The sequence below is a fragment of the Carcharodon carcharias genome, chromosome 30, assembly GCF_017639515.1.
Source record: "Carcharodon carcharias isolate sCarCar2 chromosome 30, sCarCar2.pri, whole genome shotgun sequence".
NCBI lineage: Eukaryota > Metazoa > Chordata > Chondrichthyes > Lamniformes > Lamnidae > Carcharodon > Carcharodon carcharias.
In genome coordinates, this window is record NC_054496.1 from 18,768,260 (window position 1) to 19,015,011 (window position 246,752).

General features: G+C 44.2%; 3 protein-coding genes and 1 long non-coding RNA gene across 5 annotated transcripts; 3 read left to right on the forward strand and 1 right to left on the reverse strand.

Moving 5' to 3' along the window:
* Nucleotides 1-22,244: 22,244 nt before the first annotated feature.
* Nucleotides 22,245-29,351, forward strand: LOC121271384 (regulator of G-protein signaling 4-like). Of its 2 annotated transcripts, none has more exons than XM_041177359.1 (5): nt 22,245-22,504; nt 23,442-23,531; nt 25,539-25,600; nt 26,688-26,854; nt 28,184-29,351. In XM_041177359.1, the coding sequence occupies exons 1-5, from the start codon at nt 22,461-22,463 to the stop codon at nt 28,349-28,351; spliced, it is 531 nt and encodes a 176-aa protein (XP_041033293.1). In that variant the 5' UTR covers nt 22,245-22,460; the 3' UTR covers nt 28,352-29,351. The 2 variants fall into 2 exon arrangements, with proteins under 2 accessions (XP_041033293.1, XP_041033292.1); XM_041177358.1 differs by having other exon boundaries at nt 22,247-22,504; nt 25,536-25,600.
* Nucleotides 29,352-34,713: 5,362 nt separating this feature from the next.
* Nucleotides 34,714-43,414, forward strand: LOC121271172. Its single transcript, XR_005941689.1, has 2 exons — nt 34,714-35,412; nt 41,169-43,414. It is a non-coding gene; the product is annotated as an uncharacterized LOC121271172 (long non-coding RNA).
* Nucleotides 43,415-64,395: 20,981 nt separating this feature from the next.
* On the forward strand, nt 64,396-212,770 carry si:ch211-194b1.1. The gene is made up of 19 exons (XM_041176986.1): nt 64,396-64,530; nt 65,626-65,701; nt 69,201-69,342; nt 73,024-73,148; nt 81,679-82,948; nt 99,672-99,762; nt 102,788-106,503; nt 106,783-107,142; nt 144,898-145,110; nt 148,487-149,005; nt 156,044-156,478; nt 158,527-159,075; nt 167,142-167,696; nt 170,258-170,746; nt 179,859-179,915; nt 200,840-201,013; nt 202,277-202,481; nt 203,957-204,131; nt 204,621-212,770. Exons 5-18 carry the CDS (start codon nt 81,754-81,756, stop codon nt 204,099-204,101), a joined length of 8,703 nt encoding a protein of 2,900 aa, XP_041032920.1. The 5' UTR covers nt 64,396-64,530; nt 65,626-65,701; nt 69,201-69,342; nt 73,024-73,148; nt 81,679-81,753; the 3' UTR covers nt 204,102-204,131; nt 204,621-212,770.
* A 944-nt stretch (nt 212,771-213,714) lies between these two features.
* Nucleotides 213,715-241,009, reverse strand: LOC121271211 (A-kinase anchor protein 8-like). Its single transcript, XM_041177003.1, has 13 exons — nt 240,881-241,009; nt 236,497-236,544; nt 231,911-232,115; nt 229,069-229,549; nt 224,343-224,454; nt 223,250-223,284; nt 221,188-221,230; nt 219,685-219,751; nt 219,444-219,585; nt 219,132-219,237; nt 217,340-217,470; nt 215,728-215,823; nt 213,715-215,213 (listed from the first exon to the last, which is right to left on the reverse strand). The coding sequence occupies exons 1-13, from the start codon at nt 240,897-240,899 to the stop codon at nt 214,806-214,808; spliced, it is 1,893 nt and encodes a 630-aa protein (XP_041032937.1). The 5' UTR covers nt 240,900-241,009; the 3' UTR covers nt 213,715-214,805.
* Between the last annotated feature and the right edge of the window lie 5,743 nt (nt 241,010-246,752).

Here is a 246,752-nt window from a genome sequence, read left to right on the forward strand (position 1 = left end):
GATCAGAGAGCAAACACCATGCTCCTGCAATGTCCCACCTACACCACATCACAGATGAGACAGCAAACACCATGCTCCGCAAGTGTCCCAACTACACCACCTCAAAGATAAGACAGCAAACGCCTTGGTCCTGCAATGTCCCACCTACACCACATCACAGATCAGAGAGCAAACACCATGCTCCTGCAATGTCCCACCTACACCACATCACAGATCAGACAGCAAACACCATGCTCCTGCAATGTCCCACCTACACCACATCACAGATCAGACAGTAAACACCATGATCCTGCAATATCCCAACTACACCACCTCACAGATCAGAGAGCAAACACCAGGCTCCTGCAATGTCCCACCTACACCACCTCACGGATCAGAGAGCAAACACCAGGCTCCTGCAATGTCACACCTACACCACCTCACAGATCAGACAGTAAACACCGTGCTCCTGCAATATCCCACCTAGACCACCTCACAGTTCAGAGAACAAACATCAGGCTCCTGCAATGTCCCATCTACGCCACCTCACAGATCAGACAGGGAATGCCATGCTCCTGCAATGTCCCACCTACACCGCCTTACAGATCAGAGAGCAAACACCATGCTCCTGCAATGTCCCACCTACACCACATCACAGATGAGACAGCAAACACCATGCTCCGCAAGTGTCCCAACTACACCACCTCAAAGATCAGACAGCAAACGCTTTGGTCCTGCAATGTCCCACATACACCACATCACAGATCAGAGAGCAAACACCATGCTCCTGCAATGTCCCACTTACACCACATCACAGATCAGAGAGCAAACACCATGCTCCTGCAATGTCCCACCTACACCACCTCACAGATCAGAGAGCAAACACCATGCTCCTGCAATGCCCCACCTACACCACATCACAGATCAGCGAGCAAACACCATGCTCCTGCAATGTCCCACCTACACCACCTCACAGATCAGACAGCAAAAGCCATGGTCCTGCAATGTCCCACCTACAACACCTCACAGATCAGAGAACAAACACCAGGCTCCTGCAATGTCACACCTACACCACCTCACAGATCAGACAGTAAACACCGTGCTCCTGCAATATCCAACCTACAACACCTCACAGATCAGAGAACAAACACCATGCTCCTGCAATGTCCCACCTACACCAACTCACAGATCAGAGAACAAACATCAGGCTCCTGCAATGTCCCATCTACGCTACCTCACAGATCAGACAGGGAATACCATGCTCCTGCAATGTCCCACCTACACCGCCTTACAGATCAGAGAGCAAACACCATGCTCCTGCAATGTCCCACCTACACCACATCACAGATGAGACAGCAAACACCATGCTCCGCAAGTGTCCCAACTACACCACCTCAAAGATCAGACAGCAAACGCCTTGGTCCTGCAATGTCCCACCTACACCACATCACAGATCAGAGAGCAAACACCATGCTCCTGCAATGTCCCACCTACACCACATCACAGATCAGACAGCAAACACCATGCTCCTGCAATGTCCCTCCTACACCACATCACAGATCAGACAGTAAACACCATGATCCTGCAATATCCCAACTACACCACCTCACAGATCAGACAGCAAACATCAGGCTCCTGCAATGTCCCACCTACACCAACTCACGGATCAGACGGTAAACACCAAGCTCCTGCAATATCCCACTTACAGCACCTCACAGTTCAGAGAACAAACACCAGGCTCCTGCAAAGTCCCATCTACGCCAAATCACAGATCAGACAGGGAATGCCATGGTCCTGCAATGACCCGCCTACAACACATCACAGATCAGAGAGCAAACACCGTGCTCCTGCAATGACCCACCTAGACCACCTCACAGATCAGACAGCAAACACCAGGCTCCTGCAATGTCCCACCTACACCAGCTCACAGATCAGACAGCAAACACCAGGCTCCTGCAATGTCCCACCTACACCACCTCACAGATCAGAGAGCAAACACCATGCTCCTGCAATGTCCCACGTACACCTCCTCACAGATCAGAGAGCAAACATCAGGCTCCTGCAATGTCCCACCTACACCACCACACAGATCAGAGAGCAAACACCAGGCTCCTGCAATGTCCCACCTACACCACCACACAGATCAGACAGCAAACACCAGGCATCTGCAATGTCCCACCTACAACACCTCCCAGATCAGAAAGCAAACACCATGCTCCTGCAATGTCCCACGTACACCTCCTCACAGATCAGAGAGCAAACATCAGGCTCCTGCAAAATCCCACCTACATCACCTCACAGATCAGACAGCAAACACCAGGCTCCTGCAATGTCCCACCTACACCACATCACAGATCAGACGGCAAACGCCATGGTCCTGCAATGTCCCACATACACCACCTCACAGATCAGACAGCAAACGCCATGGTCCTGCAATGTCCCATCTACACCACCTCACAGATCAGAGAACAAACACCAGGCTCCTGCAAAGTCCCATCTACGCCACTTCACAGAGCAGACAGGGAACGCCATGCTCCTGCAATGTCCCACCTACACCGCCTTACAGATCAGAGAGCAAACACCAGGCTCCTGCAATGACCCACCTAGACCACCTCAGAGATCAGAGAGCAAACACCAGGCTCCTGCAATGTCCCAACTACAACGCCTCACAGATCAGAGAGCAAACACCATGATCCTGCAATGTCCCAACTACACCACCTCGCAGATCAGAGAGTAAGCACCAGGCTCCTGCAATGTCCCACCTACAACACCTCATAGATCAGAGAGCAAACACCATGCTCCTGCAATGTCCCACCTACACCACCTCACAGAACAGACAACAAACACCATGCTCCTGCAATGTCCCACCTACACCAACTCACAGATCAGAGAACAAACATCAGGCTCCTGCAATGTCCCATCTACGCCACCTCACAGATCAGACAGGGAATGCCATGCTCCTGCAATGTCCCACCTACACCGCCTTACAGATCAGAGAGCAAACACCATGCTCCTGCAATGTCCCACCTACACCACATCACAGATGAGACAGCAAACACCATGCTCCGCAAGTGTCCCAACTACACCACCTCAAAGATCAGACAGCAAACGCTTTGGTCCTGCAATGTCCCACATACACCACCTCACAGATCAGAGAGCAAACACCATGCTCCTGCAATGTCCCACTTACACCACATCACAGATCAGACAGCAAACACCATGCTCCTGCAATGTCCCACCTACACCACATCACAGATCAGACAGTAAACACCATGCTCCTGCAATATCCCAACTACACCACCTCACAGATCAGAGAACAAACACCAGGCTCCTGCAATGTCGCAGTTACATCACCTCACAGGTCAGAGAGCAAACACCAGGCTCCTGCAACGTCTCACCTACACCACCACACAGATCAGAGAGCAAACACCATGCTCCTGCATTGCCCCACCTACACCACATCACAGACCAGAGAGCAAACACCAGGCTCCTGCAATGTCCCATCTACACCACATCACAGATCAGAGAGCAAACACCATGCTCCTGCAATGTCCCACCTACACCACCTCACAGAACAGACAACAAACACCATGCTCCTGCAATGTCCCACCTACACCAACTCACAGATCAGAGAACAAACATCAGGCTCCTGCAATGTCCCATCTACGCCACCTCACAGATCAGACAGGGAATGCCATGCTCCTGCAATGTCCCACCTACACCGCCTTACAGATCAGAGAGCAAACACCATGCTCCTGCAATGTCACACTTACACCACATCACAGATCAGAGAACAAACACCATGCTCCTGCAATGTCCCACCTACACCACCTCACAGATCAGAGAGCAAACACCAGGCTCCTGCAATGTCCCACCTACACCACATCACAGATGAGACAGCAAACACCATGCTCCGCAAGTGTCCCAACTACACCACCTCAAAGATCAGACAGCAAACGCTTTGGTCCTGCAATGTCCCACATACACCACCTCACAGATCAGAGAGCAAACACCATGCTCCTGCAATGTCCCACTTACACCACATCACAGATCAGAGAGCAAACACCATGCTCCTGCAATGTCCCACCTACACCACCTCACAGATCAGAGAGCAAACACCATGCTCCTGCAATGCCCCACCTACACCACCTCACAGATCAGACAGCAAACACCAGGTTCCTGCAATGTCCCACCTACACCACATCACAGATCAGAGAGCAAACACCATGCTCCTGCAATGTCCCACCTACACCACCTCACAGATCAGAGAGCAAACACCAGGCTCCTGCAATGTCCCACCTACACCACATCACAGATGAGACAGCAAACACCATGCTCCGCAAGTGTCCCAACTACACCACCTCAAAGATCAGACAGCAAACGCTTTGGTCCTGCAATGTCCCACATACACCACCTCACAGATCAGAGAGCAAACACCATGCTCCTGCAATGTCCCACTTACACCACATCACAGATCACAGAGCAAACACCATGCTCCTGCAATGTCCCACCTACACCACCTCACAGATCAGAGAGCAAACACCATGCTCCTGCAATGCCCCACCTACACCACCTCACAGATCAGACAGCAAACACCAGGTTCCTGCAATGTCCCACCTACACCACATCACAGATCAGAGAGCAAACACCATGCTCCTGCAATGTCCCACCTACACCACATCACAGATCAGACAGCAAACACCATGCTACTGCAATGACCCACCTACACCACCTCACAGATCAGACAGCAAAAGCCATGGTCCTGCAATGTCCCACCTACAACACCTCACAGATCAGAGAACAAACACCAGGCTCCTGCAATGTCACACCTACACCACCTCACAGATCAGACAGTAAACACCGTGCTCCTGCAATATCCCACCTACAACACCTCACAGATCAGAGAACAAACACCATGCTCCTGCAATGTCCCACCTACACCAACTCACAGATCAGAGAAAAAACATCAGGCTCCTGCAATGTCCCATCTACGCTACCTCACAGATCAGACAGGGAATGCCATGCTCCTGCAATGTCCCACCTACACCGCCTTACAGATCAGAGAGCAAAAACCATGCTCCTGCAATGTCCCACCTACACCACATCACAGATGAGACAGCAAACACCATGCTCCGCAAGTGTCCCAACTACACCACCTCAAAGATCAGACAGCAAAAGCCTTGGTCCCGCAATGTCCCACCTACACCACATCACAGATCAGAGAGCAAACACCATGCTCCTGCAATGTCCCACCTACACCACATCACAGATCAGACAGCAAACACCATGCTACTGCAATGACCCACCTACACCACCTCACAGATCAGACAGCAAAAGCCATGGTCCTGCAATGTCCCACCTACAACACCTCACAGATCAGAGAACAAACACCAGGCTCCTGCAATGTCACACCTACACCACCTCACAGATCAGAGAGTAAACACCGTGCTCCTGCAATATCCCACCTACAACACCTCACAGATCAGAGAACAAACACCATGCTCCTGCAATGTCCCACCTACACCACATCACAGATCAGACAGCAAACACCATGCTCCTGCAATGTCCCACCTACACCACATCACAGATCAGACAGTAAACACCATGATCCTGCAATATCCCAACTACACCACCTCACAGATCAGAGAGCAAACACCAGGCTCCTGCAATGTCCCACCTACACCACCTCACGGATCAGACAGTAAACACCAAGCTCCTGCAATATCCCACTTACACCACCTCACAGTTCAGAGAACAAACACCAGGCTCCTGCAAAGTCCCATCTACGCCACCTCACAGATCAGACAGGGAATGCCATGGTCCTGCAATGACCCGCCTACAAAACATCACAGATCAGAGAGCAAACACCATGCTCCTGCAATGACCCACCTAGACCACCTCACAGATCAGACAGCAAACACCAGGCTCCTGCAATGTCCCACCTACACCAGCTCACAGATCAGACAGCAAACACCAGGCTCCTGCAATGTCCCACCTACACCACCTCACAGATCAGAGAGCAAACACCATGCTCCTGCAATGTCCCACGTACACCTCCTCACAGATCAGAGAGCAAACATCAGGCTCCTGCAATGTCCCACCTACACCACCACACAGATCAGACAGCAAACACCAGGCTCCTGCAATGTCCCACCTACACCACCACACAGATCAGACAGCAAACACCAGGCATCTGCAATGTCCCACCTACAACACCTCCCAGATCAGAAAGCAAACACCATGCTCCTGCAATGTCCCACGTACACCTCCTCACAGATCAGAGAGCAAACATCAGGCTCCTGCAATGTCCCACCTACATCACCTCACAGATCAGACAGCAAACACCAGGCTCCTGCAATGTCCCACCTACACCACATCACAGATCAGACGGCAAACGCCATGGTCCTGCAATGTCCCACATACACCACCTCACAGATCAGACAGCAAACGCCATGGTCCTGCAATGTCCCATCTACACCACCTCACAGATCAGAGAACAAACACCAGGCTCCTGCAAAGTCCCATCTACGCCACTTCACAGAGCAGACAGGGAATGCCATGCTCCTGCAATGTCCCACCTACACCGCTTTACAGATCAGAGAGCAAACACCGTGATCCTGTAATGACCCACCTAGACCACCACACAGATCAGAGAGCAAACACCAGGCTCCTGCAATGTCCCACCTACACCAACTCACAGATCAGAGAGCAAAAACCAAAATTCTGCAATGTCCCAACAACACCACCTCAGAGATCAGAGAGACAACACCATTCTATTGCAATGTCCCACCTACACCACCTCACAGATCAGACAGCAGACACCTTTCTCCTGCAATGTCCCACCTCCACCACCTCACAGATCAGAGAGCAAACACCAGGCTCAAGCAATGTCCCACCTACACCACCTCACAGATCAGAGAGCAAACACCATGCCCCTGCAATGTCCCACCTACGCCACCTCACAGATCAGAGATCAACACCAGGTCCTACAATATCCCAGCTATATCACCTCACAGGTCAGAGAGCAAACACCAGGTTCCCGCAATGTCCCACCTACACCAATCACAGATCAGAGAACAAACACCAGGCTCCTGCAAAGTCCCACCTACACCACCTCACAGATCAAACAGCAAACGCCATGATCCTGCAATGTCCCACCTACACCACCTCACAGATCAGAGAACAAACACCAGGCTCCTGCAATGTCCCACCTATACCACCTCACAGATCAGAGAGCAAACACCATGCTCCTGCAATGTCCCACCTACACCACATCACAGATCAGAGAACAAACACCAGGCTCCTGCAATATCCCAACTACACCACCTCACAGATCAGACAGCAAACACCATGCTCCTGCAATATCCCACCTACACGACCTCACAGATCAGAGAACAAACACCAGGCTCCTGCAATGTCCCACCTACGCCACCTCACAGATCAGACAGGGAACGCCATGGCCCTGCAATGTCCCACCTACACCGCCTTACAGATCAGAGAGCAAACACCAGGCTCCTGCAATGACCCACCTACACCACCTCACAGATCAGAGAGCAAACACCAGGCTCCTGCAATGTCCCACCTACAACGCCTCACAGATCAGAGAGCAAACACCATGATCCTGCAATGTCCCAACTACACCACCTCGCAGATCAGAGAGTAAGCACCAGGCTCCTGCAATGTCCCACCTACAACACCTCACAGATCAGAAAACAAACACCAGGCTCCTGCAATGTCACACCTACACCACCTCACAGATCAGAGAACAAACACCATGCTCCTGCAATGTCCCACCTACACCACATCACAGATGAGACAGCAAACACCATGCTCCGCAAGTGTCCCAACTACACCACCTCAAAGATCAGACAGCAAACGCTTTGGTCCTGCAATGTCCCACATACACCACCTCACAGATAAGAGAGCAAACACCATGCTCCTGCAATGTCCCACTTACACCACATCACAAATCAGAGAGCAAACACCATGCTCCTGCAATGTCCCACTTACACCACATCACAGATCAGAGAGCAAACACCATGCTCCTGCAATGTCCCACCTACACCACCTCACAGATCAGCGAGCAAACACCATGCTCCTGCAATGTCCCACCTACACCACCTCACAGATCAGACAGCAAACACCAGGTTCCTGCAATGTCCTACCTACACCACCTCACAGATCAGAGAGCAAACACCATGCTCCTGCAATGTCCCACCTACAACACCTCACAGATCAGAGAACAAACACCAGGCTCCTGCAATGTCACACCTACACCACCTCACAGATCAGACAGTAAACACCGTGCTCCTGCAATATCCCACCTACAACACCTCACAGATCAGAGAACAAACTCCATGCTCCTGCAATGTCCCACCTACACCAACTCACAGATCAGAGAACAAACATCAGGCTCCTGCAATGTCCCATCTACGCTACCTCACAGATCAGACAGGGAATGCCATGCTCCTGCAATGTCCCACCTACACCGCCTTACAGATCAGAGAGCAAACACCATGCTCCTGCAATGTCCCACCTACACCACATCACAGATGAGACAGCAAACACCATGCTCCGCAAGTGTCCCAACTACACCACCTCAAACATCAGACAGCAAACGCCTTGGTCCTGCAATGTCCCACCTACACCACATCACAGATCAGAGAGCAAACACCATGCTCCTGCAATGTCCCACCTACACCACATCACAGATCAGACAGCAAACACCATGCTCCTGCAATGTCCCACCTACACCACATCACAGATCAGACAGTAAACACCATGATCCTGCAATATCCCAACTACACCACCTCACAGATCAGAGAGCAAACACCAGGCTCCTGCAATGTCCCACCTACACCACCTCACGGATCAGACGGTAAACACCAAGCTCCTGCAATATCCCACTTACACCACCTCACAGTTCAGAGAACAAACACCAGGCTCCTGCAAAGTCCCATCTACGCCACCTCACAGATCAGACAGGGAATGCCATGGTCCTGCAATGACCCGCCTACAACACATCACAGATCAGAGAGCAAACACCGTGCTCCTGCAATGACCCACCTAGACCACCTCACAGATCAGACAGCAAACACCAGGCTCCTGCAATGTCCCACCTACACCAGCTCACAGATCAGACAGCAAACACCAGGCTCCTGCAATGTCCCACCTACACCACCTCACAGATCAGAGAGCAAACACCATGCTCCTGCAATGTCCCACGTACACCTCCTCACAGATCAGAGAGCAAACATCAGGCTCCTGCAATGTCCCACCTACAACACCACACAGATCAGAGAGCAAACACCAGGCTCCTGCAATGTCCCACCTACACCACCACACAGATCAGACAGCAAACACCAGGCATCTGCAATGTCCCACCTACAACACCTCCCAGATCAGACGGCAAACGCCATGGTCCTGCAATGTCTCACCTACACCAGCTCACAGATCAGACAGCAAACACCAGGCTCCTGCAATGTCCCACCTACACCACATCACAGATCAGAGAGCAAACACCATGCTCCTGCAATGTCCAACGTACACCTCCTCACAGATCAGAGAGCAAACATCAGGCTCCTGCAATGTCCCACCTACACCACCACACAGATCAGAGAGCAAACACCAGGCTCCTGCAATGTCCCACCTACACCACCACACAGATCAGACAGCAAACACCAGGCATCTGCAATGTCCCACCTACAACACATCCCAGATCAGAAAGCAAACGCCATGGTCCTGCAATGTCTCACCTACACCAGCTCACAGATCAGACAGCAAACACCAGGCTCCTGCAATGTCCCACCTACACCACCTCACAGATCAGAGAGCAAACACCATGCTCCTGCAATGTCCCACGTACACCTCCTCACAGATCAGAGAGCAAACATCAGGCTCCTGCAATGTCCCACCTACACCACCACACAGATCAGACAGCAAACACCAGGCTCCTGCAATGTCCCACCTACACCACCACACAGATCAGACAGCAAACACCAGGCATCTGCAATGTCCCACCTACAGCACCTCCCAGATCAGAAAGCAAACACCATGCTCCTGCAATGTCCCACGTACACCTCCTCACAGATCAGAGAGCAAACATCAGGCTCCTGCAATGTCCCACCTACATCACCTCACAGATCAGACAGCAAACACCAGGCTCCTGCAATGTCCCACCTACACCACATCACAGATCAGACGGCAAACGCCATGGTCCTGCACTGTCCCACATACACCACCTCACAGATCAGACAGCAAACGCCATGGTCCTGCAATGTCCCATCTACACCACCTCACAGATCAGAGAACAAACACCAGGCTCCTGCAAAGTCCCATCTACGCCACTTCACAGAGCAGACAGGGAACTCCATGCTCCTGCAATGTCCCACCTACACCGCTTTACAGATCAGAGAGCAAACACCGTGATCCTGTAATGACCCACCTAGACCACCACACAGATCAGAGAGCAAACACCAGGCTCCTGCAATGTCCCACCTACACCAACTCACAGATCAGAGAGCAAAAACCAAAATTCTGCAATGTCCCAACAACACCACCTCAGAGATCAGAGAGACAACACCATTCTATTGCAATGTCCCACCTACACCACCTCACAGATCAGACAGCAGACACCTTTCTCCTGCAATGTCCCACCTCCACCACCTCACAGATCAGAGAGCAAACACCAGGCTCAAGCAATGTCCCACCTACACCACCTCACAGATCAGAGAGCAAACACCATGCCCCTGCAATGTCCCACCTACGCCACCTCACAGATCAGAGTTCAACACCACGTCCTACAATATCCCAGCTATATCACCTCACAGGTCAGAGAGCAAACACCAGGTTCCTGCAATGTCCCACCTACACCAATCACAGATCAGAGAACAAACACCAGGCTCCTGCAAAGTCCCACCTACACCACCTCACAGATCAGACAGCAAACGCCATGATCCTGCAATGTCCCACCTACACCACCTCACAGATCAGAGAACAAACACCAGGCTCCTGCAATGTCCCACCTATACCACCTCACAGATCAGAGAGCAAACACCATGCTCCTGCAATGTCCCACCTACACCACATCACAGATCAGAGAACAAACACCAGGCTCCTGCAATATCCCAACTACACCACCTCACAGATCAGACAGCAAACACCATGCTCCTGCAATATCCCACCTACACGACCTCACAGATCAGAGAACAAACACCAGGCTCCTGCAATGACCCACCTACACCACCTCACAGATCAGAGAGCAAACACCAGGCTCCTGCAATGTCCCACCTACAACGCCTCACAGATCAGAGAGCAAACACCATGATCCTGCAATGTCCCAACTACACCACCTCGCAGATCAGAGAGTAAGCACCAGGCTCCTGCAATGTCCCACCTACAACACCTCATAGATCAGAGAGCAAACACCATGCTCCTGCAATGTCCCACCTACACCACCTCACAGAACAGACAACAAACACCATGCTCCTGCAATGTCCCACCTACACCAACTCACAGATCAGAGAACAAACATCAGGCTCCTGCAATGTCCCATCTACGCCACCTCACAGATCAGACAGGGAATGCCATGCTCCTGCAATGTCCCACCTACAACGTCTTACAGATCAGAGAGCAAACACCAGGCTCCTGCAATGTCCCACCTACACCACATCACAGATGAGACAGCAAACACCATGCTCCGCAAGTGTCCCAACTACACCACCTCAAAGATCAGACAGCAAACGCTTTGGTCCTGCAATGTCCCACATACACCACCTCACAGATCAGAGAGCAAACACCATGCTCCTGCAATGTCCCACTTACACCACATCACAGATCAGACAGCAAACACCATGCTCCTGCAATGTCCCACCTACACCACATCACAGATCAGAAAGTAAACACCATGCTCCTGCAATATCCCAACTACACCACCTCACAGATCAGAGAACAAACACCAGGCTCCTGCAATGTCCCAGTTACATCACCTCACAGGTCAGAGAGCAAACACCAGGCTCCTGCAACGTCTCACCTACACCACCACACAGATCAGAGAGCAAACACCATGCTCCTGCATTGCCCCACCTACACCACATCACAGATCAGAGAGCAAACACCAGGCTCCTGCAATGTCCCATCTACACCACATCACAGATCAGAGAGCAAACACCATGCTCCTGCAATGTCCCACCTACACCACCTCACAGAACAGACAACAAACACCATGCTCCTGCAATGTCCCACCTACACCAACTCACAGATCAGAGAACAAACATCAGGCTCCTGCAATGTCCCATCTACGCCACCTCACAGATCAGACAGGGAATGCCATGCTCCTGCAATGTCCCACCTACACCGCCTTACAGATCAGAGAGCAAACACCATGCTCCTGCAATGTCCCACCTACACCACATCACAGATGAGACAGCAAACACCATGCTCCGCAAGTGTCCCAACTACACCACCTCAAAGATCAGACAGCAAACGCTTTGGTCCTGCAATGTCCCACATACACCACCTCACAGATCAGAGAGCAAACACCAGGCTCCTGCAATGTCCCACCTACACCACCACACAGATCAGACAGCAAACACCAGGCATCTGCAATGTCCCACCTACAACACCTCCCAGATCAGAAAGCAAACACCATGCTCCTGCAATGTCCCACGTACACCTCCTCACAGATCAGAGAGCAAACATCAGGCTCCTGCAATGTCCCACCTACATCACCTCACAGATCAGACAGCAAACACCAGGCTCCTGCAATGTCCCACCTACACCACATCACAGATCAGACGGCAAACGCCATGGTCCTGCAATGTCCCACATACACCACCTCACAGATCAGACAGCAAACGCCATGGTCCTGCAATGTCCCATCTACACCACCTCACAGATCAGAGAACAAACACCAGGCTCCTGCAAAGTCCCATCTACGCCACTTCACAGAGCAGACAGGGAACGCCATGCTCCTGCAATGTCCCACCTACACCGCTTTACAGATCAGAGAGCAAACACCGTGATCCTGTAATGACCCACCTAGACCACCACACAGATCAGAGAGCAAACACCATGCTCTTGCAATATCCCAACTACACCACCTCACAGATCAGAGAGCAAACACCAGGCTCCTGCAATGTCCCACCTACACCAACTCACAGATCAGAGAGCAAAAACCAAAATTCTGCAATGTCCCAACAACACCACCTCAGAGATCAGAGAGACAACACCATTCTCCTGCAATGTCACACCTACACCACCTCACAGATCAGACAGCAGACACCTTTCTCCTGCAATGTCCCACCTCCACCACCTCACAGATCAGAGAGCAAACACCAGGCTCAAGCAATGTCCCACCTACACCACCTCACAGATCAGAGATAAACACCAGGTCCTACAATATCCCAGCTATATCACCTCACAGGTCAGAGAGCAAACACCAGGTTCCTGCAATGTCCCACCTACACCAATCACAGATCAGAGAACAAACACCAGGCTCCTGCAAAGTCCCACCTACACCACCTCACAGATCAGACAGCAAACACCATGCTCCTGCAATATCCCACCTACACGACCTCACAGATCAGAGAACAAACACCAGGCTCCTGCAATGTCCCACCTACGCCACCTCACAGATCAGACAGGGAACGCCATGCCCCTGCAATGTCCCACCTACACCGCCATCACAGATCAGAGAACAAACACCAGGCTCCTGCAATGTCCCACCTACGCCACCTCACAGATCAGACAGGGAACGCCATGCCCCTGCAATGTCCCACCTACACCGCCTTACAGATCAGAGAGCAAACACCAGGCTCCTGCAATGACCCACCTACACCACCTCATAGATCAGAGAGCAAACACCAGGCTCCTGCAATGTCCCACCTACAACGCCTCACAGATCAGAGAGCAAACACCATGATCCTGCAATGTCCCAACTACACCACCTCGCAGATCAGAGAGTAAGCACCAGGCTCCTGCAATGTCCCACCTATAACACCTCACAGATCAGAGAACAAACATCAGGCTCCTGCAATGTCACACCTACACCACCTCACAGATCAGACAGTAAACACCGTGCTCCTGCAATATCCCACCTAGACCACCTCACAGATCAGAGAACAAACACCATGCTCCTGCAATGTCCCACCTACACCACATCACAGATGAGACAGCAAACACCATGCTCCGCAAGTGTCCCAACTACACCACCTCAAAGATCAGACAGCAAACGCCTTGGTCCTGCAATGTCCCACCTACACCACATCACAGATCAGACAGCAAACACCATGCTCCTGCAATGTCCCACCTACACCACCTCACAGATCAGAGAACAAACACCAGGCTCCTGCAATGTCCCACCTATACCACCTCACAGATCAGACAGGGAATGCCATGGTCCTGCAATGTCCCACCTACACCGCCTTACAGATCAGAGAGCAAACACCATGATCCTGCAATGTCCCACCTACACCACCTCACAGATCAGAGAACAAACACCAGGCTCCTGCAATGTCCCACTATACCACCTCACAGATCAGAGAGCAAACACCATGCTCCAGCAATGTCCCACCTACACCACATCACAGATCAGAGAACAAACACCAGGCTCCTGCAATATCCCAACCAAACCACCTCACAGATCAGACAGCAAACACCATGCTCCTGCAATATCCCACCTACGCCACCTCACAGATCAGACAGGGACGCCATGCTCCTGCAATGTCCCACCTACACCGCCTTACAGATCAGAGAGCAAACACCAGGCTCCTGCAATGACCCACCTAGACCACCTCACAGATCAGAGAGCAAACACCAGGCTCCTGCAATGTCCCACATGCACCAACACACAGATCAGAGGGCACTCACCATGCTCCTGCAATGTCCCACCTACACCACCTCACAGATCAGAGACCAAACACCATGCTCCTGCAATTCTCCTCCTACACCACCTCACATTATAGAGAGCAAACACCAGGCTCCTGCAATGTCCCACCTACACCACCTCACAGATCAGACAGCAAACACCATGATCCTGCAATGTCCCACTTACACCACCTCACAGATCAGAGAACAAACACCAGGCACCTGCAATGTCCCACCTATACCACCTCACAGATCAGGGAGCAAACACCAGGCTCCTGCAATGTCACACCTGCACCACATCACAGATCAGACAGTAAACACCATGCTCCTACAATATCCCACCTATACCACCTCACAGATCAGAGAGCAAACACCAGGCTCCTGCAATGTCCCACCTACACCACCTCACAGATCAGACAGTAAACACCTGGCACCTGCCATGTCCCACCTACACTACCTCACAGATCAGAGAGCAAACACCAGTCTCCTGCAATGACCCACCTACACCACCTCACAGATCAGAGACCAAACACCATGCTCCTGCAATGTCCCACCTACACCACCTCACAGATCAGAGAGCAAACACCATGCCCCTGCAATGTCCCACCTACACCACCTCACGGATCAGACACCAAACACCAGGCTCCTGCAATGTCCCATCTACACCATGTCACAGATCAGACACCAAACACCATGCTCCTGCAATGTCCCACCTACTCCACCTCACAGATCAGAGAGCAAACACCAGGCTCCTGCAATGTCCCACCTACTCCACCTCACAGATCAGAGTGCAAACACCATGCTCCTGCAATTCCTGCCATCACCACCAGGGAGTTTATAGGAACCAGTGTGGTTCTACTTTAAAATGGCTGGATAGAAACCCTTTTATACAGACCACCCTCCACATCTGAAGTAGCGATATACACAGGCGTCGCAGGGGATCTGTCTCTCTCGTGGGCTCTCTGTCTCTGCATCAACTCCTTCGGTCATTTTAAACACCTTAGTTAGATCACCTTTTAATTTCCTATGGGAAAAAGGCAGGACAGTGGAGTTGAGGATTATCGGATCAGCCATGAACTTGTTGAGTGGCAGAGCAGATTTGATGGGCCAAATGGTCTATTTCTGCCCCACTTCTTATAGTCTTATTGTCTTACACTACACACAAGAGAAGGAGCGCAACTTTGTGACATCAATCATTATATTTCTACATTTCATAGAATTGAAACCTCAGAAAACAGACCATTCAGCCGAACTGGTCCATGTTGGTGTTTATGCTTCACACAAGCCACCTCCCACCTCTCTTCATCTAACCTCATCAAGTTATCTATCTATCCCCTTCTCTCTCAACTATTTAACCAGCTTCCCCTTAAAAGCATCTATAAAATACTATTCTCCTCACTACTCCCTGAGTTTTACCTTTTCCCCACTCTCTGGGTACAGAAGTTGCTCCTGAATTCCCTATTAGATTTATTAGGAACTTATATTTATGACCCTTGTTTTAGTCTTGCCCGCATTGGAAACATCTTCTCCATGTCTACTCAATCAAACGCCTTCGTAATTTTAAAAAACACTTGTGGATCATCCCCTAGGGTTGCCAAATGTGATTAAATGTATTCCTGGAGGTTTTATCACATGTCCTGTCCCCACGGTCCAGCCATTAATCGGCCAAACACATCCATCCTTGTGACGCACTGCCCTCCTGCACCATTTGGAAAGCACAAAGACTCATTATCCAGCTGGATGATACTTGACTATCAGCCAAACAGCCATTTTTTTCTCCATTTTCTATATTTTTATACCTGGCAAAGGGAAATGTTCAAAGAAAATGTACAAAAAGAAAACAATTTTGTTTTTAATGCCCCGGTGATTTTTCTCCAGCTGTGGGGAGATTGATCTTCAATTCCTGGGTGCTCCAGGCCAATCCTGGAGGGTTGGCAACCCTTGTCACCCTCCAGCTGTCTCTACTCCAGTGAAAACAATCCCAGCCTGCTCAGTCTTTCAACCCGGCTGGTCTAATAACACAGAGATCGCGAGTTTGAACCCAAATGAATGTAAGAGATTGTGGGGGGGATAGTAGAATATAAGGCCAGTCGAGCCTACTCGACCATTCAATACAATCATGGCTGATCTTCTGCCTCAACTCCATTATAACTCCCACTCCCCGTATCCCTTGATTCTCTGAGAGACCAAAATTCCGTCCATCTCAACCTTTATTATTTTCGGCAATGGAGCATCTATTGGGGTAGAGAATTCCAACCCTTTGGGTGAAGAAATTCCTCCTCATCTCAGTCCTAAATGATCGGCCCCTTAACCTGAGACTGTTCCACCTCCCCCCACCAACCCCCCCCCCCCACCCAATCCTAGAGTCCGCAGCCAGGGGAAACAATCACCCAGGGTCTCCCCTGTCAAGCTCCTTCAGAATCTTGAATGGTTCAATGAGGTCGTTCTAAAGATCCCAATATGACAGTCTGGAAATTGGAAATCAGTTTTGAAAATCTGGCATTAAACAAGCTTCTATGGGAAAAAGTGACCACAAAGCTGTCGGATTGCTATAAAAACTTCCCAGCTTCCTTCACGGCAGGGAAACTCTGAGCCGAATGGACAATAAATGTCACTTTAACCGGCATCGTAAGGAAGAATTAAAAACAAAACGGGCCATTAAACAGCAGGAAGTAAAGTTGAGAGCAATACGTGCAGGATTCTACGATTCAGCCCTGGGCACCGAGAGTATAGGTACAATGTGTTCTTTGTTAATGAGGGAGTGAGTGCCATTGACACTCAGTCCCACTCACCTTCACACAGTAAGCAATCTTCCAGCCTTCTGATCAAAACTTCAAGCGGCCTTCCAAATCTTGCTCCTGCTGCCCAGGCAGTAACTGGTCTGATGAGCCGAAGGTGGAGGGGGAATTATTTGCCACAGGCAGGGCAGGAAAGACCCATGTCCATCTCTGTGAGCTTACCTCAACCTGAGTGATCGGACAGGGTGCTGCAATTTACATCGGCACATTCAGTTTGGCAAAAAGGCAAATTCCCATCCTATGCCGGATGTAAGGCAGAGAAACAGGCCATTCGGCCCAACCAGTCCATGCTGGTGTTCATGCTCCCCTTGAGCCTTCTCCCATCTTTTCTCATCTCTATTCCCTTCTCCCTCGTATTTGTCAGCTTCCCCTTAAATCTATCAATAACACGGTTGACTCTTTGATGCCCTCTGAACAAGGGCTGTTAGGGGCAGGCAATAAATGCTGGCCTAGCCAACGACACCCATATCCCATGAACAAATGAAAATAAATTCACTTCAACTGCTCCCTGTGAAAGCGAATTCCACATTCTCAGCATTCTCTGGGTGTAGAAGCTTCTTCATATTGCATTTCTTTGCGACTACCGCATGTCAATGGCCTCTAATTAGGCTCTTTCCCACAAGAGGAAAGATTCTGCATCCACTGGATCAAAAACTTTCAGGTCACCCTTCAGCCTTCTTTTCTCAAGAGGGAAGAGACCCTGCCTGTCAGTACTTTCCAGACAATACTCCTGGTGTTGTACTTGAAAATCTTCTCTGCACCCTCTCCAGTGCCTCTATATCCTTCCGGTAATACGGCAGCCAGAACTGCGTGCAGCACTCTAAATGTGGTCTAGCCAAGGTACAATAACGATTTAGCATAACTTCCCAGCTGTCATATCCCTCTAAAAATAAAACCCTAGCGCTCGCTTTGCTTCTTTATAACCTAACCTGTGGCACAACTTTGAGTGATTGATGCATTTGTACTCCGAAATGCTTTTGTTCCTCTACCCCGTCTAGACTTACAACTTCCAAGTTTTTTCTTATTTATTCTTTCATGGGATGTGTGCGTCGCTGGCGAGGCCAGCATTTGTTTCCCATTCCTAACTGCTCTCGAATTGCGAGGCTCGCTGGGCCATTTCAGAGGGCAATTAAGAGTCAACCACATTGCTGTGGGTCTGGAGTCACATGTAGGCCCAGACCAGGTAAGGACGGCAGATTTTCTCGATGACCTTGGCGGGCGTCCTCTGGCCAGTGGAGCCTGTGCTGGCCCCTCCTGGGAGAGAGCGGCCAGTGCCACGGCTGACTTCTCCCCAGTCAACGCAACCTCATCAGATGCGACAATCACTGGTGGAGGGGCGGAGGAGCTGCTGCCGTCATCCAGAGTGCCCTGAGAGGAGACTGCAGAGATGACAAGCAGCTCATGCGTCAACGTGAGACCGCTCTGGACCTCCCTGTTCACTATTGATGGATGGGCACGTAGCTGGGATACTGGGTGCCTCATCCATCTCCCACACTGGTACTGACCACCTGAGGCCATTGCCTGTGTGACGGCTCACAGGTCCAAGCGCAACCCCAGGAACCCCTGATTCTGTTCTTGGAGCTGCCTCTCCATGTGAGTCACCACTCTCTCAATGGAGGAGGCAGTGCGCTCGGCCTTGAGGGTCAACACAGTGCTCACACTTCACGTGGACTCCTCAGTGGAAATCATGGCACGCATACCCTCATGGATCTCCACCAGATCCTCCCACACGTCCAGCATCTGCCACCTAATGAACGACTCCAGAGGCTTATCACCTGCCTTTGACTGAACATCATCCTCTGACAGATGGCACCCTGGGCACACTCTGCCTCTGCCTGCTTCTCAAGTGAGTGTGAAGTGCCCTCACCAATGTGCACTGAGATACTAACTGCCGATCTAATAAGACCATAAGACCATAAGATATAGGAGCAGAAATTAGGCCATTCGGCCCATCGAGTCTGCTCCGCCATTCAATCATGGCTGATAAGTTTCTCAACCTCATTCTCCTGCCTTCTCCCCATAGCCTTTGATCCCCTTACCAATCAAGAACCTATCTATCTTGGTCTTAAATACACTCAGTGACCTGGCCTCCACAGCCTTCTGTGGCAATGGATTCCATAGATTCACCACTCTCTGGCTAAAGAAGTTTCTCCTCATCTCTGTTCTAAAAGGTCTTCCCTTTACTCTGAGGCTGTGCCCTCAGGTCCTAGTCTCTCCTACTAATGGAAACATCTTCCCCACGTCCACTCTATCCAGGCCTTTCAGTATTCTGTAAGTTTCAATCAGATCCCCCCTCATCCTTCTAAACTCCATCAAGTATAGACCCAGAGTCCTCAAACATTCCTCATATGTTAAGCCTTTCATTCCTGGGATCGTTCTTGTGAACGTCCTTTGAACCATTCCAGGCCCAGAACATCCTTCCTGAGATAATGCCCACCGAAGCACTGATATCTGCGCTAATGCCTGGTTCAGAGAGTGGGTGTGACGCAGGTGCAAATGAAGCCTGGTGGTCCTCCGGCGTCAGGGGTGGCTCTTTGGAGTCCACAGAGCGAACGCCCGCTGGTGAATCTGAGGGAGAACAAGAACATATCATTAGTTAAATTCATCACACTGTCACTGTGCATGCCAGGCACCCTGGTGAGACAATGGAGATCTGCACCATGGTGCCATCGTCTTTCAATGATCAATGGGGACTCCAGGTTTGAGGCTCCCATCAATGGTGCACAAGAATGGTTGCACAATCCGAAAGTCTCACCTCTGTGCACTGCGCTCTTACCTTCATCTGGCACCCCCGCCTCTCCATACCTGGTTACACGTGGAGCCTGCTGGCTCTCCAGCTCCAGGGCATCTTGCTCGAACCTGCTGAGCAACAGGAGGTTGGGCTGCCCTCCACCTGTATGTGCCCTCTCTACTTGGTTATGGCTTGCCTTCTCCTGAAAGAACAGAGAAGCATTGATTAGTCCACTCTCTACCTGAAGTGCCATTGCAGTCTGGCCAACCCCAGCTGAGGAACACCTTGCAGGGCACATTCAAGTCGTGGCCCTCAAGCCGCAAGGCACTCAGTCCAAGCTGCCAGGGCTCACCCCCTTGGCCAGCTCCAGTGTCACTGACAGTTGGCACCCAGACTCCAGCACCCCTGAGATCCACAAGGCAACAGACCACACCTTAACACTTCTGCACACTGACCCAAGCCAACATGGTACTTACTCTTCTTGAGCGCAGCAGATCATTGAACCCTTCCAGCACTACCCCCATGTGCGCCGCACCACATTACGGCTGCTCACCAATGCTGCAACCTCTTCCCATGCCCTTTTTGTGAGGTGCAGTGGCCTCCTCCTCCCATTTCTGGGAACAAGGGTGTCCCTCCTGGCAGCCACCTCTCCAGGAGGGCAGCGAGGCACTCGTCGGAAAAGCAGGGGAGCCGAGTTGCCCACCCGCCTGCCATGTTCAGCTGTACTGGACTCCATTACTTTGGTTTGGGAACGCAGAGGACAGGTCCTTCCATAGCAGCCTTCCAGGGGCTGCCTGGGCCATTTTTAAACAGACCTCCAGGTCGCCATTAGACCTTCCTAACCAGTGCGGAGCTGCATTCACGCAAGGCAGGCCTTAATTGGCTCACAAGCGTGAAATTGCAGTGGGGGGGGGGGGGGCAATCGCTGGCAGGGGACTATGACCCAGCCCCTCACAGGCCCGCCCATCATACCCACCCAATGACCTCAAAATCCTGACCTAGCTTTCAATTCCAGACTTTATTCATTGAATTGAAATTCCACTAGACACCATGGTGGGATGTGAACCCATGTCCCCAGACCGTTAGCCTGGGCCTTTGGATTACTAGCCCAGTGACATTACCGATATGCCACATGCTCCCCTTGATGTGATTATGCAAACTCATTATCCTTCGGCTCTATTAATCGTGCAACCCAACACCAGGCAAACATCCCACCATTCCTTTCGGGATCTTGCTTTGTGCACATGGGATGCCAGTTTTCTCCATCCTAGGACTCTGACTACACTTTAAAAGCACTGAAATGCCATTTGAGCCATCCTGAGATGTGAAAGGTAGTATCACAATGCTGAGAAATGTTTGAGGCAAATAGCATAGACACATTTTACAAGAATTTAGGTAAGTACGTGAGAGAGAAAGGAAGAGAAGGTTATGCTGGTAGGGTGAGATTAAGTAAATAGAGGGTGCTGGGTGGGGGGAAGGGGGTGGGTGTTGCTGCTGGGGACCTCATGTGTTTCAGACACTCCAGCATGGACCAGTTGAGCCCAATGGCCTGTCTCCATACTGTCAACTCCATGTAATTCATCGCGGTCAATCCAAGCTGTTTTTGATGCTATTCGGAGTGTTCCTGAGGCTGAGATGTGGCAGCATGTTAATCAAGTTCCAGCTCCCATTCCAGCTCGGAGATCATTCCAGCTTTGAGTGGGGCTGAAACAGTTAAATGTGCTTCAGGCACAGAGCCCATTTGTGGCTGTAAATAATTAGTAACGTTCAGGCAAAAACCAGAACAGGGAAGTGACGCCACAAAGTGCGCATGAGATTGGAATTGACTGAAAGGCAACGTAGATCCCAGGCAGAGCCCTGAGAATGTCAAGAACTGAGCAAGCTGCAATATCTGGGAGCTGCTGATTGGACTGTGCTAGCTCAGTCCCCCCACGACTTTAAGGACGTTTATTTAAACTGTGCAGGAAGTTGCTGAGAGGAGAATAAGAGGGGGCCAGCCAAAGGGAGAGGAATTGAGAGGGAGCAGCAGCAACAAGAACAAGAACCTAAAGCAAGGCTTTGGGATTTGATCGAGTAACAGATTGGAGATGTGCAAAGGGCTTGCTACACTGCCAGCCTCATGTTTGGAAAGGTATCTTTTCACTTCTGCACCATAATCCAGTGCCTCTATACCCTTTCTGTAATATTGAGCCTGAACCATGCGCAGTTGACTGTTCTTGAAAAATGTCAGCTTGTCTCAGTAGCAGAGTTGCATGTTACCATGGGTCCTTGTTTAGTGTTAATGGGCTCACTGGTTGTACCCTGCGGCCAGAACAGGTGAAAAGTGGGCATGATGACAAGATAGGCTGAATGGTCTCTTTTTGTTGTGTAAATGTTTCTACAGAGATGCCAGATAAATACTTATTGTTAGTATTTGAACGTTGCTGGAACGAGAGGCACGTTGCTGAAGCTTTTCATCTTGCACTCATCAGGACAAATGCAAGAATGCCAAATTTCAAAACAACCACAACAATTTATACTAGAGGAGAAAAAGGGTGCTGTTTGGTTTGCAGGCCAACCCTAAATGGCCGAGGTATTGCCATGGAGAAAGCAACGCGGAACTATACACTCCTCAGGCTCCTGGGTAATTCAAAAACAGTACAAGGTTTGAACTACCCCATTGGAGTATAAATTGTTGTGATTGTTTGAAATTTGGTACTCTTGTGTTTGTCCTGATGAGTGCAAGATGAAAAGTCTTGACAACATGTCTTTATTTTCAGCAAGATTCAAGTTCTGTACTACCAAGCGACTCGTTCTAAGTACTTAAAATATTTATTATAAACTCTTATTTTCCAATCTTTTACCCTCCTCCTTCCAATACCACCGCTCCTCACCCAATACCACCCTGGCTGAGATCAGTTAGTCAGCCCTAAAACTAGCTTGAGCCAGGATTGATCTTAGTGCCTTCCTAAGTAAAATGTCTTCTGTGATTGTAATGGTAAAATGAGATCTCCATGATGTGTAGATGGGACAAGGGGAGCTGAACTGGCCGCTGGCTTAGACTAACATTCATCCTTTTAATTTTCCAGAGCAAAAGAGGTTGGCACTCGACTGAGTATCCTGCTGCTGAAATCAGAGTCCAGTGTATCCAGGAGCGAGAGGAAAACCAGGATCCCAGGGTAAGTCCAGTAATGGGAGGGCGCCAAGTGGGAATGTGTGACTAGAACACGGTGTGAATAACATGCGAGGTGGAGTGTAGCTGGAGTCACGATGTATAGTCAGTTTACTAAGTCTCCTCATAAACCCCAACAGGCCCTAATTCACTGAGGCAACAGCAATTTATCCAATTCCCAGTCAACTTCAACCATGCCCCTTCATTAATCACACCCCAAACTGTGGTCACACCCCCAAATTACTAACCATACCTGCAAATAACTAGTCACACCCTCAAATAATGATTTACACCCTCAACTAACCAGTCACACCCTCAAATAATGAGTCACACCCTCAAATAACTAGTCACACCCTCAAATAATAATTCACACCCTCAAATAACTAGTCACACCCTCGAATAATGAGTCACAACCTCAAATAATGAGTCACACCCTCGAATAACTAGACGCATCCCCAAATAACAAGTCACACCCTCAAATAACAAGTCACACCTTCAAATAACTAGTCACACCCTCAAATAACTAGTCACATCCCCAAATAACTAGTCACACCCCGGAATAACTAGTCACACCATCAAATAATGAGTCACATCCTCAAATAACTAACCGCATCCTCAAATAACTAGTCACACCCTCGAATAACTAGTCACATCCCCAAATAACTAGTCACACCCCGGAATAACTAGTCACACCATCAAATAATGAGTCACATCCTCAAATAACTAACCGCATCCTCAAATAACTAGTCACACCCTCGAATAACTAGACGCATCCCCAAATAACTAGTCACATCCCAAATAACAAGTCACACCTTCAAATAACTAGTCACACCCTCAAATAACAAGTCACACCCTCAAATAACAAGTCACACCTTCAAGTAACTAGTCACACCCCCAAATAACTAGTCACACCCCCAAATAACTAGTCACATCCCCAAATAACTAGTCACACCCTCAAATAACTAGTCACACCCCCAAATAACAAGTCACACCCCCAAATAACTAGTCACATCCCCAAATAACTAGTCACACCCCCAAATAACTAGTCACATCCCCAAATAACTAGTCACACCCTCAAATAACTAGTCACACCTTCAAATAACTAGTCACATCCCCAAATAACTAGTCACACCCCCAAATAACTAGTCACATCCCCAAATAACTAGTCACACCCTCAAATAACTAGTCACACCTTCAAATAACTAGTCACATCCCCAAATAACTAGTCACACCCTCAAATAACTAGTCACATCCCCAAATAACTAGTCACACCCTCAAATAACTAGTCACACCTTCAAATAACTAGTCACATCCCCAAATAACTAGTCACACCCTCAAATAACTAGTCACACCTTCAAATAACTAGTCACATCCCCAAATAACTAGTCACACCCTCAAATAACTAGTCACACCCTCGAATAACTAGTCACACCCTCAAATAACTAGTCACATCCCCAAATAACTAGTCACACCCTCGAATAACTAGTCACACCATCAAATAACTAGTCACACCCCCAAATAACTAGTCACATCCCCAAATAACTAGTCACATCCCCAAATAACAAGTCACACCTTCAAATAACTAGTCACACCCCCAAATAACTAGTCACATCCCCAAATAACTAGTCACATCCCCAAATAACTAGCCACACCCTCAATTAACAAGTCACACACTCTATAACTAGCCGCATCCTAAAATAACTAGCCACATCCCCAAATAATTGTAGCCACACCTTCCAACCAACTGTAACCACACCCCTAAGCATTTTTACCACACACCCAAACATCAGTAAACACTCTTAAATATCTATAACCACACCCCCAATGCAACAGATAACCCCACCCTCTAAAATGTATAGCATCTATCAGCTTTTTGCCACCTGTTTGTTTGCCTCGGTGTCCATTATTGTCCGAATCTGCCTCTGTGTAGGTCTCGTCAACATTAGAGGCGCGAGATTGTTGTTTCGATCGTCGATAATTTGGATAAAACAATCCCGTTTGATTTTTGCAGTAGAAGCCACGCAGACGAAGCTCCTAAATGGGGAGGATCGCTGGACACCCTGCTGGAACACAAACGTAAGTGTGAAAGGAAGAAAGGTTTGTTTTTGTACAGCGGCTGGTAACATCTCTGAGAAACATCCTGCCACACGGTGAACTGCACTGCAGGGCGGGCACAAGCAGCCATTCCACGCACAGCGGGATCCAAAAAATGGTAGTGAGATGAATAACCAGTCAGTCCACCTTTTGGTAGCATTGGTTAAGGGTTTGTCATTGGGGATCCTTAACACCCCCAAGCATAATATTTTCACAACCAGTAAACAACAGTGTTCAAATACATTTATATTGAAACACAATTTTTAAGGGCCCTATGATATTTCTGTTGGGCTGATATCAACAGTGTCCTGAAGATTAATCTTTTAAATACATGCAAATTCCTGAAGCATTGTTGAGCTATAATGGGAGATTGTAGAGGGACCAAAAAATTAAATGCACAGACAGTGTGTGCAGTGACTAGGGTTGTATAGGTTGCAATGAGGGACTGTATGTGCAAGTACAGTGGTAGCATTGCAGCTCTGGCATGTGCTCTGTGATTTTTTTTTATTTGTTCATGGGATGTGGGTGTCACTGGCTGGGCCAGCAATTTATTGCCCTTGAGAACTGAGAGACTTGCTAGGCCATTTCAGAGTCAACCACATTGCTGTGAATCTGAAGTCACATGTAGGCCAGACCAGGTAAGGACAGCAGATTTCCTTCCCTAAAGGGGATTAGTGAACCAGATGAGTTTTTGTGACAATTGACATGGTCATCATTAAACTTTTAATTCCAGATTTTTTAATTGGATTCAAATTTTACTAGCTACTGTGGTGGGATTTGAACCCAGGCCCCCAGGGTCTCTGGCATACTGATCCACTGATAATACCACGATACCACCACCTCCCCAATAGTCACGAGACTGGGAACGGAAGAGTCATTCACATTGGCGCAAAGGCCAAATCTCTCTGAAGAAGAGCCATATGGGCGCGAAACATTAACTCAGTTTCTCTCACCACAGGCGCTGCCAGACCTGCTGCTCTTTCCCAGCACTTTCTGTTTTTATTTCAGATTTCCAGCATCTGCAGTATTTTGTTTTTAGCTCTGACCAGTTCTCTCTGTCTGCTTCCAGGCGGTGTGGCTGCGTTCCGCTCCTTCCTCCGCTCCGAGTTCAGCGAGGAGAACATCGACTTCTGGCTAGCCTGTGAGGAATACAAGAACACAAAGACCAGCTCCAAGCTCACACTCAAGGCCCAGAAGATTTACGATGAGTTCGTCAGGGTCCAGGCCCCAAAAGAGGTAGGTTTTCCCCTCTCAATACCGTGTATTCTCCAGGCTTCAGTTTTTTTTTTGTTGCTCTGCCATTGGCTGAAAGTGAGTCGGGGGTCAAGGGGGATGGGCTGGGGGGAGGTCTGGAGGGTTGAGGTGTATTGGAATTAGTGAGAAGCTGAGGGAGAGTCAGGTGGTGACTGAGGGTTCAGAGGGGGCTGAAAGGTGGGGGTGGGGTCAGGGGAGAATGGGAGGGCGGGAAGATCTGTACCTCACTGGGGTGGGGGGAGTCTCATCCTCACGTTGAAATCCTTCAATGGCTTTTCCGTTCCCGATGTCTGTTCCTGCACTGTTGGGAATGCCATTTTTCGGATGGAACGTTACGCTGAGGCTTGTCTCAGGGTAGACAAGAACAGGGGAGTTCTCCTTTGTGTCCTGGCCAATACTTACCCCTTAGCCAACACTGTTGAAACAGCTTATCTGGTCATTTATCCACCATATTTGTGGGAGCTTGCTGTGTGCAAATTTCCCACATTACAACAGCAAGTACCGTTAGTTATATTAATTATACTGTTAGGGTTGAATTTTGGTTTTGGGGATGGGAGACAGGAACTGGAACAGTTTCCGAGTCCTGAACACACCTCTGAGGGGAAACAGTCATTTGTGGAGATTTTGACTGGGTTGTCCCCTTAATTGACATGGAGACAGGTTCCCTCTCCAATTAAAGGATGACTCAAATATGGAGGGCCAATCAGAGACCTGCCAGCTTGACAGGAGCAGTAAAGGGGAAGTAACTGAGAGGGTTTCAACAAGAAAATGCCCTCTCAGCCACTTGTTAAAAAAATTGAATAAAAAGTGCAGTAAGCAGCCAGGTCACCACGATTCGGGGAGGAGGGGGTGAGCCCATTATAGGGCGGCCTTTGCCTGCAACCCTACCCAGGGAAGCAGGGAGGGCCTCTGGGCCTACCTGCAGGGCTGGTGCCCCTGACCTGCCTCTAGTTGTCTGCCTCTAAGCAGTTGCACTGCAACCCGTCGCATAAAGAAACCGGAAACCAGCTGGAAAATGCCTACCTTCACAAGGCTCTTCATGAGCCTAACTCCCTGCCTCCCTGTGGGCAGGCAGCCTTCCCAGACCCTGAACCCGCTCTGGCCAAAATGGCCACTGACCGGAGCAGGGTTGCGGAACAGGCCAGCGTCGTAATTTCTGGGCCCCATCCACCTCCGTTCCCAACTCAGTGGGGCCTGCGAGTTCTGGCCACAGGCCCTGAAAAACATGGAGTCGACTGCCTCCATGGGAGGGCCGTGAAGGGAGGAGCTGGTGAGCAGAACACTGATTGTCTCCTTGTTGGCTCTTTTCAGGTGAATCTCGACTCGCACAGCAGAGAGAGTGTCCACACGAACATGACCAACCCGAGCCTCTCCTGCTTCGACCCGGCCCAGAAGAGGATCTATGGCATCATGGAGAAAGACTCCTTCCCTCGTTTCCTGAAATCTCAGTTCTATCTCGGCTTGTTCAAGCAGGCTTAGAGGGAGAAAGATGTATGCCTGAGAAAGGAAGAGGAATCACAGAGAGGTCTGGAGACTGTTGCTTAGTAAATCATCAAGCCAACCTCTGGATACCTGGGTCCGGAACTTTTATTCCTCAGGCTTTTGCCTTCAGCTGGTTAACTGACTGAGAAAGCCATCTTGGTCAAACTCATTTTTATCGAATTTTAGTGAGCAGTGAAGATTCCAGCTGTGATAATGAGACATGTCCTGCAGATATAGTCCAGCAACAGTCACAGCCTTCAGGGTAGATAGGGTAATAATCTGGTGACAGTGTGGGGGGATAATAGCTATCAAACACCCATGGGCCTTGGGTGGGGAACCTCTTATATTTGCTGCCCTCCAGCCTGTTCCTTGGGCTGGAGACATGTTTCTCTAAACAACGTAAAGGTCAGACCCATGGCAGAGGTACTTCCATTGTCAAGACTCACAGGAGGAGGAGTTGGCCATTCAGCTCCTCAAGGTTGTTTCATAGTCAACATTGAGAGGTTAAATCAATCCTTCCCAAATTTTACTCTGGTGTGACCACATTTTAATGCTTATGCCTTCATGTTAAGGTGTGGGCTGTTCCCTTGTGGACCTCAGGGATGCTAGAGTCTGGGTGCCAACTGTCAGTGACACTGGAGCAGGCCAAGGGGGTGAGCCCTGGCAGCTTGGACTGAGTGCCTTGCAGCTCGAGGGCCACGACTTGGATGTGCCCTGCAAGGTGTTCTCCAGAGTGAAAATTGAGATCGGGCTGGGTGGAGGGAGAATCAGAGAGCTCTTGAGAGCTGTTGATTGTGGGGAGGTTAGCTGTTGAGCGGGGTGAGGGCAGAGAGTAAGTTGTTGAGCGGGGAGTGGGTTAAAACTGCTGGGTTTACCCTGAAAAAAGCAAAGTCCCACCTTTTTACAGGCAGTGATTGTGCAATCAGGCCTCAGAGAACAGGCGATTAACAAATCCCACCAACACAAAAATAAACAAACATTTAAAATCTCAGTCCAACTCCACAGCTGCCATTGTTGGCTCAGAGCATGCGACCTCAAACTCTTATCCCGTGACCCCACCAGGGGTTGTGGCCCACAGTTTGGGGACCCCTGGATTCGTCTTCTCAATCTAAAGGCGCCAATCAGGTCATTGTCTCTCTTTCTCTCTCTCTCTTTCTCTCTCGACCTCAATTTTTGTTCAGCCCTTATAACAATATGTGATATTGGGACTACAGTCCCACTATTTTAAATGTAACATAGACAATGTAATCTTCTGTTAAAGCATCAAAGTGCATCCTGTTAGCTTCCCCCATCATTCTATCCATTAGGTTGTGTTTAAAGTGTCAGTTTTGGCTCAGTAATAGGTTACGATCTCAATTCCCTCTCCAGAATCTTAAGCATATGACCTGGGTTGACAGTCTAGTGCAGTGCTAAGGTGGTCGGGGTGGAGGTGGTTGTGGCACTGTTGGAGGTGCCATCTTTCAGGTGAGATGTTAAACCCTCTTGGTTGTATGTAAAAGATCTGCAAGCACTATTTTGAAGAGCAGGGAAGTTCTCCCTGGAGTCCTGGGTCAACATTTATCCCTCAACCAAAATCACAAAAACTGACTCTGCTGTTTGTGGGAGCTTGCTGTGCGCAGATTGACTGCTCTCACTTCCTACATTAACAATGACTACAGTTCAAAAGCTGTGAAGGGCTTAGTGGCATCCTAAGAATGTGAATGGTTCTCTATCAATGCAGCTTCCTTTCATGTCTCTTCCTTCAGGTGCCATGCCCTAAGAAGGTTCAACCATGGACATTCATTGAATTGGTCCACAATTACACTTAGCAAAGTACTGCAGCGGTTTGCCCTTGGCTTCTGCAGGCTCTGGCTGACTAGGACGCTCTCACTGCCTGCCATCAGGCATATTGGAAGATATATAAGCTGATAGTCAGCTAGCTTGGCCACATTATGAACACACCTTCCATGGCCATCAAACAGGACTTGAACCTCAAGTATCTGGCACAGAGACGAGGATGCTACCACTGTGTCACCTGTCTTGTCTGTGCATCTGAATTGCTGCAAAGGAGTTATCTGTAAAGGTATTGGTGACTCACTAATACCTTATTACTTTTAAATTGCTGCTCAGAATCAGTCTGAGAACAGATACTTGTGTAGAAGTTTTCTGTAATTCTCTTTGCCACTGGTCTTGGGTTTTTTTTTAATTGTTTCATGAGAAGATGTGGGGGTCACTGGCAAGCCCAGCATTGGTTGCCCATCCCCACTTGCCCTTGAGCTGAGCCATTCAGAGGGCAGTTAAGAATCCAGTCCATAGTCACATGTAGGCCAGTCCAGGTAAGGATGGCAGAGTCCCTTCCTCAAACAGTAATGAGGGGAGATGGTGATGCAGTGGTAACATTACTGGCCTAGAAATCCAGAGGCCCTGGTTAATGCTATGGGGAATAGGGGTTCAAATCCCACTGTGAAGTTATCATTGATTGTTATAAAAACCCATTTTGTTCACTAATGCCCTTTAGGGAAGGAAATCTGCCGTCCTTACCTGGTCTGGGCCTACATGTGACTCCAGGCCCACAGCAATGTGGTTGACTCTTAACTGCCCTCTGAAATGGCCCAGCAAGGCTACTCAGCTCAAGGGCAATTAAGGATAGGCAACGAATGCTGGACTTGCCATATCCCATGTAAGAATATTAAAAATGTGACTAAATAATATACTATTTTTGTGATGTTGAATGACGGCGAGGGATAATTCCCCTCCACTTCTTCAAAATAGTGCCATGGGATCTTTTACACGCACCTGAGCAGGCAGAATGTCCCATCGGAAAAACGGCATCTCTGACAGTGTAGCGCTCCCTCAGTCCTGCACTGAAGTGTCAGCCTTGACTTTTATTCTCAAGCCATCATGTGAGACTTGAACTGAGAGTCTTGTAATTCAGAGGCAAGAGTGCGACCAACTGAGCCACTGCTATCATTGTGTGAGCTACTCTGAAAAATCCTTGACGTCACAATTGCATCTCGCCAGCACCTTATAATGAATGGCCAGTGATAAGATGTGGGCGAGGTTCCCTATTCACGAGCAGGCAGCTGGTTCTATTTTAACCTGCCTTCGGTGTGGGGAAACATCAGGAATATCTGATCTTTGTTAGAGGATATGCCCTCTCACTGCCAACCAGTCAACCAGACATCTGTCAGCTCCTTAAATCAAATCACTTCCATCTTGTATAAGAAATCGCACATTGCATTAATATATTAAAGATTAAAATGTATTTTTCTGTATTTCCTGTGCGGCTTAGAGAGGTGGTTGGTGATGATTAAAGGTGCACTTTTAAGTTTTAATATTTGAAAGATGTTGGCCCACATTGGGGGACACTCTACCCCCACCCTACCCTGTTCCTCACCTGTGAGTGGCAGTGCCCATCCTGCCAGGAATTCTGATCTGATTCCCACCCAACACTCAGGCATTAGCTCTGTTCCTGTGCCCCACTGTACTGGCTGATTGATGCATGGGTGCATCAGGATAAGTAGCTAACCAGCAACGCTAGTGAGTCTTTAGCAGTACTGCAGCTTTTTATGCTTTAAGTTCCAATTCAGCCTTACAAAGTTATGATCAGCAATATAAACTAGCCCACAGTTAATGGGTTGGTGGGAAATTTTTTTGCCTACTATTTAAAAGAGCTATTGACCAGGTTTTGTTCTGACTTATTCCTGGAGATTTGATCATATGTTATATGGGCACAAGACATTTACGCATTGCTTGTAAGGGTTACTGCATTTATTTTAAATTAGCATCTCTTACCAGCCCCCGAATAAAATATTTGACTTTCTCTTTGATAATGAGGTGATCAACGTAATTTGCAAATCAATTAACGATTCATGGATAGGTAATTTTCAAATGAAACCTACCCCTGTGATGTATCAAAGAAAGGAAGACTTGCATTTATATAGCACTTTTCACAACCGCTGCACAACTTTACAGCCCATCACTTTTCAAAGTGTAGTCACTGTTGTAATGTGAGAAATGTAGCAGCCAACTTGCACACAACCAGATCTCACAAACACCAATAATGACCAGATAATCTGTTTTTATGATGTTGGGCAAGGGAGGCATCAACATTGGCCAGGACACCAGGGAGTACCCCCGCCCCCCCTGCTCTTCTTTGAAACAGTGCCCTGGGATCTTTTATATTCCACGTGAGACAGCAGACAAGGCCTCAGTTTAATGTCTCATCTGAAAGGCTGCACCTCCAAGATTGCAGCACTCCTGCACTGTGGCGTGTCAGCCTTTAAGTACAGGTTCTGGAGTTGGACACGTGCCCAGAACCTTGTGGCTCAGATGTGGATGTGTTATCCACGGAACCACAGCTGATGCACGACAGCATCTTTCAGATGTTATCTGCCCACCCAGGCAGACGTATAAGATCCCACGGTCACTAATTCGAAGGGGAGCAGGGGAGTTCTTCCTGGTGTCCTAGCCAACAATTTCCCCATAACCAACAAGTCATATGGGCCTCACTGTTGTTTCCGAGATTGTGCTGTGTTAAAATATCCCTTTTGTGTTACTGTGCAAGAGTATTCCATTGTCTGTGTAGCAATTTGAGAACGCGCGGTGATGTGAAGGGTTCTACCTAACAGCAAGTTCATCCCATGTTTCCCCAGTTGGAACAAGCGTAGTCAATTTCTTTCACAGAATTCAGGAGAATGGCTTGGATAAGTTACGTCCTTCTCCCACCATGTCCATTTCCACTGGGAAAGACCAGCAGTACGTTTATAAAACCACAATTGGGTCCTACAGCCAGTGACAAAGACAAAAATATCTGGTAAAACTCAACAGGCCTGACAGCATCTGCGGAGAGGAACACAGTTAACGTTCTGAATCCGTATGACTCTTCATCAGAACTAAGGAAGAATAGAAAAGAGGTGAAATATAAGCTGGTTTAAGGTGGGGGGGGATAGGTAGAGCTGGATAGAGGGCCAGTGATAGGTGGAGATAGCCAAAAGATGTCATAGACAAAAGGACAAAGAGGTGCTGAAGGTGGTGATATTATCTGAGGAATGTGCTAATTAAGGGTAGAAAGCAGGACAAGCAAGGTACAGATAGCCCTAGTGCGGGTGGGGTGGGGGGAAGGGATCGAAATAGGCTAAAAGGTAGAGATAAAACAATGGATGGAAATACATTTATAAATAATGGAAATAGGTGGGAAAAGAAAAATCTATAGAAATTATTGGAAAAAAGGGGGATCGGAAAGGGGGTGGGGATGGAGGAGAGAGTTCATGATCTAAAATTGTTGAACTCAATATTCAGTCCGGAAGGCTGTAAAGTGCCTAGTCGGAAGATGAGGTGCTGTTCCTCCAGTTTGCGTTGAGCTTCACTGGAACATTGCAGCAGGCCAAGGATGGACATGTGGGCATGAGAGCAGGGTGGAGTGTTGAAATGGCAAGCTACAGGGAGGTTTTGGGACATGCTTGCAGACAGACCGAAGGTGTTCTGCAAAGCGGTCACCCAGTCTGCGTTTGGTCTCTCCAATGTAGAGGAAACCACATTAGGAGCAGCGAATGCAGTAGACTAAATTGAGGGAAGTGCAAGTGAAATGCTGCTTCACTTGAAAGGAGAGTTTGGGCCCTTGGACGGTGAGGAGGGGGGAAGTAAAAGGGCAGGTGTTGCACCTTCTGTGGTTGCATGGGAAGGTGCCGTGGGAGGGGGTAGACATGTAGGGGGTGATGAAGGAGTAGACCAAGGTGTCCCAGAGGTTCATGCTCTCATCTGGACCTGAAAAAATTTATTAATTTTGCTTCCAATTTCCACCACTCCATCATTTTCACATGGTTCATCTCTGACACTTCCCTTCCCTTCCTTGACCTCTCTGTCTCAATTTCTAGTGATAGACTGTCCACCAATATTCATTACAAGCCTACCAACTCCCACTAGCTACTTCGACTACAGCTCCTCACACCCCGCTTCCTGTAAGGAATCCATCCCATTCTCTCAGTTCCTTCGCCTCCGTTGCATCTGTTCTGATGATGCCACTTTCAAAAACAGTTCCTCTGACATGTCTTCCTTCTTCCTTAACCGAGGTTTTCCACCCACGGTAATTGACAGGGCCCTCAACCGTGTCCGGCCCATCTCCCGCGCATCCGCCCTCACGCCTTCTCCTCCATCCCAGAAACATGATAGGGTCCCCCTTGTCCTCACTTATCACCCCACCAGCCTCCGCATTCAAATGATCATCCTCCGCCATTTCCGCCAACTCCAGCATGATGCCATCACCAAACACATCTTCCCTTCACCCCACCTGACGGCATTCTGCAGGGATCGTTCCCTCCGGGACACCCTGATCCATTTGTCCATCACCCCTTTCAGTCTGTCTGCAAGCATGACCCAAACCTCCCTGTCGCTTGCCATTTCAACACCCCACCCTGCTCTCATGCCCACATGTCCGTCCTTGGCCTACTGCAATGTTCTGTGGTGGCCTAAAGACAACTATCGGGGGAGCCCACCAGTATTGAAAGGGTTAATGGAGCAATTGAATTAAATGCTTGAGCCTAAGAGAAAAACACTGCAACCTTGAAGAACAATAGCACCTTGTCTGACCACGATAGTAGAACGGGCTTTGAGACATTCCATGTGTCTCTCTCTTGGGCCAAATGTAATCAAAGCTGTGATAGTCAAATTATAAACAACTGCACCTGTGGTGTAGGAATGGAAATTCACTGGAACATGGATTGGTCAGTAAACTTATGCAAATAAATGGATTGAGATGTACAAAATTTACTGATTGGTTGTAAAATGCTTTTAAGCAAGTCTCTGTGTATTCTGCTTTGAGATGGTACAATAGCTCTCGCTGTATTGTTCTCCCTTGTGCACAAGTAATAAACGACGAAATGATGCCTCGGTGTGATTAATCTCCGACGGTTTCTGGAGGTTCCACGGAGATGACTAACCCCTGGGGTTGAGTCACGGAGCAGCAGCGTTAGGAACTCACGGTTCAGGGACTCCTCAGTCCACGGCAGCCCCACTTGGGCTTCTGGAGTTCGTTGACCTGCGATCTGCCTTCGCCTGCCTCATTGTGGCTGACTCTCAGGGTAAGTCATCTGTTTAAATATTTGGGAGATTAATTTGGCTAGTAATATGATGTAAGTAGTAGTAGTATTCCCAGGGGTTCGAGTTCCCTGGAGGAGAAAAGTAAGTAATTTTTGTGGGGTTTTTTTAGTGTGTGTGTATTAATAAGTAAAAAAAAAGGGAAATATGACATCAAAGAAACCCCAAGTTCCCCCTTTGAAGGGAACCCCAAATGCATACAGGTATGTCCATTATGGGTCTGAAATTGTCCAACATGTTTCTGATTGGGTAAAATGGACCCAAGGTAAGGGGGAGAGTTTCCTGCCAGACGGAACTTTTAATCGGAATAGGATTGAGCGCTTGTCATTGGTATTAAAGGAAACAGAGAAGTCAGATAAGAAGAATTTGGGTTGGCCTGTGTACCTCCAGTGGAAGGATGAAACGCAGAAACGGGCTGATGAGTGGAGGAATGTGAGAAAAAGCGCAAGCAAATTAATTATAAAGAAAAATCCAGGATCCTGGTCGCGCAGTGAACTGCGCAGCCCCTAGCAGCCCTGCCATCCGATGATGAGCACAGTGAAGAGGACTGGCCTGTCTACCAGTCACCTCCTCCTTATCATAATCCTGAGCAGCTTCCACTCCCAGCGGCTGCTGCTCCACCGCCACACCCCCACCCGCCCCCCCTGTAGACGCACCAGAACCTGATAGTACCATCAGTGTACGAACCCGATCCCGCTCCCAACGGAGACGGAATTCAGACCCTTCACCCTCCGGTGCCACGATACAAATGCCAATGAGAGCATTACCTAATGCCGCGGGAGGTCAAATGCAAGTTTATCATCCATGGACACCCTCCGAGTTACGAGCAATTGCTGAATCCACCCCAGACCCTAGAGAGGGGGGTTGAGAAGTTTGTACAGAAACTTGAGATTCGCTGTAAATGTCATAACCCTACTTGTGATGATATGGATATGGTTCTTGATACTTTTTTGGGTACTCAGCGCTGGCGACCAATTCGGGACACTTGTGAGTGGCCACTGCCTGGCCATGATCCAATTACTGCAGATCAGGAGACACAACTTCGGCAGCGCATTTGTACAGCCGTGTGAAAGGCTTTTCCTGATGTAATTGATTGGCGTAAAATCCATAATACAGTGCAAAAACCCGATGAGGATGTTTGTGGTTATGTCGAACGATTCCGCAATGTGTTTTTAAAATGTGCTGGTGTTAATCCTCAGGATTCTATTCCGGCTCTTGTACAGGGATTGCAGCCTGACCTTAAGAAAGCCTTCTCCCTTACTTAGGTTGGGTGGGAAGGTATGGACAATCTTCAAGAAATTATTGGTTCCCTCCAGCATTGCGAGCGCCAATTGAACCGATGCCAGAAACCCCCTTAGAAAGGCATAATGGCGCCGGTGGCAACGCCTCCACCTGCACCTCCGCTTGCAGTTACCTGCTTTGGCCCCTGAGTTTTACATTGGCCCTCAATTGGCTTCTCAGCTGTCTAACTTTTATCTCTACCCGTCCCAACCTGCCATGTGGCCTCAAAACATGTGGCGACACGTTGCCCGGGGGAATCGTAGGTGCGGCAGGCGGAGAGGTCGCTGGGCAGGACCAAGGGTGGGGGGGTGGTGGTGAGGGGCCGCTTAAATTGTTATAATTGTGGTGAGGGGGTGGGGGGGGGGGGTGGAATTGGGCGTGTATTTGCCCTCAGCCGCCAGCTGCTTCGGAGCAAGCTGTGCTTCAGCGGCTATTAGCTCCCAGCCCACACGCGAATCCTTTCTCTGCCCCCCAATCAGATCCCTATCTTTTTTCAGATGAAGTTTCATAGTTTGCCTTTGTGAGATTTGAACTCTTGATAGTTTTGCCATTGTGAGATTTGAACTCCAATCAGATCCCTATCCCGCCCTTCAATCAAATACTCCTCAGACGAGCACCTACTCAGTAGCCAATCCGTTTGGGGGGTATGACGCGATAGGGTCGCCACCACGCCCTTTCACCTCTCATTACCATTGAGGAACCCACCGTCCCTTTGCCTGTTAATGGCCATCTTTTGCATTTCCTGATCAATACTGGGGCGACTTATACAACCCTTTCCCCCTGTCGAAGTTCCTGATGTCGTTCCCTCGAGGGATTGCATTTCCATTGCCGGAGTTTCGGGACAGCCGCTTTCACTGCCAATTTCTGAAGAAGTGCCCTTTGACCTGAACGGGCAGAAAGGGTCCCATCGATTTCTCTTCGGAGCTGACGTTCCGGTTAATCTTTCGGGTCGTGACCTCCTCTGCAAACTTGGATGTACTTTGATCTGTTCTTATAATTCTATTGCTCTTCAAGTTCCCAAATCCACTTATTCCACAGTCATTGGCCTTCTACAGGAAGATGTTTCTCGTCATTCTCATGTTTGGTGGTGGAATTTTGGACATTGTGATTCATCTGGTAAATTTAGCACTTTGTTGCTCCGATTCCTTACTGACCTCCATGTTTCCACTGTAATGGCTGTCCACCCACCCCTGCAGCACTGGGTTTCAGGATCTTCACTGTACAGCTTACTACTCTGCCTGCTCGGATCACCAGTTTGCTCGTGAGGTAACAGGCCATCTGGGTGAGTGTTATGTTCTCTCTATATCCTCTCTTTGCGTTGGACCTGAAGGCGTTGCGGCTTCTGTATCCCTTCCTCCAGCTGCCCAACCATTATTTCAACTCAGGGAGAGTTGCGCCTCATGTCACCCTTTGTGTTTCCATTGGGTATCAGGCCAGGGATCTTGGTCCTATGGTGTACCGCCTTCAGTGCACAGATCCCCAGTCATCTGTGCCATTGATGGATGGTTGCCTGAATATCTGTGATTAGGCCATTCAATTTGTTCTTTCCATGCCCCTTGAATACCCTTCCTATTTTCAGCACCGCGCTTTAGACAGTGTGACCACTCATTTCCCGAGGGACCTGCTGACTATCCCCAATACTTTATGGGCTGAGGGTCCTAATGATGTTGGTCGGGTGTTGTCAGCAGAGCCTTTTCGGGTGCGTTTGGATCCCTCTAAGCTTCTCCCTCTGAAAGCTCAATACCCCCTTAACCCTGAGGCAATGGAAGGCATAAAACCCATCCTTCAAGACCTTCTAAGCTCCGGCGTCATTGTTCCTACTGTTAGCCCCTGTAACACTCCTATAATCCCTGTACGGAAGCCAGGCAAGAATACCTGGCGTTTTATCCAGGACTTGCGGGCAGTCAACGCCTGTGTAATTCCGGCCTATCCAGTAGTAGCCAACCCGGTTACCATACTCACTTGTGTTCCCCCTAACTCTACTTATTATACAGTTGTTGACCTCTGTGGAGACTTTTTCTCCATAATTATACACCCCGACTCTCAATTCCTTTTTGCCTTCACTTCGTATGGTGCTCAGTATACATGGACTGGTTACCCCAGGGGTATACCGAAAGTCCGACTATTTTCTCCTGCGCCCTCGAGGCAGACATTGCCGATGTCTCCTTTCCAGGAAATTCAACCCTCCTTCAGTACGTCGACGACTTGCTTCTCTGCTCTTTGTCCGGGCAGACTTGTCTCGACAACTCCTTCATCCTCCTGAAAGCCTTAGGCCTCTTGTGAAAAGTTACAATTTTGCCGATCCCATGTTGAGTATTTGGGTCATGTTCTTGATGGCCCTGCTCGACTCCTGTCTAGGCGCCATGTTGAGAATCTCCCCTCCCCTTCCCTGTGCTAAAAAGGACCTCATTCATTTTCTTGGCATGACGGGGTATTGTGGATCACTAATTACGTGGAACTCATTAGGCCTTTGCAGGATCTCGCCCTCCCTTCGGTGCCTGAGGACCTCGCTTGGGAGTTGGACTCCCAAGCCGCTTTCGCAGCCCTCGAGACAGCCCTTATTTCTGCTCCTGTCTTGGGCCTTCCAGATTATACTAAACCTTTTCGCCTCCATGTTCATAAGGGTTGCGGTTTTTCACAGGGAGTGCTTACTCAGTCCCACGGGGATGCCCAGCGGCCGGTTGCTTATTACAGTACTCGCTTAGATCCTGTTGCGCGTGGTTATCCCTCCTGTATCCAATCCGTTGCAGCAGCCTACCTCACTGTTGTTGCTGCCCAGTCCCTCACCCTCGGATACCCTATTGTTTTGCATGTCCCCCATGCAGTTGCGGCCCTCCTTAATCATTCGGCCACCCAACACCTCACCACCGCCCACGTCACCCGGTATGAAACGGCCCTTTTAGGGGATCCCTCATTAGCTATTGTCCGATGCACCACCGTCAATCCTGCTACCCTGTTACCCACGGAGAAAGACAACGAGCCTCATGATTGTGTCACCATTCTTCAGCACTCCACTCAACCTCGCCCAGATCTGCAGGATCATCCTTTGTTAAACTCCAACCTCGTTCTTTTTGTTGACGGTTCCTCTACTCGATCACCAAACAGCAATTTACTTACCGGCTATGCTATTTGTGATTCCTATTCTGTTATTGAAGCAGCGCGTCTACTATCCTGCTCTGCCCAGGCTGCCGAACTATTCGCCCTTATACGAGCTTGTATATATGCAGCCAAGCAATCGGCTAATATCTATACCAACTCTCGATATGCCTTCGGTGTGACACATGATTTTGGACAGCTTTGGAAACTCCGGGGTTTCCTCACGTCAGAGGGAACCCCCATCCACCATGGGCAGCTCATCGTTAACCTGTTAACGGCTATCCAGCTCCCCTCCTCCCTTGCTGTTATTAAGTGCTCTGCCCATACACAGGGCAATGACTTTGTCTCTCACGGTAATGATAGGGCTGACCGTGCCACCCATGCGGCTGCAGCCGGTCTCGCTGGGTCTGTGGTTCCCCTTTGTTATCAGGTTGCAACCCCTTCTCCTGTAGCTAGTCTAACTGATCTTGTTCACTTGCAGTCACAGGCATCTACCCCTGAATGGGACAGTTGGATTCAAGTATCGTACACACAACACTCCGATGGTCTTTGGATTTCTTCTGATGGCCGTGCTGTTGCCCCTGCTTCACTCCTGCCCTGAATTGCCCGCATGTTACATTCATTTTCCCATGCGGGCAAAGGGGGGATGAACAGAATGGCACAGCAGATGTGGTTAGTGCCTGGGTTTGTCGCCACGGCAGCAAAAATAGCTTCACAATGTCTGTTTTGTCAACGACATAACCCAGGCAAGACGCCCACAGTGACTGCTGGTACGGGACCCCAGCCATGGGGCCCGTTTGTACACCTACAATTGGACTTTATACAAATGCCTAAATGTACGGGATATAATTATGTTTTAGTTATCGTATGTTTGTTCTCACGATGGGTGGAAGTGTATCCCACCCGATGGAATGATGCTGTTATTGGTGTAAAATTGCTGTTACATGAATACATACCCAGGTTTGGGATACCAGTGATTTTATCGAGTGATAATGGACCTCATTTTATCGCTAAAGTGATGAAGGAACTGTTGAACACTTTACAATGCAACCATCACCTTTCCTGCCCAGTCTACTGGGTCGGTGGAAAGACAAAATGGTATTCTGAAAAACATACTAGCTAAATTATGTGAAGAAACTGGTTTGAAATGGCCTGAAGCTCTACCCTGGCACTCATGATTATGCGCTCTCACCCTAACCGTACCACCTCCCTCTCTCCTTATGAAGTTGTAATGGGACGACCTATGCGCCTCCCAGTGGCCCCACCTTTGTCTGCGAGGGAAATGGACATCCACGCTATGGATGAGGGAATAATTACCTACTGTAGAGCGCTTACTAATTCTCTTAAAATTTTGCATACATAGGTAGTAGAAGCTCAGAAAAAACCCACCATTGAAGACTGCCATCGATACCAGCCCGGGGACCTAGTCCTGGTAAAGACATTCAGGAGAAAGAACTGTTTGGAACCTCGAAGGGAGGGGCCTTTCCAAGTCCTGCTCACCACCCATACGGCCGTGAAGGTTGAAGGATGACCCTTGTGGATCCACGTATCGCACGTCAAGCAGACGCTGACCTCGGACAGAAGTGCTTGTGCAGGAACTTTAACTGAACCATCAGAATGCTGACTCTGATTTGGATCCTGCCCTGCGTGGTCCTTGCAGGGGCATGGTCTACTAATTCTGCAGTTCAACGCATGCAGGTCGTAGCCTTGCAAACTAATCAGACTGATTGTTGGATTTGTACTCATTTTCCTGTTGACCCCTCCTCTGCAGAGATGCATTTTCTGGCTCTCCCTGTGGGTGCAGCATGGCCCCGAGGCAATACAGGGGCCCTCATCCATCGGGCACCCATTTGGAGGCAGGAACCTACTTTTGTGGTTGTCAAGGGAAAGGCCTGGCTATGTGTCAGAAGAAATAATACCAGGGGTAGTGTTCGGGTGGGCGAGCTGAAACAGGATACCTGTGCCTACCTTGCTGATTGTAACTATCAGGAGACTCGATTCCGATTCTACAACCATGCGGGTCCTATGACTACCTTTTGGGAATGTAAGGCTAATGAGGTGAAGTGTCTTTCGCAGGTCCCAAAATCTGAAGATATACTCTCATATTTTAATAGGAATAGGTGTGATTGCCAACGGTAATACCATCTCACCCTAAACAATTCCACCTCCCACTTGGACCTCTGATGGCAACTATACTGAAGAGTCCAAGTCTTGCAATTACAAAAGTCAGTCCGGATGCCCCGACTTGTTGGCTCTGAGGGTGTAATGATTCAGTCGGACCTGCCGTGTTCGTTGGTATGCCCAGGCAAAAACTCTTGTCGTAGAGAGGTGGCTTAACTTTTGTCAAAATTCTCTTGGTATCCTACTCTTGTCCGCAATGGTTCATTTTGGTTCTGCGGGAACAGGGCATACAAAACCCTCCCTGTCGATTGGGCAGGCACCTGCACCATTGGTTATATTGTCCCTGAGACCTTTGGGGTCAAGAACCTCTCCATAACCATCTAGAGCCTGTGAAGCATCATAAACGATCAACCTGGAACCCACTTGTAACCCGCAACACCGGATTCCACCAATTTGTGAGGGCCTTTATCCCAGGTCTAGGGGTCTCAGAGCTGGAAAAGGCCATTATCGATATTTCCGCCACCTTGGAACTTATTGAGATTAAGACCATTGACGCCATCCAGAATTTGCAGTTAGAAACCAAGTCCCTTTTCAAGGTTGTCCTCCAGAACCGTATGGCCCTAGGTTTCCTATTAGCAGCGCAGGGGGGAGTCTGTACAGCTACTAATGAGACATGTTGTTTTTACATTAACAAGGACCAGAGGATTGAGACTGATGTGCATTTCATTCAGGACCAAGTGTGCCTCCTCCATGCAGTTGCCCAGGAGGAACCCATTGACTGGTGGGGGTGGCTCCCTAATATCGGGGGATGGTTTGGAGGCCCTTTTAAAATCATGCTCAAATGCCTTGTTTTGCTTTGCTTATTGTTTTGTATGTTATTATTCAGCTTATCCTCTGTTGCATCCGCTCTATCTGCCGACTGCAGAACTTCCAGAGCCCTAGTGATAAGCAAGTTGTCTATTCTCTCCCCATCCTCCGGAATCAGGATTCCATTGAGGAAGAGGCTCGGAGATTAGGTTATATCGAACTTGGCTAAGAGTGGAGGATTGTCCTTTCAGGACAAAGGGGGGAGTGTGGTGGCCTAAAGACAACTATAGAGAGAGCCCACACGGTGTTGAAAGAGTTAATGGAGCAATTGAATTGAAAAACACTGCAACCTTGAAGAACAATAGCATCTTCTCTGACCACGATAGCAGGACGGGCTTTGAGACATTCCATGTGTCTCTTTCTTGGGCCGAATGTAATCAAAGCTGTGATAGTCAAATTATAAACAACTGCACCTGTGGTGTAGGAATGGAAATTCACTGGAACATGGATTGGTCAGTAAACTTATGCAAATAAATGGATTGAGATGTACAAAATTTACTGATTGGTTGTAAAATGCTTTTAAGCAAGTCTCTGTGTATTCTGCTTTGAGACGGGACAGTAACTCTCACTGTATTGTTCTCCCTTGTGCACAAGTAATAAATGGGATTTCTACAATGAAAAGATGCCTCGGTGTGATTAATCTCCAACAGTTCCAGTGAAGCTCAACATGTCTGCCAATGATTATAATATTCATTGTCTGTACTGATACACCTTGTGATTCATGTGGTAAAAGTTGAACCTGATTTTATTTTGTGATGGTGATTTTGAAATGGTTTGAAATGTTGCTGAAGATTTATGAGTAAAGTATATTTTTGCAAAAAAAAAACTTTACAGCCTTCCGGACTGAATATTGAGTTCAACGATTTTAGATCATGAACTCTCTTCTCCATCCCCACCCCTCTCTGATCCCCCTTTTTTCCAATAATTTATTTGGATTTTCTTTTCCCACCTATTTCCATTATTTTTAAATGTATTTCCATCCATTGTTTTATCTCTACCTTTTAGCCTATTTCGATCCCTTCCCCCCACCCCATCCCCACTAGGGCTATCTGTACCTTGCTTGTCCTGCTTTCTACCCTTAATTAGCACATCCCTTAGATAATATCACCACCTTCAACACCTCTTTGTCCTTTTGCCTATGACATATTTTGGTTATCTCCACCTATCACTGGCCCTCTATCCAGCTCTACCTATCCCACCCGCCCCGACCCCCCACTTAAACCAGCTTATATTTCACCTCTTTTCTATTTTTCCTTAGTTCTGATGAAGAGTCATAAGGACTCGAAACGTTAACTGTGTTCCTCTCCGCAGATGCTGTCAGACCTATTGAGTTTTTCCAGGTATTTTTGTTTTTGTTTTGGATTTCCAGCATCCGCAATTTTTTGCTTTTATCCTACATCTAGTGATAGGAGTACGGTTTTTCAGTTACAAAGCATTAACAGCACAGAAACAAGCCATTCGACCCAACTGATCTATGCCGATGTTTATGTTCCACATGAGCCTCCTCCCACCCACCTTAATCTCATTCTATCAGCATATCCTTTTATTCCTTGTTTCCTCATGAACCTATCTAGCTTCCCCTTGAATACATCCACGCTATTCACCTCAACCACTCCATCGAGCAGCAAGCTCCACATTCCAACCACTCTCTGGGTAGAGTTTTCTCCTGAACTCCTTATTGGATTTATTTGGGACTATCTTGAATTTATAGCTTCTCATGTTGGCCTACCCCAGAAGTGGAGGCGAGAGTTGGATTCTGAAGAAGGAGGGTGAGAGCAGGATAACAGATTTTGAAATGCTGGTACAGGGTGCTGAGAGACAGCTGAATGGACAGAAAGACCAATGAGTGGGTTGGATCAAGGGGACGAGTACAGGAAAATCACAGAATTGATACGGTGCAGAAGGAGGCCATTCAGCCCATTGTGTCTGTACCGGCTCTCTGAATGGGCAATTCCCTTATTGCCATTCTGGTGCCTACTCCCCGTAACCCTGCACATTCAGATTAATAGTCTAATTCCCTTTGAATGCTTCAGTTGAACCTGCCTCCACCATACTCTCAGGCAATGCATTCCAAGACCTTTACCGCCCGCTGCGTGAAAGAGACTTTTCCCCATATCACTTTTGCTTCTTTTACCAATGACTTTAAAGATGTGTGCTCTCGTTCTCGACCTTTTCACGACAGGGGACGGTTTCTCGTTGCTAAGTACAGTTGGAGAGAGAAAGATCGCCAAGTACAGGCATTGGAATTGAAGAACCAACAGCCTTATCCTGGCAACAAATGAAGGAGAAATTGAGGGTAAAAACTGATGAGGTAAAAGAAAAACCCGATGGGTGGAAAACATATTCGTGTTGAGGGAGACGGTTGCTTAGTGATAATGTCATTGACCTTATAATACAGAAACTCAGGCTAATGTTCTGGGGACATGGGTTCAAATCCCACCACAGCATCAAACCCCCCATCAACCTTCCTTCCTGAAAGATGTTGCCCCATGTCGGGGGACACTCTTCCCCCAACCTGCCCTGTTCCTCATGTGGGAGTAGCAGTGCCCATTCCAATTCCAATCCAGCATCCAGGCACATCCCTTTAATTTAAATTCCAGTAATAAAATCTGTAGCTGAAGCTAGTCTCAGTAATGGTGACCATGAAACTATAATCGCTGGTTCACCAAGTAAGGAAATCTGCTGCCTTCACCCGGTCTGGCCTACATGTGACTCCAGACCCACAGCAATGCGGTTGATTCTTGGTTGCCCTCTGGAATGGCCTAGAAAGCCACAAGTTCAAGGGCAATCAGGGATGGGCAACAAATACTGGCCTTGCCAGCAACAAATAAAAACAAACATTGAAATGTGGACTGAGAGAGGATTGAAGAAAACCAAAGAACCAAAACAATGCAACAGCCCCACTAAGACTATGGCAACAATGAATGAATTAACAAGTGGAAACATTTTCTCTATATCTGCCCTATCAAACCTCCTCACATTTTTAGAGACCTCTATCAGGTTACCCCTTGGCCTTCTCTTTTCTAGAAAAAAGAGCCCCGACCTATTTGGTCTTTCCTGATAGTTCAAGATGTGTTTGGTGGTGGCATCATGCTAGAGTTGGCAGAAATGGCGGAGGATGATACTTTGAACGCAGAGGCTGGTGGGGTGAAAAGTGAGGACAAGGGGGCCCCTATCATGGTTCTGGGTGGGAGGGGAAGGTGTTGGGGCAGAGGCATGGGAGATAGGACAGACACAGCTGAGGGCCTGTCAACCACAGTGGAGGGGAAACCTTGATTAGGGACAAAGGAAGACATGCCAAAAGGACCGTTTTGGAATGTGGCATCATCGGAGGCGAAGGAACTGAGAGAATGGGATGGAGTCCTTACAGGAAGCGGGATGTGAGGAGCTGTAGTCGATGTAGCTGTGGGAGTCAGTGGGCTTGTAATGAATATTGGTGGACAGTCTGTTGAGACAGAGAGGGCAAGGAAGGGAAGGGAAGTGTCGGAGATGGGCCATGTGAAAATGATGGAGGCGTGGAAATTGGAAGCAAAATTGATAAATTTTTCCAGGTCCAGACGAGAGCATGAAGCAGCACCGAAACAGTCATCGATGTACCGAGAAAAGAGTTGTGGGAGGGGTCCGGAGTAGGACTGGAACAAGGAATGTTCCACATACCATGTAAAGAGACAGGCATAACTGGGGCTCATGCGGGTACCCATAACCACAAGGAGATATTAGGTCAGGTGACCAAAGGCTTGGTCAAAGAGATAGATTTTACGGAGCCCCTGAAGGGAGGAAAGAAAGAGAGGCGGAGAGATTTCCAGGGGTGGGAGGTGGGAGGGTGTGGGGGGGGTGGGGGGGGGTTGAATTCCAGAGCTTGGTGCCCAGGCAGCTGAAGGCACGGCCTCCAGTACTGGAGAAGTTAAAATTGGGGATGCTGAAGAGGCCAGGGTTAGAGTAGCACAGGTGTCTCAGAGGGTTGGTAAGGCTGGAGGATAACTCAGAGATAGGAAAAGATGAGGCCAGGGAGAAACTTACAGTAAAGTGCCAGAGGTTACAGATCCAGCATTGGCGGTGGCAACAGCTTGAGGTTGTGGCACCTATGAAAGCACGTTGCAATCATTAGATTGATCACAGTTTATAAAATGGCTAGTGTGGCAGCATAACCAAAACGCTGACTACGCAAAGAAGGGGTCGCACAAAATGCTATTCTGAGTTTCAGCAAAATGAACACTTTTTAGTTAGATGTTCCTTGACTGAAACAGAATCTGGCAACAAATATTTTGGCTAATGTGTGGCTCAGCTATTGATCTGTATGGTCACTGAGTGATGGGGAACAGCAAGGTGCCGGATTGAATCCCTGGTCTGTGATGAATTAGTTAATTGTACCGACATAGTGTGAGCATTTCTAGATGTTCCCTTACTTCAGTAAGTGGCGATGGTTCAGGTTTGAGTGTGTAATTTAGAGATGTTCCCATAACAGTACCTCACTGTATCAAAAGTTTGAGAGGAACAGGTCCCACCAGGAGAACTGCATGTGTTTTCTGCATGTGTGACTGGTGTGCCTGTTGATACACTAGCCATGGTGTCTGTACACCATCTAGTGTATGCATGTGTGTGTGCATTTTTGCATGTGTGTGTGTGTGTGTGTGTTGTAGTATAAGAACATAAGGAGAGGAGTAGGAGTAAGCCAAACATCCCCTCGAGTCTGCCCCATCGTTGTTGAACTTATATATTAACTCCAATTCCATGTCCTATTCCCACATGTCTATGTTTTTGTGTGCATGTTTGTCTGGTAACAAACACACAAACCATGGAGACACATCTTGTCAGTGACTTTGCAGTCCTCAGTCTGAGAAGGAATTGTTACCCTGCTTTAGACTAGACAGAAAAGAGGGATTGTTTATTTCCTGGCCCTTTGGGGGGAGGGTCAAGACACTGATGTAAAATGATTGGCAAAAGAACCAGAGGCGACATGAGGCAAAGCTTTTTCAAGCAGCGGGTGATCAGGATCTGGAACGCGCCTGCCAGAAAGTGTGATGGAGGCAAATTCAATTGTGACTTTCAAAAGGGGATTGGATAATTATCTGAAGAGAAAGGATTTGAAGGGTTACATGGGAAAGACGCGGGAGCAGGACCAGCTGAATTGCATTCACAGAGAGTTGGCATGGATCCGACTTGTCAAATAGCCTCCTCTATGCTGTACCTATTTGATGATTCCATGATGTGCCCCTTTCCGATCGGCAGACGGTTAAGAGACATTCCATGCCTGAACTGCTCGGATCTCAGTGCTGGCACTGTGTATATGGACAGGAATTGACACAGTTATGAAGGCCTTCACAGTTGGTTGATATTCCCTTTTCTAGGCTGTCCCATGAAGTACTAGCAGCCCACCTGGAAATGTGGAGGTAATTTTACATCTGCTTTCCACCCCACCTCGTCTACAGAAAGTCAAATTGTTTTCTAAAGTCGGGGTGGGGGGGGGTTGGTTTCAATAAAAATTTAGCCCCCCTTGTACCTCAGGACTACCCAAAAGTCAGCACTTTCAGAAGAAGGGAAGGAGAAAATTAAAAAACACACAAATAAAAAAGTGAAATCTCAAACTGTTTTTGCAAAACTTTTGATTTTTACAGTCAAAATTCAGCTGCTGTTTAAACATGGTTTGAAATCTTATAACTGTGACTGGAAACAGTTGCAGTACTGTTATATGCTTGCAGGTGGCGCAACTGAGCTCATTGGGGTGTTCCATCAGTATTGAGCTTCCTGAGCATCTGGTTCCACATCTGGCACTGGGATTCTTGCAGATTCCCACAACTATTTTGATCGCGTTTTATCCCACTCTTTCTTTAAACAAAGGCTTCATCCTTTTCTCTTAGCCTCCATAGGTCAGCTGGTAGCCCATTCGGCCCCTGAGGCAGAAGGTTGTGGGTTCTAGTCCCACTCCAGAATCTTGAGCACAAAAAAAATCAAGGCCGCCACTGCAGTGCAGCGCTGAGGGAGTGCTGCACAGTTGGAGGAGCAGCCGCTCGAATGAGACATTAAACCAAATCCGCACTTGCCTTCTCAAGATTCCATGGCGCTACTTCAAAGAATGGCAGAGGAATTCTCTAAGTCTCCTGATTTCCTGATGCTGTTTGTGGGAGCTTGCTGTGCAGAACTCGGTTGCCGTGTTTGCTACATTATAACAGTGACAACACATCAAAAGTACCTCATTGGCTGCATAGTGTTTTGGGACATTCTGAGGTCAGTGCTATAGAAATCCAGGTCTTTATTTTTTGCATTAGTCACAATATGTTGAGAGAAATGGGAGCATAATGGTAATGTTTCTGGACTAATAATCTAGCACGTGGAATAATGCTCTGGGGACATGAATTCAACCTTGGCAGTGGGGGGGAATTTAAATTCAAATAATGAATAAATCTGGAATCAAGCGCAGGTCTCATTAATAATGATCACAAAACTACTGGATTCTTGTGAAACCCCATCATGTTCATTAATGCAAGGGAGGGAAACCTGCCATCCTTACCTGGTCTGGCCTACATGTGACTCCAGGCCCACAGCAATGTGATCTTAGCTGCCCTCTGAAACAGCAGAATATCAAACCCTACAAGGGGAGAAAACACTATGGGTATACCTGGATTGAAATGGTTCGAGAAGGCTGCTCACCACCACCTTCTCAAAGGCAATGAGAGTTGGCCAATAAATGCTGGCCTTGCCAGTGGCACTCACCTCCCAAGAATTAATTTTAAAAAGCCATTCACTGTATGTGAAAAGACCTGAGAGATGCCGTGTAGAGTTTTTAAAAATTTGGTCTTTCATGGGATGTGGGCAATGTCAGCATTTGTTGCCCATCCCTAATTGCCCTTGAACTGATTGGCCTGCTGGGCCATTTAAGCGTCAGCCACATCGCTGTGGGTCTGGAGTCATATGTAGGCCCAGACTGGGTAAGGACGGCAAATTTCCTTCCCTAAAGGACGTTTGTGAACCAGATGGGGTTTTATTTAAATGATAATTGATGACAGTTACATTGCTGAGACCAGCTTTAAACTCCAGATTTTATTAATTAAATTTAAATTCCATGCACCAGCTGCCATGGTGGGATTTGAACCCATGTCCCCAGGGCATTAGCCTGGGCCACTGGGTCACTAGGCCAGTGATATCACCACTAATAACTCTTGGTAACTTCTGTTTTTTTGATGACTTTGAAGATTTCTGTACCAGAGCTTCTGAAACCTGCTTTGCTTCTCTCCTGCCAAATTTTTCTTTTAATTGTGGTGAAACAGACTTTTCACTGTGGTCGCTCCATTCCCCATGACTCCATTCTAATGCTTTTCTACATCTTCGCACATCAACAAGCTCCCTCTGATCCTCACTTTCCATTCCTGGGATTTGGCAAAGCCGCTCCCATTATTTGTTTCGCCTTCAACATGGCCCCATCCTCCATTCATGCCTCTCCTTCCCTTCTCTTGTCTCCATGACACCCTCGCTCACCCTCCATCATCTCCTCGGACTCGGGGCAGTTTCACCACTCACTTGAAGCCAATGCCGCCATTCAAACGAATTCTCACATTGGCATCGCAGGACTGGAAGGGAGGAAGGGCAGGGAACCGATTTGGGTGTGAAGAGTGAAGGCACAGGTGAAGAGGTAATCTCAGTCAGGACAACATTTGGGATGCTCCCTGGAGACTGGAGGAATGTTGAGAGTGAGTGGGAGGGAGTTGGTCCGTTGGAATCGATGTTGGTATCAGAATGCTTCTTCAGGCAGAAAAAAAGAGAAAGGTTTGCATTTATATAATGCCTTTCATGACCACCAGGCATCGCAAAGTCCTTTACAGCCAATGACATACTTTCGAAGCGTAGTCACTTTTATAATCTAGGGAACGCAGGAGTGATCCCTAATTGCCTTTGAGCTGAGTGGCTACGAGGCAATTGTATGGGGCAGCTTAGAGTCTTTTACTGCCACCCAAAAGGGCAGAGGGGATCTCAATTTAACATCTCATCTGAAAAACGGCACCTCTGACAATGCAGCACTCCCCCCGGCACCGCACTGGGGTGACAGCCTTGATTTTTGTGCTCAAGTCCTGGAGTAGAGATTGAACCGGGAGTCAAATATGCTAATAGAATTCAAGAAAACTCAGATGTCTGTCTGTGTGGACTTTGCACGTTCTCCCCGTGCCTGCGTGGGGGTTTCCTTCCCACCGTCCAAAGACGTGCTGGTTAGGTAGATTGGCAGCGGTAAATTGTCCCTCAGCATGTGTGTGCCTGTGTGAGTATGAGCCGTGTGATGGATGGCATCCTATCCTTGGTGCACCCTGCCTCGCGCCCATTGCCCACCAGGATAGGCTCCGACTCCCCGGCGAACCTGAATTGGATGAAGCGATTCTGGAAAAGTGAGTGAGTGAGTTAACCTTCCTTTAATTACCTGTATTTCTTATAATTTCTAGGAACAATGGTTAGATTTGTATCAAGCTCCGCTTGTCCTCTTTATCTTACGTGATCAACGCCATCAGAAACAAAGAAACTCGATCTCATTTTAAATTTAACATCGCTGGGTCAGAATGCCAAAATTCCTACCACGGGAGCACCTTCGAACACAAAGAATTCATCCGTTCAAGAAGGAGACAACCACCTCTTCCTCAGGGTAAACAGGGATGGGCAAAAAGTGCAGCATTTGCAGCAATGCCCATATCGCATTGGAAATAAAAGCCAGTCTAGTGTTTGTATAATAATATTGCAATAATATATGATAATAATATATAAGATATGACGGGGGAGATGGTGTCGTGGATATAATGTCACTGAACTAGTATTCCAGAGTCCCAGACTGATGCTTTGTTGACACAGGTTCAAATCCCACCACAGCAGCTGGTGGAATTTAAATTCAATTAACAAAAATCTTGAATATAAAACTCATCTCAGTAATTGTGGTCACATTGACTGTCGTAAAAACCCATCTGGTTCACTCATGTCCCTTAGGGAAGGAAATCTGCCGTCCTTACCTGGTCTGGCCTACATGTGACTCCAGACCGACAGAAATATGGTTGACTCTTAGCTGCCCTCTGCAATGGCCTAGCAAGCCACTCAGTTCAAGGGCAATTAGGGATGGGCAACAAATGCTGGCCTTGGCAGTGACGCCCACATCCCACGAAAGAATTAATTTTTTTTAAATGACTAATATGTCCATGTCACTTGAGGCTAAATGAGAGGAGCAGTTCTCTTTTTAAATGTTTGAGTGTTTAAGACTATTGCCTCACAAGATTTGGGATGAGGCAGATTTTAAAAAAAGCTTATGTTCTGCTAATAATATGCACCTTGATTTTGCCCTTACCCAATTCCTCTACACACACACACACGCACTTATGCACGCATGCACACACTCACAAGTTACAGGAGAAGGTGTTGAGTATCTACAATGGAGACCATGGACTAACTTCCCATTTGCTGCCAATGTATGGAATTCCAATGGATCAACTCTTTCCCATTCACTCCCAGTATACAGAATTCCAATGAATGAATTCCTTCCCATTCACCTTCAGCACAAAATTCCAATGGACAAATCCCTTTCCTATTCATTCCGATACTAAAGGGTTCAATGGACCAAAACCCTTCCCAATCAGCCTCATTATCTATGATTCCTAATCTTAGTATAATAGTGCTGAGCATATTAGGTGCAGTCACTCCATGTTAAATTTGATCCCAAATAACCCGCATATTTGAGAAAGCTAATCCTATTTTGTTCTAAATATATTTCTGTCTTGATTGCTGTGAAAAATGAATCAATGTGATAAACAGATGGGTTGATATATCAGTGGGACCAGGGTGTCATTTATATGCAGGTACAGCAAGCAATTCAGAAAGCAAATGGTATGTTAGTCTTTATTACAATGGGATTGGTGTACAAGGGTGGAGAAGTCTTACTGCAATTATATGGAGCCTTGCTTGGAGCACAACTAGAGTCCAGAAACACAACAGGACCTGCCATATAAATACCATGGCTACAAAAGCATGTTGGAGGCTGGGAATTCTGTGGAGAGTAATTCACCTCTTTACTCCCCAAAGCCTGTCCACCACCTACAAGACACAAGTCAGGAGTGTGATGGAATACTCTCCACTTGTGTGTGTGAGTGCAGCTCCAACAAACACTCCAGAAGCTCAACACCATCCAGCCTTCTTGATTGGCACCCCATCCACCACCAAAAACACTCACTCACTCCAGCACCGACGCACAGTGTGTACTATCTACAAGGCACACTGCAGCAACTCACCAAGGCTTCTTTGACAGCACCTTCCAAACCTGCAACCGCTGCCAACTGGAAGGACAAGGGCAGTAGATGCATGGGATCCACCACCTTCAATTTCCCCTCCAAACCACACACAATCCTGACGTGGAAATATATCGCCATTCCTTCAATGACTCTGGGTCAAAATCCTGGAACTCCCTTCCTAACAGCACTGTGATGCTCCTAGAGCGGTTCAAGAAGGCATCTCACCAGCACCTTCTCAAGGGCAACTAGGAATGGGCAATAAATGCTGGCCTAGCCAGCGATGCCGGAATCCAATGATGAATAATGTTTTAAAAATGTACAGTGTACATTTGTATAGGAAAAGATATATTTGCATTGGAGAACTTTCAATAAAGGTTCACTAGGCTGATGCCTTGGTTGAGGGGATAGCCCTACGAGGAGAGATTGAGTGGTGATGGTGGTGCATTATAGATCACTCAGGTAGTCGGAGTTGCTGTGGCAACATGCACTTTTAACGTCTGCAGATATGAATAGTGATGGTAGGGGCACCAACATTCTTTCCATCACATGGCTGACCAGGAATCTCTCCCACTCTTACCTGCAGCCATTGGAGCGTGTTGGAAGGGTTTGCAGGTTGGATACTTCACCTGTTTGGCCGCATTATGAACGCACCTTCCTTGGCCATCAAGTCCTGAGGTGGGACTAAAACCCGGAGCTTCTGGCTCAGAGGCAGGGACGCTACCCACTGCACCACAAGAGCTTAGAGATTGAGTAGACCAGGCTGTTAGTCTTAGAATTTAGAAGAATGAGGGGTGGTCTCATTGAAACATATAAAATTCTTAAGAGGCTCGATAGGGTAGATGCTGAGAGGATGTTTCCTCTGGCTGCAAAGTCTAGACCCAGCGGACACAGTCTCAGAATAAGGGGGTGGCTATTTTGAACTTAGATGAGGAAAATTTCTTCGCTCAAACGGTTATGAATCTTTGGAATTCTCTACCCGAGAGGGCTGTGGATGTTCAGTCGTTAAGTATTTTTAAGACAGAGACCAAAAGACTTTTAGATACTAAGGGAATTAAGGATTGAGGAATAATGTGGGACAAACGAACTAGGAGCAGGAGTAGACCACTCAGCTCTTCAAGCCTGCTCCGTCATTCAATAAAATCATGGCTGATCTGATTGTAGCCTCCCGCCTACCCCGATAACCTTTCACTCCCTTGTTAATCAAGAATCTATCTAGCTTTGCCTTAAAAATATTCTGCTTCCACTGCCTTTTGAGGAAGAGAGTTCCAAAGACTCATGACCCTCTGAGAGAAAGATTTCTCCTCATCTCTGTTGTAAATGAGCGACCCCTTATTTTTAAACTGTGACTCCTAGTTCTCGATTCTCCCACAACAGGAAACATCTTCTCCACATCCACCCTGTCAATTCCCCTCAGGATCTTAAAGGTTTCAATCAAGTCACCTCTTACTCTTCAAAACAGCAGTGGATACAAGCCTAACCTGTCCAACCTTTCCTCATAAGACAACCTGCCCATTCCTGGAATTAGTCTAGTAAACCTTCCCTGAACTGTTTCTAACACATTTACATCTTTCCTTAAACAAGGAGACCAATCTGTACACCTTGAAATGTTCTACATTAAAGGAACTATATAAATGCAAGTTGTTTCTGTTGTCTTAACCGCTATGCCTCTGAGCTGTGTTACTGCAGAACGGTGCCAATGAAGGTCAGGTGTCTCCAAGACGGTGCTGGATGAGGCAGAAATTGAAGACAGAGTCAGCAATGGGTCATTAACATGTCAGCTCAGAGTAGTAGTGCTGGACGGTCCTGAGGTTAAATTGCAGAGATGGAGAGGGCATGAGATGGGATCCCCATGGGAGGATTGCTTGATGACCAACATTGGCTCAATTTTTAAATTCTCATCCTCATGTTCTAATTTCTCTTTGTTCATAACGCCTCCCCCTCCCTCAAACCGCTTCCAGCCAGACAGCCGCCTTCCAACTTTGTGTTCTTCCAACTCTTGCCCACTCCCTATTTCCTTCACTGACCATTGACATCCTTGCATTCTGTTGGGAGAGTGTTGGTTACAGATCGGTATGTCTTAAAGAAGTCTCTGTAGTCTTCTGCAGGTTAAGTGTAAGTCTTTCTTAACTAGTAGAACACTGTTTACATCTAGAACCATAGAAAAGTTACAGCACAGAAGGAGGCCATTTGGCCCATCTTGTCCATGCCAGCCCGAGGACACCCAAATGCCCTTTCTAATCCCACCTTCTTGCACCCAGCCCATAGCCCTGCAGCTTACAGCACTTAAGGTGCAGATACAGGCACATTTTAAAAGAGTTTAGAGTTTCTGCCTCTACCACCAAAACTTGGGCTGCAAATTCCAGACACCCACTACCTTCTGTGTAAAAAAGTCCTTCCTCATGTCCCCCCTACACTTTCTGCCAATTATCTTGAATCTATGACGCCTGGTTCTAGAATTCTCCACCAAGAGAAACAATTTTATCCTGTCCACTCTATCTATTCCCCTCATAATTTTTAACACGTCAATCAAGCCACTTCTGAGCTTTCTTTGTTCTAAGGAAAATAACCCCAACCTATCCAATCTCTCCTCGTAGCTACACTTTTCTAACCCTGGCAACATTCTTATAAACCTCCTCTGCACTCTCCCCAGAAATATTACATCCTTCCTGTAATGTGGTGACCAGAACTGCACACAAAACTCCAGTTGTGGCCTCACCAGAGTTTTATACAATTCCAACATTATATCCTTACTTTTATATTCTATACCTCTGCCAGTGAAGGAGAGCATTCCATATGCATTCTTTACAACCTTGTCTACTTGAACTGCTGCCTTCAGGGACCTGTATACTTGTACGCCAAGATCTCTCATTTCATCTACCCCTCTTAGTATATTCCCATTTATTGTGTAATCCCTGTAACTGTTTGACCTCCCTAAATGTATGACCACACATTTCTCTATGTAAAAATCCATCTGCCACTTTACTGCCCACTCCACCAACCCATCTATATCATTTCGGAGATTATGGCTATACTCTACACTATCCACTACTCGGCCAATCTTTGTGTCATCTGCAAATTTCCCAATCATGCCCCCTACGTTCATGTCCAAATCGTTAATATATAACACAAACAGCAAGGGGCCCAACACTGAGCCCTGTGTGCAATTTGAGAGGAAAAAGCTGGAATCAGATGTAACGGTATTACAGTTGAATAAAGGCAACTACAGAGGTATGAGGGAGGAGCTGGCCAGAATTAACTGGGAGATGAGCCTAACAGGAAAGACAGTGGAACAGCAATGGCAGGAGTTTCTGGGAGTAATTTGGGAGACACAGCAAAAATTCATCCCTAGGAAGAAGAAGCATACTAAAGGGAGGACGAGGCAACCATGGCTGACAAGGGAAATCAGGGACAGCATATAAGCTAAAGAGAAAGCATACAATGCAGCAAAGAGCAGTGGGAAACCAGGGGATTGGGAAGCCTACAAAGACCAACAGAGGACAACTAAAAAAGAAATAAAGAGGGAGAAGATTAAATATGAGGGTAAACTAGCCAGTAATATAAAAGAAGATTGCAAGAGTTTTTTTAGATATATAAAGGGTAAGAGAGAGGCAAAAGTGGACATTGGGCCACTGGAAAATGACGCTGGAGAATTGGTATAAGAAATGGCGGAGGAACTGAATAGGTACTTTGCGTCAGTCTTCATGGTGAAAGACACAAGTAACATCCCCAAAGTTCAAGAGAGTCGGGGGGCAGAGGTGAGTATGGTGGCCATTTACAAGGAGAAGGTGCTAGGAAAACTGAAAGGTCTGAAGGTGGATAAATCACCTGGACCAGATGGATTACAACCCAGTGTTCTGAAGGAGATAGGTGAAGAGATAGTGGAGGCTTTAGTGGTGATCTTTCAGGAATCACTGGAGTTAGGGAAGGTCTCAGAGGACTGGAAAATCGCTAATGTAACCCCCCTATTTAAGAAGGGAGTGAGGCAAAAGACGGGAAATTACAGGCCGATTAGCCTGACCTCGGTCGTTGGTAAGATTTTAGAGTCCATTATTAAGGATGAAATTTCAGAATACTTGGAAGTGCATGGTAAAATTGGGCAAAGTCAGCATGGTTTCATCAAGGGGAAGTCATGCCTGACAAATCTGTTAGAATTCTTTGAGGAGGTAACGAGCAGGTTAGACAAAGGAGAGCCAATGGATGTTATCTACTTGGACTTCCAGAAGGCCTTTGATAAGGTGCCGCACAGGAGGCTGCTCAGTAAGATAAGAGCCCATGGTGTTAGAGGCAAGGTGCTAGCATGGATAGAAGATTGGCTGTCTGGCAGGAGGCAGAGAGTGGGGATGGCGGCCGGTGACTAGTGGAGTTCCGCAGCGGTCAGTGTTGGGACCACAACTTTTCACTTTATACATTAATGATCTAGATGAAGGCACTGAGGGAATTCTGGCTAAGTTTGCAGATGATACAAAGATAGGTGGAGGGACAGGTAGTATTGAGGAGGCAGAAGGATTTGGACAGGTTAGGAGAATGGGCAAAGAAGTGGCAGATGGAATACGTGGGGAAGTGTGAGGTCATGCACTTTGGTAGGAAGAAAAGAGGCATAGACTATTTTCTAAATGGGGAGAGAATTCAGAAATCTGGAGTGCAAAGGGACTTGGGAGTCCTAGTCCAGGATTCTCTTAAGGTTAACTTGCAGGTTGACGCGGTAATTAGGAAGGCAAATGCAATGTTGGCATTTATTTCGAGAGAACTAGAATATAAAAGCAGGAATGTGCTGCTGAGGCTTTATAAGGCTCTGGTCAGACCACATTTAGAATATTGTGAGCAATTTTGGGCCCCATATCTCAGGAAGGATGTTCTGGCCCTGGAGAGGGTCGAGAGGACGTTCACGAGAACGATCCCAGGAATGAAAGGCTTAATATATGAGGAATGTTTGAGGACTCTGGGTCTATACTTGATGGAGTTTAAAAGGATGAGGGGGGATCTGATTGAAACTTACAGAGTACTGAAAGGCCTGGATAGAGTGGACGTGGGGAAGATGTTTCCATTAGTAGGAGAGACTAGAACCCGAGGGCACAGCCTCAGAATAAAGGGAAGACCTTTTAGAACAGAGATGAGGAGAAACTTCTTTAGCCAGAGAGTGGTGAATCTATGGAATTCATTGCCACAGAAGGCTGTGGAGGCCAGGTCATTGAGTGTATTTAAGACTGAGATAGATAGGTTCTTGATTGGCAAGGGGATCAAAGGTTACGGGGAGAAGGCAGGAAAATGGGGTTGAGAAACTTATCAGCCATGATTGAATGGCGGAGCAGACTCGATGGGCTGAATGGCCTAATTTCTGCTCCTATGTCTTATGGTCTTTTGGAATACCACTTGAGACAACTTTCCATTCGCAAGGACATTACCCTTTGTTTCTTGTTACAAAGCCAACCTTTTATCCAGTTTGCCACATTACCCTGAATCCCATGGGCTTTTACTTTCCTGACCAATCTGCCATGTGGGACCTTGTCAAATGCCTTGCTAAAATCCATGTACACAACATCCACTGCACTACCTTCATTAACCCTTCTTGTCACTTCCTCAAAGAATTCAATCAAATTTGTGAGGTAAGACCTTCCTTTAACAAATCCATGCTGACCATCCCTGACTAGTCCATGCCTTTCCACATGACAGTTAATCCTATCTCTCAGGATTGATTCTACTAATTTGCTCACCACTGATGTAAGACTAACTGGCCTATAATTGTTTGGCATTTCCTTTGATCCCTTTTTAAACAATGGAACCACGTTTGCATTTCTCCAGTCCTCCGGTACCTCCCCTGTATCTAGTGAAGATTAGAAAATCATCCTCAGAGCATCTGCTATCTCCTCCCTGACTTCCTTCAGCAGCCTCGGAAACAATCCATCTGGCCCTTTCAAGGATTTCAGCCCTTCAAGTACTTCCTCTCTCTTTATGACTGTCCCGTCCAATATCTCACAGTGTTCCTCCTGGACTACTATATCTACATCCTCCCTTTCCTTTGTAAACATGGAGACAAAATATTCATTCAAAACCCTTCCCACAGCCTCTGCATCTACACACAAGTTTCCAACTTCATCTCTGATAGGTCCCACTTTTTCCTTAACTAACCTTTTAGCATTAATGTATTAGTAAAACATCTTTGGATCACCTTTAACTTTACTTGCTAATCTTTTTTCATGCCCTCTCTTTGCTTTCCTTATTTCCTTTTTTACTTCATCCCTGCACTTCCTATATTCGTCTAGGCTATCTGCAGTGCTTAGTTCTTTGTGCCTACCGTACGCTTTCTTTTTCTGTTTAATCTTCCTCTGTATTCCTCTAGACAACCAGGGAGGTCAAGATTTGGCAGTACCACTCTTATTTTTGTAGGGGACATGTCTACTTTGTACAATTAGGATCTCGCTTTTTAGTGCTTCCCACTGGTTTTCCACTGTTTTGTCCTCCAGCAGTGCTGTCCAGTCCACCTCAGCCAAGTCCCTTCTCATTTCTGCAAAATTTGCCTTCCCCCAGTTCAAGACTTTTACTCCTGCCTTATCTCTGTCCTTTTCCATGGTAATGCTAAATGTAACTGAATTGTGATCACTGTCCCCGATATGGTCACCAACTGTCACTTCAGCCACTTGTCCTTCTTCGTTCCCCAAGACTAGGTCTAGAATTGCATCTTCTCTCGTTGGTTTTTCACTAACTAGTTGAAAAAATTTTCCTGGACACACTGCATGAATTTTTCTCCCTCTGTGCCCCTGATATTGTTTGAATCCCAGTTGATATTAGGATAGTTGAAGTCTCCTACTATTATTGCCCTCTTGTTCTTACAAGCAGAAATTTGCCTACATATTTGTTCTTCTATCCCCCTTTCACTATTTGGGGGTCTGTAGTATACTCCCAGTGGTGTGACTGCCCCTTTTTTATTTCTAAGCTCAATCCATAAAGTCTCTTATGTTGACCCATTTAGTATATCATCCCTTCTCACAACTGGAATTGATTCTTTAACCATTAGTGCTACCCCCCTCCTTTTTATCTCCTACTCTATCATGTCTGAAGACTCTATAACCAGGGATATTTAGCTGCCAGTTTGGTCCCTCCTTTACTCAGGTCTCCGTTATAGCAATGACATCCTGCTGCCATGTGTCTACCTGTGTCCTTAACTCATCTACCTTGTTTGTAGTACTCCCTGCATTGAAGTATAAACAGTTTAACCCCATCAATTTCCCTTGCTGGACACCTTTTAAACTTTGCTTCTCCTGTAACTCTATGTCTATTACAACGTCCCTAGCTAATTTTCTACCTCCATTTTTTCTGATCTGAATCTGACCTATCTGATCCTACTCCTGGGATCCCATCCCCCTGCCACAATAGTTTAAATACTCCCCAACAGAACTAGCAAAAGTCCCCCCAATGACACTAGTCCCAGTTCTGCCTGGGTGCAGCCTGTCCGGTTTGTACAGGTCCCACCTTCCCCAGAACCGATCCCAGTGCCTCAAGAATCTGAATGCCTCCCAGCTACACCATCTCTACAGCCACGTATTCATTTGGTCTATCCTCTTATTCCTGCTCTCGCTGGCACGTGGAACTGGGAGTAATCCTGAGATAACTACATTTTAGATCCTGCATTTTAATTTATCTCCTAACTCCCTGTACTGAGCTTGCAGGTCCTCATCCCTTAGTTTACCTATGTCGTTGGTACCAATTTGTATCACAACCATTGGCTGTTTACCTTCCCTCCCCAGAATGTCCTGCAGCCGCTCCGTGACATCCTGGACCCTGGCATCAGGGAGGCAACATACCATCCTTGATTCACGTTTGCGGCCATAGAAGCGTCAGTCTGTGCCCCTAACTACTGAATCCCCTATCACTATAGCCCTGCCGCTTGTCTTCCTCCCGTCACTCTGAGCAGTAGAGTCATCCACGTTGCCGTGAGCTTGGCTGTTGCTGCTTTCCCCTGACAGGCCATCCCCACCAACAGTATCCAAAGCGGTATATCTGTTGGAGAGGGGGATGACCACAGGGAACTCCTGCACTACCTTCCTGAGTCTTTTACTGTTCCTGATGGTCACCCATTCCCTTTCTGCCTGTGTAATCTTCACCTGTGGTGTGACCACCTCGCTAAACGTGCTATCCACGATTTGCTCAGCATCAGGGATGCCCCACAATGAGTCCAGCTGCAGCTCCAGCTCCAAAATCCGGTTAGCTAGAAGCTGCATTTGGACACACCTTCCGCACACATGGTCAACAGGGACGCTGGAAGCGTCCCTCATTTCCCACATCCTGCAGGAGGAGCATATCACGGGTCTGAGATCTCCTGCCATGACATCCCTCCAGATTAAGCTAGCTTAAAAAAATATGCTAGCTAGGGACCTTACTTATGTTAGCTAGGAACCTTGTTTCTTGACTAATTATACTTGTACTTTACGACTCTGAGTGTGGTAAAGGGTACAAGCTGGGAGCTGTCTCCATACTTAGGTCTTTACACATCTCTGCTCAACACCACACTGACTGTTGGGTCTGCGTCATGTGTCTCTTCAATCATTGTGTGGGCGGTACTGTACTCAGTCCCACATTAACCCTAAATGTGCCAGACCCTTATATTACACATCCAGCTGTCAGGACCCGAGGTTCTGGAATTCCCTCCATAAACCTCTTCACCTCACCAGCTCTGTCTTCAAGGTGCTCCTGAAAACCCACCTCTTTTGATCAAATCTTGGTCACCTGTACAAATGTCTATTTCTTTGGCTCAGTGTCAAATTTTGTCTGATTGTGTTCCAGTGGAGCACTGTGGCACTTTTTACTCCCATTGAAAGTTCGTTCTAAATATAAGTGCGCCTCATGGAAGACAATAAAATGCACACACATGGTATATGGGGAAAGCTGTTATACTACAATATATGGAAAAGAAAGAGAGGCATAAAATCAGAACACGATAAAAGAGTCCAACTGCAACATGGCCATAGTAACAGTGGTCATTATCACTCAGAAAAAGCAAAATACTGTGGATGCTGGAAATCTGAAATAAAAACAGAAAACACTGGAAAATCTCAGCAGGTCCGACATCATCTGTGGAGAGAGAAACAGAATTAACGCCCTGAGTCCGTATGAGTCTTCTTCAGAGCTCTGAAGAACTCGAAACATTAACCCTGTTTTTCTCTCTCCACAGCTGCTGTCAGACCTGCTGAGTATTTCCAGCATTTTCTGCTTTTATTATTGGTCATTATCACATTGTTTTGTGTGGGAGCTTGCTGTGTGCAAATTGGCCACTACGTTTCATAAGAACATAGGAAGAAGCAGGAGGAGTGGGCCATTTCAAACCTGCTCTGCCATTCAATATGATCATGACTGATCTTCTACCTCAATTTCCCCCTCCCACCCTGTCCCCATATCCCTTGGTTTCCAACAGCCTATTGATCTCTGTCTTGAATATACTCAATGACTGAGCATCCACAGCTCTCTGGGGTAGAGAATTCCGAAGATTCACCACCCTCACCTCAGCCCAAAATGGTTGAGCCCTTATTCTGAGACTGTGACCCTGGATCTGAATTCCCAGCCAAGGGGAAACATTCTCCCAGCATCTACCCTGTTTCCTTACAGTTTTGGTCACCTTACTTAGAGAAGGACATACTTGCATTGGAAGCAGTTCAGAGAAGGTTCACTCAGCTGATTCCTGGGATGAAGAGGTTTTTCTCATGAGGAAAGGTTGAGCAGGTTAGACCTATGCTTATTGGAGTTTAGAAGAACGAGAGGCGATCTTATTGAAACATATAAGATTCTGAGGGGACTTGACAGGGGAGATGCCATGAGGATGTTTCCTCTTGTGGGAGGCATGGTTTCAAGAGGTTCACCACCCATGATCGTATTGAATGGCGGGACAGGCTCGAGGGGCTGAATTGCCTACTCCTGCTCCTAATTCTTATGCTCTTATGTTAAGAGGTTTCCCATTTAGAAAAGAGACGAGGAGGAATTTCTTCTCTCAGAGGGTTGTTCGTGTTTGGACTTCTCTTTAACAGAGGAGGCTGAGTCATTGAATATATCAAGGCTGAGCTAGGCAGGTTTCTGATTGACAAAGGAGGAAAGGGGGACAGACACGAAAGTGGAGTTAAGGCCACAACCAGATCAGCCATGATCTTATTGAATGGTGGAACAGCTCAATGGGCTGAATGACCTACTCCTATTTCCTATGTTCTTATGTAAAGTGGTTGACTATATTCTGAGGTTGTGGTTGGCATTCTGCCATCTGCAAGAGGTGACCATCCATCCCTTGCAGGTTTGGGATGTTCTGAGGTTGTGAAAGGCGATATATAAATGGAAGTGTTTCTTTTATCTGGGCTACAAAGTGAAGGTATATGCATTTAAATGGGGGGGGAAGAGGGTGTGTGTGAGGAGGGCAAGGTGCTTCCCCCCTTGGCCAAATAGCCCAACATAAAGAATGAGGACTGTCTTTGAAGAAGCAGCCCAGGGACTTTGAGAAGGGCGAGTGGGGGGGGGGGGGGGGTGCAATACTTTGGCCTTAACCACTATGCTCCCTAATGGGGGTGACAAAAGGGCAACTTCCAACCCCCACCACGCCCTGGACTCTTCGACTAGGGGAAACCTCTTTGCCCCTCCCTAGGCTTCTTCTTCCTCCCCCCTCAACATCAGGGACTGTTCTACCAGGGTTGCCTCTCTGCCCCACTCCCCAACCTGGGGCAGGTCGACTATGGGAGGCTTCTTCACTTCGCCGCCGCACCCCCCCCCCCCCCCAACCCAGGGTTGTTCGACCAGGGGAGGACTGTTCAACCTTGGAAGAGTTGCTTCACCAAGGGAGACCTCTTGGCGCCCCCACTTGGGGCTGTTCGACCAAGGGAAGCCCCTTCATTCCCCCCACCCCCGGGGGGACTGCTTGAGCAGGGGGAGGCCTCTGCCACCTGCACCTCCCTCCCACCCCTGGGCGACTGTGGACTATTCGACCAGGGGAAGCCTCTTCGCCCTTTCCCCCAATTGCGGAGCTATTCATCCAGGAGAGGCCGCTTCGCACCCGGTCCCCCAGCCATCCATGTGCGGCCCCCGCTGTTTGTGTTTACAGCCTCCCCGCAAACACCAAAGCCGCCCGCCCAGGCTCCGCAAACCCAGCGGAAACACCGCGCCGGGGAGAGCCCTGAGTGGCAGCGGGCGTGCGGCCAATGGCGACCCGGCGCACGGCCCCTCCGGCCAATGGGCGAGGCAAGGGGGCGGGCAGCGGCCCTGATGGGCGGCACGCCCGGCCAATGTGGGGCGTCGATGGGCGGGATGTCCGTCCAGCGCGTTGGGGCTGAGCCTGGCATTCCCAGGCAGTAATGGATGCCACTTGGCTGGGATTGCAATGGAGCAGGACTGAGATTGCAGCAGGGTCTGCCCTTCCAGGCAGCATTGAGCAGCAAGCACTGAGCACAGGCACCCAGCAAGGAGAGAGTGCAGCCTGAGGGACATCAGGTGCAAAACAAAAACCCAACCTTCCTCCAAAGCCCTGTATGTAGCTCATCCCCTTTGCAAAAAAAAATAACAAAAGTGGGATGTGAATGCAAAAGTGCATAGTTGCATTGAAGTGTTTTTTTTTTCATTGCACAGTGACACAGTACTTGCAATTCTTGGCTGTGTGTTAACTTTCAGGTGCATTGAAATTAATACTGGAGCAATGAGGAATTGACAGGGCTGCTTATTGTAGTTGCTGCACAGTGTGCAAGCTTGGCACACAAGGCTGCTGCAAAGTGGTCCTACAAGGAGAAGGCTCCCCACCCAACCCGTGAGTGGTGTTATTGTGCTTTCCAAGGGCACGGTGCCTATTGTGATCTGTGGTGATGCAGGGGGTGGGGGCGATTCGCAGTCGAGCTCTGACTCGAAGCAGAGCGAGTGAATGGGCTGTGATGTATAGATAGGTTTACTTATCGTTGCATTGTCTGTCTCGCTTCCCCTCTTTGCAACAAAAAAAACCCCTGAAGTTGCAAGCGTCTTAATATTTGCATGTGATCAGTCACACGGTGGTTAAAATAATTCTCCCACTGATTAATACCACGAAGGAATGTTTTTGTTTTTTATAAAAAGAAAGTCCAGGTGAAGTCACCTGGACAATAAGAAAATTGTTAACCTCCTGCTATATTGTCATTCAGAAGCTGTTGTTTAGAAATCGACCATTTCTACTATATGAATGAGACAGTGAGGTATTGTTTCTGTATGATACATAGAAGAACATTACTGTTTATATATATTATGCATAGAACAGTGTGATTTTCACTCCAAGTCTATATTGAGTCATTGGCTCATGTTTAGGGTAGCAATACGACTGGTCTCGACAGCCCTGGGGTTGGGGAGGGGTGGGGAGGGGCACTGCTCCCCACTCGTTAGTCCCTGTGCTGGAAAGTGTGAGCATATTGGTGCTGGATAAGATTAGAATTGAGTTTGCTAATGTACAGGACTACACCTGTCAACCATGCACCATTACTCCAGCTACAGGAGGAGGGAAGGTTTAAATAAGATACATAGAAGAATGATGTTTTCTTGTCTATTGTCTGGAACTGTGATATTTAGGCATATTGCGTATGACAGCGATATTTCTGTATGTTATAGTGGCAGATCTCCCACGGCACTGTTCGTGACCAGTTGGATGATGCACCGTTCCATAAAGACTGGGCTATCCTACAAGGTACAGTAATACAAAATGTATGAATTTCAGTGTAATGCCAGGCACGTAGGCCGTATGTCCCAGCAACTGGTTGACCGGATCAAACAGCATGTTCCTTTGGTTGTTCGTAGTAGGCATAGTACAGACCCCTACGCAACATGCCCGCACTTGCAAAACCCAAAACAAAACGCTTACTGTCCGACGTGACTCCTCGATTTAGCAACGTTTGTTGACCAATCCTGAGTGTGCTTATAGCCGCACTAACAACTAATTTAAGAAAATCAGTCGAGCTCATAACATGGCTCATTTACGCTTGCTAGAAGCGACATACATTCATACACAGGAACCCAAGCTCTACAAACAAAAGGAATATGATCAAGCTTGCACCTTTTTTGAATTAACCCTGGAGCTTGGGGAGTCTGTAGTTTCCCCGTTGCTTTCTCCATTTCACTGCCTCTGCCAATCAGAGTCAACTTGCTAGTCAGTGCCCTTTTCTCCTGTAGTATAAATTGCACTGATTGTTTGAAATTTGGCATTCTTGCATTTGTCATGATGAGTGCAAGTCAAAAAGCTTCACATCTCTTTTTTCAGCAATAATACAAAATGTATTACACATCTGCTGAGGTAGATTTCTGACCACCAAACCCTAACTGTTTTCAAGTTTGGGAACAGCCGCAATACTGTCAGAGTTTGGTTTGTTTTGATCAGGGAACATTGTTAATTAGAAAATAATTAATGTTTTTGGGTGCCAGATCAATTATGGCTTTCTGCCCTTTTTAACACATCTGTATTAAATTATGATCTCTCGTGTATAATAAATTCAAACCAGAATCCATTTTTACATGTTAGAATATTTTACTTGGCACTGCTCATGCTGAGTGCTGTTCTGTAAGTGTAGGATTGTTATATCATGTGAAGGACAATGTATTTTGGTAGCGAGGTGAAAATGTCCTCCTTTAAAACCGCAGGAGCCAAGTTGCTGTTCAGTACACACCAGTTGAGGCCACTCAGAGATTAATTGCCATTTGGTGGGGGGAGGTCAGCAGATTGATTGGTCACCGTTAATTTCAGGCTACAGGGGAGAACACACATATTCCTGCCTTTCATCCTCTTTCAGTCTGATGCGGAGATCAGTGATCGGTTGCAGTCATTCTCACCTATGTATCAATGGGTATTTTCTGTTCTAATGTCAGAATTGTACATCTTTATATCTGTATCTCTATCTCACTGGTGAAGTTACTCTTGGTGCATTATATAGTCAAAGCGTGAAGGGAAAGGAGCTACTTGTGATCTTTACAACATGTTTTTAAATATTGCCTTTAACATAAAATGTCCCAAGATGCTTCACAGGAGCATTGTAAAACAAAATTTGACACCTAGCTAAGTAAAGAGATATTAGGGCAGATGACCAAAACCTTGGTCAAAATGGTATGTATTAGGGAGTGTCTTAAAGGAGGAAAGTGAGATTTAAGGGAAGGGGATTTCCAGAACTTGGGCCATAGCAGCTGGAGTCACGGCCCCATAATGGTGGAACACTTAAAATTGGGGATGCTCAAGTGACCAAATTAAAGGAGCACAGATATCTCAGAGGGTTGGGGAGGGGGTGATGGAGGAGATTGCAGAGATGGGGAGGAGTAACGCCAAGGAGGAATTTGAAAGCCCGGTTGAGAGCTTTAAATTGAGCTGTTGCTAGAATGGGGGCCAGCGTAGGCCAGTGATCACGGGATGATGGGTACACGAGACTTAAAGCGAGTAAGGATGCAGGCAGCAGAAATCTGGATGAACTCAAGTTTACAGAGGGTAGAATGTGGGAGGCTGACCAGGAGTGACTTGCACTAGCCTAGAGGTAACCAAGATGAGGGTTTCAGTAGGGAACAAGCCAAGGCAGTGGCAGAGTTGGGTGGTTAGGGAATTGGAAATAGATGGTCTGAAAGGAAGAGTACATTATACATAAACTTTTTCTGAAAAAGTGTGAGTGAGCCATTGTTGACTGACAGTAGGATGAGATTAGACTGTGATATGGTGGACTGGACATATTGTCACAAACCAGATCCCAGGATAATTAAGAAGCAGACAATAAATATAATGTAAAGCTTCAGAGTACTGTATGCACTATTGGGCCCCATGTATTAAGAACATAAGGAATGGGAGCAGGAATAGACCACACAGCCCATCGAGCCTGCACCAACCATTCAATACGATCATGACTGATCTTGGGCTTCAACTCCATTTTTCTGCCTGCTCCCCAAATCCCTTAATTCCCTAAGAGACCAAAAAAATTCTGTCTATGCCAGCCTTAAATGTATTAAACGATAGAACATCCACAGATTCGCAACCGTTTTTTGAGGTGAAAAAGTTTCTCATCTCAGTCCTAAATTCTAAATTCCTCCATGGCGTTGCTCTTCCCTATCCCTGCAATCCTGCAATCTCCTCCTCCAACACCCCCCTCCCCCCCCGCCCTCTGAGGTATCTGTGCTTCTCTATTTTTACCTCTTGAGCATTCCCAGTTTTAATCATTCCACCACTAGGTGCCTTCAGCTGCTGTGGCCCAAGTTGTGGAAAACCCATTTCCCTAAACAATCGGCACCTTATCCTGAAACTGTGCTCTCAAATAATAGGAAGGATGTTGAGGCTTCATTAAGATGAGATTCACTGCCTAGTCATGTCACTTTCATGTCATGTCATGTGAGCTCTGTCCAAAGGCGGGTCCTTGGCTCAGTGTCTGCTGATGCTTCATCCTGAGCAGTTTTCTTGGCAGTTCTTGTCAATGGTGGTTTGCAATTGCCCCCCAGGGGCAGGGCAAGGACCCAAATCTACGTCAACTGCAACAGGAATCGAACCTGTGCTGTTGGTGTTATTTTGAACTACGTGCTAGCCGTCTAGCCAACTGAACGAACCGCACTCCCTCCTTTTCCCCCTCCCACTCCCACCATCCCACCCCTGCTCCTACCACCACCACCACCACCCACACACACACACACACACACACACACACACACCCCCCCTCCCCCCCCCACCGGAATCAAATATGAAGAAATACTTCTTAAAAATTGGATCCTTGTTTGTTGCAACACAGTGTATGGGGTGATAGAGTTAAGGTGGTTAAATTACGAAAGGATAGGTCAGGCACGGAGAAGCATACTATTTCTAGTAGTTGAATGATGAAGAACAATTTAAATGCAAGAGACTTAGAACAAAGGGCAGGAGAAACTTGTTTACACAGGGAGTTGTGAGGCTGTGGAATTCACTTCCGGAGTTTGTGGTAGAGGCAGAAATGATGGTAATGTTGAAGATTAGATTGAAGAGAGCAATACAGGTTGTAGCAGTATGGGAACAAGGTGGGCAAATGTGATTAGAAGCATTTACTGGCATGGAGGGCAAACACCAACAAGGATAGGTTTAGGCTGAATGGCCTTTTTCCATACCGTGTCACCATTCTGTGTTTCTGGAACAGTGGGATTGCTGTATCCTGGATAAGTAGCATACCGATTCCTGTAATTCTGTATGGATCTTACCACAGATGGCGTTATTCAGCAGTGATAATGACTGTGATGGAAGGTCCCACCTGTCGATAGCCTGTTGGCCATGATAACCATCATCGATAAAACCTCGCCTTACATAAGCAACAGAGCAACAAGTCAGATTTCCTTTCACCGTTTGCTGTGAGTAAGACCATTTATAGAGATTCATTTAATTTATACTGATAGTTGTTTGGTAGTAGAGAACTTGAGTATTGCTGAAAAAAGATATTTTGTCGAAGCTTTTTGTCTTGCACTCATCAGGACAATTGCAAAAATACCAATGTCAGGGGAAGCAACAACTTTATACTGTATGAGAAGAGAGTGCTGATTGGTTGGCAAGTAGACTCTGATTGGTAGAGCCATTGCCATGGAGAATGCATCAGTTAATGGTGACTGACAGTTAACTACCAAGCATTGTTTGAAATATTAAAAACTAGTCAGCTTGACTCTGGTCAAGGCATTGCCCTGAGGAATGAACCAGTGAATGGCTATCACTTATTTTGTTTAGCTGAAACAGGTGCAACATGTGTACATGTTCTTTCTGTCTGCAAAGAACAGGGCCCTGTACATTAATATATGTAGCTTCCAGTGCACGCAAAGCGTCTACTTGCCAACCAATCAGCACTCTCTTCTCATACAGTATAAAGTTGTTTCTTCCCCTGACATTGGTATTCTTGCGATTGTCCTGATGAGTGCAAGAAGAAAAGCTTTGACAAAATGCCTTTTTTCAGCAACACTCTTTTATATTGCCGAAGCTTTTCATCTTTGCACTCATCAGGACAAATGCAAGAATGCCAAATTTCAAACGATCTCAACAATTTATACTAGAGGTGAAAGGGTCCTTTTAATGTTTGCCCTGATGAGTGCAAGATGAAAACCTATGGCCACATGCCTCTCTCTTCAACAAAATTCAAGTTCTGTGCTACTTAGCGACTGTGCCTTTCTTTTGTTGAACGTGAGCTGTAAGGGAACAATTATAATGGAAATGCTCTAATTTTGGGCATCAGCTGTAAACAACATTTCAGCTGTTATCTGTATCAGAGGCTGAGATTATTCAACTCTGATTATTGCCATTCAGCCATTAACTTTTCCTGAACAAAGTTACTCCAAAGTAACTTCAGGCTGAAACAGGTACACCACAAACGTTCAGATTCACTGTGTATGGATGCATCACAGCCTTGAAAGTTCCAGTGAAGCTCATAAACATTAACCTGCTCATAGCAGATGCTTGTACACTGGTCTTACTTGCGTGCTTATTAACAGTGGGATAAACAATGGCAAGCACGAGTATCAGAACCCACTTTATTTGACTGTATTGGCTAGCTGGAGGGAACCAAGCGATGAGGTTAGGCCAACTTTGGCACACGGTGATGCTCACACGGATGGTTCTCCCGATCGCATTGGGAACATTGGCTGAAGCACTTTGCTCCTGTTTTCCAAAGAAAATTTAGTTCAGTTCGGATAAAATTAAGTCTTAGCACCAAGGGATTAAAAATGAAGCCAAACATTGTCATATTTGCCAGACCATAAGGCACAGCAGGATTTTAAAAGGAAATATTTGGGTGTAACCTCAAGACCACAAGACGCACGGCCGTTTTAGGCGACTTTCCTTTCCCGAAGAAGGTGCGCCTTATGGTCCAGCAAATATGGCATGTGGTGGTGCTGAGAGAATGGGGTTGGAGTGCCTGCTCCATGCTATTATTAAGATGGCCACAAGGTGTGGTGCAGTTGACTCATCCTTTTGTTGACTTTGCCCTCCATCCTCACTCTTTAACCATGGTGGGTGTTTGCGCCCCCCCCCCCCCCATTTCAATGATGGCAGCAGAGACTCCCCAATTGAAAGGAAACTTCTGCTGGAAAGTGCAAGTATGCTGGTGGTGCGTAACAATAAGATCAAGTTCACTCCTGGAATTACAGAGCATTTACAGCACAGAAACAGGCCATTCAGCCCAACTGGCCTATGCCAGTGTTTATGCTCCACATGAGCCTCTTCCCATCTTGCTTCAGCCAACTCTATCAACATAACCTTTTATTCCTCTCTCCCTCAAATATTTATCTAGCTTCCCCTTAAATGAATCGATGCTCTGCATCTCAACCAATCCATGTGGTAGCAGTTTCCATGTGCTACCCAACCTCTGAGGAAAGGAGATTTCTCCTGACCTCCTTATTGGATTTATTGGTGATTATCTTATATTAGTGACCTGTACTTTTGGAAATATTATCTCAAAGCCTCCTCTACTTTCTTCATCTTAAAGTCTGTGATTAGACCAGCTTTCAATCTTCTCTTTCCTAGAGAAAAGAGCCGCTAATTACTTGGCTTTTCCTGATACTTGTACCCTCTCAGTTCTGGTATTGTCCTAGTAAATGCTTGCTTCTGCTGAAAGCTACAGAACCAAAGGGGTGTCACTTTTGTAGAAATTTTTCTTCACAATTCATCCACATGGATGTGGGACCCCTGTCATTTTCTCATCAGTATAACAGTACAGATAAGGGGCAGAGATCAAGCTCCCTCCTGCAATTTGTGGTCCTCAAAGCTTGTTTGAAATTTGGGAGAATTATATTGCGGTGTCCCATGTGGAACTGGCCCAGGCAGACTTGGAATATCCCAGACTCTGTGCTAAGTGATGTATCGTTGTTAATCAGACTTGGCCATGAGCAGACCTGCCAGTGGAGATGGAGGGAACACTGGGAGGACCCATTGGCCATGATTTATATATAAGATGACCTAAGTCAGGAGTGAGTTATGGTCAGTGTAATGTCTGGCATGTAAATCATATCCCACAGGTTTTCATATGGTGCTCTATTTACAGTAAGTGTTAAAGGTTAATTAGACAAAGGTGTAAAAATGTCGGGTTTAATGATGCATGATTTTCCTTTGTGGGTTGGTTCTGGTGGAGCTGAAGGCAAGGAGGTGCTAATTAATTTGCACAAATATTGTAAGGATTTTGAATTTTTTTCTTTGCCAGCTCCTTCTCTTCACTCCAGTTTCTTCATGTGGAAATCCTTTAGTATCTCCATGGCTATTCTTCCCTTGAGCTTGCAAGCAAAGAAATACTTGCATTTATATAGCACCTTTCATGACCTCACAGCCAATGAAGTGTTTTTGAAGCGTAGCCACTGTTGCAATGTAGGAACGCAGCAGCTGACTTCCATACACTAAGCTCCCACACACGAACAGCAATGTGATCATGACCAGATCACTTATTTTTAGGTGTTGGTTAGATATTGGCCAAACCGGAGGGAAAAGCTCCCCAGGTCTTCAGAATGGGATCTCTGAAACCCACCTGAGAGGGCGAACAGAGCCTTAATTTAACATCCCACGTGAAAGACCAGTGCCACAATGTGGCCGGCATTACACTGGGAGCATTGGGTTACATGTTCCAGTCCCTGAAGTGGGACATGAACCTACCACTTTCTGGATTCGAGGCAAGAGTGCTACCCTCTTGAACCACGCTGTGACGTTGGAGCGACATTATGGATCCAGACAGTGAGTAAGAAGGTCCAATCGAAAGTGGGAGGGATTTTCGGCACGGGTGTGATTTTATGTCATTTTAAGAAAAATGCCTTTAGCAGTAGAGGCAGCAGCAACTTTTCAAGGTTTAACAGTGTGAGTGCAGTTTAGCAGTTACAGGAAGGTCGTTTGTATGTACACTACTGATTTAACTTAAAAAGGATGATTGTAAGTTATCGATGGTAAACAGTGTTTGTAAGTCCCCATTTTACTTAGTGGGAGCATGGTACTGGTGTTTGTAAGTTTGTCGATGTTACAATAAACTGTAACATCACAGTTGTGAGCTTTAACCATTTTCTCTACCTGCACAGGTTCAGGCTGAACCTCAGGATGGGATTTTCCGGCCCTGCTGAAAGTCAATGGAGTTTTGGCCGGGTTGCTGCATCCCCCACAGCGTAACCGGGAAATCCCGGGCTCAGCGTCGGCAGTATAAGAGGTGAGGTGTAGGTTCACCTACCTTCAGGAGCATTAGTCCAGATGATGTGCTCCAGTCTCTGAAATAAGACCTGAACCCACCACCTTCTGGCTTAGAGTGATACCCACTGAGCTGTGACATCAGAGTGACATTACAGAACTCGCAGTGAGTGTCCTAAGGACAGGGCAGGTGGAAAGGGCAGAGCCCAGCAGTCCGACCCTCAGTTTTCTCACATGCACGCACGCACGCATGCACATACACCACATGCATCACACACACATGTACACCACACACACCTATACACCACACACAACTATACACCACACGCACCTATACATCACACGCGACACATGCACCTATACACCACATGCGTCACACGCACCTATACACCACATGCGTCACACGCATCTATACACCACATGCATCACACGCACCTATACATCACACGCACCTATACAACACACGCATCACACGCACCTATACACCACACGCACCTATACACCACATGCGTCACACGCACCTATACAGCACACGCATCACACGCACCTATACACCACATGCGTCACACGCACCTATACACCACACGCATCACACGCACCTATCCACCACACGCACCTATACACCACACGCATCACACGCACCTATACATCACACGCACCTATACATCACACGCACCTATACACCACACGCATCACACGCACCTATACATCACACGCACCTATACAGCACACGCATCACACGCACCTATACACCACATGCGTCACACGCACCTATACACCACACGCATCACACGCACCTATCCACCACACGCACCTATACACCACACGCATCACACGCACCTATACATCACACGCACCTATACACCACACGCATCTATACACCACATGCATCACACGCACCTATACATCACACGCACCTATACACCACATGCACCACACGCACCTATACACCACACGCACCTATACACCACACGCATCACACGCACCTATACACCACACGCACCTATACACCACACGCACCTATACACCACACGCACCTATACACCACACGCATCACACGCACCTATACACCACACGCATCACACGCACCTATACACCACACGCACCTATACACCACACGCATCACACGCACCTATACACCACACGCACCTATACACCACACGCACCTATACACCATACGCACCTATACACCACACGCACCTATACACCACACGCACCTATACACCACACGCACCTATACACCACACGCACCTATACACCACACGCACCTATACACCACACGCATCACACGCACCTATACATCACATGCACCTATACACCACACGCATCACACACGCACCTATACACCACACGCATCACACACGCACCTATACACCACACGCACCTATACACCACACGCATCACACACACCTATACACCACACGCACCTATACACCACACGCACCTATACACCACACGCATCACACGCACCTATACATCACACGCACCTATACATCACACGCACCTATACACCACACGCAACTATACATCACACGCACCTATACACCACACGCACCTATACACCACACGCACCTATACACCACACGCATCTATACACCACACGCATCACACACACCTATACACCACACGCACCTATACACCACCCGCACCTATACACCACACGCATCACACGCACCTATACACCACATGCATCACATGCACCTATACACCACACGCACCTATACACCACACGCATCACACACACCTATACACCACACGCACCTATACACCACACGCATCTATACACCACACGCATCACACGCAGCTGTACACCACACGCACCTATACACCACACGCACCTATACACCACACGCACCAATACACCACACGCACCTACACACCACACGCACCTATACACCACACGCATCACACGCACCTATACATCACACGCACCTATACACCACACGCATCACACACACCTATACACCACACGCATCACACGCACCTATACACCACACGCATCACACACACCTATACACCACACGCATCTCACACACCTATACACCACATGCACCTATACACCACACGCATCTATACACCACACGCATCACACGCACCTATACACCACACGCACCTATACACCACACGCACCTATACACCACACGCATCACACGCACCTATACACCACACGCACCTATACACCACACGCACCTATACACCACACGCACCTATACACCACACGCACCTATACACCACACGCACCTATACACCACACGCACCTATACACCACACGCATCACACGCACCTATACATCACACGCACCTATACATCACACGCACCTATACATCACACGCATCACACGCACCTATACACCACACGCACCTATACACCACACGCACCTATACACCACACGCACCTATACACCACACGCACCTATACACCACACGCATCACACGCACCTATACATCACACGCACCTATACATCACACGCACCTATACATCACACGCACCTATACACCACACGCATCTATACACCACAAGCATCACATGCACCTATACATCACACGCACCTATACACCACACGCATTTATACACCACACGCACCACACGCACCTATACACCACACGCACCTATACACCACACGCACCTATACACCACACGCACCAATACACCACACGCATCACACGCACCTATACACCACACGCACCTATACACCACATGCGTCACACGCACCTATACACCACACGCACCTATACACCACACGCATCACACGCACCTATACACCACACGCACCTATACACCACACGCACCTATACACCACACGCACCTATACACCACACGCATCACACGCACCTATACATCACACGCACCTATACATCACACGCACCTATACACCACACGCATCTATACACCACACGCATCACACGCACCTATACACCACACGCATCACACGCACCTATACACCACACGCACCTATACACCACACGCACCTATACACCACACGCACCTATACACCACACGCACCTATACACCACACGCATCTATACACCACACGCACCTATACACCACACGCATCACACGCACCTATACACCACACGCATCACACGCACCTATACATCACACGCACCTATACATCACACGCACCTATACATCACACGCACCTATACACCACACGCACCTATACACCACACGCACCTATACACCACACGCACCTATACACCACACGCATCTATACACCACACGCATCACACGCACCTATACACCACACGCATTTATACACCACACACATCACACGCACCTATACACCACACGCACCTATACACCACACGCACCTATACACCACACGCACCTATACACCACACGCACCTATACACCACACGCATCACACGCACCTATACATCACACGCACCTATACACCACACGCATCACACGCACCTATACATCACACGCACCTATTCATCACACGCACCTATACACCACACGCATCTATACACCACATGCATCACACGCACCTATACACCACACGCACCTATACACCACACGCACCTATACACCACACGCATCACACGCACCTATACATCACACGCACCTATACATCACACGCACCTATACATCACACGCACCTATACACCACACGCATCTATACACCACAAGCATCTATACACCACACGCATCACACGCACCTATACACCACACACACCAATACACCACACGCACCTATACACCACACGCACCTATACACCACACGCACCTATACACCACACGCACCTATACACCACACGCACCTATACACCACACGCACCTATACACCACACGCACCTATACACCACACGCACCTATACACCACACCCATCACACACACCTATACATCACACGCACCTATACACCACACGCATCACACACGCACCTATACACCACACGCATCACACGCACCTATACACCACACGCACCTATACACCACACGCACCTATACACCACACGCACCAATACACCACACGCATCACACGCACCTATACACCACACGCACCTATACACCACACGCACCTATACACCACACGCACCAATACACCACACGCATCACACGCACCAATACACCACACGCATCACACGCACCTATACACCACACGCACCTATACACCACACGCACCTATACACCACACGCACCTGTACACCACACGCACATACATACACGTTTTTTGGGATTGGTTGAATGGATAAGAGCTACTCTTGCTGCTTACTTTTCCTCTCCCTCTCATTTCCTGATTGCTGAGGGCAATAGGAAAACTGCTGTCACTGGTATCGAGGTGAGTTTGAATGTGTGACCTTTATTCTTGGCATGACTAACCCCCATTACCCACTGCAACATCTGGAGAGTTAGTTTAGAATGTTCGTGCTTTGTGAGCTTCCTTTCCAATGAAATTTCAATGAAATAGTTTCAGAAACCTGATCTCCTTGAGAAATAAAAGCAATTTCATTGCAATTATGTTATAAAGGCTGGAAGGGATGAGTTGCCTGACAGCTCATTACCTTGATAATTGGCGTTTGGATGTCAGTATGCCAGCTTGGTTTATTAGGAGCACTTTCACCTCTGTCCGGGAAAGCTTTGGGTTCAGGCTTCGGCTATGCTGATATGTTAGTACAGTACCGTGGGAGTGCAGTATTGTAAGTGGCGATGTCAGATGAGGTGTTAAACTGAGGTCCCACGTGCCCATTTAAGTGGCAGAGAGAACCAAGGGAGTTTTCTCAATGTCCTGGCCAACATTCATCCGTCAAACAAAAGCAGATTAACTGGTCATTATCGCATTGCTGTTTGCAGCTCCTTGCTCTGCACAGATTTGCAGCCACATTCGCCTACGTTACATCAATGGCTGCACAATTAATCCCTTATCCATGAAGAAGCTTGGCAGGTGAAAGGTGCTATACAATTGCAAGTTTGTTCTTTTTTTTGGGGGCATGCCTGACGCCCATATGGGTTTTATTGTGGCCTCTCCAGATCAGGGCTACCACCTCTCGATTTACCTGTGCGATGCTAAATTCATGCTTTTGTTTCTTGGTTTAATATTTGGCTGCCCTTCCCTGTAGCAGCACGAGTGAGTACGGAAGGAGCTGCAAAGCAGTCAGAACCGACTGACCACTGCAGGGCTGGAGCGGTTCCAGTGGCAAAGCCCATTGGAATTATTTTCAGACCTGATTCCAGTGTGCTGCCTTCCCGTTGAGCATTCAGTGAGCCGCTCTGTGTTTTAGACCAGGGTCTGAGGTTTAAATCAATTATTGATGCATTCAGAGGAATGGATGTAAACATGAAAGACCTTTCATTTCCGTGGCAACAGAAAATGCTGGAACTACTCAGCTGGTCAGGCAGCATCCGTGGAGAGAAACAGAGTTAACGTCTCAGGTCGACGACTGATGAGAGGTCACAGGTCTGAAGCGTTAACTCTGCCTCTCCCCACAGATGCTGCCTGACCTGCTGAGTACCTCCAACATTTCCTGTTTCGATTTCAGATTTCCAGCAGTATTTTGCTTTTGTTTCATTTCTGTAGCACCTTCTACGACCTCAGGATGCCCCAAAGCAGGTTACGGTGAACAAAGTACTTGGCAAGTATAGTGACTGTTGCAATGTAGGAAATGCAGCAGCCAATTTGCATGCAGGAAACTCCCCCCAAACAGCAATGTGATGATGACCCGATCATCTGTTTCTTCGATGTCAATTGAAGGGTAAAGATCGGCCCCAGGAAACCAGGGAGACCTCCCCCGCTCTTTTTCAAAATAGTGCCTTAGAATGTTTTACGTCCGCCTGAGAGCGCGGATAGGGCCTCGGCTTAAGGTCCCATCGGAAAGGCAGCACCTCTGCCAGTGCAGCACTCCCTGAGCGGTGCATTATAATGTCAGCCAAAATGATGTGCTCAAGTCTCTTGAGTGAAGTCTCCGGCTACGAGACGGGGGTGCTGCTGAGACACAGCTTGTGCCTAATGTTTAAAATGGAGGTTGCTTTTTTTGGCCACATTTGCAGACAGATTGTCTGTATTTTTTTACCCAGGTGAAATTTCTCTCATTGACTGCTGAAAAGAATTGCAAAGCTTGCGGTCAGATTTTTTGATGGAAAGCTCCTCTCAATAGCGTAACGATTAACTGTAAAAGCGGCCCTAGTCATTGTATATATGGCTAACGGCAGACTGGGCATTGAGGTAGTTCAAAAAGAGATACAACCTGATCCCTAGCCAGTCACCTCCACTGGAAAACAAGCAGATATTAGGCTCAGCTGTGATGCACCCTTGGTCAAACAGCTTACCTGCATTCAACGCCAGTTGTGGTGGATTAGTTGAGGTAAAGTAGGGTTACAGATGCCCAGAGGGTCACCTTGAACCTGTGCCTCCAGGAGAGCAGATTAAACTGGACCCAAATCTTTCTGTGTGTTCTGATTTTTTGTCCCGATGTATTTGCTCGATGTTCGTGGAGTTTGATGGATGATTTTATGAGGTGAAGGGTTAAGCATTGACGCACAGTGTCGCAGTATGGGTTTGTTTGCACCCTGTGATGAGTTCTTCATCTTCGTTAATCCAGGACAAAGGAACTACAAAGTACTAGTGCTGGAGTAGTGACCTCCATGTGGACTCACCAAGCCCTTCCTCAGCAGCCTCTTAATTAACCTCTAGGAATTCACCCAGCACCTACTTAACAACAGTTGAACAAAATATTGCAGATGCTGGAAATTTGAACTATCAAGAGAAAATTAAGGGAAACACTCAGCAGGTCAGGCAGCATTTTTTTAATTCATTCATGGGATGTAGGCATTTCCGGCTGGGCCAGCATTTATTGCCCATCCCTAATTGCCCTTGAGAAGGTGGTGGTGAGCTGCCTTCTTGAACTGCTGCAGTCCCTGTGGTGTAGGTACACCCACAGTGCTGTTAGGAAGGGAGTTCCAGGATTTTGACCCAGTGACAGTGAAGGAACGGCGATATATTTCCAAGTCAGGATGGTGAGTGGCTTGGAGGGGAACTTCCAGGTGCTGGCGTTCCATGTGTCTGCTGCTCTTGTCCTTCTAGATGGTAGCGATCGTGGTTTTGGAAGGTGTTGTTTAAGGAGGCTTGGTGAATTCCTGCAGTGCATCTTGTAGATGGTACACACTGCTGCTACTGTTTTAAAAAGCCACATAAGTACTGAAGCCTTAAAGAAACACACATCTACACCTTGGCAAAAAAAATTATACCATGCTAAACACAAAGTATTTTCTTCCTATTCTTATGAAACATTGTATCCTCTGACTTTTGGAGCAGAGGGAGAATTGCTTACAATATACCTGATGATCTGTCACATTTTACTGTTACACAAAATTCTGTGCTAATCTTCCATAAGTGTGTGAAGAAATAGGCAGTCATTTGACACAGTCAAAATGATACCAGATATGAGGGACTTCTATGGAGACTGGGATTGTTCCCTTAGAGCTTTATCTTTATTCATTCACAGGATGTGGGTGTCACTGGCAAGGCCAGCATTTGTTGCCCATGCCTAATGGCTTGTTATGCCAATTCAAAGGGCAGTTAACCCATTGCTGTGGTTCTGGAGTCACATGTGTTCACAGACTAGGTAAAGATTAAAGGTGGCAGATTTCCTTCCAAGATGGGTTTTTACGACAATTGATGATAGCTTCATAGTCACCATTACTGAGACTAGCTTTTTAATTCCAGATTTTATTAACAACTGCCATGATGGGATTTGAACCTGGAGCATTAGCCTGGATCTCTGGTTTATTAGTCCAGTGACATTACCATTACGCCAGCATCTCTCCTGGAAGTTCAAGGGGAGATGTAACAGAGGCGTTGAAAATGCTGGGAGGTTTTAATCGGGTAAATGAGAAACTCTTTCCACTGAGTGTTGGTAACCAGGTTTAAGATAATTGGCACAAGAACCAGAGGGGAACTGAGGATTTCTTGTTTTTCTTTTAAACTCAGTGAGTTGGTAAGATCGGGAACTAACTGCCTGAAAATATTAGGAATCGGTTTCAATAATAACTAAAGGGAACTGGAGATGAACAATACTTGAGAAGGGAAAAAAATCGGTAGAGCAAAGAGCAGCTAGAGGGAGGGAATTGGGACCAATTGGATAACCCTTTCAAAGGGCTGACACAAGCACAATGGGCCGAATGGTTACCTTCTGTCTGTTGGAATCATGTTACAGAGGTGTGCACACTTTAAGTATGCAATTCAGAGCAACTGCCATCGATTGGGGGAAAGATTAGGGATTCGCAAGTGTATAAAAACCAGTTCACACTGGGTGTTGTTGGGGGGGGGGAAACAAGTGGAACCTGTGTCATTATTCTGTAGTCTTTGAAATAAACCTAGGTTAAGGAAAAGACTGGCTTCAGGTTCATCCTTTCCTCAATGTATGAACAGTGAGATTAGCATTCTGTGCTGAATGACCCTGTAATGCCTGTAACCTGCATGACATCATTAAGGGGCAACTAACTGCTTTTTGGAGAGAGAAGGAAATGTGGGAAGAAGTGGGCTGGTGGGATTGAGTGAGGGGATTGTTGGGCCTAGAGGAAGTTCTTATGGTCTAAACATTTTCTCTTCCAGCCACAAAGGAACTTTGATCATCGATCGTAAAGTGTAAACCGCTTTGCAAGAGGGCCCTGCTGTTTCATCGATTCAATGGAGAAAAGTAGTAATCAGGAACTCATAGAATGGGATGAAGAAATGCAGACCAACGTCAACAAGGGATTTTGCAGCCCGGATGATGTTCTGAACCTGTCTGGTGACCAAATAGACAACGTTGGGCTTGCACAACATGGCTCAGGAGGTGAGGCCAGCACCAGTTTTGGTGTCCACTATGTGAGCGGCATGGAAGAGACAAGTGGCGGGACACAACATGAGCAGCCCCTCAGTGCTGAGATGGGTGCCGACCAGCTGATGAGGGTTCCTCTGAGCTTGAGGGCAGAGCTGCAATATGAAAGCCAGTTTGCAGACTCTTCTGACGGTAAACCAGCCAGTCCATCAGGACGACAAGGAAAGGTTGGACACGCAGAAGCGATTAGCTCTGAAGAGGGACCAGTCATCACCAAGCTTGGGCCTGTTCCCCCACACTCCACCCTCACTGAGAATTCTGCGGAGAATACGGGCGGCCAGTTGAATGCGAGTTCTTTTCCCTCTTGCCTGCCAGAGAATATTTTAGACGGGATGAACCTGAATGTGTCAGAAGTAGGAGGCAGGGAATTGTTGGCACCTTACACCCAAAAGGATCAGGGCATTCACACAATAAGTACAGCTCAGAGCACTGCCGTAGATCGGATATTGTATGGCTTTGATTTAACATGTGAACGAGATGGAGACCAATACACTTCATTAGACCAGATGACCTACGAGTATGATGTGGCTTGTGGAGAGGAAGAAGTGCAGTACACTTCTTTGGATCCAGTGTCCTATAGCTTTGATGTATCCTGTGAAGCTGATGAAGATTTAAACACTTCAGTAGATCCAATGTCATATGAGTTTGAAGTTTCTTGCACAAGAGACGATGATGAAATGGTATGTTTTAGTCAAAGTACCCTCGACGATGGCAAAATTGTAGACATTCCGGCACCAAGTACCGGCAGTGGAAAGGCTATCAATGAAGCGCACAGTGCTCTCCAGTCATGGCCTGGTACAGAGCTGGTTATAGGACCACTTGAGCATCAAAGCAATGTAGACAGCTCTTCCAGTGTTTCACCCTTAAGGAATGAAGGCAGCTGCAAGAGAATGGCCGTGACTGAGATTTGTGTCGATGCACCTCGGGACCAAATGCTGCCGATGAAAGAGGATCATCGAACGGAGCAAGCTGTAACAAGTTTGGGGAAGGATTGTATTCCTGGTAAGTCAAAAGGATGCATTGCAGAATTTAACTTCTTTGCTTGATGCTTGATTCACACCTGCAAGAGCAGGCATGTGAAGACATATCCTCCAGCCAACAGTGGACACGCTCGATGCCATTACCAGCAACCAGAAATATCTTCCTCCTTTTTGTTAGTTTCTCTTTATTTGCTGATTATTCTTCCCCCTGTGCCCAGTAAGGTATTAACTTGCATTAGTGAATACTGATTACCGCCCTGCCCTCCATACGCCATTGTACTTGTCCAGTCATTGAGTATTAGCAAGTCTATTTGAATTCAGGGATGATCAGCCTTGATCCTGTTTGCCTCTGATGTCAAAACCAGACACGGCTGGATAGCAATTAAGAGCAAGAGCTGTGGCTGTTCGCTCTTTCCCTTTGTAATTTGGGCCCTGAAGATGGCCGGAGCCCTCTATAATTGCCCAAGCTGAGATTAGCGAATTCACTGGTCTGTGGTTCAAACATTTAAACTCATTGAGCTATTGGAGAAAACAATTGGAAGGATTGGTTGTTCCATCTTGTGGGAGCTGACGGTCCCCATTAGTGGCAAAAGAGAGCTGGATTGCCTCTTGACTGGGAAAGAGATTGTACCCATGTTGAAGGTAAGTGGATCACCAGGTAAGGCTTTCCATTTAATCTCCTGGACTGGTTCCGACCATTAGGTCGAATTTCTCAGAGTATTCCCCCCCCCCCCTACCTTTTAGGCCATGATATTTCTTTTTGCACCTCTCAAGAGATCTCTAGCTGCAAGGGGTTGTAGGAAATATTAGCCAAATGTTATGGTCCCCATGGAGACCGATAACCATTAAAGGAAAGGAATCCCACAAGCCAATGGAAATAAAACCGCTAGACAAGATATCACTTCTGAAAACTTTTACTGTAACAAACCAACATTATTTAAACATTAATTAACAGGTGAAAAATATGCCAAATAAAAAGTTAAATTTCACTTTAAGTAGTCGATATAACTTGGATAAGTCTCACACTGTTACAAGAACTCGCATTAAGTCCCGCACAAAAGTGATACCACATGCAATCTCAGTCTTTCCATTTCAACCTTTGTTTTGGAGGATCTCTCACTTCCCATCCAGTAGTTTTGGTCCTCGAGCTGCCACGCTCAGCAGCTGTATCCCACCCGAAGTCCTGTGATACAGTTACCATTGACAAGGCACACGTCCAAGAGCCCCCTCCTTCACTTGGGTCAGAACAATCCTGATGGCACAGAATCCCAGAGGCTCCCTTCTCTGACCCCTTTAAGTGATCTGGTGGGCTCTATCAACACTGAGTATTGTTCAATCCACAATCCCTCACCCTTCCTGCCTTCAGTGTTCTGTCCGTTCCAACAGTAACACAGCCTGCTTCAGCACCAGGATCTGTTTGAAAACCGCCAAACAGAAAACTGTTGCATTTGGAAAGATCTTTGCTTGTTTCCTCTTTACACGAATAGTGTATTCTGAACTGCCAAACAGAAAACACAGGCTAACTCAACCCCACTACAGTTAGCTTTCTATTTACCCACTGCTTCTCAGCTGTTCATCCCCAAAGGCAACCCAGGTCACATGGGCACTTCTTGGAACCTAATAATGTCATAATCAGGAAACTGATTAACCCTCCTTCAGAATACACCCCAGCCCGCTTTAGTCTTAATGGGGCATTGCACAAAAAGTAAATACATGCTTCCCAAAACACATGGTCATTACACACGTTGCTGCAGACTTCATGAGGGTGGCCCGTGCTTGATGGACCAGTTGGTCTTTCCCTGCCCACCATTATTGTGTTTTTTTTAAAAACGTACTGGCAAGTATGGTTTCCGGGGTAACTGTGACATCTCACACCCAAGTTGCGGCAGGCTAACGGGAGAACCCCATGGAATGTCACTCACAGAGTAAGATGCTGACTGTATCGGCCCAGTTATTGCAGCCTGGTTTGCTATCATTTTTTTTTTTCAAGTATCGTTACTTGCACTGAGTGAAATGTTACAAATTAGGCTTTTGCCGAAAGACCCACGCTGTGGATTCACGTGTACTGTAGTTGCTACATTGTTGGTGCAGATGGGCACTTCACAATAGTGGCTCAGTCGGTGTAACAATCGTCCGTTCTGGGTTGCAGATGGGAGTTTTTTTTTATTTGTCGCTCTTTAAACCGTTCCTTCTCTCTGCTGGTGACCAGGACGCCACATGAAATGAGCGGGGACTGTTTTGACCCAGTACTCGCAGTGCAGAGCTTTACCTAATTTGTCACTAAGCTAGAAGGGCTCAAAACTATGAGGGCTTTTGATGGCATGAATAAGGAGAAACAGTTTCCACTGGTGGGTGGGGCAGTACCTAGAGAACAGACGTTTAAGATAATTGGCATGAGAACCAGAGATGAGATGAAACAAAGTTTTGATGCGGCGAGATGCTATGATCAGCAATGTGCTGCCCGAAAGGGTGGTGGAAGCAGACTTAATGGTGACTTTCAAAAGGGAATTGGATAAATAGTTGATGAGGAAAGATTTGCAGGGCAATGGGGAAATAGGAGGGAGGTAGGACGAATTGAATAGCTCTTTCAAAGCTCTGGCACAAGCATGATGGGCCAAACGGTGCTGTGTGAATCTATAAACTGGCAGTCTTTTTGAGAACGGCCACAATGGAGGTAATGTTAGGAGTCCAAAAGGAGGTACGCTATTCTGCAGTTTGGGCTAAGGTCATTGTTGAGGCAGACGATGGCTTATTCTTTATTCGGCCAGGCTATATTTGATCTGGAAGTGCTGGATGCTGACCACGGGCGTGCAGCATGCAAAGCATTCCATTCCGTAATGAGCACGTCACCGTGGCCATTGTAAAATCCAGACTCCCAACCGCTGCCATTTTCCATTCTATCTTAATCTATCTCAGGACGTGGACGTCGCTAGCAAGGCCGGGATTTAGCGCGCGTCCCTCCCTGTTTTGTGAAGCTGGTGGTTGGGGCCTACTTCCTGACCTGCTGCAGTCCGTCCAGTGAAGGCGCTCCCTTCTGATCCCCTCCTTGCCTACCGGATCGCTTGTGGCCTCCCACAGGCTTGAACGTGCCCAGGGTCAGGGGCAATAAATGCTGGCCTGACCAGCGACCACCCCACATCCCATGAACGAATGACAAGAAAAGCCCCTGTTGATTTGTTGGAGTGCGGTCTCTGTCTCACAGGGTGGTAACTCAGTTCAGTGACTCACCAGCTGGCATGGTTACCCTACCTGCCCACCACATATCCAGTAGTCCTGAGGCCTCCTGAGTTCTTGGGCCAGTCAACCATTCCCGTAAATCCTCTGGTACAACTTCCAGAAGATCATCTCTTTAACCGTAGCGCACTCACTCATACATTATCTTCCCTTTTAACCTTAATTTTAATGTGCCTCTCATTTCTGTCACCGGTTTGCCAGCATTGGTTCTCTTGTTTTTAAATTTGCAACAATGTGCTGCTGCTGTGGAAGGAAATAAAAAGGCTTGCATTCCTATAGCGCATGGTCCTCAGGACATCCCAACTCACTTTATAGCCAACAAAGTACTTAAGAAATGGAGTCACTGTGGTAACATAGGAAAAGCAGCAGGCAGTTTGTGCTCCCACAACAGAAAGGGCACAAGAACTCACAACACAAGAAAATAGGAGCAGGAGTAGACCACATGGCCAGTCGAACCTGCTCCGCCATTTAATATGATCATGGCTGATTTTGGGCTTCAACTCCACTTACCCGCCTGCTCCCCATATCCCTTGATTTCTTGAGAGACCAAAAATCTGTCTGTCCCAGCCTTAAATGTATTCAGCGATGGAGCGTCCACAAGCCTCGGGTAGAGAATTCCAAAGATTCACAACCCTTTGAGTGAAGTAATTTCTCCTCATCTCAGTCCTAAATGATCGGCCCCTTTTCCTGAGACTTTAGCTTCTCCCCTAATCCTGATGTTTTAGATTCTCCGACCAGTGGAAACAATCTCTGTGTCCACCCTGTCAAGCCCCTTAGAATCGTGTGGGTTTCTATGAGATCACCTCTCATTCTTCTAAACTCCAGAGAATATAGGCCCAATTTATTCAGCCTTCATCATAGGGCAACCAATGAAATAAATTTTTCGGTGATGTTGGTTGACAGATAAATATTGTGCAGGAGACGAGGGAGAACTTCCATACTCTTCTTGAAATAGTGGCATGGGATTGTCTGAGTGAGAAGATGAGGGAGGGGGGGCCCTTGGCTTAACACCTCATCCGGAAAGTGGCACCTCCAACACTGCAGCGCTCCCTCAGTACTGTTCTGGGAATGCTGGCCTGGATTACATGGGATCAAGGGAGCATGTCCACAGTTACAGCTGTGCTGATTTGACAGAAAGGAATTCATCCCACAAAACCGAGGTATCCTGCAGTTTCGGACCCTGAGGCACAATAAAATATAGAGAGCCCATTAGTCAACACTGAGTGCCACGACCTTGGCATGTGGTACACATTATCTCCAAGTCCCTCAGTGACTTTAAGCAGCACTTATATCAGTATTTAAGTCTGAGCTAAAAGCTGTTGGAGAGGATGTGGGGGAGGGGCTGCCCAAAGCTCTCCGGGTGGCATTTACCTGCACACAGTAAGCCAGTTAACAGGAAGCTCTGGTTAAAGGGAACATGCTCTCTTGGATTCAGACTTGCATTGAAATAGGAACACGTCTGGTTTCTAAATTGTACGAATTACACTGATCCATTCTGGACTTCCTATACGCAATTCCCTCAAACAACAGAGCAGGAGTTTAACACAGTTAAGTGAGAAGGGTGCCCCTGTGGGAAAAGGCAACTTAGTTTACTCATGTAGAGCAGCTGAGTACTGGTGCAGGTTGTAAAGAGCCTCCAGATATTGCCATTCCCTAAGGGACCCTCTGCTAAGGGATTTGAAAGCAAAAATATTGTGAAATATTCAGTGAGCAAATACAAACAGTGAATATTTTGTACCCTACTGTAAATAAATCTTCCTCCCTTCCACCACCCCCTAAGAAGGTACTTTTTGCTGCATTAGCAAGATGTCTCTGTAACTGGAGTTGGAAATGAAATAAAAGAGATTCCACTTCGCAAGCGGCCTCTGTCCTATCCATGACAGGCACGTGTGTTACTCTGGGATTAGAGAAGGAGGGAGTGGCTGGAAATAAAGGGGGGAAAAAAAACACTTGCATTTTTATAGCACCTAATGACTTTCCTTTATATCTTCATTTCTCTTTAAGCACTGCCATGGGGTCTTTGACATTCACATGAGAGAGCAAATAGGGCTACCATTCCACATCTTGTTGATAGGACAGCTCCTCTGATGGTGTGACGCTCCCTCGGCACCGCAATCAGGAGTCCTAGTCTAACTGATATTGTTCAAAAAGTCTGGAGTGGGACCTGAACCCACAACCTCTTGACTCGGGTAGAAGTGTTACAAACTGAGCCAGAGTAACAAACGGAGAGTTGAGGGCTATGAGGAGCTGGCATTAAGAGAAGTTGAGGCCTGGGGCAGATCAGCCATGATCTTATTTGAATGGCAGGGCAGGCTTGAGGGGCCAAATAGCCTACTCCTGCTCCTATTTCTTATGTTCTTATAGCTGACACTTCAGTTAGACTGACAGTGAAGGGGAATGGATATGGAAGAAGGCAGGACATTGAGAAGGTGTTGGGATCCAGTGCCCTGTTTTGCTGGGGTTAAAGGCTTTGAGTTGCACGCTTGTTTTGGGGTGACTGAGTTGGTACCAAGACACAGAAGATCAGTAGACCGTTCTTAGAAAAAACACATTCTGTTTATTTACAAAAGGAACTCAGCAGCTACACTTGTGTGCTTACAACTCAAAACTCTGTCTTTACTCTTCAGACTCCAGCTCAAGACTACTGACTACAGAGCAAGCTTGCGCTAATCCGCTGTTGGGTACCAAGATCATGTGCTCTTACATTACAACATTTGTCTTAAAGGTATATTACACATCAGATTAGTACATCCCTCCTTTACTCAGAACGACATTTTACAATTTTTCTCAAAATATCAAATTATTCACACAGATAAATAATCTATACGGTCAGTCTTTCTGGGGGATTCCTTATGCGTGTAGAACGTCTCAGCTCTACAGCGTCTGATGTTTGACGCGGAACCTCCCTCATTGAAGTTGTCTGAGCATCTGGTTCTTCAGTAGGTACCTACAAATCTGTTTCTTCGACTTTCAGGTACAGTCGACCCTTCAGAGACATCTATGCTCAATTGGGTTCCTTCAACAGGAGACGTTGGTTCAATCATGAACACTGCTGGAATCATTTCTGGGTATTTTGTTTCTCCTCTTATATGATCCACACGTCTCCGAAATACTCGATCTTCCACTTTCTCATGGTAGGAAAGAGGTCCAGTTACTGTACTTATTTCACAATACAGCCACGTTAGTCCTTCTCCAAAATTGTTCACAAATACTTTCTCTCCTACTTTAAACGCCCTGTCACGACTGTGCCAGTCATGTCCAATTTTCGGACTTTCCTGCCTCCTTTCCACCTAACTCCCCTGCCAAGTTCAGCATAATTAGGCTCAATCTCGATTAGAGACAGCGCTTCATCAACAATTCCGCAGGTGTGACACCTGTTGTCGTATGAGAGGTGGTTCTATAATGGAAAAGAAAGCTTGCTGATGTAGTCGCTACAGAATCTCCAGATAATTTCTTCAGACCAGATTTGAACGTCTGAACTGCCGACTCGGCCAGTCCATTTGAAGAAGGGTGGTAGGTGAAGTTTCCACGTGAGTAATGCTGTTGAGGCTGGTGAATCGCTGAAATTCAGCACTTGTAAATACTGCGCCATTGTCTGATAGGGCCACTTCGGGTAGTCCTTTGATTGTGAAACTTTGTCGTAACTTGTCTATTGCAGCAGAAGATGTCGGCGACCTCACTTCATGTATGTCCATCCGATTTGAATGTGCATTAGCCATAGTAGAAACATTTTTCCCTTGGTCGATGTGTACTCGCACCCTTGCCTTTCCTGGCCACTCCCAAGGGTGTAACGGAGCTATTGCAGGTAATTTTTGTACTTGCTGACACTGCATACAACATCTCATTAAGTTTTCTATTTCTTCATCCATCCCAGGCCACCATAAATAGTTACATGATATTGCTTCACTTTGGAAATTCCAGGACGTGCACTGTGAAGTTCAGGTAACAATGGCTTTCGTCCTTCTGGAGAAACAATCACTCATGCTCCCCACAATAAGATACCTTCCTGGCTGGTTATTTCGTATCTTCTCTGGAAATACGGTTTCATTTCATCAGATTCTTGTGACCAACCATGAAGAACTTGATCTCGCACTTTGGATAAGACTGGGTCTCGAATTGTCCAGTCTTTAATCTGTCTAGCACATAGGATGAGCACAGGATGAGTCCAGGAAGTTCAATAACGAAATAAATTCTTGAGGAATTGGAATATCTTCATCTTTTACTTGCAAGGGAAAACGACTGAGTGCATCTGCGTTTGCAATTTGACTTCCAGGTCATTGAATGAAAGCATACTGATACACTGCCAAGATCAACGCCTATCTTTGTACTCTTGCTGAGGCTATAGTGGGTACAGCCTTGTCTTCACCAAATAGTCCTAATAAAGGCTTGAGGTCCGTCACGATAGTGAAATGACGACCGTGTACACATTGATGAAACTTCTAAGCCCCAAAAATGATTGCGAGGCCGCTTTTTTCTATTTGAGAGTACCCTTTTTCTGCAGTACTGAGTGTTCTCGACACATATCCCATCATCCATTCGATGGGAAAGCACTGCTCCCACTCCATGGGGAGATGCATCGCACGTTAATATCAACTCTTTTTTTGGTCAAAATGTACTAGAAGTGTAAATGATTGTAACAACTGTTTCACTTTTGTGAAAGCTTCTTCCTGTGGTGTTTACCAAGACCGTTGCTGGTTTTTCTTGAGCAAGCAATACAGTGGTGCCTGTTCTGTCGACAAATTAGGCAAAAAGCATCCATAGTAATTGATCAACCCCCAAGAATGATTTCAGTTCGGATGTATTCTTTGGTGCTGGGGCTTCTTTAATGGCTTTCACTTTTCTTCAACTATATGTAGGTCTTGTGATTCTACCTTGTGACCTAGGTAAGTTACCTCTTTCGCTTGGAATGAGCACTATTCTTTTCTCAACTTCACTTCAACCTGCGAAAAACGTTTCAGAACTTCTTCCAAGTTCATCAGATGTTCCTTTTCAGTGAGTCCCATCACGAGAAATAAACTACTATGTGGGGCAGTCCCTGTAGTAAACTTTCCATCGCTCTTTGGAATATGGCGCAAGCTAAAGATGCACCAAAAGGTAAATGGGTATATTGGTGCAATCCTTTGTGTGTATTAATGGTGACAGACTCCCAAGAGGCCTTCTCTAATTCCAATTGTTGATAAGCATGACTCATATCAAGCTTCGCATAGGTGGTTCCACCTGCCAGTTTAACGTGCAAGTCTTCAGTTTTTGGTATGGGGTGTTTGTCCAACTTAGCCATTTTATTGATTGTTAATTTGTAGTCCCCACAAATTCGAATGCTTCAGTCAGGTTTGAGAACAGGTACAATTGGTGCTCCCCACTCTGAAAATTGCACTGGTTGTATCACTCCCAGTTTTTGTCCAGTTTAGCGTCTACATTTCCTGCATTGCATAAGTTTCTGGCCTTGCCTTCATGAATCTTGGTGTTGCCCCTGGATCTACATGAATTTTTGCTTATAGCCCCTCAATCTTTCCAAGTTCGTCCTTGAAAACTGAGGCATATTTTTGTGGTAGCTCTGATAGCCCATTAATTCTTAGTTCAAATATTTCAGTCCATTCCAATTTAATTTCTTTCAGCCAGTTTCACCCGAGGAGACTAGGTCCTTCACCTTCTACTATCATCAAGGGTAATTTCACTGTTTGACCTCTGTAGTGTACTGTGAATTTACATATGCCCTTGACTTGAACGGCTTCTCCCGTGTAAATTTTTAATTTGTCATCAGTTTCTTCCAAATTGCGCTTACGTTCCCCATGATTCAGGTATTTAAAAGTATGTTCACCTAGCACCGTAATGGCTGCTCCAGTATCCACCTCCGTCCTGATAGGCCTCTCATTCGGTCTCATGGTTACATTAATAGGTTCTGTCCTTCCTACCTTTAAATTATGTAACAAATAAATATCTGAACCTATTACTTCAGGCTTTTCAACGCTGTTTCAGTCATTGAGTTTTTGCTTTTGTCTGAAAGTCTGCCTGATTCTATCTTTACAGTGTCTCATGGGGTGTCCATTTCGATGACAGGAAAAATATTCTCTCTTTTTAAACTGTGATTCACTACAAGGTTGTCTGCTTCCGCCTCTGTTACCACTGTGCCATCTTTTTGCTGCTATGTTATCTCTTCTAATTTGTCTGCTAATGGTGGCTGCTTCCTGCTCCTGAGCAAAGCCTTGCACTTTCACGCTCTTTTTGACTGATGCTCCCCACCCAATGTAGAGGACAGTGCCATTTTGCGCTCCTCGTATGGCTTCCGAGTCTCGCACTGCACCTTCCGTTGCCAGAGCGATTTCCCACACCTTCTGAAAGCCTAACCTTTCAGACAGTAATCTCTCCTGAATCGCATTTTTGTTTATGCCACACACCAAACAGTCTCCAAGCATTTGTTGCACCAAACCCGCAATATTCAGTTAATTGTTTCAGACTCGCCCACACAACAAGCAACCGTCTCCTCTGCGGCTCTATTCCTTGAGTTAAATTTGAACCGTTGCATCGTCACCGGCGGCTTGGGCTGGTAATGATTCTGTACGAGGTTCACTAAGTCATCAAAACCTTTCGAATCCGGGGCACTGGGTGCCAGCAAATTTCATACGTCTCGCTCCCACACGTGGATAAGAGGATCGCGCATCCCCCCCCCCCCACGATGTCGTTGGCAAGGAAGAAGAATGTGACACGTTCGGCGTAATGAGACCAGTTGTCCGAGTTTGGATCCACTCTTCCAAATTGCAGCATGTTCTGAGGGGATTGCTTCGACGATCAGGGGGTAAATTTTTCTTCACTTACAACTACCGTGCGAGGTACAGCCGGTTTCGGTTCTTCTGATTTCCTTTGTTCTTTTTTTGCTTTTCGCCTCGTTTTTTGTCGTGTCTTTTCTTGCTTTTAACTCTTGTTGGATCCAGTGCCCTGGTTTGTTGGGGCTAAAGGAATCCGGGTTGCACGCTCGTTTCGGGGATGACTGAGTTGGTACCAAGACAGAGAAGATCAGTAGACCGTTCTTGTAAATAAATAGGATGTGTTTTTTCTAAAAGGAACTCAGCAGCTACACTTCTGTGCTTACAGCTCAAAACTCTGACTTCACTCTTCAGACTCTAACTCAAGACTACTGACTCCAGAGATAGCCCACGCTACTCTGCTATTGGGTATCGAGATCATGTGATCTTACATTACAATATTTGTCTTCACAAAGGTAAGGTATATTACACATCAGATTACTACAGAAGATGATGGGTGGCAACGAAGAGGAGGAGAGAGACGGACAAACAATATTGTGGGTCGGAAGTGGGAAATAATAGCATCGTGGACCCAGATCCCTCCCTCCCCTCTCATGTTCGCTTTCTGCAGGAGCAGGAATTCTGGCTGATTCTTCAAACCTCCCTAACTGAGACAATGAAACCAGGACAAAGCAGCCCCTTGATTGGCACAAATATCCACTTCCTCCACCAACATCCACTTCCTCCACCACTGACAGACAGTAGCAGCAGTGTGTACCATCTACAAGATGAACTGCAGGAATTCACCAAGGCTCCTTAGGCAGCACCTTCCAAACCCACGACCGCTATTATCTAGAAGGGCAAGGGCAGCAGACAGATGGGAACATCACCACCTGCAAATTCCCCTCCAAGCCACTCACCATCCTGACTTGGAAATGTATCGCTGTTCCCTCACTGTCGCTGGGTCAAAATCCTGGAACTCCTTTCCTAAAAGCACTTTGGGTGTACCTACACCCACAGGGACTGCAGGGGTTCAAGAAGGCAGCTCACCACCATCTTCTCAAGGGCAATTAGGGATGGGCAATAAATGCTGGCCCAGCCAGCGACACCTACATCCCGTAAACGAGTAAAAAATATTGAAGAATCCCCACTCTTGGCCTAGCTGAGACAAGCTATCTCAATGCAGATGAGGTATTGAACTGGGCACCTTCACGCTTGAGCTACTCTTTGGGTAAAAACTGACTGAATCACTGCAGGAGCAAATTCCTTTTTAATCGGATTTGGAGCCAGAAAAGGCGAAGAATAATTAAAACAGGACTTGCACTTGTATAGCACCTTTCACAATCCCTGGATGTCCTAAAGTGCTTTACAGTCAAAGAAGTACTTTTCAAGTGTAGTCACTGTCCTAGGCCCAGCCACCTTCAAGCTGCTTCATCAATGACCTTCCTTCCATCATAAGGTTAGAAGTGCAAATGTGCAATCATCAGTGATCAATGTTCGGCACCATTCACAACTCCTCAGATACTGAAGCAGTCCATATCCACATGCAGCAAGACCTGAATAATATCCAGGCTTGGGCTGACAAGTGGCAAGTAACATTCATGCCACACAAGCACCAGGCAATAACTATCTCCAACAACAGAGAATCTAACCATCTCCCCTTAATAGCATTGCCATTGCTGAATCCCCCACTATCAACATCCTGGGGGATTACAATTGACCAGAAACTTAATTGGATCAGCCATATAAATATTGTGGCTACAAGAGCAGGTCAGAGGCTGGGAATTCTGCAAAGAGTAACTCACTTTCTGACTCCCCGAAGCCTGTCCCCCATCTACAAGGCAGAAGTCAGGAGTGTGATGAAATACTCTCCACTTGCCTGGATGAGTGCAGCTCCCACAACACTCGAAGTTCAACACCATCTGAGACAAAGCAGGCTGTTTGATTTGTACCCCATCCACCACCTTAAACATTCACTTCCTCTACCACCAACGGACAGTGGCAGCAGTGTGTGCCATTTACAAGATGCACTGCAGCAAATCACCAAGGCTCTTTAGACAGCACCTTCCAAACCCGCGACCTCTACCATCTAGAAGGACAAGGTGGGAACAGCACCACCTGCAAGCTCCCCTCCAAACCACTCCCAATCCCGACTTGGAAATATATCGCCGTTCCTTCACTGTCACTGGGTCAAAAACATGGAACTCCCTCCTTAACAGCACAGTGGGTGTACCTACACCGCATGGACTGCAGCGATTCAAGGACGCGGCTCACCACCACCTTCTCAAGGGCAATCAGGGATGAGCAATAAATGCTGGCTTAGCCCGTGAAAGAATAAGCTTTAAACAACTGTTGTGTTGTCGGAAACGCAGTGGCAAATTTGTACACAGCAAGATCCCACAAACAGCAATGACCATCTAATTCTTTCATGATGCTGGGTTAAAGGCTTGGGACACGGGTCCGAACTGGTCTACTGGCCTTCAAAAAAGTGCCGTGGGATCTTTCCCATGAGCTCCCCTGAGAGGGCAGTTGGGACCTCGGCTTGGCGTGCCACCTGAAAGGCAGCATCTGGGTGCTGCATTGATAGCATCAGCCTAGGCTTTGTTCTGCTTGTCTCTGAAGTGGAACTTAAGCCCGTGAGCATCTGACTCTGAGGCGGTTTAGTATGGAGGAGTGTCAGTCATACTGTGCAGATGTACTCCATGACTGCATCTGGTCTACTGACACAGACACCAGTGTCTCACGTGCTAATTCTTATGGCTTTAAGCGACACATCGGCCTTGATACATTGCCCCGAGCCAGCCCTGGCCAGTGTTGTACTGCCTGCTGTTGCTGTGGAATGAGAGCTGTTTAAGCTTGCTGTTGTGCCGAGAACGGAAAACAATTTCCTCTTTCCCAAGACAGCTACCATAATGTTTGACATTCTGTTCTCACACCCATAGTTTAAAACTGTCCAAGGAAACCCACATGGGTTAATATGACCACACATCCTCGAATTAACAGCCAATGAACAGCTGGATGAATTTGTAACATGTGCTCCAGATTTTCATGTTACTTCGGAAATCCTTTCGAATCTGGTCCCTGCACAAGTACTTCTGGACAGCAGAATGCGGGCAAGGAATGTGCACATGTGCCTCTTTCACTCTTATGTGCACAGTTCTGCGTTCCTCCCACTTCCCCTCTCTGTATTTTGAAGGCTGTGCACACCAGAGATCCCACAGCAACAGCGAGCTTGAAGGGCGGTGGAAGCAGATTCCATCATAACTGACAAAACGGAATTGGATAAATAAATAAATAAGATCATAATGAGATGGTAAGAAGTAGGAGCAGGAGTAGGCCATTTGGCCCCTCAAGCCCACTCCACCATTCAATAAGGAGATGGCTGATCTGATTGGGGCCTTAACTCCACTTTTCTCCAATTACCTTTTTTCAGTAGATCAAAAACTTATTTAATTCAGCGTTGAATGTATTCGGTGACCCAGCCTCTCAGAGGAAGAGAATGCCAGTGACTCTTTGAGAGAAGAAATTCCTCTTCATCACTGTCTTAAATGGAAGACCCCATATTTTGAAACTGCGGCCCCTTGTTCTGGATTCTCCCAATAGGGGAAGCATCCTCTTAGCATCTTCCCTCAGAATCTTAGACTTGAAGGAGGAATACTTGCAGAGCTGTGGGAAAAGAGAGGACAGTGGCCGGAATTTTACAACCACCCCCCCTCCCCAACCCCACAGGGTTCCCTTGTGGCAGGGCCAGCAATCCATTGAAATCTCCAATCACATCGGCTGGACCGGAAGATCCTGCTGGCATGGGGCTGGAAAATTCCGGCCAGTGGGACTAATTGGATAGCTCTTTCAAAGAGCCAGTACAGGCATATAAATAGCATAAGATAGCTGGGCATAGGTGGGATCTGAGGCTAAATCAGATGAATGGAAAAAGACTTGCCTGAGAGTTTTTTTAAAAATATTTTGTACCATCTTCATGGTTATACCAGCTGCATTCCTGATTTCCAGCATCCGCAGTATTTTGCTTTTATTTTTTCCTTTAATTTCTCTTGTTCATGTTCCACGCCGGAGATTTGAGCCCATAATCTAGGCTGACTTTTCAGTGCAATACTGAGGGCGTGCTGGACTGTTGGAGGTGCCACCTTTTGAATGAGACATTAAACGAGGCCATATCTGCCCTCTCGGGGGATGTAAAAGATCCCACGACACTATTTTGAAGAAGAGCTTGCAATTTCTTCTCTGGGGCCCAGTTTACTTTCCTCTGGAGCTAACAAAGGAGCAGAGGGGGGAAGAAGAGAGTTACGAATCAAACCATAAGTAATATAAACTTTAACATAGAGCCACCTACTGAAAAAAATGGCAGCATTATATTTATCCCTCAACCAGCACTATTAAAGCAAATGATCTGATCAACAGCTCATTGCTGCCTGTGGGATCTTGCTGTGTGCAAATTAGCTGCTGCATTTCCTACCTTACAACAGTGACTACACTCCAAAAGTACTTTGGCTGTAAAGTGCTTTGGATAGTCCTGGGGTCATGGAAGGCGCTATATAAATGCAAGTTTTCTTTTCTTCCTGTATTTCTTTGCCACCAGATGAGCATAAATTGTTGTTGCTCCCTTTGAAATTTGGCATTCTTACCTCTGGCTTGATCAGTACAAGTCAAAAAAGCTCAGATGCCATGTCTAATTAATTTAATACATTTCAGGCAATTCAGGGAATGCTTACGGAAGATGGGGACATAATCCAAGACTGGCCAGATGCCCCTGGAGAGGGAGCACGCGGTATCTGTTGGCACCATCGAGGCCTTCCATGCTTGGTGGGCACCTTGGGGACTGGGGTGCTCTATCGACCCCTTTAAGAACATAAAAAATAGGAGCAGGAGTAGGCCATTCAGCCCCTCAAGCCTGCCACGCCATTCAATAAGATCACGGCTGATCTGTCCCAGGCCTCAACTCCTCTTTCATGCCAGCTCCTCATAGCCCTCAGCTCCCCCGATATTTCAAAAATCTATCTACCCCTCTTTAAATACTTTCAGTGATCTAGCCTCTTCAACTCTCTGGGTTAGAGAATTCCAGACATTCACTACCCTCTGAGAGAAGAAATTCCTTTGCATCTCAGTTTTAACTGAGTGTCCCCTTATTCTGTAACTATGCGCCCTAGACCAAGAATCACACTTTGATTTGATCTCTCTAAGTTTCCTTTTAAGATTTTGCGTTTCTATTTGCAGTATCCCTCTAAGGGGCTGCCTTTTAATTTATCCCTCATTTTGTTATTTTAGTTTACTTGGTTAATCAAAAGAGTCATGATCCAAGACTGATCTGCGGCATGACTAACATCTGTGCCAGCTCTGGGGAATAAGCTATGTTCCAAAGGAGAATGGGAGAACCCTCCCACTTCAAACTCAGTTTATCGCAAGTCGGTAGACGTACTGCAGATGTCCTGCCCTGGTACGTTCAGGCTGGGGGTCTGAGATAGAGCACCTAGGCCTTGTTACAGAAGGATGGGACAAACTGCAAACCAACAGTGGAGTCAACGCACTAAACACCCCTGCGGAATCTGAGGGCAGAATCTTGTCGGAGAACCAGCAAGAGACCCTTGTTGCCTCTTTTCAGGAAGGCCCGGTGAGCTGCAAGCCCATGAGGCTGTGGTGAGGCCAGCAGCGGGCCTTCCCATGGAACCAAGGCCCTGGGGAGGAAATCTCGCCTACTGAGAGCTGCCAAGCCAGTCAGAGGTCAACATCTCTTGTGCTCAGCAGCGCCGCTGGGAAGGCTGTGGCTGCTGCTGGGAGGACAGGAAGTGGATTCACTCCATGACCCAGGCATCAAGGGAGTTGGTGTGGGGGGGTGTGGTGGTGTGGTGGGGGGTTGAGGGGGTGTGGTGGGGGGTTGAGGGGGTGTGGTGGGGGGTTGGGGGGGTGTGGTGGGGGGGGTGGGGGTGTGGCGGGGGAGGTCGGGGGGCAGGGCGGGGGGTGGCGCCGGGGGGGGGGGTGTGCAGTGTGGCTCATGGCGGGTGTCCCTCCATCCCGATGTCCAATCCCTCGGTCAGGTACTGAGTACCTTGGATCAAGGGAACTCCCTGGAGGCGATAAGCTGGCTGCACAGGTTTACCAGCCGTGCCTGCTGCTTGGTAACCAGCCTGCCCGCCATGGGGTTAATGCCAGCGGCGGAGGAATGAGACCCTTAATAGTAACTAATTGGCCACTTAAGGGCCTCAATTGGCAGGGTGGGGCGGGAAGGTCAACTGTGGGCCCTCCTGCCCAGAAATTAATTCAGGCGGTGGCAAAAAGGTGGCAGGGTTGAGTTAGACTACCATCCTGTCAAATTACATGCCATTCCCTCTTCCAAGCTTGCCACTAGCAAGAGCACAGTATTCCGTCCCGAGTGTGAGGTGGGGAAATAAGCATATAGATGAATTTAATTGAATTTGGAAACCAGTTTATGCTGCATGAGAAAAGGGTGCTGATTAGTTGGCGTGTTGGCTCCAGCCGAGGTATTGCCATGGAGAATGCACCAAGGGAGCTGTTGTCCCCCACGCTTTTGTTTACTCCAAAAAAGGTGCATGTTCCATTTGCTCGACCAATTAGAGTCGAGTTGCCAGTGAATCAGCACCCTTTTCTCTTGCAACACGAACAGCTGCTCCCTTTGAAATTTGGCATTCTTGCATCTGTCCTGATGAGTGCAAGATGAACAGCTTTGACAGGCTGTCTCTCTTTTTCTGCAATACTCAAGTTCTGTACTACCCAGCGGTAACTTAATTGAATTTCTTCCAGCAGAAATGAAGCAATATCCGGACTACTGTGAACCAGCACCTGTATGCTGCCATCAGTATCTCAGCACCTCGGAGGACAAGGAACCCAGTCAGTAAGTGCTAATTAAGTGTAAAACTTCCTTGGCTTGTGTTCTTTATTTCGTACCAGTCTCAGTAAACGCATTGCCTTGTGGTACATATGTCACAAAGGCCAGGAAGATGCTTTGTTGCACTGACTTCTCTTAATGTGGCTTTACAGGTGACATTTGGGCTGAGTGATCTCTTTGGCCGATTCTGATTGCCTGAGCAGCTGGGAGGGAAACTCCCTGGTGTGTTTTTTCCCCTTCTTGGGCCTGGGGTTATTGCCAGCCCCCAGGAGGTTACAAGGTTGTACGGACAAGGAGGGAACAGAGGATGGGAGAAATGGGGAGAAGTGTTTAGTCATGACGCTGCAACTATCATGAGGTGGAGGATCACGCCTGCTGGACAGTTGGGTCCTTACCTGCCCATTGTACATCAGCTCCAGTTGCTGTAGAAGTAATGTGCGTAGTCTTGGTGCCCTGGGCCTAGGGTTGCCAACCCTCCAGGATTGGCCTGGAGTCTCCAGGAATTGAAGATCACTCTCCAGGACACAGCCGTGTGCAACCCTGGAGACGAATCATTGGGACGTTAAAAAAATTGGGTTTTTTTTGTCATTTCCTTTGAACATTTCTCCTTACCAGATATAAAAAACATTGAAAATGGAGAAAGAAAAGGCAGTTTGACTGACAGTCAAGCATCATCCAATTGGATAATGAGTCTTTTTGCTTTCCAAATGGTGTAGGAAGGCAGTGCACCACAAGGATGGACGTGTTGGCCGACTAATGGCTGGGGAGTGGGGGCAAATCATGATGAAACCCCCTGGAATACATTTAATTGCTGTTGGCAACCCTACCTGGGGCTAAGGAAGGGTAAAATCAACTTTGAGGTCTTGCTGCTGATCTCTTTACTCAATGAGTGTTGAGAATGTGGAACTTGTGCCCAAATGGAACAGTTGAGGTGAGTGGTACAGAGGAAGCCAGCTAAACACTTGAGGGAGTGAGGAATAGGATATGCTGATGGGTTGATATGAAGTAAATTGGAAAGAGGCTCGTGTGGAGTATAAAAACCAGCATTGTTGGACCAAATGGCCTGTTTCTGTACTGAGAGATACTGTGCAATTCCAGGGAGTGCTCCACCCTTCGGCTTTCCTAGCAGGCAGCGGGCTATCAACCCAGGACAAGATTGCAAACATGGAGAAGTAAATGTCTCCCCATTACCCGCCCAGATTGACTACCTGGCCAGCAAGGGGGGGAATGAGAATTCGGCGACAGGAAGCCAAAGTGGGATGGTCCCCAACAGTCAGTGAGGGTGGGGTGGGGAATGTGGGAGTTGGAATTTCACCTGTGGCCTCGGGACTGTTCCAAATGTCTGAGCAAAGATCTGAAGTGACTGCCGCAGTGGATCCAGGACGCTGTTGTCAGATGGGCTGACATTTGAACCCCTGTGTGAACCCATCTGTGAACAATGCCGGCTAAGTGGCCCTATTCATGAAAGCGCCAGGTGGCACTGCCAGCCATTAATGCCACCAATTATTGATCCTGTTGAGGGGCACCGTGAGGATGGCGAGCAGGGGAGACGGTGTTCTAATAATGTGTTGGTACATGCATCGTGTTGACTTTAGGGGCTGAGTTTTAGCTTTGTTGGTGGGCGGGGGGTGGGGTGGTGGGGTGGAGCAGGATGTTTTTGGGGTGCTGAACCCGCCCCCAAGGGGCAAACCAGCACTCTTGGGAATTTGTTTGTCGGGGTGCCCCCTGGATTTGGATGAAGATGGGTTCCCTGTCCGATTAAGGGTGGCAGGCGGGTTCCAGAAGCTGGAGAGCCAATCAGAGGCTTTCCAACTTCAGATGAGCACCCGGGTGTAGTATAAGGCAAGTGATGGGAAGACTGTTTCAGTGAGAACGTGCCCGCTCAGTCATGTAAAAAAAAAAAATAATTAAAAAGCTAGAGAAAACAGCCACGCCACCACAGCTGGGTGATGATGGGTAGAGGGAGTGGGGGGTGGAGGGGGTTGGAAGGGGTGGGCAGGGATAGGGGGTTGTGTAGTCCTTCTTCAGGGCGACCTGTGACTGAACGCACACTCTAGCAGGCAGAGAGGGCCTGTAGGCCTTTCTGGAGCCCTGGCCTCCCAACCTGCTGCTGACTGTCTGCCTCCTGGCAGCTGAAATGCGCCACGCCACGGCACCCCCCCCCCCCCCCCACCCACCCACCCAACCCACCCACCCACCCGATCACATCGAAAGTAGGAAATTCCAGTTGGCCCTCTTTAACATACCTTTAACAAGGATCTTATTGAGCCTGATTGGCTGCACGTTTTGTGGGGGGTGGAGGGCCGCAGGCAACCCTGCCGACCATGAATTCCGCCCCCCCCAAACCAAAATGGCCGACGCCAGGAATTGGTGAGGGAGGTGGAGTGGGCCGGGGGTGGGGGGGGGGGTGGTGGGCGGGTGAGGGGCAGGGTCGGGAAACTGGCATGCCGGTTCCGGTATTTTCACTCCACGTCCGTCTCCGTTCCCAGCCTTGGCGGGGCCTGCAAACCCTGCCCTGGCACTTTCTGGTGGAGGATGATGATGCAGAGGCAAGCGGCCAGGCTGCACTACCGAGTGGCCCTGCCCCAGTGGTGCAAATTCACAGATCAGTGGTCTGTACACAACATGCAATAGGGTCTTAACAAAAATGTTATCCTGTTCAAGTTAAGGACCAAGGCCCTTATAACCACAACTTCTCTCTGGTTCACCATCGGCTGTCCAAATCCTGAAGCTTGGCTTTTGTGTTCAAATAACCTCCTAATGTCACACAACGCATGCAGTAGACGGAGGAGGGGAGTTTCCTTTTTAAATTCGGAATCTGGATTGTGCCGCACAATTGGTGGAATAGGGGTGGAGCCCTTTCGCCTACAACAATGGCCTTGCATGCTTGATGCTGTTGCCTGATATAAAGTAAGGGGTGGGGAAAAGGTCACAGTCATCAATCACCTTGATGAAGACACATGCACAAAATAAATGAGAGTTGCTGCTTCTCTCGATAATGCTGTCTCAATCTGTGTCTGCCTTTCTGCAGGTCGGGGATGGATGAGCGCTTCAGTAAGCAGCACAATGGTGGCAGCGCAGAACCAACCAATACCTCAGTGACCAATTACACTCTCAGCCTTTGTCAAGCTGCGTCGTGGGACTGCTCGAGCGCAGTAGGCGCAGACTGTGTGGAGAAGCTTCCCCAGTTCCCTACAACCTCTGCAGACCATGGCATGGCATCTTCACGGGCTACCTCAGTACATTCGAGCGAAAGTTCGTCGAACCTCAGTGGCAGTGACACACTTGATGTCCCAGGTTCGGGCAGTGCGGAGAGGCCCGATCTAACTGGCCAGGTGGTCCAAGCTACTGAAAAGGAGACCGAGGCGATTCAATCAGCAGCCCCTTTGTTTGCTGCCAGTGCACAATTGCCTGATGATAAAGAGATGCCTCAGGAAAGCGCTCCTAGTCAAAATAGGGAAGCCGTGAATGCATCTGTGCTGGCCCAAACAGGGCTGAATGCTATCCCTGGAGGGAAGGAGGAGGCCGCTGGTGGAGTTGAAATATCAGCTGATGCCTCAAGCCTTGCGTCAGCGCAGCCTTCAAACTCAGGGGAACCCTCCGCTCTAACCTCAACCTCAACGGGAACCATATGTCAGCCACCGCCAGAGATATTCGGGGCGGGGTATCTGAATTCAGCGGAAGAAGGAGTGGGAGCTAGCCCTGGCTGTGACCAAGAAGGAACGTCCAAGCAGCTCTGTCTGGCCAGGCACGAGGAGGGAGTTGCCTCTGAAGAGTCAGGAGGATTCGCTGAGCCAGCCATTCGTGCCAAATCGTCTGCTTCAGTCACAAGCAGAGAGCCGGGACAAAATTTGGAACAAGTAGACGATTACGCAGAACCATCAAAAATAGCCAGCGACAGGACCCAGTTGCTTTCAGGGAAGAGGAATGAAAATGAGGAGCGATTAGCCAAAGGGATGGAAGAGTCCAAGAGCAAAGAATTGCCAATAGAATGCAGAGTAATCTCCAAAGAGACCTCAGCGGCTTTCACCGATGTTGCTGGGACAGAATCAGAAGAAACCTTTAAGCCGAGACCGGACCTTTCAAACGAACACAACAAAGTTGCTAAATACCTGAACGTCACTAGAGATTACCGGGTGGATTGTGCCAAACCATTACTGGCACCTGCATCGGGGCTAACGTTGCCCAACATGTGCGAAGGGGAGACACAGTCCCGTGTGACGCCTGCTGCTGTGGCAACGAGGAATCCTGTGCCCTTGGGCGAACCGTCTCTTTACACGTGCACCAAATGTAGTGTTTATTTCCAGGACAGGGAGTACCTGCACAGGCACATGCTGGATCACTTTGACGGGCAGGCGGAGGAAGGGTTGGTTGGAGGGCTCCGCCCGTTTGCCTGCCACGAGTGCGGCCATGCCTTCTGCGACCCGGCCTCCCTTCAGATGCACCTGAGTCTCCACCAGGAGCGCAGGGCGAGTTTCATGGAGGCCATACAGGAGCTGACTGACCCATGGGCTGAGGGACACGGAGCCAGGCGGCAGGGCACCCTTGGGGCCAGCTCCACAAAGTTGCCGGTGGAGCATGCCAAGGCACACGCCCAGAAGACCCCTCACCCGTGCCATCTCTGCACGTTCCAGGCGGCCACAGCCGAAGGACTTCAGGAGCACCAGTGGCGTTCCCATCCAGGCGGGTTGGAGAAGAGCAGGTCTCTGCGTACTCCCAGTCTCGGAATGCCACCTCAGGCCGCCAAAACGGACCTGCGTGTGAACAAGGAATGTCCGTCCTTCAAAAGGACTGAGAGTCTGTATAAAGACCCTATGAAACTCGGCCAACCACAGCTCTATCAACAGAAAGCGGGGTGCCCCCCCACGAGATCAGCATGGCCTTCTGCCAGCCAAGGAGCCGCGGATTCGCATAGCCAATCCGATAAGTGTGAAAGCTCCCCAAGGTTCCTGCCGTCGAGTGCTTTGGGGGATGGCAAGCCGGAGGGCGCGTCATTGCCTTCAACCGCAAGAGGCCCTTGTTGCTATGAAGGTGACCGCCCTCTCCTCTTCCAAGGGGACTTGAAGAACAAAATGGCGCTCGAAGTTCCAGATGTGGAGAACGCCAAGCTAAGAACTCACTCGGTGCTGGGCTTAACGAAGCGGAGCGTGCCACAGAATTCACAGTACAAGCCACCAATAGCCTTGCTTGATTACCCGAGCCTGCGAGAAAGTACAGGGACAACCCTTCCCACCTTGGCCAGAGGAAGCTTTGGGTCACAGAAAGGGGCAATCTATTCCTCGCATGGCCTGCAAAAGAAGAAAATGGAGATGGTTGGAGAACATGGCACCAGTCGAGGAAATGTTCCATCTTATAGGACAATAGTAATTGACCACTTCTCATCCAGAATGACCAACAGTGGATCTCTGATCCACAAGGACATTGTGAAGTTAAAGACCAGTGAAGAGGGAACTGCAGGAAATAAAAGCTGCCATGTTTCGTTTGATCAGCCAGAGAATCCCGAGCAGAATGCCTCAGGGTTGACAGAGCACCAAGTTCAGATCGGTGATATAAGAGGTCTTCCTACTAAGAAAGGAAGGCTGTCGACAGAACCAACTGCTGCCTCTTGCAGGCCTAGAGCAGTAAAAAAGCACACACGAGAGCTACTGGAGACCATCAACCTTCCACAAGATCTTTCAGTTGACCAACATCAACAATTGGTGAGGATGACTTCTTTAATAGTACTTGATAAAATGGAAAGCCAATCAGAAGGTGACTCTGTCTTGGATGAAAAGGAGTTGGATTCTTCCATGGAACCCTGGGAGAGCCAATTGCAAGGTGAAGCCAGGCAGAGCCAGTCACAACACGAAGCTAGGGAGACCCAATCACAATCTGAAGGTCGGAAGAGCCAATCACAACATGAAGCTAGGGAGAACCAATTACAGTATGAAGCTAGGGAGAGCCAATCACAATGCAAATCCAGGGAGATCCATTTGCAACGCGAACCCAGGGAGATCCATTCGCAACGTGAATGCAGGGAGATCCATTCGCAACACGAACCCAGGGAGATCCATTCGCTACACGAACCCAGGGAGATCCATTCGCTATGTGAACCCAGGGAGATCCATTCACAACGCGAACCCAGGGAGATCCATTCACAACGCGAACCCAAGGAAAGCCAGTCTCAACGTGAACCTGTGATGAACCAGTCCCAACGCGAGCCCAGGGAGAGCCAGTCTCAATGCGAACCAGTGGCAAGCCAGTCACAATGTGAACCCATGGCGAGCATGTCTCAACGCGAGCCCAGTGAGAACCATTCTCAACGCGAACCCGTAGCAATCCAGTCTCCACAGGAGCCCAGGGAGAATCATTCCCAACGCGAGCCCAGGGAGAACCATTCCCAACGCGAACCCATGGTGAGCCAGTCTCAGCGCGAGCCCATCTCTGAAGAAAGGGAATTAGCTTCTTCTGTGGAAGCAGGGATAGACAAAGGCATCTTTTGGGAGGTGCCCAGTGAAGATCTACCAATAGATCTGATGAAAAAATCGAAAGACCTCTTAAGCAAGAATTTACTACGCATGTTTCCACTGGAAGAAAGAGAGTGTCCTTATTGTCCAGATAAATTCCACACAGGGATCGGTCTGGCCAATCATGTACGAGGGCATCTTAAGCGAGTTGGCATCAGCTACAACACCCGCCATTTCATTAGTGCGGAAGAGGTCACGGCTATTGAAAAGGAGTTCTCGTTACAAAAGCTGAAGAGGAAAGGTAAATCTGTGTCATGTTGTGCATGGGGTCAGATGTAGCCTCTGGTGTTATGCCTTTACAAAGAAGTGAAGGGTTATTGGGGTGTGAATGTGGGATTTGGAAACGATATCGAGGTGGGTGCGAATGTAATGTAGACATTTCCTGCGAGATGTTCCATGCAGGCATGTGGGCCAATTGCTGATGTACCTTTTAGATTTGATTTGGGTGAAGGAGGCTTCCATCACATGACGGAAGGTTTTATTCCCATGGGGATTTTTGCCGTTCTGCTTGCTTCCTCAGCCCTGAAGATCCGCGGCAGCGCTGTGGAGAAGTGCAACCTGTGCGGCGCCAACTTCGACTCGCGGGCGGGGATGTCAAGCCATGCCCGCGCCCACCTGCGAGAGCTCGGCGTGATGACCTGGAGCGCCACCAGCTCCCCCATCGACCTGCTCAACGAGCTCCTTCAGGACCTGGTCCCGCCCAGCTTGACTGACGGCCGGTCCATCCCGGACACCGGCCTCCAGGGAGCCCGTGGCCACAAGCCAGGAGCAGCGGCGGCGGCGGCAACGAAGGCAGCAGGGTCAGAGGGGTCAAACCCTCGCCCGCTCATGAAACCATTCGCATCCGTGAATAATAATTCGCCACCGCTGAGAAACAAGGGTGAGTTACACAGTGAGTACTGTGCATGGGCCTGTGAAATTATATTACTAACCTGTTTACCTGTTGCCAAGAGCCCCTGATGTTCAGAGGTTCACTCCTAACTCTTGCAAGGATCTATTTTCTCAGTTTTCGGGACCTGGTTTGTGCACCCACTGAAAATAAGGGTCCTTTTGCTGAGTTAGTGTCTATATGGTATGTTACGAAAAATATGTCTGTCTTTCCTTCTCTTGTTTAACACCACGTAGTTACTGTTACCGGTTAAACTCCGTATGCACTGCCGTATGTATTTTTCACCTCTCCATTGTGTGTGTCTTTGCTGTGCTGAAGTCTTGCCCTTGCAGTGGGCCAGCACGCACAGATAAGCCTCCTTTTCCGTAACCACTCTGATTCTATACATCGAGCCTTGTCATACTGTCGCCTATTCTAACTCACCCCTATCTGTGGACCTTAAGAATGTGTCACTCCTGTGACTTCTTCAGCCTTTCCTCAATCCGCAAGCAATTAAAACCCAAGCTTTAGCCTGTCGTCAGCAACCTTCCCTTTCTGACCTTGATGCTTGACCCTGTACTTGGGTTTCTCAGTTAAAGAAAATGAGTGTTTTCTCAGTTAAAGCAAGCAAGCGTTTTTTCAGTTCAAGAAAGCACCTTTTCTTGGTTAAAGAAAGCAAACGTATTTTAAAGAAAGTAAACGTGTTTTCAGTTAAAGAAATCGAGCCTTTTCTCAGTTAAAGAAAGTAAGCGTGTTTTCAGTTAAAGAAAGCGAGCCTTTTCTCAGTTAAAGAAAGCGAGCCTTTTCTCAGTTAAAGAAAGCGAGCCTTTTCTCAGTTAAAGAAAGCGAGCGTGTTTTCAGTTAAAGAAAGCGAGCGTGTTTTCAGTTAAAGAAAGCGAGCGTGTTTTCAGTTAAAGAAAGCGAGCCTTTTCTCTGTTAAAGAAAGCGAGCATTTTCTCTGTTAAAGCGAGTGTTTTCTCAGTTAAAGTAGGCGAGTGTTTTCTCAGTTAAAGAAAGTGAGCGTTTTCTCAGTTAGAGAAAGCGAGCGTTTTCTCAGTTAAAGGAAGGAGCGTTTTCTCAGTTAAAGGAAGGAACCTTTTCTCAGTTAAAGGAAGGAGCCTTTTCTCAGTTAAAAAAGCGAGCCTTTTCTCAGTTAAAGAAAGCGAGCGTTTTCTCAGTTAAAGAAAGCGAGCCTTTTCTCAGTTAAAGAAAGCGAGCCTTTTCTCAGTTAAAGAAAGCGAGCGTGTTTTCAGTTAAAGAAAGCGAGCCTTTTCTCAGTTAAAGAAAGCGAGCGTTTTCTTAGTTAAAGAAAGCGAGCGTGTTTTCAGTTAAAGAAAGCGAGCGTGTTTTCAGTTAAAGAAAGCGAGCCTTTTCTCTGTTAAAGAAAGCGAGCCTTTTCTCTGTTAAAGAAAGCGAGCCTTTTCTCTGTTAAAGAAAGCGAGCGTTTTCTCAGTTAAAGTAGGCGAACGTTTTCTCAGTTAAAGTAGGCGAGCGTTTTCTCAGTTAAAGGAAGGAACGTTTTCTCAGTTAAAGAAAGGAGCCTTTTCTCAGTTAAAAAAGCGAGCCTTTTCTCAGTTAAAGAAAGCGAGCCTTTTCTCAGTTAAAGAAAGGAGCCTTTTCTTAAAGAAAGGAGCCTTTTCTCAGTTAGAGAAAGGAGCCTTTTCTCAGTTAAAGAAAGCGAGCCTTTTCTCAGTTAAAGAAAGCGAGCCTTTTCTCAGTTAAAGAAAAGAGCCTTTTCTCAGTTAAAGAAAGCAGCCTTTTCTCAGTTAGAGAAAGGAGCCTTTTCTCAGTTAAAGAAAGCGAGCGTTTTCTCAGTTAAAGAAAGGAGCCTTTTCTCAGTTAAAGTAGGCGAGCCTTTTCTCAGTTGAAGAAAAGAGCCTTTTCTCAGTTAAAGAAAAGAGCCTTTTCTCAGTTAGAGAAAGGAGCCTTTTCTCAGTTAAAGAAAGCGAGCCTTTTCTCAGTTAAAGAAAGCGAGCCTTTTCTCAGTTAAAGAAAGGAGCCTTTTCTCAGTTAAAGAAAGCGAGCCTTTTCTCAGTTAAAGTAGGCGAACCTTTTCTGGAAGGGTGCATTTGTTTAAGTTCTTCTGAATTGTCTGCTGATCGTTTCTCGGAAAAATCCTGAAAATGAGGTGGTTCTTGTTGGTTGAGCAGATGTCTTTGCAAGATATTTGCTGCAATAAAAAAAATCACCTTCCAGATGTTTTGGGGGGGGTGGAATTTTCTCAAAGGATGTGGGAATAGATTCCCTATCCAAGGCCAGAGGACTCTAGGTACAGTGTGTATGTGTATGAATCTCTCCTAACTTGTCCTTTTGGCAGTAGACTGGGTGAGTCTTGTGATTGAAAGGCTTTTGTGGATGTAGCCTAGAAGGAAGGATGCAGCCTCCTCATGAAGACGGTGTCTGTTTGTATGATCTGTCCTTGTCCATAAAACAACCTAGCTTGGGTTAGCCTAGTTTATAAGGTAGTCTGAGCGCAACTAGACTAGTTCTTCCAGCCACATTTTAAAAGATGCACTGCTGCCCTACCAGCCTAGCCTAGGAGGGCAGCTCCTCCAGACACACAATTCTTGATTTCAGGTGCCAACCGCAAGATCATCGTGCTTAGGATCTTGAGGGGATTTGATAGGGTACATATCAGGGGGTTGTTTCCACTTGTGGGGGAGACTAGAACCAGGGAACATACTTTAGGAATCAGAGGTCTACTGTTTAAGACAGAGATTAGGAGAAATTTTTTTCTCTCAAAGGGTCGTTCGTTTGGGGAATTCTCTTCTCCAGAAAGCAGTGGAGGCTGGTTCATTCAATTTATTCAAGGCTGAGTTAAACAGATATTTGATAGACAGCGGTGTCAATGGTTATGGGGGGGGGGGGGGGCAAACAGGAAAGTGGAGGTGAGACCACAATCAGATCAGCCATGACCTTATTGAATGGCAGAGCAGGCTCAGAGGGCTGAATGGCCTACTTCTACTCCTAAATCCCGGGTGGAGGCTATCAGCAGATGGTCCTGAGGCCAACAATTCCTGCTCCATAATTGTGCTTCCGGCCACTCCCTGCCTTTAACAAAAAGAATAAAGGCCAGCAGCAATCTCTCAATCCATTCATCCTTAGTCTTCTGTTCTCCCTAAACTGACCCACACCCAACCTGTCTCTTCTCTTCCCCCTGAGAGCAATGATGTCCCGACCTTCTCACCCTCTCTCTTTGCCTGGATCTAAGGTGCTATTTTGAAGCCGAACAGGGGAGTTCTTCTGGCCCCCTGGCCAATTTTGGTCCCCTAACTAAGACCACTAAAACGGTTTATTTGGACATTGTCACGTTGTTGTTTGTGGGAGCTTGCTGTGTGCAAATTGGCTGCTGCATTTTCTGCGTTACTGTAATGATTACACTTCAAAGGTGCTTCATTGGCAGTAAAACACTTTGGGACATCCTGAGGTCAGGAAAGGTGCTATATAAATGCAAATCTTCCTTACTTCCTAAACACAGCCAAATTTACAGTAGTTGCCAACTTACTTAGCCTCCTCAGGGTAGTCGTTTGCTAGTACAGAACTTGATTATTGCTGGAAAAAAACACGTTGTTGAAGTTTATCAGGACAATTCACAAGAATACCAGATGTACAGGGAACAACAATTTATACTTCATGAGAAGAGAGTGCTGATTGGTTGGCAGGTGGACACTGATTGGTAGAGGCATTGCCATGGAGAATGCACCAGCTCAGTCAACCTGCCTGGTTTGAATTTAAACAAAGCTTGGCAATTATCTGTCAGTTATCAGTTAACTGGTGCATTCTCCATGATAATGCCACTACTAATCAGAGTCCGCTTGCCAACGAATCAGCACTCTTCTCATTGTTGTTTCCTTTACATTTGGTATTCTTGTGAATTGTCCTGATGAGCGCAAAATGAAAAGCTTCGACAACAAGTGTCTCCTCAGAGTATTGAAAACAACCAATGTTCAGCATTGCCTGGATCGGTAATACAGAGAATGAGAGTTCCAAATCAGGGCAATTTGAGATTTTTATATTCAGTCTTCGAAAAAATAAAAATCTGGAAGCAAGACTTGATTTCCATAAAAATGACAAGTCATCGGATGGTCATAATATCTCATCTGGTTCACGAGTATCCTTTCGGGAAGGAAATCTGCCATCCTTACCTAGTCTGACCTACATGTGACTCCAGACCCACAGCCATGTGGTTAACTTTGATGTGGCCACTCAGTTGTGCCAAATCACTCACCAGAGATGGCAGCGGTTCAAGAAGGAAGCTCACCACCTTTCAGGCTGTCAGTTCCAGCCTTACCAGCAATGCCTATATCTTGAGAATGGATATCTTCCTTTTTTAAATTATCCATTGAAACGTCCGTTAGGTCGTGAACATTGACTGTTGTAATCTGTGGCTTGTCCTGTCGCTGTTGATGAGTGGCATAGAGGAAAGTCAGCCTCAGAGTTTCCATTCAAAGCCCTTTGATGAGCAAAAGGGCATTAAAACAAACAAAGCACCAAACCTACATTGTAAAGCGCTTTTGACATGATAAAATGTCCCAAGGTGCTTCACAAGAGAGGTATACAGCAAAAGTCAGACACCGAGCCGCGTAAAGCAATGTTAGGCCAGGCGGCCGATAGCTTGGCGAGAGAGTTAGGTTTTAAGGAGCATCTAAAAGGAGGAAAGAAAGGTGGAAAATCGGAGAGGGTTAGGGAGGGAAGAGGGCTGAGCAGCCAAAGGTTTGGCCGCCAATGGTGGAGCAATTAATATCGGGGATGCTCGAGGCCAGAATTGGAGGAGCACATATATCTTGTAAGGTTGTAGGGCTGGAGGGAATTACAGAGATGGGAGAGGGCCAAGGCCTAGAGGGATTTGAAAACAAGGACAAGAATTTAAAAATCAAGGTGTTTGACTGGTACCTAAGGCTTAGACTGACTGCTAGACTGTTAAAGCTGCAAGAACACAGATGAGGATTAATTCAATCAAAGAGTTGTGAATCTTTGGAATTCTGTACCCCCCGAGGGCTGTGGAGGCTCCATGGTTGAGCAAGATTGGGCTAGATGGATATTTGCTCTCTCAGGGAATCATGGGATATGGGAAGGGGGAGGGAAAGTGGAGTTGAAGCCCAAGATCAGCCATGATTGTATTGAATGGCGGAGCAGGCTCAATGGACTGTGTGGTCTACTCCTGTTCGTATTCTTGTGAGCTTCTGTAATATTACTGCTGCTGACATTGACTTTGGCTTGCTGTACTACCTCTCTCCCATTACAGAGGAAATTTGGCCATGGGTTTGTTTACACTACTCGTCCCCGGAGGCAGTGTGACATTCTGTAACCCCAAACAGCTGCAGTTTAGCTAGGGGTTAAGGTGTGGGGCAGCAGTTGTTTGCTCTGGTTGCATGCCAGGGAACAAGAAGCTGCCTTGAGGTGGGAAAAAACTTTTTGAGGTTTCCTTTTCATTTGTCCATAGAAGCATAAATAGAGGGTAGCCATTCATACACTCAGTAAAGAATTCAGGAGAAACCTCTTCACTCAGGGAGTACTTAGGATGCAGAATTCGCTACCACATTGATTACCTGAGGCGAGTGGCATGGATACATTAAAGGGGAAGCTAGATTGGAACATGAGGAAGAAAACAATAGAAGGATAAGAATTTAGGGTTAGATGAAAAAGGCTGGGAGGAGGATCAACGTTGGCGAAAACCAGTTGAGCATGATACCACAGTGAAGTAAATTGTGCTGAAACTGATCATCACATTAGTTGCACTGGCTACGGCCACAATAAATATGGTTCATCAGTCATCTTGTTCCTCAACCAAGCGATGTCTTGAAAATGGGCCCCTTTGCTGGTTAACTTCAGTCCCATTAGAGGCCTACTGCTTTGCGTTGTCCATTCGACACAATATTGAGATATGTTATAGGTCTAGCAGGTAGAGGATCCTCGAATATGGCAGCAGGATCTACCTGGTGGCTGAATCGATACCGGGAAAGCTAGCAAACCAGCAGTAAATTTCCTCAACGAAAACAAAAATACCTGGAAAAACTCAGCAGGTCTGGCAGCATCTGCGGAGAGGAACACAGTTAACGTTTCAAGTCCGACTGGTTTGGGGGGGAGTGGGGTGGGACAAGAAGAGTTGGATAGAGGGCCAGTGATAGGTGGAGATAACCAAAAGATGTCACAGACAAAAGGACAAAGAGGTGTTGAAGGTGGTGATATTATCTAAAGGAATGTACTAATTAAGGGTAGAAAGCAGGACAAGCAAGGTACAGATATCCCTAGTGGGGGTGGGGTGGGGTGGGGGGAAGGGATCGAAATAGGCTAAAAGGTAGAGGTAAAACAATGGATGGAAATACTTTTAAAAATAATGGAAGTAGGTGGGAAAAGAAAAATCTATATAAATTATTGGAAAAAACAAAAAGGAGGGGGAATATCTGAGAGGGGCTGGGGATGGAGGAGAGAGTTCATGATTTAAAATTGTTGAACTCAATATTCAGTCCGGAAGGCTGTAAAGTGCCTAGTCGGAAGATGAGGTGCTGTTTCTCTGGTTTTCTTTGAGCTTCACAGGAACAATGCAGCAGGCCAAGGACAGACATGTGGGCAAGAGAGCAGGGCGGAGTGTTGAAATGGCAAGCGACAGGGAGGTCTGGGTAATGCTTGCACAAGACAGACCGAAGGTGTTCTGCAAAGCGGTCACCCAGTCTGCGTTTGGTCTCTCCAAAGTAGAGGAAACTGCATTGGGAGCAACGAATGCAGTAGACTAAGTTGAGGGAAGTGCAAGTGAAATGCTGCTTCACTTGAAAGGAGTGTTTGGGCCCTTGGACGGTGAGGAGAGGGGAAGTAAAGGGGCAGGTGTTGCACCTTCTGCGGTTGCATGGGAAGGTGCTGTGGGAGGGGTTTGAGGTGTAGGGGGTGATGGAGGAGTGAACCAGGGTGTCCCGGAGGGAACGGTCCCTATGGAATGCTGACGGGGGGGTGAAGGGAAGATGTGTTTGGTGGTGGCATCATGCTGGAGTTGGCGGAAATGGCGGAGGATGATCCTTTGAATGCGGAGGCTGGTGGGGTGATAAGTGAGGACAAGGGGGACCCTATCATGTTTCTCGGAGGGAGAAGAAGGTGTGAGGGCGGATGTGTGGGAGATGGGCCGGACACGGTTGAGGGCCCTGTAAACCACCGTGGGTGGAAAACCTCGGTTAAGGAAGAAGGAGGACATGTCAGAGGAACTGTTTTTGAAAGTGGCATCATCGGAACAGATGCGACGGAGATGAAGGAATTGAGAGAATGGGATGGAGTCCTTACAGGAAGCGGGGTGTGAGGAGCTGTAGTTGAGGTAACTGTGGGAGTCGGTAGACTTGTAATGGATATCGGTGGATAGTCTATCATCAGAAATTGAGACAGGCCAAGGAAGGGAAGGGAAGTGTCAGAGATGGGCCATGTGAAAATGATGGAGGGGTGGAAATTGGAAGCAAAATTAATAAATTTTTCAAGGTCCAGATGAGAGCATGAAGCAGCACCGAATTAATCATCGATGTACCGGAGAAGGAGTTCTGGGAGGGGGCTGGAGTAGGACTGGAACAAGGGATGTTCCACATACCCCATAAAGAGACAGGCATAGCTGGGGCCCATGCGGGTACCCATAGCCACACCTTTTATTTGGAGGAAGTGAGAGGAGTTTAAGGAGAAATTGTTCAGTGTGAGAACAAGTTCAGCCAGACGGAGGAGAGTAGTGGTGGATGGGGATTGTTCGGGCCTCTGTTCGAGGAAGAAACGGAGAGCCCTCAGACCATCCCGGTGGGCGATGGAGGTGTAGAGGGATTGGACATCCACGGTGAAGAGGAGGCGGTTGGGACCAGGGAACTGGAAATTGTTGATATGATGTAGAGTGTCAGAAGAATTATGGATGTAGGTGGGAAGGGACTGGACAAGGAGAGAGAATGGAGTCAAGGTAGCAAGAAATGAGTTCCGTGGGGCAGAAACAGGCTGACACGATCGGTCTGCCGGGACAGTCCTGTTCGTGGATTTTGGGTAGGAGGTCTGTCCGCAAGCATTACCCAGACCTCCCTGTCGCTTGCCATTTCAACACTCCGCCCTGCTCTCATGCCCACATGTCTGTCCTTGGCTTGCTGCATTGTTCCAGTGAAGCTCAACGCAAACTGGAGGAACAGCACCTCATCTTCTGACTAGGCGCTTTACAGCCTTCCGGACTGAATATTGAGTTCAACAACCTTAGATCATGAACTCTCTTCTTCATCCCCACCCACTTTCTGATTTTCCCCCTCCTTTTTGTTTTTTCCAATAATTTATATAGATTTTTCTTTTCCCACGTACTTCCATTATTTTTAAGTGTATTTCCATCCATTGTTTTATCTCTACCTTTTAGCCTATTTCGATCCCTTCGCCCCACCCCACCCCCACTAGGGCTTTCTGTACCTTGCTCGTCCTGCTTTCTACCCTTAATTAGCACATTCCTCAGATAATATCACCACCTTCAACACCTCTTTGTCCTTTTGTCTGTGACATCTTTTAGTTATCTCCACCTATCACTGGCCCTCTATCCAGCTCTTCTTGTCCCACCCTCCCTTAAACCAGTTTATATTCCACCTCTCTTCTATTTTTACTTAGTTCTGTTGAAGGGTCATTCGGACTGGAAACGTTAACTGTGTCCCTCTCCGCAGATGCTGCCAGACCTGCTGAGTTTTTCCAGGTATTTTTGCTTTTGTTTTGGATTTCCAGCATCCGCAGTTTTTTGCTTTTTTCTTAGTAAATTTCCTCAGCCCGGGGGACACCACCTAATCATTATCTGGACCTATCCCTGAAGCCGATCCCTGGAATTTCCAATGGAACAGCTCCGTGATGTGTCTGACATGAGAGTTATCAGCGGAGCAGCTGCCTGATATGAGACTCAAAATGGCAAGTCTTCTCAGCAATGAAAACCAGCTGTAAAATGGGCATTTCCCCTGCCAGGAAATTTTTATCACCAAAGGGTGGGATTTTCTGGCCCCGCCCACCGCTGGGATCATCCGGTCCTGCCAGAAGTCATTGGAATCTGGCTGGGCCACCGCATCCCTTGTGGTGGGTCCTGCCACAGTGGGGCCGGAATATCCCGGCCAATGTATTTTGCCAATGTGTTGACATGAGGAAACATTTTTTACGCAGCGTATGGTTACGATCTGGAATGCACTGCCTGAAAGGGCAGTGAAAGCAAATTTAGCTGTGGCTTTCAAAAGGGATTTGGATACAGACGAATTAGATACGAATTAGGAGCAGGATTAGGTGTTTTGCTCTCTCGAGCCTGCTCCGCCATTCAATCAGATCATGACCTATCTGATTTTGTCCTCAACTCTACATTTCGCCTACTCCCAATAACCCCTCTTGTTAGTCAAGAACCTATCTACCTCTGCTTTAAAAACATTCATTGACCCTGCCTCCGCCGCTCTCTGGGGAAGAGAGTTCCAAAGATTCACAAGCGTCTGAGAGAAAAAAAATTCTTCTGATCTCCATCTTATATGGGAGATCCCTTATTTTCAAACTGTGCCTCTCCCACAAGGGGAAACATCCTTTCAGCATCCACCCTGTCAAGTCCCCTCAGGGTGAAAGCAAAATACTGCGGATGCTGGAAATCTGAAATAAAAACGTAAAGTGCTGGAAAAACTCAGCAGGTCTGACAGAGTTAACGTTTCAAGTTTGTATGACCCTTCTTCAGAGAGGACATTTACGTGGCCAACTCCTAGGTGAGGTGTGTCCCCTCATGATCCCCACTCGTTCCTCTGAACTCCAATGGGTACAGGCCTACCCTGTCTTAACTTCTCCTCGTAAGATAATCACACACACACACACCCCCCCCCCCCCCCCCCCCCCCACCGCCCTCATCCTAGGATAAGCACCTGATAGGAAAAAAATGCAGGGCTATGGGTAAAGGTGGGGGGGGGGTGGGGGGGTGTTGAATGGGACTAGCTAAATTGCTCTTGCAGAGAGCCACCATGGACTAATTGAGCTGAATGGCCTCCTCTACTGTAACTATGCAGTACTAAGTAGAATCACACAAAGTAATGGCTGTGCTATCTTACTCCTTCAGTGTAGTGAAATTGAATTAAATCCTCAGCTACATCCGTATGAACAGCACACTCCTTACCTGACACAGATGTGTGCGCACACACTCGCACACACACAAGGGCATGTGCACATGTGTACACACCTAAGGGCACGTGCACATGTGTGCACGCGCGCACACACTCACGGACACACAGACGCGTGCACACATAGGCGCACACGCAGATGGGCACACTCACAGACACGTGCGTGCACATACACTCACAGACACACGATCTCCAATGCTTCACCTTTTGTGAATAAGCAAACACATTTCATCAGTTATATTTTTCAGACTTTTATATGTTTCCTTGGGTTCAAGGTCACTGGACACTCTCGTGAACTAACCTCACATTTCCTATGAACCAAAGCATACATTTACGAGGCCAACCCCTAGGTGATTGAGTGAACTGGGTCGAGATTCTCTGGAGTTTAAAAGAATGAGAGGCGATCTCAGTGAAACGTACAGGATTCTCAAGCGCCTTGATTGGTGGATCTAAATCACGGAGGCACAGTCTTGGGACAAGGGGCCAATCATTTAGGACTGAGATGAGGAGAAATTACTTCACTCACAGAGTTGAGAATCTTTGGAATTTTCTACCCCGGAGGGTGTGGATACTCCATCATCAAATACATTTAAGGCTGGGATGGACAGATTTTTGGTCTCTTGGAGAATTAAGAGATATGGGGAGCAGGTGGGAAAATTGAATTGAAGCCAAAGATCAGCCCTGATCGTATTGAGTGGTGGAGCAGGCTCTACGGACCGTGTGGTCATCTCCAGCTTCTATTTCTTGTGTTCTTCTGTAAAGATATGAGGAACCGGGCTCAAACAAAAAAGCCTTATCAATGGATTCTGCTGTAGAGGAATACATTATGCGCCACCAAGGTTGGTGATGTACAATCCATTGGGCTGTAAATCGTTAGACAAATTCATTGAACATTAAAACATATATAACTGTGGATTTACAGTAATCTTCTCTCCCCTCTTCATGGTAGAGGAACAAGGGTGACCCCATTGTTCCCTTGAATCAAAGACAAAGCCCGCTTACTTCCCTTGTGCTAATCCTTAACATAAAATTAACACTTGAATCACAGTTGTTTAAATTTTTGCATGGTTGTCCCACTCCCTGGAGTCTTCTAGCTAGTCTGATCGTTGCTGGCTTTGGTCTGACGGATTCTTTTGCATAATGTCCCCCGTGACACAACTCCAAATCCTTTGGAAGATATCCCAGAGCAAAGGACATTGAAATGCTCACATAATTACACTTAGGTTGTCAGACATACACAGGATCTGAAACACTGTTTGCCCACATAATTATAGCTACCAAACAAATCTGTAGTGTAAAGAGGCCCTCAGGATGCTTGTAGTTGAAGCGATTGGCTCGGTCCATTGATAAATTTGCAACGCTGAACGCTCTATAAGGTCGCTATCTAAGAAGCAATTAACTCACACATATTAGGGTCTTCCCATTGTATCCAGCCTGTTATGTGCATTCTCCCTGGCCTGCAGGAATAGCTAGCAAGTCACCAGTGTTGTGTGTGATGACCTGCAAGAAAGAATGCGACTTAAAAAATACAGCAGAAAAAAAATACGCGACTTTTGTCACATCTTTACACTCTTTTCTGAAAGTGCAGCATACACACACAATTCATCACTGTGCCTGCTCCTCATAACCAGTACACCTTCTCACCACCTCCTTCTCAAGGGTAATTAGGGATGGGCAGTAAAAATGCTGGCCTAGGCAGTGATGTCCGTGAGCCATGAAAGAATAAAACAAGGTATTTACGTATTGTAGCAACCCTGCCTTTATATAGCGTGAAAGTCACTGTAGTCCCAGAGGACCATAGGCTGCTCTCTCATTAGGGAGAGAGAGAGAAAGAAAGACGAGTGGTGGTGAGTTTAACCTGAGGGTCACCACACCTCAGGCGAGGGGCAAGGTTGAGAAGGCGGGGCCTTTGTGGATGACCACAGCCAGGACGGGACAACTTCTTTAATGCAGCAGACATCCTAACATTCCATTACTGTTTCCTCTTCAGAATAACTAAACACAGAGGGACTGTCCGTTATTTTCCTGGCAATGATTACACCTGCACTGTGTCAGTCTGTTCTGTTCCTAAAAGTCAGCATGCGGACATACAAGTGGAAACAGTAACATGGTAGTCTGTCTTTCTCTCCTTCGTATGGTTTTAGGAGTAGAAGCTGTCATTGTGGTTTTAGTGTCAAGTTCCCTAACCAGTCCAATGCCCTGCTGGAAAGCAAGTGTAACTCTGGGATGTCAGGCTTAGGTCAGGGGCAAGATGTTGTTCCATGGTTTGGTCAGGGTTTCCGCAGTCGCAGCCTGGTGAGCTTTTTGTCACTGGTACATCAAGTGGTCACTTCGGCCATGTCCAGCCTGTATTCTATTGAGGGCTGTCCACATGCTGCAGGGGAGATTGAAGCCTGGTTGTTGAGATGCTGGGTCGGAGACAATGGGCCGTGTTTTACATGCCCCCGTCAAGTGTGTTTCCGGCGGAGGTGGGGGGGGCATGTAAAATAGGGCGGGTGCCTACACTGCCACCTTCCTGCCCAAACCTGAGCGCTCCCCCCTGCACACCCCCCCAATAATATGGAAGGGGGTTGGTGGGCAGCTGCCAAAATTGGCAGCCTGCCTGCCATATTCAAATAGCTAATCAAGGGTCAATTAGTCTTGTTACCAAGCCAGTTGACCCTGATTAGATGCTGCCTATGCCACAAAATGTTTGGTAGGAGTGAGCAGCCCGAATTTTTAAGTAATCTTTTCAAAGGGCGGGAAGGATAGAGGCTGCACTTTGTCAAAAGGGGGCGCCCCCACCCCGAAGATAGAACCCCTCCTTTGTTCCTATCCACCCACAGCCTTAAGCCCGCCCCCATGCCCCCCCCCCTTTCCCAAATTCTCCCTACCCAAGACTCCAGATTTGCCTGTCCCTGGGGATCCATGGGCCGCCTTCCCCCTCCTCCTCTTGCAGTCCCGGCAGCAGCCACTAAAGGTGCTGTTGGCGCTGCTGGGACTGATGGAGCTGCCAGCCAATCCGATTGGCCGGCAGCCCCAGAGGGTGGGACTTCCGCCTCAGTGAGAGGCAGAACTCCTACTTGGCCCTTGTTTAGCCCATCTGCAGCGCGTTAGGGCTGATGTGGAGCAGGTTGGCTCCACTCTGACTTTGCTTCCAAGGGTGGAGAGCTGCCTGCTCTATTCCCCTCCCCCCCACCAACCATAGTATTCAGCTCAATGTGTTAATTAGGGAGCATTTTTTTCTGCCTAAGCTTTTCTCCAGCTCTCATTATTGTTATGGAATTGGAGATGTTCAATTCATATCCAGAAGGGGTTTCGTAGAGCCATGTGGCAGGTTGGGGATGATTTAAAAGTCTCTATGGATGGGAAGGTCCAAGTTGAGTAGCATTGTGATAATGTTACTGGACTAGTAATCCAGAGGCCTGGTTAATGCTTTAGATGCATGAGTTCAAATCCCACCATGGCAGTTGAGGAGAATTTAAATTCAATGAAGAAATACTGTACAAAATTAAATTCCAGTCTTGTTAATAATGACCATGAACCCATCTGTTTCACTAATGTCCTTCAGAGGAAGAAATCTGCCATCTTTACCCGTCCTGGTCTACATGCGACTCCAGACCCAAAAGCAATATGGTTGACTCTTAACAGTCACCTCAAAGACCCTAGCATGCTGGCTGGTCAGTTTTATCAATCTGCAACAGAACAGACACTATGGGTGCACCTACACCACATGGACTGCAGCAGCTCAAGAAGGCAGCTCACCACCACCTTCTCCAGGGCAATTTGGGATGGGCCTTTCCAGCGATGCTCACATCCCAAGAATGAATTTTTAAAAAAAAAAATAAGCAAATTGCCTGGGTTAAATCCTTCATAATCTTGAAGATTTCAACTATGGTGAAGTCTTCGCTTTATTAAATCAAATTAAAAAAGCCCAACGACATTTTCTTTGCTTAATGCTTTAAGTAAATATTTTAATAAACGTTTCTCCACAGCAGTGATGTCAGCTTTTCTGGACTTTCCAGAGCCTTTCATTAGAATTCTTATGTTCACGCATGTTTTCCCTCAGTTTGTAAATTTGTCGTGCAGTATTTATGCTGTTCTGTCAGCAGTGCCTGTGTCTCCCAGGTCCATAGCCTGTTCAACAGTGAAATTCCTGCTGCCTCCGGGATTGCCCAGAATCTCCAGGAATTAATTTCCTGGACACTGCCATGAGCCACACTGGAGAAAAAGCATTGGGACACTTAAAAAGTGTGATTTTTAAAAAAAAATCATTTGTCTGAACAGGCCACATGGAATCTAACCATCTCCCCGTGCTATTCAACCAATGCTCAATTCTTGACTTTCAACATCCTGGGGGTTACCTATTGACCAGAAGCTTAACTGGACCATCCATGTAAATACTGTGGCTACAAGAGCAGGTCAAAGGTTGGGAACCCTGCAACGAGTAACTCACCTCCTGACTCCCCAAAACCTGTCCACCACCTACAAGGTACAAGTCGGGAGTGTGATGGAATGCTCCTCGCTTGCCTGGATGAGTGCAACTCCAACAATACTCAAGAAGCTCGACACCATCCAGGTCAAGACTTGATTGGCACTCCATTCAACACTCACTCCCTTCACCACCAACGCACAGTGGCAGCAGTGTGTACCATCTATAAGATGCATTACAGAAACTTACCAAGGTTCCTTTGACAGCACCTTCCAAACTTGTGACCTTTACCACCTAGAAAGACAAGGGCAGCAGACACATGGGAAAACGATTACCTGCAAGTTCCCCCTCCAAACCAGACCCCATCCTGACTTGCAATTATATTTCCAGTCCGTCACTGTCACTGGGTCAAAATCCTGGAACTTCCTTTCTGACAGCACTGCGGGTGTGCCGACATCCAATGGACTGCAGCAGTTCAGTAAGGTGGCTCACCACCACCATCTCAAGGGCAATTAGGGAGGGACAATAAATGCTGGTCTAGCCAGCGATGCTCACATCCCAAGAATGAATATTAAAAAAAAGTTGGAGACGGAAGAGCACTCCAGGAATATGTCCAACTGGAATTGGCGACCAAACTCATCAAGCAACTCTACTACACTGCTTCTCAAAATGCCTTATGTCTCTTCTATTTAGTTATAAATATCAAATAATTTCCACTGAAAAAAAGGACAGAATGGATGATTTTGAAATGGTGACTGAATAATACCTCGTGCAGTTAACCCCGCCTTATGACTCTTTGTCTTAAGACTACACTTGGGTTTTGACTACCCAACCATGGGAGATTGACCTGTATTAATGAAATGTACAGGTGAAAGAGCCAACATAACAGCCCGTACTGGTCTCTCAAGACAGCAATATGGGTATTTCAGGGTGAGAGGAAACCTGTCTCTCATTACTAAATCGCTGTCTTGGTCAGATAGCTAGCCGCTTTCCTCTTGACCAACGCAATTTGTTGAAGATAAACACCAGTGTGGGGAGGTTCTGAGCTATTCTTCATTATGCATATGGTCTACTCTTTGCCAAAGGAAATAAACAAATACACACCTAGGAACAGGATGAGGCCATTCAGCCCATTCTGACAATCAGTTTGATCATAGCTAACTTGATCATTATCTCTGTAGAAGATAATAACGACAAGGGATGACCCCAATCCTCTCCAACGTTCTCACCTTGCTCTTCTGAAGATAGTGGGATTGAACTTCCCCAGAGGATCTGCCATAGCTTGGGTGGAAAATCCATGGAAATGCTGCACCATTCTCCCAAGACATCTGGTGGAGTTACTTCCAACTTACAGCAGACAGTTGTGAGAAGCGCTCTGAGGAATACCAAACCCAGTATCTCTTGCCGGAATAGGGTTCCACGTATATGAAAAAGCCCCCTAGTTCCTTGCCCAAGTAGCTATTCTCCCTGTGTGAGCTTCGTTGAGCTGTTTACCATCTTGGGCATCACAGCTGAGGCTAATCCTGCGGTCACCCTACATCTGTGACAAGTCCATTTTCTAGGCAGCGGGTGGGGAAATCACTGGATATTGACCAGGAGCAGACTCTGATTTTTTTTTTTATATATTTGGCTACCTGTAGCACAATGTTTGCCGGTAAGGTCTCCAGGTCCATCCTGGCAGATACCAGCTAAAATCAATGCAGACCAGAAGGAGGATTGAGGCGCAAGAAAGGACCCGAGACCCTTAGAAACCCCACTTAACGTCTTAACAGAGAGGTGGCATTTTGGAAAATAAAAGCCCTCCTGCACAATTCCCTCACTCACTTCTGGAAATTAATCTTTGAGGAACATCCAAGCTAGGGGCATTTCTTCCACGTGGTCCTTTAAGCTTGTGGTTGCAGTCTTTAATATAGAGAATCATTTGGTGTTTGGGATGGGATACACACAGCTGCTGAAAATTTTATTTTCCAGATTTGATTTGAAATACTGTACAAAATGGCTGCTCCGATCGGCAGGCTGGGCTGTGGTAAGTAGATTTCCTTCCAATTAGCCTGAGAAGTATTCAAAGTGACTTAGAGCACTTTATTAAAAATAGGGCTGTCTATTTTTAAGTGAGTGTACCAACATCTACTTCAGGACCTCTCAAAGAGCTTTATAGCCAATAAAATACTTTGGAATTGTAGTTAATGTAGGAAATGTGGCAACCAATTTGCGCACTGTGTAATCACATAAACAGTGATAAAATAATGAGCAGATAATTGGTTTGTGATTTTGTTTCATATCTTCACGCACACTGTTTCCCTTTGGAGAATGGTGGGAAAGTGTTGGAAGGATTAGAGGGCTGACCGTCAACGTGATTGAACCCCGCATCACGAACGCTCCTACTGTGGCCACCGAGTCCTGGAGTGGGGTCTTGAACCCAGAGCTTCTGGTTCATAGGCAGGAGCGCTACCCACTGAGCCACCATACCTCTTGCTTGTGATGTTGATTGGGGGTTAAGTATTGGCCAGGACATTGAGGAGAACTGTAACAAGTATGTTATACAACAAATGTTGGGCTGTAGCCGAAAAATGCATTTTTCCAATCGCCACAGCTTAGGCGATACCACTCCTGCCTCGGCGTCACAAGTTTGAGAGTTCAAAAATCCACTCCAGAAACTTGAGTCCGTACTCTAGGTTGGCGCTTCAGTAAAGGACTGAGTACATGCTGCATGGTCAGATTGCAACTCCACTCCATTTTACTTACACTGGAATGCAGCTGCACACTTCTCACCAACCTTCTGACTCGGGCCTCCTCAGAATAAAGCAGGAAGTTCTTCCCAATGCCTTGGCCAATAATTAACCCTCAACCAACACCTAAAAACTGCTTATCTGGTTATTATCCCATTGTTGCTTGGTGGGATCTTAAATTAGTTGCTGCATTTCCTACAACAGTGACTACACTTCAAAAGTCCTTCATTAGCTGTAAAGCACTTTGGGATGTCCTGAGGTTATGAAAGAGGCTATATAAATGCAAGTCTTTATCTCTCATTTTTCATTCCGTTTCCCCTTTGCTTTACTTTTTGTCCCGGTTCTTCTTTCTCTCTGTCTTGTTCTGTTTCTCATGTCTCATTTTCTCTCTCCCATCTGTTATTGTCCTTCCTTATTCTTCATTCAGCTCTTATATTTCCTTTTCCCTTCCTCCCCATGTTCTCTCACATGCGCTCATATGCTTACCAAGATCTCAAACCTGGAATTTGAAAATGTAGTTCATCAGCGGAGCTCTTGGGGGTCAGCTAATCTTTTTAAAATATTGTTGATTGGCTAAGGGTTGCAAGTAATGATCTTATTTCATGTCGCATACAGTTATATGTTACGGGGACTTTTGTAAATGACACAGAGGCAGAGAGATACACAAAAGTACCTCAGAATTACTGCAGCACAAATAGTTTAGAGAAAAAACAGATGTACTGTCTGGCTACAGACTGGAGAACCCAAATATCCTAAATCACAACCTACAAAGCAGTACATTTTCATTATTGATTATGGCTCATTAACTGCAAATTGGAAATACTACATGTAAAAGTTTTACTGTTTCCTTTAAACTTTGTCTTTGCAGTTTCCCTAATTTAGGGGCTGCGTTTATTTTGTCCCTCATTTTGGTCATTTAGTTTATTTGGTTGACTCAAAAAGAGTTATAAGTTTTACTTATACCTGCCCCAATATCAATGAACTTAGAACCATTTTGCAAAGTTTTTTAACCACCTGCAAGTGGTTCATGTCATCATGATGAAATCAGAAGGATGATACAATATTTTATGTGGAATATTGTTAATGATACATTCACTGTTTTCACACAGTAAACGCCCTGTTTTTCAACATTAATATTTGAGAACCCTATTAAATTGCTGCTTATTGAAGGACCTTTCAGTGCTCAGATTGGCAGTCATATTACCTATATTACAAAACACCTTAAAAGTTGGCTGTCAGGTTGCTTTGAGACATCTGGTGCTCATAAAGGGATGTGATATCAATACAGTTCTTTCCTTCAATGGGACTAGGGTTGCCAACCCTCCAGGATTTGCATGGAGTCTCCAAGAATTGAAGATCAATCTCCAGGACACTGCTCTGTGCAACCTTGGAGGAAAATTATCGGGACATTCAATTTTTTTTTTGTCATTTTATTTGACCATCTCGTTATCATATATAAAAACATTGAAAAATAGGTTGTGGGGGGGAGGCTGTTTGGCTTGTAATCAAGCATCATCCAATTGGGTAATGCGTCTTTTTGCTTCCCAATTGGCATAGGAAGTCAGTACATCACAAGGATGGATGTGTTGGCCAACTAATGGCTGGAGGAGGGGGAAGGGAAAAGGGAGGGGAAGGAAGGGAAAGCGGGGAAGGGGAAGGGGAGGGAAAGCGGGGAAGGGGAAGGGGGGGAAGCGGGGGAAGCGGGGAAGGGGAAGGGGGGGGAAAGCGGGGAAGGGGAAGGGGGGGAAGCGGGGAAGGCGGGGAAGGGGAAGGGGGGAAAGCGGGGAAGGGGAAGGGGGGGAAAGCGGGGAAGGGGGGAAAGCGGGGAAGGGGGGAAAGCGGGGAAGGGGAAGGGGGGAAAGCGGGGAAGGGGAAGGGGGGAAAGCGGGGAAGGGGAAGGGGGGGAAAGCGGGGAAGGGGAAGGGGGGAAAGCGGGGAAGGGGGGAAAGCGGGGAAGGGGAAGGGGGGAAAGCGGGGAAGGGGAAGGGGGGAAAGCGGGGAAGGGGAAGGGGGGGAAAGCGGGGAAGGGGAAGGGGGGGAAAGCGGGGAAGGGGAAGGGGGGGAAGCGGGGAAGGGGAAGGGGGGAAAGCGGGGAAGGGGAAAGCGGGGAAGGGGAAGGGGGGAAGCGGGGAAGGGAAGGGGGGAAGCGGGGAAGGGGGGGAAGCGGGGAAGGGGGGGAAAGCGGGGAAGGGGAAGGGGGGAAAGCGGGGAAGGGGGGAAAGCAGGGAAGGGGGGGAAAGCGGGGAAGGGGAAGGGGGGAAGGGGGAAAGCGGGGAAGGGGGGGAAAGCGGGGAAGGGGAAGGGGGGGGAAAGCGGGGAAGGGGAAGGGGGGGAAAGCGGGGAAGGGGAAGGGGGGAAGCAGGGAAGGGGAAGGGGGGGAAAGCGGGGGAAGGGGAAAGCGGGGAAGGGGAAGGGGGGAAGCGGGGAAGGGGAAGGGGGGAAAGCGGGGGAGGGAAGGGGGGAAAGCGGGGAAGGGGGGAAAGCGGGGAAGGGGGGAAAGCGGGGAAGGGGGGAAAGCAGGGAAGGGGAAGAGGGAAAGCGCGGAAGGGGAGGGGGGAAGGGGAGGGGGGAAGGGGAGGGGGGAAAGAGGGGAGGGGAAGGGGGGAAAGAGGGGAGGGGGAAAGGGGGAAGAGAAGGGGGAGGGGAAGAGGGGGAGGGGAAGGGGGAGGGGAAGAGGGAGGGAGGGGAAGAGGGAGGGGGAGAGGGAGGAGGAGGGGAGAAGGGGGAAGCGGGGAGGAGGAAGGGGGAAGCGGGGAGGAGGGGGGAAGCGGGGAGGAGGGGGGAAGGGGAGAGGGTGAGCGGAGAAGGGGGGAGGAGGAGGGGAGAAGGGGGAAGCGGGGGGGGGGAGGAGGAGTGGGGAAGGGGAGAGGGTGAGAGGAGAAGCGGAGAAGGGGGAAGGGGAGAGGGTGAGAGGAGAAGCGGAGGAGGAGAGAGAGTGAGAGGGGAAGGGGAGAGGAGGGGAAGCTGGGGGGGGGGGGAGAAGGAGGGGAAGCTGGGGGGGGCGGGGGGAAAGAGAGGAAAGGGAGGCAAGCCGTGTTATGAAACCTCCAGGAATATATTTAATTGCAGTTGGCAACCCTACCATTGACACCACAACCACCAGACCTCTCGAGGCAAGCTGACGGGCAGTTTTTTTGATTTAGAAATTGGTTCCGAGGAAGAACCCGAAACGTTAACTCTGTTTCTCTCCCCACAGATGCTGCTGCTGAGTTTTTTCCAGCGCTTTCTGTTCCATTTTTTTTTTATTTTCAGATATCCGGCAGCCTCAGTATTTTGCTTTTATTCAAGCCGATCTTTATTTTTTTTTTTTGAATCTCTTCGGTCCCGTAGGCGATGCAGCCGCCAATTTAAGGCCTTTCCAGGGGCAGGGGGGGATGGTGACGTCACTTGGCCGATCGGTGGTGGCGGTGTTCGGCTGGCTCAGCCTGGATTCCTCCATCTCTTCCGCTCCCCCCCCCCCCCCCCCCCCCCCCCCCTCTCGGATCGATTGCGCGGCGCTCGCTCCCCGCCTGGCCGCGCGCTCTGTGTCTCTCCTAAGATGGCCGCCGCCGCCGCTGCTGCCGCTGCTTCGTCTTCCTCCAGCCTGGAGAACCTGACAAAGGCCGAGCCCCGCGACTGCCCGAAAATGAAGGAAGTGGCCGGCCCAGGGGAGGGTAAGGCACGGCCGGGGTTGAGGGAGTGGGGCCCGGCTGTGTTTCGCTGGAGGGTTTTTTTTTTGTTTTAAGTCCCATTTGCGGGAGGGGAGGGGAGGGGGTGGAGAAGCTGTGAGTGTGGCGGTTGGTCACTAGGGGAAAGGGGGTTGGGGGAGGGGAGGGCGTTTTGGACAGTTGGACAGTGCCTGCCCCCCCCACCCCCCACCACCCGGTCACTAGTAACAACCTGAGGGCTCCCAGTGACCCTGATACCCCCCCACCACCTTAATACCTCCCAAGATTAACCTACCCCCCCCCCCCCCATCTCTGAAACCTTCACCACATTCAATCCCTGCAAAAAAAAAATGCTCAGAGCTATTCCAGCCATCTCTTTGTAAAAGGCTCAGCACCAAACACAGGGCCCGCCTGACACTTTGCAGCCCCTCTCCACTTGCTTTTGCCCCCACCCACCCCCCCGGTTGAGGTCAATTTTTTCGCAGAAAGTTGCATCCTTTTATGTAAAATCAAGGGAGAAATGAGCAGATCAGTGTTTTTGTTTTTATGCATTTTTTTTTATCAGTTTTAAATTTTGGATTTTGCAGTTTGGGATTTTGAACACTAGTGTTCACCTCTCATGCTGGTAATTTTTATATTTCATGATGTGTGCCTTGTTTTAGATAGTTTCAATCCTCTATAGAAGAGAAGCTATATCAATTTTTCCCAAAACTGGGAAGTATAAACGTGGTTTGCTTTTTAAGCCCATGCTGACTTGTATTTCAGTTATTGAATGTGTAGATAGATGATAACAAAAAGGTATCCTTCTACACACAATGCCTACCAGTTCTGAAATTATGGGTAAGTGATTTTTCTTACTGACTCCTGCCAGGCTAAATTAGTTTAATTGAGAGAATCTTCTTGTTAAAATCTTTTGGATTTCATTTGATATTATTGTTTTCTCAAAGGTATTTGCTGTCAAAAACATTATTTCTGTTTATCCTGTTGTGGAAGTAACAGCATGGGGAGGGACAGATGGCATAGTGAAAACTCGTAGTTAATTTGTAGTTAAGATATTTGAAGTTTATGCAGGAATAGTCAAGCAAAGGGAGTGTGCTTTGTGTTCATGCTCTTAATCTTTACACTTCATGCCAGTTTTTAGCAGATGATAGCCAGATTTACGAAAAAAGAGTTGAACACAGTGGGGGTGAATTTGATACAGAACACATTTCACTGTTTGGCCTCCGCTTCCAGAATAGTGTATATTTTGCAAGCACGAATTAAGGAAGGGGAATTTGAGAGACCACAGACCTGTTAACAGGACACAGGTTTTAAATTTGTGGACTGGGCACAGGAAGCCAGTGGAAGACTGTGAGGGTGAACAGGATATGATGAAAGTGATGAAAATTTGTGCAAGTTCAGTTCTGTTATAGGCAGTGGAGAGGAGGGAGTCTGACAGAAATTAATGCTGCTTATTTATTTATACTGTTGGCCCTTAAGTGCACAGAAAGTGAAAGTGTGGCAATTGAGCAAACATGAATACAGTGAGCTTTAGATCCAATCACAGAATCTTTACAGTGCTAAAGGATGCCATTTGGCCCAACGAGTTTGCACTGGTCTTCTGAAAGAGCAGTCTACCTAGTCCCATTCCCCTGCCTTATCACTGTAACCTTGCACATTCATTCTTTTCAGATAGCAATCCAATTCCCTTTTGAGTACCAAAATCAAACCTGCCTCCACCAACCTCTCAGGAAGTTCGTTCCAGACTCCAGCCACCACCTGGGTGAAATTTTTTTTCCTCACATCGCTTTTACTTCTTTTGCCAATTATTTTGAAATATTGTCCTCTAGATCTTGATGCTTCCTTCAGTGGGAATATGTTTCTCACTAATCACCCTGTCCATACCCTGAAGAACTTGTATACCTCTGTCAAGTCTCCTCTCAGCCTTATTTTCTCCAAAGAAAACAGCCCCGACCTCTCCAGTCTATCCTCATGGCTACAGTTCTTCACCCCTGGAATCATTCTTGTGAATCTCCTCTGTGCTCTGTCTGATGCCTTTGCATGCTTCCTCAAGTATGGTGTCCAGAATTGGACACAGTACTCCAGATGAGGCTTAACTAGTGTCTTATATAAGTTCAACATGACCTCCCTTACTGTTGTACTCAATGCTCCTATTAATAAAGCCTAAGATACTGTATGCTTTATTAACTGCTCATTTAACATGCCCTGCCTTCTTCAGTGACTTATGTAAATGTACATCAAGGTCCCTTTGTTCATGCATCTCCTTTAGAGTTTGTCCCTTTATTTTATACCATCTCTCCATATTCTTCCTGCCAAAATGAATCATCTCTCACTTTTCTGCATTGAACTTGATCTGCCACTTTTCTGCCGTCCGCCAACACATCTATGTCCTTTTGAAGTTCAAGATTATCCTCATCACAGTTGACAGCATTTCCAATCTCCATATCATCTACAAATTTTGAAATCATGCCCTGCACACCACAGCCTAGGTCATTATATCAAGAAGAGCAAGGGTCCCAAGACCCTGGGGGTTCCCTGGGGAACTCCACTACAAACCTTCCTCCAATCTGAAAAGCATCCATTAACCACTACTTTGTTTCCTGTCACTTGACCAATTTCTTGTCCAATTGCTTACTTTCCCTTTTATTCAACAAGCTAGAATTTTGCTCACAAGTCTATTGTGTGGCACTGTAATGTGTGGCACATTTGAAAATCCATGTACGTCACATCAACAGTGTTGCCCTTATCAACCTTCTCTGTTACCTCCTCAAAAAACTCGTATTTAGATTCTATAAGGTTAACATCATGTATGTCTATTGTCTGATAGTGTAAAGTAAGTTTTGTTTATACAAAGAAAGTAATATTGAATGTTTTTTTTAAAGATTGACTTTCAACATGGCATACCTTTTCAAAAGGAAGACAGGTTTTCTGAGAATTTCTATTTAAATCATTTTTGGTGGGATGGGTAGGGAAAGAATATTGCTTTAAGAGATTGGGTTTGATTCTGTGAATATGTCGAATTACCAGTGATGGATACAGTTATGTGCCTGGAGTTGCTTTTATACTTTGGTTGTAGTTCTGTGAGAGCAGCTTTCAAATGGAGTTTGCAAGGGCTAATCATAAGATCAGATCATAATGCCTGCCCCCATTTTTTCAGTTGGCAGCTGTTGGTGATGATTCTGCTTTTGCCATTACACCACCTCTAGACCTGTCTTTTGTTTCTTTACTTGTCCCATAACCATCTGCTTTTGTTATTTAATCACCCCTTTTATTCTTCCTTCCCCTGCCTATGTACTTGTTTAAAACCTGATCCACTTCTACCTTTTTCCAGTCCTGACAAAAAGTCATCAACCTAAAACGTTAACTCTGTTTCTTTCTTCACAGATGCTGCCAGACCTGCTGAGTATTTCCAGCATTTTCTGTTTATTTCAGATTTTCAGCGGTCGCAGTCATTTTCTTTTGCAAGCTCTGAGTTACCACTCTTCCCCCTTTTTTATATCCGTGGGCCACTGGATCCATTGGAAAAGACGTGTTTTCCACATCATCTACTTGGAGCTGTGCAGTTTATAGGCCTGTATCATTGAAATGTTCAAACTTGTGAAAAGGATAGATTTAAGCAGACTGGTTCCAGTCGTCTGGAGGCCAGGAATGATGGGTTGTAGATGCAAGATTAAATGCAAGAGATTTGGAACAGAAGGCAGGAGAAACTTTCTCACACAAAGACTTGAAACTGTGGAATTCACTTGTAGGGTTTGTGGTTGAGGCAGAAACTGTGCCAACACCCGATTAGATTGGATAGGTGGATAAGGGAAAGGTGAAGGGATAGAGAAACAAGGTGGGTTAGAAAAGTTTGCATGTGTGCGGGAAAATGCTAACACTTACTGGGTTGATTTGCCTGTTTTCATGATGTAACTTATGTGTACCAACAAAAGCAGCTGTTGCGCTTTGGACCTAGGGCTTACCATCTTGGTGTTTCTAGCGTGCTGTAACTGAGGTATTACACACCTATCATTGTTATATTATCAATGTTAATCAATATTTACCATTAGCAATCAATGCACTCAAACCGGATTTTAGTTAAGCTATCTCCTACTATTGGGGTAAAGAAATTTTGCAAAATATTATAACTGCACTATTGCATGGCTTTTAAACAAAAACCTTCCTGAGAAGAAACATCAAGTACTTTCATTTAGTAATTAGGTACGACTGGGGAATAGGGACTAAAATTTGTTATTTTTTCCCCCCTTCAAGCTGGTGATAGCTTGAATTTTTTAAGCATATTGTAGGAAAATTGTTCTGAACAGCTGGAAGGGGGTGGGGCAGCATGAGCACCTGTCACAATGATCACTGCTATTTTGCTTTCTGATGTCTCTACATCTCATTGATGTTACTTTGCTCCGTGAAGTGATTGCTGCAGGCAAGAGTTCTTGATCACTGAAATTATTTTTTGTCAGGTGATAAATTCCTGCATTCACTGCTCTTAGATTAAAGCAAAGGAACTGGGTGGAAACTTAGACTGACAACAAGGAACGAGTTGGGGAAGGTAAACCCTTCTGTGAACTGAATGCTAATTCCGAAGCCATGAAACCGGAAAAAGCCACTCAACTCATTCCCTCCAATGCAGAATTATCAATGATGGCAACTTGTACCAGATAAAACTTCCAAATCAACCTAATCAGCGAGGTTCCCCCACAAAGTCTTGCCATTGTCTTGGATTGAATAACATCACTTTTGCTGAGCATATTCTAGCCCACATTAAGTCCTACTCTCCCATGAACTCTGTCCTTGCTGACCTATACTGGCTCACAACCACTAGCAATGCATTAAATTCAAAATGGCGGTCCTTGTCTATAAATCTTGCTGCAACAATTTTTTTAGCAGTTTCCAGTCCTGTATTACCTGCTGAACATTTTGTCCCTCTTATTTGGGTTTCTGTTCCCTCACCTTTGATTCCACAGTTGGTGGTGGAGCTTTCAACCATCTTGATAAGTCTTTGCAGTTACCCCTCTGGATCTTTCTGCCTCTTCACCCCTCTTTCACCTTTTGTAAACCTCTGACTGGTGTCTCTTGACTAATTTTAGTTTTTCTTCCTAAGCTCCCCGTATCCGTTTTCCTTGTGCCTGCCTGTGTCACACCTTGAGATATTCCTTTGTTAATTGCACTTTATAAATGCAAAGTGCTATGCCTGCAATGGTGGGGGTACAGTGGAAGTACGACCCAAGGATGAAAAATACTTGGGAAGAAAGCTTGCCTTTTAGTATTCAGTTCGTCACTTCGCTGTTACAGGAGAAGGTGGGTGAAGAGGCAAGAATATTTAAGTTTGCAAAATAGAGTCCAATGACTTTGAAAGAAAACGTTGAGAGTTGCTATGCTGTAGGGAAATACTGGTTACAATTAACAAACTGCTTTAGGATGTCTGATCTTGCTGATGAGAAATTACTGGAAAGCTAAGCGTTTATATTCAACCTCATAACCAAATATATATTGTACTATTTGAAGGTAGAAATGAGCCCATCTAAGTCAAAGGCAAATATAAGGGGAAAATAAACTCCAACCTATTCTCACCCCTGCATCCAGCACTATTGTGAGCTGGAGCTTCAATTTGAACAGTTTAGCAAATTAAACCCAATGTTTGTTGACTTCAACATCAGTTTTGTTCCTGTTTTGTATAGGGAAGTAGGAAATAGATATTTTTGTTTTTTTAAATTGGGAACCTCGGTGTGATCAAGGTTTGTTATGAAAGAATGGCCTACAGGGAGTTTATGGAGCACTTAGATTTCTGTCCCATTCACAGAGGTGAACTGTGATATGATGTAGGTAGACTGGTTGTGTTATCGCGTTCTCCTTCTGTTCATAGGAGTGTGTCTCTTTGAATCGCACTCTGAGTCAGACAGGAAACTTTTTTGGGGGGGTCACTCAAAGTGCAATGAACTCTGTTGATAAGCTTTGACACTCAAAAGTGAGAGCAAAGCATTGCCATTCAGTTTTGGATGACTTAGAAGTTGACATGTAGATTCAGAGGAGTTTAATAATGGGGGTAATTTTGCATGCTTTGTCCATATCTTAGCAAATAGTGTCAGAGATGCTTCCTGTCGGAACATGAGATCTTCAGTGCTCTTTTTCTAAATTTTGCCTGAATTACATGTAGCCCAGGGCTGGAGCATGTCATGATATGTTCAAATTTAATTAGTGTCGCTTGGATATCAGTAAAGTATAAAGATGGAAATAAATTTTCAAACTATGTTGTCTTGATTTAGAGTTTATTTTTCTAAAGTTTAATTATAACTGGAGAACAGAAAGCATTGGTAGCCTGGCGCTGACACTGAGAATATTGTGAGCTTTCCTGTAGATTACTGGTACTGTTTGAGAAACAGTATTTAATGCATGAGCAGGTGAAGTACTTCTGATAAATGAGACTTTTCATTTCGTGTTTCTTGAGATTTTAGTTTTTATACATCTTGATATAAATTTAAATCGTGGGCCATGTATAGCAAGGTGCAGTGCTGAGCCATACAGGGCAGGAATGTTCTATATATGATAAGATGTGAAGTGCACTAATGGTTATAAGTAGTGGTGCTTGAACATGCAGTTATCCCTGTCCCTAAGCCTGGGGTGGAAGATAGTGAATAGCCAGCGATCCCAATTCTGAGCAATCCAGGTATCTACTATGGCAGTGTTTTTGGTTGTGAGGTGATGATTGTCCTAACCAAATTAGCCCATGGAGGTTTGCTGTATGGGTTTGTGAATGAAGAGTGGTATTGAGAAGCTCCTGGGACCTGGAATTCCACCCCATATACTTTGCTGCCCAGCTGCAGTTACAAGGCATCTTGAATGTAAGAGGATTCACTCTGAATACTTCAGAGATTTAAGGTAGTGGGATAGAAACCATGGGGAAGGAGACACTTAAGAATGGCGCCAGTTCACAAAATACCATTTACATAATTATTCACTTGGCCCCGCTGGATGTATATATATAATTTTGAGTACTTCCTAATTTTAAAATGTAGTTATGAGAAAATCTTTTTAAAAGAATCTGGCATAGTGCAGATGAGATGAAAGAAAAGCCACAGACCACTGCAGCACCATCTCTTTTGCAGCTGATTGAGGTACACAAACTAAATCTTGTATTTGTTTAACATATGCAAATCCAGCATATAGCTCCAACTATTTTAGAGCATTATCACCAACATACAAAGCACTTCATAGGCCCTTAATAGGTTAGTTAGTGGACAGGCCGCAACAATGTGCAACGTGGTTTGCATTTGCCCGCAAGCACATATGCTGTTGTTGCAAATGAAGGTGAAGATTTGAGACATACTATCCATGTGCGAGTTGAACGCAGTTGAGAACTGATGCCTGGTTAGTGAGCTGTAGGGCTGGGATGATGTGATTTCTGGGAATGCCTGTCGCCTCTTCGTGCCATTGAGTTGATAAAAGGTCAAAGGAATCAGGAAAGGCTGGGTGGCTGAAGAGAGTCATGCTTCTGGTGGATAGAACACGCCAGTCAATAGCGATATGATTTGGTCACAAAATGTACTTGCTAGTTTTATACCTAAATGACTAAGATATTCCAAGAGCTCAAACTGGAGCATGGTATCTTGCAACCAAATAGCAGATGAACATAAAGTTTGCTTTATGTTTGCTACCCAACTGGGAGCAATGTACCTGTGTTCTTGTGGTGCCCCCTGTGGGTAATCAGTTATTTGGTGAAATTGTTGGGTGTAACCAGTGGATCAAATCAGTGAATCTTCAGATCCCAGTCAATTGGTTAATATCAAGTGATGTAAGGCTGGTTGTAATACAGTTTTGGAAAATGGTGCAAATTCACTTGTCAGTTTTTAGATTATTTTGTTTTGTGTTTTTAATTGTAAAATTGCCAGAAACATGAAAATGAAGAGCATTCTGTGTATCGATATGAAGCTGTCGCGGTCTCCTACAGAAGTCCCTAAGTAACTGACATTGCCAGGGCTTTCTTGGCATTTACCGATGGAGTTCAAGTCATTTCTATTAGTGTTGGCATAGGACAACCACCACACTGGATTGTATGACTAAACAAGCTCTTAGTGCAGTGCTGTTGCAGAAACCAGTTGGTAACGGCCAATTCTACTGCTTTTTTGACATGCTGGCCAATTTGGACAGCCTGGATTCATTCTGTAGTGCAGAGCAGAGATATCAACAGTCTGTTGGGAAATGTGAACATATGGCTCAATCTAACACTAGACAAGTCGTCAGATACTGCAGACATGAGCTTAACCCTCAAAGGGCTAGTCACACAATTTGTTGTACTAATTGTTAAATTTCTCTCCAGTGGAGCGATTGTTAAGATGGTGAATTTCCCTGTTTGTGAGTACCCAGAGAGAAAATTGGAAGGATAATTTTTGGAAGGATAATTTTTGGAAGGATAATTTTTGGAAGGATAATGAGTGTTCCGGTAATGAGTTATGTGGTGCAATGAGGAAAATTGCACATGCGCTGTTTTAAATTTTTCGGTCACTATTTTGCTTAGTAAGTTGCCATAGCGGAATCAAATGCTTTCTTCTCTCTTAGTAATTGGAATTCTGGCTTGCATTGTCAGCCTAGCCTAAGCAATTAGTATCTCCATTTCATAGTGGTCCTGGTACAATTAATAGGTGCAAAGCGAACTTTGAAAAAGTCCCAGTCGCTCCCTGAAACTGAGATCTTCCCGGAATTTTAAACTGTACATTTTCAAATAGGGGAATTTTAACACCACAGGACTCTGGTAACCTGACAGTTAGAGGGAGGCAGGAGCAGCCAGGTCCAGGGGTTCTCCCACAGCCCCTCAAGCAAATCTTCTGTTGTGATCAGATAGCCATCTCCTCATGCTCTCTCCCAATTCCCGCTGCTTTCCGATTACCATTCCGACTGACTCAGGGCCACCCGGTTCCAGCCTGTCAACTGGGCCAGCTGCTGGGCAGAAAACAGTATAAAAAGGAAAATGATAATGAGGTCCTGATGTTGAAATTTGGCTGCCCTCCGTTCTTGGGATCTCTTTCTCCCCCTCCTTCAAAAGCAAACACGCTCCCCCCACTCCCTCCCTGAAAATATCAGGACCCCAATGATGGCAATGGGCTAACTATCATCTTTGCTCTGGGGTTTTCAGTGATTCTGGAAAATGATGCATTTAATGCCCAGCTCTAGCTGGAGATATTGTGTGTTTTTCTTGAACTTCAGGCTGCAACAGTTTTGGTTAGGAAATTTTTCAAGATATTGACCCAGGAATGATGGACAGACAGCAAAAATGTGTACTTGGAGGAGAATTTGGGGATGATAGCGCTCCCACGGCTGCTAATAACTAGTGTTTGGATGCGTGTGTGCAGATCCAGAGTGACACAAAGTTAGCAGTATAACCTAAATTTGCAATCTTCATTAAGTTATTACCAACCTCGAACCAAGAGCTGACGCATAAAGTGCCTTTAAAATTTTCAATCCATATAATTGAATCTGGTATCAAAGCATACTGCTTCTGGATGGATTAGGTTCATGTTATTAACATTCTCATAGAAATTTGTATGGCTTTGCACCGTATATGTGCGATGAAATAGTATAGTCCTTTGCCAATATTGTTTCATCTTGGTGTGAAGCTGGTTGAATAAAGGTAGTTAATTTTTTTTATATTCTCACCCACACATACCAAAGCAGACAGTCATAAGTTTTCAATTCCGCCTCTTTTGAGTTGCCAACTTCATGTGGTTATTACCAGTTTCTGTTCAGCTTTTTTAAACTTTGCTTTTAAAGTGTATGCATATTAGTTTAATATTGTCAAAGAACAAACTGCTTTTGACTTCTGTGAAGATGGATGTTATTATTTCAATATTTTTGGGAATATGGTGGTATTCTGTAAAGAAGGCTGTGTGCGTCTCCGTAATTAATTAAACTGGGGAAGGTTAGTAAAGACAGCATGTCTGTGGGAACTGAGAGAAGAAAGGTAAAGGTGCTAGATGTATAAATTTGTAATGAGAGGCTATGGTGAAGTTGGAATTACAAGTAAATAGGTTGGGTTTTAAGATTTACGTTAGGTGTTAGGTAAGGACATGACTTTTCAGCTGTTAAATTTCAAAGGGAGTTTAAGGGACTTTTACAACTTAAAGGTTTCATAAGTAAGCAAGGGAAGGTTATTAAATTTTATTTGTCCCAAAAGTGGAGGTAAGAAGACATGGAAGATTTTTATATTTTGGAAATGTTGAGTTCAAAGAGGTGCTTAGGAGTCTAATATGAAAGGGGAAAAAAAGATATTTAAGGGAGATGTTTAGCTGAATTGAGGTGGCTGTGTGGGGGAGATGTCCTAAAACCAGCTCTGCGCTGAGAAAAGTTGTGCATTTGAAGCAGCCATCCAGTTTCAAGCCAGAAAAGTCTTTGTTTTCAGAAAGCAGTCTGTTTCTGAACGGAACTTCATTTGGATTTCCACAGCAGAATGGGAGAGAGTGAGAAGTCATGTGGTATGTTTTACTAAAGTAGAGCAGTTTTTTGCCTTGGGTAATATTATTGTATTTTTATGGTTAAAAATATATAAGGGAGCTGTTGCCAAGTAGTTTACTTGTGTATTCTGACCAAGTGGGTATTTTTGGGGAATGTTTTGTAAGACTATTTCAACTGTGTAATTTTAATCTTGTGTGTTTTAAGTTCTTTTTTCTTCTTGCTCAATTTTAATTGCTTAATTTTAAAATCCTACAATGTTACTGGGATTCGAAGCTTCTGGGATCAGTCGTTTTCCCCTCATTTTCAAACCACAAAATAAATGGTTATGATCGGTAAGACAAGTTTCCATCTGGGATTTGGCTTGCTCAGCCAGCATCGGCTGTGATCGTAACACTTCTAATATTAACTGGTATCTGGCAAGGATTTGAGATTAGTACCCAGTTTTTTCCTGAGATGCAATTCCTTGCCCCTTTTGCAGACCATAATAGTTTGGCAGGCTCACTTTAAAGAGAAGCTTTTTCGATTGAGTTGCCCACAGCCTTAAGCTGTGAAAACGAGGAATACCTGTGTGCTTAACTGGTGTGCCCCTTGAAGCATATGTTTTATGCTTTAAAAGCTGTTGGCAAGAATCGGCTGCCTTGTATAGCACAAGTTTTTATCTTGTGTGGGAGTTCACACTTAAAGGTTTTTGGATTTCTACCCCTATGGAATATTATAATTTCAGTGCTTTTTTTGGTCTCTTTGGTGAAATATAATTGAAAAATAGTTTTTGATGGTCAGTGGGGATTGTGTGGTGATTGAACAGCCTGATGTCGTCAGAACACTTTCTCACCTGAACCACAGGTCAGCTATATAAACCACAATGTGATATTGCTAATTATGTCAGAACCATTAAAAGAAAATTAAAGTTCTTGACAGGCAGCTAATGAACATAACATTGAAATTACAATAGAAACAGAATTCAATCCATGTCTGAGTAGACATTTATCCTTCATGAGAGCGGTAGTTTTAATCCTATGTTTCTGCCCATATCCCTTTAATCCTTTTTCCTTCAACCACCTATCCTATTATTGAATTTCAGAGAACCTTTGGCTATGAATGCCTGGCACATAGTGTGTTTAATGTTTTTTAAAATGTGTTTCATGAAGTATAGCATGCCTGTAGCCACAGTTTGGTGGGTCTTTGGATATCCACCTTAGTGCTTTGTGAATAATAAACTGAAGTTCCCGAATTTTAGGACTGTGGCTAATTCAGTGAACTGGATGATCTCTCAGCTAGAACAGGTAGTGTTTGGGCCCTACTCTTCAGATGTCACAAGTAATTGTCTCAAGATGAATTCTGTCACTGGCCACATTTTTTGCGCATTTATTTAATAGCTTAAAGGCTGTGCAGTTCTAGGTTGGCTTTAATGGTAAAATAAAATGCATACAGGCTGAAGTGTTGGGGGAGGGAAGCTAAAAGTATAGTTTGAGTATTTGGTGAAATGAGAGGAAAACACATTTTAGTATTTTAATCAAATTTATTGGTTGCTTGTTAAAGTATTTATCATCAGAATTGCACAATACTAAACAGCTGCAGAGCTGTATTATTATATTCAGCAACATCTGTTCTATAAAATGCCGCTATCTTTAAAATTTGCCCCTTTTAAATATCTATATATTTTAGCTCTTTGAAAGTAGGGGCATCCAAACTTTTCTCATGCTTTATTGCATTTTGGTTTAATTTGGGGCACCTTTATGTCTAGCAGAGCTCGCTTATTCTAACTGTGATCTTAAAAACAGTTGAAATATGAAACTACTTTGTTCCAAATGGCCGGGTTTGTTCAGGCTCAATTTTCAGCCATTTCATAGTATAATTGCTGATCTTGGGTTGTAAAGACTTTTGATTCCCTTTATAAAACGTTTATATTTTTAAAAAATATTCTGGCAAACATTTTAGTGCTTTTTCATGTATGTCATTGTTTTGTCTGACTCCTAACCTGTTTAAATGCATACAACCCTTCTAAATCCATCATAGAACTGCTGCATGTGCTGCCCCTTCCCCTCCGTGACCTGCACATTCTAACTAGATGCAGAAGTTTTTTTCACAGAATCTTTACAGTGCAGAAGGAGGCAATTCGGCCGATCGAGTCTGCACTGGCCCGCTGAAAAAACATTCTACTTAATCCCATTCCCCTGCCTTATCCCCAGTTCTTCAATGATTTATGTACATATGCACCAAGGTCCCTTTGTTCCTGCGCAACCTTTTGCGTTTCTCCCTTTATACTGTGTCTCCATATGCTTCCTGCCAAAATGAATCACCTCTCACTTTTCTGCATTGAACTTTTTCTTTTCAGATAATAATCCAATTTCTTTTTGAATACCTCAATCAAACCTGTCTCCACCACCCTTTCAGGAAGTTTGTTCTAGATTCCAACTACCCTCTGGGTAAAAAGTTTTTTCCTCACAACACTTCTACTCCTTTTGCCCATTATTTTGAATCTGTGCCCTCTAGATCTTGATGCTGTCTTGAGTGGGAACATTTTCTCACTATTTACCTTGTCCGTATTACTCAGGATCTTGAATACCTCTATCAAGCCTCCTCTTAGCCTTCTTTTCTCCATGGAAAACAGACCCAACTCTCCAATCTCTCCTCGTAGCAACAGTTATTTGCCCCTGGAATCATTCTTGTGAATCTCCTCTGTGTTCTCTCCAGTGATTTCACATCCTTCCCCAAGCATGGCATCCAGAACTGGAAGCAGTTCTTCAATGACTTATGTACATATGCACCAAGGTCCCTTTGTTCCTGCGCAACCTTTTGCGTTTCTCCCTTTATACTGTGTCTCCATATGCTTCCTGCCAAAATGAATCACCTCTCACTTTTCTGCATTGAACTTCATCTGCCATTTGTCTGCCCAATCCACCAATGTCTAAGTCCTTTTGAAATTCAAGACTATCCTCATCCTCCATACTTTTCATATATTTTCTCTTTCTGGTGTGGTGGCTACCAGTAGGCCAGAACTTGGGACAGAATTGCGCTAACTTAATGGTGTTTCAAAAGTGGTTAGTAGTCAGTGTTCCTGATGTGCAAGAAACTAAGAGGTGGATGTAACAAAAATAAAGGAATGAAAGAGGGGAAGAAGACCAAAGGTGTAGGCAAAGAGGTTTTCAGAAGGCTTTTGAAAATGTGGGGAAGGGCAGCAAGATGTGAGAGAAGGGACTTTGCATGAGTGGGGCATGGACTGCAGGTTTTGAGCTGAAGTTTGCAGAGGTTGGGTTGAGATGAAGATCAGGAGAATCAGTCATCACGGTGAATGAGGGTTTCCATACTGGTGGGGTCAGCCTGTAGCAATAGCAGATGACATTCCGGAGGTAGAACAGGGCAGTTTCAGTGACAGACTGGGGTATATATTTAGTTTAGTATCAAACAGGATATTGCACATATGAAACAGTTCATGTGAAGTGCTATAAATGCTAAGGCTGAGTCATCACTGTGCAAAAATTGAGCGAGAAAAGAAGCTAGGAGATTTCTGTAAGGATCTTGGGAAGGCTGTAAACAAGTGTGGATCCTGCAGGAGAAATATGTGGGTTTTAAGAGAGTTCAATGCAAAATGTAACAGGATATAAGACAGACCAAGAAATAACTTGGAAGTGAATCTCAATGTCTCTAAAGTGATTCTGAAACTTGACTGATCGCCATCTGCCTCCATTACTGATAAAACCCTGCCAGGGAAAGCAATTAAACATACACACTGGCAGTGTCGCCAGAGGCTGACTTGGCATGCTTACGTCAATTTTCTGAAAAGAATCACGTGAAATCCATTGGAATTTGATTGGCCAGTACATGCACAATGGTCCAAACAGTCTCCTTCTGTGCTGTAAATTTTCTTTGTTTCTATCTAATCACTTCAAATTGCTTCCACTGCAGCAATAACCAAACACAACCAATATTTGAATGCGTCTAATCTAATTGTACTTCTAAGTGGTTCTCTCAGTTTTAGTGGCTAAAATGCAAAAAATGTTGCATTTCCCATCATTCTTAACAAAAACACGATAAAGGGAGTATATATGATTGTCTTCAGAGGCTGAGGTTTCAACACCTTGTTGGAATAGTTCATAGCTGGGGGTGTTGTATATTTTTGTTTGGATTCAATGTTACTTATCTGCTTGGTGTGATTTTGCCACTACGGTGCAGCAGAAATGAAGAGAAAAATAGCTCAAAGCAGTTATTTGTCAATCTATTTTACTGTATTTGTTGCAAAACCAGAACTATGGAGATAACTCTTACTTTCACGGGTGCAGTTGTGGCACATTGTATAATGTGTAGTCTTCGTGCCTTTTTAAAAGTGTGCGCAACTGCTGAGCCAGAAGACCATTTTGAGTTAAGGATGGGGCCCCCATTGGATTGGAGATTAAATGAAATGACACCTAAAACAATCACCCTCATTTAAACTTTTAGGCACTTTCTAAATTCAGTTTTAACATCTCTAATTCTTCCTATAACATACTGCTTAAAGACATCACCCTGGGTAGCATTAAGTCTTCCAAACCAGAAGATCTCTTCCAAACCAGAAGATCTCTGAATCGTCCTCTGATCTATGCTGTGTTAGTTGATAGCATTGTGTTTGCCATTGGGACTCTATAGCCCTGGGGAGGCATGGGGGTGTGGGGCAGAATCAGCTGTGGTTCTTCCTCAATTGCTTTCCAATTGCAAAGCATTATGAGTCTAGGAGTTTCAGAAGGAGAGGACCATGCTTTCCTGTTGTGCGCACTGTGGCCAAATAGTCCAGGGTAGATGCGTTGGTGTTAAGTTTCCAAAATTCCCTAGATTCTGGTAAGGTTCTGTCAGACTGCAAAGTAGTAAGTGTAACCCTTCTATTCAAGAACGGAGTGAGGTAAAAAACAGCAAACTATAGGCCAGTTAGCTTGACATCTGGTGTGGGAAGGTGTTAGAGTCGATCATTAAAGAGGGTTTAGCTGGGCACTTAGAAAAACTCAAGCTAATCAGGAAGAGTCAGCATGGTTTTATGAAAGGGAAATCCTGTTTAACCAATTTATTAGAGCACTCTGAAGGAGTAACTTGCAGTGGATAGAGGGGAGCCTGTAGACGTACTGAATTGGATTTCCAGAAGGCGTTTGATAAGGTGCCACATCAAAGGTTATTGCGGAAAATAAAAGTTCATGGTGTAGAGGGTAACAGTTTAGCCTGGATAGAAGATTGGCTGGCTGGTAGAAAACAGGGAATGTGTAAATGGGTCTTTTTCTGATTGGCAGGATGTGACGAGTGGAGTCCCACAGGGATTTCTGCTGGCATCTCAACTTTTTAACAATTTACATCAGTGACTTAGATGAGGGGAGCGAAGGCATGATAGCTAAATTTACAGACAACACAAAGATAAGTAGGAAAGTATGTTGTGAAGAGGACATGAGGCTGCAGATGGATATAGATAGGATGAGTGACTGGGCAAAGATTTGGCAAACAGAGTGAAGCTGTTCACTTTGGCAGGAAGAATGAAAAAGCGGAGTATTACTTAAACAGAGAACGGCTGCATAATTCTGAAGTGCAGAGGATCCAGGTGTTCTAGTATGAGTCACAGAAAGTTAGTATGTACAGCATGTAATCAAGTCAGCTAATGGAATCTTATCCTTTATTAAGAGAGGAATTGAACATAAAAGTAAAGATGTTATGCTTTGGTGAGACCGCATCTCAAATACTGTGTGTAGCTTTGGTCTCCTTATTTAAGGAAGGATGTAAATGGAGGCGGTTCAAAGGAGGCTTACCAGATTGATACCTGGAATGTACGCGTTGTCTTATGAGGATAGGCTGGACAGGCTGGGTTTGTTTCCACTGGAGTTTAGAAGAGTGAGGGGTGACTTGATTGAAGTATATAAGATCCTGAATGGTTTTGACAAGGTGGACATGGAAAGGATATTTCCTCTTGTGGGTGAATCCAGAGCTCGGGGGGCATTGTTTTAAAATTATAGGTCAGAGATGAGAAATTTTTTTCTGAGGGTTGTGTGACTTTGGAGCTCTCTGCCATAGAAGGTGGGGGTCATTGAATATTTTTAAGACAGAGATAAATAGATTCTTGTTAGGCAAGGGAATCAAAGGTTACCAGGGTAGGTGGGAATGTGGAACTCAACACGAACAGATCAGTCATGATCTTATTGAATGGTGGGGCAGGCTCGAGGGGCCAAATGGCCGCCTCCTGTTCCTAGTTTGTATCTGGGCTCACTGGTGAAGCGTGGCCACTTGAATAGGTTATTGAAAGGTGATTTCTACTCATGCAACAATACAGCCAGTAAAACCCAGTGGCTTGAAAATGGGACATTTCAACAGCTCTATTATTGCCACCTTTGGTATTGTCAGTTTTTATATTATGGACAATGGACTTGCATGAAAGGAATTTGAGTTTCTTAACTGCTTAAATCATTTTCAATTTTATTCTTTTCCCCCAGTGGTGATAATTGATCCTGATGATGACGAAATGTCCACTCTGGAGCTGGAATTGCCATCTGGGCATAGTTCTGGGGAACCCGAACTCCGGGAAAAAAATGAGTTGTTGGGAACACTGGACACTAACTCGCAAACAACTCCAGTGCATCCCAAGCAGCCACTTCCCAAAATTGCCTTGGTGACCCAAGGGGAGGATTCGCTACAGTCCAACAAGTGTAAGTTTAAAGCAATTCTCTTGATCAGTGAAGCATCAGAGATGGCAACGTATTCCATCCGAAGGAGCCTGGATAATAACAGTGCTAATTTTACTGCATGAATTTTACTATTTAAAGGGGAAAAGTTCCACATTCAGTTGCAGTAGTTAAGTATGTTGATTGCCTTGATTTTTGCACAAAACTGAACTCGTCATTCACTCAAATATTTATTGCATTTGTGGTCTCCCTACGTCTTTTCTGCCCTTGTTTTTCAAACTTTTATATTTGCGGAGGTTGCTTTAGCTTTTGGCCAGCCCCTAGCTGTGACTTCTGCAGGAACTGTTGAATTAGCAACAAGGAGAGAGACAAAGATGGCTTGGCAAGATCTTGTGCTTGGAAGCATTTCATCTCAGAATTACATCATGTGTGTGGATGAGGTTGGCAGCTTACTGCATGCTGATCGATTGGTAACATGTTCTGTCAATGGCAGGTACTTTGGAGTGTCATTAATAGCCACACAGGATCAAAACTCCTTCGGCTTGCAATCCCTTTCTAAATTTTCAAGTTTAGATTTTCTTTTCAATTTGGGAAATCCAAGAGATTTAGGATTTACCCTATCTTTTGGGACTTTTATTCAAAAATCTCTATCTATTATAGAATGAATAATTCTTTGCTGTCTGTGATAGCCCTGTTGAATAAAAGTTTGGGGGTAACTTCAATTTGGTGGACACAGGTATACAGGACAGAACAGGTGGCTCACCACCAAATTGAATGAGCAACAAATGCTGGCCACATCCTTTGAAAGAATTTTTAAAAATCTTTGATAAATTTCAATCTCACTTTGAGCAGGATGATAGCTAAGAAATGGAAAATGTCACACTTCTGCAGAAGGATGTTGTTCTCTTGTGATTGAGGCTAACGCACATTGTTGGGTAACTGCAGATGATCCTTATTCTGGATCATGCTGTGTTTCACCTATGAATACTAAATGCGATAGTAGTCACTGTAAGCAAGTGCTTCATTTTTGAGCATGTTCAGTTGAATAGAAATTGACAAAAGTATTTATAAAAGCCTTCAAAATGTCTTTTGTGCTAATGCTGCTGAGCAGTTTTGCTGTTGCGCACAAAAATGAACTGTAAAGCTGTACCTTGTGTGTGTTGAATGGAGTCCTTATGCTGAACAGGAGGAACTTGACTTTTCCAGCTGAACTGCTTAAAGAACTCAATCTAAGGTATTTGGCTGCATTTAGCCAGCATATTATTCAAATAGTTCAAACTTGAATGTGAAAATCATCATTACAGCTTGAATATTGTCCTGTGGTAATGAACGTGCACTTGCTGGTGGTGATCATGTCACTATCATATACTATTTGGCTTTCAAATGTACTCATGGGCCATTTATTAAGAGAAATTTGATCTGTGTTGGTGCCATGCACACACAGTCACTGTCTAGCCAAGTGTAGTGTAACTGGACCAAGAAGCACAATATCATTCACATTTAACTGAACAGGGAAGCAACTTGTTGAAGCAAGCATCCTATGTTCACTAACTCAAGTCATGCTAAATGTTTTAGTTCTTGTGAAGTGAAATGTGCTTCAATTTGGGTTTATTGGTAGTATGATTAATGCTGATGTAGAACTGCTGTTAACCCTGTAGGTGAGTCAATGATTGTGATCCTGTCCATGTTTCGCCCTGATAGTTTTTTTTTAGCTCATTGGGCCTCACTGCACCTGATCTAACGACTAGTGGAGATAAATGGGACAAGTTAACCTCTTATAAGTTGATACCTGCTTTTAAGTTTATCAGTGTTTCTCTGAGAGCAGCCTGAAGATGGACATGTGTGCCCAGGGTTAATAAATGGTTTCTCCCACCACCCTCTTGAAAGCAAAAAGGAACCTTAGTGTAGAAATGAAACTGAGATGAGTAACTCTGTTGGGATGAGCATCAGCACAAACCCACAGTGTACTCCTATCTAGGCTGACAACATATACTGATCTGAGGCAAATATTTTTAAGATGTCTTCAGAAGGATGAAAGGTTTAACATTATTTAACAAAAGTATGAGTGCTAATTATTCTGTTTGGGCAGCTGTAATCAACAGAGCATCAGTTCTGGAAATCCTCCTATGTTATTGGATGACCTCTACAAAGGTGTTATAAGGAGGAAGTCTTGATTTTCAGGCGAGTCAAAATAGTTTAGGAAAGTAGGGCACTCAAAGGTGGTATTTGGAGATTTGTAAGCTCACACAACTAGATATTGATAAATATTAAAACTTTTCTCATTTATAGAAATGGCAAAGGTAAGAAAATACATGTAACATTATTGAAAGTAACCTCTGCTTACATCATTCAAATTGAAGGTCAATATAATTGATGATAATGTCACATTGACTGTCCTGCTATATATGCAGAGTGAGACATTGGACTTTGAAATGACCTGAAAAATTGGTAGGTCATACTTGGCATGTTTCATTGTTTAGGGTACTTAAAAAGATGCAAACAATGCGATAAAAGTGAAAAGGATTTTAGGCTGAAACCTAAAAAAAATCTTTCCTCAGTAGACCATGAGTTGGATTAAGCCCACAATAGTCATTCATGTTCTGATAAACTAATCATTTGATATGCTAAAGGGTGTTTTTCTGGTTTTGTGCTTATGTTCTTAACAGTAGCAAGGATGGTACCAAGTATTTAAAAAAAGGAGATAAATTGAGACTTTAATTTTGATCTTAATTTGGAAGGCATTGAGGGGGAGTGTAGGTGAGAAGAAAAACAAAGGGCAAGAGAATGGGATGTGGCAGTGACCTTACACAGACTACTTTATTTTTTACTGGAAATGGGTTATGATGTGCTTGATCAGAATATGGAGTGGTCGAGAGGGAGCCTTCAGGATTGACTTAAGAAACAATGTTAAGGAATAACGTTCAGGTGTTTTTGGTAAATAATCAACAGAATAGCAAAGAAATGAGATTGCACTATTAGCCTATATATGTGCTGCTACCAGTAATTGAGTGGATGTGTTGTGGGGGAATTTTACGGTGATGTAATCTAATTGGAACTGCTTTTGTCTGAGCACGAAACAGATGATGACACTGTTCCTGGAAAGAGTCCCCATAAGTACAGATATTCTGAGGAGCAAGTTCTATACCTCTTTTATTTTCCTCCATTGAGGTGACCTGTGGGTAGCTGCTATCACCTTTACCTTCCTCCATGCAATAAATCCTATTCTACTTTATGCAATAAGCCAGGTTAAACGATATAAGTTGTTTATAACCAGACTGGGATAGTTCTGTTGCATGGCTCAACCAGCACAGTTCTGGCCATTTTGGGAACAAGTTAGGACTATCAAAACATTGTTTCTGTCAGAATTGACTCTGTTTGTTTTGTTTTGTTTTTATTTTAGTGCTGAATTCCTGTCAGCTGTGTGGCACCTGCTTTGAAACTCGCAAAGGATTGTCAAGTCATGCTCGCTTCCACCTGAGGCAGTTTGGAGTGCCGGATTCAGAAAGCAGTGGTGCCCCCATCGGTACATTGTATGAACTGATGAAAAGAAAAGGGATACCTAGCGTTCTACCCTCAACTTTGGCTAGTGATAAACCGCAGAGCTGTTCACCAAAGGACATGTCTGGTTTAAAACAAGAAGCTCCCGGTAAACCACTCGGGGAGGAGTGTCAGGGAGAAACAACACATATAGCTAAATCGCCAAAGTTGGCCATGAACAGTCCACCAAAGGGCCAGTCTCAGGCAGGATCATCGACACTCAAGAAAGTGCATCCCATTTTGCCAAAGCCAATGTCCAGTAAATCTCCAGAGCAAGGGAAGACAGGTAGATCATTGATGAACACCCCTCAGACGTCAGGAGAGCTACTGTCAAAAAAGCTGTTTTGGTCCCCCCAAGATGACAATACACCTTTAAACCTCAGTAAGTTGTGATCACTATTAGTCTTTAAGGTGATCAGTTTTGTAAAATCCTAGTGATTTTTTTTTTAAAAAACAAGCAAACCCGGTTACCTACAAACATGGCTGAATTAAGTTAACTTATTGAATCACCAAATGAATTAATCACCATGCACTTTATTTGTTTAGCTATTGGGAGGATAGAGGTTTAACTTAGTTATCCTCTTATCAATAGAGATGCTAGCAAGAAATTTCATCCTCGCTATCAAAATCAGGACTTGTCACACATTCATTACTGATTACTTCCCAGAATATCAAAACTATGCATCATCTCAGTGAAATCTGAAGGCATTTAAAACACCAGCTAATTCTTCTTTCCCTTTTTTCCCCTCCTGGTGGTGTTCTACCTTGCTGGTATTTTACACTGACCCTTGACATCTCACCTAGATTTCTCAATAACAAAATTAGAATTCTGCTAATTTCTTAGTTTTTCTGAGATTGTCCCCTTGTGCATTGGCTTCAGCATATCTGCACCCCAAAGTTAAGTGCAAGTAACCTCAACCTCTTGAGAGAGCTAGAATTTTTAACTTTTGCTTTCAAATATATCAGACAGAAGGGGCTTGCATACAAAGCTGCAGCACTTTTGATGGATCTCTGTACTACTCCTTGATGCCATAATTTTCTTGCAAGTTGAATTGACTCTTGAGCTTAAGCATGTTGCACAAAAAAGTTGCAGAGACAGATTTGATGACCACCTTAAGCCTCTAGATGAAGATGCAGACACTGCTGGAATTTCCACTCCTTTGTTGTTGATTTTATAGATTGATTACAATATGCTCCCTGGGCAATATAGTTGTGGTACTTCTATATTTGCATCAGTAGCGTTTCTGTCTGACTGAGGAGGGCCCTGGGGAGCCTAACATGGAAAGATATATGTTCTACCGAGGATCCTTTGACTAGCTCAGATCCAGGGAGAAGTTAATTTTACAAGTTTTGGTGCCAAAGTAGCTTTCCATTTGAAATTTGATATCCCCTGAGCTTTAGGAATATTCGTTAACATCAATCTTTCCTTCTATTGTGGGTGAAATAGCAGTTCTGCATCATTGGCGGGATGAAGTTTCATGTCCGATTTTTAAAAATTTAATAAACTTTATGTGTTTATTATTAACATGTCCCATCTTGTGTGACATTGTCACATGAGGGGGACATGTCAATAATTTTAATATTTATCTATTTTTAGAGTTTACTTACCTCTCACGAATCTCCCTGAGACAGGACTTTGCATCAGGGAACAGTGCACTCTTTTGCGGCACGCGCGAAAGAGCGCACTTTGACAGATGGGGATTCCCTCCACCTGCCGCACAGGAAGTGCATAGCGCTTCCTGTTGGGCGGGCCTTAATTGGCCTGCCCACTCAAAATGGCGGCAGGCCCCATTTCAGCGGCGGGGTTCAGCTGCCCGCTCACCGCTGAGCTGGTGGGGCCCGCCCGCCAGCCAAGGGCTAAATTCTGCCCTATCTTTGCAACCAAGGTCTGAATTTTACCCTTGGCGGGCGTACGCAATCAATGGGCCCGGGACCAGTTCTAGAATGTGAGGTGAGGAGAATTTGCATTTTGCATTATAAAAAGAAAAAAAAGAAAAATTATTTATTTATTTGTTACATCTTTTATGCTCTCCCCAACCCCACTAGAGCTATACCTTGAGTGCCCTACCATCCATTCTTAATTAGCACATTCGTTTAGATAATATCACCAACTTTAACTTTAACACCTATGTGTTCTTTTGTATTATTGTTGTTGACATCTTTTGATGATCTGTTTCTATCACTGCTTGTTTGTCCCTACAACCACACCCCCACTCCACCTCTCTCTCTCTCTCTCTCTCTCTCTCCGCCCCCCACACACACACCTTAAACCAGCTTATATTTCAACTCTTTCTTGGACTCGAACTCAAGTTCTGTCGAAGGGTCATGAGGACTCGAAACGTCAACTCTTTTCTTCTCCGCCGATGCTGCCAGACCTGCTGAGTTTTTCCAGGTAATTCTGTTTTTGTTTTGCTCATATCCATGAGAGCAGACAAGATGTGTTGTATCTAATTTGGTAAGTACTTTGTACAACCTTCCATTAAGCCCCCGTAGCCTTGTATCAGATTCAGATATAACTTCAGAACAGCTCCATGCTACGGTCCTCCTAATAAACTTGCCACAAACCAGCAAACAGCTTCTGGGAAATAGCAGTTCTGCATCAAAATGTGCCAGCTCATGAGACACACTGCACTTGCAGAATAAAATAATCTTCAAGTAGATCAACTTCATCAACAGCTTCAATTAAAATGACAGGACTCAAATTGCCATCCCATCTCGGCTAACTCCTGGTGTCTTAGCTCATTTGAATGTACACAGCCACAGCTTTAGCGCCTGTCACCAGTGATAGGAATTCTGGTACCAGAACAGTGGCTCAAGTTTTGCAGTCATTGGGATTGTGATTACTGGGGTAAATTCACAGTTGAGGTTTCCTGTCATTTTTGAACACTTAAGTTCCTTCTCTCTCCTCCACCCGCCGCCCTCTGCAAAAAAAGAATGTTATGGTCTTGTGTGCCTCTCCCCAGAGAAAACATTTAATTGAATGCTGTTTTATTAGATTTCCAAGAATAATCTAAATCAAAGGGCCCATACTAAAATTAATTATATTTCCTATGAGAGGCATTTGTTGCTCACATGCTATTCTTTAGCCTTGCCTGTCGTTGATGGCCATGTTCTTTTATTACCTTTGTTCTTACAGGGACTGCATGTGGTGTTAAAGTTAGATGGTTGGCTTTTCTAAGTTCACACATGGAAGTTGCACCAGGCTTCACAGAACTGTGCATCTTCTACCCCGATGCTAATCGCACTGTGCTTGTATCCAAAGATATATTAACCACAAGCCAAGCACTATGGTTCTGACAAAAGCCTAACATTAAGTTTAACTCTGGTGGCAAGTATCATTCTTTTTTGTTGCCCCAGACCTAAGTCTTGACCCCACTAAGGCTTAATTTGCAAGCCAGAGGGATCAGACTCTCTTTCCAGCATTAGACAAATTGAAACAATGTTTTAGTAGAAGGATCATTCGAGTCGTCTCCACTTGCACTGCTTATTGTAAGTAACGTCTGCTTCAGAATATAGTATTGGGAAGCCCAAGGCATCCAGCTATAGAAATCACAAGCTAGATCCAGATGAGCTTATTCTCACGAGACAAATCTACATTTCCCATTCACAAGATGGAACTGGCTCTTGAATGAATACAAGGTTTTAACCTCCACTACCTTACCTGGATTACTATTATAAGCGATGGCATCCTTTGCCTGAAAAAGTTCAACTGGCATCTGTCCTGACTTAACCTATCATTGATTTTAATTGACACCCCCTTATCTGGATTTATCTTTACCTAGACGGTTCTATACCTTTGTATAATTCTGTGAAGCCCCCCTCTCAGTCACCTCCATTTCACTCAAGTGTTGCTGTTTCATTTTGTAGATCTGCCTCGACTCTTCACTGTACCATCTCCATGGCTTAACTGTCTCAGTAACCAAATCTGAGCAGAGTACCCAAATTGCAGTCAGGCCACAACATTGCATAGTTTTAGCATGACCCCATTTTGTACTCAACTGAACTAACTGTAGTATTAGCATTCTTTTTATTTTAATTGATTTAATACTACTCCAGAATACAGTGTAGGGATGGCTAAATCTGCCATCGGACCCAGGTCCTTTCTGCTTTATTTTTAACTATTACTGTGCTGTCTTTATTCTGACATTGTCCACTACCTTCCATTTTATAGTGTGCTGCAATTATCTGCCAATTGTGCATTTTATTCAAAGCCTTTTGTATGTTTCATCTTGGCAGCTTTTCATAGTTTTAGCAATTAATTTTGAATCCAGAGTGTTATTGCACTAAAGACTCAACCTGCCTGCTTTGCGGAGATATGACTACAGTGATTCACTATATCAGCAAATGCCATATATGCCGTGGGATATTAGTGTCAAAGAGATAGTGACATGGAATAGCTAACTTCTGATAGACATGAAGAACATAATGGCAGATTTTATCATTCCATTTCATAATTAGGCCCTTTTATAGTATGATGAGTATAATTAAAAATAGATTAATCACCTTCTAGTGAAAGAGTCTTTGGGTTCTGCACATAAATAAAAGCATTCCCCAACATATCCTTAGACAGCACCTTCCAAACCCACAACTACTACCATCTAGAAGGTCAAGGGCAGCATACAAATGGAAACACTACCACCTGCAAGTCACTCACCACCCTGACTTGCAAATATATTGCTGTTCCTTCACTGTTGCTGGGTCAAAATCCTGGAACTCCTTTCCTAACAGCACTGTGAGTGCACATACACCACATGGATTGCAGTGGTTCAAGAAGGCAGCTCACCACCACCTTCTCAAGGACCAAGTAGGAATGGGTAGCAAATGCTGGCTTAGCCAGCGACACCCACATCCCATGAATGAGTTAAAAAGAAAAGCATTGCTGCTGCAAAGATGGGACTGGGGGAGAGATTTTAAGTTCTATTAACTGTTATTTTGTGGGAGGAGATATTGGTTAAATGATACTGATCCACATGGGACATGATTTTGTGCTCCATGGTTGGCTTGAGATTTTATACATTTGTTTTATTCAAATACTCTTTCTAACAACAATAAACTCCTATATCTTCAATTTTCACAAGATAGGGCTTCTTCGTGCAAATCTTTTCGTCCATTTGATCCCAACCTTCTAGTATTTATTAGACCCTGAGAAAGTGTGTTTCTCTTTCTATGGGTCATAAAAGAATGGGTCCTTGGTGAACATTGTACCAAGCTGCTCTCTGGTTGAGAGTGCTGGAATTAACTTGAGAAATAAGATGTGATTTGTCATGCATTAAAAGAGGACCTTGTGGATTTTGAATGAAGTCTTAAAGGCAGATGTGTCTCAAATGTTGCTTGTTTGCGTAATGTTACCTCATGGTGTGTGGAGTATAGCCTTAATTCAGAGGATCCGTATACCTAAGGTAAGTAGATTGTTGTTTTTACAATCCTACCATGTAAGCTTTCATGCTTCAATTATTTTCACTAAGTTATTAGGATATTCATAGAATCTGCTATTAATTTTCTTTACCTTGTAGATTTTATCAATGTCGTGAAGATGTTCCAAAGTTGCTGCACATTTCAGACTTGGCTTTCTGTGAATCTACCTGTGTCTTGAATGTTGTGGGAAGGAACTTCTTTCTTGGCCATTCTTGACCCCCCTCACATTCCTCTTCCAGTTGAGACTGCCTGGAGGTGGGGGAGTTTGCATCCAGTTGAGATTGGTAATCAAACTTAACTCTCTTGGTGGAGAGTCAATGTCCTTGTACTGTAGCTGCCAGTTTGGCATGGTCCTTTTTATCATTTTCTTAATTTAATTTTTTTAATTAGTTCTGTCAGTTATTTAGACAGCTTTCTGAGGGATTTTTATCTCAACAGGTTCTTGTTTCTCATCCATTTTGGGCAGAAATGAGCATAGGATAGATGTGTGATTATGGAAATTTAATGACTGTCTTTAATGTTGGCCGAATTTGAGTGCCAGCTTTTGCGTCAGATACTTTATTCTGTATTAAAGTTGATGGGAACTTGCTCTGTGCATTTGCTAACTTCATGCGCTGATCATTGTAATTTTGCACTCTTCAGAAATACCCAAACATTTTATGGTGTGAAACATGCATAAATCTAAGGACAGCACCAACTTATTTCCTTTTTAAACTGCATTTTGTGATTGAAGCTGCATTTACAGGTTACGGATGTTCACCTTTGCTCTGGCACTGGCTTGGCTTTGTGTGTTTTGTCTGTGCTGCTGTTTGCATGGTTGTGCTGCGGAACCCTTTTTGTCTATGCTACTTTGTGTTTCCATATATTTTTGTGACCTTTTATTTTGAAATGGTGGCGGTTGTCTGCTTTTCTTGAAGCTTTGATTGCCCTTTGTATGAATTTCATTGCCTCACCCACCACTGCTTTTTAATTTTGGGAGGTAGGGTGGAAGTAGAGGGCAAGGGGCTGACCTGCATTTGGCACTACACCTGTGCTGTGTCAGAGATGTAGAGTGTGCTTTTTGTGCTACTGCTTCATAATCGCTTATCCAATTAAAATAGCATCAATCAAAGACTAACTGGCCAGTACTTGTGTCTTCTCTTGCTACCCCTGCTCAACCCCACCTGCCTCCAGAAAAAAATGATCACTATGGATTGTCTGAGCACAAAATTTATTACTGTATACTATGATAAAGCTGCTGTTGGCAAAACTTTCCTGAAAGAGCCTGTGTGTCATTCTTAAATTTTAATTTATTTTCTCTGGCTTCTTTCCTCCTTTCAATCTTTCTGTGTAATCCGCCTTTGGCGAGCAAGAAGACAAGTGTGCTTGGTGCCTTCAAAGCTACTGCACCTCAGATGATGTGTGGGAAGTGTTACGTTGCTCATCCCCCCCCCCCCACCCCTCTCTATGCCCTGCAACACTTAGGAGTAAATTCTTGCCATGCTGGAGTGTAGGATGCTGTGGGGCTCAGTGCAAGCCTCCAGCTCTGGCATTCTACCGAGTTAGCCCCCTTGCTCAAGTACATGGACCTTACAGCTGAGCACAATGTCCTCGCCTGGAGTTTGTGCACAAGCATCTCCTAACAGGAGTTCCTGTCTGTTGATTAGAAGCAAAATCTCTGACTGATTTGATTTTATTTCTTATCCACAGCTAGAGAGGCAAATCAGTTACTAGCTCTACCACAGTCCCAGCTAAGTTGAGATAACACAGACCAAGGAATGGAGCTGAGACCTTCCGAATTGGTCTGATTTAGTAGAATGCCAGATATTTACTTTTCAGCCCTAAATTTCCATCATCACTTAAACCTACAAAATTTAAATTCTGTAAAGTTTGGTTACTGAGTTACTGCTTAGAGCTGCAAAATGCTTCTTAGACGCAAGATTGATATAGTGTATGAGAGGTTAATGAACATAACACAGGTGCCGTTCTAACGGTGTTAAATACAACTTCTCTCTTTCATTCACAGCAGTAAACAGTGAACACATAAGCTGTCGGTTGTGTGGTGCCTGCTTTGAAACCCGGAAGGGGCTGTCGAGCCATTCCCGAGCTCACTTGAGGCACTTTGGAGCGGTGGATGTGGATTCTAAAGGATCTCCGATTGAAGCTTTAAATGAATTCATTAAGAAAAAAGGGATACAGAGCCCTTTGTCATCCATGCTGCCGATAAAGAAAGCGCCCAGCTACCCTAAGGTGTCTGCCCTCAAAGCGGAAAGGACCAATTTCAAGTTAGGGGCACCAGTCAACAAGAAAACATCTCTAACATCCCCTTCAATGTCAACACAGAAAAAGCTGAAGCAAGTCACTATGAGTGTGCATATGGAATCTGGGATTTCTCAGGCTTCGAGACCTAATAATGAGCTGACTTCAGAAACTTATTGGCCATCGTCACCTATAAATCTGTGTAAGATCTTAATTAGTGATAGGTGGGCAAGATACTGTATTTTGTAATCCAAGGAAATGTGGCCCACTGGTCAGAATGACCCAAATGGCAGAATTGATGGCATCTGTGTGGGGATGCCTGTGCGCCAGACCATTCTGCCATCCCTACCGAAAAGGGAAGCATTAGCTGGACTGGGAAAGAGGAGGACATTTTAGTAGAGATGGTTAGAAAATGGGATATGAGCATTGAGCATTAGTTGAGGGGTTGGTGAACTGAAGATTAAGTGAGAGCAAGTATTTATTCATAAACCAAGACTAGCAAGGCTTTATAGGTTCAAATTTCATGTTAGATAGGTCAAACTGTGTTGGTCTGTTGTCAGGACCATGTTAGTCATCTTTCAGCCAGGTGAGAGAGAATAAACTTGCAGTTAAATAGTGCTTGTCATGTTCTCGGGGTGTTCAAAGTACTTCCTTGGCAGTGAATTCTGATTGCTGAGCTTACTTTCCATAATTTTGTGGATAGCTTAGTGTCCCATATGCAGCAATGAGATGAACGGCCACTTGATCTGTTTTGATGGTGTTGGTTAATGAACACTGGCTAGGACAGTGGGAGAATTCCCAGCTCTTCGGAAAGGGTGCCATAGGACCTTTTAAAACCACCTGAAAAGACAAATGGGGGCCTCAATTTAACGTTTCTCCTGGAAGGTGGCACCTCTACATTGCACTGAAGTGTTGGTCTAGATTTATTTGCTGATACCCTGGAGTGGGGCTTGAACCCACAACTTGCTGACTCAGAGCCATCAGTGCTGCCACTGAGCGAAGCTGACACTTAGAAATCAAATTTGACTGTAACCTGTTGAGTGATGCCTTTCTCATCAGGCATTCATTCACTATGTTGAGTCAGTTGAGCACAGTATGTTTTGATAGTTTATTGTGCATTCTGAGAAAAATGCCAGGTGAATTGTCATAACTATTTCAGTCCTTGGATTGCCCTGTTTAAAAACCCATGGCATTGGAATGCACTGCCTTGTGCCTGAAAGCCCTAATGTAGAAAGTATTGCCATGCCATAGCAAAACAAGGGCATAAAGACATGAATTGAATAGAAATGTTTTAAATATTCTGATGCATTGCAGTGCCAAATATATTGTATCCTGGAGTTGCATTACACACAGCAAGTTCCCAATTTCATTTGTAATCTTGGGAGGGGTGGTGAGAGGAGGGATCATCAATAGGGATCGGAGTTGGATTACAAATCAACTCCAATAGTTGAAACCATGCTGATGCTGGGAGTCATAGACTTTTCCCACCTGTTCATACTGAGGTGCTGGAAGAAAAATCAATTAGCCTCCTCTTTAGCTCCTTCAGTGCTTAATGTGTAAAGGATTGCCTGTTGCAGTGAGCCTTATCCCAGTTTGCTTAGTTGACTTCAGATGTTATTGGCTTTCCTAGATCAGGGAGGGAGGGGAAAAGATAGCCAGGATTCCAGTTCCAGGTTATTGATTTTGCTAGAGGGTACGTGCACCTTGATTTTGGGTGAGATTGAATTTTTACCATAATACTTCACAGTTGCATTCTGGTGTTTGTGGTCTAGGTCATACATGTGAAGAACCACCAATAATTTGAGCTGCCAGAGATTTCTGCTATCTCTGGAATGAGGCTTATAAGGCTGCTGCTATGACAATTCATTTAGAGGAGAGATGAGGGCAGAGTGGCTGTGCACAACAGGGATGGGTGGGGAATGAATTTTGTTGGTGGTGGCCTTGTGACCATGTTATAGTCATGAGATTCTGCATGTGGTGGTAAATTCGAACCCATGCCCTTCTGTTAAACTCAGGGTGAGGCAAATGACAGAGAGTGTTACTCTTTTGGAACGAGTGATAGTAACCCGATCCTTTCTTCCCATGCCCTAGTTTAGCAGCATTGTTCTGTCACCTGGTTGCACCTTCTCAGACAAGGAAAAGCTTATGGCGTAAGGAGACCTAAAAGTGGGCCAAACAATTTCATTTTCAATTTACGGGGAAGCCATTTAAAAAATGTTCATTGCAATTTCCCCTTTCTTTCATTTACAGCAATTGATTCAGCACCTAGCAAAGAGACGCGTTGTGAATTTTGCGGTGATTACTTTGAGAACCGCAAGGGGCTGTCGAGTCACGCGAGGTCACACCTGAGGCAGTTTGGGGTGACTGAATGGACAGTTAATGGTTCGCCAATAGACACATTGAAGGAGCTTATGAAAAGGAAAATGTATCCTCTCGAATCATCCGCCACATCCGAGCTCAAAATGCCCTCGAAGCCGGCAACTAGTTTGAAATCACCAACACAGGGCATGCAAAGTGAACCTTTCTCGCCCTCTCCGGGTAAATCATCCAAGTTTAGCCTGACCATTCCGTCCGTCAGGCAGGTTCCATCGGGATCACTTGTGCCCAAAAAGATTCAGGGGCAATTTCTCTCCCCGCCACCACTGAAAAAGCTGAAGCCGACCCCACTGAAAAAGGTGAAGCAAGAACACTTCAAAGTAGAATATAATCCCGAGGAGCCAGCAACCTCGCTGAAGAGCGACAGTTATTTACCAGAACAAATGTGGTCACCCAGCGAAGATACTTCACCTCTTCGTTTAAGTAGGTTTTTCTGTTGCTGCGACAGTTTTGTATATTTTTACCTTGGTGAAACAAAAATATTAACTATTATGCTGTTGGAAATAGTGGAAAATGATTCAGGGAAGTGAGTTGGAAGTTAAGAGTTTACATGTGAAATAAAAGACAACATTAGCGATATGATTTGTAAAATATCGTTGACTAATAAGATGATTAGGCTTCAGATAATGTTTATAAGTCAATTTTATGGTTATATGAATATAATCTCTGTCCTTAATTATTTAACCTCTCGAATTCCTTGCCTCTTTTTGCTGCAGATTGCAGTGATTAATCCCTGCTACTGGAATACTTGATTTGCACATTGGCATCACCTAATGGCCAAAGTGGAATAATGCACAAATTATCAAAAACATACTGACTCAGAGCAGCGGCTAAAGTCACAAGTGCTTTCCTCTCTGCCCATTCTATCTGAGAAGCCCTAAAGCTTGCAGATTTTAGAGATTGATTTTCACAGCGCACAGAGCCTTAACATCTAAATGCCTGAAATGTAAACAACCTTTTAAAAATAATTTATACCCTCCTGTGTGTGGTCCATTTTTAATTGAGAGCAAATGAACTTTTTTTTTTAAGTACAACACACAACCCTTAAAAGGTAAATGTTAAAGAAGTTAATTCTCAATAGTTATCATTTGTACTTAGTACTTCCAGATGGGTCTAGGATGGTGCGTGCCTTTTTATTTCATAAAGTATATACAATCTTCAATGTATTTGCTTTTACAGGGTTTGTTTGTGGAACTCTGACTTTAATCTTCCATTGATTTATTTTGCTTTTATGTGACAGTCAATTCAGCAGAGTAAAACACTGGACCTTGTTCTTCTTTCCCCCCAAAAAAAGGCTTTCTCTCTGCCCTCACGAGAGCTGTGTGTTTTGAAATGCATTACGAACCTGAGTTCAGGTTCCTTCATCTGTTCTTTCTCTCCTGACGGCAAATAGCACTGTTGCTGTTTCTTTTGCTCTGGAGTGGGGGAGAGGCTGTGGTACGGGTAATAATTTAGAAATTTCCAGTTCACGTCACAGCCCTAATTCTTCTCTGGAGTGAACTTTTAAGAATGAGCAGCGTAATGAGTCCGATCAAAGCTGGTTTACATAAATGTCCATCTGGGATTTCAAGTTCTGCGCTTTGCATTATGCACTTTAGTTGATGGTGGGTTCCTGTTGTACTAAGCGTCCAGTTTTGAATGATGCAAACCAGTTTGCTCTTTGAGAAGAATTACTTAACATAAATGCTGTAAAGCGACCTTTGAAGGCTGGAATTTGTTCATTTCGTCAGTTTCTTATTGTGGAACTTTTGCACTGGGCCTATAGTTCAAAGCAAAGTGCTTCCTGGTCAAAGAGGAATGTAAGGAACTGATAATGGAGAGTGCTAGTGAGACAGGGTCTCATGGTTAGGGATAAGTGTTGGGCTGTTTTACGGAATGATCTTTGATATTAGATTATAGACCTTAGTCTCTGGGGTAAAGTTATTTTGACCTCGGCTGAGCTCCCTTTGACTCTTAGTTAGCAGGATGTCCTCTGAGATTGTCGATTCTCTTTTTAGATCATCTTGGCTTTCATTAAGGGCATTGGTTAACACCTTTCTAAGAATACTTCTGTAGTGAAAGAGAAGTTTTCACAGCTTCTGCTAGCCGTTGTTGTCTGCCAGGCGGAATCAGGTTTTTTTGACCTCATGTACATGGGGAATAAGTTTTGTGGTTTAACTAATGCAAACTTGGCCACAGTTTTTTGCATGTAGTATATTATTCGTTAGTTTCGTCAGTACTTGTATGCAGCCTTCCACATTGATCACATCGGCTTAGTAGGGAAGTTGTGGCTTTTGTATTTACTGGATGTTGTTTGATTATAGGAATGTGTAGCTTGTTTTTTTTCCTGTGTTAGTGAAGTTACCTCTGACTTGGGTGCCAAAGAAGCATTCCCTCCGTCAAGAATAAGAGCTTTGTGAACCCTAGCCACTACATTCTGCCTCAGAAAAGAACTTCCATGCCACTTGCCACTTATCAGTTCAAGCCCTTCATGTACCCAGGGCATCCTGAAACAGCTCAGAACATTGTCCCCATTTTAGACAAACACGGCAACAATTTGCACATAGCAAGATCCCACAAATCGCAATGATTTGCAGATTAACTTATAACAGGTATAAGTTTGCCAAGTGGCGCTGTGAAACATGTCAGGCCCTTGGCCTTGTGAAACATTTTATTTCAGAAGTAAGCAATGGGATCGTTACGTGCTCCCAGAAATGCTTTTCCATATCTGGCTGTGTTTCTTTGGCTTACAGGTGAACTTTTAGGTTTGTTTAAAGAAAATTATCCCACCAGCTTCAGGAGCATAAAAGTCATTTAAGGGGCAAGGAAGTTCTAAAACAACCTGACAATTTCTTGAAATAGTGGTTCCTTTTTTGGAAAGGGTCCTGGTCCATGAATTGAAAAAAATACATCATGACAGCATGAAGGAGCTTTGGGTTGTGGCTCAGCATGGTATCATCAAACAGTTTAAAAAAGAGTTGTTTGATCCTAGGTCTGTGCTGATTTGGCTCGTCTCAGTGGAGTCCAACACTTAACCAGCTTCCCTCAGCTAGGACAGAGAGGAAAATAATCAACTAAGACTACTTTTTTGATTTTGTACACAGTGATCCCTGCCGAAAAATGCAAAAGGACATCAGTTGAGAATGGAATTGGGTGATGCATTATACAGTTAAATAGGCAGCCTGTACTGAGCTTTTTTTTATTTCATGGGACATGGGCACCATTGGCTAGACCATTATTTATTGCCTGAACCAGTATTTAATGTTTATCCATAATTGCTATTGATAAGGTGGTGATGAGCCGTCACCTTGAACCACAAGTCCATGTGGTGTAGGTGCACCCACAGTGCTGTTTGGAAGGGAGTTCCAGGATTTTGACCCAGCGACATTGAGGGAATGGCGATATAGTTCCAAGTCAGGATGGTGTGTGGCCTGGAGGGGAACTTACATGTGGTGACGTTTCCATGTATCTGCTCCCCTTGTCGTTCCAGGTGGTTGAGCTCACGGGTTTTGAAGATGCTGTCGAAGGAGCCTTGATGAATTGCTGTGGTGCACCTTGTAGATGGTACACATTGCTCCAACTGTGTGTCATTGATGGAGGCAGTGAATGTTGAAGGAAGGGGTTGGGGTGCCAATCAAGTGGGCTGTTTTGTTCTGGATGGTATTGAGCTTTTTGAGTGTTGGAACTGCACTCACCCAGGTAATTGGAGAGTATTCTATCACACTCCTGACTTGTGCCTTGTAGATGCTGGACATAATAGTTAATATTTTTGGGAGTCAGGAGGTGAGTTACTCTCTGCAGAATTCCCAAACTCTGACCTGCTCTTGTAGCCACAGTATTTATATGGCTAGTCCAGTTCAGTTTCTGGTCAATGGTAACTTCCAGGATGTTGATAGTGGGGAATTCAGCGATGGTAATGCCATTGATCGTCATGGGTAGATGGTTGGATTCTCTCTTGTTGGAGATGGTCATCGCTTGGCACTTGTGTGGCGTAAATGTTACTTGCCACTTATCGGTTCAAGCCTGAATGTTGTTCAGGCCTTGCTGCATATGGACACTGACTGCTTCAGTATCTGAGGAGTTGCGAATGGTACTGAATATTGTGCAATCATCAGTGAGCATTCCCACTTCTGACTTTATGGAAGGAAGGCCATTGATGAAGCAGCTGAAGATGGTTGGGCCCAGGGCACTAGCCTAAGAACCTCCTGCAATGATATCCTTAGACTGAGATGAAGACCTCCAACTACCACAACCACCTTCCTTTATGCTAGGTGTGACTCCAACCAGTATACAATCTCACATGAACAGTGGCTCATTGCATGATAACTTGTTGTTGGGAGAGAGAGAGAATATTGCACCAGAAATACTTGAGGCTTAGTATATTGTGAAAATATCGTTGAATCAAATATCAGCCTTGCTGATGAATGTTGATATGTTAGAGATATGACTTTTTAAAATAATATATAAGCACTGAGGCAGAAATTTAAATTTCTCCATAATTACATCAGTTTTCCTTATTTATTAGAAGTATCATTTAATAGTGGAGGGTTTCAAATGTGATACTTGTTCTTTTCAATTTAGCACATGTAGCTTATCCAAATCCTTGGGTGCATCTTACGTTTCTTTTGATGGCTCTGATTGAAAAATAAATGTCTACAGTCCTTCCCAAAGGCTTCTTTGCACATCATGTGTGGAATATTGGCATTGTTAGACTCTCTTCAGATTCCTTGTTCCCTTCACCCTTCTTCACTGAGATAACTTTATCTGCCAGTCCTGAACTGCACTGCTCATTTTCAACCACATTAGCATCCAGTTATGAGCTCTTCTTACAAGCCAAGAACTAGATTGTTGGCAGCTTTGCTATCCACTGTGAATCCACACCAAGCCATCATCGTATGGGTTGCAGATAAAACCAAGGGTAAAACAATTTTGAATTGTCCCTTGTATTACTGATATCCAGGCTTTTTTTAAGTGGTGCACCTCCCTCATTAGCTTTTCTGTGAACTTTTCTCTGGCGTCAATATCTGTCAGCATTCTCTTGAGCTAAAAGCTTTTGGTAGTGGTATTTAAGGTTTTGAATGTGTTGTTGCCAGGCTGACTTGGCACACTCACATCAATTTTCTAAGACTCGCAAAAAATCTTGAGATTTAAGTGTGATTAGACTAGAGAGCTCAGTTTTGGTTGGCATAGACACAATGAGCCAAATGGTCTCCTGTGCTGTAAATTTTTGATGTTTTCTAGGAATAAATTTCTTTACCCTGGATTAAGAATGTGGTACTTGGAGGAAGAAAAGTTAATGCCTCATATACCATTGATATGAGGTTTAGCTGAGCAGTTATTGACTAATGCTGCTATTTTCTGACCAAGCATTGTCCTGTTTTGATGAAGTTTTTGGGTTATTCTTGCAAAATATCAAAAGCTACCCAGGCCTCATCATCGACTGTTGGATGTTTCATATTTTGGTGGATTCTTTGACTTTCCATAAATAGATGTTATTTACAATTATTGCACAGTTGTCCCTGTTCCGTCGGGTTGCACTTAAATAAACAAGTCCAGGTATGAGCATTGCCCAAATGGTAGTCCAGATTTTCTTCAGCTGGTTGAAGTGAAGAGGTCACAGATTTACCCATGCTGCAATTATCCTTAAATGCACCCCCATGTCGCTCCTTGAAGCGACTAAACCACTTACAGTTGGTGAAATTTATCAAGACTAGCTGATGGGCATAAACCTTGGCCTTTTCATTAAAACAAGCCACGATCACTTGGAATTTTCAGTGAATTTCAAAAACGTGTGGCTAATTTGCCTTCAAAACTTGTTTGATAGTTTGTCATAATCTGAAGCTTGTGCATTTCTAATTTATGTGCGGCCTTTTATCTCTAGCAGATTTTCTCCAGACATGGGCACTCAGCTTTATGGGGATAGTTTTGTAGACTTTTCTGGATTTCCACTTTCGGCTGCTTTGATTGGACAGTATTTATCAAATTACAGTTTAATTACAGTCTTTATTATCTTTATCTCTTGGCTTGAGCACGGCTAATTTATAGGCATTGAAAGTACACCTGTTGTGTTTCACAAATTGATGTAAGGCCTGTTAAGGACTTTGTATTGAAATAGTTGTACCAGAGCTACCTGGTGGTGATATTTAGAATAAGCTTTAGATATTAATATGTAGATCTGAGAATGGGATTTTGTGCTTATTTGAGAAAGGGAAGAGATTTCGCAAACAAGTTTGCAATAAGTTGGCATCACTGTATAGGATTCATCCAACAGTAATGAGCGTCCTACCAAGGATGCACCAATTACTCAACCACCCTACCCTTTATGACTTGTAGAAGCATTATCAGGAGCAGCCTTTGACGCCTGCAGTTCATGGGGTTCTGAATTTTAAACAGAAGCTGGAGTTTCTCATGAGCTACGGTAAATCCCACCTGGAATTTGGTTTATAACCTCACCAGACATGGACCAGTTCACTATTCAGCTAGAATACTCAACCTCCTTTGGGTTTCGGAGTACCATTCATTCTGTGACTGATGGCAGATGCCATGTTATTGGTTGTAGTTGCGTGCCTTGGTGCAACTATTGGTGATTGTACCTTCTCCCACGCACTTTCCCTCTGTTCAGGATACAGTTGTTCTGAAAGCAAATGCTGTAAGTGAATTGTGGTTGGGGATCCTTGGGCTTTCTCCAGATGTTGGAGAGATGTTAGATAGTACCCATTCTTAGGAATGAGTGCTATCACCAGGGAATGATGGAACTAGCCGTAAGCCAGTGCCAAATTTAATGTCTCATTCCATACATGGTGTAACTGATGTTCTTGCCATTTTCGTAAGACCAGATCCATAGGTAAGTATATTTCCAGATGGATATGAAGACTATTTTCTGGGATGTGCGGGATCTCAATCTCTCTGCATTGATTCATTACAGATTCCCAATTTTGTAGCCATTATGGATATTACAGCAAATTTCTTGAGCAGAGGTGAGGTACACCCTCAAGAATGAATTCTCCATTTAGATTTCACAAGTATCATTATCAAAAATGACATTCTCTGTGCATAGAACTGATGGGGGTACCTTGTGTGGCAGCAGTCAGAAGTAATCGTCAAAAGTGTTTTTATGAGAATGTTCTGTTAGACTGACCTCCAGTTGTTCCTTGAGGTCAAACACAGGGGATAATGCTAAATTGCGCCAGGAGTCAACTTTTTATGCTATCTATGCATTCTGTGTGTTACTGTTTATTTCAGCAAAGGTGCATTGATAAAACCTAGTTTCAAGATAAAATTCAAGAATTTCCCACATCAAATCAGTGATGCTCTGAAGCATTGCCAGCCTGTTTATGTGGAGGATAAGTGAGTTTCAAGACGGTTGAATTCCTTGTCTTTAGATTTTGGGCTTCTTCTTTAAATTTTAATGTAATACTTAGGTAGCTCTTGTTCTTTTACCTACTGCCTTTCTTATTGGAGACATTTGAAATTCACAATTGTCCCTTTGTTGTGCATGCTGGCAGTATTCAGCCACTTGTCAAGAACTAAATAGTGGGAGTCTGAAAGAGACCATTGAAAAGCTTCAGTGAGAAAACTCCCTTGAAGCATCGACCTTGAGGTCTCCATTGGATGATGAATCAGATTTTGATGTTTATAAAATTGCTGAGCTACAGGGGCTGAGAGGAACCCTTCTCGGTTGGTGAATGCAGTCTTTTACCAGAGAGTAGGACATGCTATCAACTAGCAGCAGATTGATCGCCCACATTGGTGTGAAGAAGTCCCCCTTCCTACCTCACCATTGTGATGGAGCTTATGTGTAGCTCCATGCAGATCACCATATTCAATGTACTAGAGATCTCGAATTGTAAGTTGTTAACGTGGGAGAGCCCTGTGCTGTGTGCCACCCTTGCTTGAAGCTTTTAATTTAGGTAAACAGCTATTCCTATTTACCTAGACATGAATTGGTGATAAATACAATCAGCCCAATCCATGAGCAGTTATACTGATCCTGCTATTTTACTTATGACCAGATCCACAAGTAAACAGTGTGTTTTGGTTGGATGTCAACACCCTTGTCCAGGCATTCATCAGAATGGATTTAAAAATGGCTATTGATCAATTGATACTGAATGAAGATTATATCTTCTTTCCTGGGATCTGGGTTTTGAATCTTGATTATTGGCGTGAAAGTCCTCAATTTCGACTTCGTTGCTGTATGGGTCCTAAGTTGATGATTTAGCTTTGTCCGTATTACAGACCGTACAGTTTGTACTTTATTAACACTAAAGTGGTAAGCTTGCTCTGGAGGCTGCAAGATTGGCTAGTGTAGGAAATGGAAATGCCACACACAAAAGGTGGCTTTTACATCTAATTTTAATGTGTTTATGACTGCTACTACCGCTAGGTGACATGAGAAACTTGGTGGGTAATCCATTTGTTGTCGGTGATGTCCGCCATTTTAATTTCAAATTCACCTCACCATTTCCTTCCTCTAAGGTCAATTTTCTTTTTTTCTTTTGTTTTGATAGCGGTTGATCAGCCTAGCAAGGACGTCTGCTGCGAATTCTGTGGTGAATACTTTGAGAATCGCAAGGGGCTTTCGAGTCACGCCAGGTCACACCTGAGGCAGTTTGGAGTGACAGAGTGGACTGTGAATGGTTCGCCAATTGATACGCTGAAGGAGCTGATGAAGAGGAAAGGGAAGCCTGAGCCACTTGGTCATGAGCCAATGCCACGGGAGCTACAGCAAGAGGCTGAAAACTACCTGTATGAGGAAAAACCCATTTCCAAGCCGTTCGGGCAGCTCGTCAAATCATCTGCCAAGGAGATGCAGCATAAGCATCTGACACCTCCAGCAAGAAAAGTGTTAACCTACACACCCAACAGCCAACATCCAACTGGGTCGCCACTGGGGAAGAAGATACCAATGGGTTTCGTGTCAACTGCACCACTAAAGAAACCCATGTTAGATGAAAGAAATCTGACACCAGAATTTAAACCCAGCTATACTCCAGAATCGGGCTTGTTTAAGCCAAAGACCACATGGTCCCCGCAGGAGAAGGTGGCGACGAGTCCAGTAATAGGTAAGTCAGACTACTTTGAATACTCTTGCCTTGTCTTTGCCCTCACAATGCTGCACGTTTAACTCCAAACAGTAGGCCACTGGACACGCAACTCTTTGTACCTCTGGCACTGCTGCTCAGCAGCTGATTGCAAGAAAATTTTCAGGGACACTCAAGCCTCTCTTTGTTTTATGTTTCTCTTCCCTGTGGTGTGGTGTAAATGCTTGCCGTTTCTTCTCTGCATCTTCCGAGCCACACAGCTGAAGTTGTGGACCGCATTGTGTGGGGAATCCTGCTGCAAGTCATGGTGCAGTGCATTGCAAATGCCATACACTGCAAATGCCATGCTTTCACCAGGGTTTTACTGTTAGAAATCGCTGTAGCTCCTGGCCCTGTTAGTAAGGAATTTGGAAGATTCACGGTTACCCAATTTCTTTTCTCCCCCCACCAAATCTGCTTGCAGGATGTGGATACTCAGATGGGGCTCAGATATTGTACATCCCAGTTGCCCTGAGAAAGTGTAAGCTGCCAAAAAGGCAGTTGCATGACTCGCTTGCTAAACCATTTCAGAAAGCATTGAGTCAATGTAATGTGAGACTAGAATCAAGTGTGAGCCAAACCAGGTTGGATGGCAGGATTCCTGCTAGGAAGAACAGTTCCTTTCTTTATTACAAAAAAGTATTCTTCTAAAATAATTACAATTTGTGTTCTTTTTGTTTTAATTGAGTTGCTAAGAGCCAGTGATCAGATTGCTGAAACAATCTTCTCCTCCCATCCACTTCATGGATTGTTTTCTTGCTGTTCAGTTCCTTCCCAAAACAATATTTTAAAAATTAAATTCATTCTTACAAGAGACAAAATTGACATTGATGCTATGGTTTTCTGCAACACTCTGTATACTGCACACTGGCATGGTCACATAGTGAAACTCAGCTCGGGTAATGCAGAAGGAAAGGACAGCAGCAAAAGCTGCTTTACACAGCTTCCCAGGAGAGAAGATTTATTGTACAGTTGAAAGGATACTGATATATCAAGAAGGTGAATTTGCCTGAACTTCTTAACTCATTAGTAATGAGACAAATAACTTCACAAGGTTCGCTATTCTCAAAGTATTACTCACTTCTGTTTTTTTAAAAAAAATTATTGGCTCATAATGGGCTCCAAATCTGTCACATCTAGTATTTCATTGCTAACTTGGACCTTCCACTTCAATATCTTCAAACTCGGGGAGAAGTTTTGAATTTTATTGAGTTTCAGCATTGTTTGCTCAATTCTGCTTCATTCTTAACTTTAGAAATATGCAGGAGGGGCAAAAACGCAATCTGATCTGCTGAGAAATAATCCCATTAAAATTTATCAAGCCTTTTGATTTGTAATGGTGCCACTGCCCTTCTCTTTTAGGGGTGGGTGGGGGTTGAAGCTACAGACATCTCGCAAGTATTCTTGTGAAAGTGTTCACTCTTCTACATTTTCTAATTGTACTGATGAGTGTTCAAAGCCGACGGAAGAAATAAATGAAACTTCCCTTGCGTAAGGATGTGGAATAAAGCACAAATCTTTAAATAATTACCGTTGTGAAAAGGCACTTCTTGTTTTATCTGTTTTTTTTTTCCAGTTTCTCTCTTTGTCTCCTTAAGGCACTAACTCTTGCTGGGTTACAGGTCTGTGGGTGGGAGCAGTCCTCTGAGTGCATTCTTCATATGGAGATCCCTAAACTATCTACAGATTTTACCATGGATGGCATCGCAACAGAACCCAATCTTGACCTCGCATGCATACTTTCCAGTACAGGTCATTGTATAGTGAGCAAAAGCGGGAATCCTAGCTGGCTTTCTTATTGTTCCCCTTACAAGGCCTCATCTCACTTGTAGTGCTCCCACTGCTCCCCTGGCTGAGATCAGCTAACTCAACTCCGAGACGATTCCTGTTTGCTACTGCACCGGCCATTTCCTTTGCTCACCAGACATATGGCAGAGCCCAAACTGAAATCTATTTTAGCGCACCTCTCTGCAAGTTCTGGCATTGTCTCCAGGGACTTTTTTCAATGAAGTAGAGGAAAGTGTTGAGATCCAGTAGTGTTCAAAAGTGCAGAGGCTTTGATGAGTTATGGGGAAAAAGCTACTTCCACTGATAACGTTGGGGACTGCGGGGGTGGGGGGGGTGGGGGTGCAGAAATTTAAGGTCATCACCAAAAGTGCAGTGGGTGAGGTTAGAATCTTTTTATCCACAGAAGGTTGTTAGGAGGTGAAATACCATCCCAGAAACAGTGGGGTAAGCAGAATCCATAGTAGCTTTGAAAAGGAAAGCTGATAATTACTTGAAAAAGAAAAAAATGACAAAGCTAAGGAAAAGAACAGAAGAGTGGAACTAAGTTGCTAAATATTTATGTGCTGGCATGGCCTCAATGGCCTGACTGGCACCCTTCTGTGCTGTAAAATGTTTAACTCAGCAAGCGCAGAGAAAATCACAGTCTTTACCATCAAGACTGTTGAACATTAACTTGACTTGAACAGACGGCTGCACCACTAAACAGCCGGAGTCACATTAACACGTTGATTTGTGTCCTGGTCTCTTCCCTGCAGCCACAGATACTTGCTGCGAATTGTGCGGCCACTACTTTGAAAACCGGAAAGCTTTAGCCAGCCATGCCAGAGCCCATCTCAGACAGTTCGGGGTGACTGAATGGCACATCAACGGCTCGCCGATAGACACCCTGAGGGAATGGATCCGCCAGAAGCCCAACATTGGCACGGGTGCTTCCCTGAACTGTGTGCAGGACCGCCCTCTTCCAAAACCCATCAAAAACAATATCAAATCTGTGGTTAAGGAGCTGTCGGGGGAGCTGTGTTCTCTGCCAGGGGGTAAGACGGTGAAGTTGGAGCCAATGCAGCCCAAAACAGTAGAGCTGGGGTTTCCGGCCTCACCGGTACAGAAGAATCCAGAGACAGAAAAAATGCCTCCGACAGAGTGCTACATCCCCACAGATCTGAGCCAAGGCAGCATAACTGAGTGCACCCCGAGCTCCTCTATGCCATCTGAGGACGATGAGCCACATCCAAAGAAAAAGAGAAGTAAGTTTGTATTCGGTATTTGAGCAAATATTTTATAGAATTTAAAAACGGGAAAAAAAATTGGTCACTTGTTTCTGTGCAGTGTTCTCATCTTAAAGCAGTAGGTTGATTAGGACAGACTAACTGTTCAGATTTGACCTACCACTTTAAGAGCCAGTTCCTGTGAAGCCCTTCCTTTTAGGTTTAGCCAATATGTATAGGTTTCTTTTAAAAAAAAGTACATCAAATTTATTTTTTTAAAAAAAAAAAGGCTTCTCTCTGCCAAAAGCATACAAGACTAGCTATGAGGAGGGCTTAGTATGAGAGCTCCTGTTTAATTTCCAGTAACACTTGACCTATCATGATCATCATGGTAGCATCTGGTCCTTATTTAAACCATCATTGCAGTTGAATGATATCTCAATGTTGGATGGGGATGAGGAAGTAAGGATTGAAAGATTATTCTCTAGTTGTTAGCCATTGATGTCAATCAGTCATATCCTTTAAAGGAATACATATTTGTCCCTACATAAATCCTGACAGGTTAGTACAGTTACATATTTCCCCAAAATATTTATAGCAATAACATTTCTATAGTGTTGTCAATAATTATAAATCACTAGAAAATAGAGTAACATTTCTTCTCTGGACAGCAAATTCAAGAGAATTTCTTATTTAAACTGTCCTTGTTTTGTATTAGGCTGTGCCATAACAAGGCAATGGTAAATGCTGAGCTGCTCAAATCCCAAAGGGAGACTTGAAACAACTGCCACAACTATTTTGCAATTTGTTAATTTATTTCGAGATGCGTGCCTTGAATTCAGTACTAAGCCCACCAAGTCTTAGAGGGTTTTTAGAAAACTAAGTTAAATATTTATTAATGAAAGAAATAATTATAAGCACATACACAGGCCCACAAATTACTACCATGATAACTCCTAGCTCCCTTGATTAATCTAACTCCCAGTTACACCTCCGTTAAGGCAACAGCAAAAACAAAATAGATTTTAACAGACCCAGGCAAAGTAACACAATACCCTGAACAGTCGAATTCAAGGCACAGAGGCTAGAGCTTTTCAGACTTGTTTTAGATCTTAAAATTCCTGTTCTTACACACAGCCTTCTCTCCTTCATACATATTTTCCCCTTTGTATGCAAGTTCCCATTGTTTCATTATGTCTTCGGACCTTACATCTCTAATAATAAAAATCTATCATAGTACTAATTTTACCAGTAATCTTTGGGAAAAATAAACACACTGTTTCTTAACTTCTTCTGGCTAGGTATAGCATTTCACCCCCACTTTTGAATTCAAGCTGCTCTGGTTTATTTAAAATACATATTTTCCCTTTACACTTCACATTCTAAAACTTCACCCATGTTTACCTATTTAGCATTTCAAACCTAGTTTCTCTTCTTACATCAAAGCCTTCAGCTGTCTTTAATTCAATTAAATCCCACACACATACCCCACTATTACTTTACAATAAGTTCCACTAACATTATGAAAATTGTTACATCTTCCTGACATCCCCCTCCTTATTTAAAAAAGTGAACCATCATAATTTAAAAAGACGGCTTCATTTTTTCGACCCATCTTACATTACCTCCTATACTTATTACACTACCAGATGCATGCATCTTGGTGTCAACAGAAATCATTCCAGTCTAGTGTCCAGGTTTTAAGTGTCCAATTTTCTCTTTAAGCTTCAAACTCTTGATAATGCATCTGCAATCAGGTTTTCTCGTCCAGCCACAGGTATAATTTGTAGATTAATGGTTGCAGTAATAAACTCCATCTGAATAGCCTTTCACTTTTGTCTCAAAATTTGTCCAGAAACTTTTTAAAGGATTGTGGTTTGTGTAAACAATTGTTTCTGATGAATTGTTTGCCACATAAATTTCAAAATGCTGCAATGCTAATACCAAACCCAACGTCTCCTTTTCGAACATTGGATATCTTCTCTGTTGTACATTCAACTTCCCTGAAAAATACCCAACCAGTTTCTCAATTCCAGTATCATCATCATTTAACAGCACAGACCCAATGCCTATGTCACTTGTGTCAACGGCCAACTTAAATTGCTTGGCATAATTGGTTACTGCCAAAACAAGTGTCATAGTCAATACAGTTTTGAAATTTTCAGAGGTCTTCTGACACTCCTGTGTCCATTGAAACTTCTTGTTCTTTTTTAATAGTTCAATTAATGGAGCAACCACACTGCTAAAATTTGGGACAAATTTTCGGTAAAACCCACTCGTGCCCAGAAACCTCAACTTCTCGTTTTGTTGTAGGAGTGGGGAAATCCACGATAGCCTTGACTTTCACATCTCTCTGAGCTACCTTACCATGTCCAATGTTATGGCCTAGATACATAACTCGCACTTTTGCAAATTCACCTTTAGACAAGTTCATCGCCTACCCAGCGAAGCCCACATCCTGTTAATGAATTAAAAAAATCGGTTTAAATAATTCCTCCAGATGTTGTAAAGGCTCCTCCCACGTTTGACTGAAAATTATCAAGCTGTCAATACACACAGCACAATTGCTCAACTCTGCAATTACTTTGTTTGTCAGTCTTTGAAATGTTGCAGATGCATTTTTCAAATCAAATTGTGTGACTTAAAACTGACATAGTCCATCTGGCGTCACAAAAGCCGATGTCTCCTTTGCTCTCTCTGATAACGGTACTTGCCAATACCCTCTTAGCAAGTCAATCTTTGTGATAAATTTTGATTGTCTCACTTTCTCAATGCAATTTTTCAACCTTGATATAGGATATGAATCCACTTTTGTCACTGCATTCATCTTTCGAATGTCCACACACAGTCTTTGTATTCCGTCCGGTTTTGGTACCAGCACAATAGGTGAACTCCTGTTACTGCAACTAGACTCAATGATGTCATTTTGAAGTATGAATTCGATTTCTTACTATACTTGTGATAACTTTGCCAGATTTACTTCATAAGGATGTTGCCTTATCGAGGATAAAACTTCTACACATACATGATGTATAGCTAAATTTGTCCTCCAGCTTATTCCCACAAATAGCTTTTTGTGACTGAAATAGCTTCCCCACATCACTTTGACACTTGGCTGGAAGGTAATTCAATATTACATTTAAATTTTCAAGTACCCCCTCGTTATCCAATTTGATTAGAGGAAAATCAATTTCAGAATCCTGCATTTCTACCTCTTTCTTTTTACCTACCACCACTAACACATCCTTTTGGTCCTCTCCCCTGTTGAAGTACTTTTTAAACATATTTATATGACACACCCTCTGCTTCTTTCTTCTATCTGGAGTATTTATTAAATAATTTACTTCACTCAGTTTCTTTTCAATCCTGTTAGGCCCACTAAACCTTGCCTTTAACAAGCCACCCAGCACTGGTAACAGAACAAGCACTTTCTCCCCAGCAACAAAACTGAGTTGTAGCTTTCCTGTCTGCCTTCACTTTCATCACTTGCTGTGATATCTTTAAATGTTCCCTTGCCAACTCAGATGCTGTGTCCAATCTCTCTCTGAAGTTTGATGCATGATGCATAATCCAGGCAAGTAGTTTGTGAATAATGACTCACGAATTTCTCATGAATCAATTTCAGTGGCCCCCTTAGTCATGACCATAAACTTATTCAAAAGGACTCAAACCAGTCCTTGCAATAGGAGCATCCCTAATAGCAAATAACAAGAATGGAATTCTCCAATCCAATCCTGTGGATAATCCTGACTATACACCCTCATCATAACTTTTGGAGGCTGATGCCATCTTTCCAAAGCCCTTGTGACACAGGATGATAAGCTGTTGATGTAAACTGTTTTATCCCCAGGCCGGTCATTATTTCCTTAAACAGTTGTGACATAAAATTTGAACCCTGATCTGATTGTATTTCCTTTGGTAAACCATATCTTGTAAAAGAAAAACTTAGTTAACTCTTCCACAGTTTTCTTTGTTGTAATATTTCTCAAAAGTATTGCTTCAGGAAATCTTGTAAACCTATCCATTATTGTCAGTAAGTACTAATTTCCACTTTTAGTCTTAGACTGGGATCCTACACAATTAATCAAATCCCTAGTAAAAGGTTCTTCAAATGCTGGAATTGGAATTAAAGTCACAAGGGGCTTAATCACTGCTTGTGGTTTCCCTATCACCTCACATGTGTGACATGTTCTACAGAATTTGACTACATCAGTATGCAATCCAGGCCAATAAAAATGTTTTTGTGCTTTCGCCTGTGTCTTTCTAATTCCTAAATGACCCCCCATTTGAATTTCATGAGCTATCCTCAGAATCTTATTTCTATATCCAAATGGTGTTACAATCTGATGCACTTCCCTCCAGCTTTCATTTGCTGAAACATGATCCGGACTCTATTTTCATTAGGACATTACCCTTAAGGTGATAACGTTCTGCAGTGCACTTTGCCTCTGTTTCTGAGTAAGCTGTTTGATATAGCTGTCTTATTTGTGAATCCTTTTTCTGTAACACTACTAACTACCTTGAGTTAAACACTTTAGCTAAATTGTTTTCCAGTCTTTCTTCCTGAACAATGTTATCGAAAACAGTGCCAGCTAATTGGACTTACACACCTTCTCCCTGCCTTTGAACTTCCTGTTCTTCTTGTTTCAACCTATGAGCCTGTAATCTTGTTATCACATAACCTGGAAACAATCCACAGTGCTCTCTCTGCAACACTTCTATTGAAAGCGCTCCTACAGGCTGTTCAACTACCATAGACATCACCCACATCTGGGACCCAGCTATACCATTACCCAAAATTAAATTGAACCTCAGCAATGAGCAATTTTTCCACTATTCCAGCAATCACATCACCTTTGTTCCACTTACTCTTTAAATTTACCTTCCACCATGGAATAGGTTTAGCATCTCTATGAACCCCACTTATTATCCCCTGTTCCTGCAATACTCTCTCTGAACAACAAGTATCGCTATCCCAACAACATTAAGGATTGGCTAGCCCCTGTGTCTCTCAAAATTTAACATCTTTACCTACTCCCTGTACACAAGGAAAGACTTTCCCTTCATGTAGAAAATCTTTAAACATTTCTGCAATCTGATCCTCAGAATTCTCTTGGGTAACTTGTGAACTCGTTCCCACTTCTTTACCTGTCACTGATCCTTCATGTTTTACCTGTACACAAACCACTAGTTTTTCCTGTGTCTGAACCTTAGAACCCATGATACTTTTACTTCCAGAACTTTTCTGCATCCAATAATCCCAACAGATCTTCCCTGCAATTTCCAATGCACTGACATAGTGTGTCCAACTTTATTACAATGAAAACACCTCAATTTTCAAGCGTCACCTCTACCTGCAGCACCTTCCTTTTTATTCTGAGAAAAAACTTCCTGGGAATTTCCACTTGCTCCTTCTCTTCCCAGACAACCCACCTTCCTTTCACCTTCCCACTTTCTATCCTTCTCTGATTTAAAAGGGCGACAAAAAAAGGTTTAGCTCTAGGAACTAACTCATAATCATCAGCTATCTCTGCTGCTTGTCTTACCGTTTTAACCCTCTGTTCCTCCACACGAGTTCTCACTACCGAAGAATTGAAGCTTTAAATTCTTCCAAAAGATTTACTTCTCTAAATGCTACATCATCATCTCTATCTTTACTGCCCATATCCACCGGTCAAAATTACTTTATTTTACTCTTTCAAGCTCAATATAAGTTTACCCAAGCTGTTTTCTCATACTCCAAAATTTCTGTCTGTATGCCTCAGGAACCAACTCTGATACACTCAAAATATCCTTTTTACAACGTCATAGTTCATCCACATTTCTTCTGACAGTGAAGCATAAACCTCATGTCCTCTGCCCACAAACCTGGATTGTAACAACAATGTCCAGTTTTCCTGTGGCCATTTCATCTGTTTAGCCATCTTCCCAAATGAAATAAAGAATGTTTCAACATTTCTTTCCTCAAACTTCGGAAGAGCTTGTACAAATTTAGACATCTCCCCACTGGATTTTAGGTTAAAGGTTTTCTCATCATCAGAACTTTCCTCAGCACCTGATGTCTCCTTTTTAAAATCTAGCTTCTTAAGCCAGTACTCTCTGTCCCTTTCCTTCATTCTCTCTTACACTGCTAACTTTTCCCCTCTGGAGATCAAGTTTTCACATTTCAATTTTTTGAAATAATCTCTCTTCTTCCCTTTTTCTGCTGCCTCTAGTTCCAGTTTTTTTCATTTCCAATTCCTTTTCATTTGCCTCCAATTCAAGTTTTCTGAGTTACTTTGCTTGTTCAAATTCAGGCCTTTTCATTTCTAAATGAAGTCTCACTACCTCCAGCTGGGACTCACTAGTGTCAGGTATCACTTCAACTTTAAATGCAGTGCTATCATTTCAACTTCAACTATGTCTGTTTTCTTTGCCCCTACAGGTAACCTCAACTGCAACTTAGACTATAAGACATAGGAGCAGAAATTAGGCCATTCAGCCCATCGAGTCTGCTCCGCCATTCAATCATGGCTGATAAGTTTCTCAACCCCATTCTCCCACCTTCTCCCCACTTGTCCACCAACTCATGTTAACTTACCCTTGGATACTTTTTGTAACCCAATCAGAGTTGTATCTTCTATTTCCAAACAAATTTTAGCCATGGATACAGCCGTTTTTGCAGTCTGACCACTTCAAAAATACCTCACACCAATTCCTGAATTCAAAGTGCTTCTCGTACGCGTAACATTAAGATTCACCAACTCCAAACCAATCCAGGAATTTCAAAAGTAAAAGCAAAATACTGCGGATGCTGGAAATCTGAAACAAAAACACAAAATGCTGAAAAAACTCAGCAGGTCTGACAGCATCTGTGGAGATAGAAGCAGAGTTAACATTTCGAGTCTGTATGACTTTTGTTCAGAGCTAAAGAGAAGCAGAAATGTGATAATTTATTCTGTTTAAGGGGGTTGAGCAGGTGAAGCTGGATGGGGGCAAAAGAGAGATTGACAAAGATGTCATGAACAAAAGGACAAAGTGAGTATTAATGGTAGTGGTAAGTGCTAAAAAAGGTGCTGATAGTGGCATTAAGGTAAGAAAGCAAAATGTGATAATAGCAGAACAAGGGGAAGCACTGAAAGAACAACATGGAATAAGTAATAGCTGGCCCTTTTGGGAGTGGAGGGAGGGGGCAGGGGGAAAAAGGGATAAAAAGTGAGATGAAGAAGAGGGGATAAAACAATGAATAAAACTAAACAAAAATAAGTAGTTAAAAATAAAAATAAAAGGGGTGAAGATGGAGGAAAGAGTTCATGGTCTGAAGTTGTTGAACTCAGTGTTAATTCCGGAAAGCTGTAAAGTGCCTAGTCAGAAGATGAGGTGCTGTTCCTCCAGTTTGCATTTGGCTTCACTGGAACATTGCAGCAGGCCAAGGACGGGCATAGGCTGAGAGTAGGGTGGTGTGTTGAAATGGCAAGCAACAGAAAGGTCTGGGTCATGCTTGTGGACAGACTGAAGGTGTTTGGCAAAGTGGTCACCCAATCTGTGTTTGGTCTCCCCAGTGTAGGGGAGATGGCATTGGGAGCAATGAATGCAGTAGACATTCGCCTCCTTGCCCCTTCCCCCTCCCCCCACCCCCAAAAGGGCCATTTGTTACTTGTTCCATGTTGTTCTTTCACCGAGTGCTTCCCCTTGTTCTGCTATTATCACATTCTGCTTTATTTTTATGCCACTATCAGCACCTTTTTTTAGCCCTTACAACTACCATTAACATTCCCTCTGTCCTTTTGTTCATGACAACTTTGTCAATCTTCTTTGCCCCCATCCAGCTTCACCTGCTCCACCCCCCTTACACAGGATAAATTTAATCACATTTCTACTCTTTAGCTCTGAAGAAGGGTCGTACAGTCTTGAAATGTTAACTCTGTTTCTCTCTCCACAGATGCTTTCACACCTGCTGAGTTTTTCCAGCATTTTCTGTTTTTGTTCCAGGAATTTCAAATATATCCCATACGCCCCCAATTTTGTTATGGCACAGCCAGTGGTAAATGCTGAGCAGCTCAAACCCCAAAGAGAAACTTGAAACAACTGCTACAATTTGTGTATTTTTGCAATTTGTATGTTTATTTTGAGATATGTGCCTTGAATTCAGTAGTAATAAGTCAACCAAGTCTTAGAGGATTTTTAGAAAACTAGATTAAACATTTATTAATGAAATAAATAATTTTAAGCACATACATAGGTCTATAAATTACTACCATGAGAACTCCTAGCTCCCCTGATTAATCTAACTCCCAGCTACACCTCCATTAAGGCAACAGCAAAAACAAAATAGATTTTAACCCAGGCAAAGTATATACAATACCCTGAACAGTCGAATTCAAAGTGACAGCAATTTGGGCACAGAGTCTAGAGGCTTTTCACACTTGTTTTGGATCTTAAAATTCCTATCCTTACACACTGCCTTCTCTCCTTTATACATATTTTCCCCTTTGAATGCAAATTTCCATTGTTTCACTATGTCTTTGGACTTTACCTCTGTAATAATAAAAATCTAGCATAGTATTAATTTTACCAGCAATATTGGGGAAAAATAAACACGCTGTTAACTTCTTCTGGCTAGGTGTAGCATTTCACCCCCTCTTTTTAATTCAAGCTACTCTGACTTATTTAAAAATGCATATATTCCCTTTACAACTCACATTCTAAAACTTCACCCATGTTTACCCATGTTTTCTCTTACATCAAAGCCATCAGACCAGCTGTCTTTAATTCAGTTAAGTCCCATGCACGAGCGCACACACACACACACACACACACAGACCCATAGACGCAGACTCCACTATTACTCTACAATAAATTCCAATAATATTGAAAATTATAATATCTTCCTGACAGCCTCCAACGTTTAATCTCTTTTAACAAGAAGAGCTCATTGCATAATATCCCAAAATAGCAATCAGTATTTCAGAGTTTCATTTTGTACTTTCCTTAGTAATTGTTAGTCAGAATCTCTGACTAGTTGTGCGTGCACCTTTGAGCACAGCGTAACTCCGCTCTTTAAGGTAACCTATTGATTTGGAATTTTTCTGGAACCAGGACTTACAAATCCTTTCCATTTCCCCATGTTCTTCAACTTTTTTGCAGCATTGTTCTGTTTCCTTTCTCCTAGGTCGGAAGACGGAGGAGGGATGGGGATTTTTCACCACCTGTCAGTGGATCAGAGAAAGTATGCTTTAGAATCATAGAATTTTGTAGCACAGAAAGGGGCCATTTGGTCCATTCTACTTTTGCTGGCCATCAAAGAGCTTTAATTGCAGTCGTCCCCAGTTTTCTGATAATAGTTTGTTTAAACAAAATTTGAAGTTTTCTTGTATTATTTTTGTAATAGCACCGCTTTTGCAGTGCTCCCAATTAATCTTGGGACATAGATGGTGATTCGATATCAGCCTAAAACCCTAAATCCTCTAAGATAAGTTTTATTCCCCTAGCTGTTTTAAGGTCTTTTTCTTCCCTCCCATGTTCTGCCTTGAAGATAATGACTCAGTCTGGGGTATAATTCCTGACCATCAGCAGTATTGTAGTACTTTGTGGATTTTAATAGGGCATGTGGTTATCTGCTAGCAAAGCCTTGACTCTATCCTTATAATAACCACAGGCACAGGGTCACTGAATAGTGAGAGCCCTTCCTTTTCATTTTCCTCCTTTCCCCAACCCTTTCAATGAAGACTTGAACATTAAGAACAGTTTTAAAGCACTGTGTTTAGAGTACAGATGGACTCAATTTAGCTCAGGAGAAAAGTGAAAGCAGTTATCTTTATCTCAGGGTGCCAAACCGTGAATTGATCCTGAATAAAGATACGCATTTATATTGCGCCTTTCATGGCCACCAGATGTCTCAAAAAGCATTATCTGAATATCTGAGTAGGTAGCTGAAGCACCCAACTGCTTTTAGTCAATCTTGCCCAACTTTTGATATCTGAAATTTTTGTTTTCTGTCCAAACAATACCCCTCCTGTAATAACCCACAGCAGTGCATGTGTGCTGTTCTCCATGCACATCATAGCTTGTGATGATTGCATCACTGTCAATGAAACTAGAGCCGTGACACACAGGCATCAAAATGTCACCAAAAACATTAAATAACTCGTTCCCCTCCCTGAGCCACCAGACTACCCAGCTCATGCTCCCCTCCCCGCCTCCTCCTCTCCCCCTTCACAAAAAGTACTTAAATTGCAGGTATGCAGGAGTTAGTGATGGGCTGCAACTCTGCTCTGGGTTCAGATGGCAATTCCAGTTTCAATGTTGGATTTATCATTTGAATCCTACAGTGGGATTATTGCCAGTCATGTTTCCCCTGATTTTAACTGCACATTACAAGCCTAAGTACTTTGCGATCGTAATTATCTATAGCCATCAGTTTAAAGTTAGTTTTCCTTAGGATGCTTTACCAATAAATACTTGCCATTTCCACAGGATGATGGTGAAATGAAGAAGAATTACCTTATGGTAACTCTTGTAAACTGAAATTATTTAGGTCAGTAAGAAATAGATTATCATGAGAGCATACCAGAAACCAGCTAAAGTACAGTCAGCCAGTAACAACTACTGCCAGCTCTTCAGACAGAATGGAGTGGCATTAAAATATCACGTCTGACCACACCACTTTGATTAAAATGTGTTAACAGACTTGACCAAGGATTGTTATAATTGCATTGTTCTTGTTAAAACACATGCAACAGTGCCCTTTTATGTGTAGTAGACTGTTTCAAATTTTAGGATTTTCACTGTTCAGACAGGAAAATATTGCCAGTATTTGTGACATCTGTAATATTAGTATCGCAATAGTAAAACTGTATTTTCAGTTTATCAAGGCACACAACCAGGGAATTTAACCCATTTTTTTCTTGGGGCGAGTGAGGATAGGTTTGGACTTGACTGCAACGCATACAAATAACCCATTAATCACACCGTCCACTTCATATGTTGAATGGCTGTTTGAGCAAGGAAATAGAAGAGCTGGTGAAATTCTAATTTTTTTCTGTTAATTTTTTTCTTGGGACGTGGGCGTCACTGGCTAGGCCAGCATTTATTGCCCGCCTTTAATTGCCCTTGAGAAGGTGGTGGTGATTTGCCGCCTCGAACCTTTGCAGTCCATATGGCCTAAGTACACCCACAGTGCTGTTAGGAAGGGAGTTCAGGTTATTGATACAATTTATGTAATTGATGTAAATTTTGTGTCAAGCTTTTCCCTTTTACTTTCTGAAACATCCCTGTGAAGCCCTTTGGAACATCTGATACTTTAAATGTGCTATATAAAATGGTAGTTGTTGTTAAAGAACGTAAGGGTAGACCAGGCAGCATTCCAAGAAATTATGGCTGATCTATATCCCAGCTCCTTCCACCAACTTGGTTCTATGCCCCTTAATGTCCTTGGTTAGCAGAATCTGTCAATCTAAAATTTAAAATTCATCCAGCTAGCATGCACTGCTTTTTATGGGAGAAAGTTCATACTTCTACTTTTATGTGGAGAAATGTGGAGGCCCCAGCACAAATTCTCTTAACTTCTCTCTGGACTGACCTAGATCTTATTTTAAGCATCTGTCCTTGTTGTAGACTCCCCTATGAGTGGAAGCATTTTCTCTATCTACCCTATCGATTCCATTCAAAATCCTAAAACCTTTCTATATTCCTGAGAATACAAGCCTAGTTTATATAATCTCTCTTAATTTATGCTTGGAGCCCTGGTAATGTTCTGGTGAATTTGCACCACACTCCTTCCAAGCTAGCTTATCCTTTCTAAGGTGCAGTGCCCAGTAAGCAGGACTTCATGGTTCCTCTGAGCTGCGCGACTATACAGCAAGTGAAAAGTTCCCACGCAGGCTGTGTACAAGCCAGCCCCTTTAAGTTACAGCTTGTGCATGGCTGTGCAGAAAAATGTAAATTGTCTGCGCGTTAAAGAAAAAAAATTTGAGGCTATGTATAACTGCAACAAAACTTCGTCCCCTTAACAGTCTAAGCCCTCTAAATATGAGGACTAACAATCCGTTAGTCTTGTAGATTTTCCGTACCTGACCACTTCATATTATTGATCTGTTTGAGTGGACCCCTAACTCGCTTTGGCTTTCCACGGTTCCTAACTTACACCATTTAAAAGTACCCAGATCGCTCCTTTTTTTATCCATAATGGATAACCTCACTCTTAGCTATGATGAAATCCATTTGGCACAGTTTTGCTCACTCAATCATTGTCACTTTGAAATTTTATGTTCCCATATAGGCCCACTTAGTTGCTGTCTTACTGTCATCAGCAAACTTGGATATGTGCTATCAAAGTCATTAAGAAATATAGTAAATGGTAAATTCTTGTGGGATGCTGCTAGTCATTTCCTTCCAATTTGAGGACATATCCATTGTCCCTACACTGTTTTCTACCACCTAACCAGTCTCCTAACCAGATCAATAATTTGCCACCTGGAAGCCTGTATAAACTACATCAGTAGACATTCCCATGACTAGTTCAGCTATTTCCTCAAAACATTCATTGATAATCATTAGGCATATGCTATTATTTACTAATCCAAGTTGGTGGTTTCTAATCAGTTCCAATTTCTCTAAGCACCCTGGCATTTTGTCCTTAAATAGGGAATATATAACTTAACCAACAAAAGATGTTCGACTGACCCTTCTACGATTTACTGGTTCCTCTCCCTCACCCTTCTTGAATAATGATTAAGACATTAACTATTTGATGGGCAGTGAGAGCTCACAGGTACTTTGCTCCACTGATTCTTCATGTGGGATCCTGGATGATCAGCATCAGGAGGCAGGGAGGGAAGCAGCGTTACAGCTGTACCCAGTGCTTTGTGTGTACACACACTTTATTGGCTGCTGAATAGTAATCAGGAGCAGGAACCTTATCCTTTGTTTCACCCTCCTCCCTGACTCAAAATGTGAGGGCAATACTGCCAGTTGGAGCATCTGGACCTCCTCCCTGCTTGATTTTAGCTAATCCATTCGCAGACCTGGGAATTGAACCTAGCACTTTCCTGGTTTATTTACCTCTTGAAAAGCCCTTACTGGTGGGTGGGGTTGGGGGGGGACACTTCTGTGGCAGTTTTGAGAAAACTTTCTTATTTGTGGACAGAATTGATATCATCCAGTCACAGGTGGTACCTGTGTGTCATTGTGATTCTGAGATAGAACACACGAGTATTTTACTACCCTGGTCCCACTGCAGCCTCTTCAGGAACCCTTGGGGATGGGGGAGCATGGGGGCAGATGTAGCACTTATCTGTTTTGAAATGCCCCAATAATTTTGGTACAGTAAAGTGCCGCCATTCGCGACCTCTGCTTTTGCGAATTTGTTTATCCGTGCAAAAGTGTTTGTACGTCTAATCGCCTATCACAGCCCAAATCTTCGCCCTGTGGTATTGGTCCTGAAATACCTTAAGAAACTGGAAAGAGGTTCATTTTTAACATACCTGCTTATCATCTCCAAGGGATTACACATGAGGGAAAGGGCCTAAAAGTAGGGGTTTGACTTCCTAGATACTGTAGTCAATGCTTGAATTTGAAAACAACAGTATAGACTGGTCTGGGGCGGGTTGGGGCGGGGTGGTGGGGGGGGAGGGCGTGGTGATGATGTGCAGTCAGCTGGTGAGTTACTCCATAGATGAATGGAGGTTTTAGTTTGCAGGTTTTAATTTGTTGGAACAGAAATTAGTAGGAATTCAGTGCACAGGGGGAAAGGTACTCTAGGTAAGGTTTACTCCAAGAAGTAAAGTGTGCAGGGTGGGGAAGAGATGCTTTTTTTTTCTCTTCTACTCTTTTTCAGCCTCCAATATTTGATTTCCACTTTGGTACAGCAGAAGGAGCAGGTAAACAAGCAACTGGTGTTATTAGTTTTATCAGTAGTGTAAGTACTGTATTGTTTTATCAATATTGTGGAGTTTACTGGCTGTGCCAAAACCTATAGGGAAGTGTAAGCTTTATAATTAATTAGCAATTTATTAATTAACACATTGGAGATGGTAGGGCAGGTGATGTGTTGTGATTACAGGATGTGGGACCTTCTGGATACCGGTGTGGCCCAGGCCAAACACATCTACAGTAAGTGTTTGTGGCTGCAGAAACTTCGGCTCTGAACTATTGAAATGGAGGCCGAGCTGCAGACACTGCAGCATATCAGAGATTTAGTAGTTACCTGACACTTTATTCCAGGAGGTGGTCACACCCCTTACGATGTAGTCTTCTAACTTGGTCAGTGCTCAGGGACAGGAGGGTGAGACTGCAAGCGAGGCAGGTAATGGGACCCAGAGAGCAGGAGTTCAGGAGCTTCAGCCTTTGCAACTGTCATAGGTTTGAGTTTTTACAGTTTGTTTGGATGAGAGTGGGGCTTCAGGGTGATCAGGGCACCATGGTACAAGAAGACATTCAAGCCGGGGGGGAGTTACAAGGAATGTAGTGGTAGTAGGAGACAGTATAGTCAGAGGGCTATACACCATTCTTTGCAGCAAAGCATGAGAGTCCAGGCAGCTGTGTTGCCTGCCTGATGCCAGGATTCAGGACACCTGCTCGGGGTTAAAAGAAACTTGCACTGGGAGGGGGAGGACCCAATCGTGGTCTGTGTTGGTACCAGCAACATAGGCAGGACAAAGGAGGAGGTTTTGCATCATCAGTAGGAGGAGCTAGGGACCAAATTAAGAAGCAGAGCCTCAAAGGTCGTAATCTCTGGGTTATTACCTGAGCCATGTGCAAATTGGCATAGGACGAATCAAATTAGGGAGATGAATGCGTGGCTCAAAGTCTGGTGTGGAAGAAGTGGGTTCCGATTTGTGGGCACTGGCACCAATACTGGGGAAAGTGGGATCTGTACCATTGCGGCGGTCTACACCTGAACTGTGCTGGGACCGGTGTTCCTGCGAGCCGAATAACTATGGAAGCAAAGAGGTTTTTAAACTCAGTAGTGGGGGCAAGGGTACAAATTTGGGAAGATGTGGTAAATCAGAGAGTAGAGACAAGGCAAAAGAGCAAGGTATTATTATGGGAAATGAAAAACAGACAGTGACAGGAAGGGATAGAGAGTACAGATCTTAACAGTAAGTCAGCAGATGAGACTAGATGTTATAAAAAGAATAAAAGGATAAAACTAAAGACTTTGTATCTGAATGCACGAAGCATTTGAAACAAAATAGATGAACTGAGCGCGCACATAGAAATAAATAAGTACAATTTGGTAGCCATTACAGATACATGTTGCGAGCAGACATGGATGGGGAACTGAATATTAAAGGTTATAGGACGTTTAGGAATGACAGGAAGTGAGGACAAAGTGGAGGGGTGGCTCTGTTAGTTGATGGTGGCATTAGCACAATAGAGAGGGATGACTTAAGTTCAGAAAACCAGGATGTGGAAATGGTTTGGGTAGAGATGAAAAATAGTAAAGGCAGGAAGCCACTTGTGGGAGTCGTGTACAGGCCACCTAATAATAACCACATGGTAGAATGGAGCATAGAGGAAGAAATAAAGGGAGCTTGTCAGAAAGGCACAGCGATAATCATGGGAGATTTTAATCTATATTAAGACTGGAAAAGTCAGATGAGCAAAGCTAGCCTAGATGAGGAGTGTATAGAATGGTTCCGGGATAGTTTCTTAGAACAGCATGTTCTGGAGCCAACCAGAGAGCAAGCTGTACTAGACCTGGTATTGTGCAATGAGATGGGATTAATTAATGATTTCATAGTGAAGGCGCCCCTAGGTAGCAGCAACCATAATATGTTTGAATTTTACATTCAGTTTGCAGGCGAGAGGGCAAGACTATGTTTTTAAACTTAAATGAGGGCATGAAAGCAGAGTTGTCTAAAATGAATTGGCAAATTAGGTTAAGGGATAGGGCAATAGAGATGCATGACAAACATTTAAGGCAATAGAATAGATACATTCCAACAAGTAAGAAAGAGTCCAAGCGATGGATACCATCTGTGGTTAACTAAGAAGGCTAAAAATACTATCAAACATAAAGAAAAAGCATAATTGTGCAAAGAAGGCCAGAAGATTCGACAGAATATAAGGAACAGCAAAGGATGACTAAAAGATTAGTAGGGAGAAAAGAGTTAGAGTACATGAGAAAGCTAGCCAGAAATATATTAGCAGATAGTAAGAGTTTCTATAAATACTTTTAAAAGAAATGAGTTAACAAAGTGAGCATTAGTCCTTTAGAAAGTGAGTCTGGAGAATTGATAATGGAAAACAAGGAAATGGCAGATGAAGTGAACAGGTATTTTGAATCAGTCTTCACTATAGAGGATACAAGTAATGGCCCAGAAGCAGCTATAAATCAGGAAATGGAAGGGAGGGAGAAACTTGGGAATGTTACAATCACCAGCGAAGTGGTACTGAGTAAATTGTTGGAACTGTGGCCTGACAAGTGATTGGGTCCTGATGGACTGCATCCTAAAATAAGTGGCTAGTGAGATAGTTGATGCATTGGTTTTAATTTTCTGAAACTCCCTAGATTTGGGGAAGGTCCCATTAGATTGGAAGAGAGCAAATGTAACTCCATTATTCAAAAAAGGAGAAAGACAGAAAGCAGGAAACGATAGGCCAGTTAGTTTAATATCTGTCATGGGGAAAATGTTAGAAGCTATTATTAAAGAAGCTATAGCAGGGCACTTGGATAAGTTCAATGTAATCAGGCAGAGTCAACATGGTTTTGTGAAAGGAAAATAATGTTTAACCAACTTATTGGAGTTCTTTGAGGAAGTAGACATATAAAATTACCAAAAAAAACTGAGGATTGAGAGCAGTTTAGAATTCAGCAAAAGTGGACAAAAAGATTGATCAAGAAGGGAAAAATGGAGTATGAGAATAAACTTGCAGGGAACATAAAGACTGGCTGTAAAAACTTCAATAAATATGTGAAGAGAAAAAGATTAGCAAAAACAAATATAGGTCCCTTACAGTCAGAGACAGGGGAAATTATGAAACAGAAACAAAAATAGCTGCAAAAACTCAGCAGGTCTGACAGCATCTGCGGAGAGGAACACAGATAATGTTTCGAGTCCAGATGACTCTTCAAGGGAAATTATAATGGGGAACAAAGAAATGGCAGAAGAATTGAACATATTTTTGTTCTACCTTCACAAAAGAGGACACAAATAATTTCCCAGAAATGTTAGGGAACCAAGGCTCTGCGAGAAGAAGGAATTGAAGCAAATCAGTATTAGTAAAAAAAATGGTGCTAGAGAAATTCATGGTGTTAAAGGTTGAAAAATCCCCAGGGCCTGATAATCTATATCCCAGAGCATTAAAGAAAGTGGCCCTGGAAATATTGGATGCATTGGCGGTCATCTTCCAAAATTCTATAGACCCTGGAGCAGTTCCTGCAGATTGGAGGGTGGCAAATGTAACCCCACTATCTATAAAAGGAGGGAGAGAAAAAATAGGGAATCAGTCAGCCTAACATCAGTAGTGGGGAAAATACTAGCGTCTATCCTAAAAGACAACGTAACCCAACAGTTGGAAAGCATTAACGGGATTAGACAGTCAGCATAGGTTTATGAAAGGGAAATCATGCTTAACTAATCTACTGGAGTTTTTTGAGGATGTAACTAGTAGAATAGATAAGGGAGAGCCAGTGGATATAGTATATTTGGATTTCAAGAACGCTTTTGATAAGGTCCCATATAAGAGGCTAGTGGGCAAAATTAAAGCACGTGGGATCGGGGGTAATATAATGTAATGGGTTGAGAATTGGTTGACAGACTGGAAACAGAGAGTGGGAATAAATGGGTCTTTTTCCGGATGGCAGGTGGTGACTAGTGGTGTACTGCATGGGCCAGTGCTTGGGCCCCAGCTATTCATGATATATATAAATGACTTGGATGAGGAAACTAAATGCAATATTTCCAAGTTTGCTGATGACACAAAACTGGGCAGAGTTGTGAGGAGGATGCAAGGAGGCTTCAGGGTGATTTAGACAAGTTGTGTGTGTGGGTAAACACATGGCAGATGCAGTACAACGTGCTTAAATGTGAAGTTAAAAGCTTCGGTGTGAAAAACAGAAAGGCAGTATTATTTAAATGGTGATATATTGGAAAATGTGGATGGAAAACTGGTGTCCTTGTACACCAGTCAATGAAAGTAAACAGGCAGGTGCAGCAAGCAATTAGGAAGGCAAATGGTATGTTGGCCTTCATTGCAAGATGATTTGAGTTCAGAAGTAGGGATGTCTTACTGCAGTTATACAAGGCCTTGGTGAGACCACACCTGGAGTATTGTGTGCAGTTTTGGTCTCCCTATCTAAGAAAGGATATACTTGCCATAGAGGGAGTGCAGCGAAGGTTCACTAGGCTGATACCGGGGGTGGCAGGACTGTCATATGAGGAGAGGTTAGTTCGATTGGGCCTGTATTCACTAGATTTAGAAGAATGAAAGGGGATCTGATTGAAACATATAAAATCCTGAAGGGACTTGACAGGGTGGATTTGGAGAGGATGTTTCCTCTTGTGGGAGAATCTGTAACTAGGGGTCACTATTTAAAAATAAGGGGTCATCCATTTAAAACTGAGAAGAGGTGATTTTTTTCTCTTGAGGGTCATTAGTCTTTGGGACACTTTCTGAAAAGGTGGTGGAAGCAAAGTCTTAAATATTTTTAAAGCAGAAGTGGATAGATTCTTGGTAAGCAAGGGGCTGATAGGTTATCAGGGATAGGCAAGATGCAGACTTAAGGTTACCATCAGATCATCTATGATCTTATTAAATAGAGGAGCAGCCTACTTCTGAACTCAAATCATCTTGCAATGAAGACCAACATACCATTTGCCTTCCTAATTGCTTGCTGCACCTGCCTGTTTACTTTCATTGACTGGTGTACAAGGACACCAGTTTTCCATCCACATTTTCCAATATATCACCATTTAAATAATACTGCCTTTCTGTTTTCACACCGAAGCTTTTAACTTCACATTTAAGCACGTTGTACTGCATCTGCCATGTGTTTACCCACACACACAACTTGTCTAAATCACCCTGAAGCCTCCTTGCATCCTCCTGAATGGCCTACAGCTGCTCCTTATTCATATGTTCATATTTGTTTGGATGAAAGGGTTAAAAGTGCATCAGAATTTTTAATGAAGTGTGAATAAGCTCAAAGCCAAGCTGAATAACACGCTGGCACTGCAGAACAATTATATGCTGGATAAAGTTAAAACTCTAATTGCATGTTGTGGCAATATAATTTTTGTTTATGGCTGACTGCGTTCGAGGACATGCTTCTTTTATGTTTGGGGTGTAAATTTGAGGGGTGTCACTGCTGAGTAGAGATAGGTAAAGAGTTGGTGAGGTTTCCACATCTGGAAGAGCAAAGCTGAGATGTACAGTGGGCAAGTAATTTTGCGATGGCTGGAACCTATCTAATTCACTCCCTTTATAAAGTATGTTCACTGACTGAGATTTCCCCCTTTGCGAGAAATTGCAGGAATGTATCCCCCGCAAATGGCAGGACTTTAATGTATGTACATTCAAAGAAGCAAGCTGACTTCACTAGCCCTGTATTATATTTCTTCAAGAGGCAGATTAAAGCACAGATAACACATTTCTAGTTTGTGTGTGTATGATCTTTGCTTGTAATGCTTTAAGTAGAGTCCAGAAAAAGATCACTTGGAAATAAAACTCCATGTCAAATATTTAGACTTGCAGCTTATTTTCCTGGTGTTTTTGTCTCTGGTGCAATGAATGTAGTCTCCATTTTGCCTTCATATAGCCAAATGTAAACATTGAAGATTTAAAAAATACACGCGTAAACAGCTAAAATAAGCATAGTTTGGGAAGAAGCAGATTGGTATCTGAAAGAGATTAAGATTTTGGTCAGAATGCAATGAGGAATACAACTTGAAACGTTGATTTTCTTTTGCGCATCCTGTGTTTTCTGTTACAAAAACAGAAAATGCTGGAAAAATTCAGCGGGTCTGACTATATCTGTCTAACAGCATCTATGGAGAGAGAAACAGAGTTAATGTTTCAAGTCCGTATGACTCTTCAGAGCTAAAGAGAAGTAGAAATCTGATGGACTTTATGCTGTTTAAGGAGCAGCTAAAGCAGGATAGAAAGTCAGCGATAGGTGGAGGCTAAGGGGAGATTGACAAAGATGTCATGGACACAAGACAAAGGGACTGTTAATGGGGGTGGTGAAGACTAAAGAAGGTGCTGATAATGGCATAAAGGTAAGAAAGCAGGATGTGTTAATAGCAGAACAAGGGCCAGCACTCTGAAAGAACAAGTGACAGATGGCCCTTTTGGCGGGGTGGGGGAATGGGGCAGTGTTTGGAGGAAAAACGGATCGAAAAAGGGATCAAAAAACATAAAACAATGAATAATTAAAAATAGGTGAATAAAAATTAAAATTAATTTTACAAAAAGGATGTAAAAAGTGGTGAAGATAGAGGAGAGAGTTCATGGTCTGAAGTTGTGGAGCTCAATGTTACATCTGGAAGGATGTAAAGTGCCTAATTGGAAGATGAGGGTTCCTCCAGTTTGTGTTGGGCTTCACCAGAACATTGCAACAGACCAAGGATGGATATGTGGGCATGAGAGCAGGTTGAAGTGTTGAAATGGCAAGGGAGGTCTGGGTCATGCTTGCAGACTGAGCAAAGGTGTTCTGCAAAGCAGTCACCCAGTCTGCATTTGGTCTCTCCAATGTCGAGGAGACTGCATTGGAAGCAGCAAATGTAGTTGACTAAATTGAAGGAGGTGCAAGTGAAGCGCTGCTTCAACTGAAAGGAGTGTTTGGGCCCTTGGGCGGTGAGGAGGGAGGAAGTAAAGGGGCAGGTGTTACACCTTCTGCAATTGTATAAAAAGGTGCTGTGGGAAGGGGATGAGGAGCTGGGGGTGATGGAGCAGTGGACCAGGGTGTCATGGACGGAACGGTATCTATGGAACGCTGATGGTGAGGAGAAGATGTGTTTGGTGGTGACATCATGCTGGAGTTGGCGGAAATGGCAGAGGATAACCCTTTGAATGCAGAGACTGGTGAAGTGAAAAGTGAGGGCAAGGGGGACCCTATCATAGTTCTGGGAGGGAGGAGAAGGTGTGAGGGCAGAGGCGTGGGAGATGGTTTGGACACAGTTGAGGGCCTTGTCAATCTCCATTGAGGGGGACGGGCGGGGGAATACACTCGGTTAAGGAAGACATTTCAGAAGCGCTGTTTTGGAAGGTGGCATCTGAACTGATGCGACGGAGGCAAAGGAACTGAGAGAATAGGATGGAGTTCTTACGGGAAGCAGGGTGATGGAGCTGTAGTCGAGGTAGCTGTGGAAGTTGGTGGGCTTGTAATGAATATTGGTGGACAGTCTATCACCAGAAATTGAGACAGAGGACAAAGAAGGGAAGGAAAGTATCAGAGATGAACCATGTGAAGGTGGTAGAGGGGTGGAAATTGGAAGCAATATTGATAAATTGGAGGAACAACACCTCATCTTCCGATTAGGCACTTTACAGCCTTCTGGACTTAACATTGAATTCAACAACTTCAAACCATGAACTCTGTCCTTTATCTTCACCCCTTTTTAAACCCTTTTTTAAAAATTAATTTTAAATTTTACTCATTTTTTAATTCATTCATTGTTTAATCCCTTTTTAAATCCCTTTTTAATCCTCTTTTCCCGAACCATGCCCTCACCCGCAGCCCCACAGCCAAAAGAGCCATCTATCACATATTGTATGTTGTTCTTTCAGAGTGCTGACCCATGTTCGATTAATACATCCTGCTTTCTTGCCTTTATGCCACTATCAGCACCTTTAGTTTTCACCACTACCATTAACACTCCCTTTGTCTTGTGTCCATGACATCTTTGTCAATCTCTCCTTAGCCCCCACCTATCGCTGACCTTCTGTCCTGCTTTACCTGCTCCAACCTCCCTTAAATAGTATAAAAGCCATCACATTTTTATTCCTCTTTAGCTCTGAAGAAGAGTCATACGGACTCAAACCATTAACTCTGTTTATCTCTTCATAGATGCTGTCAGACCTGCTGAGTTTTTCCAGCATTTTCTGTTTTTGTTTCAGATTTCCAGCATCCTCAGTATTTTGCTTTTATCTCTGTGTTTTCTGTTTTCATGTAAAGCAGTCTTTGGGAACCACAACAGAAGTTCATTGTAAGGAGAAGGGAATTGAGGCGATTAATGCTTTTTTTTAAAAAGTTCCTTACGTTAACAAGAACCTATCTACCTCTGCTTTAAAGATATTCAAAGACTCTGAGTCAACCATCTTCTGAGGAAGAGAATTCCAAAGCCTCTCAACTCTTTTAAGAAAAAGATTTTCCTCATCTCTGTCCTAAATATTATTTTAAAACAGTGACCCCCCCCCCCCCCCACCGTTCTAGATTCTCCCACAAGAGGAAACATCCTTTCCAAATTCATCCTGTCAAGCCCCCTCAGGTCTATATATTTCAAGCAAGTCACCTCTTACTCTTCTGAACTCCAGTGGCTCCAAGCCTAACCTGTCCAGTCATAATACCTATTCCAGGTATTAATCTAGTAAACCTTCTCTGAACTGCTAATGCATTTACATCTTTCCTTAAATAAGACTAATTCTGTACACAATATTCCAGATGTGGTCTCACCAATGCCCTGCATAACTGAAGCATTACCTCCCTACTTTTATATTCGATTCCCCTTGCAATAAACGATAACATTCAATTAGCTTTGCAAATGACTTGCGTCTACGTACTAACCTTTTGCAATTCATGCACTAGGACATCCAGATCCCTCTGCAACCTCTCACTGTTTAGATAATAAGCCTTTTTTTTATTCGTCCTACCAAAATGGGCAACCTCACATTTTCCTACGTTGTGCTCTGTTTGCCAGATCTTTACTCATTCACCTAACTTATCAATATCCTTTTGTAGCCTCCTTTATGTCCTCTTCACATCTTACTCTTCCACCTATCTTTGTGCCATCAGCAAATTTAGCAGCCATACCATCAATCCCTTCAAATCATGTACATAAATTGTAAATAGTTGAGGCCTCAGCACTGATATCTGTGGCACATCACTCATCACATCCTGCCAATCAGAAAATGAGCCATTAATGCCAATTGTTTTCTGTTAGCCAATCTTCTATCCATGCCAATATGTTACCCCCTACACCATGGGCTTTTATTTTCTTTTGATGAGTCACCTTATCAAATACCTTCTGAAAATCTAAGTAGAATACATGCACCGGCTCCCCTTTATCCACAGCACCTGTGAAGCACCTTCACCTTCAAAGAACCCCAATAAATTGGTTAAATGTGATTTCCCTTTCACAAAGCCAAGCTGAATCTGCCTAATCATGATGAATTTATCTAAGTGCCCTGTTATAATGCCTTTAAAAATAGCTCCTAACATTTTCACTATGGCAAATGTTAAACTAACTAGCCTATGGTTTCCTGCTTTCTATAGCCCTCCCTTTTTGAATAAAGGATTTAGCTATTTTCCAGTCTTATGGAACCTTCCCTGAAAGTAAAGAATTTTGGAAAATTAAAACCAGCGCTTCAACTATTTCACCAGCCACTTCTTTTAAGACCCTAAGATGAAATCCATCAGGACTCCGGGGCTTGTCAACCCGCAGTTCTAACAATTTGCTAAGTACCACTTCCCTGGTGATTGTAATTTTCTTGAGTGCCTCCACCTCTTCCAATTCCTGATTTACAGCTATTTTGGGGATGTTACTTGTATCCTCTATAGTGAAATCTGATACAAAATATCTATTTAAATCATCTCGATAGCTGGGAATGTTGGATGGAGAGACCAAGGGAGAGAAAAGGAAAGTTATAGGATTGGTGGCCAACTATGGTGTTTTTACTTGTATATGGATTGACTGCCTTTTCCAACAATGTCTCCAAGAGTGCCCTCAAGTTACTTGCCTTTCATCATTAACCAGCCTGTCACTAAAAAAAAGTTTAACAGGAAACACCAGGAATTCAATCCAGAAAGTTTATTACTTCTCACAAAGTACCCTATCCTTCAGAAAAAGAGAGAAGCTCCATAAACATAATACTTCTATTTTTTTTAAATAGGAGATTAGAACATTATAGAAATCTTTCAAAGGGGGATCTAATGAATATTTAATTTAGTGCAATGTACTTGGGTAAGGAAAAGTAATATCTGCCTTATTGAAAAATCTGAGCCATGATGTGAAAGGAGGTTGTATCATGAAGCTATCCCTGTACTGTAGTGAAGTGCACTCCAAAATGCATGTACTTTTTACTCCCATAGTGAGCCTCAAGTGCTCACCCTCTCTTCCTCACTGCGTAGAAGTCAAAAATGTCAAACATTAACTTTGAACTTCATCATAGGCTAATTCACTTGTGAATCTGGTGAATCTTCATCTTGATTTGACAGAAGGTCTCTGTTGGGGCAATAAAATGTTCAGTTGGATGACTTTAGCAAGCTTCGAATATTTCTCATTCTGTTGTGGAAGAAGTACTTCCTTGAAGATTGGAGGACAACATTTTATCTGAAGATCAGTACAGAAGCTCCAAATGGGATTTGTTTAGTGTAAGTCATTGTACTCCGTTACAGGACCCTAGCCTGTCCCATGAACACGGGGCAGTACTCTACTAGTCTGCTAAATTGAAGGTGAAAATATTAACCTGCATCTCCAACAGATGTCAACCTCTAGAAATGAAGACCATCAAGTTGATGAAAGGAATCAAGAAAAGTCGAGCCTTTGCCTGACCCTCACCATTGCTCTGTTCCTTCAGCATCTCCAGAACCCCAATTAGGCCGATTTCAACTTACAACCTTGGATTTCTTGCCCTTAAGGCAGTCACATCTGCAATTTAGTTTTGATCCATCAAGTCAAGTGTTTCCAAGATCTCATGGCAGAACCATCTTGTTTTTATTTGGCACCCTTGAGTTTCCTAATCCTAGCTTGGAGTTTCACCTTTCCTATGAGGTGCTTGTGTTGTAAGTGTTAGAACTGTGAAATTGAGTTCAGCTCTCACTGCATAACTTCCTTAAGAGTTCTGGTGCATTGTAACAACAATTGACAAGGCTCAGTGACAAACGAAAGCTTATTCTACTCTAGCTGTGCTGAATTGCGTTTGCAATATATGATTGTGGAGCCAGTCTATTGTGGATTTTTCTCAAGACTTGGTATATTGAGCCTTCAGGCAGACTGGACAAAATCAGAGTGAACCCACTTTGTTTCCTGACCTTACTTTTGTATATTTGCTGTACATGGATGCTGAACAAAAGGACACAAGAGTGAAATAGCCTATCTTAGTATGATCGTCTTAATTGTGAAACAACTCCTTGATGGATTAATATGATAAACCTTACAGACCAGAATATATCCAGTTTGAAACTGAGTCTATCTTAGTTAGCTGATCCTAGCAGTTGTGGGGCTAATCAGCTTCAACCATTCTCAACTGGGGTTTAGGAAAATAAATTAAGCAGTTCCCTCACTTTATTGCTCAGTGAGCCTTTTTGGAAAATATGCATATGTGAATGTTGGATAAGAACAGAACTGGGTCAGTTGTGATGCCCGTGCAGTTTAATAGGCTCAAACATGAAGAGTTATCTTTTGGTCGAGGCAGTGGGAGGGCTGACAGCCTCTGTAGAATAGCAGGAGAAGGTAAAAAAAACAGGTAGGGAGTCTGGTTTATAGGTGCAGTTTTGTATGTTGGAGATAGATTGTATGGTCTTTGTAGTGTAATAAATGAATTGTTCAGTAGTTTTTCCCCTTGTTTAGGGAAAAACTAAAATAATCTTCCCTAAAGATTCCCTAAAATCTTCAGCCCCTGCTGCAAACTTCGTTCCCTACGCACAAACTCCACCCCCCTCCCTTTTAAGTATCTGAAGCTGAACCAGATCTTGGCATCGTGTTTGACCCTAAGTTGAGCTTCCTACCACACATCCGCTTTCATAACATCATCTGACTGTACCCCTCGATTAATCTGTCTGCCGAAACACTCATACATGCCTTTGTTCCCTCCAGACTTAACTATTTCAACATTCATCTGGTCTGGCTCTCACATTCTACCCTCTATAAACTTGTGTTCATCTAGAATTCTGCTGCCCATAAACACCCATTCACCCCTCATCGTTATGCTTGCTGACTTACATTGGCTCCCGGTTTGGCAGTGCTTCAGTTTTAAAATTCTCAGCTTTGTTTTCAAATCCTTCCATGGCCTTATTCCTCCTTAACTCTTTAATCTCCTCCAGCTCCACAACCCTGCACGATATCTGTGCTCCTCCCATTCTGCATTGTTGTGCATCCCCGATTTTAATCACTCCACTGTTGTTGGCCCTAATCTCTGAGGTGTTCCCTCCCCATCTCTCTATCACTCTTTAAAGCCTGTCACTTTGATCAAGGTTTTAGTCATTTTTTCTAGCGGCTTGGTGTTAAATTTTGTTTGGTAGCAAGTGCTTTGGAATGTTTTACAATGTTATAAGCGTTATATAAATGCAAATTGTTAAAGCTTTGCCAGTTCATAGTGTGCATGGAGGATAAAATTGCATTTAAAGAGTGAAGAGAACTCTTATCATGGCATGGATACCTTTTTTCCCTTAATGGCACAATAAATACCCAAAATAGAAAAGTACAAGAAATGAAAAAATGCAAAATTAGTAATTGGTTGGATCAGATTAAATTGCAATAATCTTTTAATGTGAAGTAAGTACCTATTTGATATCTGCATCAATACAGAAGTCTCCCAAGGTCATAACCTCAGGGGATCCTTCCGTGCAGCTGGTTACTAAGGAGTTAACAGCCTTCAGTAGGATATAGTGGATATCCTGAATCATACAAACACAGCCGGTGTTGTCGCTATTTCCAGTTAACAGAAAGCTTCATGGCATTGTGCACAGAGGAGGTTGCTTCTCTTCTCTACTCAAGGTAGATCATAGCCCAGACATTGCAGGCTATCTGAAATATTTGTTGTCAAAGATCTGTTGATCTAAAGAATGTAAACATTTAGCTTTTTTTTGCTGTCTCCAACAGCTTTGCAAATTGGCTCAAATTAACTTGATTAGTGGGGAAAATTACAGGCGAGACTTTTCCTATTCAGCTTATTGCATGTTCTTGAGGTTCTGATAGATTTGGGAACTTGCCACATGGGGCAAATGGTTACTCCTGATTCTAGCTGGGCTGGTTTAGAGTGCTATTACCCTGAGTAGGGTTAATTGCTTTGACATAATAGTGCAATGATTACTTTCTGTACCAGGCCTTTTTGCTATACTCCTCTTTGCTTTTTGACACTAAGTTCTCATTTTGCATGCTCCATTTTTTAAAATATCATTCTTAAATTCTGGTCATTTACAAGTGGAATTATAACTTGTGTCCCAGACTCTATGGTACAGCATGCTTGTGCATCAGTTGTTAGCAGTTCGATTTTCAGTTATTGGCAGTTCAATTTTCAGTTGCATTAAGCAGTTAAGTGCTCCTATGCTATGGAGTCTGGCAGAAGAGAACTTTCATCAGTAGCTACCTATTCTGGCTGGCTGATGTGTGGAATGGAGAGGGGTGGAACGCAACATTTAATAAATTCCAAGTGCGCTTCAATGTTCTTATATCCCACTAATTTTGGGTAGCCATGATCATCTATGAGGTGTAAACCAGTACCTTCCCATTCCCTTCTCAACCTGGCCTGCTCTTTCCATGATCCCATGAAGGGGCAATACTGTCAGATTACTTGACTTCTATTTATGAACTTCCACCAAACTCAGCCCAGCAGGTAACTTCATGTTGAGGGCTGGGCAGAGGTGGTGGCAAATGAACACACTCCTCTTGCTCAGTGCTTGAAGTTTCAGTCTGGTTTGCCTTCGCTCTGCTTGACGCAGCTTTTATACCTGTCATTTTGTTCTGATCTTGACTCTTAGCCACCGTCTTAACGTACCCACTGGTTGTGACTTTAATTAAAGCTCCGAGGTTTTTGTTTAAATTTGTCCTTGAGATGTGGGAACCGCTGGCAAGGCCAGCATTTATTGCTCATCCCCAATTGCCCTTGGAAAGTGGTTGGTGAGCCACCTTTTTGAACTTCTGCAATCCTTGTGGTGCTGGTACACCACAGAGCTGTTAGGGAGAGAATTCTAGGACTGACCCAGCGACAGTGAAAGTCCAAGTCAGGGATGTGTTTGGCTTAGAGGTGATGTTGTTTCCATAGATCTGCTGCCTTTTTCCTTCTAGGTGGTAGAGGCTGCAGGTTTGGAAGGTGCTGTTAAGGGAGGCTTGGTGTTGTTGCAGTGAATCGTACAGATGGTATACTGCTGCCAAGGTGCGTCGGTGGTGGTGGGGGGGGGGGTGAATGCCTAAGGTGGTGAATGTGGTACTGATCAGTAAGCTGCTTTGTCATGGATAGTGTCATGTCTTTTGAGCATTGTTGGAGCTGCACTCATCTAGGCATTGGAAATTATTCCATCAACTCATGACTGGTACCTTATAGATGTGCACAGGCTTTGGGGAGTCAGGTGACTAGTTATTTGCTTCAGAATTCCCAGCCTCTGACCGGCTCTTGTAACCACAGTATTTATATGGCTGGCCCAGTTCAGTTTCTGGTCAGTGGTTAAACCCACCCCCCACCTCTCCTCCCCACCCCACCCCACCCCACCCCAACCCAACCCAAGATGAAAATGGTGGAGAATCCAACAATGGGAATGCCATTGAATGTCAATGGGGGAGAAGTTAGACACTCTGTTGTCTGGTGAAGCACACAAATGCAATATGTGCTGGTTAGGGTTTTAAGTACAGGTCAGGATCACCTCCCAAATGCTATAACATTGGGTGAAAATCTGAACATGTTCCACATTGCACAGCCGGATGATTCTGGAGGTGGAGAGCTACTGTAATGGGCAATTCTGGAGAGAGGAGCTGCACTGTAATGGGCCTTTCTGGGGAGAGGAGCTGCACTGCAATGGGCCTTTCTGGGAGAGGAGCTGCACTGTAATGGGCCTTTCTGGGAAGAGGAGCTGCACTGTAATGGGTCTCTTTGGGAGGCGGAGCTGCACTGTAATGGGCCTTTCTGGGGAGAGGAGCTGCCCTGTAGTGGGCCTTTCTGGGGAGAGGAGCTGCCCTGTAATGGGCCTTTCTGGGGAGAGGAGCTGCACTGTAATGAGCAGTTCTCTGGGGGGAGGAGCTGCATCGAAATGGGCCTTTCTGGGGAGAGGAGCTGCACTGTAATGAGCAGTTCTCTTGGGGGGAGGAACTGCATCGAAATGGGCAATTCTAGGGAAAGGAGCTGCACTGTAATGGGCCTTTCTGGGGAGAGGAGCTGCACTGTAATCAGTTGAAATGTTTGCAATACTTCAGGAATAAATAAAGGCCTGTTTCTTTTTCCTGGTATGAACTCGATGAGTTGAAAGGCCTCTCCCTGTACCATAAAGACTCTCTTTAGCAATAGTAGTAGGTTAATGAGCTGTGTGCTGCTGTCACATTGTTGTCCTTCAATTGTACACCTTTACAGATCCAGCATTTCCATTGGCTTTAGCCTACATTGCTTGCAGGAATCTAATAGTTTCTCAAACATCAACACAGACTCAATCCAAATGCATGTTAAAACAAAAGTAAGTTTCCATGCAGATTTTATCCAATACAGCATCTTGAAAAGAAATTCACTGAAGAGCGTTTTTAAAAATTGAAAGGCAATAATTGTTCAGTGGTAAATGCTGGTTGTAGGAATAATCACCGAGTGGACTCTGGGGCTTCCTTTACTTTGCACCTCTTTCCCCTGCCTCCAAATACCTGGCTTGATGCATGGATGAGGAGTGACTGAGTATGTGTGTTTTGTGTGAGAGCTGTGTGATTGAGAGTGGTGCATCTTTCTGCTTTGCAGTCATTTAGGGTTTCTTAGTCAGATAGGACATCACCTATAATACAGAGCTCTCACCCTAGCTCCCTAAACCATCGCCCATCCCCCAGCTGTCGAGCATCTTTACCAATCCTTGCCCTCCAAGAGCAGGCCCTAATAGTAATATGACATTTCCATTTCCACAGCACCCTCTAAAGAAACTTGCAGGCAGTCAGTGCTAAATTTGAGAGCCTTTAATTTGTGCTGTGGGCTCACGTCCACTGGGAACTAGGTTGAGACCTGCCAGAACCTCAAATTAAAATTAGCAATCAAACTGTGGAAGGCAGGGTGGTAACTGAATCTTAATTTCATTTTGGACAACAGAGCACCCAGTCAAGTTAGGAACCTGTGAGTATTGTGGAGTGACACTAACCACGGGTGTAGGCCTCTCCAACCACATGCGTGGCCATCTGAAATCTGGATTGAAAAGGAAGTTACCGAGTCTGTCTCAGTTTGAGGAACTCCACGAAAAGGCTGAACCTGCACTCACCGACACATGTGAGACCCTTTGGCTTTGTCTAACTTAACCAAAAACAAACTAAATGTGAACTTTGACAGTGCTGAAGAGAAAACTTGTTAAATTGAAATGCACTGTAAAGGAAACTGTGTGATTATACAATGCTGTGATCCAGACACAAAGTTAATCCCCTCCCTAATGAAGTTGAGCCTCCATTTCATTGACATGCTTGAGAATGCAAAGCCTAACCCTAGAAGTTCAGGACTAGTTGCAGCTTTTGCTTGCTTATGTATAAGTTTTGTTTTGCTTTAATTTGCACGTGAGTGGATTGTATTTATTGTACCTTTTTTTGTTCTCGCACTCTTTCCCCTGTGTAGAAACCGAGCCATGGTGTATAATTCATTGTAATGTGTAAGTAAGCCTATACCGGTATGAGATCAAGCCCCGTTTGCATGCGGTTTGGCAACTTAGAAAACCCTGCATAACATTCACCTCGCAAGCATAACTTTCAGAGTTCAACAATTTCAGGGAAAGGTTGGTTAAAAGTAGAAGGACTGGACTGCGCTGATTCACTCTTCTCCTGTTTAGAGCGTAACTTGTAATTAAAAACTATGTGTAGCACTGAATGTGTAATGGACATGTTGCAGAATATAATTGATAAATGACATTTCTTTTATACCCACTTGATTCATGGCAGATGTGGAATAGTCCCTGCATCCTATCGGTGAGTGCAGTTAAACCCTCTAAATGGTTGTGTGCATGGACCAGAGGAAAATCGTGCCCTAACCATGCCACCTTTCCAGAAATCAGACTTTTTTTCCTCCCAAAACTCAGTAATGGAAGTAGCCAATTTTGTACATCTTAAAACTCTTGAGAGGTGCAGTAACTCAATATCTTCCTGCACAGATTGAATATAGTTGGCATTCACATATTGGAACATTACTCTCCAATTTAAAGCATATGCAGCTTGAAGAAATATGTCCACTGACTCTTAAACAGATGTTGGGTCAGGCATTTAGCAATGGGCGCTTCCTTGATTATGACATGACATTTCTCATTCCTTATGCCTTTAAGCACCACTACATACAGGAAGATAAACCTCTGTGCCATCATAAGCAGTAGATTTCTTCAGAAGTAATTTTGGAGTTTTTATAAAGCAGTGTGATCTTTGGAGGGTTTAATTGTACTTGCATCTGAAGTTATTCTTGAGAACATCTTCCTGACAGTTTAAGGAAGGTTGAAATGGACATGACTTTTATGCATCGAATGAGACAACAAGCTAACAACTTCTCTTTCGTGTTCAGACTACGAGCGTAAGCAGCATAAACCAGTGGTATGTACAGAGAACGTGTCACCGAAGCGCGAGGAAGGGAAGGAGCCAAAGACGTTCAGGCCAAAATCAGAGGAGCCAAGACCTCTCCGAGTGAGACCCGTGATCTTTCCGGTGCCGAAACCTGAACCCCTCTCACTGGTGAAGTTTATAGGAAACATCTACACTCTGAAATGCAGGTAAGTGTCCCAGGCATGCGATGGAATATGTTTACCTGTGATATGCTGTGGGAAATTTGAGCAGGCTGTTTCTGTATATATTAGTTCTTGGCGATGTAGCCATGGCTGCATTGATTGCCCACTCCCAATTCCCTGAGAAGTTGGTGTTGGACTTTGGAACCACTACAGTCCTGTAGGGGTGGCACTCCCATAATGGTATTGGGTAGTGGTTTCCAGGGTTTTGACTAGGGATTTCAGCCATATATGTCCATGTCAGGATGGTGTGTGGTTTAGAGGGGAATAAGGCGATGGTAGTCTCACGACATAGCTGCTCTTGGCCTCCTCCATGGTAGAGGCTGCAGGGAGCGAAGCCCTGTCAGAATAACCTTGGTGAGTCACTGCACTGTATCCTCGTGCAGTGGATGGGTGTTAGCCCAGTGTTAGGGGTAATTGAATATTGTAGGTGTTCTGGTTCAGTCAGTGATGATCGTACTCCTGTACCTCATCCAAGTACACATTTTTCACAATAGAGTCTACACTTTGTCAGCAGACTGCTACATTTTGGAGGGCATCTTGACTGAGCCTATTGCCCACAAGTACTCAGCTTTCTGTAGATAATAACTGGGTGGCAGTTAGTAACAGGGACCTTGACAGATCTCCTTCCACTCCTAGTCATACGTTGCTGAGGCCATTTTTAGCAGCCCCCACACCATGCCACTGCTGAAAGCTGCCAGGTTAAAGACCGTACAACTCAACATTGCGGAAGGCACTATCTCTAGCCCTCGAGCAATTTAATTATGAGTTGCTGTCATTCCGTTGTCGCACGTTAATTGTATATTAATTGCTTGAATCTAGGCATGTGGTGGGCATTGATGGGGATTCACTTGTGCCCCCGTAAATAGACATGGACTGAAACCGTGATTGTTGGGTTAGGAGGTGCATGCTTTCAAAGTGTAACTCTGTACATAAATGCTTATGAAAATGTGTTAAGGCTGGCTCCAGTTCTACCCTTCACCAAATGGTTTCCTGGAATAGGACACTGAAATCTCTTTGAAGATGAAAGCAGCATTATATGACATGGGGCAAAATGGGGAGTGGGTTTTGTGTAAACTGAGCAGATATTAATAGTAAGAACGTATTACTGTTGTCTATGGTTTTTACTCCCAATTCTGGATAAATCAAGCAGTTTGATTCCAGCTAAGTGGAAGTTTAGATGACAATACTGTTGTCACAGCCTTGTCTTAAGGCTTGCATGGACACCCTTGCTTTGACTGAAGCTTGGCTCCTGGCTGGTGACACTGTGCCCATTATTGAGGTTTCACTATCTAGTTTGATTTTCCACCACCTGTTCTGTCCAAACCAACACGCAGGTGGAGTGCGCTTTATCACAGCATGGATGAGGTAACTAAGGAAAAACTGGAGACGGTAGCTTATTTTTCACCAAAGAAATGAATTATTGGATCAGCAGCTTCTGATGCATCTTTGTTCCTGAACAGATTTTGCGACGTGGAGTTCCATGGTCCCCTCTCAATTCAGGAAGACTGGGTGAGACACCTGCAGCGACACATCCTGGACATGAACTTCCCAAAGGCAGAGGCTGCCCGCGAAGAGATCTGCGTGTCCACCGAGACGGGGAAATAGGCTGAATCCATTGCCCATGTGGATATGTGGGTACGTTGTGGCAGATCGTCCATTGAAGTCTCTTGTGAAGACACAACTCGATTTATGTTCTAGTTTAGTGAAGTTTGGAAAGATTCTTCTTTGCCTTGAGCGTTTAAACCTCTGTGTAGTAATGAAAGTATCTGCCTTACGTGGGTTTCCTTAGAGTAATTCCGCATTCGCCTCGTACAGTTAGAATATTATAAAGAACAACTTAGCCCTGGTTAATTTCGTAAGTTGCACAGTGCACTTCAGGGGGAGTGGCACTGCATGGGGAGGGGTGCACAGCGTTGTAATTGGGCATTTATGTAACCTGAAGCAAAGACATGGTTTGATTGTGATCCATTTGGTGCCACCATTGCACTCCCAGGCAATGGATCAGTGCATCAATCCATGCCTTGGGAGACGAGGGGAGAAGGAAATCAAAAGGCAGATGATGAAAATTATTTTAAAATTCCTTTTTTCAACCTTGTGCCACTTTTTTTTAAACACTTTACCCAGCTGTAGCGAGTAAAACTATTAAGTGTTTCCCCTCATCATCATCGTCATGGATAGCAGGAAAAGAGAAAAGGGACCACATGCAGGTTGCTGCTGAGCTGCAGATCATTGCATGAAGGCAAAAATGAGTGACTGTGAGCAGAAGGTTTGGACATAATGCACTTCTATGTACTGTGAAACCGCGGGATCGCAAATCTTACTGGCCTAACCTTGGGCTGTGTGTCACCCAAACCTGCGGGGTAGTGGCGCAAGGTAGTGGTACAAGGCTGGTTTGGTATGATATGATATGCGCTGACCTTTGCTGATGGGGTGGTTACCTTGCATGCTGTCAGCCTGTAGTCGCAGATCGGAGGTGAGCACTGCAGCAGCGCAGCCCAACACGGAACCAATAAGCAGGAAATTCAGAGCAGGTGCACCAGCATCTAAAGGATTAATGTGTCAGTTGGGACCCTTCTTATTGGTTCATCAGCACAGCGCTGACTGGCGATATCTATTTCGACGCCTTCTGGGGAAAGAGGAGCCCGGACCACATTGAATCTTTTAAAACTTCCCAGCTTAGCAGGAACATCGTCCTGTTGGGTGATCAGAGAGCTGCTGCTTTCTGTTCTGAGTATTCAAGGTTTTTATAACAGTAACACTGCAGTTGATACAGTCTCTCCACGCTCTCACCAAGTGGACGAGTATAATGCCCGCATGTAGGTCGACCCATGTCCTTCAGTAACGCAATTTCAATGGGCATGTAGCTTGGGGATGGATAGGACAGTCATGACTCTGAGAGGGCAGTTTATTCCTCTAACTCCAAGAGCTAAATCTGCATTTTTTTTCAGTAACATGTTTATAACTCATCCTGTTGGATGTTTCATAGCGTTTAGTTGCTCTTTTAATATTTGACAAAGGACCTGTTTTTAGAAATGCTTAGGTCACAAAGTGGCAAGACATCACATAAAAATGTAAGTGTATGTTATAGTCGAACTGTAAAGATGTTTTTTTTTTTCCTTTCATCCTCTCGTATGTGCTAGGTGATGGTTGATTTTTAGCAAAGTGTGAAGCAGGTTTTAGAATCTTTGGTCATGTTCCCTTTCACACCTGAGAATCTCTTGGCATCTTGTGGTCTGACCAGCCGTGAATTGAAGCAGGTGGTGGAAGATGCCGCTTCAGGGCAGTTGGGCCCCAGAGGCTGTGCAGCCCCTGATGGGCTGGCCCCTGCGGACACCACGCTCTCACCACTGCCTCAGTAAACATTGTCTGGGCTACTTGCCTCTAAATGGTAACACTTCCAAGTGTCCTTCCTGCTGCTGCGATAGTGCACCAGTCACTGGTTCTCTGCAAACCAGATATAGCTGTGGGGAGGAAGGGGAAGAAGGTCTTCTCAAGGCTGCTCACTAGGAAGATGCTCATCAAACTCAAATTCTTCTCTTCCCCCTCCACTCCCCACCGAAAAAACCCTGTCTGTCTGACGGCCCCCTCTTTTGGTTTGAAAGCAGAGCACAAAAGGCCGTTTGTTTTTATTGAAACTGTTCGATTTAAAACTTATTGTTTGTGGTCACTTTCTGTTTTCAGTGTTGTGATGTGAGTCTATGCATCTAATGCAATCAGACTCCCTGTGACCAAAAAAAAAAATCTTGTTACCTGTTTGTTCCTGTGACTATGTATTGTTGTAACATGGAGTGTAATGAAATATACCTTCATAACCAAAGGTGCTATGAGATTGGTTGCTAGGTATCCCAGAATAAGATTTCATTTTGAGAATGGACTGCTGTGTCAACACATGTACAAAAGCTCCTAGGCTGAACTGGTGGAAATTCAAACTGTACCCGTTTAAATCCACTTTCAGCATTCATTTGTGTGATATAGTTTTAATTTTGTTTAATTTTTTTGTGTACTGATGTCAATGCGCTCCAGGAAAGATCACATTTTATGCATTTTAACATCGTGTGATGCTGTTAATTCATTGTCTGAAACCGCTACCATCACTGCCAAACCTGTCACCATCAGTGCTTCTTCCTCATGTTACATGCTCCCTCCAAATGTTCAGCACTTGCCCAGAGAGACCTAACCCATCATTGTAGAACTGGGAGCTTCTAGCAATTCCGATGGACATGGCCTATGCAGATCTGAACATGCCCACCATCAAGTTGTATGAAATCCTAATGACAGCCCTGAAAACCTTGTTTGAGCAAACCCTGGAGTTTCAGTTGCTTACAGGAAGATGCCTCCCTCCGCATACCACCCCCCAAGTGAGTTGATGTGATTGTGTACATGGGGAGCATGCATTGCGGAGTTGGATACAGTTCTTAACAGGATTAGATTTGGGTTGTATTCCTAGTATTGAAAATCCAGATTAAGGTGAGTCTCTCTGAGAAATGCAAAGCCATGTCCTGCCAGAGTCACTGTCCATAGAAAATGTGTCTTCTGGAAACACCAAAACGCACCTCAGGAGTTGGTTTCACTAGGCACCTCTGATCACAGTGAGCTGTTGCTGGGGATGGCAAATGGCTGCTCTGTTGGTGCTCATGTTGAGCTAGTCGTTATGGTCCTGATCACAACAAGGAGATGTGCTGAGTTACGGTCCAGCAGTTGAGAAAAGGTGGGCATTAAATTGTGCTGGGTAGTACATTCAAATCTCTGGTTATTGCTGCAAAACCCTTCCATTCGTTGACCATTGGCCACTGAAGTATTCGCAGTGTGTAGGTCCAAAATACACACCCAGGGTGAGTGGCTTATTAATGAGAGCAAGAACACACTTGGCAGGGAAATGGAAAGTCATTTCTGCTCAGGTTCCAGGTAATACAATGAAGGGTTTGCCCTCCTAACAGTTTGATTGTCAGCAGCCCACGGGGTAGTTCATTTGACATTTTAAAGTATGCTGGAAACCTCTTGTGCCCTTATCCTTGAATTTACTAGGTTGTAGGGGATTTATTTAAGCTTCCCTCCCCTTACTATATAGTGACTGGACTGATCACTGAATTCAATAGGGCTTTAAGCTGTTTAACATGCCTTTGCTTAACTTTAACTTTCAGCACCCCACCTACATTTCTTCAGTATGAGTAAGCACATAGGAGATAGCAGGTTGAAGATTAAACAGTGACATTGTGTTTCAGAGAACCATGCCGAACAGGAGGAGGCCATTCTGAGCTTCATGCCTATACCAGCTCTTTTGAAAGAGCTCTCCAATTAGTCCCACTCCCTTGCCCTTTCCCCTTAACCCTGCAAGTTTTCCACCATCAAGTATTTATTCAATTCTCTTTTGAAAATTGTTACTAAAGTTTCAGTGGTCAGTGTCTGAAATGCTGTAGGAATGACCAGTTAATTCCTCCCAAACTTTAAAGGAACCTTCAGGGTAGTTGGCGTTGACTGTTAATATTGGTTTTGAGGGTTGAAGCATTTGCGCAGTTCATCACTTAACTGAGCTGGCAAAGCTCAGACTTAACTCTGATGAAGAAAGCACCATCTTACAACCAACTTAGAAAAGGATCGTTCATGGTCATTTTTCTAAGAGTCTGAGAGGAATTTTAAAAGAATATTTTGGAAACCTGAATACTGTGTACAGTTTCTTAGAGCTGGATGGTACCTCTAGTAGTGGTTGATGTGCTCGTATTTTGCTGCAAGTTTCTTATTGTTTTATTGATGCAGTGGAAACTTTTTAAAATGCTTACTATTCCTTGTACTATAACCTGATGTTCTCGCATGTATTATGAAATATTATTGATTCTCATCTGTGTTTGTATTTTAACCTGATCTTTTTTTTAATACAAGCGTTACCACAGTACGAATGGGGTTTGCATTTTATGCAGCTTTCAATTTCTTTGTGCTCATACCAAGATCTTTCAGAGGTAAATGTTTGTCTCTTGTTTCAGGGTCCTGATTTTAAACAGTTTCTTTACTGCAATACCAGTGCTGCCATTTCACCATCTGCTGGCAGAAATATGACACTGCATGGCCTGTGCCTGAACGGGGAGAGGGGGTGGGGTAAACACTCTTATGAATGCTGTGGTATTTCAGAAAGTTCACATTTATTCATTCCTTCCTTACTGTCCTCGCCTTAATTGTAGCAAGTAGATGTAGGGATTAGTTTGCAAGTTGTGGTAAGTACATGGGATTGTGTGATAGGTGGTGCTAGTTTGTGGGGTGCAAGATGGTGTTGCAGGCAACTTGGGGTCCAGTGGGCTCCAATTTAATGGGCTGGCTAACAAGTAAATTGGTAACTTTTAGCAAAGACAAATGATCAAAAACACCTGAAAATTAACAAAGATGCTTTATGTTCAAGCATAGGGATTTTACCATTAATCTAGAGGTCAACATCAACCCTTTTGATAAAAATGAGTCCAATGGTAATATGTAATACCTGTTTTTTAATCACTGGATTAAACAAATTGAGAACCTGCCTTTTAGTCAGAGAGGGGGGATTTAAGGGAGGAGGGATGGGTTTAGGGAGGGTATTCCCAGAGCATGTGGGTGTAGCGATTAAAATTCTGGGAAAATGTATCCTAGAGTTAATCTTAAGAGTTAATTAGTACTGTCAAGATGTTATGTGACTCAACATCTGTCTGTAGAATTTTGCTGGACTCCGCAGAGCTGCTCCTTTTATGTGCCAACCATTTATCATTTCTGAAAAACAAGGGGTGTGTGCAAGGGCATAGAACTCTACACCAACAATCCAGATCAAGGCACAGAGCATCTTATCGAAGTAAATTCCCAAAAGAGGACAGGCAGTAAATATAATCATTCTTCGTCAGAGTTTATGGTAACCTGCGTAACTGGAAAATCATAAGGATATCTCTCGCCTAGCTTGTCAGCTTTCTCTAATGGTTCATTGGGTAAATCACCCTGTGGTGTCCTGCAGGCCAGAAGGGTTCTAGGTTTAATTCCCAGTCTCTGTTGAACAAGCTAATCTCAGTCATTATTCCAGTTACAGTTCCTGCTCATGGCTGCTGAAAAATGAGTTGTGGATGTTGGCTGAGAACAGGATTTGCGTCACCGCTCCTCGCGGTTCAGTAACTGTCTAGCTTTAAGCATTGCTCGAGGTGTGGGACAGAATGTAGGAGCTTATGAAATTCAGTACAATAAAATTGAGCACATTCAAGATGATTGGGAAACTGGATGGAAAGGAGACTTTTTTTTCTCTAATGCAGATAGAATAGCCCCTCTCCCAGATGAAATATTTTCCCTGCCATCACAGGAACAGTTACAGCAGTGGAAAATTGAGAGTCCCTAAATGGTGTAGAATGTGCTAGTAATTCAATGGGAGTGCTCTTAGAGCACTCTTAGACTCCCTGGTCTTTCCCACCCACACCCAAGTTAACTGGACACCATTAAATCACGTCTATGCCAAGGTACAGTGATCCGATTCGTTAGGATTCTTGAGAGCATGATCTGAAACTCTTCCTGTGCACACTGAGCTGGGAGTAAAACCTGAGAATTGGAGGCTAAACTGATGACCCATCATCTGGAACATCCGAAATGAGTCTGTTGGAAAGTCTGAATGCACAGCTGTGAATCTTCGAACTACATAGTCTTGTAAATATCTCCCCACCCCTTGCTCTTCGTTTTCTTCAGTTGCTTTGTGGTTGTAGAATTAATTTGTAATTTACTGATAATTCTCCTTTCATAAGCTGGTGGAGCCTGTGCAGAATTGCCAAAGTGATGTAGTGTGGCACAGATGGTGAGAGGTTGGGTTGCTTAATCTATCAGCCTGGCGATCTCCAGTGACTCAAAATTACCAAGGAGCTTTAAGGAGTTATTTTCACTAAATTACCTAACCCATATCACAAATAACCCATCTGTGCTTCATTAGCTGTTGACTCCTTTCTGGGAGCATTAAAGTGAGCAACCCAGTACACAAACACAGAAAAAAACCTGCAGTTGCCAGAATACTCAGGCCGGCCCCCATCTGTAACTCATCCAGATTAACATTGTGTTCTCGAGTGCTGGCTATTGAAGAGGGGAGGGAGGATAGAGAAACACACCCAGAAAGTTAACCTACCTTTTCTTATTTCAGATGCAGACTAGTCAGCCTTGTGTTTCCAGCTTTTATTGCTGCTCCAATAGAGATGGCTGTTACACAGAGTACTTTCATACATGCATATGTTGCTATGTTTTGCAGACTGACACTTTGACCTAAAAACCAATTGGAGCCAGGCTCTTGCTTTTTTCAAACCCTTGCACTGCAAATCTTACAATTTGTTTTTACAATAGCATGTGGCAACTCCCATTGAATAGCCTAGCAGACATGTCTGAATATCATTGCTCCCTTGAAATTTCTGATTCTCCTCCCCCTCCCCCTGCCAAAATGGGAGTCATAGGTTACATGCTGAGCTGAACTTGAATGGAGCCATAAGCAGGACTTGATAGCGTGTTTGATCAGAGCACGTCAGCCAAGGTTGTGGTTTGCCAAATTGCTGTTTCGGAAGAAATCCTGAGCGGTCAGATTTCCTCTCTTTGAAGTTCAGTTTTAGGACGTGGAGGCTACCTTATTTGGGGAATTGGCATCAACTGTGATTTGGTCTCCTATTCATATTTCTTCGGGGGCAGGGAAATCTGTTTTTCAAAGTGTCAATGAAATGTAGCCTGCATGTAAATATTAATCAACAGTTCATTTTCTGATGAGCTATTTTTGTGGTTGCATTTCAAAGCTTTCCTGTATTTGTGAGTGATGTCCAGCCCATTCTATTATTATCCCTCTCTAAATATTGTTTTAAAAAAAATTGTCAAACCTGCTTTTGTATAGATGTATTTTGTAGGTTGAAAGTCACTTTTACACTTGGAATTCTAATTCATGGTCTTAAATGAAGTGTTTCACTGATGCCAGCTATATGAGGATGCTAAAGACAAGCTTTTTTATATAGAAGCAACAATGCCCAGCATAGAACAAAGATCTCTAAAATAGATAAAACAGGCATAGGCCTGATATTAGCCATTGCATTGAGGTCTTGTTTTTTTAAAATAATTTTAGTTGTAATTTTATAAAATAGTTTTGACCTGTGGCTTATGCTTTCCTGGAGTCATTTGTAGTACTTAAAACAATTTGTGATGGTAGAATATAGTCCCATCATAGAGGGTAGTTAAGACCCAAGAGTCATGAGCCAGATGGAAGACCAGTAAATGGAGCAGCTGTGGCAAGGAAACTATGGCCGCTGTCAAGATATGACTAAGATAAACTCCCCTGCTGGTGTATTCTGTACAGGCAGCTGAAGTATAGAAGTTCTTGCCTCCAAATGTGGTTGCTAGAATGTAAGCTGTCAAGAAGCACATGAACACTTAGGATTTATTGTCCTTGCTTTGTGTATGTGCATGTGGTGTTATTCTTATAGGTAAGTTTTTTTTTCCCTCTTTGCCTCTAGGAGGTGCAGAAGCTTCTCATTTCGGTTGCTTACTGATCAAATCCTTCAGTGACTTGAAGCACAGATACTTCCATTCTTCAGCACAGTGTGATGTAGCTAGGACTTGGTATTACCTTAAATCCATCTTCATTCAGTATTACCCTCCACAGTAAGTGTGTTTTTGGTATTGGGGAGCCATCACTATATCTGGATGGTATACTGAATGATTTTCTCTACATATAAACATTTTCCAAGCAGGGTACAGTAAGATGTGTTGATCCTAATTAACTGGCTTTTCCCCCTCCCCTTTACTTGGGTCATTCAGTTAGATTACTAACAGCAGAGGTTAATCATTAAGATACTTTGTTTTAAAGTTTGATATCCAAAACCAATGCCCAACAGCTATGGTGAAATTGTGTTGAAGCTTCATTAAGCTTCACGTTTTTAATACAACCTTTAAACTCTACTGCTGCTTACTTTATCCTGAGCTGTGCAGGTTCTGTTGCTGGGGTTAGTGGAACACACTTGTAATGACAAACACTGCATTATTATTTTTTAAAATATGTATACTTGATTGCACACAGCCATAAAGGACTGTATTTACTGATATTTGTACTTGGGAGTTGTTTATAAATTTAGATGACAAAGCTTCCAATAATTTGTGTATATGCCCCATTTTGATTCAACTTTCCACACTAATTTTTTTGGTTCTTAAACTGTTGAGGTTAACATACCAAACTGGAAGCTGGTGCCTCAGAGCTACAAACTGTTACTGCTGTACATGTTACTGAAGGTTGTGTATCCATTTACCCTAAATAAACAATGAAATATAAATTGGTTTGTATGTGGTTATTCTTTTGGGAAAGTTTTTTCCCCCCTCTTGGCCTCTAGGAGGTGCAGAAGCTTCTCATTTCAGTTGCTTACAGATCAAATCCTTCCTTGACTTGAAGCACATACTTCCTTCCATTCTTTAGGACTTAAATTTTTTTTAAGTTGGATGTTGTGCACATCCACACCACTTGATTGCTAACCTTCTGATGAAAGTTTCTTAGCAGTTAAGGGTTCCTACTTTAGCTGTTACATAATCAGGAAAGGATTGGGCTGTCCTTGTACAAGGTGCTTACTAGCTAAGCAAGTTAGCACTGACTACCTGGTGAAAGAAGAGCCTAACAGGTTAGAGACTCTGGCATTGTGTAGCTATCATATTGCTTACTAATTTATACATGCAAAATTGTAATTGTTGGTTGGGTGTAAGTTCTACAGCATCAGAGAAGATACATATCTTACTAAATATCTGGTAAGGCAAATAAGGAATTAGCTGCTCTATTTGCAACATTTCTCCTAGGCTAATCTTGGACCCTGTCTTACCATGACAACATCTGTTATTGTCCCACAACCAAAAGACCAATGCCACCACCTTGCTTTCCTGTAACCCCATATTCTCTATTACAAAGACTTATTTCTACTGACTATGTTCATGGTGGAGCTTTCTTCCATTGCACACCTAGGTGGCTTTGTATTTGGATTATCAATTTGCATTACCTATTATCCTAAAACTAGTGTTTAAATCTTTAGCCCCGTTCCTCAAAGCACTGTTGCCCAAGCTTTTGAGGAAACATCCATTTCTTAAGCTTGGGCTGGGATTTAAAAACATTGAAAAAGGTGCCACCACAAGTACCATATTCCCCCACTGTCTCCAGTAAAATCTCATTTTGAAAACCTGAGTTAATTGAAAGTCAAATTGGACACTGTTGTACTTTAAGAACCACAACACAGGATTGCATTTTTAAGTTTTAATTAACACCGCTACAAACTGATTTACAGTTTTGTATAAAATTGAAAACAATGAGGTCAAGTCCAAGTACATTGCATTTAAATAGCCTATATAAGGTTGCTGCTGTATAGAAAAGCAGTGGAATAAACCTGGGAAGCGGGGGTGTGGGGGGAAAGCTGGTGAAAAATGCAACTACTTCCTGCAGCTTATACAATGCTAAACCACACTGCATTCCCACTGAGCCAAGCCATACCTGTTTTCAATCCAATGTTACTCAATACTGAAGTGCACTGGAAATCACCCAGCCCTTGATCACATGCCAGTTGATCTGCATTTGGTTTGAAAACAGTGGAGGTGCAAATGCAAAAAAAAAAGTTAAGTCAAGCTGATCAGACTCACTGGTGAAGAAGTTTAACTATGTGTGAAAAAAAAGGAATTTGAATCCTTAAGAGGCAGTCTACACCCTGCAGGAATGCAGTATAAGTGCTCTAAAGCATTCTAGATGATTTTCACAATAGCTAATTTAACACAGTACTAGTCTAGTATTTGCAGTTACAAAATCAGATTTTTAAAAACAAAGCAACATGCTCAGAAGCACCATTCACTATCTTCATGCAAGAGCTAATTAATACAACAAAACATTCCAGTCACCCAAATCCTGCTGCATATTTACACCTCATCTGTACACAAACCAAATGAGATTTTTTTTTAAACCAGTAGTTTAGCTTTACAACTGGAACAAATCTGGGTTGTGTAGCTTGGAATCAAGATAGCCAGACCTTAGGAATTAAAGGTCACTTAAACTTCGATTACTGCAAACAAACTTCATGCCAGTCCTTAAAGTTAATAGGATCAATTGAACACCACATTAATCACATTACAGGAACCAAGTTTATTTAAAAAAAAATTCACATCAGGATGTAAGAGAAAACTGGACTTGGTATTAGCCATATCAGATGAAACTGCAATACACCAAGTGAACACAAATCTACTGGCAAGTTAAAAACAATGAAATTCTTAAACTAGTATAAACCTCAATAGCTGGTATGGGATAGAATTATACATCTGCATGTCTGCAGAAAGTTGTACTAAAATTTACTCCAACTGTTCTTCATCTCCCTTCAGCATCTCATCTTCCTCTTCAGCTGTCAATTCCATATCCCTGTCTTCAGCTGCAGCATCTGTCTCCCCAGCCCCTTCCTCTGCTGTTCCTTCTGCCTCTCCCTCAGCTTCTTCTCTTCCTTCCACTGCCTCACCTCCAGCCTCTTCCTCCCCCACACCCTCTTCCTCTGCCTCCCCAGTTTCCTCCTCTGCATTTTCTTCAGAGGGATCTGCCATTTCTTCCTTTATTCTTTCAGTGTTGGTATTGTCGCCTGTATCTTCAGTCTCCCCTTCTTTGTCCTCAGCATTGATGGAGCTGTCCTTCAAACCATCACCCTCTGCAGTCTCATCAGCAGCATCCTCCTCATCTTTGTCTGGGTCATCAGTGAATGGGTTCTCACCCTGCAAAAAAGTAAACAAGCAGCAGGCTTTAATAAGAATTCTTAATACCAAAACCAAGATAGAACAAAATAAAATTTAAATAGATGTAGCCTTAACCTTGATGTGCCATAAAGATTTTACTGACTACCATTAAAACTTTTCATATCACCAATGGACATCAGAAATATCCAACTTTTGTTACTAATTGAAACCTTTACAGAAATATTTAATTTCTACCTGTTCAGATGTAGCAGGTAACTGACCACTGACATATTTGTAAACATTAGAAGGACCCAAATGATTGTAACCTGCATGTGATGTACATTCAACTATAGTGAAAAAATATGGCTACTACTCTGCAAGGTAGAGATAGCAATTTAAGATAGCCTTTAAGATAGCAATGTGATCAACATGATGAGAGATAAGCCTGCCATGTTTTTCCCCCAAGCTGCAAATCCAGAATAACCAACCATTAGTTTCTCCCTGCAGTTGGCTGCTGAATAGAACTAATTACACTTTAAGACACTGCAGTTACCTTCTTGTACTTTTCCAACATTGCTGCGATGTTACGGTTATTCAGGACACTCCTAGCCACAACAAGACTGCCCTTCTTGGCTTTCTCCAACATTGCCTGGTAAGGAAGAGGATAATCAAAGAATAAAAAGCTGGTGGTCACTTGCTTTTTAAAAAACTCAGTTGTACCTACTATTTACAAGACTGAAAGTAAAGCTTGGCTGATTAGACATCTTTAATTTCAACATTCATGGCTAAAATAAAAACTAGAGAACTATTTAATGCACTTATTTTAGGATAGGCTGTTGGAAGCGCAATTCCTATTTTTTCTGTCACCCTACTGTGTCATATAGCATTCATTACCTTCTACCCAAATCTTGGAGTATTAGCCCAGTGTGGGAAAATGGCATTGAGGTAGAGATCAGCCTTGATCTAGTTGAATGGTGGAGCAGGCTCAAGGGGCTGAATGGCCTGCTCCTATTTCCTATGTTTAAGAGAGCAACATTCATGTGCCATTCTTCTGCTTACATTTGGGGCTCTGGTGTACTATTAGAAATTTACAGAAGTCAAACTTAATGGACTAACTTGTCCAGTATGGACAAATGAAACTGGGACAATTTTCTGTCAACAGTAGAATCCCAAAGCCATGTAAAACAGGTTTCCAATGTTGTCCTGGTTAAGGGAAAAAGACTTGCTGATGCAATGGAATGAAGCCAGAGGAAACCTTTAAAAATGTCACCTGCATGATAAATTTCAGTAAAGTAATTTCACGTACATTAGCACTAAATAAAACTGAACAGAGGATTAATTTAAGGTGGAAGATACATCAAAAGAATTTGTTTTCCTCATTCATGGACTTCCCATGCACCTAAGTACCAGTGCAACTGTGCTCAACAAATCTGCAGTTATCAGCATCAAGCAGAATCCCAGGAGAGATCTAATACAAAATTCTCTCAAAGAGTGATTGTGTGCTGCACAAAGCTAACTTGTGTTTTACAAAACTCTCCAAAGGACATCAACTAAAACCCCTTTGTAACATGTCTTAATCAGTTATTATTTCCATAGGAGTTTAGACAGCATGTTAATCTGCATCTTTCCCCACGGGGAAAAAATGCTTCACCAGTGATTCCAATCACTGAGCCCAGAAAAACTCTAAAGAGGTAGAAATGAGGGGTGCTAAACTTCATTTGCCATGGATTTTTTTCTCCTTTATACCAAATGCACAGCATTGAAAATCAGCCACTCAGCCCAACTGACCCTCACTAGGTCACAGTTTCATGGCCATCACATGCTCTCCAGTATTAAGTGTCCTTTGTCAAGGTGTGTGTGTCATAACCAATCTCAACTCCTTTTTCAAAACTTCTACAGATTTTTAAAAAAGGACCATAGGCTGGCTGATATCAGTACTCTTGCTGCCACCCAAGCTGGAATTGTCTAACTGACTGACCAGGAATTGAACCTGGAATCTTTGGTCCATGACCAGCAACATACTGACTTTGAGAAAACCATGAGGGACTGTGGTGGGAACAGTAGAAAACAAAGATTTTTTTCTAAGCAGCACAAGAAAGTTAGCCAGCCAACTAGATAACCTACTGACTATAATTCAAATCTGCTTCTCTTTACACAGTACTTACTCTGCGATTCCAGCCATGATCAGGTGATTTCAGATGTCGCATAAGGACAGCATTCTGAATGGGTATAAACAGATCACAGGCTACACAGTGTGCTGCCTCTACTTTCTTCATGAAATGTTCCAGACCAACATCTACAAAACAGTTAGAGAATTAGATATAGCACAAAAAGACAGCAGAACAAATTGTGGTGGTGGTGGTGGGGGGGGGGGGTGGGGAGAGAGAGAGAGAGGTGGGGGGGTGGAGTTAGAGAACCAAGAATATCGCAACAATTAAATTGGTTTAGGGATCACAGTACTCCAATTGCAATTAACAAAACCTATTTACACAATTTGTGAACTGGTGATACTGCCAAGTTCTGTGGTGGCATCTCACTTCCCCCATCCACCCCCAAAAAGTACTAGCTTATTGCTAGTGAGCCAGTTGTTCCAACATCTGATGGTACTGCTTAGCACTGAGCAGCATGCACTCAGATTGCTCAGGATGTAATGAATGTTAAACAGTAATGAAAGCATAATTGAAGGGGAGCAGATTAAGCAGTTGTTCATAGCAGTCGAGTGTCAACCAGTATTGCTCAGCAATAAATAGGGATTACATATAACAGAATTGTCAAACACATTCATATTCAAAAGCTAATGGGGAATGTGGAAAATTGCCCTTTAGTTTTTTTTTAATGTATTAGCATGGTAGAAACCGATGTTGAGCATGTGATCTCAATACTCATTGGCCATGTGACATTTTACCATTTTACTGACAAAAATGGTTAAAAGCCAAATGTGCACGTTTTTATTTCCTGAATTATAGCTCATTGATGCGTGAACATTTTATGCAAAATAAGTAAAAATCCAGATTTCTGCATCATAGAAACACCAACATCAGATGGAGGTACAACCAGACTCCTCTGTATTATCTCATGATTAAAAATACCAATAATATAATGACTTGCATACTATGTTTATGTCGAATATCTAATCTTGACCATCTTAAAAAGCTATTGTTTCTATTTATCCGCCCCAGTGTAAACTTCAAACTGCAGAACTAGAATCTACAGAATTTGTTCAGAATAGATTTACAACTCACTGTTGATAAATTCCTTTACAAAAACGATTTGAAAATTATGTATCTGTTAACTTCAAATTGCATTTTCACCTCCAAACCCTTGTTACAGTCCACTGAAGTATTCCTGACGTGCCAAGATAACTAAACTAGAACTGAGTCCTCATCATGGTTCACACCCTGTTCTAATGCTGTCAAACTTCCATCCCCTTTGAACTACAGGAACAATTGCATTTTAGATATGCTGCCTACCGTTTCTCCACCACCAATGATTCTAACATTTTACTAAGGGTAGAATCCCAAGCAGTAGATATGGGTCTACATTTGCCATTCCTCACTGAGCCTCAGATTTTGACCACATCTTAGTTAATTGCTAAGGAAAGGTCAAGAAGTTCTCCAGAGGAAGTGGTGGTGGTGCTATGTGGGGAGAGATAAAACAGAGCAAGATACATAGTTCAACTAAAGATACCGGACCAAAGCTGCTGCTTTGTATGGATTCTAGATTATCCTGTCTCAATAGTATTTCCTCCCCTTGCCAGCAATAACAATACATTTTACAGGCAGTCTGCGAAAGGAAACCTAGAGTCTGAGTAACACAATCTTACTGTATGAAAACATGATGCTAAGGCAAATAACACCAACTTGAAAAGCCAAACATTCTGACTGAGCAGGCCAACCCATTTGCAGAAACAAGTCATTTACATAGTGGATGATTTACACCAAGTCACCAAGTCCATACCTTGCAGCAAATCTTGCTGCTGCATCAGCTGCTTTCTCAGGATGGTTTTATCTCCAATTTGCTCCCGACGCTTCTGAGTTTTCTGAATCTTGTTTAGGATGTATTCCTGAAAGTGATTCAAAAACATTAGGCACAGTTTATATGGACAGTATTATTTTTTAATTTAAAAAAAATTACACATAACTACCTTAGAGGCAATGTGTATATCTAATATGAAATATCTGTTGGCTATCCATACACAATTAAAAAGGGAGATAAGGGAAACATACATTCATTAGAGTCAAAATATGAAGGAGCCATATGGATACCTACATGCAAAAAGTCAGCAGTCTGCTTGTCAAGTCTGGTCGCAATGAACTTGAAAGTTTCCTTGTGGAACTTACTATCCACATGGGAAGAAATGTCCTCATCTTCAAAGGTTCGGAACTTACAAACTGAGCAGGCATACATTATCCTGCAACACAGAAGAACATGATATTTAAAAGGGAAAGTGTAGAGTTTGAACAACGTAACAGTAAAAGAACCTATTCACACCGCTACCACCACCAAATACCTTTCTGCAAGACGGTCACGATTTTTCTTTGGTTTGTTCGCTTTCTTCTTTTCTTGCATCGTAGGAACTGATTAAAAACAAATCACTTTCATCACACTTTAAGCAGTAATTATCCAATTTCTCTACATTTACCTTTAAGACGAATCCCCCTCAACACATCCCCTTCACAACACAGTCAGTATACAGTAGTTTACTCAACCAAAACACACCCCGTATCATTAATATCTATTACCCATTATCTAAAGTATCACCCTTTCTTAAAATTACACAATCCCTCTCCTCCCACTGTCAGAGCTTTCTGCTCTTTAAGGCACTAAGTTCAGCTTAAATACACTTCCATGGACATCAGCATTCTTCAGGAATCTCACCCAATTAGCTATTTTCCACCCAATCTAAATAAACTAGCCACTGAGCAATTATTATACAATAGGTATCCGCTCTAGGAGTTGATGAACAAAATCTGAAATCCAGATCAATGTTTCCACCTCTGCTACCTCAGAGGCACACGCTACAGTTAAAAATCATGCCCGGCTTAAATTTTAAACAATGCTTGGCAGTTAACTGTCAGTAGCCATCACTGGTGCATTCTCCATGAGACCTCTACCAGAGTCCACATGCCAACCAATCTCTTCAAGTACAGTATAAACTAATGTTTTCCCCTTATATTGGTATTGCCAAGTGTCCTGATGAAAGCTTCTACATGTCTGTCTCTTTTTCAGCAATACTAAAATCAGTTTGCTTAACTTGGGGTTCAACTAATGTTAATAAGTTGCCTGTGCATCTGTCATTCTCCCCCACTTGCCCTACCATTGGCAACCTTGCATTCAGCCATTTTAGGTTCCATGCTTTAAGCCCTCCACCCCTGACAGTCTAATTACCCTTCAGTACCTTTGTTCGCTCAACATATTTTTGTTGTTACGTCCCTAAAGCATTACATTGGGCATTTTTCTACCATTGTGGGCAGTCCATAAAAGCAAATTATTACTGTTTGGGCTCTGGTTTATACCATTTGAGATATAAAACTGTTCCAATGCATTTTGCCTGTAACTTAAGATACTTATTGCTCATTCATGCTCAAAATTTTGTTGACTTATTTTGAATAGCAATAGCCAATTCACAACACATTTTAACTCAGTTAACATGCTATACAAGTAACATAAACCAGTGCACAACTTGTGCACAATTTTTATCCTTTGCTGCAGAATTAAAGCTGCACAAATTGCCAGATAAGAGTTGACTAATATTTAAAAATAAGGTAGGCTCATCAAATATCACAACTTCTGAATCGAGTAATTTGCTGACAATTTCTCAAGTGGAGAAAAGTTGCCTGTGACAAAGCCAACCAACCCAACACTGTCTTGGGGAGGGAAAGAAGTGACGATACTCACAGGGGGAGGAAGAGAAAACAGATCAACAGAAAAAAAACTCAACAGAAGAGAAACTCAAGATGTTCTTGGGGTGGGGCACATGGAGGGAATTTCACGAAATAAAACATTATCTTACAGCGCTTTGGTTTCTTGTCCCCAGCCTCTTTGCCCTCACCAGCCTGGGGGAAAAAATACAAATAAGCATTATTCTTAAAACTAGATACCCCTTACATTAGGGTAATGGAATAATCATGCTGCAAGAAATTCTGGAAACACCTGACTGTTATCGTCCTATGTTTGTACGGTAACTACTAACAGATCTCTATTGAGATGCACCTGGCATTGCAACGGAGAGAGTCCTCAAAAGTAATAATATAGGTTGTTGTAGCAATATCACATCAATAGACAGTTAATAATAATCAAGTTGGAATTATATAAGGCATCTAATGCTTTGCTCAAGTTGTTACAGCAACTAATGGTTTTTCTATCAAAGGAAGTGCATTTCAGCTAACAATTAAGTTTCCTAAACATCTAATCGCAGAAAGGAAATTCAACCACCAAAAAGGAAGAAAAAACTGACCAATGATATATAGTATGTATATCTTTGCTCATCCATATTTACACTGCAGGTACTAAATTCTCAAAAACTTGAGATCTCTCAGAACTTGCTCCCACTGACTGTATTGTTCAGAGACTGGGAGCAACTAAAAAACTTCAATATCAGTCCTACTTTTACATTTGAAGTCCGGCAGTGGTTTCCTGCAGGATCCATAGAAAACGTAGATGTGGAGTGGAGTCTTGACTGATAATAGAACAAGGGCATTACACTGGAGAACTTGGGTGGGAGGGTGAGCTGTAAGGAAGATGCAGAGATGCTTCAGTGTGACTTGGACAAGCTGAGTGGGCAAATGCATGGCAGATGTAGTATAATGTGGATAAATGTGAGGTTATCCATTTTGGTAGCAAAAACAGGAAGGCAGATTATCTGAATGGCTAAAAATTGAGAGGGGAATGTGCAACGAGGCTTGGGTGTCCTTGTACACCAGTTGCTGAAGGTAAGCATGCAGGTGCAGCAGGCGGTAAAGAAGGCAAATGGTATGTTGGCCTTCATAGCTAAAGGATTCGAGTACAGGAGCAAGGATGTCTTACTGCAGCTGTACAGGGCCTTGTGAGACCACGCCTGGAGTATTGTGTGCAGTTTTGGTCTCCTTATCTGAGGAAGGATGTTCTTGCTATAGAGGGAGTGCAGCGAAGGTTTACCTGACTGATTCCTGGGATGGCAGGACTGACATATGAGGAGAGATTGAGTCGATTAGGATTATACTCACTGGAGATCAGAAGAATGATTTGGGGAGGGGGGGGAGGGGGGGGGGGGGGGGGGGGGAAATCTCAGAAACCTAAAATTCTAACAGGACTAGACAGGGTAGATGCAGGAAGGATGTTCCCGATGGTGGGGGAGTCCAGAACCAGGGGCCACAGTCTGAGGATACAGGGTAGGCCATTTAGGACTGAGATGAGGAGAAATTTCTTCACCCAGAGGGTGGTGAGCCTGTGGAATTTGTTACCACAGAAAGTAGTTGAGACCAAAACATTGTATGCTTTCAAGGAGTTAGATATAGCTCTTGGGGCAAAAGGGATCAAAGGATATGGGGAGAAAGCAGGAGCAGGGTATTGAGTTGCATGATCAGCCATGATCATAGTGAATGGCAGAGCAGGCTCAAAGGGCCGAATGGCCTACTCCTGCTCCTAGTTTCTATGTTTCTAACTTCATGATGGAGTCAAGCAGCCACATAAGTGGTCAACAGTCGTTATATTAAAAAAATGCACTGTCAAGACTTTAACTGGCCATATCAAAGGAAAAATATTGAGGCAACATCATGCCAAGCTGTTCAATACAGTTAGGGACCTGCTGCTTGGCTTGGTCAAACCACATGTTGAAGATATTGATCACTCACCAGTAATATGGTAAACTATTACCTACCTTTCACTTATCCCTCCCCACCACAGGAAAACAAAACAGAATTAATCCTGTACAAATGAAATAACACCTGCAGAGGCTAAGCTCCTCCATATCAAACTGAACATAAGTCAGCTACATTCCTGCAGAACACAAACTAAAAGATTCAATGCCACTCAAACAACTGAGCTCTGCTCTCTACTCTGAAATACTCACAGGAGCCAAGCAAATAATTACTTACACCACCATCTCCAGATTCACCACCTTCATCTTCGCCTGAAATTAAAGAGTCATTTTAAGAACACAAATACTGAAATAGATAATGCTATTTCCTGGGTCAGTCACTTAAACAAGCACTGATGTATGGTACTTTTCAGAAGATACTATGATGTTACAAGTTATGAATATCTTTTTCAAAAGCAAGCCAAGGGTAAATTTCAAAATAATGAAAGCATTTCCAAAGCTCTCAGGATAGTTCAGCAATAAAGAAACCCATTCTTGGCAGACCATAGGATGGTACAGGGTCTCCCAACTGAGTCTAATCCTGTTTTCAACCTGCATTCACACAAACTTCCAGCAGAGGTCACACTATATAACAATCAGGATGAAAGCTAGCCATTTCTCATTCTCTGAATAGGCAATACCCCTATATAGCTGCTGGTCTGGTCAGATTAGCTAACTGGATACAGGCCACGGTTGAACCTTTGACTCTGCTAATGGACAATACCTAATCAATTTCAGTCCATAACTGTTGGCTTGGACCAGAACTTTATTCCCACCGACTTTATCAAATAGCCAAGCACAAGCCAGAGGTTAAACACTAACAACTTTCCCCACGCACATTTACATGCCAGTGTTAATACATATTTTTAATATCTTGCCAAAGATAGTCCATATAGCATTGCCTTAAAAGGGAAGGATTGGAGATACATTTCTTAATAAAAACCAAATTTAAAATGCAAAAGGCCAAGATGGTCACATACAGAGAGGCCTGACAACATCTGTAATTCAACGTGTCTGATAGACAAGTTGCAGGGCAGAAACAATGTTGCATTTTACAAATATTCTTCCCTCCCTCATACAAATTTGTAGGGTGGATGGGGGAGGAACATAAAGGGGAAGTAAATACAAATGAGGGTTGCCACGACCCCTGCTCCAGATTACTACCTCACAAACCTTGCTGGAAGTGTTCATGTGCAGACAACAGGAAAGAGGAGGATTGGGCTCAGCTGTGATGCCACATGCATTCATATAACCTGCCCATCATACTCCCATGAAGAAATCTTCCAAAGAGAATAGTATATACAGAAAAGACTGGAGGAAATTGAGCATACCTGCATCAGATCCATTAGGATCTTCAGTTTTTGCCTGTTTGTTCTCTGGTTCATCGGTACTAGCTGTGGACTGCTTCCTCTTCCTACCAAAGCCTGCATTCACTTTCTTCATCTGTTAAAGACCAAAGAGAGCTCAATTCCTAATCTTCATGCATAAATATCATTTACAACCATTAAAAAATATCAAAAATAGGTCTCCCATCTTGCTTGGTGTGATGTGTGCAAGCTGTCTCCAAACACTCCAGTATGTAATGTTCTAGTTTCCAAGGATAACAGGAGTTGAAGGTGGTGCAGTTTCCATTCAATGATTTTGGTGCACCCTAACTTGGGGCTTTTGCCCTTGGGACAGAAGACAGCACATTCCCAATCCAAGTTGAGGTTAAGCCCATTATTTGTTGACCCCAAGGTGAAAAAGGCACATCAAAACCACTTCCTGAAATACTGGCAATGCTGTACAACAATCAGGTCATACAGCACTAGTCACATTTGGACATTTCATAAAAGTGGAGGAGATTTTAAGTGTAAACCACTCACTCAAGACAGACTATCATTTCCTTTCACTGGTATTGACTATAAAATATAGTCAAATATTAAATGCAACAAAATTGCACAATACACTCCCATGTACATATTTATAACATTCTAGATCTTGTTAACTCATGACTGTAATGAGCACCATTCTGTCACCACAGAGAAAGCACTCACTTCTTTTGAAAGAGGTCATGAAAACGATTTTGCCAGTTTCATGGAGTAAAACAGCATATCAGATGGACACTTGTCTCTGACCAAGTATAGTCATTGTTATGTGCTAGCCACTGGGTCATCTAAAGTATGCCGATTCCCCAGCAATAAGCTCAAACCTCCACAAAATACACCGATATAAACACGAGAGGAAAAGAGATAAGAAGGAAAGTTAAAGATCAAATATCCAGGATTATTACATGACGCAATGAGCAAAATCCTGCTGATAGCACTTAACTCTAATTCTGGAACTGGAGAACAAATTTTCAAAGTCACCATGAAAAACAGATAACATATGCGCATTTTCACCTTTTGTTAGGGCACTACAATTTTTTTTAAAAGCTATATCAAAACTAAATGGCGGGGCTCAATCCATATACTAAATTGAAGTGAATTATCCAATAGTTTTCTATCAATTTAGGAGATCAAGCTAATGAGCTCATGATTCCTGCATCGCAAGGTTAAATAGGCATTACCCCTTTCCTCGGCACTTAATTAAAACATGATCTCACTATTAACAGGTAAATACCTTTCTTGCTTTGTCCACATTATGCTCAGCAGAAAGAACATTGCCCTAGTTTAAAGGAGTTGTGCCATGGCAAAGTAATGCACTGCAATTGTACTAGCCTCACGATTCACATGGATGAACTACAAACCAAGCAACAAACTAAGCCAAGAACGCAAAGAGAGGCTGGCCCTCAAAAAGACCAATGATCATGCAATTCCCTTAGCACTAGTTATTTTTCCAACTTGTGTTCACAAAAGAAATGGAGGAAGAAATACAAGAAATGGGTGTATGCCTAAAGGTGAATGTAGAAGAGAGTTAACAAAACCTTTGAAGGGAGCATATTGGGGAGGTTGTGGAAATTCAGGGGAGGATTTCATTTCAACTTTCAGAGCCCTGGGCTCTGAAAGAATGGCTCAAACGATTGGAAGTTCTCTTGTGGATATTTCCCCCCCCCAAGTTCACAGAACTCAGGCTAACTCCCAAAGGATCGGAAAATAATAAAAGCAAAGTACTGCAAATCTGAAATTAAAAAATTAAAATTCTGGGAACACTCAGGTCTGGCAGCATCTGCTGAGAGAGAAAGAGTTAACGTTTCGGGTCAAGGATCTTCCTACAGAATGGGAAAAAAATCAATTATGTCTGCCCCATCATCTTTAAAGAAAAGCAAGATATAAATTATCACATTTTAGGTCTGCAAGCATTGTGCCTACAGCTGGGAAGGTGTTTGATAGTATCAAGATAGAAAATATAGGGAAACATCTCAAGGAGCATAAGCCAGCCTGCTTTTCAGAGTGGAAGGTCATGCCCATTATTAGATTCCTTCAAGATGACAACCAACCTATTAAATAAGAATGTGGTGAACATTACCTACCTAGATTTCAAGAAGGTATGACATTATTGTGCTTAATAGGGTACTACACAATAAAAGTCAATGGGTTAGATGGGAATGTATTAAAACAGACTGACAAATAATTGCTTGCTGGATAAGCAGCAGTATATAGGTAGTTATAAAGGTTAGCAGAGGAAGAGAGGATCATTCAGCTCAGCTCCTCAAGGCTGTTCCACCTGTTAGATCATAACTGATCAAGAGCTTGCCTTCATTCCATATCCCTCATACTCCTACACAATTCAGTATGGGGGCCAGTGTTGTTTATTACTTTTTAAATAAACAACAGAGGGGGAAAATTATGGTCAAACATGGAACAGTCACTAGCAAAGCAGCAAATGCAATTGAAGACATGTATAAAGTTATGAGATTTGGCAGAGGGAAGGTCGATGTGGATAATATGGCAAATGGGAATGTATTTAAAGCACCAGAGCAGGAGAGTTGGTGTTTCAGTGGACAGGTTACAAATAATTAGCACAAGATTCACAGCGTATTAAAAAAAAAATAGGTTGGGGTGGCTAGCCACGAGCAAACCCAGGAAGGAAATTTCAGCATTGTATCAAACCCTGGTGAAATCACATCTAGAAAACAGAATGCAGATTTTGTCTTCCTACTAAATGAGAGTTATCGGAGGGGATACCAAGAACAGTTACACCAATGATCCCAGAACTTCAAGGAATATCAAAGAAAAATTGACCAACCTGGGTCTTTTCACTCTAGGGAAGTTTAAAATCATGAAAGGTTTGGATAAATTTCTTGTCACTACCTCCTGCACAGAAGGAGTCATGCTTATAAAGTAAAAGAAATTAGGAAATGTAGGAGAAATCTTTTACTGAAAGGATAGCTAGAATATGAACATGCTTCCAGTATGAAAGGAGAGTTTGAGAAGAATTTGGACAGGTTCATGTCAACAACCTGGATTTATATTTAAAAATTCAAAGGATGCAGCATCACTGGCAAGGCCAGCATTTATTGCCCATTCCCAAGTGTCCTTCGTCAAGTTGACTGCTAGCCATTTTACAGAGCAATTAAATGTCAACTATATTGCTGTGGGTTGAGTTGCATGTAGCCCAGTAGACTGGATAAGGCTGACAGATTTCCTTCCTTCAACAAGATGGTTTCAAATAATCCAGATAATCCATTGTCATCAAGTAACTTTTTATTCCATATTTATTAATCAAATTTAAATTTCCCTGCTATCATGATGGGATTGGAACTCATGTCTGCAGATCAATAGATGTATGATAATCAATGGATTATTAGTCCAGTAACATAACTACAATGCTACTACTGCCATTGAAGTTCATTAGAAATGATTATGGGAATACTGTAGATAGGTGGGTTAGATGGATCTATGGCTTTGTCTGAAACTATAACACTTTTATTAAATTCAGCAAGTCATGTGTCATCAGAAATCATAGTTTAACCAGACGCCACTATTATGCATGTCAAACAAACATTGCTACCTATAATGGGAAATTTCATTCCAAAGTAATTCAGTAACTTTCAAAAAAGAGAAACTAAGAGGGGTAAACAGATCAAATATCCGAAAATGGTTTCAACTCGAAAACATGATCAGAAAAGGAATACTGCAGCCTACTAAATTGCTTCAACTAGGAACAGGATCATTGCTGTCGAATGGATTTTAGAAATATGCTCATTAGTTACACCACAGAAATCGCAAGACATTTAGATAGTTTTAATAACAGTGTGAATGCCCTTACATTTTCAGGCTAAATTGCACCTACTCAACTATTTAGATTCCCAATGACACTGCTCACTAAGGCAGATTATGCCTTAATGTACAATGTATTACATGCTACAGTGCAGGAATGTCCCTTTGAAGGCCAAATAGGCCAACTGCCCTCAGTTTAGCACTTCAATTTGAAAATTAGCTGTGCTTGTCAGTTCCAGGCTGGAAGTAAAAAGTACAGATCAAAAACACAGCATTTCAAGAACATTTTGTATCACCAACAGTCTGGGAGACTAGATATCACATTTTTAACATACAAGTTTAATACAGTATTAAGCAGGCGGAAATCAAAGCAAGACTCAATATTCAGCTCTTGTTTTACAATAAGACATAAAAACAGAAATGTTCATTGTGCAATCCAAGATAGAAACCACAAAATTGGTTTTACCAATTATACATTTAGTTTAATAAACATCTGCGTGCAAATACCCTAGATTGAAGTAGGATTGATTCATAGCTGATTTGGTACTGATTTCAGAATGTGGAAATTGGCATTGCTCACCAATGATGATTCTCAAGACTTAATTAACCATTTAATGCTATTCTAGTGCACTGGCTTTAAACAAAAGGGGTGGTATAACTTGGATTATATATATCCTAGAAGATTCTTTTGTTTAAGCACTTTTAATTCTGCACTAGTTGAAATACTGCACATGAAAAAATTTTTTGGACAAACTGCTGGACAATCACATTGGTCCACTTCAAAAAAAATGTAAAACCCTATCTTTAACAAAAAAAAACTGTCCCTCTATAAACAAACAAGGTTAAACTTTCCCAAACCCTCATTTTACCTATTCATTACTGGATAAAATAAAAAGTATTAAAAAAAGGTACTTACGCCTCTGGTTCGATTCCTGTCTCTCCTTCGCTGTCTGGCACCTCCTAACGGTCTTCCCGATCCCTGAACTCTGAACAGGTCCATGGGGATAATGTTTGGGGAGAAGAGCGAAGGGAGGTTCCTGGTGGAGGAGGCGGTGGCGGCGTTGGGGCCCCTGCCTCCCATCGACAGCTCATTCCAGCGTGCAGACATTCGCCCGGAACTTGCAGGTGACATGAAGGGGTCGTTCCGATTGGGTCTGTTATATGGAGGCCGGTCTCTAGACCAGTTCTGGCCCCACTGGTTAGCAGGGCCGTATGGGTCACGTGCTCTGTTCTGGAACTGATCTCTGCGGGTCCCGTAGGAGCTGTCGTAGTGGTCATAGCGACCTCCATAGGAATCGTTATAATCAGGCCCATATTCACTGTAACCGTAGCCAGATCTGTACAGATCACGGTCATTCAGTGAAGACCCGGAGTCGTAGGACTCGTAAGGTGTAAACCTGAAAGAGTCGCACAGCAAGCAAGGAATCTGGTCAGTAGCTGGAAAGTACCATGGTACAAGTCTGCCAAGAAGTGATAGCAGACTAAAAAAAACTAAACAACATAGCTTCAGCTAATGACATTTTAGCTAATCACAGAACCTATGTGGTTTGCAGTAAGTAAATAAGCACTGGCTGAAATGGCCAGCCTCTAACAAACACTTCTATGCATTTACTAAACTGCTAATTAAAATAGCAGAAAGTGGGTCAGTGAAAAGTTTAACTGATAAATCTCACAGCATGGGTTAATAAATAATATACTTAATAATGGTCCAAGTTATATAGATTTTTTGGCTGTGCGTTCACTCTTTTTGGGGCACACTGCCATTCAAAACACGTTGCAATATAGTAAACAGCAGAATGGAAAAATCCACCAATTTTTGGATTTTAGCCATTTTAAAGTTATATGCCATGTTAACTTTTATTTGTGGGGTGGGTGGGAGGAGGAAGGAGTTAGAGACTATGAACTCAATGGCAACCTTAAAATGACAAAACAGAATTGTTTGGCTTATTGGCTTTTAAGCTTACATCATTTACCTGACGTCATTGAACACAATACCTTTGAGAACCAGATCTCGTCCTTACAGCCAGCAGAAACGATGGGGATTTTTCCACCATGCTACACCTTCTGTGCCACCAAGCACAGATATCCCACTAAAGCAAACCCCATTTACATTGCCAATCTAGAACGAATTAATATTTCACTGAGGCTAGATTTGAAAGAGTAATTAATTGAACTATTTTAATTGTAGTTTGCTCTGCACAACTGTTTGAATTCCAGGAAGAAGCAAGTGGAGCTTAAGGGTACTAAGTAAGCTTGGTTTTGCCTAAATAACTAATCTGATTGGGTAAATGAAATAGTAAACACACCAGGGTGTTTCAGCACATGCAATTTAGGGAAGGGAGCGACTTAGTAGTGTGCAGAGTCCAGGAGCTGCCAAGTTTTTAAGCATTTAAGGTGACTGCTTTCTCTCTACCTGCTCAATGCCAATAATCCCAATTTCCCATGTTAAGTTTGACAGTCAAATCTGCCAACTTAAAGAGGAGCTAGATGCTAATAGAATTTGGGAACAATCACCCTGCACATAACTAGCATGGATACTAAAAAGACAAAATGTTAAAATTCAAGGTTTAAAATGGGGTCATGCCCCTGAAAACTGATGGTTGACAACTATGCAAGACAACACTTCAGTCAACAGCTTAAAACTTCTCCTTATAACAACCAGCCCACCTTGGCAAGTTTTACAAAATATGAACTTTCTGAAAATTCAGCCAAGTGTTTGGATGAGGGATATGCATGATATACAGACCTGAGCCACGTTACAACTAGGTTACGTTATGCTGGTAAGAGCAAAATTATAGCAATCTCTTTCTCTTACCTACATAGGAGCAGGAGTAGGCCATTTCAGTCCATCAAACCTATGCTGCCATTTAGTTAGATCGTGGCTGATCTGTATCTTAATTGCATTCATTTGCCTTGATTCTGTAACCCTCATCTAACAAAAACCCATATTATTTAAATATCAACTCACCCAGTTTCGTAACACTCAACAGGACTTCTTCAAGCTTTTATTTCTCAAACAACCTTTAAAAGCCCAGGCTTCACTGCATTGCTACTTGTCCTTTTATTCACCTCAGCAATATCCTATATTATACACCTTTGCATCTCAAAAAAATGCTGAACACAGAAGTTGGGCGCTACACAATTAATGTGAAAGATAGCAACGCTGTTCATTAAATTTAAGTGTCGCCAATTCAGAAGCAAGTTGACAACCTATTTTAATTTACTTGCAAAATGACTGAAAGGGCTTGACTAATTCAGCTAATGGGGCACCAATTCTCGCAACAGAACTAAAATATAAATCCACTTGGTTGAAAATGGCAGCTTTAACTATCAAATCACCAAACAACATTACAATAATTCTAATTATTCTACCAATTCAAAAACTGCCCATTTAGAATGGACAATAGCCTATCAAGTCAGACACCATCACCCCAATTCCAGGAAGCTTCTCAAATCCTAAAATTTACAGCAAGTTTTAATGACCCACACTTTTCAGTGGGACTACTCATTTGACAAGATAACTAGTGTGGTAGAGACCGAATAGCAAACAGTGAATTTTAAGCATATAGAGCAAATATTCTAATTAAGATCGTATTAAGTATTTTGAATGTTTACTTTTAAATCTGGACAATTGAAACTCTGCATCTAAAAACATACCGATACAGAGGAAAACATGTTCTTGTCTGGGTGCAATGCCTTTAAAGAGCAACTAACATAATACTGCTCTTCCTGTTTTGCACCGAAATTCCAGCAAATACCTGTTGTCCTGGTAAGAGTCTTGCACCTGGTTTTCAGTCTCTAGTTGAGAAAGCATATCCAAGCGCTTGTTGATCTTAGCAATGATGGTGTCTGTAGCTGTATTTTTGGGAAGTTCCCAAGATTTATTGCCAGCATTGTAGCCATAATTTGTTGCAGAACTGGGTATAGTATCCTGGGTGTAACTGTAATCATAGCCATCGTATTCTGAAAGGGAAGGAAGAATGACTTTTAAAAAATAGAAATCTTAGAATTTAATATCCCAGATGTACATATACCTCAAAAATCATGAGTTAAAAAGGGGTCACTAATTTTTCAGGAGTTAAACTAGATTATCACTCAAACTTTGCTATGACCAGGTGTCACAATATATGAACAGTAAACACACCACATCCCTTAAGGCAACTTGCATTAGATATGCAACCCACTGAATGCTCAGAACATACGATATCAAGTAATAAAATACATCTGATTTCTTTTTAAAAGGATGACAAATTTAAAACATGGTCAAGAGCAGCTAAAGCTGCAAGCATCTAATACTGCTGGAACTTCAATCTCTTTCTGAAATGTCTCATTAGCGAAGGTTCAACTGTCAACTCATTTCAACACATTCCAATTTATTTTTTAAATTTTGGAAACTTATGATGGTCATCATTTCAATTTATTTACCACTGACTGAAGATAGAGTAGCTGGTAACAAAAAAATAACTGGTTTCCTGGGATGAGAGGATCACTGGCATGACCTATTCCCATCCTTAATTGCTGAGGTGGTAGCAATGAGTCACTTTCGTGAACCAGTGCAGTCCATGTGATGTAGGTACACCCACAGTGTTGTTAGGGAGGGAGTTTCAGGATTCTGACCTAGCAACAGTGAAGGAACAGCAATATAATTCCAAATCAGGATGGTGGACTTGGAAAGGAACTTGCAAGGGATGGGTTCCTATGCATCTGCTTCCCTTGTCCTGCTAGGTGGTAGAGGTCACAGGTTTGGGAGGTGCTGTTGAAGGAGGCTTGGCAAGTTGCTGCATTGCATCTTGTATATGGTATACACTGTTGCCAATGTGTACTGGTGACGGAGGACATAAACATTTAAGGTTATAGACTGGGTGCTGCTCAAAAAGTATGCTTTGCCCTGGAAGATGTTGAACAGTTGGAGGTGCACTCATTCAGACAAGCGGAGGGTATTCATCACGCTCGACTTGTGCACTGTAGATGGTGGAGAGACTGGGGACACAGGAGGAGTTGTCACAGAATTCCAACCTCTGACCTGCTCTTGTAACTGCAGTATTTATTTAAGTTTCTGATCAATGTTAACTTCATGCTGAGACAGATATTCAGGAGGCTGACCAAAAATTTGGTAAAAAGATTTTGAGCAGGTTTGTGTATTTTTGCGGGGGGGGCAGGGGATGTCGGTGGGAATTAGAGAACATTGGACCTAGAAGGCGAGGCAATCTGTAAAATGATACCTAGAAAATCTGCAAGAGGGACCTAGGATATGGCCCACAAGCAAAACGATATCTCAAAAACCTTCAGTGGTTCTCGTCATCTTTGCACATATTTCCAACTTTTACTGGAGTTCATTAAAATTTGAGAGACTGAAAAAATGTTGCAAATATTTAGTTTATGGTTCATGTGTTTTAGGATATAGCTATGTGTTTTAGAATACAACTTTTAGTTTTAAGAATTAAAGTTTAAAATGTAGAAAATAGGGTAAATGCAATGTAAACAAGCTGGGACGATACTACACTTAATTGGTCAGAATAGAAGAGAGAGCTATAAAACAACAAATGGAGAAACTCAAACAATGCATGGCCTAAAGCAAACTGAAAATGGAAACAGACAACGCGACAAAGAAAAGTTTCTTTGGGTCAAAGTTTCTAAGGAGACAAAAACTGAACCCAAAATTTGGAAACCAAAACTGCTGGACAGACTGAAACTGGTTGAAGCTATATAAAGGGATGAAGAGCCAACCAAGTAGCAGTTACAGCTTGGAACTGGTGTGTACAGCTCAAAGAAGATAACCAAAGTAAGTGACAGTTAAATAGACCTGCACTTTAAGCAAGGTAAAAAAAAACCAACTTCATCATTCATTGTGTGGAATGCAGGTAAAGCTTAATCTCAGTTTGTATTCTGTAAGGAACAGAAGCTGGAGGACAGACTAGTTTGAAATTAGTGGAAGAATCTAGTGGCCCCCAGAGTCTTGTGTCAAAGAAAGCAAATCAGGTTAGCTTGGAAGTATTGGAAAAGTAATCAGAACTTGGGATTGAGGCCTCCAGTCAAGAGGTAGAAAATTAAAGTCTTACCTCAGAATAGGTGGAACTGAGGAAGATTAAAAATAATTTCAAGAGGACTGCAACATACTTATGGGTGGTCACTACAGAATAACTTTAAAATTGATATCTATTAAGATAATTCTTGGGGGAAGCAAGAAGTAAATCCAAGGGCCCAGCATATGTGGGTATAAGCTAGTGTTAACTTTATTGTTAAATTTGCTTTGTTTAATGTGTTCCATATACAATAAAGCTCATGTTTTGTTTAAAGATGTAAAATCTTGTGGTGTAGTTCAGAGGCCCAGGCTAATGAAAAAAGGTTTTTGGATTTCTCTTTAAGAATGGAAAGGCTGCCTGCTAGCAGTATAGCCTTTATCAGTTCTAGAAATTTAAAGAGCCAAGTTTTCAAACTTCTGGAATTGGAGACAAGGAAACAAGCGAGAGAGCAAGTAGGGAGACCAAGTAATAGTGACATTCACTTCTGAGAATAAAACGTAGCTCACTGCACCATGTATTTTTTATGCTTTCATGGGATGTGGGCACTGCTGGCAAGGCCAGCATTTGTTGCCCTTCACTAAACTGCCCTTGAACTGAGTGGCTTGCTAGGCCATCTCAGAGGGTAGCTAAGAGTCAACCACATTGCTGTCAGTCTGGAATCACATGTAGGCCAGACCAGGTAAGGATGACAGATTTCCTTCCCAGAGGGTCATTAGTGAATCAGATGGGTTTAATAGATAACAATGATAGTTTCATGCTCACCATTACTGAGGCTAGCTTTCAATTGCAGATTTTGTTAATTAAATTTTTATTCCACCAAGCTGCCTGTGGGATTCGAACCCATGCCCCCACATCATTAGCCTGGGCCTCTGGATTACTACTCCAATAACATTACCACTAGACCACCAGTAGAGAACTAGAGTGCCCCAGAAGGCTAGACACTAAGCATTATGTCACTTTTCCAGTGAGGGTATGGATGGATGGGGTGTTGAAAAAGGAAAAGAATCAATTTCAAAATAGGATCAATAATCATCAAGTCATTCAGATAATTTGCTCATCTGGTTGCAGGAAACAGCCAATCAACTACAATTATCTGTAAATGGTCCAATATCAATATGTTACCAGCTTGGCTTTGTCCCAAAGAGGGCAGAACTGTTGTATTCAATGGGTGAAGGCTTTTTCAAAAAAACTCAATTCTGAGTTCAAAGCAACAGACTGGGTATAACATTGGACATACAACTGGACTTTGGTGTGAATTTAAGACTCTCAAACAACTAATTTACGATGGAAACACTTAATCCATGTTTACTTCTAAGCTTTACTCCACAAATAGAGCCCATCAAAATTATCAGCCAAGAGAATCAGTGTTGAGCACATTACCTCAGAGCTTACTTCATGCAAAGGTTACGCTTCAGTTAAATCAGCTTTAAGAATCCATACGGACTCAAAACATTAACTGTTTCTCTCTCCACAGATGCTGCCGGACCTACTGAGTTTTCCCCCCACCCCCAGTATTTTCTTTTTTTCCCCCAGGTTTCCAACATCTGCAGTACTTTGCGTTTATCTTAATTAAATCAGGGCTTGCTTTTGGATCTAGTTTTTCATGCTGTGCACAAGAGGAAGGACTGAAATCGTAATGGAGATTGGGTGCAATTAGAACTAGGTTTGGATATGGTGCCCTCATATCAAGGATAGGACAAAGTACTTGAAAGAGTGCATAGGTCCATACTATAGCAAGAGTCAGCACTTTCAGGATAGGTTTTAATATTAAAGGAAACCGTCAGTGAAAACTGCTCAAGGAGACCTTAAATTACATAAATGACACTTACATAATTGAAGACGCAACAAAATAATGAAAGGAAACATGGGCTTATCAACTACGAGAGGTGTAATCACAGCAAAGATGGATTACATCTTCACCCATCATCCACACAGACATCCCAGCAACACCACAGGAGCGGAATCCTTGATCACTTTCTACAACCTGTATCCCAAGGTCACGTAGCTGGGGGTGCCTCCTACTGTCACCTAGCCAAGAAAACCCCGAACTTCTTGGTATGGAAGGCCCCATGGTTGCAAATAATCTTGCTGGGACATTTGCAGCAAAATTATGCAAACCCATTAGGGACCAAAGAACTTGCAAATGCCCATAAAGCATCTGCGGTTAAATGAGCATACTTAACCAATCACATCAGTGTATCCCTCCCATGCCAGCCCATCAAAAGCAGCCAACATTTAAATGTATTTTTTCCCTTAGTAAAAATACTCAAAATATATTGAGATGAGGAGATAGGCAACCAAGAAACCAGGGAAAATATTACCTTGAGAATTGGTAGCTCCAGTGTTCCAAGAATCACCGGTTCCATAGCCTGCAATAAATAAACCAAAAGTATTTAATTAGCACCTAGTCAGTCAATATTTCCCACTAAATTTATTTATTTTCCAATGCAAACAGAAAATATTGCCACAAGTAGCAATGGCACTGCAAGGGAACAATTATCAAAACACAGTAAGGTTAAAACACAAAGTAAGATTAACCCTAAATAGAGAGATAAAAACAAAAAAACTGCGGATGCTGGAAATCCGAAACAAAAACAGAATTACCTGGAAAAACTCAACAGGTCTGGCAGCATCGGCAGAGAAGAAGAAGTCGAAGGGTCATGAGGACTCGAAACGTCAACTCTTTTCTTCTCTGCCAATGCTGCCAGACCTGCTGAGTTTTTCCGGGTAATTCTGTTTTTGTTTTTAACCCTAAATAGGTTTGTTCAACTAATAAATATACATGTATTAGTACAGAATCAGTCCCAAGGCTGGTTTATCCCAAGTTAGCTAATGACAGTCAAGGTTGTTAAAAATGAGCTCAATACCCCAGAAAAGTACAAACAATTCAGTCAGTTTCACTCCATTTCTCGATAACTTTTCAGTGGTATCCACAGATAAGCAAACCTAGGACACCATGTCATCACAATCTAGTCTCACAGAGTAAGAATGGCACTTAGGCAGAGTAGGACACAACAGGTCTGCCAGGACTCAAAAACCATTTTACAAGAACCAACAAAGAAAATCTTTTGCGGATTCCAAGGAATCAGTTGAAGTTAAAAACAAAATTAAGACTACTAAAAATTAATCTGAGAACCCAACTCAATTGGCTTCCATTGACTCACTAGGGACCAATGTTTCATTGGCAACATTAAATCTGTTTCGCTCCCCACAGGTGCAGCCAGATTTACTGAGTATTTCCAGCAGTTTGTTTTTATTTCAATTTCCAGCATCTGTATTTTGCTATCCATTGGCTTCCATTTGCCCAGCTCGATTTCAAAGCCTGTTGTGCTCTGCTCTACTATCAATGCCTTCAATCATTAGTCTGATGTTTTCCTCCTAAACTCCACCTTCCAAAATCTTCTGAAAAATTGTTTTCAAATATATCGTTAGACACATTTCCACTCTTGTAATTTGTCACCGAACAGAGATAATCACCTGCAAATTATAACAAACTGATCTTAACCTCCTACTTTCTTTTCTGTTGTAACGTCAGGAGCAGAGGCTCCACTAAAGGACGTCCAGCTGAATCTCATGCAGGCAGAAAGATAAAAGCTAAATTAGCATTTTAGACAGGACAAGAAACACCATTGTGGGTCACAAATAACCAGTAGAGCTTGACATAAATAGACAACATCGATGTAGATGAGACGTTCAGCCTCAAAATAATCAAGGCATGGACTAGGATTACAATGAGAGGGGGAAACATTTCAAATAATCCCAGCCATCCAGAAAATCTATTTTCCTTACAATTTCAAAATCAATGTGCACTGTTGAGCCAGAAGCCAAAGTCACATTAAAAAGGAACCCAAGCCAGTCTTCATTCCAAATCAGGAACACGTGCCAAATGAACTGCAACTGCTGTCATGGACCCACCTACATGAGATCTTCAAAACGCAGGTATGGGATTAATCCTAAGAGTTCTGTCAAAGTATAATTTAATCTTCTGATTTAGAAGGACTCCCAATATAAAAGTATACTTTTATTTTTTTTAAAAAGGCACTTACAATGCATCAAGCAGCTGCCTTTCCCAAATTTCCAAAGCCTATGGCATTGAAACTTGATGCCTCCTCATGCTCTTGGATGCTCTTGGCTGCTAAATCGTGCAAAGCAGTACCAAGAGCCAAAATCACTTTTTTTAATCCATACTTTTAAGAGGTTGACAGCACCCATCAAGATTCCATTTCTAAGTGCAGTATAAAATTTGTGTACTTAGTCCCTAGAGTACTCCTTACAGAGAACCATTGTGGCGTGCTGACTCTTTGGACAAACTATCCAACTGATAAAACTCACGTGCTATTTCCCCAGCTAAATTTCTTCCCTTGAGTTATTTCTCCAATTCCCTTTTGACTATTATCCTGAACCAGCTCTAGCTCTTCAGATAGCTCACAGATCACAACAATCTGTGAAAAAAGTTCTCTGGCTCTTTTGCCAATCTATCCTCTGCCTACCAACTCTTATGCATCAGCCGTGGTTCAACTGGTAGCACTCTCACTCAAGTTAAGTTGCAAGTTCAATTCCAGAACTGGAGTACAAAATCAAGGCTGACACCCCAGTGCAATACTGTTGGAGTACTGCACTGTTAGAGGCGCAGCCTTTCAATGAGATACTGAACCGAAGCCATGTCCACCCTTCCAATTGTATGAACTAGTGCCATGGGATCTTTGACAAACAGGGCGATGCCCAGGCCTACACTTATCCCTCAACCAACATCACTAAAACAGATTAATCTGGTCATTATCACATTGCTGTTTGTGGGAGTTTGTTGTGTATAAGTTTGGTTTCTTACACAAAGTACTTTGCAAGTGCAGTCACTGTAGTTATTAGCTGCAAAACACTTTGGGACACCCTGTAGCCATGAAAGGTGCAACATAAACGTGGGTTGATCTTGCTTCCACAGTAAAGGTTCCTCCTTATTTACTGCATCAACACCATTTAACAGCCCTGAGCATCTCAAGCAAATCACCCTTTTAACTTTATCTATTTTTAGGAGCAAACCCAGCCCTTTCATAGTACTAAAGGTTCCGTATTCTTGGTATAGACTCTGCCACACTTTAGCTGAATTACCAGTGCACGATTTAGAAAGTCATATCATTTGATCTCAGGTCCCAATTATATTCCCAATGCAGTGCACACTTTTCCACGCAGGAGTTGCAATACCAGTCCTTTCACCTCCTCCCTTAACACCATCCAAAGCCTGAAAACACTCTGAGGTGGGACACCAATTATTACTTGCACTTCCTTCAAATTTGTATACTTTATTCGCTGTTCCCGATGTGGTCACCTCTACACTGGGGAAACCAAATGTAGACTGGTTGACCACTTTGCAGTACAGCTCCATTCAGTCTGCATGACCCCAAATTCCTGTTGCTGTAATTTAAATTCTCAACCTTGCTTCCACTCTTACCTCTGTCCATGGCCTACTACCTACTTCCACTGAAGCTCAACACAAGCTCGAGAAACAGCACCTCATCTTTCATGTCAGCATTCTACAGCCTTCTGGACTCAATATTGAGCTCAACAGCTTTGATCATAACCTCTAGGTGTTTTTTTTCTTGCTGGCTTGATCCTCTATTCCCCTTATGTTGCATTCAGGTGGCTCCACTCATGGCGGTGGGGGGGGGGGTGGGGGGGAAAGAGAAGAGAGCCGTTGTCTTTTTACTATACCCAATACCACTCTTTGGCATCATGAAATCTTTCAGTTAATTGCTCTTACCCTCCAACCTTGCCTTTTGTTCTTCCTATCATCTTTCCTCCGTCCGTCCGTCCGTCCGTCCGTCCATCTACTGGCTTATTAAACTCTCAACTTTCTATGTTCCTTTTCAGTTCTAATGAATGCTAACTCTGTTTCTCTCCACAGACGCTGCCCGCCCTATTGAGTATTTGTAGTATTTCTGGCTTTCAAATGCAAGGGTTGGGTTTTTCGCGCGCGCGTACGTACGCTAGGTTGGCGCGTGCTCGCGCGCGCCGCTCGGTCGCGCGCGGCTGGAACAATCCATGCTGAGAAGTGGCCGCCATTTTGTAGCGTCTTGAGAAAATGTTTGAAAAAGGCGGAGGGTGCGGGATTTTAACATTAACCAGCCATCGATTACGCACCCGGAGTAAGGGAAAGGCGCTTCCTTTACTTTGGATAAGAAAAACACGGACAAAGAGGGAAAAAGAAAAGGAATAAATGATTTCGCAACCTAAATATTTAAACCGCCCATGTGAATTGCGTGTCCGCGACCGTTTTATTTTTTCCTAAAAAAAAAATCACTAACTTGCCCTCACTAAAAGTTTGAAAAAAAAACCATGAGTTAACTTTTTATATTTAAGCTGTTTTTTTTTAAAATACGACATAGTGATCCCAACGCGTTCAGACAACCTAACATAGCGGGTGCTGATTGACAGCCCCCTTAACTAATCGCGCGGCGGTATTTCGGTGGCAAGTGGGCCCGCAACCAATCAGGCACAGAGTAGGCAGGACATGGGCTCCCAGCAAGTTAGGTTGGTTTCATCTTGAACATGACGCGCTTCGAGACGGAAATAAAAGTCGTTCTACTTCCCTCCCATACACGCCAGATAAAAAATATAGATTACCCTCTTAGAATCGCGAAGTATTAAACTCGCCTTCTAAACGGAACAAGAGCTTTCAAAGGTTAAAAAAAAAAGCATTTTAGCGCTTACCGGAGTACCAAGAATCCATTTTGATTTCGTTGAATTCAAATAAAAAGCCTCTGCCCCGCTCCTGCAGAATTTTCTAGCTCCGGAAGAACCGCCCACCGCCGTTGATTGGTGCGCCCTGTGGGCCGGCGCAGCACTGCCTCCTTTTCCGATTGGCGGATGGGTGCCGTCGATCGGGCTGACGCACAATGCTAATTTACCTAATGAGATGCAAGGTGAAAGCTGCAACCTTCAGGTTCCCCGCCATTGTTACTCAGCTGCCTCCCCAAGACAGATGGGGCTGGGGGTGGGGCATCACTTGTTGTTGGAGGACCCCTTTTCAAGTAGATTAGTAATTAATGGAATAAAAACAGAAAAGTGCTGAAAAGGCTAGCAGGTCTGGCAGTATCTGTGGAGAGAGAAACAGAATTAATGTTCTAAGTCCAATATGACTCTTTGGAACTTTGAAGACATATGCACGCTATGTTTTTATTTCAGATCTTAAGTATCTGCAGTATTTTACTTTTATTATAATAATTACTGGAGTTTCCCATCGACCCCCCCACCTTCCAATCTAAATTATAGTAGGGAGATGATGGTGTGGTGGAAATATCACTAGGCTAGTAATTCAGAAGCCCAGGTTAATGCTTATGGGGACCTGGGTTCAAATCTTTCATGTAGGCTTGTATTGCCAAGGAAGTCAAAGGGGATAGGAAGGAAAGTGGAGTTTTCAGACCAGCCATGATCTTATTGAATGACAGAGCATGCTCAAGGGGTCAGATGGCCTACTCCTGCTCCTAATTCGTGTGTATGTTCGTACATTTGTATACCAGAGTATTCTCATTGTCACCAGGCAGGAGAAAATAAACGTTAAGTACCTAGGGCACATTAAATAAGATAAATATGTATAACTATGTACAGTACAGTGACATTACGGAAACATAAATTAACTTGCAATGTGGTTGTATATGTTGAATACACCCCTTATACACTGGGGTGCTCATTGGTCGCAGAAAACCTCAACTGTACCAGTGGACAACCATATGCTCCCTCTCCAGGGCCACTGGGCCCAGTTCCAAAGATGAGTCATATTGGGCTCGAAAAGTTAACTCTGTTCCTCTCTCCACAAATGCTGCCAGACCTGCTGAGTTGCTCTAGCACATTCTGCTTTTAATTTCAGATCACCAGCGTTTGCAATACTTTGCTTTTAGAATAAATACTTTGTTATTAGGTGTGACTCAATGGTTGTACTCTTGCCTCTGAGTTCAATTCCCACTCCTGGACTTTAGCATGAAAAATCAAACTGCCACTCCAGTATACTATGAGAGACTGCAATGCAATAAGACATTAAACTGAGGCCCCCTGTGCTCTCCCAGGTAGGTGGAAAAGACCCAGTAGCACTATTTAAAGAAGAACAGGGGATTGCTTGTCAGATCTTGCTACATTACCACAGTGACAATACTTCAAAAGTACTTCATTGTCTGTAAAATGCTTTGAGGCATCCGGTGGTGGTGGTGGTGGTGGTGGTGGTAGTGAGTGGGAGGGATGGTGCTGGTGAAAAGTGTTATCTAAATGGAAATCCTTCTTGCTTTCAGATCAATGAACAATTAAAATATTTGATATTTGTGTTGACTGGTAGAAGCATAGGAAGAGATATAGGCCATTCGGTCCCCTGAGTCTGTTGCACCATTTAATGAGATCGTGGCTGACTGACAACCTAACTCCATACACTCGCCTTTTCCATACATCCCTTAACACCTTTGGATAACACAAATCTTTCAATCTTGGACCTAAAATTTTTAATCATTCTATTTGATGCTCACTGGAATTTCAAACCAGATTAGTGAATTATATTCCAGTGGTCAACACAAAGTCAACAAAAATCAAGAGACAACCAGAGGATTATTTATATTGTAAGTTTTACTGCTGCTCTCATCTATGAGCAAGCACTCCACTCCTCACAGGTTGCCACTGGCCTCCACTCCCACCTTTGGATGCTGCTCATGCACTTATCCTTGACTGCTTCCTGTAGTCATTCATTGAATCATCATTGTGGCAAAGGAGGCCATTTGGTCCATGCTATTCATTAAAGGTATATAAATAAAAACAGGTAAGCTCTTAATCACTGGACTAGACCAGAGACCCAGGCTAATGCTTTGGGGACCAGGTGGTAAAATTTGGATTCAGTAAAAAAATTAAAACCTGGAATTAAAAGCCTAACAGTGACCATGAAATTATCATCAAAAAACTCATCTGGTTCACAAATGCCCTTTAGGGAAGGAAATCTGCCGTCCTTGCCTGCTCTGGCCTACATGTGACTCCAGAACCTCAACAATGTGTGACATTACAGAAACCTATAGCCAATTGTAATGTGATTCTATGTGTTGTTTACACCCTTTATGCACTGCAGTGCCCATTGGTCACAGAAAATCTCAACTATACCAGTGGACATCACATACCTCTGTTTTGTGTTGTCACTGAGCTTTGGTGAGGTTTTACTGTGACCATGCTTTGTTGCTTTACCATACCTTCATTAGATTTTGCTTATACTATGGCAGACTTGAGTTGGTCTATGTATTTACTTGAAACAATTTATTGAGAACTATTTACAAGGATCTCAGCATAATCACATTGAAGCCTCTCAGTCATCTGACTCCTGATGTCACACTTACATCATTAATACCATCATGGTTTAAAAACATAAGAACATAAGAAATAGGAGTAGGAGTAGACCATTCAGCCCCTCAAGCTATCCCGCCATTCAATAAGACCTTGGCTGATCTGCCCCAGGCCTCAACTCCTTTTTTGTGCCAGCTCCTCATAGCCTTCAACTCCCTGATATTTCAAACATCGATCTACCACCTCTGTAAATACTTTCAGTGATCTAGCCTCCACTCTTATGTTTCATTAAAAAATATATATATTTCATTAATATAAATTAATATAAAATTAAAGCATTACTCTTCAGGCACAGGTAATGCCACAGAAGGAATGTAGGCAGCTAAGTGACACATGCCCCCACCTCATGGGCACTGCCTTAAATACTAATAGAGATTGGTTTGGTCAGATGCCTCTTTTCATACTGTAATTTCTGTGAGTCTCTATAGAATGCCTCTTTAGACATGATATTAGAAGACTATCAATATAGAAAGGAAGCAAGAAATACTTATATTTATATAGTGTCTTTCACCATCTCAAGACATTCTAAAATGCTTTACAGCTAATGAAGTACTTTTGAAGTGTAGTTCCTGTTGTAATGTAGGAAACGCAGTAGCCAATTTGCACATAGTGAGCTTCCACAATGTGATAATGATCAGATAATCTGTTTTAAGTGATACTGATTGATGTTGAAGCAGGACACCAGAGAAACCTTCCCTGTTCTTCTTCATGATGGAGCCATGGAACATTTTATTCCACCTGAAGCCTCTGTTTCATACTTGTAACACATTGAGTGTGAAGAAAAAGATCCAAGGATGCATACCCGAGCATGTGCCTTCAGGAGAGGAGGGAAGGTTGGGGGATATTATTGTGTGAGGTTATGAGGTTGTATCTAACAGTAAGCACAAAATAACTTGAATTGATATGGTACCTTTAACATTGGAAAAAAACGGAGGGGGACTCAAAAGTAACTTCAAAAGAAGTCTACAAAGGAATTATTTGTGGAAGTAAAGAAATGCCTGATGAGAGGTCGGTGTTACAGTTGGGCTTAAAGGAGATAGAGGTGAAGAGCCAGAGGCACTTTGAAAGAAATTTCAAGATATATATCAATCTTCAAATTAAAAACATAAAAGCCTGTGAGCATGCAAACAAGTAACAAGTCATAGAGTGAGGAAGCTGACAACGTGACATCCATTGCAAAGGCATTACAATGCACCTTAATACTATTACCTAACCTGAGGTGACCCAAAAGTCATATCATTCTGTAAGAGTTGCTAGCTGTTATCAGCACTGTGTATTTTGTACACTATAATATTGCAATATTGATATATGGTACCTGAAGATCAATTGTTATATCTTGAAAAATGTACATTATTTGCCATTCTAAGGGGTGCCACTTTATTGAAGAGAGGCCAAGTGTCACGTTCAATACAAGATTGTCATGTTTTCTACATTGTGTCAATACTTTTAATTTGCATTAAGTGGACATCATTTAATTTAGGACATTGTCCTTTTATCTGATTAACAAATCTATTGGCTTGAAAATGGAATGTTTGGTTAGGTTAAAATGAACAGAAAAAGGATGTTTTATTTTAATCAGGGATCCACTGGAGTGAATCAAAGATCAGCATGAGGTTTGCCTCATTGTAATGCACACAAACTAGAAGATTCCAGGCCCAGTCCCTATAGTGCATGGTGAGTTGTCTGATCTCATTGTGGTATGCCAATTAGACCCAACTTGGGTGCTAAAAATCATCAGTTAACTTAGCACAGACTTGCATACTAGTGATAGTCTGAATGAATTTACAGTTTTTTGGCTCCATTTCATATGAATCAGCCAAAAGGCGAACTTTGGAGTTTCCTGCTATCTGGGGCTCAGTGTTACTCTCAGAATTCCATTCATTCATTATTAGGTGGCCCCTATTTTTATTGGTATAGAGAGTCTCAATCAAAAGAAAAGATCATCCCTAATTTCTCTGGCAACTTGCGGATTAGAGAATATAAAAAAAAATGTATTTCCCTTGTGGAAATACGAACATAGGAGCAGGAGTAGTCCATTCAGCCCCTCCAGCCAGCTCTGCCATTCAACTAGATCCATTTGTTTATTCGTTCATGAGTTGTGGGCGTTGATTGCCCATCCTTAATTGCCCTTGAGAAGGTGGTGGTGAGCCACTTTCTTGAACCGCTGTAGTCCAAGTGGTGTAGGTAAACACAACGCTGTTAGGGAGTTCCAGGATTTTGACCCAGCGACAGTGAAGGAACTGATCTTAAACCTCAGTGCCATTTTCCCACACTATCTTTAATACCTAGGAATCTTTTAAGCTCTGTCTTGAACATACTCAATGACTGAATCGCCACAGCCCTCTGGGGTGGAGAATTCCAAAGCTTCTCCACCCTCTGAGTGAAGAAATTCCTCCTCAGCTCAGTCCCAAACGGCCCACCTTTTATTCTGAGACTGTGTCCTCTCGTTCCATACCAGGAGAAACATCCTTCCTGCATCTTTGGTTTACCAACTCTCCAGGATTGGCCTGGAATCTCCAGGAGTTGAAGACCAATTTCCAGGAGGCTGCTGTGTGCAATCCTGGAGAAAAATCATTGGGGCATTGAAAAATAGTTTTTTTTGTCTCTTTACCATTTATAAAAACATTGAAAATGGGTGAAAAAAACTGTTTGGCTAACAGTCAAGCTATATCCAATTGGGTAATCAGTCTTTTTGTTTTGCATATCATGCCTGGTGAGCTATTTGCTCTCAGTAGAGATGTGTTTCAACTTGGGTGCTGTGTATAATTTAACTTAGCATAGATTTGCATACAAAAATGATAGTCTGAATGAATTTACATATTTTCAAGCTGCATTTTACATGAACCAACCAAAAGGCAAACTTTGGATTTTCTTGCTAGTTGAGGCTCAGTGCATCACAAGGATGGATGTAAAAACAAAAAAAACTGCAGATGCTGGAAATCCAAAACAAAAACAGAATTACCTGGAAAAACTCAGCAGGTCTGGCAGCATCGGCGGAGAAGAAAAGAGTTGACGTTTCGAGTCCTCATGACCCTTCGACAGAACTTGAGTGACTCAAGTTCTGTCGAAGGGTCATGAGGACGCGAAACGTCAACTCTTTTCTTCTCCGCCGATGCTGCCAGACCTGCTGAGTTTTTCCAGGTAATTCTGTTTTTGACAAGGATGGATGTGTTGGCCGACGAATGGCTGGAGCTTGTGGGTAACTCATGTATTGAAA

What these genes read in the sequence shown, in the direction of transcription:
- LOC121271384 (XM_041177358.1), top strand. Translation starts at nt 22,461, where the DNA reads ATGTGCAAAGGGCTTGCTACACTGCCAGCCTCATGTTTGGAAAG. An exon ending in CCAGCCTCATGTTTGGAAAG is followed by an intron (nt 22,505 to 23,441) that starts GTATCTTTTCAC and finishes TTAATTTTCCAG; the next exon opens with AGCAAAAGAGGTTGGCACTC. An exon ending in AGGAAAACCAGGATCCCAGG is followed by an intron (nt 23,532 to 25,535) that starts GTAAGTCCAGTA and finishes TGATTTTTGCAG; the next exon opens with TAGAAGCCACGCAGACGAAG.
- si:ch211-194b1.1 (XM_041176986.1), top strand. Translation starts at nt 81,754, where the DNA reads ATGGAGAAAAGTAGTAATCAGGAACTCATAGAATGGGATGAAGAAATG. An exon ending in GAGGACAAGGAACCCAGTCA is followed by an intron (nt 99,763 to 102,787) that starts GTAAGTGCTAAT and finishes GCCTTTCTGCAG; the next exon opens with GTCGGGGATGGATGAGCGCT. An exon ending in GCCACCGCTGAGAAACAAGG is followed by an intron (nt 107,143 to 144,897) that starts GTGAGTTACACA and finishes CTTTTCCCCCAG; the next exon opens with TGGTGATAATTGATCCTGAT.
- LOC121271211 (XM_041177003.1), bottom strand. An exon ending in TGGAGCTACCAATTCTCAAG is followed by an intron (nt 232,116 to 236,496) that starts GTAATATTTTCC and finishes CTTCCCTTTCAG; the next exon opens with AATACGATGGCTATGATTAC. An exon ending in ATCATGGCTGGAATCGCAGA is followed by an intron (nt 215,824 to 217,339) that starts GTAAGTACTGTG and finishes CTTCCTTACCAG; the next exon opens with GCAATGTTGGAGAAAGCCAA.